This window comes from Podarcis erhardii, assembly GCF_964252035.2.
Source record: "Podarcis erhardii genome assembly, chromosome: 12".
NCBI classification, from domain to species: domain Eukaryota; kingdom Metazoa; phylum Chordata; class Lepidosauria; order Squamata; family Lacertidae; genus Podarcis; species Podarcis erhardii.
In genome coordinates, this window is record NC_138513.1 from 21,740,534 (window position 1) to 21,979,702 (window position 239,169).

The following is a 239,169-nucleotide window of genomic DNA, read 5'->3' on the forward strand; positions in this document are numbered from 1 at the left end:
ACAGGAGGGCTGCAGCTCAGTGGTAGAACATCAGCTTTGCGTGTAGAAGGTCCCAAGTTCAATCCTTGACATCGCAAGGTAGGGCCTGAAACCATGGAGAGCTGCTGCAAGTCAGTGTAGATAGTACTGAACTAGATGGACCATTGGTCTGTCTCTGTATAAAGCAGCCTCCTATGTTCCAATGTCTTTGGTTAGATGATGATGCCAGCTCTGAAGGCACCACACCTTTTTTCAAGTGGTCTCCTGGAAACGGGAGGACAGTTTGAGAACCACTGTCTTAACTGTTCTCTCCGAGGTATTTAGTCTTGATCTTCTTGAGCCATTTATTTCCATCTTGAGTTATCTGTGATCTTTATTAGAATTAAAGTGTTTTCTCTGTGGATAAATAGCATCATAATGTAAATGATGGAACTCAACCGGCTTGATAATTGAGGTTCCTTTCAAATACATAATATTTTATTTCTGACAAGTGCCTCAATAGAAATAATATCTCCTCCCCAGCATGCTTCCTTCTCTCCAAACATCTGTGTGTTTAAAGGAAGGCCCATAGCTTAGTGGTAGAGCATCTATTTTGCCTGCAAAAAGTCCCAGGTGAAACCCTGAGAGCCACTGCCAGATGGACCGTACATTTGAACAACCCTAAGCTAAATGGACCAACAGTCAGATAAGGCAGATTTCTGTGTTCCTATGTATCCTTCTGGCTTTTCTAGACCATATGCTCATAGGATTCTCTTCCACTCTCTTCCTTCAGTTGTCTGCCAGCGGCTTAGGTTCATTCAATTTATACATTACTTCTCGCAGTAAAAAGTTCTGAAGTGATTTACAACCAAAGCAAAGTATTCCCCTTTTCTGCGTGGATGGCAGGTTGAAAGCTGAAACTGTGCAGAACTCAGCATAAAACCAACCATTTTATACAAGTCTAGCATGTAGAACTCTTTAGTTTAGAGAAAAAGTGTGTAAGAAGTTTATATAAAATTATGTATGGCATGGAGAAAGTAGACAGAGAATAGTTTCTCTCCCTCCCTTATGACATTTTACCTGTAAGCTGCCTTGAGTCTCTGTCAGGGAAAAAGACAGAGTATAAATATAATAAGGATGGTGATGGTGATGGTGATGGTGATGATGGCATCCATCAGTCTCAAGAGACAATGGGGTGCGCCTCCAGGGTGAAGTCAAATGTCTGCATTAACAGCACCAAAGTGACCTCCCTGGGGTGCAAGCCTAAGCAGTATGTATAGAGGTCCTAGGCTGCCCGGACAACAAGACAGCCGTCTCGGACTCACTAATGTGATCCAAAGGAAAGAAAAGCAATACGTTTGGCACCAGCTTGGCTGCAGGAGTTGCCAGAAGGAGGCATACAAAGCACCATCCAACCAGAGACTCTGCTGCAGATTTGAGTAGGATTTGCACTGTAGCCTTTTCTTCTCCTGAAGATATACCACAAGGCAGTGGAGGTTTAGGATCTGCAGACATAGGGTGGTATACAAATTCAATTATTATTATTATTATTATTAATGATAATAATAGGACCAGAGTTTTCCTTCTCTTAGATGGGCTACCTTCCAATGTTGACAAACCCTATCTGCCCCTCACTTCCCTCTACAGCACGTGCAGAAACTGCCTTCTTGACCATTGGACCCACTATTGGTCTCATCCGCTCAACTGCCAGATCCTGTCTTCGCATGTGGGGGAAGTCCTTAACTCACCGAGGATTTGAGATCCATCGGCTACCCTCACCTGGTTTAGCTGGCCGCTCGAAGCCACATCCCAGGAACAGGAATAACAGCAACAACACTAGCACTCATAGATACCCAATGAAGCTGAATGTGGAAAGATTCAGGGCAGATGAAAGAAAGGACTTCTTCACACAGCTCCCAAAACCTACTCATGCAGGAGACAGCGATGACCTCCAACTTGGGTAGCTTTGAAGGAGGATTGGACAAATTCTTGGAGGCTATCCATGGCTTCTAATCATGATGGCTACTCTCTGCCTCCATGGCTGGAGGCAGTATCCTTCTTAATACAAGAACAAGCGGCTGGACTTGATGGGCCATGGGCCGGATCCAGCCAGACTCTTCTTACAAGGTTCAACTCCCTCCTCATCCACAAAGCTCTCTGGATGACCTTGGGCCAGTCAGCCCATTTCTCAGCCCAATCTATCCTAGCAGTTTGTTGCAAGTATAAAATAGGGGAATACTATGAATTTTCTTTGAGGAAAAGCAGGCTGGAAAAGCAATTAAATAAGCAACTGGATAAAATGTACGCCTAAAACTTTCATATGGATTCCAAACCCCTATTCATCAAGCATGGTTCACAGGTGGATGAAGGCTTCCAGATGCAAATTGCCTTGCTAGTTGCACACCCTGGTGTTCTGGAGTAAGGTTACCAGACGTCCCCGTTTCCCGGGGACAATCCCCAGATTTACAAATCAGTCCCCTGGCAAAATCCATCTATTTAATAGGAAGTTGAAAAGTGTCCCCGGATTCATTGGAAAAAAAATGGTAACCTTATTCTGGAGGGGGAAATGTTTTCTGCATTTGGGACCTTGTTAAGCCTATAAATACACATCATAAGCTTTTTGGTGGTCTTGCAAAGTAGTTAAAGTAATAACTCTCACGTATTGAGGAAAGTAGGGCAACTGAACAGGCAACATTTTTGCAAATCCGTGCATGGAGTTCCTCACACACTCTGTGCGAAGCTCATCAATATACAAAACTATGTATGGATAGTTCGAAAAGTTAATTCTGACTCTTATTTCAAAAGCATTGCTGGTTTTTAAGGCTGGCTAGATACTTCTTTGGGTCAGTATAGCCAAAAAAAGGCAAAACATCCCAGTTCTGTGAAGCACATTATTCCTCATCCCTAAAGGAGGACCACAAATCTGTTCCAATATGGAAGTGTTTGAGCCAACTAAGGCTTAAGTGGAGCAAGCAGAATGCCCTTCTGGAAACAACAATTTAGGATTGCTCATGATGGTAGGATTGGGAGATATAAAAAGCAGAACAATTGAGCAATATCCTGTTCTGTAAATAAAATACCGATGTTCACTCCAAAAGCACAAGCATAAGCGGTTGAAATAAATGTCAAATCTCCCAATGCAGAAGAGAGTTTTGTTTTGTGCATAAGATGAGTCAATAACCTAGGGTGCATAAGGCATCTTCATTCCCTCTTAACTGTTGTGCTTTTTTACACACACATACCTGTCCCTTTCCTCACTTTGTTGAAAAATTCTTTGGATAACCAAGAAATCGAGCCATTATCCCAGTAGTAGCCAATGTGATGTCCTCTAGATGTTTTGGACTACAATTCCTATCAGCCACAGCCATCATGGGCAAAGGTTACAGATGATGGGAGTTTTAGTTGACAACATTGGCTACCCCTGTACTACCTGAAGTTTAATAGTAAGTCAAATGGTAGCACTCATAATCTCTCTTAATATCAGAAGCCATTAAGACAGGTCTTTACTTAAATATGATTCAGAACAACAGAAGGTCTATTCTGCCCCTCTGGAGGGAAAAGCAGCTGGGAGCACTTTTTAGAGGGAAAATGGACGGTAGGGAAAGGGTTGTGCACTCTGTCCCAAACATACTCCTCATAACAGCCACAAGCAGCTGCTTCTTGTTTGGGAGGGATGGGTAGACAGATAGTGAGACAGACAGATATCTCTGCACAATGTTCGACCCTGTAATCCCAGTGATCCACCATAGCTGTAAACTTTTATCATTCTTAATATGTAATTAGTGGATTTATTCCAATTTCAGCATGTATTTTTCAGCATGTGAAGTCCCATCTCTTAGGTGCTCAGGTGCTTTTCTGTTCCCTCTTACCTTGTCCAGGCTCACTGTTTTCCTCCTGTCTCCACTCCTCCAAACAAGACAGCATCCCAAGACACAAAGGCGAACTGTATTCTATTCAGTAAATGTGGACAGCTCTGCAGCTCTGGTTCTGGGCTCAAGGAGACCCTTGGCATGTCTTGCTCCAGCAAGTGAATGAGGTGATAACAAGGTTTTCAACTTTGTGGCAAGTAAGCACTGGGGAAGTCAGAAAATGAGCAAAGTAATTGAGCAGAGGCTAGATACTTCCCCTCCTTTCTTTGATGGGGTTCCTACTTCTTTGCAATGCTGTTTGCTTTCCAACTTGCAGTTGCACTTCAGCTGCTTGGAGATCACTTGTTGAAGCTCAGTATGTTTGGCAAGTTGACCCTTTGCAGTAAAAAGTAATCCCAACTGAGCTGCATGGCGTTTACTCCTGGGGAACTATGCACAGGATGGTAAGTCATGTAAAACCCAATCAACTGGTTCTTCTGCTATGTGCTGCGGCTGCTCGGCGTGGCTAGGTGTGTCACCACAGCCACCTGCATTTTTGGACTGTTCTTGGGGGATGTGGCTATGGGGCTGTCATGTTGAACTTCTGCACTCTCAGAATCACAACTGTGCCCCCAGTAGGGGCTTTGAGAGCAGCTTTTCCTTACATACAGACCCATAACTCGATGCAGCTGCATATGCAAAAACAGGGGAACTAATGCAGAGAGATTAGGAGCTGGATACTGTCAGCCACAAATTATCATTTAACTTTGGATCTGATGCAAAAACATACCCCAATGACATCATACCATTGTAGTTCCATTGGACACAGTCTCTGGAAAGAATACTTTATGTACTAGCCATTATGATGGTACCTCAGATTGGCTCAGCTGTTTTTGCCATGCCCTGTTATGGTGTGCTGAGGGTGTGTGTGTGTGTGTGTTTACAATTCATTGGAGAAATCTTTCATGGATTATCACTAATGCCTTTCCTTGATACAAAACAAACACACACATACACCAGATGAACTAAAAGCCTGCTGGAAAGGTCACATGAAAGGAAGTCTAGTAAAAATTTCTAAACTTAATTAAGGGTCTTTTTTTTTTAAATTACAGAGACTTTTCACCTTAAAATTAGAACTCTTTGTAAGCTGAGGTTTGCTGGCTTTGAATGGAGGGGAACACACAAACACAAGATTTTACATTCATCTAAGTATTTCAGCAGATGAGATAGTTTACACGAGAAATAACTTGCCGTTGAGATCATAAATCTTTTATGAAGGCTTGGATACTAAGGTAAATTAATTGAAAGAAGTTCTTGGAAAGAAATTTCCCCCCCCCTTCCCTCTCCCCTGCAGCCATCCATGTCCCCCATGCCCCAAGCATCTATGCAGTGTCATGTCGCCCTCCTGAACAATATGTGTTGGGGCACAGGGGACTCTGAAATCCCTGAGTTGGACTTGAATTGTAAGATATGTAAAGGAAGTTCATGGGGAGAAATTTTCCCAACCTTCTCCTCCTCCTATACATCCCTGCCCCATCATACATTGTTTTGGAGGGGCCCCTAATTTTCCAGGCAAGTTTTTTTGGGGGGGGATCAGAAGCAGAAACTTTTTAAATGCTGCACAGTAGTTTACAGTGTCTGAGTGCTTTAGCACTATTTCAGAGGAAATCCATTCAAGAAAATCCCCCACTGATCTCAAAGAGAGAGAAATGTTATTGATGCTATGGGTAGAAATGTCTACGCTGTCCTTCAGTCGAAATACTTCATAGGCTAGCTAGACATCTACCGTGTCTTCTCAACACAAAATGGCAGCCATCTTGGATTTGACAGAGTCCTTCGTAGTCATGATGCTTATATCTAGGATAGCCAAAATGGTACCCTCCAGACAGTGTTGTACTATGACTTTCATCAGCCTAAACCAGTATGGACAAAAGTCAGGGATGACAGGAGTTGTTGCCCACATAAGCTAACCCTGGCTTTTGTGCTTCTGCCAGTGGTGGAACACCCCCTCTTGCTGAGAGCATTCTTCCAGGAGGCAGGACATTGTAATTTCACCTCAGGTGACAAAATGGGATGGGCCACCCTTGGTCAGTGCCTGTGGCTTTTGGAAATCAGGGTGTGGAAGGTACGCAGGAGTTGCCTTTTTTTTTTTTTTTTAACAACACTGATGCCATTCCTCACCAGATCCTCTATTCTTGGAGGAAAAGTTGCTGGGTTTCATTTCCAGAACAAGTGGACTGATTTTGTTCACCCACCTGGGGTTTCTCAGGCTCCCCTCGCACAGTTGGCTGTACATATTCTCGCAAACTTGGCTGTACATATTCACTGGGTCACCACCATGACGACAGGCAAGTACAAATATAGTTTAGTAAGATAAGATAATCCTTCAAATACCCCTCATTAGGAAGGGGTGTAGCTCAGTAGTAGAACATCTGCTTTGCATACAGGAGATTTCTGGTTCGGTCCCTGGCATCTCCTCAGAAAGAAATCAGTGTAGGCATTACTGAACTAGATGGGTCAATGGGTTGACTCAGTGTAAGAGAGCTTCCTATGTTCCTAACCTTACCACAGCCTTGAAGCACTGACCTTCATGAAAGGATTGCCTGTTAATTTAAGAGAAAACTACATTGCGGTGGCTGTATTACCCTGACGACACAACGAACCCAAGTACATTGTTTCATAGGAACTCTCTACCTAAACTCCCACCTTTAGGACTTGAATTTTATTCAGCCATGAAAATGCTTCCTTATTCATGACTTAATAGGACAAAATTGATTCCTTATGCCGACCCAGAGATAAAACGATCTGTTCTCTTGTTTCTGCTGAGTCTTTTGTTAGTGCATGCACTATCTGGACAAAAGAAAGAAAAGTTTGCTGGACATTTTGCATTTGTTAATCTCAGGAAATGCTTTTGAGATATGACACAGGACTCTATACAGTAACAGATTGTTACAAATGGCTCTGATTCTCAAATACATCTGCCGGAGAAGTAGTATCCTTACAGCCACATTTTGTGACATTTTATTTACTCACTCACTCACTTACGTGGAAGGGGCTGTGGAAGTCTGCACTGACACAAATAACACCATGCTAAATATTCCTCCAAAAAAACTCTTTTGAGGTAGGGGACAGATAAAAAAATGTGTGTCATGAGAATTCTTCCTCAAAAGACAGACTCTTATAAGATTTAAATTCAGAATCATTTCAGATTAAATCAAAGTGGCTTCCTGTATAATCCTTTTCACATCTGCCCAGAAGTGAATCCTATTGAGCTTGATGAGACTTACTCCCAAGTCATTGAATAAAGGATTGCAGCCATACTGTGTTTAAAATAAAATGCATGAAATAAAATGCTTAGTTTGAAAAGGAAAGATAAAGCCCTCAAATAATAATTAATAAAAACACACGTGAAACATAATCTTGCTTGCTTGTTTTACACCTAAGTATGTGTACATAGGATTGTATGCAGTCTTAACTAAGATTAAACCCCACTGAGCACAGTGGGGTTTACTTCGGAATAATCATGCATATGTTCTGCCAAAAAGAGCAGTGCAAAAAGAATGAGGGCAACCAATGAAATGCTCAATGTGATGCTTTAAAAGTTTTTGCTTCTTAAAAAATAAATAGTTGTGGATTAATATGGAAACAGGACAAAACCAACTTATGAATGAACACATGTGAATTGAAATGAACTGGCGACAGGCTGATCCATCCTTTTCTATACATCTGTAATGCATTGGTTTCAAAGGCTACATTTACTTTTGGAAGAACTTAAATTTCCTGATCATTCAAAAAAAGCATTTACAAGGGAAGCAGAAAACAAATGTTTCCAAGGCAGCCAACACAAATACATTTCTGATTTCTCCTGCTGTAATAAGTACCTACAGTATAATGCCAGATATTTCCCAACAATTATTGCTTCTCATGATAATAATGTCATACGCATTGACCGATAGTAGTCACATTTGAAAGAGTGGTATCATTACCATTGCTTCATTTAAAATCTGTTGAAAGTACACTATCACCATCTACTGCTCACTTGGCTGAACTACTGATAGCCAATTTAGGTTGGGTTGGAGTTCAGCTGATGTACGCAACCTTTTAACTACCTAAATATCACAATAAGTTTTTTTAGGGAAGGAACTTCTCAACGTTGTGTTCTTGCCATTCATCAGATCTGTGCACTGAAGAGAAAGTGCCTTGTGTCAATTCATAGCAGTTACAGGTGTCACAGAATCCAGCAAACCTGAATAAGGACTGGCAAGAGAAGATAACGATAAGCAATAAATAGGAAGACCAACACAGGGTATCATGGCTGAGTCAAAAGTCTATTATCCTAGAGGCAAGTCCCTATGTAGTCTGGTGTCAGGAGACTCCATAATAATTTGTGACAAGGAGTGAATGAAGTTTTGCAGTGTCCTCAAGCTATGGGGTCATCTACAACCAATATCAAATAACCATATTATTTAAACCCATTAATTAAAAAATAGGATGTGGCCCAAGTTGGGTAATTAAGGTTCTTAATAACAATAAATAATATTGCATAGGTAGAAGTAAGGAGTGTGGAAATCAACAGTACAGTAAGCTGCCTTGTGCCAGGTTGGACTAAGATTTTGCTCATCATCACATCAGAGAATCAAAATTAAGTAAATTAAGAGTATGCCAATTGAAACTAATGGGAGAGTAACTTATGCTTATTGTATATAAAAGGGTTATCTTCAACCAACTTTTACTAAAATCAGACGCACTTAAATTAATGGACCCAAGTTAGTCATGGCCATTCATTTCAAGGGGTCTACTCTGAGTTAAAGTTAGTTGAATACAGCCCAAAGTCTCTTTAAGCAAGAGAAAGAACCCCCCCCCCCAAAAAAAAGTATTTCCTTTGGCTCACAATATAGACAAGAAGGTTATTTAAGGAGATTAAATCCACAATATAAACAATGGGAGAAAGAACACTTTACAATATCCAAAAAAGCAGCAGCATATTTAGTGGATGGTTGCATGTCCTTAAAACCCGTTTTTGTACCACTTCACATAAAAGTGTTCAGAATTTGGATAAACGTATTTGAAATGTGACATTCTCCATTGTGACTTTGTTCTGAAATACAGGTGGGAAGTCTGTGGCTTTCCAGATATTGTCGCGCTGCAGCTCACATCAGTCCTGGTGGCTGTTCATACTGACTGGGGCTGATGGAAGATGGAGTCGAACAATATGGAGTCCATGGGTTCTCCATCACTAGTGAAAGCCAGCAGGTGTCAAGGTAAGCACTGGTAATATTTAGTGAACTCCGTTTTCCATTCCCTAATCCATACTGTGGACTACTTTTCAGGTGAAATTTCCTTCCCCTTGTCCTTCAGCATTTCCAGCCCATGATTTTAATTAATACATTTAATATAGAAAAAGCAAAAACCTTGTAAACTATGCAGATGGAAACTAATTATTCAGAATCAGTGAGTGCATAATATTCTGAAGACTATGTCTCGGGATTAGTGCTAATATGTCACACTTGATGTGTCTGAAATCATCAAAGACAAGTATTGCACAAGACAGTGTCAACAGCTGTTCAGAAAAGGGATGGTTATGAAGAAACACATTGTTGAGTCTATATAATCTCTTGCTCGTCCAAGTCACCAGCTGCTTGCACTGATTTCAGTCCTTAGAAAAAGGGGTTTAGAATGGGAATTAAAGAAGAGAGAGCAAGGGCTCGTTTATTGGCCCACGTTCTTGATATTTTCAAAGTTGCTCTTTTGAAAAGATTAGGAATTACGGCTGCATACACTCTGCATTTAAAACATATTCAAAGCATGTCTTTCCCAAGAGTCCTGGGAACTGTCGTTTGTTAAGGCTGCTGGGAATTGCAGCTCTCTGAAAGTTAAAAGCTGTGTTCAGGATTCATTTGCGGGAGCTGCTTTAAATGTATGGTATATATGCTTTGAAGAATGGTAACAAAACAGCTTCTAAGAACTGGAGCTGGGTTCCACAGTCTTGCATCGGTACCCAGCCCTATATGAGACTAAGTGATTACCTGAGTTGGTAGGATTCATAGTAGGTTTGAAAGTCAAGAATTCAAAAGTCTCCATGTAAATTGTGGGCTGAGATAGTTGGCCAGAAGTGGGGTCTAGAGGCAGAGGCAGGGGAAGGAGACCCAGGACAGGGGGAAATGAATTGTATGGTGGACAAGGCCAACAGGTAAGTGAACTGAAGCCGGCTGGATGGGTCAGTGGATACAGCAGGGAAAGAGAGAAACAGAGATCACATCCACACCATGCATTCAAAGCAGGAAGCTTCCCCTCAAAGAATCCAGGGAACTGTAGTTCGTTAAGGGTGCTAGGAATTATATCTCTGTGAGGATTAAGCTACAGAGCTCAGGACTCTTTGGAGGATGGTGTCATGTGATTTAAATGTATGTTGTAGATAGGACCAGAGATGTGGGAACTAAAGAGTGTTTGGAAAGAGAAAAGGCTGGGCTGGGGGAGAAGTTGGGCCTTGTGCCAGGGTGTGGCAGGACTGGCACTGAAGTCAAGGCCAGACAGTGACATTTTGCTGCCTGAGGTGAAGGACAAGATGGTGCCCCCCTGCATTCCATGTGAGCAGGGCCAGCCCAAAACATTTTGGCGCAAAATGGCACCCGCACCCAACCAGAAAAGAAGGGGTGAACGAAGAAGGGAAGAAGAGTTTGGATTTGATATCCCGCTTTATCACTACCCTAAGGAAGTCCCAAAGCGGCTAACAGTCTCCTTTCCCCTCCTCCCTCACAACAGATACTCTGGGAGGTGAGTGAGGCTGAGAGACTTCAGAGAAGTGTGACAAGCCCAGCAGCTGCATGTGGAGGAGCGGGGAAGTGAACCCGGTTCCCCAGATTACGAGACTAGCGCTCTTAACCACTACCCCACACTGGCTCTCTATGAAGACGAACATCAGGAAGAAGGGTGGAATGAAGATCTACATCTGGGTGGGTAGGAATGAAATCACCCTTACCAGATGGTTGAAGTGGGAATCAAAGGCTGTTATGGGGAAAAACAGGCCGACTCTGAATCATGTTGGCCAGGAAACCGCAGAGGGCGGCCCCCACCATTTCCTCCCTAGGGAGTGGGAGACCAGCAATGTCTCCTACTTGCCAAGCGTCTACCAAGAGGCATTGGTGAGGGTGCTGCCGAGGAGCTGGCAGTTGTGGCCTCCAAGGAGTGCGCCGCAGCTATCACTGCTACCATGAAAGCAGCAGCAGCGTGGGCCAACCTTGCATATGAAGCTCCCACTTTTGTTTTAGCTTCATGGCCGTTTGCTGTGATGCTTTACTTTGATGCCAATGTCACAGCTGTTAACACCTAAAGCAGATGTTTGCACAAAGGTCCAAGTAACTTTACACAAAAATGACACAGGTCTGTGACCTAGTGTCATCCATCTTAATCCATCATGGCTACTCTACTGGGTGCGTTAAACTTACTGTAACTGCTGAGTATGCAGGGCCCAGATTAATGGGATAAATCAGACTATAAGTGGAAATGACAGAAATCACTGTTATCGCTCAGTGCATGTCTACTCAGAAACAAGCCCTGTTGAGTTCAATAGAACGCACTCCCAGTATGTCTAGCACAGGACTGCAGCCTTGGAAATCAAGTGAGATCAAAGACATCGTGTTTGCAGTAAGATGCAGGATGTCCCTCAATGTTCTATTTACAAAACTCAAGTCGATTGCTCAACTTTATAAATAAGAAGTTGAAATAAATAATGATGGCGGTCCTCCGCAACACATGTGCCATAAATGCAATGTCTTTGATCATACAGGATGTTTCTGTAATGACCATCCAAAACAGCTGAGGGGATTTGCTGGCACATCAAATAAGAAAAAGGCCGTCCTTACTGAGAACATGCAAAGGTCAGGCTAGTAGCTTATAATTACGTTAAAATTTAATCATGCTATACCAAGGTGGATATTTTCTGTTTGCCAGCAGTGATAGAACTTGCCGGATGACAACATCCCACATTCTTACTTTAAGTTCAGTTGAGCAGATCCATCTATTCCCTGTTTATATCACTTCTGTGTGTGATCATTTCATACGTCCATTCTTCCTTACTTCTGCACTAATCTGTGGCTTTTTGAAATAAGCACGAAAAAGACGTAACAGGAAACTGCGGCTAATCATCATGGCATCTCTTGATTCAGAAGGGAAGAGGGAATGTCGTGAAGATGGAGTCTGTTAACTTGGCTTAATAATGGGGCTAGTCCAAGACACAGCAGAAGATACCCTCTTTTTAAAAAGTCAAGATGTGTAGGCTAGCCGATTATTTTGGCACCTGAGGCAAGAAAATCCCACAAGGGCTTCTTCCCATCCCTAACAGTGAAAATATAATAATGCTAAATATCACTTTTCATGACACCCAAAATCAGTTGTCTCACTTTGCCTAATGATAGGGTTGGTCCTGCTTCGTAAGCTGTGATATGGACACGGGAACCAGGCTATAGACTTTTCTCATGTAAGTGTCTTTAAGTTTTATATATAAAATTTCTATGCCTTGCTCACAGAATCATGGAGCAAGCCTACTCTGGTTGGTTGCCTGTGCTCTTGATGAAAAAGTATGACTCTCCTGAACAGAATGCCCTTTCTTTATGATACATCCTCCCTTAGGAGTCCCTTTACCTCATTGTAACTGAAGGAAGCTGAGCATCAGAGATAACTAACATAGTGCCCTCCAATATGTTCTTAGACTACAACTCCCATCAGCACTGGCCAGCAGGGCCAATGATAATGGATGCTGCCATATGTAATCTAACAACATCTGGAGGGCAACATGTTGGATACTCCTGCTCCAGGTGCTAGAGATGTAGGTGGGATCTTTTAATAAAGGGCAGTATAATAAAATGATGGTGGTGGTGGCGGCCATCTCACTGCAATTGAAATACTGGGCAGTCTTCCCAGAGAAGCACCTGCTTTTCCACAAATATTTGCCAGAGAGAGAGAGAGAGAGAGAGAGAGAGAGAGAGAGAGAGAGAGAGAGAGGTTTCACTGCAATTAGTGCTGAGCTTGTTTATGTGACCCAGGGCACAATAACAGTAGTTTTAAAGTAGGCTTTGAAAGAAGATATTTCACCCTGCCCTTCAACCATCCGATACGTTTTTCATACACCGAGGACATTCTGCACCAATTTGACAAAAACAGCCAGACACATTTACAGTCAGATAATGTATTAATGGTGAGGGTTGTTTGTGTGTGTTTTTTTAAAATGTGTTAACTAGGGTCAGGAGCTTGAGCTGGCACACACATTTGTAATTTTGATTTCATGAGCACATTGAACAGCTTTGTTTTCTGTGATGCAACACTGTTGGCATTTGCTCTTAGGTCATCCATTTTCTCTTCGTGCAGACACAGAACTTTTCCTGTTCCTTACAGTTCTGATCCTGCAAAGAGGAAGAAGAAAGCCAATATCCAAATGGATCTTTAGATGGTGAAGAGGGCTGCACTGGAGGAGAGGTTTGTATAATGGTGCTTCTGCTGCATGGTAACAACATGCAGTGTTAATTTATTGTGATTATTTAGTTGCTTTTTTCACAAAAGTGACCGAAAATTACTTACAAAAAACAAATATTAAAAACAAGAATAAAAACTAGAGTAAAAACAACCTAAAATGCTCAACAATCATATGTATAAAAAGCCAGATCCAACTCAACCCACTAAAAAGGTGATTCAAATAAGAGCCCCAAAGCCTGCCTGTCTTCTCTGCCCAGGGAAAATGAAGGGGAAATGATTATGCCATGGCAACCCAGTCAGATGAGTGGGGTACAGATAATAAAATTATAATTATTATTATTAATGGAAGGACCAGCAGGGCTGCATTGGGCTTTTGGGCGGGAGCTTTTCCACCTTTGCTCCAGATTTTTTTTATTCTTTACAAGAGGGAGGTTTTCGGATGGCATTCCCCCGTCAAAAGTTGAGTGTAGCATAAACTCTGGCTTATGATAGCTACTGCGAAAAGAGAACTTTTCTGCAAGATCTTCAGAATGTAAATGCATTCAGAGGCCTGAACATTTATTTATTTTCAATTGGCACCTAGCACAATTGATAATGGTCCCTTGATCAATGATGCCGTTTCTGTAACCGGGGTGTGTGTCAAAATGCCCCTCCCTCACCTGTTAAAGGTGTTGGGGTGAGGGGTTTCATTCAGAGTAGGAATCCATTGAACGATCTCTATTCCCGCGCACGTTCACAGCGGGACTCATCTCTAAGACCTGCCGGAGGGTCAGGGAGGCCGGCGGGGGCTGGCGCCCACCTGCCTGCCTCCCCGGGGCAACAACGGCAGGCCCTTTCCCCATCCGAGGCGGGCTTTTGTGCGGGCGGAAGCAAGCCCCTCGCCAGCCGGCAGATGGAGCTCCGACCCCCGGACTCCGCTCTTGGAAACCGGGGAGAGAGCCTGGGGAAGGGAGGAAGGGGTTAAGGAGCTGATGGTGGCGGTGGAGGAGCCTCGACGCCTCTGGAGGGAGACCCACCCGCCGCGCGCTCCCCCTCGCAGCCCACCCAGCCGCAGTGGTGGGAGCAAGGCGCGCGGGATGCTGCCGGGGCGCAGCGCAGGGGCAACGATGCAGCAGCAGCAACCGGAGAGGGCAAGCGGGGCAGCGGCAGGAGGCGCGGAGGGAGGCGCGGAGCGGGCCAGCCCCTGATGCGGCTCTTTCTCCTCCTCCTCCCCCTTCTGCTGGGCAGCGGCTCCGGCAATTCCCTCCCTCCCACCTCCTCCTTCTCCACCTCCTCCTTTCCCGGTGGCGGCGGCGGCGGCGGCCGCTGTTGCCACGGCGGGGGAAAATGAGCAAGGCGGCGGCGGCGCTGCTGCTGTGCCTGCTGGGCTGCAACGTGTGGAAGGCGGTGACCAAAACCTTAGGAGCGCCCGGCGCCGCTCAAGGTCGGTGCGAGGGGGGCCCGCTTTTGTGCCGCGGCGACGGCGAACCGCAGCGCCCAGCGCGCACCCCGGCGAGGGTCTCGGGATGGCGGGCTGCGTCATTGCTGGGGGGGACGGACGGCGGAGGGGGGTGCGCCTGGAGGGATCCGGGGGTTGCTGCATAGAGAGAAGGAGCGCCGGAGGTAGCTGCTTCTCTCGGCGCGAGGGGGCGGCGCCCGCCGTGACGCCCCTCGCCGCCGAAGTAGCTGCAGGGCGCTCGGTGGTGGCGGCGGCGGCGGCGGCGGCGGGGCGCCTGGCTCGGAATCCGCCGCCCCGGAGGCTATTGTTACCGCAGCCTCCGCTTCGGCTTTGTGCTTCCCGCACGCTTCGCTTTGCTTTTCCGCCTTCTCGCCCGCCCCCCCCCCAATCCTTCTTGCCTCCCCTTCGCAGGCTTTTTCTGCGCAAGTCTTGAGTCCCCTCCTCCCCCTTGACTCTTGTCGCGATGCTGCCGCGCTGATGGGCGCTTCACTCTCTCCCCCCCCCTCTCCCACCCCCCCAGTTGCTTCCTCTTTGAGGATTCGGATTGGTGTTAGGGCGGCTGGCCTCTGCGTGCATGTTTCTGCTGGAGGCTGCTTCGATTTGGGGGTTACTGGGTTGAATCGAAATGAGGACGAATGGGAGCCTTTCTGTTCAACTGCAGGTCTCACAAGGTCCTGAAATAAAATTATCTACTGTATTATGCAAGAAGGGGGTGCCTGACCCCCAAAAAACGTGGGGGAGAAGGGCCATCTGGCAAACCTTTGATTCCCACCCCCACCCCGGGAAAAAAGACCCCTTGACAAACTGTTCTGCACTGCTGGTTCCACAGGGCTTCGCTTCTTGCTAAAACCCCTTCCTGCTGCCGCTTTGCTCCACCAGGTGTTTGTTGTATTGTGGCTGGTTTTGCTCCTGTGGCCTTTCAGGTTGTGTGACACACCCACCCACTTTCTTTTGGTGGCATTGGCTGTCTTTTATGGACCCAGCTTGGCAGCGACAACCCCTGCCCCCGAAGGTTTAGATTCTCTTCTCTGCCACCTGGCTCTATTAAGATTCTTACTCTGGGGAAAGCAGCTTTCAGAAGAGCTGCCCATCCTGTAGTCTTTGCACAGGGCTCTTTTGCAGGCTTTGCAAATACAAAAGCAGCGTGTGTGTCGCTTGCTAGTCACGCTTTGGGTTCATCTGTTCAGAGGTGACCATATGCGATTCTCATTTCTTGCTATGCTGATTTTATCCATCCCCGCCCCCTACCCCGGCACAAATAATCCTATATGGCAAAAGCCTTAAGTTTAGATGATGCTGGAGCCAAATCTGTAAAATTAGCACTTATTAGGCCTTATTATTATTGGAACCAATTTTTGCCCATTAAGCTCCAACCTATTTGCTGCATATCCTTCCATCCACAAAATGCACCTGTGTGCTGTAAAACTGCCACTTCCACAACAGTGCTGGAGGTGGGAGAGCTGCTCAATCACCATTTAGTCAGGGTCCCGTGTGCATTTCTATCCTTCATTGTTGCCGGAATGTTTTCCCTTCTCCCCAGGCTTCTCTTTGCATCTTTTAGAAAAAGACCCTCTCAAAAGCCACTGATCTGCTGTGGCTTATATTTATGTTAACTTGCAGCAAACTAGAGGTTTTCTTGGGGGGGGGGGTTCGTGTTTTGGTTTAATTACCTGCTGCAGGATTGACTGCAAAGTAGCTGGTAATGAAACCAGCAAGGGCATTTGCAAGAGTGTGTGCTTATTCTTGTAAAAAGCTTCATCAAGGCAGGCTAATAACATCCCACCAGTAATAAGGATGAGAAAGCAAGTGGTGCCATGGTAACAGTCCCTGCCTCCACTTTTGGTGGGTATGCATGTAAAGGCCAGTGACCTTTAAGTGACGCTATTCTATACCCAATAAAAGATAGATTACAATAGTGCCTTTTACTACTGTTATGTCATTGTTTCTGAATAAATAATCCCCTCCCTTCTGCACTATGCACTCTTAACCTCCCCCCCCCCAAAAAAACCCCGTAAGCTCTAGCCCTGTGGTCTGATTCTTATTTTGACAAGATCAGTTTTGCTTTGACTTCTTGAACTTTTGACTGCTGCTTTTGTTGTTTTGCTTTCTTGGGGACTCCACAAAGTGGTCTGTCCGTGTGTGTGTGTGTGTGTGTGTGTGTGTGTGAAGAATTCCTATTATGATTGAAAAACTGATCAATGAGTTGAAACAAATTGCTAATCTACCAGATTTTGTTTTTAAATGATACTCATTTGGACCTGCCCTGTGCAAGTAGGTATCAATATTCTCATTTCACACACACAATAATGTAACAATCCATCATGGGGAGAGAGGTAAACTTAAGCCCTGTTGGTTTTAGTGGGAATGAAGTTTGCATAGGTGCCCTGTGTCATGGCAATTGGGTTTTTAGCTGGTTTTCAAAACATTAATCAATGCCTGTTGTTTTGGTGAACGTAAAATTCATATTGCCATTAGGTTCCCATAAAATGTGACTTGGGATACTGTGGTACAGTGGTGAAGAAGTTGTGTTCTTGCAGATGCTATAGGACTCCAGCTCCCATCAGCCTCAGCCAGCCTGGCCTGTGGTGAAGGATGATGGGAGCTGTGGTCCAACACTGTAAGGAGGAGATTTCCCATCTCAGCTGTGGCATTTGTATGGATAAAGGTGAGGAGCTGCTTAACTTGTTGAAGGGCCATGAAGTAAAGCTAAGAGGCCTAAGTGATGCTATGTTCATGATTTTGCAATTGAAATTTATACCATAATGTGGAATGAAAGTACAGCTGTGATCCTGTCATTCTTGAGTGGGAGTAAGTCCCATTGACATACTTGTTTCCTAAAGCATTCTCTCATAGGATCAGGTTGTTGGTTATCAAATGAATGATTCGCCACATAATTCTTTTATGTAGTAGCTAAATTCCTATAGAATTCTTGATACATTTGCCAGATCCTTCCTTTTTAAAATTTTACAGTGTCTTGTGTCTCCTCAGGCTTCTGTTTTATTGCTAAGATGACTTAAAGATTGGCCTAACCCAATATCTAGATGAAGGAACTATAAAATGCAGCAGCTACAGAATAGCTTGATTTGTAAATCAAGGGAAAGGTTTAAAGATGGAGAGTCAGCTGTTATTATCTAGCTGCTATCGTGAGGACTTGCTCTCTCTCTTCCTCTTTGAAAAGTTGACCTCTTTTCTGCTTTGAGCTATGTCACCCTTGAGTGAGCAGAGAACATTGATTTATGGTGAATAGAGTGGTCAAGTTCTGTCATCAGTAGTTGAAAATCCAGGGCTTACTGCTGTATGGTTTGTCAAGATACCAAACCCCATGGATTATTTTCTTGGTTTTCCTTCCTAATATAGATGGATTTATACACTGAGCAAGCTCTATAGAGTGATTTAGTATCAGGTGGTGGTAGATAAAGTGTTGGCAATACAAGCAGTAGCCTTGTTTTGATGTGCCATCTATTTGATATTATAATCCAGTTCTTACTTACTCTTGTTTGTATTAGAGAACCCATGTTTATCTGTTGTACATGTTGGTACTCCTGTTTACTCCAGCTTTGTTAGGTAAGGTCAACACAACAGTTTGGAGGACTGGGGCTCCCTTTCTAGAAGTGTTATACACTCAATAGTAGAGCCCATGCAGGAGAGTTTGGGTTCAAACCCCAGGAACAGTGAACAGCATCAGGTGGGTTGGGGAAAGACCCCAATCCAAAACCACTGCTGCCAGCCAGAGTGAACGTTGCTGCGCTTGATGGACCAGTGGGGAAGGGCCTTGCATAGCTCAGTGGTAAAACATCTACCATGCATGCAGAAGGCCCTGGGTTCAATCCCCAGCATCTCCAGGTAAGGCTGGGAATGTCCTCTGCCTGGAAAGCTGGAGAGCTGCTGACCATCAGTGTAGACAGTGCTAAACTGGATGGGCCATTGGTTTGACTTAATACAAGGCAGCTTTCTGTGTTATGTATGGGTTTGTTAAGGGCAGAGGTTTTTGTTATTTTCTGTTTATTTGATTAGCTGACTCTTTGGACCTATCAAAACAACTTCTCAGACAAGCTGAGGAGCTTGCAGATTTCTGGCTACCTGTATAATGAAATCTAAGACCAATTTATTAGTGTCCACCACTCCAAAAAAACCAGTCTAGATGGGGTAGTGGTACCCTAGCTATGGAAGACTTTTACCAGAAGGTTGCACCTGGTGCCTTCTCCATGATATTTTCTAGGAAGCTTTTCGCTATCTGCTGCTTATGGTTGATCTTCATTATTATTTATTGTATTTGTAATGTGAACATAAACATGGAAAGGAAAACTAAAACCCAGTAAATGTTGTGAGAAGAGCTGCTTTGAAGTGTTTGTTGGTTTTTCAGAGGACTTGGTTTGTACAGCTTTACTTAACGGGGCTGATGCAAACTTTGACAGAATTTGTTTAATTTGTATGGTGATGTTCCACCCCCACCCCCCCGCACACATGCAGTCTAACTTAATTTCAGTTCTTATAGGATCATTTTGAAATTAGAGTTGATCTAAACTGAAATGCCTTGAACTCGCTTGATGATTACCCCAGAAAATTTCACATTGCTGTGATAAAGCCCAGCATGCTTCTTTGAGCAGACACAGTTATTCTATTTTTAGGACAATGTGTCTCTGTTTATTCAGATCGAGATATTTGGTGATTTGACTTCTGGGCGTCATGCAGCATCCTCATTGCCAATGGGGTTTGGGTCACTGAGGTCCCTTAAAGCAATATTAGCTATGGTGTTTTGCGCAGAGTTCAGTGGTGCTGTGGGGGGAGAGAGAGAGAGAGAGAGAGAGAGAGAGAGAGCCCTGTATGGCTTTGGCCCAGCATAACTCAGAAACTCTTCCTCTGTGCTCTGTCATGATTTCTTAGATCAGTAGTGTAGTACCTGGAGTGGCAAATTAGAGCAAACAACATGCAGAAAACTGTTTGCTGGCTGTTCCCGTTCTGTAGATGTTTGCCAGAGCCTGAGCATCTTCCAGAAGCAGACTGCAAACTTTGCTGCTTGGGGTAATGCACAGCAGCTGGTGACAACCAATGATTTTTCCTTTTCTCCCCCTTGGTATAGTTTTTTAAAAGAGTGTGTTTACCTTTGCGGAAGCCATGCTGCTTCAGCATGATTTGTTCTTCTATGTGCTTGGTAATTTCATCCTTAACTATGCTTCCCACCCGTTTTCCAGCAACAGACACTAAGCTAAACAGCCTGTAATTTCCTGGATCCTTCCTGCATACCTTTAAAAAAAAATTACATTGCTCACTTTCCAGTCCTTGGGTATGGAAGCTGATCACAGGGACATTAATATTTTTATTTAAAAGGTAAACAGTTTTGCATTTGAGTTCTTTCGGGTGGATGCCAGTCTGGACATTGAGATTGTTTTTAATTTCTGAATAAGTCCTGGAATTTTGTCTCTTGTCACCACCACTTGCCTCAGTTCCTGAGACTCCCTTCCTGAAAATTTCAGCACAGGTGCAGGGATGTGCCCTGTATCTACCACTGCAAAGACAGATTTCAGGGGGTGGGAGTGGGAAAATCATTTGGCTGCTGTGCAATCTCCTTTTCCTCCTTTAGCACACCTTTTACTCCCTTGATGCGTCTGCTGAACAAATGACAACTGAGAGTATTTACAGACATTCTCCTGCAGTTGCTTAGGCATGGGTGCCACAGATGTGATGCCAATGGGATTTACCTCTGCATTTCTAGAAGCTGAATGCATTCTGCTTGCTCTGAACATTCTGAAATAATAATTTTCTATGCCCATTAATTCTTACCTAGGTGGCAGAAAATGTCAAAGCTCAGAGATTTCAGAAGTGCCCTTTAATGCTTCTGAAAATCCTCTTTCCCCTCTCAGCAGCTACGGCTTTTTTATGTTTTCTAATAGCTTAATATTCTGAAGTCTGTTCCAATTAGCGCTTAACGAATGGCTTGTAGCTGTAAACAGGCTTGGAATTCAGTCTCCGAGAAACTCCTACATGAAGTCACACTCAGTCTGTTGTAAGGGTCTTTCAAGTTGCCTTTTTGTGCCTGAGCTGAGCCCTAATAATAGTCTTAATAGACACAGTGCCAAGTCAACTGCAGTGTGGCCAGTGAGAGATGGGAGAGTCCACTCCAGCTTAGAGGAGGAGGCCTGGGAGAGAGAGGGGGAATGTTGTGCTTTGGCCATAGGTCTTCTCTCATACCACCTCATTGTCCCACCTCTAAAGCCTCTTCAGATGTTTTGCCTGATGGGAAGGTGTCCTTAAACTGCTGCCTCTTGCTTGTCTGGAGGGAAGATAAGAGAGGTGTGCTTGCATGTGTTGAAACTTCTGTGTGACTCAAATGTAGTCTTTGGACAGAGAATAACATCCATTGATTTTACCAGTTTTGCCACTGGCATGTGGCCCCTGGAACTTCACTTTTGAAGAATTGTGGCCCTTGGGCTGAAGCAAGTTTCCTACCTCGTGGCTTAGACTGACAGCTTGGACTGAGGAAGACCTGCACATCTCTTGGATCTCTCCGTTACCACTCTAAGCCAAGTGTAGCTCTGCATAGATCCTATGCCAGGGTAGAATGAAGAAACTGATGATTATCGAGTGTATATGCATGTATCAAACAGTCTTGTCACTCCAGAGGCTTGCCCCCTTCTTGAAAATCTAGAATTATATCTGCGAAGAAGAAGAAAACGTTACTTTGAAGGGTCCAAAAATATCCCAGCGGTCTTGAGGACCTGGCATATGATGCGGTTACATGAAATATTTTCTTTTCATCCCAGTAAAAAGGCTGTTGTCTGACCTTTTGGTTGTGGTTGCTAAAATTTCAGGATGGTGCAAGGAATTCCAAAATATTTTTTCCCGCCACATTTTGGGCAACGCTATTAAACCAAAGGGTGGGATCCTTAAGCCACAACAGTACAGACTACAGTGGTACCTCGGGTTAATTACTTAATTCCTTCTGGAGGTCCATTCTTAACCTGAAACTGTTCTTAACCTGAAGCACCACTTTAGCTAATGGGGCTTCCTGCTGCTGCCACGCCGTCGGAGCACAATTTCTGTTCTCATCCTGAAGCAAAGTTCTTAACCTGAAGCACTATTTCTGGGTTAGCGGAGTCTGTAACCTGAAGCGTATGTAACCTGAAGCGTATGTAACCTGAGGTACCACTGTATAAGTGATGCAATTATCTCTGTGACTTGAAACAGCCTGACTCCCTCCAAGTCAGTGAAAAGAAGTGAAATGGAAACAGCAACCAACCAAGTTCACAACTGTTTCATCAACAATGGCACAAGATTTTAAAAAGACCAAGACAGGCTTTTGGCCAGGTCAGCATGTCACCTGCTTTAAGCATTTCACAAAGCAGAAACAACAGCTGTCAAGCAAGTCCCGGGTCTTTGCCAGCCCATTCCCACGGGCAAAGTGTGTAAAAGAATAAATGCAGCTTTTCTTAATGCTCAGCTGCAACTTTATCCTTCATAATCTGTAGCAGCTCACATTGAACTGCAGTGTGACCATCTAAATCAGTGCCTTAAAAGAAGCTTACTTTCGTTTTTCTCATGTGGTTATGGATGGATGGGGTGGCTGCTTGTAGATCCAACCATGCAATTCTCTAAGCATGGCTTCACCAGTTACGTTATAAACAGCCTCTATGGAAACTTGGCCAGCTCTCCATGGCATTCGCCTAGTGACCCACAGTGATTTAAAGCATAGCTGTCATCAATGTGGTTTCCAAATAGAGGCTTGTACCTTGTGCAAGTTACCTGAAATTCCGTCAAATAAAAAAGTGGTTTGAAGAGAGGAAATTGTGCGTACAGAGTGCCCACTGTAAATGGAAATAATCTCATTCCACCCTGTAAAATTATAACAATGCACTTATTTAGGTGCGTATCAAGAAAATTAAAAGTAAAGAAATCCAGCATGTCAAAATCAGTGTTACAATGAAATAATATAACTCTGTAATTAATACATATCAACTACAAATACAAGAACCAAAACTTGACAAGATTAAAGCCTGCTGTTTTTTAGCAGTGCCTCCAATCTGCTGCCTGAGGCAGGCTTGCTTCTCTCTTCCTAATGGTAGGGCCAGCTGTGCCCTAATCTATGATGTTGTGTTCCAAAGGTTATCCAGACTTCTTATCATATCAGCATGGCTTGGCAGGATGTTATCTCTTGCAGCCTTTCCTAAATCCTAACACAACCATGTTAGCTGCTTTCAGTCTCTCCTGGAGACATGTGAGGCATGAAGTCTGACCTTCAGTTTCCCAGTGGTGACCTCCTCTGTTGCTGGTCTTCTGCAGTCATTGTGCCTTGCTTGCAATTCTATCAATCATTTTGCTATATGAGCACCTCAAGGGTTTAGCTGGTGTCTCTACCACATCAGCCTACTTCATCCAGCTTTCCCTTAATTTTTCTAATCGGTGCTCTGAGTGTATTTATTATCTCCATCCATCTCCCCCCGCCCCCCATTGCCTTCAGGCCCTGTCCTTGGCTTTCCTCACTGCATATTTTCTCCCTCTGGGAAATGTAATTGCTGTGTTCAGGCTTATGCCTCATTTCCTGAAGGTTTTTGGCTGACTTTACATATTCTTCTAAGTTCAGGTTCTCTACATTTGCCAGTTTGGTGTCTGTCTGGTCCATAGGTTTTTATTCCTCTTGTTTAAAAATAAAATAAAAAATAGGTTGGCTTTTATCCTCTTCTTCTGCCGCCTCTTCTCATGGCGAGTGTTCATATGATGAGATCCTCTTCTTTGAACGTGTCTTATAAAGTGTGGGGGACAATGCAGAAGAGAACAAATCTGGGAGAGAACGAAAGAAAACGCTGGATCTGTGAGTTCTGTATTTGCCCTGGTAAGCCTTTTCTGTAGTGTCCTTGTCAACTTACTTTATGACGGGATCCTATGCGTGTTTACTAGGGTGTATAGTAACTCAGCCATATCTATATACCCACATATATCCTCTGTAAATCAGTATATCAACACACCACTTTCCAGTCCCTCTCGTTCGTGTGTGTGTGTGTGTGTGTGTGTGTACAGTAATTGAGGGGAGGGGAATAGGGAACACTGGTACATGAATTTGAATACACATTCATCTGTGAGTAACGACAACTGGAGGTGTACCTGGGCTCCCTTTGCAAGTTGCTAATAGGTGTACCTGGGCTCCCTTTGCAAGTTGCTAATAGGTGTACCTGGGCTCCCTTTGCAAGTTGCTAATAGTTGACTGAGGAGCAGGCTCCATAGGGCTTCTGCGATGGCCCCCACTCCAAGCCAGAGTGGAGACATGCAATTCTTGCAGCCCCTGGGCCTGCACCCTTGGTGGGGGTCAACCTGGTGACCCCCTAGGTACGCCCCTCAGAGCAACACGAATAGTAGCTGCTGCTTTAGAGGACGTTATTGGTGAAGTTGTATACAATGGCAAACCCTAAAGGCACAGTGTGAAAAAACAATTCCTGTATGATTCAAAGGCTTTGTGTGAACACAGCCCCTTGGTGCCTCAGATTCTAGCCTCAGTCTCTTAGTCACACACAGGCTGAGGTCTCTACATTGTTTATTGCATTTCTTGCCCATCCTTCATCACAGGATGTCAGAACCGCGCACTTGGTTCTATTCTACCCTCGCCTTATTTTATCTCAGCAAAAGGTCTGTTGGGTAAGGTTGACCAGAAGAGAGCAGCTGGCCCTAGGTCACAGGGCAGTTTCATGACTGTGTAGGGATTTGCACCAGGGTCCCCACCCCCAATCCATGTCTGACCCTCTTAGGATAGGGGACCTTTTCCACCCTTGAGGCACTATTCTCTTCTGGGCAAGCTTCTGAGGACCACATTCCAGTGATGGTTCAGGGACAGAGGCAATAGCAGATGGAGAAAATGATGTTTCCTGCTTGGCAGGGGGTTGGACTCGATGGCCCTTGTGGTCTCTTCCAACTCTATGATTCTATGTAAATTTCACATTGTACACCCTTGTGCAAATTAATTGAAACAAAGCATGTTTTCTATGCCACATCAATCAGTCTGTCAAGCACCCACAAACAATATGCAAACAATGAATTCAGTACAGTAGTTTATTGTACAAAACTCACATATACATACATTAATAACGGAAATGACCTCTACTATTTTTAAGCAGCATTTGAACACGGTTTGGCATGGAGTCTACTAGTTTCGAACAGTCACTGTTGATTTTCAGATCCCTGTACCACACTTGAATCAGCGCCTGAATGAGCTTCTCCATAGTCGTACAGTCTACAACACAGAGGCAACTTTTGCATATAGCCCACAAATTCTCAATGGGATTTATGTCCGGGGGATTCCCTGGCCAATCAAGTACCTGTATTTGCTGGTCTGTCATGAATTTCTTCTCCTGCCAACCTAGCAGTTTGAAAGCACATCAAAGTGCAAGTAGATAAATAGGTACCGCTCCGACGGGAAGGTAAACGGCATTTCCATGCGCTGCTCTGGTTCGCCAGAAGCGGCTTAGTCATGCTGGCCACATGACCCAGAAGCTGTATGCTGGCTCCCTCAGCCAATAAAGCGAGATGAGCGGCGCAACCCCAGAGTCGGCCACGACTGGACCTAATGGTCAGGGGTCCCTTTACCTTTACCTTTACCTTTACCTTTACATGAATTTTTTCACCACTTTCGATATGTGACAGGGGACTAGGTCCAGCTGCAATATCACAGTACTGTCAGGATACTTCTTTTCCAGCTCTGGAATAACACTCTTTCGTAGAACCTAGATATATTGTGGTGAGCGCATCATTCCTTCTATTGGCTGCAGGCTTCCAACACCATAATAACTGAAGCATCCCCAAAACCATCTTTTGTGGGTGCTTGGCAGACTGATCAATGTTGCATAGAAAACATGCTTTGTGTCGATTAATTTGCACTAGGGTCAGGCTAGTTTCCATACACACCTTTCTTGTCTTCTATCCAGACAAGAAAGAGGCATTATCAGAGTTCAAGGACACAGGCAAGCCAGGCAGAAACACTCATGGTACAAAGCAGAGTCAGTGAGGGGTATGGCCTGGGAAGAGCTCCAGACCAAGAGGCTTGAAGGGCCACATTTGACCCCCACCCCCCAGGTCTGAGGCTCCCTCCCCTTGCTCTGGTCACTGCCCCATGCTGTCTGGTGCCAACCATTGTGAGCCTGGAGAAGGACTAGAGAGCTCTCCAACACACATTGTGTTTGTTAGGGCTTTGTTAGGAAGCTCGCTCTTTCTCTGAAAGCGAGAAATCCTTAAGGGTTTTGGTAGGGGATGGGAATGTGGGGACCTTTATGCGGAATATTATGAACTGTCCCGAAGTAGTCGCACGAGAAGGCAGCCAGAACAAAGGATAGGAAATAAGTCAGCAAATTTTCGCAATAAGGGAGTTAAAATAGCAAGCGGCTCCTCATATTCACACACAGATGCATTCTGTTTAACGTTCATTTAAGATGCCTGCATAGGAAGTGGGCATTGCAAAAAATATTCAGTCGTTCAGATAGACCCAAAGCAGAATACTGCTTGTTTGCTTATTTGTGGATATGTGTATCTTGTCTATGATAACATTCAAACGCCAAGCTGCTTATGATAATGATACAAATCATAAGAAAACTGAAAACCAACTAAACAGTAGAACAGGCAGCAGTAAAACAGTCTTGTGAGCCAACCCTAGGGGTGTCCACATTCAACGCAACATGCTTCATTGGCGAACATGTCCCAAATGTGACTCTCCATTGCCAACACAATAGACAAGAGTGCAGTAACTCCAGCTTTCTGGGGGCTTTGGCCCTTCACACAGGTTCCTGCTCTCTTCCTCAGTTTATAATTTAAGGGTGCTGGGATTTGTAGCTCTGTCAGGGGTAAACTATAGTTTCCAGTTTTCTTTCGGGGAAGCCATGTGCTTTAAATATACGTTGTGTATGTAACTTGGAGTTGCAGCCCTGGCTCCTGTAGAGATCGATTGGGGCCTTCTTAAGGCAATCCCCTGCAGATCTTTACCATCATTATACAAGCTAAATCTACACCAGCAAACTTGCAATTTATTCTTACTGTTTCGTCTTGCTTTTAATCTTCTTGCTCTTAAAATCATTGGGGCCTATCTTTAAAACGACAGCACATAAGCTCACACTTGTATTAATTTCGCTGCAAAAACTTCCAGCTGAGCAGCAGAAACTGAAATGGGCAACTCAAGTTCATTATCAAAGTTGCACATCCCTTCAGGCGGCATCTTCTCAGGTGACAGGTATAAAAATTAATTTGGTGACAGTCTGTTGATCACTGTGACGCATGTAGTCATACCTGCCTGATCCGTTTAATGTTTAAGCCCATGGGTCTTAGATCCAACTGAGCATCACTATGATGGCCAGAAATGCTGAATGGGCTTTTGTTTAATTTGAAGTACATCAAATTAAAATGTTGATTTTATGTTAAATAATAAAAATTTTAAAAATTGGGCTAATCTTTATCAAAAGTATTCTATGGTTGCTGATTCAATAACAGAGGAAGAGGAATTTCACCCATTCCTAGCAATGACATGAGAAAAATGCAAGCGATGGGTGTCAAGGTAGCAATATTCCCCTCCCGCATTTGTCAGGTGTTGACAAAACTAGGGATCTGGGTCTACTGTAGGCAGACAAGGGGTCCATGAACTAGAGCAGGGATAGGGAACCTGTGGCCTTCCAGTTGTTTGTCTCCCATCATCCCTGATCATCGGCCATGCTAGCTGACTTGATGGGAGTTGGAATCCAGCAACTGCTGGTGGGCTTCAGGACCCCCATTTTTGGACTGGAGGAGGAGGACGTGGTCTAAGATATGCTGGAGGTCAAGGTCAAGCTAGCAAAGGTGACCTGTGTGCTACTTGGATGGAACAAATGGCTTAGACCAGCCTGTGCTGGCTAGAGTGGCTGAGAGTTGTAGTCTCAAACAGCTGGAGATTACCAGGTTGGTGAAGCCCAGCTTAGACTAATTAGCCAGGCCCCATAGTGTTGCATATATGTCACAACAGCCTTGGAATGACTTTGAACTTGACATTTTAGAGCCCCGAGTATAGCTGATTTACTGCTTGGCTCTGGACATTTTTCAGACATTCACATAGCGTTTTAGACAGCTGAAATTGGTGTGTTGCACAGGCTTGCTCATGGTCCAATTTTTGTGTGTGCATGGAGAAATCACACATTTATTTTTGTATACGGGGTTTTTTTTTTGTCTCTGAGAAGCTGGCAAATAGGCATGTCCCAGTTGGCCCCAGGGGAAATTGTGGCTCTCCAAATCTTCCTGGCCTCCCAACTCCCATCACCTCTAGCCAGCCAGGTCAACAGCCAGGAATGAATGGAGTTTTAGGGCAACAGTGTCTGGAAGACCAAAAGTTTCCCCCTCCTGCTCTAGAGCAACTGCTTCTTTCAGCAATTTTAGCCTTCAAAACTGTTTCCAATGAAACAAGTTGTAGTATTTATTTATTTTTAGCTGTTAAATAAAAAAATGGTTAATATTGGGTACTTTTCCTCATGGTTTGTTGATAGTTTCTGCTGTGCTTAAGTCATGCTTTTTAAAACAAAAAACAAAAAAAAGACTAAACAACAAACCAGATGTTAGACATAGTAATGTGCAGGCTTTCACTTTGTCAGGCTTATAATGTCATGCAAGTTGACTCGGTGTGCTTATACTAGCAGTTTCACAATTACAATTCCATATGGATTTTGCTCTATATTTGGAAGCGCAATCAAATTCTTCCGTGAGACAAGCCAGCCAGTTAGCCCATGGATGGAAACTCACAATACCAATGGGGTCCTGATTTTTGAATGGGTCTGAAAGCTAAAAAAAATAGCAAGCTAAAACAAAAAACAAAAAAACCTGCCCTTGCATGGATCACAGAAAGAATTAAACTACGTTATTATAACACACTCATTATGTGACTTGTGGGGTGAATTTCAGTGGAGTCGTTATATATAGAACAGTGGTGTGTTTTGTCTTACAGACACTAGAGATATAAATGTTAAGGATTTGGTTTGGACAAGTTGAGGTGTCGTATTGAATTTTGCTACTTATGCTAGTCATCTTTGGCTAACCAAGGCCTTTTTTGTAGTGGTCCCAGTACCATGGAATGAGATGCTTCAGGAGGTGCAGTAATGCACCTCACTCCGTGTAAATAGGAAGCTAGTATGTCAAGAAAGAGACTGGATTTGAACCCTTCTGCCTGATACACTAATGTTCCATGTGCGGGGGATCAGACTATACAGTGGTACCTTGGTTACAGACACTTCAGATTACAGATGCTTCAGGTTATAGACTCCGCTAACCCAGAAATAGTACCTTGGGTTAAGAACTTTGCTTCAGGATAAGAACAGAAATTGCACAGCGGTGGCGGGAGGCCCCATTAGCTAAAGTGGTACCTCAGGTTAAGAACAGTTTCAGGTTAAGAACAGATCTGCAGAACAATTTAAGTTCTTAACCCGAGGTACCACTGTATTTGGAGAAGGTCTGTAGCATATTTTATTTATGCATGTTTGGCTCCTAAGAGTATAACTAATCTGGCAATTTATGCTTCGGGTTTGTCATTTTGTGTGGCTCAATAGAACAGAAATGCAAATAGAAGTCATAAGTGCAACCGTGCTGCCCACAAATATTAAGATGGCAAGGGTGAGGCCACCCTGTTCTCATTCAGTGGCCAAAGAAGGATCAGCTGAGATGAGCTTGCTCCCCATTCCAACCTGTTGAGGGGAGAACCTCTCTGCCCCACTGCCAGTTAGCATACTCAGGACTCAACCATTGGCCTTGACTGAGGTTGACAACACGAGTCCCTCCAGATGTTGCTGGAATCCAGCTCCCCTCACCGCTGCCCACTGGCCATGCTGGCTGGGGCTGGTGGGCATTGGAGTTCAACAACATCTGGAGGGGAGCACATTAGGAACCTCTGGACTGGGGGACTAAAGCCTGCTAGATTGTGTGACTCTGGTGTTAGTGTGTCCCTATTATTCCATTATATTTTGTTTAAAATATAGCCCATTGTTTGTCTGCTGATCCCAGGGTGGGTTGCAAAACACACAAATATTAAAACAGTGCGGAGAAGATAAAAAAATGCTATATTTAACATGCTATCATAAACAACCCTAAAGCTACAGAGCATCTTTCTTCTATAGGCTGGAAAAACGCAACAGGGTGGCATAAATTTCTGGGCAAATAAATGTGTTTCCATCTATCATAAGTCACTTTCAGGATCAATTGAATGGTGTCGAGAGATAAATCTTGTAAATAAATGTGTACAGTTCCACCAATAAAGCAAATGCATTTTTAAACTAATGTATGATAATGCCAATTTGCACAATACATGATCATTTAATCATGTAAAGAATCCTAATGTTCTAATGTATTCAAGTAGGAATATACTAGGGAACTGTTGTGTGGGAAGATGTTTGATTATAGTAATGCAACAAATGGACTAAACCTGAATTGAACCTGAACTATAAAATGGTGAATATTGGGCACTTTTCCTAGTGGTTTATTGACACTCTCTGCTCTTCAAAAACTGTACTAAAATGTTTTAAAAGCAAACAAACCAGATGTTAGATATAATAACATGCGGACTTTCACATCGATGTGCTTATTGTGCTATACCAGTTGATGTAGTGTGCTCATATTAGCTGCAGGGAGAGTACTAGATGCCATATTTGAATGGATCTGCGTCACGTCCTTACAGCAATTTCCTTCTTGGGATATTGCCAGTCAAGACACTGACTGAATTCTGTCACACCAGATCTGTCAGGGGGACTCTACCAAACCTCTGGCTCCCTCCGAGCCTAAACTTGTGTGATTAAAACCCATATCTAACACACAAGCAGAAATCAATAAATGAATCAGTTCTGTGCTACAACTGCAGCTTGCTAAGTACAATATATTGTGCTGTGTAGAAATCCTATTGGATATACTCTTTACATAAACTTTCTGTAGAAAAGAAAAGATTCATCCTGATGAATTTGATTTCATCTTACTATTTATTGTTCTTACCTAAAGAACAGAAAACAGCCCCCTGGCTTTATCTCAATTTAGAGTTAGAATTCCAAGTTGAAATCAAAATATAAACTGGAAAATGTGTATAATGCAACTTAGTATCCCTAGACGCAGATCAAATGTTGCACCTTATATACTTAATACTTAAGTACTTTTTAATTGCAATGTATGGTAACAATAGCATTCTTGATTGGCATTCCAAAGCAGATGTGGAGAATCTTTGGCCCTCCAGATGTTGCTAGACTACAACTCCCATCAGCCCCAGTCAGCTTGGCCAGTGGTCAGGGATGATGGGAGTTGTAGTCCCATCTGAAGGGCCACAGGACCCCCACCCCTGAATTACATCTACCATCTCTTTGCTACCTAATTGTAGTATATGGCAGAGATATTCTCTTCAGTGAAAGACTCTTGTTTTGTGTTGCGTTCATTTGACTTGACGACTTATTACTAGTTTTGCATCCTCTAATACTAATGTATTCTTGCTTGATATCATGGAATATGGATGTTTGAGTGTGTAATCTATGTGTGTGTTGTTTCTGGATCTTAAGACATGCAGTCATCCATTTAGGCTATAAATGACAGGTATTCCTTGAGTCGTTTTATTAGTCAGCAGCGAAAAAATATGGGGACCACAGTTTGCTAAGCTTTTTTAATAATAATAATAATAATAATAATAATGCCAGCTTCTTGTACCATGTTTAGGAAATGTTAAGTTTGTTTCCCTTATTTGGGAAGGTGATGCTGGAGAATTCAAATCTGTCAACAACGACAAAAACCCACAACACTATAAACAAATAGTAGCTGTGAAATATGCTCCAAGATCTTCAATATAATATGTGAGAATAAGTATGGTTCCAAATATGCTGTATAGCTGTGGCTGCCAAGTGGTATGAGTTGAATGGTTGAATAATGAAGTTTTGTGATACTTCTGTATTGTGCTTTGTGCTGATTGGGGTTTATGTATTCTCTGTGCATGAGCAAACTGCCTGAAATTGACGTTGGACTTGATAATATCGGATCTCTTCTGTTCATTGTGTAGGCACCACCACAGTCTGCCAAGACATTTGGGTCCTTGTTAAAGATGACTAATGCTGCCTTTTCTTTTTTTAAAAAAATGTGTTTTAATCATGTTATTCTTGTAAGGCCACATTGCAAAGAGATTAGATATTTTCCCCTAGAATTTGTAATTCTTAAGAATTAAAGTCTAGGTCTTTCATGTTGAGAAGGAGCAGTATTTTGACAAGAGTATGAAGACCTCTTCAGTTCTATAAAGTATTTATCGTTTATGCATTTATATAAGAGCTAGCATTTTTTTTTATAATTGCTTGGTCAATTGCTTGGTATATTGCTCTTTATTAAATTTATATCCCACCCTCCCTCCCAAAGGAACCCAGGGTGGCAAACAACAAGCAATAAAGCATCTTAAAAGCATCTTTGAAACAATTCCAGTACAGATCCAGACTGGGAAAGTGCACAGGCTATATATTGCTATGGCTCCTGTAAGAGAGTATTTCCTAAATACATTTGTCAATCAATGGCTCCTATACTGCCTTTCTTCCTGGTGGTGCACCTTACGAATCTTCTTATAGCAGTAAACTTGGATCCAAAACTCAGGTAGTGCAGAAGTGGCTAAACTTTTCCAGTCAGAGGGCTGTCTTCCCTTTTGGCAGCTCTGTTCCAGTGGGGGGTCTCAGCCTGATGCAATGGTGGGCAGGGGAGGTGGAAGGGGGTGCAGTGGGGGCAGTGCGCCCCAAGTGTCACCACTGAGGGGGGGTGACAAAATGCCGGGCGGCACCACCAGGGCCTGCAGCACGCCCGAGCCATGTGTCTCCCCTGGGAGAGACATGGTGGCTTGGGTGCGCGCAGCCTCCCTGCTGCCCAAAAGGTCCGCCGGCTCCCCCCCCCAGCTGTAGGGCAGCTGAGTGGAAGGAGGCAGGCAGACACCTCAGAAGCCTCACAGAGCATCCTGCCCCAGCTCACCCCGCCCCGCAGGCAGCTGGCCCTGCCTTTGGGCACAGGGCACATGTATCGCTCCAGGCGCCTGATCGACTTGCTCCGCCACTGATGGTGGGTGGAACAATGGACGTGAATCTTGGTACATAGGCTACATTTCAGCCTTCAAAAGTCCGAGGGTCCTGCATACACACTTCTCCATCCAGGCATGCAAGAGGTGTTGCCACAGTTCAAGGACTTCTTCCGACCAGGCAAAAATACTGGAGAAGCAGGCGGAGCAGAGCAGAGCCAGGGAAATGTGTGTTCTGGGGAGGGGGCTATGGAGAGTCCTGAAAGCCAAATACAGTGGTACCTCGGGTTACATACGCCTCAGGTTACATACGCTTCAGGTTACAGACTCCGCTAACCCAGAAATAGTACCTCGGGTTAAGAACTTTGCTTCAGGATGAGAACAGAAATCGTGCTCCGGAGGCAGCAGGAGGTCCCATTAGCGAAAGTGGTGCTTCAGGTTAAGAACAGTTTCAGGTTAAGAACAGACCTCCGGAATGAATTAAGTACTTAACCCGAGGTACCACTGTAGAGAATCCTGGAGGGCCTCATTCAGCCATTGGGCCTGAGATTCCTCTATTCTGTGCTAGCAGAAAGCCATTTCCACTTTTGGAAGGCCTGTTTGTAGCTTAACAGATGAGTGTGGGTGAGGAAAGTCACATCTAATCCAGGAAAGTAGGTCTTTGCAAGACTTTTTTTTTTTTTTTAGGGGGGATAGGCCTCAAGAACAACCTTCCCCCAAATTGGGTCCCCAGATATTGTTGGATTATATTACCTTTGGTCATTGGACATGCTGGCTAGGGATGATGAGGTTTGTCAACATCTGGCTGGGCAAAGATGGCGAAGACAGCACTGGATCATATTTATTATCTGCCTGCATCATCTTTATTCACTCCTGCTGTAATTCAAACTCTAGGAACACTGGTACATTGCACTCTGGCCAAGTCTTCTGCTTTGGCCTGCACAAGAGTTCACAGAACAGCATGAATATATTTTTATCTTTCTGCTCGTGGTTCTTTGGATCCAAGACAGGAACTGCTAGCTTGTCCACCTGCAAGCTCCTTGCTCTCTCACAGTTTGCCTGAGTTGCTGTGATGGAAACCTGGCGAAGAGGTGGGAAAGCATAAAGATGAACGTTGGGTAGAAAAAGTACCATATTTTTCGCTCTATAAGACGCACCAGACCACAAGACGCACCTAGTTTTCGGAGGAGGAAAACAAGGAAAAAAAATATTCTGAATCTCAGAAGCCAGAACAGCAAGAGGGATCGCTGCGCAGTGAAAGTAGCAATCCCTCTTGCTGTTCTGGCTTCTGGGATAGCTGCGCAGCCTGCATTCGCTCCATAAGACGCACACACATTTCCCCTTACTTTTTAGGAGGGAAAAGGTGAGTCTTATAGAGCAAAAAATACGGTAGTTCTGAATGTGAAGACAATTTGGGGCCAGGGGGAAAAAGGGAGCAGGAGGAAAGAACAGAGCCTTTCAACAAGGGATGGAGGAGTTAGGGTGCAAGGGAAGTGGAGAAAATAAATTGGAGAGGCACAGAGTGTAGGCTGCCAAAATTGTTTGAGATACAGTGGTACCTCGGGTTAAGTACTTAATTCGTTCCGGAGGTCCGTTCTTAACCTGAAACTGTTCTTAACCTGAAGCACCACTTTAGCTAATGGGGCCTCCCGCTGCTGCCCCGCTGCCGGAGCACGATTTCTGTTCTCATCCTGAAGCAAAGTTCTTAACCCGAGGTACTATTTCTGGGTTAGTGGAGTCTGTAACCTGAAGCGTATGTAACCTGAAGCGTATGTAACCTGAGGTACCACTGTATTGTGTAGTCACCAAATGTGGGTGTAAAATCAGGGATTTGGGTAGGATTTTGGTGAGAGGAGGTACAGAAGGATAAGGAAGGCTCAATTTAGAGTAAAGCCATTAGAATAAACCTTGGTTCTTATCTGTATACTGATAGGAAGCCCCATGCATACTATGTGTGCTCTAAGCCCATTGTTGTGGCAATGTCGAGTTCATTTGACAGCTGTTAACAAAAGCTTTGCAGGGGGGAGAAAATCCCTTTAAGGTCGTGGTGCCTGTCACAATGTAATAATAAAAAGGCATGCATTTTTTTAAAAAAATGTAATCTCAAGGACTAGTAACACACGCACACATACAGCTGTCAAACTGTCAAAATCCTCTCTTTGAACTCTGAAGAGACTAGGAAGGCAAGGGCAGATTTAAGGTCTATCTATGTGTAACACGCAAATACCACTTCAAACATATGTTTAGAAACCCTCCAATAGGAAAGGGGGCAGGGGAGGGAGCAGGGACAATTTGAAGTGGATAAGTGGGCATATATGCATTTTAATAATAATGTAACATGCAAGATGCTGTACTCTAAATCTCCATGCCAAAGCTGCTTTTCTTTTGTTGCATGCATGTACACTGAGCATGTGGCTCTGCCCTTGTCCTACATGAGCCCCAGCCTTAGGCCCTTAAACAGCCTTCGGTGTCTTCCTTTCAGTGTCCTTTCATCACCAGACCATCCCCCCAATAAACCAGGGTTGTGGTCATTTTTGTAGGGTTGCGATTCCGCTTCTAAAATACTCATATTCAAAGCTCCACAAAGTTTGGCTGGCCTTTGTGGCACACCCAACACCAGCACCAGGACTGTACTTCTAAAATATAGGTCAGGGACGATGCCCTCCACTCACCAAGCCCTTGCTAAGAGACCAGGCCGCTCACCTGTGCCACCAACGTTCAGGTCAGAGATGGGTGAGACACGTGAAGGACTTGCTGTGTACTCCGAGGGCCTCTGCTCACATCCTCCAGCTTGAGGCCAGAGAGGACAAGCACAGGCTTGCTTTGACTCTGTGCTTGCTGTTCATTGAGACTCTGGCTGAGCACAGAGACAGCAAACCCCCGGCATCATCTGAAGGGGAGAGATGCAGAAAGTGCATCAGGGGAACAGGAAAACCATGAGCTCATGGTGCTTGTTGGAGACTGAGCATTCACCTTGGCAAGTGTGGCTACTGAAATTGTAGAGCCCTGCAAATTGTTGTTGTTGTTTTCCTAAATTCAGAAGTTCCCTCATTGTAGTTAGCCAAAAGTAAGATTTTTCACCTGAGTTTTTGGCTTTCTGATCAGAATTCACAGGAAAACTTACGATCACATTATTTAACAAAACATTAATTCGCTCAAGATTCAGGTAGGTAGCCATGTTGGTCTGACGCAGTTGAAATATACCGTATAAAAAAATTAAAAAATTGTCCAGTAGCACCTTGCTTAGTTGGTCTCTAACTAAGTTTGTTCTTGGTACAGTATAAGCTTCTGTGTGCATGCCCGCTTCTCAAGATACACTGAAACCCTTATATGAGGGCCTGGTGACTTCTGTTTCAGTGTATCTGAGAAGTGTGCATGCACATGAAAGCTTATAACAAGAACAAACTTAGTTGGTCTCTAAGATGCCACTGGACAATTTTTTAATATATTTTGATTAATTCGCTCAGTTATTCTCTTGTCACACAGAAACATAGGTTTGTGCAGAGTGCCGTAATTGCAATTGAGGTCTCTAGCATTGCAAGTTCACAATGGATTGTAAGTTCTGAAACAAAGGATAGTAGCTGGCCAACTTCCAAAATGTTACAGTTTCTACCATTGACAGACCTCTGTCTCACCTGCTGCCAATTTTGGACTTACTACATGCATCATACAAATGCATCTTAAACAACAGTGAAATTCTAAAGTGTTTTTTAAAAAAAAATAAAAAATAAAATGTTATACTGAAAGGCCAACATGCTCATGGCAATAATAGGCATAACAGCACAATCCTAAAACATGATTACTCAGATGTAAGTCCCATTTAGTTGATAAGCAGCTTTAAAATGCCATTGAAGAAACTGAAGACTTGTTTTCTCCTCACTTGGGAAACAGCTTAATAATGAACTGTGTGTGCATGTGTGTGATTGATCTTATCTATAAAAGAGAGAGGCACTCAGTTTTCTAACTCAGTGTTCAGGCTGCTTTAATGCTAGTTTAAAATCTCTTCCATTATATTCCATTACCGTGTTTTGTAAAGGTTTAAATAATATATGAAGAGGCACAGGTGCTCGGTGAAGTTTTTTTTTAGATCTTAACAAAGTAAAATGAAAGGAACTCTGTGTGCTTCAGATACAGAACTTTTTGCTTGTGGGAAAGTAACTTACTTGGAATCTGAAAATTCAGACAAGTAACCTGTTGACCGCAATGTAAATGTGTGCTTGAAATTCATTTTTATATAAACATGTGAAAAGCACACACTTGTGCTGCTTTTTTTGTATAACTTTACATTTTGTGGGATGCACAAATAAATTATTATGTATGATTGAAAATGCCAGCTAATTTCACCACTTTTGTTCTTTGATGGATAGTTGAGCCAAGATTGATCATAGGCCCCATATACACTATACATTTAAAGCACATTTTAAAGAGTCATGGCTTCCCAAATAATTCTGGGAGTTATAGTTTACTAAGGGTGCTGGAGGGTCATAGAGCTGCAATTCCCCCTGTGAAGGATTGATTGTTAAGCCACTCTGGGAATTGTAGCTCTTTGGAGGCTATTGGGGGTTTCCTAAGAACTCTCAACATCCTTACCAACTACAGCTCCCAAAAGATGACCCCTGGTCTCCTCTCCCTGAGTGCTCTCTCACATGCAGAAGTTACAGATGGGCAAAGGGTGTCGGTGATGACAAATAATACTTGGCTTATGCACCAAGCCAGAATATGTGGATTGCTGCATAGTGATTGCTGTGCTTTTTTCTTCTTTTTATTACTGTTTTAGCATTGTTCACTCAACAACTGACTTTTTGATGTTAGATAAATAGCAATAATCATATAATCTCAAGAACTAACTTCAGTTGGTTCTTTGTGCACTAGCTTAATGGCCCACCAAATGGAGGTACCTTTTTCACCATCAGTGAAGTAATTTGAGATGATTGAGCACTCGTTATTAACGAGCAAATGGATTTATGGATCGGACTGTAAATGCTGACATTCTCTTTTTAAGCATGTAGGTTGGGAATATGAGTGTAACTGGAGCACGGTTTCGGCAGTCATTCAGAATTTTATAACTCTGCGCATTTATAACTTTGTGGATCTGAAGCTGATTTAATTTAACTTGGGAGAGGTTTCCCCTTTTTGTTTTTACAAAAATGTAGCAAATAAGTTGCCTGTTCTGTGCTGTTCATCCATCCATACGTATAATAGAGTAAAAGTTGTAGACTATTCATGCTGGACTGGGTGGAACCCTTGGGTATGAATGAGAATATCCAACAAAGACCCATAAAGCAAAATTGTACTATTCGGTTTCCATTGGTGTCATAGTGTATTAGAGTTGTTTTTCCTAACTGGGGTTAAAATGTATAGAACGGAATGGGAAAAACTTGTGTATTGGAAATCTTTTAGAGACATTATGTGGACAATATCCAAGGGCTAAACATTCTAATATGGAGATACTCTCTGAAGGCTCCTAAAGAGAGTTGGCAGTGATTGGATAAGATAATAGGGAACAAAGATTAGGGAAGTTAACCACTCTGCTTCCCCTCCAATTTACTGCGGCTGCATAAACACCATACATTTAAAATACTGGTTTCCCTCCAAAATAATCCCTGGAACTATAGTTTAAGGGTGCTGGGACTGTAGTTCTGTGAGGGGTAGATTGCAGTTAGCACAGTTCTTTGGAGGAAGCCATATGCTTTAAATGTATGATGTGAACATTGCCTGTAACATATTTGTTCACTCATAATTCACAATTGCCAACACATAATGCTCCTGTGATTTCTTACTCTTCCTTCCGTTTCTCATCACTTCCTAAACCTGGAGTTTTTAACAATGGAGGGAAGCACATAGCCATGTTCTTACGAACCTCCGTTAGGAGGACTAGATAAATTTACAGAATTCATAAACGATCTGAAACAGTGAGGCAGCCAAATTGCTTAGGATCCCGAATTCAGGTACAAAATGGTGTGCCTCTGACTGACTGTAACCAACCAAGGAGAAAAACTTGTGGTTTCCATAGAAAGCTTTCTGAAAAGTTCCACTTAGAATTTACCGGAGGTGGTGGAAAACATTGTAAGGATGTTTGAAATCACAAAATTACATTCAGCAAGAAATTCTCTCTCAAAATGCTTGAACTTCTGGTCATCCCCTAAAACCTTGCTGAGTGGGTAGCAAACAAGTACGGCTCTGCTCCGCTTGCCAGATATTCTGTGGTACCCAGCTACCTAGAACTTTTGCATTTCTGACCCACACCCCCAGGCAAGAGTGGCACTGAGCTCAGCCAATAGGACGCTAGCTTTAAAGTTGGGGGACCATAAAGAGTATTGGAGTGGCAACGGGGTGGACCAATCCCTGTCAGTCCACCCCCTCACTGCTCTCCCTGCCGCTCTCAGTGTGGGATGAGGAAATGGTAGACAGTTGGAGCCTCAGCTGCTGATACAACTGTTCACGTGTTACTGCTGCTTATTGCTATTGTGCCAGGGAATCTCTGGGGTCATAAAGACGAAGCTGGCCTGCAACAGGGCACCAGACCTGCACCCTGTAGTCTGACACCACAGAGTATAAGTATTGTTCTTAAAAGGGATGGTTATCTCTCCTCTGTCCCACTGGTAAATTTCCTCAACCTGTTGAGTTTGATGGGTAAAGGTTTATGGGTGTGGTGCTTCCTACTCCTCCTGTTAAAATAGGATCTGCCTACACAACATTTTCATGTGTCCAGCTGAATGAGTATACAAGACCACAGTTGCTGCTCAGAACGTTTTCATATTTTGCATCAGTCTTTCAGCCTAAACTGCCTCAACAGGGGTGTTGTTGGGAATAAATAAGGAGGGGGGGACAATACATACTTCCTTGAGTTTCTTAGAGAGAGAAAAGTGTATATTTTGTTTGTTTGTTTGTTTGTTTGTTTGTTTGTTTGTTTGTTTGTTTTGTTTTTTTATTCCTTATGCGGAAACGTTTTCTTATGAGGCAGCTAATACAGTGGTGCCTCGCAAGACGAAAAGAATCCATTCCGCGATTCTCTTCGTCTAGCGGTTTTTTCGTCTTGCGAAGCAAGCCCATTGACGGATTAGCGGATTAGCATCTTTTAGCGGATTAGCAGATAAGCAGCTTAGCGGCTTAGAAAAAGGGGGGGGGTCGGAAAAACTCGCAAGACATTTTCGTCTTGTGAAGCAAGCCCATAGGAAATTCGTTTTGCGAAGCACCTCCAAAACGGAAAACCCTTTCGTCTAGCGGGTTTTTTGTCTTGCGAGGCATTCGTCTTGCGGGGCACCACTGTATATATTTCAATGCCCGTTAATATTAGTGGGGTAAGAACTGCTAAATGTCATTGACCCCGCTGGCCATTACATTTAAAGTCCATTGATTTCTCCTGCCCACCCTGGTCCCTGCTCCAGCAAGGAAATTGTTACATTTTTTTCTTAACTATGATCTGTTCCAAGATGCAAGATCAAAATAATTTGTTAGTGTGCCCCTTTGATCTAAAAATTATCTCTTCAGTTACCCTAGCATTGTTGAGCATTGTGTAGTAGGGAGCCTGGGTGGAAGTATTCATCTGAAGAATAATTCAGAATGATTTGGAGGCAAATGGGGGCCTGCCTGACATTGAAAACAGGATGGAGGAATAAATGATAGCTATTATAAACGACTGTAGGTTATGCTAGAGGAGTTTTATTATAGTAACGGCTAAATAGGTTTTCTGCACCCGTCCTGTAATTTAATGTCTCTATTAATTATCTGGAAAAGGGCTGTGCAGCAGTTTAATTAAGCATTTTCTATTGAACAAGGAGACATAAACATGGCAGAGTGCAAATATAAGCATTTATGTTAAGAAATGCTAGGAGCGTGTGTAGATAGGAAAGCAAGGTAAGCGAGATCTGATACAAGAACAAAAATAAACTGGATAAATCCAATGAAAGGGGTGGGGAGTAAAAGCATATGCTCCAGACGAGGGGTAGGAAACCTAAGGCCCGGGAGCCGGATGAGGCCCAATCACCTTCTAAATCCAGCCCGGGAATCAGCATGTTTTTACATGACCAGAATGTGTGCTTTTATTTAAAATGCATCTCTGGGTTATTTGTGGGGCATAGGAATTCGTTCATTTCCCCCCAAAAAATATAGTCCAGCCCACCACATGGTCTGAGGGACGGTGGACCGGGCCACGGCTGAAAAAGGTTGCTGACCCCTGCTCCAGACTGATTCTCTGCAAACTCTGTTGCATATAACTGAAAAGTATATTCCTAGCATCACTGGAAGGTGTGCTGAAATACCGTGCTGTACTTTACCTACTTTCTCTGGGTCCAACACAGAAAATTCTGCCAAGGAGAAACAGTGCTGGTAATGAAACAGCATCAGCTCAGAGTTGCGTGTTTTAAGAATTTGTGGAAAGGGAATCAGTTGGGTGAGTTAATTTTCCAAGATGCTGCTTCTGCTGAATGACTATGAGGTTTCTTTTCCTGTGTGCCTTTCCTTCATCTAAAAAGGCAGAAATTATCTTTGTGGTAGTACGCAGATGCTTTTGGGGCCGGCCATCACATTTGCAAAATGGAGAAACTGCAATGGATACCACAACTATGCACACACAACCACCACCAACCCACAATTGTTTCCTCACCCACCTGCCACTGCCAGCAATTAGGCTTGGAAAAATGTGATCTTCCTGGAGAGTTCAGCTGGGAAGGAAAGAGGTAACCTTACCTCCCTTAGTGCAGTCTCCAGGAAGATATCACATCAGCCACAACAGGTTTGGAGCCAATAGAAGGGGTGGCATTTGCAGTGGGGGGGGGGGCGTTTCCAGCTAGGCAGGGAAGGGGTAACTTTTCCCTACCCAGCTATAAGCCCCCCATCCAAATATTCTCTTCTATTGTAATCAGGCTTCAAAGAAACCTAATAGTGTAACTGATAGAAAGCATCTTTGAGATGTAATTGCATCATAGGGTTGGCTCGGTGTTTGTGGTTTTGGGTCGCAGCTTGGGAAGGGGGAGTTAATTCTTCCCTCCTGAGGTGTAAACCTCCCCCCCCCCCAATGCCTCTATTAGGCTTGAAAGGTCTAATCCCAGTGGGGTAGAGAACAAACCCTATAGGTACCACAGAAGGCCTCTGGCCGGTTAGCTCAGTCCATAGGGCACGAGACTCTTAATCTCAGGGTTGTGGGTTGGAGCCCAACCTTGGACAAAATATTCCTGCATTGTAGGGGGTTAAACTAGGTGACCGACGTCGTCCCTTCCAACTCTATGATTCTATAACCCATGGGCACTGTGTTACGGCCCCATGACATAAGTTCTGCAACCTTATGGGTTGCTTCTGAGTCACGTTAAAGCAAGAACGGGTATGTTTCAATAGCGGTAAGGAAAGAGGCCATAGCTGAGTGGCAGAGCACATGCTCTGCATGCAGAAGGCTGCAAGTTCAATTGCTACTGTCTCTACCTTAAAAGGTCAGGTGGCTGGTGATGGGAAAGTCTGAGGCCCTGAGGAGCCGCTGCCTGTCAAAGTAGACAGCAGTGAGCTAAATCAACACGTAGTTTGACCTGATACAAGGTAGCTTCCTAGGTTCCTAAAGTTTCCCAAATGTGGCTTTCTGTTTTTCACCCCTACAGGCATCAGATCTTTAACATTTTTAAATCATCAGTGCTCCCTTCTCTCCAACTTGTGACCCAGCTTTGCTTCTGCTAGGTATTTAACATACACATGACTTTACTGGTGCTGGAAGTCATGTGCAGATTAATTATTAAATATTTTTTCTTAAGTAGGGAAAGGCTTTAAAAACATCCACTGCAGAGTGGGTTATTACAGAATACTGCTAGATTATCAATTTGAAAAACATATTAGAGTTTATTATTTGGTAATATGCATAGAAATTAATGCCTCATTTCTGAAAATGTTGCAATCGATTTCTCATATCTTTTAATTGTTTTTCAAGAAACAGATTGTATTTTTTAAAGGGATCTCTTTCTAAAAATATGCTATGGGACAAGTTCAGGACATCCAGCCCGGTATTTTCTTATGGTATCATCATGCAATAACAGATATAAAATACGTGTTTATTTATTCCATAAAATTTATATACCTCTTGATTGTAAAGCAAAACTTCAAAGCAGTTTGTTGAAAAAGATATTATGGTTCGGCATCTCAAAAGGTCAAATATAAGACCATTAATGTGACTATAAATATTTGTTTCAAGTTATTTATGAGTGTGGTTTTAATCACACAACAGAAGGACATCCACAGACTATGCCACCTTCTGATTTTAAAAATTAAAAGAGAATTCTGCTGGGCTTGCAGTAAATTAGATATTAGGAACCAGATAGTGTAGGATTTAGAAATTCCCCTCATACAGATGGGCACCGTATTACAGTGTTTTTCCATCTTGGTGACAAAACAGTTTGGCAGCTAGTTGCCATTGGAGATAATGTAGGAGTTACTTAAGTCCCTTATAGAACAATCACTTATTTTGGGTAGCAGTGCTTGAATTATTTTTGAATATTTTCATGTTTTGCATAACCAATCCAGATTGCGCCCAACATGTTCCCAAAGCCCATACTGTGTTTACAGATAAAATGCCATGGAATATATGCCCATTCAGGTTGACATTTCCTTTTGCATTGCACTTTTCCTCATTGTGAAATTGGCCAGTTCAGATCAAGTGGTGTTCGCATTAAATTTATTTGCTGATGTGTGTATAAACGTGTCTATTTGGGCAGATGCAAAGAAAGAACTTTGTGACAATGTTTGTGTTGACTTCTGTTTAAAAAATGGCAAATAGATGCAGCAGTGGGACAGATTGAACCTAAATTTGGAAAACTTGAGAGATGAGGGCCTGAGAAAAATTATGGTCATCTTATTCTTAGGTGAAGTGTATCCTTTCAGAGCTATTTCTCAAGGGATTGTAGGGAGAAGGGTACAGTTGGACCAAGATGTAGTATCAGCCAACATTTAAGCCACAAATAGCCAATGTGGTACCCTATAGATGTTAAATTAGATATTTATACCCCCTTTTATATTAAAATAACACTCAAAATGACTTGTTGGACTGCAATGGAAATTTGGCCCAGTGAGCCATGGAAGTTCTAGTCTAATGGAAGGCACCGTGTTGAGTATCTCTGATTTAATGCATAATTATGCCACTGTTTCTCTGCCTCAGTAAAGAAGTACATTTGGAAATCGGGATTGATCCCACCTGGAAAGTCTTAAAGCAAACATCATGTTGAACATTTGTTATCCAAACACATTCTGTGCCGACAGTGAAAGCTAATGGCTCCATCCTCCCTAGATCAGCACTTGTCTGGCAGCCAGGAAACCTAGCTGCTTGCCAAGTGACTATTTCAAGTTGTTGCTTTGGGACATTTCATGGAAGAGCCTTTCTTTTTAGCAAACGTGTTTTAAACAGCGGAAAAATCTCCGTTTGCCAAAACAGATGGAGCAGCGAGGATTCGTGTCTAATCAAATGTAGGTTTTCCCTGAACTCTGAAACATCACATTGACAGTGCAGAAAGGATTGTAGGTTTTGGATTGTGGCCTGTTTTGGATTTACCTCTTCCCAAATGATAACCCACACCGTGGTTTTGTTGTTCTTTATATGAGAGAACAAATTTAGCAATAGGAAAGGGCAGCTATATTTGCGCGGCTGTATTTCACCCAAACCCAGTGATTTTGGTGTGCCGTCTAAGTTGTAAAAACAAGTAGGGTATAATTTCCCAAGGAGCTGAAGGAGAAGGAATGTAAATGGTAGGAAGTATGTGTAGTTTGTGAAGCCGCTAAATGCTACGTGACTTCTGGGGTTGTTCCCTTTACTGCCGACCTACGATATTGCTTGCTATTTGTAGGCCACATATTGTTGGTTTGATTTCGTTTCTTTAAAAGTGCTCTATGGCTTTAGAAGCACCTTGCAGGTGCACAGTCTTCTTCCACAGTGCTGTAGCTTAGGTTGACACACTGGGCAGCTGACTGGTCAAATATTGTCACATGACTGCTTAATATTTAACTATGGCCAAATATCATTCTAAAAGTTCCAAGGATGCCCCTGTGAAGATGGCAGCTTGCATTTATCTTGATTTCATTATTATTACATTCCTATCCCGCCTTCCTTTCAAGAGAGTACAGGATGGCTCCTGTGTTTTTCACTCCATAAGACACACTTTTTCCCTCCTAAAAAGTAAGGGGAAATGTTTGTGCATCTTATGGAGTGAATGCAGGTGGGAGGCTCTGCTCAGAGCTCCTTTTAAAGAGCGTGTGGAGCGTATGTGCAGTTCTTGGGGGCTTTTCCCTGAGGAGGGAGAAGGGCAGCCCATCAGTCCCTTCTCCCTCCTCAGGAAAATCCCCCAAGAGCTGCACGCACGCTCCACACGGCTTGTGAAAGGAGCGCTGAGCAGAGCCTGGGATGCATCCCAGGCTCTGCTCAGCGCTCCCTGTAAAGAATACCGTATTTTTTGCTCTATAAGACTCACTTTTTCCCTCCTAAAAAGTAAGGGGAAATGTGTGCGTCTTATGGAGCGAATGCAGGCTGCACAGCTATCCCAGAAGCCAGAACAGCAAGAGGGATTGCTGCCTTCACTGCGCAGCGATCCCTCTTGCTGTTCTGGCTTATGAGATTCAGAATATTTTTTTTCTTGCTTTCCTCCTCCAAAAACTAGGTGCGTCTTGTGGTCTGGTGCGTCTTATAGAGTGAAAAATACGGTATTTTTTTTTTCCTTGCATTCCCCATCTAAAAACTAGGTGCATCTTATGGAGCGAAAAATACGGTAAATGGTCCTTCTCCTGTTGATCCTCACAACACCCCTGTGAGGCAGGTTTGGCTGAAAACTTTTGACCGACCCAAGGTCACTTTGTGAACTTCATGGCTGAGTAAGGATTTGGATCTTGGTACCCCAGATTCTAGTCCAGCACCTTAACCATTACGCCAGACTGGATCACATTACGGTTCCTATCTTCTTCCAAACAGGGAAGTTTTGTTTTCTTTGCCTGTTCGTTCTTTCAGTATAAAATGTGTAATTCTAGAATCGGTGCTTCTGAACAGTCTTTTGTAGCTGTAATGTTCACCTGCCCCTTTTATTACTTCACTATTGTTTCTTGCATGCCACATTATTCCTTGCTACACTGGTTCTTCTGAATTAATAGTCAAGTCAAAGGAAAATGAATGCTAACGGTGCATGCCCTAGCTATCTAGCTTTAGATCACAGAGCTTCAGTTTCTTACAAGGTGTTTCATATTCTGGAAAAGAGCTCATTTTGTTGCTTACTTTACAACTTGTAGAAGTACAAATCACAAATCAGTTTCTCCTTAATATACACAGCGTTTCACATTTGACAGGAATTTCTGAAGCATTTTGAGTGTGTGAGCTGGAAACTTCAACGTATTAATCTCGGAATTAAAGAATTGTAGGGCTGGAAGGGACCCAAAGGGAAATCTACTCCATCCCCTTGTAATATCCCAGACTAGGGCAGAGGGTAGCCGATATGGTTGGACTACCATTCCCATCAGCCCCAGCCACCATGGCCAGTGGTCAAGAATGATGGGAATTGTAGTCCAACAACATCTGAAGGGCACCATGATGGCTGCCTGGGTTTCAATGGCATGCCTCATTGGTTTACATATAAACAGTCAAGGCTCAGGATTTCCAGAGAAAGTTGTTGTCTTTTGTAATCAAGTGGTATATAAATTTGGTTAAATAAAATATTTAAGCACACCAGAGCTGATAGAAATGTAGTGATAGGTCTGTAAAATGAATTGGTTATTTGGTGCATCTGTAGCACAAATATGAATATGATGGAAGACAAGTTGTGCGTTCATACCATAAATTGGTAGAGATTTACCCCCTTGCATATAGAACACAGTGATATGGATGGTTTTGGGGGGGTTTTAATCATATACTGTTGCTATGGTGACATTATTGAAGAATGGCACATGTGTGGGAGGCCGAAAAAATCTAGACAGCAAGTACTTGTTCTTAGAGTGAATTTTGGATCGTGACTGTTGTAAATAATAACACAGTGTATTTTAGCAAGGATAGGGTTGTGTAATGCATTCTTAAAGATCAGGAATGTCAATTCCTAATTGACCTATTAGCACCTAATGGTATCCATGGAATGGCACTAGCTTCTAGAACAGGATCAGATTGGCTCTTCAGAAACTTCTTCAAAATGGCAGCTTTTTGTGTATTTATAAGTAAGATATGCAGAGCTGATGAGTCCAATGGTCAACTTCTGAGGAGGCCACAACTTAGAAAAACACCTGCTCCACAGGCACACTGGAGTTGGATCTGGGATTTTTTCCCTTCACGGCACGAGATTAAAGTGCTGTTGAAACTCTTTCCTCCTATCAGTTCTGCTTTTATAAAGCAGATGGGAAGAAGGTGGCACAAAAACTTTACAAATAAAAAAATGGTGTGAAATTTCTCTTTGGCCTCCAAGCTGTTCTCCACCCCTCCATTGTGATGTAGTGGTTAAGAACAGTAGACTCGTAATCTGGTGAACCGGGTTCGCATCTCTGCGCCTCCACATGCAGCTGCTGGGTGACCTTGGGCTAATCACACTTCTTTGAAGTCTCTCAGCCCCACTCACTTCACAGAGTGTTTGTTGTGGGGGAGGAGGGGAAAGGAGAAATCCGCTCCACTTCAAACTCTTCTTCTTCTTCTTCTTCTTCTTCTTCTTCTTCTTCTTCTTCTCCTTCTCCTCCTCCCCCTCCTCCTTCTCCTTCTCCTTCTCCTTCTCCTTCTCCTTCTCCTTCTCCTTCTCCTTCTCCTTCTCCTTCTCCTTCTCCTTCTCCTTTTTTTCTTCCTGGTTTTACTTCCACCACAGAAACAGACAGACAGAGAAGGAGGGAGGAAGGGATTACTGTATTAAAATGCAGTTTTGGAATTGAATTGGAAAGCTTTCAGGAGGGGAAGCTGTCCCCCCCCCCGAAAACCCCCTAAGGTTCAATCATTCATCTCTCTGGATTCCAACCTACATTTTGTTAACATCTTTATAGCAGTGGTGGGTAGCCAAGGTGTGAAGGGCTGGAGCCAGCAGAAGGCTAAGAGCCAACATTAGACCACCCCCTTTTCTCTCTCTCTCTGCCAAGCCCCGCCGGCCGCTTTCCCCTTTTGTCTTTCTCCCCTTCTCATTGCCATCCTTACAGAACCCTCTGCTCCCTATCGGAATTAGACTTGCAGGGGGAGTTCCTGTTGGCATCAATGGGAGCAAAGGTACCTTGAGAAGGTGCTCAGGTGAAGATTATATGGAGTTTAAAGGTTAATCCTAGCATTTGGAATGGGTACTCCCGTTCCTTCAATACCTCATATATACCTTTTTTTTGACACCTGTTTTGTGCAAATGTGGAATGTGAAGCTTTCCCCAAGGTTAACTGCTACGTTGTTGTTGTTGTTTGCAGATGTGACTCTGAAGGTCCACGTAAGTGATGCCAGCACACATCAGCCAGTCACCGAAGCCTTTATTGAGATTTTTACCAACCAGATCCCCATTGCCTCTGGAACCTCAGGAGCAGATGGCACTGCCTTCATCAAGTTTCAGTATAAGCTGGGCAGTCAGCTGATCGTTACTGCAACTAAACATGCTTACGTGCCAAACTCTGCACCATGGAAACCAATAAGATTGCCTGGTAAGAGATCTTTATTTTTGTTCTGAGGTAAGATTTTATTTCTAAAGGGGGGGGGTGCAAAACTGTGGTTGTTTTTTTAAGAACAAAAAAAAAACCCAAAAACCCTGAATGCTGAAAATCATATTTATCATTTATTTATTTATTCATTCATTCATTCATTCATTCATTCATCATTTATATCCCATCCTTTCTTTCAAAGGAGCCCATGGTGACAAACACATCAATAATACAATATATATATTTTTTCAAGCATTCTAAAAGCACTTAAAATCAGTTATCTCAGGGCTGTCAGGAAAAAGGGGGCCTTTCAGCCATCAAATAAATGCCTGGGCAATGCCTGTTTTTAAATTGAAAGTCAGTGAGACAGGTGCACCTCTCTCAAATTGCAAATTGCCACTGAAAAAGCCCTGTCTTGGGTCAGTGCAAATCCAGCAGCCCCTGGTAGCAGCAGCACCAACGAGGCCTCACCTGCCAATTTTAGGGCCCAGGGTGGTTGATATGAATATGATAATAACCTGATGGTTTTCACATGAGAAGAATATGGATGCCCAGTAAGAAAAGTGCCTCTCCCCATAATCCTTTAGTTTGACCATGCTTTCCTTAGCTTGGCTTCAGTGCCAGTGTTTTGTCTTGGATCATAATGAAGCTGAACATGTGAAGCCAGAATGAGGAATCTCTGATTCTCCAGAGGTTGTTGGACTCCAACTCCCATCAGCCCCAGTCAGTATGGCCAATGATCAGCAGTGATGGGAGCTGTAGTCCAGCAACATCTGGAGGGCCCATAGCTGTCAACTTTTCCCTTTTCTTGCGAGGAATCCTATTCAGAGTAAGGGAATTTCCCGTTTAAAAAAAGGGAAACGTTGACAGCTATGGGAGGGCCCCGTCTTGCCTACCCCGGCCCTAGCAAATGGATGGGGCCAGACTGTGGAAACTGGCAGTGGGGCTGAGAATTCTTTCTGACCAGAGGGGAGAATCACTTCAGCTGATCTTTCTTTGGCCTCTGGATGAGGACGGTCTCGCCCGCTTTTTTCATCGATATTTCCTCCATTTTTGAGTTAAAAGGGGCCTCTCTGATATTGGCTGACCTGGCATGCTTGAAAAGAGCAGTCATGCATTAAATAGAGCAGAGGTTCTCAAACTGATAGGTAGCTGTGAAATATAGAACAAAGGAAGCTGCTGTATAATGAGTCAGACCATTGGTCCAACTCACTCAGTGCGGCTACACTGACAAGCAGTAGCTCTCCTGGGTTTGGGGCAGGAGGCTTTTCCAGCCCTACCTAGAGATGCCAATGATTGTATCTGGGACTCTCTGCATGCAAGGCTTCTGAGCTATGCCTTTCCTACAGGTGAGACATAGGGGCATGTATGAGGCACAGTTGACCCTTTTCTAGTCAGTGAGTGAACAAGTGCCCTTCTGCTTGCATCAGAAGATGCTGGGGACTCAGTGCAGCCACTGTTGCTGTATTTGAAAAACGATGAACTAAAGAATATTGTTTTTATTTTTTCATGTCTAATCAAAATTTTGGCAGGGGGAGTGGGAGGGACTCAAGGGTGCCATTAGTGTGCAGGGTAGATTATTCCTTTTATTTCAGCCCATATTTCTTGTATATATGGGTCCTTACAGTGCTTTTTTTTTTTTTGCTTTTAATATTGATTTTGTTTTAATTTTTTGAGGAAAGAACCAGTTTCGCAGAGCTTTTGACAAGTCATTGAAATCTGAACTAGGCTTTTTGTGCGTTTTCAAGAGAAGGCACTCGAAATGAGTGTGTGCTTCTGAAAGGAACGCTTGTTTGGGCATCCTCTGCCGAGTTCATTAGGCATTTTGCCACAAATTGCAGTGAGAAGGAGCTATTATTTTGTCCCCTTATTTGCACTTAGTTCCTCTGATAAATGACCAAATGAGATGAAAAGGGGGAGGGAGAAAAATGTGTGGTGCAAAACCATTCTTCTTTATGATTAATAATAAATTAATGCAGCTTAATGCAAACCACAAGTTTTAAAGTGTGCAAACATTATTATTTTCAAACTGGCTTTTACTTCAGTTCGGATACTGCCAACTGGGACACGGCTTTGAATGGAGGTAAAACAAGACTTTCATAAGCTCAGCTGTGAGCCGTGGTGGGAGAAACCTTGGTGATTAAAGTTCCTCCACTGGGAACTGCAAAAACATTTAAGGGATGGTAGAAGAGCTTGAGGAAACCTAATAACAAAGCGGAAAACTAGGGAGACCTCCCTAACTTTGTGGCCTGGGTTTGGCCCTTAGTGAGAGGATGAACCAATGATCCTAGAGCAGCACTCTGTCCCCTGACTACATCTGCCGTCAACCCTGACCTTTACCTGTGACAGACGGGGCTGATGGGAGTTGGAGTCCTACAACTTCTGAAGGGCACCAGGTTGAGGAAGGTTGTCCCAGACTGTCCAACAACTAATCCATATAATAATCAGGGCAGTAAAGGTAAAGGTAAAGGTACCCCTGCCCATACAGGCCAGTCGTGTCCGACTCTAGGGTTGTGTGCTCATCTCACTTAAGAGGCCAGGAGCCAGCGCTGTCCGAAGACACTCCCGGGTCACGTGGCCAGCGTGACGAAGCTGCTCTGGCGAGCCAGCACCAGCGCAGCACACGGAAACACTGTTTACCTTCCCGCTATAAAGCGGTCCCTATTTATCTACTTACACTTGGGGGTGCTTTCGAACTGCTAGGTGGGCAGGAGCTGGGACCGAAGACGGGAGCTCACCCCGCCGCGGGGATTCGAACCGCCGACCATGCGATCGGCGAGTCCTAGGCACTGAGGTTTTACCCACAGTGCCACCCGCGTCCAATCAGGACAGTAGTAGTAGTATATTTATATCCCATTCTTCCCAGGTACTGGGAGGAGGTGGGCAGGGAATGAGGTTGAGAACTGGGAGGACAGAGCTGTGTGGTGAACCATGTGGTCTGTTCTGCACCCACTAAACTTGCCTGCTGCCTTCAGGTGTGGTGGATGCTATTCTGTCACCAGTGTTAAAGTAACATTCGCCTGCCTGTCCATAGAATCATAGAATCATAGAGTTGGAAGAGACCCCAAGGGCCATCGAGTCCAACCCCCTGCCAAGCAGGAAACACCATATAGAATCATAGAATCATAGCGTTGGAAGAGACCCCAAGGGCCATAGAGAAGTTGGCTTCTGGGTGCAGAATGAAGCAGACAGCATCTTGTCCTTTGTGCCAGGTGGAAAAATGTTTTGGGGCGGCCCTAATAATCACATTAAGGGAATGGAAATATAAAATATGGGGCTTTTCACTCATGATCGCATTAGTACCCTACACAATAATAAATGAAAGAAGACAAAGTTGGAACAAATTTACTGCAAAATGGTCTCCATTTGTTTTTGCATAAATAATGCTCTAAATCCAAATACAGAAGCACTTTTCAGCGATTTAGAGTAATTTAAGATCTCTAATAATATACGCAATGTGCCTTAAATATTTTAAAGTATACTATAACCATGCAGTGAATTGGTAATGGTGCAATTATGCAGCTGTGCTGTTTATATAAGCTTGTAGTTAACGTGTTGTGTTGTGTTTTCTTTCTTGTTTGTTAAGGTTATTGTGTTAAGATTATTTTGGAAGTAAAAATAAAAAACAACAGACTTTTTACCAGATGTGTTCTATGGGACATGCTGTTATTTGTGAAACTTAATAATATGAGGACAATAAAATGTGATTTTTAATTATTGTATATTAATGTTTACAAATAGCTAATAAACTGTCAAAAAGGAGTCAAAATCTCAGGAACATTCATAGGCTGTGCTTGTTTTGATTTGCTGATTAATTGGGAACTGCACTGGTACATATTCTTCATTTCTTCAAGCTATTTGAATTGCATTGGCTTTAATTCTTACCAATAAAAATTAGGTGCAAAAAAGAAATAAATTATTATATTTCTATCCTTCAGAGCTACCTATTCTGTAATTCATTCTCCTTGTAGTACATTATGCCTGATACATGCTTTTAGTATGAACAAAGAAGTTATTGTGATGGAACAGCTGAAATTTGAGAAGATTCTGATTTATAGTGTGAATTTATTAATGCTTAGCAGAGCATTCTCAAATGTAAATGTGGTTATAGCAGTACTAGAAGAAAATCTTTATACATATAACGTTTACATGATTACTGGCGGGTTTCTCCTGCTATTTTAAATACAACTAGTAGTTCCCCAACTTCATGAACAATGTTTGGAATTCAGGGAAACTGCTCCTGACTTTTGAAAGATACAGATCGTCTTACTGATTAATACTTAGTGGTATTGACACCAAGCTCCTTTGTTTGCTCGGAAGAAAATCTGTTAAACAACACCTCAGATTTGGAGGGTGTGCTCCCATCGTCTGGAAAAAAATGTTTTTCTTTCTTTCTAGATTTGGAGTTACAGGAACTGAAACATTTAATTTGATGCAAAATTTTAATGAACTCTGTTAATTACAGTATTTCCTTAGATTTTGAATTCTGTTCTTATTTTTAGAAAAATTGTGCTGTAACCACTGAATCTGAATTCCAGTACAACTTGCATTTAAGACTGGGTAGGGTGACAGCTCTCCAAATGTTTTTGGATTACAACTTCCATCACCTCTGACCATTGACCATGCTGGCTGGGACTGAAGGGAGCAGAAGCCCAGTAATATCTGGAGCAGGGTTTCCCAAACTTGGGTCTGCAGCTGTTTTTGGATTACAGTTCCCATCATCCAAGACCACTGGTCCTGCCAGCTAGGGATGATGGGAGTTGTAGTTCATAAACAGCTGAAGACCCAAGTCTGGGAGACTCTAGTCTGGAAGACACCAGGAGTTGCTGAGCTAGATCCTTATATAGACCAAATCTGCCATGTAGAGGAGACAATGAGACTGTATTTTCCATCGTGTGTTTAAAAAAGTGATCACATGTGGTGTACTGCTTGTGGAATGTTCGTCATTCCTCTCACTATACATCAGGATTCTTTAATTATTGCTGTCTTAAGTTGATCTTCTACTTGTGGACACATAATGTACAAACTCCTGCATACAAAAGTTGTTGAAGCCAATGCATGTAGATATATTTGGTAGTTCAGAAAACAAATGCATTACCCAGATGCATTACATAAAAAAGGCATTAGTTGGTAAACTTTGAAAGATTGGGGATCTGCAGGAAAGAGTTCTTTCAATATTACTTTATATTGCACTTAACCAATTTCCCTTCCACAGTGTTTTCTTCTCTAAGTCTTGGCCTTCTTCCTGAACGTTCAGCTACTCTAATGGTATATGAAGATGTTGTACAGATAGTCTCAGGATTTCAAGGTATGTGGTGTAAAGGGACCTTCTTTACTTTGTCATAATAGTTTTTACCTGTCTCACAGCTAGAGCTAGGACTTTAGCCTTTTCCCACCTTAACATCCTGATGGTGGCAGGAAGGTGTGTTAGCTGAGCTGAATTAGGTGATCTAGAGAGCCAGTAGAAGCCTCTACTGCCCTTACCTAATAATTTCTTATGCCTGGCTCCTAGGATGCAAGTCACGTGAACAACTCATCCCTTTAAAAACAGATATTTGCTCTTTATAAAGCAAGTTTTAAGTTGTGCATCTCCCAAGATGGAATTGAACACCCTGAGGTTTTCATAGTAGGTGACAAATAATACAGATAAATTGCAGGAGATTGGGTTGCTTGATTAATGACATATGCATAATCTGCATATGAATAAAGCAAACTCTCTGAGGAAAAAAGCCGACTTTATTAGTGGTTTTGGATTACGCATGCACATTTCACAGCTGTAAATTCTTTAAAGTTGACAGTTGCTGTCTGTAGCAATTGTAGTTTTGTGATGGTGCTGAAAATTCTGTCTTAAAAGAGATCCCACAATTCCTTGAGGGAAAGGAACCATGGCAGTGGAACCGGTTTACGTCTGCACTGCTGTTATGGCCTGAAGCCACAGCCCAACACCTTGTACATCCTGTATTGAAGGAGCCAAAACTGTGCTTCTGCTCCACAGCATGAATTGTCTAAGCTGCAGCTGAGGATTCTTGGAGAGGTTTCTTTTCTTTTGCAATGAGTCGTCTGAGATAATAAAATTATTCTGCGTTATTCTGCTGCTTTTGTTTTTGTTGTGGATATTCATCCATATGCAAAACAGCACAGGCAGAGATTTATGACTGAGCAGAGCTATCCCTGAGGTAGAGCAAATATCACTATGTACTGTACAACATGGGGGAGCTATGCATGCTCCAGCGTTTCTCATAGTTAACTTCGCTAATATGCAAAAATAAAAAATGCTACCTTCAATTTGCCTTCGACTCCTTTAAAAGGGGACCTCTTGCTATTTGAGAAATCTTGGGTTACCAGCTACCTTTGCCACCTCCTGACAAAAGGAACGGTGAGTGCCAGGGAGGGGCTTACCCAAAGGTGCCCTGATAGGGATCCCAGATTTAGCAGCTGTCTGTGGTTTGTGCTCGCATTGTGCTTCAGAAAGCTGCTATAATTATTCCAATACATTGCTGTTGTTCTAAGTGAAAAGTGTTTATTATTTATTTTACTTTATTATTACATATATATTTCACCTTTCCTCCAAGGAGCTCAATACGGCATACAAAGTTCTCCCCCCTCTCCGTTTTACCCTCACAACATTTTGTCCTTACCTGGGAGTAAGCCCCATTGAACACAGTGAGGCTTTATTTTGACTAGGCGTAAGTTTGTACTGCAAGCTCTGGTTCTGAGTACATAACTGGATATGAATTTATTTTTATTGGGGGCAGAAAGCACTTAGTCATCTTAGTGGTCACTTGTGGCATTTGTAGCTCTCCCCATAGCATAAATTTCTCTGAGTGGCTTATAAATAAATAGGTAAGAAAAAGAATAGGTAAGAGAGCATTTTGAATACAAATAAGACAAAGAATCAAAAGCATCATAAACAGCAATGAAAACAAAATTCACCAGGCACCCTAAGTCAAGTCAACAGATTTTAAAACTGAAAGGCCCAGACTACATTGAATATTTGAAAGGCCTGAATGAACAGAAAGGTCTTCGCTTGGAGCTGAAAAGACTGCTAAGTTTAGGGTTGCCATGTGTCCTCCTTTTCCAGGACACATCCTCTTTTTCAGGAGTAAAATCTGAGACAAATTGCATTTATTTGCTTTGAATGGCTGTCATAGTGCCCTCTTTTTTGCTCTTCAAAATATGGAAACACTAGATGACACCAGTTGTACCTCCCTAGGAAGGTTGTTCCATAATTAGGGTGCCACTACTGAAAAGGCTCTGTCCCTGGTGATTCCCAGTCCTTGGTGATTTTAATATTTTGTTGGAAGCCGCCCAGAGTTTCTGAGGAAACCCAGCCAGATGGGCGGGGTATAAATAATAATAATTATTATTATTTCATTCTGGGGAAGCATTCAGTTATGAAACTAGTGTAAATGACAGAAAGCTGTTGGAAGTAAAGCTTATCTTTTGAGTAGGCATTAAAATTATGATTCCTTAACTCATTTTTACACAGATTTAAAGCTAGATATATTGAATGAGGACCCCAAAGCAATATAGCTGGTCACCCTAGAAGCACATACCATACCTGCTAATAAGGAGTTAATCCTTGATTGGCAGGGGTTTTTTTGTTTTCTTTAAGTACACTCCATGTATTGAAAAAGAAGCTCTTGGGAATACAGTAACAGCTGTTTTAAATCTTCATTTGCATGTTATGCAAAAGCTTGCAGATGGGGCCTGGCTGTGTTTGCTGCAAAGCTTTGTTAATGGTACAAATTTGTGGAGAAGTGCTTTTGGCTTCAGAAGCAGATACCTAATGGGACCTGAAATGATAAATACTACATGAAGCTGTCTCTAATCCTTCCAAGGCTCCAAACCCTCCAATCCCATTAAGTGGCTTTGAACAAAAGTTCATTGTTGGTTGAGAGTTCAAGGAAAGCATAAATCATTAGAAGATGGCTTCCCCTACAGGGGATTTCCACAGGGGTGGAGGCTTGGTATATGACGGGCAGATTGTTTGAACTCTTCAACAGAATCAAGCCAAGTTGCTCTAGACCTGGAGGATGGAGGTTTGAAGTGATAGCTCTTTTCTTGACACCAGAGCCAGCAAAGACTCCTGCACTCCTGGCTTTCTGGAACTACTGCCCTGCTTCAGTGACTATAAAGTAGCAGGAATTTAATGAACGAGGGCCATTCAGAAACCTAGGGAGGACCATAATGGTTTCTCTGGGCATGATTCCACCCCAGAACTGCCTTCAAGCTGAGAGATGCTGCAGGCCAGTGGTGCAATGGCTTCCCTGTGTTCACATTCCCTCAAGAGGCATCCTCCTGGGGCCTCGATGCCAGTGGTGGGTGGGGTCATAGGCAACATTGGGTGGACCATAGGCTGTACTTAAGCCTCTCAAAAGTCAAAGATTTCTGCATGCAGCCCTCACGTAACTTCCTCCTGCATTATTGCAGTTTAGTGACATGTTCTAGCTGAACATGGAGCAGGGTCTGCAAGTGGCCTTTGGAAGGAGTTTAACTTCTTACAGCAGGATGGTAAATGTAAGTGAAGGCACAGACACAGAGAGAAAGCAAGTGAACACCTGGAGAACAAATGAGCCCCCCTACACATGGCACTGTGGTCTAAACCACTGAGCCTCTTGGGCTTGCTGATCAGAAGGTCAGCAGTTCGAATCCCCGCAACAGGGTGAGCTCCCATTGTTCTGTCCCAGCTTCTGCCAACCTAGTAGTTCAAAAGCACGTCAGTGCAAGTAGATAAATAGGTACCACTGCGGTGGGAAGGGAAATGGCATTTCTGTATGCTCTGATTTCTGTCACGGTGTTCCATTGCGCCAGAAGCAGTTTAGTCCTGCTGGCCACATGACCCGGAAAGCTGTCTGTGGACAAACGCCGGCTCCCTCAGCCTGAAAGCAAGATGAGTGCCACAACCCCATAGTTGCCTTTGACTCGACTTAACCGTCCAGGGGTCCTTTACCTTTTTTACCTTATACTACTTTAGTAGTCATGGCTCCCCCCCCCCCACCAAAGAATTCTGGGACCTGAAGTTTGTCAAGGGTGCTGAGAGTTGTTAGGAGAGCTCTGTGTTCATCACATATCTACAATTCCCATAAAGGTTTAACAGTCCTCCTTTCCAGGAAACACTGGGAATGGCAGTTCTGTGTTTTAAATGTACTGTGCAAATGTACATTGAATTGCATTGCCCTGTCACAATACTTCTGTGTGCCTGATCGTTTGCTCACGTTCAGGATTTACATGTACTAAAACAATTAGCCGTTTCCTGCTGCAGATAACTTTAGACAGCAATCTTAGGCACATTTAACAGTGAATGCCATGGAACTTGCTTCTGAGAAGGTATACATAGGACTGCACCGTTAAAGGTACGTTTTGACATTGAAGAGGGATGATGGCTTCCTTTTAGATGAAATAGCCAAACATCCTAGCTGAATTAACCATTGGGATCTTGTATCACTTATTGCTTGCTTAATTTTCAAATGCTAATTGCTGCTGGCGTTGTTTGCTTTCACTGGAATCCATTAAATTAAGCAAACCATGAATGCTGGCTATCTCCCATAGATATCATAAACGTAATCCTGTGGGGAATATGGGGAATATCATGGCTTTGCTACTAAAGTTATAATTGCATTTATAGAAAACTTGCTTCATGTAGATTCATTTGCTTAGTTGCTCTGTTCCTTTGCTTATTGCTAGGTGCACGGATCCAGCCCAAAGTTCATTTTCAAAGGAGAGCCTTGAAACTGCCAGAGAATACCAGCTTTAGCGACCTCACAGCATTTCTTACTTCAGCTAGTTCACCTTGGGAAGTGGATAGTTTTCCTTATTTACAAGGATATGATGGCAATGGAACTGGTAAACGTTTGTTCTTGTGATTATTAAAGCATGTTTTAAGTTCTATCGGACTAGTTTAGTTCGAGTATTACCAGAATAGTACCATTTCTGTGTAGCCACTAGTATTGTTATTTACTGCCTGTATTAACTTTTTTTCCTGATTATTTTTTTTAAAGGATAACCCAACCCCCAAAATCATTTGTAGCCGTCCTATGAGACTTGTGACCCACCAAACTGAAGTCAATCCTCCAGGGACTCTGCTGTTCTGCTTCATGGGTCACAGACTGTGCAGGCCTGATTTATGGCCTTTTAAAGTGCAAAGGATAAAAATAAAACCCTACATTTAATTTATACTTGGTCAGAATGGCCTGTTCCCCTTCCCTTCCTCAAGGCTGTCTGCATCTAGTTCTCTGCATCAATATTGAAATGATAGGGCACCTAGCAGGCACTCCTGCCATTGCAGAAATAAGGGGTCTTGTCCTAAGAGAGCTTGAGGCTCACAGGGAAAGCTGGACAGTGTCCCACCAAGAAGCTAAGTCAGGAATGCAAGGCACCCAAAGTATCGACAGGACCTTGGAGAGCTCCCAGGGTCCTGCTGAGCTAGCATTGCAAGCTGATGTTTCAGCAAGCATCTAGCACAGCCTTTCTCAACCTGTGGGTCCCCAGATGTTGTTGAACTACAACTCCCATCACCCCTAGCTAGCAAGGCCCAAGTTCAGGGATGATGGGAGTTGTAGTCCAACAACATATGGGGAGAACTGCTGATCTAGCAACAACAAATTTCTTATAAGTAGTCTGGACCTGTCATGTGGTACACCCCACCATCCCAAATGAACTGACTGGCTTTTAAGGGGCCGTCACCATATTCTGCAGCCCTTGGATCCTGATAGGTTGGGGAGACGGGTGCCATGTCTCAGTCAGGGGGGGTCTGGAAGACAGTCCTAACTGTTCTTTCCCCAAGGCCAGAGCTGAAGCTTCATCATCCTCTGAACCCCCTGTGTTGCACAGTGCATGGTCTCTGGGTTGTGGATCACGGCAGGGTGAAGGGATGCAGCTGAATGGGGAAACTGACAGGTCATTCATATGTGCGTGAAAGTACTTTCAATTCACACCTTGGATTTATTTGCTAAATGTCCACATGCAGAGAAAGCATCGCCGCCGCAGGATGACAGGAACAACAATTGCTTGTCATTGTCATCCTTTGCTTGCCACTTTCTTTGTCACCAGCAAGCTGTCGGTGTATGGGATGGACAGAGCAAGACAATGTAATCAGTGGTGCTTTCATCTGAGAGGCATGTGGCCAAACTCTTAAGCAATTTGAAACAAGGAAGTTAAAACCTCTGTAGGATTGTAATGTTGAATTGGAATGAGCTGAAGGCCAAACTGTACATTAGTTAATGATGTGATTAACAATCACGTTGTAGCTTTCTAAAATAAAAGTAAAAATTGGGTATTGTGGGGATGGTAGTCATCAGCCATATGGATAGGGGTGTTTAAGCCTTCCATCTCCAGCTGCAATCATGAAGCCCATTTGAGTTTTCCCCCTCTAATGTCACATGGGAAGAGGGGGATTTTTACCAAGAACTAGCCCTTTTTATTTTTAAAAAAACCACATTGTGATTGTTAATCACACCATTAACGCAATGTTCATTTTGGCTCTGCCACTGCCTGTAACTGGCCTCATATGCTTTAAATTTTGCAAAGTGGTGTCTAGGTCATGCCACCCTTAGGTAGCAAGAAGCTGATTCGTTAATAAAAATAGTGGGTGTTCATATAATCATTCTATGTATTAATTGGCTTTGAAAGTTATATTTTATGCATTTTCATACTGTTGTTCATTTGCTTACAGGAAATAACACTAGGTATGATCTTACTCCTGTCACTGCAGTTAGTGTTCACTTACTCAGAAGCGATGGGACTCCAGTTCCAGTGAATGGACCCATCTATGTAACAGTGCCTCTCCCTACAACCAACAACTTGAAGCATAGCACCCATGTGCCCGCTTGGAGGTTTGACCAAAAATTTGGTAAGGAGCCTTTTGTCACTAATCCTCAGTTTTCAAACACTTCATTAGATAATTCACAACCTCAGTTTGGAACACAGCTGAAGTGTAATGAGAGGCAATTATTCAAGATGGTTCAAGAATGATTTGTTGTTGCTTGATTATGAGAAATTCTCCTTTGCGGTTCTTATTTTACAGTTTGGGGTAGAATTTTTATGGGAGCCTCCTATTTAAGTGAGACTTAGCATTTTGTGTTTCACAAAGCCAAGTGTGACACTGCCTTTATTGTTGTTTGCCAGTTGGATTTTGGCTGTCTTTTAGTTTAATTCCTGGATGTAGAATCCATTAATTCAAGAGCCCATTTACTTCAGTTTTCATTTACGATTCAAGATTGCCATTTTTACTTCTGTGGAGGGAGACAGAAAATTGACTCATGCTTGCCTGGTTTATTTCCTGCAAGTAGCAGTCCACCTTTTCCTGTATCCTGTTTAAAAGGTTGGCACATACATTTGCAAATGATTGCGAGGAAAGAGGCTTTCTGAATTAGATCATTAAGTCACAGTGGCCAGGCACTTAAATCTCTCGCTCTTCTGGTTATCTGCTTTATATATTGCTCCCTGCTGAGTATTTTAAAAAAATGCTACATGTGCAGCTGTAAATAGTATGCAGTTGGTAAGCTGAATGAAGGGAATTTCCTCATCTGGTATTTAAACATCTGTTTCAGCATATACGGATAGAACAGTCCTTGGCAAATTTAGCCATATTCACATTAATTTAGGGCAGTGGTGGCTAACCTCAGTACCAGTAATACTGGACTTCAGTACCCATCATCCTTGACCATTGACCATACTGGCAGAGGCTCATGGGAGTAGAAGTCCAACACCTAGAGAGTCACCTTCCCTGGTTTGGGGCCTTTGTTTCCAATGGCATGGGGACACTTTTTATTTTATCTTGATAAATTTATTAAATATGACAATAGTTATGAGTAATATTCTTAATAACAGCAGTAATAATGAGCAGCATCTTTGCTATGAATAAAATTACTTTATTTCAAGAATTAGGACATAAAATTCAATACTTGTAATTTTTAGAAAATTTTATGAAGCTGATTTTTCAGTTTGCAGACAAAACAGTACATATACACAGAAGTAAACAAAGTACCATATCAGATATACTGTTAAATTACCAATGTTGATAAACAGGGGGAGGGATTTCCTAATATAATATCCTGCTTAGCATTCCAAAATCATCTTCAAATTTCTTGACACTTAAAATCTTCCTTGTCCAACACTCATGGACTGCATAACTGTATTTAACGTCACAAGATTGCAGAGTTTCATGTACCATTCTCTTAAATGTGCCAGCTCACATCTCCACCCCAATTTTTTGCCAAGCTGTTTTCTTTCCCTGTGCTTTATCGACTTATCAGCAATGACTGAAAACATCCATTCGGCCAAGCCTTGACTTTACCTGCCTGACATGTGACATCTTATATGTCATATGTGACATCACGATTAGGGCAGGTGGGTGTAACTTGGCAAAAATGGCCTCCCAGGCCAGTTGGAGAGACTTGGTGGGTATAATTGAGCCCATGTGCCAGAGGTTCCTCACCTCTAAAGAGGAAGGACAACTTGTCGGACCACTTAAGTCCAGAGTCTGAAATCAGCTGACTTCATCATTGACATGCATTGGCACATATCACTAGGGATGCTGTGCTCAGAAAGTGTCATGTGTTGTAACCCAGTGTAGGAAGATCCACTGAAATCAATAGCTCTTTCTTCCACACAAATGTCCTTAGAACTGTTATATTAAAGCAAGAAATAATAATAAATCACGCTGATCGTTTACTTTGCAATTATCCATTTATATGCCATATTACTCCAGGCAAGAATGAAGCATTGCAAACAAAACTTAACTGCCTTGGATGCAAAGCATACTAAATTAAAGGAGTGGCACCTTTTGAATAATTGATAAAATTAAACACCCTAATTGTGCCCTAGAGACATTTCGAAGTTTATTCCGCGAGCTGGAGATACACTCCATGTCTTAATCTGCAGCAGTTGCCTCTACTGGAGATGACAGGCAGAGAGATGCATTAGTGGGATGTACTGTCACGCCTTTGAAGGAAGCCCTCGATTTTTTGGGTCTAAAGTAAGCATACATCCATTAGCCTGTGATGTTAATGTACAGGTGGAGATAGAATGGTAGCCTGCCAGATTTCCCACGACTTGATGACATTCACCAACTTATAGCGCAATGTGAATTATTTCTGATGTTTGTTAGAAGTCCATCAGTGGCCTTTTGACTTGTTCCCTTTCCTCTTCCTGCTCAAGCAGCTTTGCCAATGTTTGCTGTGCCTCGTATGCAAACAGGCCAAGGACAATGGATTGCTCCTGGATTGCTCCTTGTGCCTCACCCTGAATACATTTTATGCCAACATCATTAGGAGTCCCACCAGACTGCTGTCGCTTTTGGCAGGTGTGTTCTGCAACACAATAATAGAGCTTTAGTAGTTTGATTTATACTGGGCCGTCCACACATCATTCTGCTTTATTTAGATGTTCTGCGGCACTTCACCAATGTTGTTGCATTGCCGTTGTCTGGAGGGGTGCTCTCGCACTACAGCACAACTATAGTGGAGCAACCCACCCACTTGCCCAGAACATTTGCAATATTAAAAAGTTACAGGATTTCAGCAGGACATTTTGAGACATGCATCGCTTGTGTGTCCGCTCCAAAACTTTTGCAGGCACTTAACCGTATCAGAAGTAGCATTTATTGGCTTTGTCTGCATGATAGGAAAGGGAATTTTCGTGCTTTGCTCTTGTGTGCTCTTTCCTTTTCAGTTTCCGTGAGATGCAGCTTCTTGTGTACCATTCTTGGCTCACATCCTCCTTTTCCTGAACACTTAGCCGACATCCTGGACCATAACCGTGTTTTTAGCTCTATTTCATGCAAAATAGACCACTGTGACCCCCTCCTGAGTAAATCTAAACCAAGCGCCAGTTAATCCAAAAGTAATTGCGATGGATCGTTTGCATGCCAAGGTGCTGCTCACCGGCTTAGTGTACTGAAGGTGCTTACCTGCACCGCTTTGGGATAAAGAGTTTGGAGGTGATCCTCAGAAAATGCCTGACATATTTTGAGTCAGTGCGCACAGTTGGCCCTTCAGGACTGACTGTGCAATACCTACAAACGTCAGGCATTGCTTTCCCCAGAGATTTTCACCAGGAAAGATTGGAGATGAGCCTCATGTTTTCATACTTCCTCTTCCTGTGGTGAGGAGAGTGGAGAAGGGAAGTCCTACAACCCACTGGATTTAAAAGAGGAGTAAACTGAATGAACAAATATAAACTGAATGAATAAATGCCGAACAAATACATTTTATATTGTTGGATCTAAAATTTGGCAAAGGTAGCATGTGGTGTACATGTTGTTGTTGTTTAGTTGCTTTTCTCACAGAGTGACCCAAAGCAGCTTAAGTTAAAACCAATTAAGAACAATAATAAAAGGGCAGCTACAAGACAGGACTACAACTCCAGTCTCAGTAAAAGAGGCCACAGCAGTACCCTTCAAATGAAGGGCCAGGATCAGATAGTTTTCTTTTCTTTTTCAAAGTGTTACTGTTTGCGATGGGCACAACTCATCCTGCTTTTGCCTTTGGTAAACAGGCTTTGGAAGATTCTGTATTTGTTGGAAAAAAAACTGCAAAGCTTGTTTGATCAGCTTTGGGGACAAAAGGAATATTTGGGGAGGTAGTAGAAAAGCCCTGCCTCTCCCAAAATGCTTTTCATTTGTTTCCATTTGTCTCCAGCCTCAAAATCCTCAGATGTGTACACCTACTCAGTGGTGAATGTGTTCAGGTTTAAGGTACACAAATGTATACAGAAGTGTGCAAATGAACAGCAGAACTGTGGTAAAAGACCACATACAAAACACATCTTAAGAAATTATCTTTCATCCATACAAGTCGTACCTCGGAAGTCAAACAGAATTCATTTCGGAAGTCCATTCGACTTCCAAAACATTTGGAAACCAAAGCTCCTGCAGGCAATCGGAAGTTGCAGAAGCCCCGTCAGACGTTTGGCTTCCAAAAATAGTTTGCAAACCAGAACAATCACTTCCGGGTGTGCGGCGTTTGGGAGCCAAAACATTCAAGAACTAAGCTGTTTGAAAACCAACGTATGACTGTAGTCACTGTAGCCAAGCCATTTATTGTTGTGCCTACCGAAACAACATTGTTAACAACATCAGATTGCTTGTTATATAAGTATTGTTTTCAAGCTACAGAGGGGAAGTTGAGCTGCTGCAAAGTTCACAGCTCATGCTGTTTTTTATCTGGCAGTTGCTGATAACTTGCTTTGGACATCCTTTTCTGCCTTAAGAGAATATCATTGTTAAGTGCTTCTTTCTGAAATAAAAAAGAGACTATCCTGCCCAAGGATTATATGTTTTAACCATTTCCAAAGAGTGAGGTATTCCCTGGTTGCTATAGAAATGAACCCCCCCCCAATAGTTTTAAATCAGTTGCAGCAACTACATAATGCAATGGAGGCAAATATAATTGCATGGTAGCAGACGTGCTGTGGTGTAGGGAGGAAAAGATCTGCCGCTGTGTTGAATGCTTTGCATTCTGTTTAGGTTCTACTGGAAAGGAGCAATTAAAAGCTAAGGGTGCAGACATGTTGGTTTGATTTTCTGAAGTGCAGGTGTAAAAGCCAAAGTTGCATACAGCACTTGCAGCTAAACCTCCTCCTATAGACACAGCAGTCCAATTTGCACATCACAGTAAACCATAGTTAATGGTTTGACATCAATGTACCTAAGAGGGTTCTTTTGCTCCTTTCCACATGCTGAGAAGAAACAAACTGCAGTCCCTGGCTTAGCGTTATGTCTTTTCGTCGTAGTTTGTTCTGCTTCAAGTAAAGGTTTGTGCTAACTATAGTCTGGCATTCTTTCAGAATTGACAAACCATAGTTACTACTACTACTACTACAATGGAGATGGTAGCAGAGGGAATGTATTCACATTACACACTGAGTGCTGAAGAACAAAAAACAAAGTAGCAGCTCTGACTCGTGGTTTGCCTGTTGAACATTTCAAAGCTCAGACTTCTGGGTTAGCGCCATCGACTAATGGCGGATTCCCTCCGAGCTCCGGAGGGAATCGGCTCTGCAGGATCGGGTCTTGTCCGCGGCGGCGATGCGGGGACCCTTAAAAATCACAGGCGCGGATGCCTGTGAGCGTGGTGACTCGGCGGGCACCATTTGCGCCACCCCAAAACTGTGAAGGAGCCTTTTTAAAGGCTCCGGAACGGGGACGGGGTGCGGCGCAGTGTTGTGAGTAGACTGCTCCTTCTGCGGAGTGAAGCCGCAAGCCATTGTCGGAGAGCGCTGACTTTTTTTTTGGAACAATTGGACTCTAAAGTAACAACCCGTGAGTAATACGGAATTTGGAATTTAAAGGAAAATCTTTGTTGAATCAGGAACGAGCGGGGAAGGGTTAAAAAGGAAGTTCCCCCCCCCCTTTGTAAATAAGCTAAAGCAAAGAACCTGCTATCTAAGGTCGAGAGAATCCTTTCTTTCTTTTTCTAAAAGACTCCAACCTTCATGGTTTGACACTATAAGAAACTTTACTAGAGGATAAAAGATTAACTTTGGGAGCTGAAGTTTCACACACACACACACACACACACACACACACCGGACCCGGGAGCGTCCCGCGAGAGAGCCTGATGATCAAGTATTGAAGAGTTTGACAGCTGTCAAATTGGCTGTCAGAAGGAAAAAGAGAACTTTGTTTCTGTTGCTTCTGCTGGTTATTGTTATAATTTGTTGAAAATAAGGAAGGGCTGATACAAACTAACTTGATTATTGGATTTTAGCTGAAAGACATTAAGGAACCAAAATCCCCCTAGAGGGGGTTTAGGACATTACAAGAATGGCTGGAGGAGGGAAAGTCCAGACTGAATTGGATAGAACATTTGTTCTCTTGGGAAAGTTACAAGGTGAAATTGATGTTTTGGCTACAAGCGTCACAACTCTGGTCTTAGCAGCAAACAATATTGTTGAAGCTGATAAGGATTTGAAGCAGGAAGCCCATACAATTGGACAAATAGAGAAACTTGAGAGTTATGAGAATATGGAGAAGGAGACATATGCTGTCCCTGAAGAAAAGGAAGGAGGAGCTGTAATTTCGCAGATGTTAAAGGAGAGTTGCAATTTGTGGCCTGACATGAAGGCAACAAAGGAGAATAAAAACTTGATGTGGAAAGCCTGGCCTGAATTGGAGAGCCCAAAACTGAGAGATCTCCTCATGTGGAGATCTGAAGACCGAAGGATTATAAATTTGACCAAGGTGGAAGTTGGAGCTTTGGGGACATTTGGACTTGAAAGGAGTATGAAACAAGATTTGGAGTACCCCATAGGCTCTACCTTTAAGCATGGAGGCCTGGCTGGAAAAAACATGGACCTTGTTGGGCCAAAGCCTCTCCGAGATTTGGGGTTTAACATTAAGGACTATCAAAAAGGCCGGCAGAGAGGAACTGAAAGAGATTTAAGAGCCTTGGATGTGAGATCTCCAGGCTAAACAATATATTGAACTGATGAACACTTGTTGGGGACTGGAACCGGGAAAGGGGTGGGTGGAGTCTGGGAATCCAAAGGGTATATAACTATAACTTGCTTTGTTTTTACTTTGTTTTGCTATCTGTATGGAATTGGGGAAAGCCGTGGAAGGGAAATTTTGGTCAACTTTAGGAAAAATGTTTAAGAATGAGTAACGATGTATAAGTATTGATGTTTAAATTTGGATAAGTTAAAATTGGTTTTCAAAATGGTTTAAATTAAATGAAAATAAGGTTTGTAAAAATAAATTGAGGAAATGGAAGAATTATTAAGTTAAAGTTGAGAAATAAGTAATAAGGATTTGCTGAATTAATAATTTAAATTGGAATACAAGAAGGGGAGGTGTGAGGAGGTCTGAGAAACAAGTTAAATGAAAATAAGCAATTGAAATTTTATGTGTTTTTAACTGTTTTTTAAGTTTTGGATTTTTGTATTTCTGTTATTTTTTGTTCAATTTTGTTTTTGAGTGTTTTTTGAAAATGCTAATAAATATTCATTAAAAGAAATGAACATTTCAAAGCTCAAAACATGGCATCGGTTTCTAAACCGTGGTTAGCGCAAACCATGGTTGAGCTGAGCCAGAGACTGCAGACAGCCACCAAAATGAAAACAGCCTTGGAGAGACTGTTGCTGTAGGTAAAATAAGGCAAGTCTATGCTGCATTGGGATTGAAGCCTACAAGGAACAGATCCCCATTTTCAGTGAAACTTCGGTAGGTCTCTGGCAACAGCTCTCAAGGGTTTCAGGCAGAAATCTTTCCTAAAAAGTCTTAATTTTGCTTTATATGCATATACAGGGATCTCCCCGCTGTAAAAACAAAGCCTTCTCCTCCCTGGTGCCCTCCGGGTTTTGTGGACAACATCATCCTTGTCCATTGACCATGCTGTCTGAGGCTGATGTGAGTTGTAGTCTAAAACACCTGGAGGCACCAGGTTGGAGGAGGTTGGTGTTTTCATGCAAATTAGTTCAGGTACAGCTGAGTGATGGGTATGAGCTTTGGAAGCTGCCTTGCTACCAGGCCAAACTACTCACTTGTCAATTCTACTACAGTGGTACCTTGGGTTAAGAACTTAATTTGTTCTGGAGGTCCGTTCTTAACCTGAAACTGTTCTTAACCTGAAGCACCACTTTAGCTAATGGGGCCTCTCACTGCCGCCACGCAATTTCTGTTCTCATCCTGAAACAAAGTTCTTAACCCGAGGTACTATTTCTGGGTTAGTGGAGTCTGTAACCTGAAGTGGCTGTAACCTGAAGCATCTGTAACCTGAGGTACCACTATAATATTGCCTGCTCTGGCAGCCACGGACTGATCCCTTGCTACCTGATCTTTTCGACGGCAGGGTTTGAATTCGGGCCCTTCTGTATGCAAAGCATGTCCCTTTCCACTGAGCTATGGTCACTCCCTGCCCATGATTTGCATTTATGGCCTCTGCCAGGCAAATCAGATGATCTCCCAGGAGGCTGCCTTCCTTTATAGGTTTTGCTTCTAATCAAAACAGTGTGAATTGTGAACTGGGGTGGTGGCTGTGGTGTGGTGTCTGAACGCTAACCGTGAAGAGTTGCAACTGAAAAAGAATCTTTTGCATTTATATTTTCTTTTCTTTTTTTCACCAGAGAAGGAAGCAGTATAGTCTATGCCAAACGTGAAGCAGTAATTTGCAGTATAATGTATAATGTCCCTGGAGTTCTTCCTTTGTAGTCCCCCCCCCCCCGGAAAAAAAAAAGCATTTAGGGAGCAAAAACAATGGAAAGCTACCTGTGTGCATAATTCGCCCTCCCTCCTCCTTCAGATGTAATTAGAATTGCTAAGTGCAGGGAAGAGCTGTGTTCTTTTGTTCAGTATTAGACAGGTAATTTAAACATACAACGGAAATGCAGACTTAAAATGACAGCGGTAACAAAGGAGGGGGGAAATGAAAAGTTCAACTTGGATTTTAGTAATGAATCAAGCAGTAATCCTTTGCGGGGAGGGATTTCTTTTCCTGCACTTAGCAAAAATCATATAGATTGCATGTCAGAACAAGTGTACATGTGTGATTTTTAATTTGGTTATCCTAAAGCACGCAAAGTAGGGAAGCCCACCGATACGTTGTAGAGCATCTGAAGTATACCCATCATTCAGCCCGTACACTGAGGTCCAGCTCCGAGGGCCTTCTGGCAGTTCCCTCCCTGCAAGAAGTGAGGTTATAGGGAACCAAGCAGAGGGCCCTCTTGGTAGTGGTGCCCACCCTGTGGAACGTCCTCCCATCAGAAGTCAAGGAAATAAACAACTATTTGATTTTTAGAAGACATCTGAAGGCAGCCCTATTTAGGGAAGTTTTTAATGTTTGATGTTTTATCGTGTTTTTAATATTCTGTTGGGAGCCACCCAGAGTGGCTGGGAAACCCTGCCAGATAGGCGGGGTATAAATAATTTGTTGTTGTTGTTGTTGTTGTTGTTGTTGTTGCAGATGTTCAGACCCCAGCATCTCCAGGTAGGGCTGGAGGTCTGCTGCTGGTCCATGTAGACAGTGCTGAGCTAGATGGATCTATTAAGAACATAAGGAGAGCTTGCTAGATCAGGCCAATCACAGATCATCCTATTCTCACAGGGGCTGAATGGATTCCTGTGGGATTTCAACAAGCAGAACATGAGCACAAGAGCAGGCTCCCTTCCTGTGTCTTCCAGCAAATGGCATTCAGAAGCTCTGCTCTCTCCAAACTCTGGAGGCAGAACATCTTCTTCTTTGGCGGTCATTCGTAGCCGAGTAAGATTGTCTTCCACAAACACAGTTTTAACAGTGAGTCCGTAAGTGACTGTGGAGGCCAATTCTGGATCCACACGTCCTTCCACTGTGGGTTACATAGGTTTCCGGATGGGAGTTGATCACGGTGCAGGTTTGCTAAGCGTGCCTTCCTCTTAGTACATTTCTCCCTTTCGTCCTGAGTTCAAGCATCATCAAAGTCCATGACACTTTTGGTAAAGGCTGTTCTCCCATTGGAGTGCGCGCAGGCCATTGTTTCCCAGTTGTCGCTGTTTATTTTTAAAGATTTGCCTTGAGAGAGTCTTTAAACCACTTTTGTTGACCACCAGCATTACGCTTTCCATTTTTAAGTTCAGAGTAGAGTAGTAGCTTTCGAAGACGATAATCAGGCATCCGCACAACATGACCAGTCCAACAAAGTTGATGTTGAAGAATCATTGCTTCGACGCTGGTGATCTTTGCTACTTGCAATACACTGGCATGAGTTTGCCTGTCTTGGTACAAGGCAGCTTCCTATGTTTGTTGTTTGCCAAGCCATGATATTTGTGCTATGAAAAGGGTAGCAGGCTGAAGATAAAATGGTTCATCTGGCTGGAAGCCTTTAGGAAAAAATAGTCAGTGAAAGGCAGGAGTAATGAAAGTATGATCTCAGACTATATATGCTTATTTCTTCTGTTGCCTGGTAACTTCAGAACAATGGTCGGAGCCCCCTATGTATTACAGGAGCAGGGGGGTGCAGGGGGAGAACCTTTAGGGCTGAACTGTTGCCACTGTTGTAATTGCCTAGGAGGAACTTCTGAAGTGTTTTATGTTCTCCACTGATAGCTTTCTACTCTAAACAAACCCGCTATATATATATATATTTTGAGGAAAGCTTTCTCGGGCTGATTGATGGCAAGGCATTGTTCTGCCTGGTTTGAGGATAAATGTTTTAACTCTTCATGGGGAAGGTAATTTGCCCGCATTGGAGGAATTCTCCACGCTAAACTTCTTCCTTTTAAAAAATGTAATTAAAAGATGAAAGAAAAGTTGACCATAATATTAATCCCTATAAGGTGGGGATATAACTTTGAAGTGGAGAGTTAACGTTTGAAGTGCTGCGTGCTAGATCGTTCTGTTTTTGTTCCCTCCGTACCTGTGTGTGTTTCCTAGAAACGTTGTGCAGGCTACCACCAAGTGGAGCAGGAGGTGGACAAAAATGAATTCTAACAGCTGCCCACACATACATGTGGAGGAATATCTGGCCTAGGCCCCCTAAATCTATACCACGGTTGGAGAACCTATGGCTCTCCAAATGCTTTTGGGCTACATCTCCTATATTTCCTGAACATTGGCCATTGGCAGCATCGAAAAGACTACGGTTTCCTCACCCCTGGTCCTACTCTGACTTAGCTGTAGCTCCCAAAGATATTTTCCCAATCCTGCTAAATGTGTACCTTTGAAATGGAGATGTCAAAAATTAAACTTTGGAACTTCTTCATGCAAAGTGTGCTCTGCTGTTGAGCCTGTTCTGTAAATCACAGAAGAGTGGGATTTGAACTTGTGCATGCAGAGAACATTGGATTTCCAGGCTGTTAACTTCCCCCTCCCACAGCCATCACCTTGCATGCCTTAATAAAAGTGGACATCTTCTCTAGCTGCCAGTATGGGAGAAGGTGAGATAATCTGTGGTCCCAGGAGCAGAAACTGAAGGCTGTGGGTTGTATTTAGCCAACTTTTGCTCAGAATAGACCCATTAAAATTAATGGGCCTAACTTAGTCATATTCATTCATTTTAATGTGTCTACTCTAAGACTTTAACTTGGATGCCATCCAATTATCTCAACTATACCACAGCAGCTAAATGCCCATTATAGTGGGGGTTCAGTATTTATCCTAAAATACGGTAAGTTTTCACCTCAATCTTCAGTACATTTTATTTTGTTTAATTGCTATGGCTAGGGCTGACGCAAATAAAGATTTTCTGATCAGCTCCTCTAACCCTGTAGAGAGACCAGTAGGACTTCGGATAGGGCAGATGAACTACCTTCTAGTTGTTTCCCAGGCCAGTCTTAGGATCACAAGGCAAACCAATTTTCCTGGTTATCATTGTGTGCAAATGTGACCACTCTCAAAACAAGAGGCTTGCATTTACTTTGGGCATGATCTACGCCACCAAGATAAATGGGACCAGGAGGTTGGCTAGATTGTGCCCTAGGCATTTTTACATGTGGTTGGTGGTACCTAAGTGAGTTAGGGCTCTTTGACAAGGCCAAAATCATAGCGATCATTTTTTAAGTGACATTCAATTGTGCATTTAACAATGGCTTTATCTTTTTCCTGCCTCTTCCCTTCTTCCTCTCCTCCCCCACCCCTTTGCTATTTTAATTCTTCGGTTTTGTTCAGACTTTCTGTAGCAGTTACAAACATCTCCTTAGGGAGGCCTGCCTCCCACTCTAAGAACTGAGAATCTCCATCTGAATTCCTGGGGAAAGGTAGCAATGAGCTACAGAGTCTCCTCTGCAATTCCTTTGGGGTTCTTATGCCGTAGATGTCCTTGGTAGTTTTTCCTATGTGCTTTCCTGAAGACTGCATGCTCATCTGTTTTCAGAAGGGAGGACATTGCCTTTTTTTTTTTTTTTTTACTAACAGTTTTCATATGCCACCCAATAACTGATATTATTTGGGCAGTTCACAATAAAATGTTAAGCCATAAAGATTAAAACGAAACAAAAATCCAAACCAAATAAAGCAAAACCAATGTAAAGTAAGGTTATTTAAAAACCAGCAGCAAGATTTTAACACACCTTGGGAAGCAAAAATATCTTTTCTGGTGCCCAAACATCCATAAAGTGTGTGCCAGGTAAATCTGTCTGAGGAAGGTGTTCCATAACCGGGGTGCCACCACCAAAAAGGCCCTCTGTGTAGTATTCACCCATCACACATTGTTGGGTAGCATGCTGCTGAAGAAGGGTCTCTGAAGATGGTCTAAAGATCTGGGTACATAGTCCTGTTGGACAGCACGGTCAGAGATGCATGTGTGCATTGCGCCCCCCCCCCCCCGGCCACCCAGACACAAACACACTTAATCTGAAAACAGCTCTGTATCAAAAAGCTTTTGATGTCTGGTGCATTGTGTATTACCGTATTTTTTGCTCTATAAGACTCACTTTTTCCCTCCTAAAAAGTAAGGGGAAATGTGTGTGCATCTTATTGAGTGAATGCAGGCTGCGCAGCTATCCCAGAAGCCAGAACAGCAAGAGGGATTGCTGCTTTCACTGTCCCTCTTGCTGTTCTGGCTTCTGAGATTCAGAATATTTTTTTTCTTGTTTTCCTCCTCCAAAAACTAGGTGCGTCTTGTGGTCTGGTGCGTCTTATAGAGCGAAAAATATGGTATGTTCTGTTGGAAGCCGCTCAGAGTGACTGGGGCAACCCAGCCAGATGGGTGGGGCACAAGTAATTTTTTTTAAAAAAGTATTATTATTATTATTATTATTATTATTATTATTATTATTATTATTATTATTATTTTATGAGGCCATGGGGCATCACTTGCACATTGGTTAAACATTTGTTGAATGTGTCAGGGGGCTTTGTAGTCACTCAGTGTAGATGTACGGCCCCTCCAGACACACATTTTTAATATGTATTCATTAGGCCTCGTGCTTGTGGTTTCATGGCGGTTCTACACAATCCCACTTTCAATACGGCTTGTGCCTTCAAATGTTTTGGGGTTGAACACATTAGCTTGTTTCCTATCACCGCATGTCCCGTAACTTCCTGCTGAAATCCTGTAGCTTGTTATACCACAAATATTCCCACTTAACTTGTTTATTTTTCAGCCCTAGCTGCGCTGTATAATGCAAGGGGGCCCCTCCAAACAGCAACCGTGTGGTAACATTGGAAAAGCATTGCAGAACAACTAATAAAACAGAATAATATGTAATATAAATCCACCATTAATGCACCATTATTGGGTAAATGATGTGCGGCAGAATATACCAGCGAAAAATACTGGTATAGAAAAATTGCTATTCTTAAAAACATAAGAAGGGCCTGCTGGATCAAACCAGTGGCTCAGCTAGTCCAGCATCCTGTTCTCACAGTGGCCAACCACATGCCTGTGGGAAATCTGCAACCAGGATTCAGGTACTCTCTCCTCCTGTAGTCTCCAGCAGCCGGTGGAATGCAGGTGGCACTGTGGTCTAAGCCACTGAGCCTCTTGGGCTTTTGCCAATCAGAAGGTCGGTGGTTCAAATCCACACAACAGGGTGAGCTCCTGTTGCTCTGTCCCAGCTCCTGCCCACCTAGCAGTTTGAAAGCATACCAGTGCAATTAGATAAATAGGTACCGCTGCAGCGGGAAGGTAAATGGTGTTTCTGTGCACTCTGGTTTTCATCACTGTGTTCCGTTGCACCAGAAGCAGTTTAGTCATGCTGGCCAGATGACCCGGAAAGCTGTCTGTGGACAAACGCTGGCTCCCTCAGCCTGAAAGCGAGATGAGTGCCACAACCCCATAGTCGCCTTTGACTGGACTTAACCGTCCAGGAGTCTTTTACCTTTTACTTTTTTATCTTTATTCAGAAGCATTGCTGTCTCAAACTGTGGAGGCAGAGCATAACCGTCATAGCTAGTAGCCACTGATAGTCTTCTCCTCCGTGAGTTTGTCTCATCTTCTTTTAAAGCCATTGAGTTTGGGGGCCTTCGCTGCTTCCTGTGGGAGCAGGTGCCATAGTTTAGCTAGGTGCTGCATAATCTTCCTTCCTCTCTGCAGAAGAGCAGCATTCCCTTATTCCTTTAACAATATTTATATGCCACGTACTCAACAGAAGGCCTGCAAGCGGATTACAAAGAAGAATGTGAGATGTGATTTTTTTAATTAAAAAAAATTGATTAAAAGCAAACGTTTAAAAAAGTTAACATTAGAAAGATTAAACATAAATAAAAGCAGCATTTAAAGAAAAGCATACCCATGAAAATTGCATGTTGATATTACATGCTTGGGTAGGCTTGCTGAGACAAATAATGTCTTCCTTAGCAGGAAAAGGAAAGTACCTTGGCTGGATGTTACCTGCTAACTCTGTCCCCTCACAAACAATTACATCACTTTTCTTTTCTTTTCTTTTTTTAAAGTATTATAATATTGATAGCATATGTTTGGAGCGGAATCAGAAAGCATTATCTCATCTGGGTTTTGCTGGAGCCAAATGATCATTGATATTGGCCTATAAAAACCAGCTGCAGTATTTCCATGGAAAATTCCGGTTTTGTTTTTTTTAAGAAGTTCCGTTGTCTATGTGGATAAAAATGTATATATTGAGTGACTAGGTGGTGTGTGTTTTTAGGCCAGCGTTATTATGATAAAACGACCAGAGCTGTGTCTTAGTTCATATGAAACTGTCAGGCAGAGATTTAGAGGGTTTTTAAAAAAACAACAAATAAATAATAAATAAATAAATATGCCTCCCTTCTCCTCACTGTATTCTATTTATACTTTTGTCAGGGAACTGCCATCAGAAAGACAGGAGGTGGAGGGGCTCTCAGAAGTCAGGAGAGACTCAGCAGCGGAGGAAGGCACCAGTAGGGGGAGAATGGGAGATCAGAGAGAGAGGGAGGCGAAGGAATGGCTCAGGGAGTCTTCTAGCGATAACAGCGGAGAAGTCTCAGGACCTCCCATAGGTACACCCACTCCTCGCCGGAAACTGTCGCGCCGTGAATCCAGACGACGCGTTTCCGTAAAGGAGCTTTTATGCTGGAGTAAATTCCGTAAACGCCCACTGTCGGATTCTGCCAGCGATTGACGGAGCCATGCTTAAGGGCTCCGCTAAAGACAGAGCTTTGCTAAACTGAGCAAACTCTGAGGGACTAAGCTTTTACGCACAAGCAGCTCATCATCCCATCACAACTTTGGACCCATTTTCTGGCATGTTCAAAGATAAACATGGCGACGATAAAAGATTCCATCTTAGGTTTTTTGGCAGGAGGTGGCTCCCTACAGGAACTTAGAGAGATTTAATTGGGGTGACTGATTATGGGGCTGTCTGGGAGCTGGGTGGAATCCACTCGCCAGCTCTTGCCGTCTCCTCCTCGATGCAGCCAGCAGAGATACCTAGATAAGAACAGAGGCAGCTTTTGTGACGAAGAAAGTAAGGGTGGAGGAGAAATTCAATTCAGCTCACATTTGCAGGCAAACTTACCTAGTTTTCACTTTCTTGAAAGTATTATCTGCACACCAAAACTCAGCCACCCGTCAAAATTCTTACTTCTCCAGATTTCGCAATGTGGTTCCCAAGCCAAGGAATGTGTACCAAAAATACATAAAAGCCTGTATTAAAATGCATGGATTAGTGAAAAATCACCTGCAGAAATGCATTCGTTAAGGGAAAATGGTTCTGCCAAAATGTTTATGTTGACCAAAACTACATAAAAAGATGTGTCCAGTGGTACCTCGGGTTACATACACTTCAAGTTAAAGACGCTTCAGGTTACAGACTCCGCTAACCCAGAAATATTACCTCAGGTTAAGAACTTTGCTTCAGGATAAGAACAGAAATCGTGCTCCGGCGGCGTGGCGGTCGTAGGAGGCCCCATTAGCTAAAGTGGTGCTTCAGGTTAAGAACGGACCTCTGGAACGAATTAAGTACTTAACCTGAGGTACCACTGTATATTGGATTTTGCTGGATGCTGGATGCTGGATTTTCACAAGGACTTGCTTCTTTAAAATCCTCAAACCAATGCAGAAACGTGGCAAAGTGAACTAAAGAGTGAGGGGGGGAATGAGAAACTGAGCGAAACCAAAATTCACCCATCTCTACAAGAAAACAATTCTCTGTTTTAGAGCAGTTGCTGGACTCCAGCTCCCATGAGCCTGAGCCCACACGGCCAATAGTCAGGGATGGTGGGAGTTTGAGTCTAGCAACATCTGAGGGGCTGCAGCCCCACCCACCCAAATCCCTCTCCCACAGAGAAAGCGCTGCCCTAACCAGGACTGCTTTGTGTTCTGAGGGGTGTTCCTGACAGGGGCCCAAATGTTAAGGAGCAACAGCAGGCGGGCGGAATAAATGTGTATTGTACATGCAGGAAGACGGCCTCTTTTGTTGGCTACCTCCTTCCTCCAACAAAAGTACAGTATTTCCTTTTGTTGGCAAATGCAAAGTGATCTGAGCCATTCCTTAATTAGCTGGAACCATGGCTGAACTCTACCTTAAAAAGCTTGTTTGTGTGTGTGTGACCTCCGCCTGGCTCCTTTGATGGCTGCACTGCTCAGGGACAAAATTCACTCAGCGGCAGCAACAAAGAACTTTTAAAAGAGGGTTGGGAAGGATTTTGTTTGTATTAATGAAGTGTAATGTGAGTCAGGGAGGATGCAAGTCCTCCCTCACCCCACCCCACCCCACCCCACCCCTCTACCCCCGCTGGCGGAATATCAGTCCTGCCGTAAACTCATATTTTGCCCGAGCTGTTAAATTAATGATTCCCTTTGGTTGTCCACGAGATCTTATCAGCATGCAGTGAGGAGCTGGGCACAGGCTGGCTTTGCATTCCCAAGTTACTCAAATATCCCTGGTTTTGTTGATGGTAACGTTAATCCATCTGAAATACAATTGCAGCGGAAGGATATACTTCTAATTTCAAGTGATTGTGGTGGTGGCACAGCCCCCGTTTATATGATTTTTGAGAAGTGTGCAGGAGTCGTCCCACCAAATAAAAAAAAATGACTAGGGCATGGGTATGCAAACTAAGGCCCGGGGGCCGGATCTGGCCCAATTGCCTTCTCAATCCGGCCTGTGGACAGTCCGGGAATCAGTGTGTTTTTACATGAGTGGAATGTGTCCTTTTATTTAAAATGCATCTCTGGGTTATTTGTGGGGCATAGGAATTCGTTCATTCTTTCCCCAAAAATGTAGTTTGGCCCCCCCATAAGGTCTAAGGGACAGTGGACCAGCCCCCTGCTGAAAAAGTTTGCTGTCTCCTGGACTAGGGTAATGAATACAGCAGAACTTGAATTGAGCTCATCTCCAGGTACTTTGCCTGCTTCCCTATTTGTTAGTTTTGGCGCCCACTGCTGGCGGAAAGCAAAACTACTTGCACTCATTTAATAAAACTCTGCCTAAAAGTCACGATGGTTGATTTGTGCTACGATGGGCACGTAGACATTCTTTAAACTGAAAACAATGGGACGCGTGCGCACACCTCCCTTTGCTAAAAGCTTGCTGCTGTTGCTCCTATGTGATAAACATGTAGCTCCAGAGGTTTGAGGGACACTGACAGAACACTCTTATACCCATAAGTCACATTGTGTCTAATTTGAGCTTACTTCCAGGTCAGTGCGCATAAGATTGCAGCCTTAATGACCTACGCTAACGTGGATTTTGATCACTGGGGCTGCTCTTTTCCTCCATGTATTCCTTCCTAGAAGTGCACTCGCTGCATCCATAACAGCCCAGCATCTAAATGTTTGTACAGGAACTGCATCTACAGCCCCTATCATAAACTCCACACATTGAGATTATAATGCTAAATGCCTTTGTGGGCAATTGGGGACCGTCTCTTCCTGGCCAATACCATCTTTGTTGGAACCAAGGAAAGGGTCAAATCTTACCTCCCAGCTCAGTCCCCTTCATCTTCTGTTAACTCTCTTGTTCTTCAGCTAACGTGTTTCCATGTGACTCATTTAGCATCACGGCCAGCTTTTGTCTTCATAGCACAGTCCTCTGCATGCTTACTCGGAAGCAAGAAGTCACACTGTTTTCATTGGGGCTGAAGGGCCACGTAAAAGATAAATACAGCTGCAGCCTTGGTCTCTCTGTTATTTTAAAACAAAGCAAAACAAACAAAAACCACCTCAAATAAGTCCTTTCGCCACAAGGTGACTTGTGTCAATGCACAGAATTGTTAAGCCTTCCTTTTATGGTGTTCCTAAATACATTTTGAATCCCTGTGTTACAGGAACATGGTTGAAAAGCAGCTTGGGCATCGTAGAACAAGAAGGAAGCGAGATGACCTGGACTTATATTGCCCCACAGCTGGGATACTGGGTTGCAGCCATGTCCCCCACAAATCCAGGTGAAATGAAAGTTTTCTTTTCTTCGTTCCATACATATCTGCACACCTTGCTGTGAATGGGCCTTTGTGTTTCACTATAGTATCAGTGCACCCGCCATTTTAATTACCCACAAGGCCCTCCCAGCGTACTACTGCTCTGGGGCATTGTGGGAAGTATGAATGGTGGGCCTCTTGTCACTGTCTGGCGTGGGTGGCATCACTCCTGCTGCCTGCAGAAGCACCTACAGGGGACCCCCTCTGAGAAGAGGTGTTTTTAGAATAGCATGATTGGTTCAGCTGCACTGGGTGCCAGCACTGCAACAATAATGTAGAATGGGGTGCAAGAGTTGGGGGCACTGAATTGTAGCATCACAGAGAGCGCCACTGAAATTTGAGAGACCAAAGTCTGCCCCTGTTCCAAGGAAGGGAGGGGTGCACACTAGGACCCAGAACCAGCCTGTCCCTTAAATATGCACTCAAAGGGGAATTGGAAGGCTCTGTATTGGTTGGATTGCTTTTCTTCAGCCTTTTCAACTTTTTCTCTTCTAGGTCCCGTTGTAACCCAGGACATAAGCACTTACCACACAGTGTTTCTTTTGGCTATTCTAGGAGGGATGGCTCTGATACTTCTGGTTTTACTGTGCCTCCTCTTGTACTACTGCAGGTAAAAAAACCTCTCTTTTTTTTAACCAATTACGAGTTTTCCGGTAAATTTTCCATCCTACATTTCAAGCATCCATTAAAAAAAACAAAATGCAACCTAAAACTGCAATGTAATTACATTGTCCATCTCATACTTCCTAAAAGGGTCTTTGTATACTGAGCATATTTTGGTCCATAGCAGTAAGTCACAATATCGGGACCACAGATGTTTGAGCAAGAGGTCATGTCAAAATGATTTGGGGGCCTCTGGAAGTTTCACAGTTACTTAGTTTTGATGTAACCATGGTAAGAGAATATGAAGTCCCTATGAAAGTGTATCGATTTTGCTGTCCTTCTAACTCGACTCACTTCTTTAGTTTTTCTACTAAGGCTAACTCTCGTACCTTGGAACCACCATCCTTGCAGCATGAATGGGGGTTTCTGGCACAAATGTTTTGCTGCCAATAGGGAGGAAATTAAGTATAATCTCCACTGTGTTTCCTCAGTTTGTGTACAGAGACCATCCCATTTTGCTTTAATACTAGGGGGAAAAGAAACATTCCATCCTGATGAGTGATCCTTTAAATTTTCTCTCTCTTGGCACAGAAGCTCTCAAAAAGAAAAAGAAAAAACCATTAGATCTCTAGGAGCACCTTGAGTGAGATAAAAACAAGAACTGAATGATTGGGTCTGAACCATCTGAAACTAATTCAGACCGATGTCCCCTAGTTGAGCCAGTAACTGATCGGTTTGAATAGATTATGCATTTTGTACAACCCTATAGTTGCCCATTTCTTAAATTGCTTAAATTTTCTTTCCTCTGTGGTATAAAAAGGGGCACAATGGGGAACTAGGGAGTCACGCCTACTCTCCCTGCGCGGGACTCTTCTGCGCAAGGAAGGAGTGGGCAGAGGCGTGCCCGTGCTCTCTCCACTAGTCTCGGGCGAAGAGTCTTGGAGACCCCTCTCCGCATCCTCCATCTCCCTCCCTTCTCTACTGGTGTTACGTTGAATTCCTTCCCCCCTGCTGGTCCCCTCTCCTGCATCGCTTTGGAGCCTTGCCTCCACCTCTCGCTCCGATGTCAGTTCCCTGACAGAATTCTATTATCATCATCATCATCATCATCACCATCATTATGTCTCTTTTCACAAAAGTGACTCAGCAACTTAAATGGGGGGACAGGAATTAAAACCAAGTAAAAGAATGGAGAATAAAATAAAAATGTTCATATATATATATATATATATATATATGCTTTCGTAGATTTTCACGGGTACAGGAATGCAGGTTTTGGTGTCCTCGGGTGTCTTCCCGTGTAAAAGTTGGGGTGTCTAGGCGACGTTTCGACGAGGTCTCACTCGTCATCTTCAGGCTGGTGCTTTCGGCTTCTTGTTACTGGAACAGAGCAGGATCTCAGTGTTTGAGTTCCTATAAATACTGTAGAGGGGGTGTGGTGTATAGCCTCCAATGTTCTGGGCAGAGAGGAAGTTCCCAGGCTAGTGTGCCTTTTCTTCTTTTGTTCCTTAATTACTTGAGAGATATCTTGAGTGATTTCTTGAGTGATATCCTGAGTACCACTTAGGTGGGTCATTAGGTGTGGATTAGTTGCTAAAGTCTTTGTGTCTTGACCTCTTGAACTTTGTGAAGAGTTTTCCTGAGAAGATGGCTCAGGAAAACTCTTCACAAAGTTCAAGAGGTCAAGACACAAAGACTTTAGCAACTAATCCACACCTAATGACCCACCTAAGTGGTACTCAGGATATCACTCAAGAAATCACTCAAGATATCTCTCAAGTAATTAAGGAACAAAAGAAGAAAAGGCACACTAGCCTGGGAACTTCCTCTCTGCCCAGAACATTGGAGGCTATACACCACACCCCCTCTACAGTATTTATAGGAACTCAAACACTGAGATCCTGCTCTGTTCCAGTAACAAGAAGCCGAAAGCACCAGCCTGAAGATGACGAGTGAGACCTCGTCGAAACGTCGCCTAGACACCCCAACTTTTACACGGGAAGACACCCGAGGACACCAAAACCTGCATATATATATATATATATATATATATATATATATATATATATATACAGTCGTACCTCAGAAGTTGAACAGAATCCATTCCGGAAGTCTGTTCAACTTCCAAAGTGTGGCTTCTGATTGGCTGCAAGAAGCTCCTGCAGCCAATCAGAAGCCACGGAAGCCCCGTCAGGCATTTGGCTTCCAAAAATAGTTTGCAAACCAGAACAGTCACTTCTGGTTTTCCATCATTCAGGAGCCAAAACATTTGGGAACTAAGCTGTTTGACTTCCAAGGCACGACTGCATATAGAAATAAAATGTACAGGCAAATCCAGCCTCACCTGCCCTACTAAAAAGATGAGCACAAAAATAGGCCACAAATATACAAATTAAGGGCCAAATGCCTGGGTAAATAATAATGTTTCTGCCTGGCAACCAAAAACAGATAAAGATGGTGATGGGCATGCTTCTCTAGGGAGAGCATTCCATGAACGGGGAGCCAACCACTAAGAAAACCTGTTCTCTACAGAGCTGTCAGGTTGGAACCCTGAATAGGACCATTCACTTAGCACCTGCAACAAGATATTGTCTTTTGTTAACTATTTTTGTTCTCTTTTTACGATAGGCGAAAGTGTCTGAAGCCACGTCATAAGAAACTGCAGCTGTCCTCAACGCTTAGTGGCGCTAAGAAGGATCAGTCAACCTCTATGTCCCACCTCAACTTGATATTTTCGCGCCGCGAGTCAGAATTCCCTGGTGGGTTGTCCGTTGCCAGCAATGGACACACAGAATCCTCTGGCCACAAGGAGCTGATGGGAGCTGTGCGCATGGAGAAAGTGTGTTCGGGGGGAGAAGCAGATATGCGCACTCCCATGCTCAAGCACACATACAGCACCTCGCAAGAGTTCAGCTCCCGAGAAGAGTTGCTTTCCCATAAGGAGAAGGATCAGAGCCGTATGTCTCTGGAGAACATGGCCTCTAGCGACACTCTGCGAAAAGACTACCTTAAATCAGTGGATAGCTTTCCTATAAACCCCAGGAAATCTATGGAGGCATCAGAAGGATATGACTCCCCTGACAAGGAAGATCACAGGAGGAGTTACAGTGCAATGTTGACTCGGCCTTTATTTGAGAAGCCAGAGCAGGCCTCCATGAACCATATTTCTACAGGAAGTAAATACAATCTCCAGGAGCAACTGTACCCCATCCCTTCAGCACCCGAAACAGAACTGTTAGACTGCAGGCCCAGTGAATGTATGATGTCTCGCTCTGTTGACCACCTCGAGAGACCCACTTCCTTCCCTCGGCCAGGTCAGCTGGTCTGCTGTAATTCTGTTGATCAGGTTAATGACAGTGTTTACAGAAAAGTATTGCCTACGCTGGTTATTCCAGGCCATTATATGAAACTTCCCGGAGAACATCCTTACATTAGCCAGCCTCTGGTTGTTCCCACCGATCAGCAGATCGACATAGAAAGGCTCCAGGCGGAACTATCGAGCCCTCATTCTCAGCTCTTCCCACACTCGCAGCAACAGATGCAGCCCCAGCAGCTGGCCGCTCAAGCAATATCTCAGCAGCATTTGCAAGAAGCTGGAGCAAGCGAATGGAGCACCCAGAATGTCTCAATGTCTGAATCTGTATCCATTCCGGCATCACTCAACGACGCCTCTTTGGCGCAGATGAATAGCGAAGTGCAGCTTCTTACGGAGAAAGCTCTCATGGAGTTAGGAGGAGGCAAGCCTTTACCTCATCCTCGGGCATGGTTTGTTTCTCTCGACGGGCGTTCCAACGCTCATGTTAGACATTCGTACATCGATCTTCAAAGAGCTGGGAGGAACGGAAGCAACGACGCCAGCTTGGATTCTGGGGTGGACATGAACGAGCCCAAATCCGCCCGGAGGGGAAGGGGAGATCATTTGTCCCTGCACCAACCCCACCTGCAAGTTCAGGTACATCCGCAAAAGGAGCAGAAAGCTCCCGACAGCACAGCTTACACGCAGCTTGTGTATTTGGATGATATGGACCAAAGTGGCAGCGAATGCGGTACAGCCGTTTGCAGTCCAGAAGACAGTACTCTAAGGTGCCTCTTGGAGGCAGGGAGCAGAAGGACAGGCAGCCAGCTGCCCAGCCTGCAGGAGGAGACGCTAAAACGAACAGTGGAAAGTTCACCAGAGCCCTTAACGAGCCCAGAGCACGGAATGACTGTCCATAACGAAGCTGAAGATGATGAAGACGACGAGGATGACGATGACGATGACGATCAAGGAGAAGATAAGAAGAGTCCTTGGCAAAAGCGAGAGGAGAGGCCACTGATGGCGTTCAACCTAAAATGAGCTGCGGTCCATTCATCTTTTCCCCCACCGACCCAGGGGAGTATTAAAGTTGCCAAATATTTCTTTCGGCGGATGTTCTCAGTTTGTCTGTGGAAAAAGGAAAGGGGGGGAGAACCCACGGGGGGGGGGCAATGGAGGAAGTGCAAAGAATTACTGTGCAGATTCAGATACTTGCTCTGAAGAGGCCGCACGAGGGACGCTTCCTACGAGAGAGCTTTTAAGAGTGTGACTCTTGATTCCATTTACTTGACATCAGCCATCAAGGACGTTTGGACATGTTTGGCATGTGGTATGGCGGATTATGACCTCAGATTTCCCCGGAAAGGGATCTATGTGAAACTTCATTGCGTTTTCTTAAATTCAATTGTATCATGACAGTGCTACTGAAAGGGTATATTTCATTAGACTTTTTGACACTTGACGTCTACCGATATGCATTATCTCCAAGGAAGGCTATGCATTGCTGCTTTTTAGTAACCTTTTTTTGCGTAAACTATGCTTTTCTTACTTATGTACAAGATAGTTGTTAAACATTTTATGTCCTTACGATAAGTCTGCTCAGCGACTGATTTTTACCTACACAAAAGCCTGAGTAGAATCTCTTGGTATTTTGAAGAGCCTTTTTTTAACGAAGCCAAACTGAATTTTAAAGTCAGCTGCGATTCCTCTGGTTCCAATCCCCCACTCCCAAGTGCCTTTTTTACAGGAACAATGAACAGCCCCTTCTTTTTGCTAGCGCCTTGAATATTCAGATTTCTTTCTCTTTCTAAAGCTTTACATTTTCTTTTAAGAACTGCATGCCATCAAATGTCTGTGCTGATGGGACTCCTCCTTTCACCGCAGTGTGTTCCCTAGTTATGGTGTGTACTGTGGATTCTGTTTAGCAAAGATAGGCTAGAGGACATCTTTGGAAAAGCAAAAACCCGAAAGTAGCCAAGAAGATAGTTGCAATGACTGTAAATATGGTGTATATAGGCTGAAGTAACATGGACTATGGACCAAGCAAGTGGACTGAATGTGTGTTTTAGAGAGTTCGGGCAAAAGTTGTTATGTACTATCCAAAAGTGCCAGATAAACACTTCTGTGCTTTCTCTATATAAAGCTGCTTGGTTATCCAAAAATTATAATTGAAAAATAAACTTTTTAAAAATTTAGGATATATTTTTTTTAATTCCTCCTTTTAGTTGCAGCATTATTATTATTTACTAGCAATTTGAACTCTACAAAGTGGCTGCTGAGGTTGGTGTGCTTGAATTCTATCACTTAATTCTCATGGAATCTCAATGCCCTCCTTGGTTCATCTATGGCAAGGGAGGGGCAATGCCAAACACCCGGCTTTCCATTTGCCACTGTTGCGGAAAACATTGTGGACATAGGAGATAATTGAACACAGAAAGTCCACTGACAGTGATTCAAAGGCCAAAGTACAGCTCTAATGCAGAACCCCAAATGCAGTGCAGCCATATAAATCCTGTACATTTCCCCGGGGGCAATTTTAATACCTGTTGTGTTGTTTTTGAAAGAAAACTCAAGGCAATTAAAATTAACATTGCCATCTGTTTTAAATGGCTCCCTAAACTGGGGGTGGGGGGCAAAGGTGAGTGTATCATTAAAGAACATAATAATTCTTGTGGTTTTCACAGATGTTACACAATTTGTTTTGTATATTTTGTTCTACTGTTGTCGACAACAAATATTAAGAAAGCTATTATGCATACACTACTTGAGACCTTTGGGAATGCTTGTATTAAAGAATACATCTTTAACGTTCTTGCTATGTTTCAAGGGCAAGGGTGGTCTAACAGGATTGGAGATCCATAATGGATGTATTGCAGTACATTAAATAAGAACATAAGATGAGCCTGTTGGATTAGGCCAAAGGACAATTTAGCCTAGTGTCCTGTTCTCACAGTGGTCCAACATATGCTTATGGGAAGCCTGCAAGCATATTATAATATACATAATTCCTGTAAAAAGAAACTAAAGCTTCATTCATACATGGGGTTTATTACATTCATTTTACTGGTTATAATGAAAGAGCTTCTGTCCCAATTTGCAATGTTCCTTTTACACTGCAATTACCTATTGCGTTACAGAACTTTGGCTTTCTGGTTAATTTACCAGAATCCCATGCTAAATTTTAAACATCAGGAAAGAACTGCATGTTGGCATACCGCTTCAGATTTCATCGCATGAGCAGCTGAGTTGGAATCATGAAAAACCATGTGAAAACAGCAATGCAAAACTGCGATTTTCTGGAAACAGCATGGAAATGAGCAGTAGTCAACTTCCTCAAATTCCGCTACATTTCCAGAAGTGGCTTTTACATCATGTGATGAAAGAGCATATAAAATGTAAACATTTAGCAGGTAAGGAAACAAAGGTCTCTGATACGTAGTTACTCTTCTCATCCTGGGGATCGAACAAAGAAGATACTCGGAGGAAAACTTTCTCCAGCTCTTCTCCAGAGTACCTGGTGTAACTTAGATGGCACTTCCCTCAGCCAACATATTCAAGAATCCCCCCACACACCTTGGTAGGGCAAAGGACCCGTTTGTGGTATCAGGAAACCTTTGGCATTTGCTTGGGGCAAACTACTCTCTCAGAATCCTGCTTTTTTCCTCATCTCCCTTACTCCACACCTCAGCCGCTGCTCCTCGCTCTCCCTCACCATCATCTTGCAAAAAGGGGACACTTTATGGTTTTGTCCTCCCTAAGAGGTGTTGAAATGCATATTTACTCTGCACCCTGTCCTACAGGCTTCATAGTATAACATTTATACTAGTGGATGTATACCAGGGGTACCTAAGTCCTAGCCCAGGGACCTGATGTGGCACCCACAAAACAATTTCATATGACTCTGCAGACCGCTCACAATTTTGGTAGTAACCATGGCATACACAAAAAACAAACAAACACAACTATCCACCAGCAACTCTGGGCCACTGCTGTCCCAGAGCGGCATTAGTTTCTGCCATGTTCACTGGCTGACCTTGGGCCAGGTCACTGTTTGAAGGACCTTGCAGGATTGTATTCAAAACGAAACGAAGTAACCTAACATTCCTCTTTGCTGTGTGAGCTTAGTGGAGAAAGAGGGTGGAGTCCAAATGTGAAGAATGTTCTAGGACAAATGTGTTCCTTTGTAATATATTTAATGCAGAGATCTGGTACTTTATAATAATGCGGGTATTTGAATGAATACGACATAATCCTGTCTTCCTAAACTCACCTCCCCACAAAAAAAGAGAGATTACCATATTATTATTATTATTATTATTATTATTATTATTATTGGCAAATACAGCTCCTGGAAATGTCAGCTGTACTGGCAGGAAGAGCTGAATGGAGTATGTGGCTAGGCCAATAATGAAGATGACTCCCAGAAGACAGCCAGGCCACACCCAGTAGAGAAAACCCTCAATGGCAAATTCAGCTCCCCTGTTAATCACACAGAAGTGATGTAATCGTTGGTTGGTTGATTGATTGATTGATTGATTGATTGATGCAATGCCTACAACACCTAAACAAATCTGAACTTTGCCTCTCCTTCCTTGCGATGGCATTCTGCTTCTCCAGAGAGCCGTTTGAAAGTGCCACTGTTGTCTTTTTGACCTAGATGCTTGCACAAGAAGCAGTGCTTGAAATTAATTGGGCCAGCAGTCTTTTTGATAGTAACTCTCGGCAATAACCCTCAGTTACCCACCAAGGACCAGGTTATAGCTCAATAAACGGCGGCACCAGCTCCACTGTGCTTTTCGTGAGCTTATTTCTGGCAGTTTTTTAATTTCAAGCAAAGGCTGTTAACGAACAGGATGTAATTAGTGTGTACAAATGAGGCACTTCTCGGGGATAAAACAGCTACCCAAACAAAAGCAATGATCCTAATTTAAGAAATCAAATCTCTTTAACACAAAAACCTGATAACAATAAGAGAGTCACTAAGAGAAGCACGTATTATTTCTTCAAAAGATTCATAGACCGCGTTTCAAACAAAAAAGTGATTTACAAACATGTTGTTTACAACAAACTAAAGCTCAGCCCAGATAAGATGAGGCACTGTTGGTGGGTGGTTCCCAAGATCAGGTGGATGGGAGGTTTGCTTGCTCTTGATGGGGTTACGCCCCCTCTGAAGGAGCAGGTATGTAGCTTGGGGGTACTTATGGATCCACTGCTGTCACTTGAGGCTCAGCTTTAGCCCAGCTGTGCCGCTATCTGGACAGGGATAGCCTAATTTCTGTTGTCTATGCTCCGATAACCTCTAGGCTAGAATACTGTAATGCATTATATGTGGAGCTCCCTCTGAAGACAGTTTAGAAACCTCAGCTGGTGCAAAATTCAGTGAGGCAAGATGGTTTGAGCGTATTACACCAATCTTGGTCTGACTGCCAATTAGTTTCCAGGCCCAATTAAATGACTCAGTACTGCAATACTTCAAGGACTGCCTCTCCTTATGAACCTACCTGGACCCTGCAACCATCATCTGAGACCCTTCTTCATGTGCTGTCTCCATGAGAGATCTGGAGGATGGCAATATGAGAAAGGGCCTTTTCTGCAGTGGCTCCCTGTTTGCACAATCCTCTCCCCAGGGAGGCTCACCTTGCCCCTTCATTATACCTATTTAGGCACCGGGTGAAAACATTCCTCTTCAACCATGCCTTTGGCTGATTAGCATTCTATGGCCTTTTACATGTGTTGGGTTGGGTTTTTTGTTTTGTTTTGTTCTTGGTTTTGTTATGTATTTTGTATTTTTATGCTGTGAACCACACCATGAGATCTTCGGACGAAGGGCAGTATACAAATTTAATTGATGATAATAATAATGCATACAAGAAAACCATAATATAATTTTAAAATCAGATTAAAAACAGACATGTCATTGCATTTTAACTGTTACAGAATATGACTAAGGTCAGCATAAACTAGCACCAGACTAGCAATTAAAAGCAACAGTCAGAAGGTAGGTCTTCACACCCTTTTTAATTTGTTAAGGAATGGACCCTGCCTAACTTTGTGCAGAATTGAGTGCCGTAATTGTAGGGCCACTGCTGAGAAGGCCCTGTTCCGTGTGCCCACTAACCTAAGAGTCTTTGTAGGTGTGCACTTAAGTAGGGTATGTGAAGCAGGGGCAGATTACTGGCTAGCTGCTAGAGGAGAAAAAAACAGTCAATCGTGTGGGCGGTTGGGGAGAGGTAGAATGGATCTGGCTAGCCACTGCACAGTTAAATGTTGCAATTTGCTACCACAATGTGTGTTGATGGCCAACTTATGTGGCTTTAAAAGCAGATTGGGTAAATCCATTGGCTATCAATGGATGCTGGTCACAGTAGCTGTATTATGTTACCTCCAGGACCAGGTGCCTCTGAATAGCTGCTGAATAGCAGCAGTCGGAGAGAACCAGGGCACTCAGTTCCTGCTTGTGGCTTTCCACTGGGGGGGACGGGACAAGATGCTGGAATTTGATAGGCTTTTGCTTAGTGGCTCTTCTTAGTCCAGCCTCGTCCTTGTGAATTTCCTCTAAAACTTCTATTCATGTAAGCCAACAGTGGGGGGGGGGTGGCCTTCCAAATGTTGCTGGAACTACAAATTCCATCCCTATCGGCCATGCTGGCTGGGGCTGATGAGAATTGAAGTTCACCAACATCTGGAGGACCATAGGTTCCTCACTCCCTTACGTAAACAGTGGGCACACTGCTTTTTAGTATAACAGGCTTATTTAAAGAACGTGTGCATCCTTTGGCTACAGAGGGTTTAATTTAAATGTGGGTTTAATTTCACAGAATGGATGGAATGTTTTGGCCCCAATCCAGTGGATCCAGTACACATGCAGATGGCCACATGAAGCCCCATCTGTTAACCATACAGAGTTCAGGGTTGGGGACACCACCACCCATGCAATGGGTGCCTGCACAGGACTTTCCCCAACATAAAAACCATGGGTAATATTAATATAAATTTATTTCTCATACTCTGCCCATCTGACTGGGTTGCCAACAAATACACAGGAAAAACAACAACAACAAACATTAAAACTTACCTATACAGGGTTGCCTTCATATGTCTTCTGGAAGTCAGATAGTTGTTTATTTCCTTGATATCTGAAAGGAGGGTGTTTCACAGGGAGGGTGCCACCACCAAGAAGGCCCTCTGCCTGGTTCCCTGTAACTTCACTTCTCGCAGCGAGGGAACCACCAGAAGGCCCTCAGAGGTGGAGCTCAGTGTCTGGGCTGCATGATGGAGGTGGAGACACTCCTTCAGGTATACAGGGAACTGAGGCCGTTTAGGGTTTTAAAAATCAGCACCAACACTTTGAGAAAACAGGGAAACACCTCTGCTAAGTTGAAGAGGTGCTGCCACACAGGCATGCATAGCTCCAAAGGAAACAATGTACATTATTCATCCTCCCCACTTTTAGAATGTTTTTTAATTGTGCCTCTGACCTATTTACATAAAACAATAAGGAATATTCATTTAACCCCGGTAAACCCACACATTAAAAACAAGTCGCCATAAAATTTATTAAAATGCAACCAGCAGTTTTAAAACGCATCTACGTAATAAAATTCCACGTTAAAAATATACAAATGTGTGCAGGCTTTTAGATATACATATAGCCTGCGCAAATTTGTTTATTGTATAGGCTCTGTCTTCTCATTCATCATATATATGATGAATGAGAAGACAGAGCCGATTGCGAATATAACATTTATTAACGTATAAGCAAAGCCAGCAGTCTTAAAACGCACGTGCCCGTTAACACTACAAATTGGAGATAGGTAGCCGTGTTGGTCTGCCATGGTCAAAACAAAATAAAAAAATTCCTTCCAGTAGCACCTTAAAGACCAACTGAGTTAGTTCTAGGTATGAGCTTTCGTGTGCATGCACACTTCTTCAGATACTGAAGAAGTGTGCATGCACACGAAAGCTCATACCTAGAACTAACTCAGTTGGTCTTTAAGGTGCTACTGGAAGGAATTTTTTTATTTTGTTTTGACTACAAATTGGTGCAGGTTTAGCAAACTTCAGGAGCGGATGAGTCGACTGCGCTCGAGCCAGCCTTGCAATCCTGAGCCCGGGGGATGGAGAGCAGGGAGCGCCCCCCCCCCGTGTTTCACCTGGTCAGCTGGGGCGGCCTCCCGGCGAGGGGGCGTCTCGCTCCCCGGGCTGCGTCTGGCGACGAGCGAAGGCGGAGCAGCGACGGGGGGAGGCCCGCAGCTAGGGGGAGCTCCTCCGGCCGCCGCCGCCGCCGCCTTGCGCGCCCAAGCTGGTTGCCTTTCATAGGCTTGTGCCGGCGAGTCCCTCCTCCCTCCCTCCCCCCCCCCCACCTTCCCCCCGTGATGGCGGAGGACAGCGAGTCCGCCGCCAGCCAGCAGAGCCTCGAGCTGGACGACCAGGACACCTGCGGCATCGACGGCGACAATGAAGAGGAGACGGAGCACTCCAAAGGGTAGGGACGCCACCCTCCTCCGCCCAGCCCGGCGCAGCTGCGCTCGCCTCGCCTGCAGCCCGGCGCCGGAGCCCGGGTGGGCCCGGCCTGGCGGGCGGGTCGGTGGGTGGGCAGCCAGCTCCGCCGACGGCTCCCTGCGGCATTGGCGGCGCGCGGCGTGGCCCGGGGAAGGCGGCGGCGGCCCAGGCGGGAGGCAGCGCGCAGGCCACGCGGGTGCAAGCGGCCGCCTTGGGCTCGGCCGCCGCTTTTGTGTGCGGTGGGAAGGCAGAGCGAGCCGCTCCCCTGCGCGCCTTGGGCGGGCGGAGGGGCGCGGGGCCCAGCGGCGGCGGCGGCGGCTCCTGCTGCAGCTGCCGGGTGGCCGCGGAGGAGGCAGGGTGCAAGCCGGGGTCCCTCCACGCGGACCCGACGCCTCCCTCGCCCGGCCCTTGGCCTGGCATTTGCTGCAGCTGGCGAGCAAGGGAGTCTGCTTGGGAAGGTGGCCTGGCCGCCCTCTGCACTCGCCGCAGCCGCCGCAGCAGCAGCCGCCCCCCTTCCGCGGTTGCCTCTTTCTCTTCCCCCACCTTCCCGCGTGCTTCCTTTGTGGACAGTCTCTCGTGTTTTGCAGCCGTTTGTCTGCCGTTCAGAAGGGCGCCGTCAACATCCCTCAGTGCAGACCGAGTTGGCCCTGAACGCCTTTTATCACACACACCTACATACACACAGAGCTAAATCCGGCTGCAAGGATATGGCCCCTCGCTTGCTCCCCCCACCCCGGGAGAGGGAAGGGCTGTTTGCACCGCTAAAGTGTCTGGGAGTGGTACCAGTCTCTGATGGATTGATGCAGAACCCAGGGATGTGGTCCACTCCATCACTCCCATGGAAATTAGGTTGCAGTGGGTTATCTGTAGCCCTGCTGACATCCCCCATCCCTCAAAGTCTTTCTTGCACGTAAAGCAAAGAATGTGTGACTTCTCTAGCCAGAAAAAAACTGTAATCTATAATAAATAGGGTTTGGAGGAGAAAACTTGTATCAAAGAGTTATATGCAGTGTGTGGTTGGTTCTGAAAGCCGCAGCTCAGCTCTGATGCAGATAGAGGTAAAAGCCGGTAAACACATTGAGCATGCACAGAGTGCTTTTTAATATTATGGTTGATTCACTAATCAAGCCCTCATTTAAGTTGAAAGGGCTCGGGAGGGCTGAACTTGCAGTCAGGTGTAAAGCACCTAGGGAGATTTCTGCTTCAGTGATATTTTCTTTTTGCAAATGTACCTGCTATGCATACATATACAGTGGTACCTTGAGTTAAGTACTTAATTCGTTCTGGAGGTCCGTTCTTAACCTGAAACTGTTCTTAACCTGAGGTACCACGTTAGCTAATGGGGCCTCCCACTGCCGCTGCGCGATTTCTGTTCTTATCCTGAAGCAAAGTTCTTAACCCGAGGTACTATTTCTGGGTTAGCGGAGTCTGTAACCTGAAGCGTCTGTAACCTGAGGTACCACTGTACAGTCAGCAAGCTGAGTGGTTCCAACTAGAAAAATCAATGAGGGGAAAAGTAGTTGTTTTCCCAGGTTAGTAACTACCTATCATGGGAAATGTGTTGGGTGCTAACTGACCAATTCGCTTGTGTTGCTGTGCAGACTCTCCTGAATCTGATAGTCAGACTTAGGATGCAATCCTTCCTTCCAGGTATGCAGGTTGGGAGAGCTTAGGATGTGCAATATAATCTTGTCCCATCTCCTCCTACCACTGGCTGAACTTAAGCTGGCATAAATAACTTTTCCTGATGTTTCTGCTTAGGCCGGCTGAGGGACAGCTCATGGAAGTTAAGCCAGTGGAAGCTGCACAGGTCCAGGACCAAAAAGGGGCATTTAAAGGGTATGGAAGGGGCATGTTGGAGATACGTAGAGAGATAAACAAAGTTACACTGCCTTCTAATTTCCTCTGTTCCCTGGTCTCGCTCACAGAGCATGGCATAACTTGCACCACCAGAAATGCAGGTTTCACTAAATTCAGCACCTAGGAGGTCTTTGAAAGGGCAGGAAACACAGTTAGGATGCAGCTTATCTTCTATATAGAGGATGTACCACCATATCTGCCTGTTTAGGGTTGATCTGTTATATGAAGAAGGAGCTGTGTTTTTAGATCATGGGTGAGCCAGACCCTCACCTTCATGATCAAACCCTTTGAGCCCGGGCAAAGGAAATTAGGCTCTGCTGGCAAAGTCACAGGGATCTGCAGGAGCTACTGGTCAGCTCATTGGCGCTGCTTTCAAACTGTGTGCAACGGTGGGTTTGCAGGCACTGCCAGCGAGCTCTTTGGTGGCACCTGCAAACCCTGCCTTCATACATGATGCCAGGTGTAGGGCAGATAGCTATGGCTGGTGCATCTTCTTATTTCTGACATTGGTGCCACAACAAGCAACAACTAAAGCGGAATTGGGGGAGCCTCTGGTCCACATGCCAAATTTGTGTCTAATTTGGCCTGCTGGATCAGACCAGTGGTCCAGCTAGCCCAACATCCTCTTTCCACAGTGGCCAGCCTGATAGATGCCTGTATGAGATCTACAAGTAGGACAAGAACACTCTTCCCTCCTGTAGTTTCCGGCATCTGGTGTTCAGAAGCAGACAACCTCTGGCCATAGAGGGCAGACCATGGCCTCCGTCATGGCTAGTAGCCATTGATCCTCCATAAATTTGTCTGAACTTACAAAGCCATCCAATTGGGTGGCCATCACTGCATCTTGTGGTATTGACATTAGAACATAGGAAGGTGCCTCGTACCTTGGTTCATCTTAGGATTTCCAAAAGTAATAAACAGTGACTATTTAGGGCAGGTATGAGGAACCTCAGTCTGGGTGCCAGAACTCTCTCTGTGGCCTCTCCCCAGGCCACACAGCCTCTCTAGCCACACCCCTCATCAGTCCTGATATGTGCTGTCCTTGATTGTGGCTTTTTTTTTTGCCTGGCTGATATGTTGTATTCTTATTTTGCATTTTTCTGTTGTGAACCTCTCAGGAGGTGTCTTCAGATGAAGGATGGTAGAATAATAATAATAATAATAATAATAATAATAATAATAATGTGTCCTTGCTAATGTTTCCTGCTGTTTGGATGAATAGAGAGGGCTGTGTGAATGTGCAGAAACTTGCCCACTGGAAAAGGTTCCCCACCTCTGCTCTAGGGTTTTACACAGGAGTCTTTTTCAGCTGTGTTTGGAGAAGGCGGGGACTGAACTTGGCAGCATGTGCCCAACCACTGGACCCAGGTTGTGTCCAGTGTATAATGGGAAACACCTCATTTCAGTTTGACTTCATCAGGGGAAAGCCCTTTTGCAACCCAAAACTATTTAACCCTGTGTCTCGCAAATGGGAAGTATGATTCATGGGCTTTAAGAGAAGTCACTTCTTACACTTTCCCCTTCTTTTTCTCAGATATGTTGGTTTCTTTTTATTTTTTAAAAAAAGCTTCTAGTGTTTGAAAGAGAGGCATTCAGATTTTCCTAACTCAGATAAATTGTCTAAAATTAAAGGCAACTACACAAATAAAGCTGGAGGGCTGGAAAACAAGATTGTCTTGTTGCTCAGCAGACGTAAAATGTTTGCCAAGGGAATAAATGTGCTTTGCTGTTGAAAGAAGAAGTTAAGTTGTGGCAGAAGCAAAAGTATTAGATGATGCTTAGAGGTGTATCGAATCATCTTAGCAGGTGCCTTCTGCGTCCTTCTGGCCAATGCACAGATTATACAAGACAAACTTGGGGTTTGCCCACTGAGTAGACACTTGGTGAGCTGCAGATTTAGTACACCCTGATTACAAGTATGTTTGTCACTCTCACATTTATTGCTAAAATGTCCTGGGTGTATTTTCCCACACAGCTCTCTCCCCATCCACTTTAAGATCTGTCAGCAAAGTCCTGCTTCAGATAATACCATCTTCTGTGGATGTTAATATCAGCATCTACTTGGAGCAGGGCCTTTTCAGTATCTGCCCCCAAACTGTGGAATGCTTTGCTTCAAGGAGGTGCATTTGGCCCCATAACATCTGGCAATGGAGGAATATTTTTGCTCCACAAGCACTTTGGTAGTAAGGCCTCTGTTAATTGGAAGTGATATCCTAGGACAGCGAGGAAACCTCTGGCTCGTGGGTCTCATTATGGCTTCCAGTCCTCCCCATTTGGCATGGCAGACCCATTTTGGCCAAGCCACAGCCCCTGCCAGTCATTGGACATCATGACATTGGACGTTGCCAGGTCAAAAGGTAGCTGGACTGACCAGCTGGACTTCAGAAGCATGGCACACCTGGCTTGTGTGGAGAGGCAGATTTGAGAATTGATGGATTCTGTGGCTATTTGGCTTCCATTTTTTTTTATCTTGCTTGTTTGGTTTTTGTTCTGTTTTAAGATTGCCTCTTGGCATCAGTAATGCCTGTTTTGTTTTTATTCTTTAAACAGCTTTGGGGATTAGATAGAACTGTTGTAAATTTAGTTAAATAAATAAAACCGTAATGGATGATGATTCCCCTAGGCTCCTTATTCATTTTGGTTAAAGGATTTCTGAAGCTCACTGGTGTCTTGAAAGCCTGGGACCTGCTAGGTATCCACTGTCTTTGCAAACATTTTACAAGTATGCTGTGTGTATCCTCTTTAAAGGGTAATTTCAGCTCTCCATAGACTCCAGCTGTATCATTCAATTTGCACTATGCTGCTGAGATAACAAGAACTAATTAGAGCAGGGGTAGGCAACCTAAGGCCCATGGGCCAAACATCTCTCCAAAGTTTTCCCCAGCTTTTCTTTTCTATGCTTTGCTTCGCAATTTTCTTGAAATGCAGTTGCTTAAACTGAATGCCCCTCCTTTGTGCTAAATCAGCTGAAATGCACAAGGCCCCTGGGTCAGCTGAAGTCCATCCAAATAAGGAACTGGATGGGCTTGGGATCCTGAGGTTGCACCACAGTGCCTGACATCTACATGAAGCTGCCTTATACAGAGTCAGGCCATAAATCCACTTAGCTGAATATTGACTGCTGCCACAGGGAACAGTACTTTTAAATCAAGATGCAGAGGACTGAATCCAGTAATTTCTAGATGTGAAACGTGTGCTCTAACACTGAGGTATGGCACTCTAAAAAGGCCCCACTCAAAGGCTTCATCTTGTAATCAAAGTATTTGGCTTAATATCTCCCATAAGGCTATTCTCTCAGTGTGTAGATGACAGCACAGCTTACTGACCTCTGGTTTCTATGGGTGTAATTCAGATGAAGGAGCCCAATGCCAGTAGTAAGAGAGGCCAGGCAGTCTAGACCCGAGGAGGCTCGTAAATAGCCACTAGCCTGGTTGTTGGTGGTAAGGAAAAATTGCTTCCAGGTGATCAGTCAACAACCCATGGAAGCATATGGACATTTGAACTATGCTTCTTTTGGACCATAGGTGTGCTCCAAATAACTAATGACAGTATTCAAAAATCCATATTAGGACAATGTCTTTATTAGGTCGACCGAAGCATTACAAAATGGTGTGCGAGCTTTCATGTTCACCAGGCGAGATGGTATACGATTGTGGGGGGAGTTGGCTGATGCAGGAGCTGTGGGTAGAATCTGCATTTAGTCACAGTCTTAAGATGGAATGTGGGAGGAGGTAGCAGCCATTCAGATGAGGCTCTTGTTTGGTGTGTTACAGGTTTCAAGTTGTATTGGGAAGAAACATACAATAGTTAATGTCCCAGTTTTGAAAATACAAAATCCAGCTGTTACCTAGATTTGTCTCCATCCTTAGGCAATACACATAGGCCCTTGACAGATGGAAGACAGCAAAAATAGGCAAATTTTCACATCAACAAAACTGCAGATCAGTTTAGCTAGGTGAAAAATAATTTATAGAAGCCGAGTTAGGGAGCTTTACCTAATAATTGGAGGGAACATTCCCTCAGAGAATAAAGTCCCATCTTCCTTTTAAAAAAAATGTATATGTATGTAAGGGCTTGTAAAAATTCTTGCTTTTTAATTTATTTATAAAGCTCATCTAGGAAGGCTGACTCTACCGTAACTATTGGAGTTGCCTCTGGCTATGTCCCTGCCTCTCAATAGGTCTGCTTTTTAAAAAATCAGTATTAGTTTGGAATTAAATTGCTGCCAGCAGTTTCTCCCCTGGGGTGTTTGAAATAATCGGTGTGCAAAGTTCTGAGGGCCAGACTCTGTACACCTGATCAGAATTAGGTTGGGTTAAAATACACCCCCCCCTTTTTCATTCTTCTTTTTTTAAAAAATTAAAAAATTCCTTTCAGTAGCACCTTAGAGACCAACTAAGTTTGTTATTGGTATGAGCTTTCATGTGCATGCACACTTCCTCAGATACAATTTTTTAAGACAGCCTTGTTCACTCATCCTAATTTAACGCAAGGGACTATGGCATAGCTGCGGCTTTCTTTTTGTCATGAAGACAAATCAGGTTTTCAACCCCTGTTTTCCTTTCTGCAAACAGAAGTGCAAAATGTATTGGTTGGAGTGAAAAGTTCACTGCTGAAATAAATGTGCAAGTAGGCTGCAAGCAGAAGTAGTTATGAACACTTCGTCTGCCTTGTAAAGAAGTTGTTAAAAGCTACTAACCTTCCCTCCCCCCCCCCCAAAAAAAACCCAGTTCACTTTGTTTTTGTGCTGGACACAGAGGAGAGACCATCTTTCCTCTACGAGCCTCCTTACAACTTCGTATGCAATTCCTTGTCACTTATGGCGACTGCACAAATATTTTAAAACAAATCTGATTCAGCTGGTTTTTTAAAAAATTGCATTTATATGCTCAGGGTGGGTTACATGGGGTTTGGGGCAGTCTCCAACCCAGACCTGCTTAAAGTGCAACACAATTGCATGCTGTTAGGCCTGATGCTGTCCAGATGTTTTGTACTGCAACTCATCAGCTGTGGCACCAGGTTCGCAAAAGTTGTGCTTTGCTACTCTCTAGGTCCAGCTCGTATACACACCTGTGCCCAAGGATGAGAATTAGGTTGGTTCATAATCACTGGGCTTGATAACAACTTGCCACAGTAGGAGTCCAGAGCCACTATATGGGCACATGGAATTGATGTTGTAGCTCCTTTGGATCCTGGCTGTTGATTCTGTCACTTCTACAGTATGCATATAGCAAGGTGCCTTGTTCCATCAATTGCCTAGTGTTACGGGGCAGTGAATCATACCATTCACTTGTTGAAATTTGTTGAGCATAGCGATGCATCCTCAGTAAATAAGCAAATGACAGGAATACATCAGCAATTACTAATGAGGGATGGGGTTCAGTAAATAAAAGCACAATGGAATTGATTGCCTCTCGTTCCTCAAAATGCAGAAAAATGTATACCTTGTATGTCATGAAAAGGAACAAATTATTGGGCTGGTTCATATTTAATGCTAACCATGATTTAGTGCTGAGGGAACAAGCAGGCAAAGCACAGGGACCATGAGCTTTGCTTATGCATGTAGCATGAAACCATGTTTAGGGACACGGGTGGCGCTGTGGGTTAAACCACAAAGCCTAGGGCTTGCTGATCAGAAGGTCAGCGGTTCAATTCCCCGCAACAGGGTGAGCTCCCATTGCTCGGTCCCAGCTCCTGCCAACCTAGCAGTTCGAAAGCATGAAGTGCAAGTAGATAAATAGGTACCGCTCCGGCGGGAAGGTAAACAGTGTTTCCGTGTGCTGCTCTGGTTCGCCAGAAGCGGCTTAGTCATGCTGGCCACATGACCTGGAAGATGTATGCCGGCTCCTTCGGCCAATAAAGCGAGATGAGCGCCGCAACCCCAGAGTCAGTCATGACTGGACCTAATGGTCAGGGGTCCCTTTACCTTAGCGATATGCAGTATTCAAAATTAGCCAGGCATATTTTGCACCTGAGAAGGTGCCTGGGTGCCAGGATGGCGCCTGACATCTCCACCATCTGGAGGTACATGCCAGGGGATCATTGGATCTGGACTGCTCTCACACACAAATACCATATCCTGTAGGAATAAGCCAATATACATGTGGGCTATCCCTGGATAAAGTGCCTTTTCTGCTTTTAAGTTCTCAAAGCTCTTACCCTAACTTAAGATTGTCATCTGAACTAGTCAGATGTTTAACTGAGAATCAATCACAGCCGTTCCATCATTTGGAAAATAAGACTTTAGAGCTGCCTGGCCCCAAAATGGCAACTAGACATTCCGTTTTGGTGACTGCAACCTTGGTTTAAGGAGCCATTTGGCCCCTAGCTTATATATCTGAGTTTCTGACACTGGATGCAAGAACTAGCACATTGTATGAATATTTTGAGTTGCTGCTGAGGGTTTTTGACATATTAAGTAAGAGTAGATTTGGTGCCCTCCAGATACTGTAGAAATGAAAGTCGCATCAGCACCAGTCAGCACAGCAGTGGTCTAGGATGGTGGGAGTTTGAGCTCAACAACATCACAGGCTCTCCATCCTGGTTTTAAGGGGAGGACCATAAAATCAGAATGGGAACCTGTGGCCTCCAGATGTCGTTGGACTCCAAACTCCCTCCATCTCTGACCACCAACATCTCAAGGGCACCACCCTGGCTATATGAAGAGTCAATATGTTTAAAAGGAAACCAATTCACAGCAGAGGATGTTATAGAGAGGACATGACTCAGAGATGGTGGTAGTTATAGTCTGACAACATTTCGAAGGCAACACTGTGATAGAGGATTGCGGGGCAGGGTTAGGTTCCTAGGCTCCATCATAAATTCTTCAAGGAACCAGATAGTAGGCCTACCTAGCTAATGGAAATTTCAGATAAAATGGGCTTACTTTCAAAATGAAATAGGAGGCCTAACTGTAGTTCTGTGTTTAGGGTTCGGGAGCACCAGTGGAAATTTTCATCACCACCCACTGCACAAAACAAAACAAAGAAACCTACCCTCATCTTCCCAGAATTTGTTGCGAGGGGTAAAGCCATAGCAGTTAAACTGGTAGAAAACCAAAATAGATTTGCTCTGTGTGTGAGTAATTGGGAAGCATAACAGTAACAGGTATCTTCCAGCAACACAGAAAGCCTTTTGCTGTTAACTACCAGGAAATTTTTTTATCCAGTATCCGGTGCCATTTTTTGCATGCACCGATGTGCAGAGAAAGGTTTGCAAGCGAATAATGCTGCTTAAAAGATGTGATCATGTCAAATTCCTTGCTGTATTTAGAATCTCCTGCTTTTGTGGTACTGAGCACACAATCCCTTTTGATCTCAAGCTTCAAGGGAGGGGACGACTGCAATCTCTCTTTCATTCCATGGTGTGACGCGAACATTTAAATGAAGACATTTCCCCCTAGGTTGACATTTTAAAATTAGGTTATATGCTGATGACCACAAAGCAGTTTCGTGATTCTGTGGAGGTGTGGTAAAAATAGTCCTGTGCAGAGCAGACGAGGCCACATAAACTTGATACAGAAAATAATGATATCATAGATGTCTGTGAAGGATACAGGTATCAGCATTTTTCAAATATGATCTGTTCTGCTGGATGCTGGGAGTGTATGCAGTGCAATTCAGATAGCTGAGTCTTACATTTTTTTCTTCCCAAAGAACCTCATTCTATTATGTTTCACTACAAAGAAGGTACTTCCATGTGAGGGTTGCATTTTGGGGACAGGGGATGGAATTGTTTTGGGGAGGGAGATGATGTACGGTAATTTAGCTCCACTTTTAAATACAGAGACTGCATGAATGCGCCTCTTTTCCAAGGTTTAATTTTATTTTTCCTTCTGTAGCAGAATTGGGGAATATTTTTGAATATGACAAAAAGAACCACCCTGAGCTACTTTTGGTACATTTTTGGAGGGGTGCATGTGTTTTAAAAACAACACCAGGTCATCTTTTCCCCACTCTCAATTTCTTTACAGAAGTCCTGGAGGAGACTTGGGAGCGAAAAAGAAGAAAAAGAAACAGAAGCGAAAAAAGGAAAAGCCAAATTCCGGAGGTACCAAATCAGACTCTGCATCTGACTCCCAGGAGATTAAAATTCAGCAACCTTCAAAAGTGAGAGCCTGGGCTTCATTTTAACTTTGGTAGCATAGTGTGAGAATCGTAATAGGCAGTGCTAGGTGAAGGGCGCGCTGAATGGGCTGCTTGTCACAATTGCAGGTAAACGCAACTGTCCGACAGAAAAAAGGCTACTTTAATAGACGTTTCAAGGTCTAAATGTCAGGTTCTACTATCCTGTTAATCCAAAATTAGAACCTTTCCATCTCTCTTTTTGGCTCCTAAAATTCATTACCCTTGTTACCAACCATTTTGTAGGACTCCTATCTCGGAAAGGTTCATATGTGCCAAATGTAAGAAATCTTCATTTAATTTTGTTGTCTTATTTTGATGCACTATAATTACTATTCTATCTTCAAAATGTATTTTAAGTAGTTTTCCAAATTTTGGAAGTTGTTTGCTTGCTTTGCATTTGAATAACTGTTAAGATATCACAGGCAAATTTTTGCACGATGGGTCCAAGGTACAGTCTTTTGTCTTATGTTTGGATAGAACTGGATGCCATTCAGAATCACTGGTTTGATTCCCCCCCCCCTTTTTTTTAAGATCTAACAGTGTAATCCTGTATGTGTTTACTCAGAAGTAAGGCTCAATGAGTTCAAAGCGCCTTACTCCTAAGGAAAGTGGATCTAATATTAGAACGTCCATTATAGTTGGAGGCCTTCGACACAAATCTGCATTTTATTCAGTTGTCGTTTTGTGTAGTTACAGCACAAATTACTTTGAATTACCTGCTTTCTGGTTTTGCCTGGTGTTTGTTCTGCTGCTTCTCTGCATGTATCTCTTGCTGCGTATTTTGAAAAGTTGTTTGCTTGCTTTGCATTTGAATAACTGTTAAGGTATCACAGCCAAATTTTTGCACGATGGGTCCAAGGTACAGTCTTTTGTCTTATGTTTGGATAGAACTGGATGCCATTCAGAATCACTGATGGTGGGCTGAACATTTCAAAGCTATCTTGGATTTTGACCAGGGATTACGAAAACACTGATATTTTGATTTCTTAGAATTCCTGGCAACACTGGGCATGAGACGGTAGGTGCTTTATAACACCACTTAGTCATAGTGTTTTCTAGTGAATACCACAGGACAGAGTGACAGAGAGTTCAAATACGAGAACCTCTGTGAACCCATTTCTTAGAACCTCCGTGAACCCATTTCTCTGAGCAACTCTCTGTCTTGCTCTGCGCACCCCACCAGATTGCCTTGAGCATAACAACTGCTAGGTTGTTAAACCTCTTCCCGCAGTGCTGTAGAAATATAATTGCATACCTACCCACACAGAAAGGGCCTGTAGGTTTTTCTGCTAAATCACAAAGACCAAGTACTACTTTGTATGTCAGCAAAACTCAAGCCTGCCTGTGACCCATTGTGTTCTCCGTAGCGTCGGGTTGAGGTTATTTTTATTCCATTTACAAACGATTGCAGCTTGTCGTAAGTTCTGAGGCTTCAGACTGAAACTGTTTACTGTTGCTGCCTTCTGTTGCCTCAACTTTATTCTGAGGGCAGCGATTCTAAACCGATTTCCTTGGAAGTAAGTTCCACCTGAATCTCAAAAGCCTCTTCTCCAAGTAAATGCTTTCTGATTGCCAGTACATCGCTTCCGTGTGCATTTCCTCTGTAGTTGGTTTTCCCCTCAGACAAGTGCCACCTCAGGTTGATATCTCGGGCAAATCTGACAGAACACAGGCCTCATCAAAATCCTCCTGTGGATGCCATGGCTGATTGGGTATATTTGATGTGCTATGGCAGTGGTTTTCAACCAGTGTGCTGTGGCGCCCTGGGGTGCCTTGAATGATGGTCAGGGGTGCTGTGGACAACACTGGCCTCTGTCCCTCTTTCTTTCTTTCCCTCCTTCCTCTGATGCCCACTCACATCTCTGCCTGACAAAGGCTTGCACAGCTGTTTGTTGCAGCAGCCCTGGCTATCAGCTCTGTAGGCAAATGGCACCTATCTTTGGGACAGGTGGTGGGAAGCCCAGAGACCAGGAGTGGGAGCAGCGGCTGCCCAGAGGACTCCCAAGGAGAGGAGGCTAAGGGAACTCTCCACAAGGGAGGGTGTTTGAAAAAAGGGTGAGAGGCTGCCAGTTCTGCAGGCAAAGGGTGACATAACTGGGCACCTGAGCCCCACAGGGGTGCCACAGAAAGAATGTACAGTGGTACCTCGGGTTACATACGCTTCAGGTTACAGACTCCGCTAACCCAGAAATAGTACCTCGGGTTAAAAACTTTTGCTTCAGGATGAGAACAGAAATCGTGCTTCGGCAGCGCGGCGGCAGCAGGAGGCCCCATTAGCTAAAGTGGTGCTTCAGGTTAAGAACAGTTTCAGGTTAAGAACGGACCTCCGGAACAAATTAAGTACTTAGCCCGAGGTACCACTGTATTTGGTCAAGAGAGCCATGGACTCAAGAAGGTTGAAAACCTCTGTGCTATGGTTATGTGCTGTGGATTGGTCATGCAGTATGGATTTCAAATTCATGGCTTTCTGTCCCATGTTTGGCAGATGTAGGTGGGGCAGAGCTACTGGCATGTGGGTTGCATTTGCTTACAGGGAGCGGGAAAAGGCAGAGAGCTCAGCATGTTGCAAATGCACCAGCAGGGCCAATATGGTGCTCCTGCCAGTGCATTTGCACTGCGCTGACCACACCCCCCCCAGCCCTGCTCCCTACACCTTCCCACCTCCCTCCCAGTAAGCAACTGCAACCCACCTGCCACACAGCTAGCATAGTGGCTCTGCCCTCCTTCTGATGCTTAGATGCACCTAATCAAAAGAAACTTTCAGTGGCTAGTCTTCTTAAGATTTGGATCAGGTTCTGCTGTTTACATACAACTTCCTTTCCGAAGATTGCTGTCATGCAGATGAAGTGATGTCTGATCCAGCGCGCCCCCAGATCATTTTCGGGTGGCGTTGATTCCCATGAGTGCTGCAGGATATTTTCCAGCTGCTGTGTGTACAGAAACCACTTGGCAAAAGAGGTGGCTGAATAACTGGTCCTTGGTGTAGAGGGATTTGTCGGTGGTTATTCAAATGTGGGTTTGATCTCTTGTATTTTTAAAACGATACCACAGCATCTGAAACCTCTACCTCACCTGGTGCAGTTCCCTTTCTCAGGCAGGTGAAGGAAATGAGCCTGTGCTTACACCCCTATTTCTTTCCTAAATTGTATTTTAAGATAGATTAACAAAGTTTCAACCTATTATATGATATTGGAAAACAGCAGAGAAAACAAACAAGGCTGGCAGACAGGATGTTTGAGTTAATCTGTTACCCATAAAGTGTATTCGCAAGTCAGTCGGGGCAATAGTTTAAGAAACAAGTTCATTTAAAGCAGTGGTTCCCAAACTTGATGATCGCCTGACTTCAGTTACCTGTGCTACAATGCATTGTCTGTGGGGCCGCCTTTGAAAACAGCTAAGAAATCTGCAAGCTGCTACAGAATGTGGTACCACAATTGTTAACTGGGAAATGGAGTAATGGTAGACTTTTCCCAAATTGGGGGGGGCGGGGGGAGGGTTAAGTTAGTGGCTAGGTTTTTTTTTTTTAATTGTCTTGCAATCTCTTACATAAAAACCATCCATCTGACCAAGTTTCAGCTAATTCCATCTGTAGGAGTTGTTGTGCCATCGTTGCCAACAGCCCAATGTTTCTGTAATCAGCTCTTCAAAGTATTTAATTCTAGTTCATTCAGGCTAAACACCTGTATTGATGGCAAAGATGACAGCCAACATCTCAGAGCAGAAGTTTCCTGCTGAGAGCACCTCGAAGTCCAGGTGCTCTGTGAATTGAAAAAGTGTGGGAATCACTATTTAAAGCGTTTAAAAAAAGAAAAGAAAAGTGACTTATCTTGTCTTTTCCCTTATTATTCCAGTAGTTGACAAATAAAAGGCCATGATTATTGGACTGTTTCACGTTACAATTTTCATCACAGAGGTTTCCTGAAACCTGGAAGTCTCTCTTTTCCCGGGCATCATTTTGAGGGCTTCTCATATGATTACAATTTAACTTTTAACTAGCTCCGTAGTGTGGTAGGTCATGTACAAGCAGACAAGTGCAACAGTTTCTGTTCCATATGGTTTCAATCAGGCATGTCCAAACTCTGCCCTCCAGGTGTTTTGGGACTACAACTCCCATCATCCCTGGCTAACAGGACCAGTGGTCATGGATGTTGGAAATTGTAGTCTCAGAACATCTGGAGGGCCGAGTTTGGCCATGCCTGGTTTAAAGCCTGCAGAACAGAATAAGTTTGCTAGTTCAGGGTTGGGGGGGGGGGAATTCAGATTTTTAGAGGCAGCACTACATTTTGAGGTATGTTGTAAGTGGGTACCAAGTCCCAGCTCACCTGTTTTGGGGCTTCATCTGAGAGCTATGAGATGGAAGACCAAGTGCTAGTGGACTAAGTTCAGTGAGCCATCCTAGTTGGTGGCTCATGAGCTGGTGGTCCACTGCGAGTGCTTCAGCATCATTGTATGATTGAGTTGAAACCATAGCCCTTGAGTTGGCCAGTTGTGGCTCTGCAATGTCCTCCTTGAAGTGAGGGAGGAGACTGTACACAGCATTCCAAATGTGGTCGTGCCATATATTTCTATAACATTATGCACCAAAAGATTACTTATTCACAGTGAACCACAATGAGCCCAGCAATCCTGGCTTATAGTGACATTTGAATGTTGACATTTTAAAAAAAACATTGGGGAGCCAAATTGGATTTGTTGGGTTGTTCGTATTTGCTTTTTATACTATGTTTAACTGCCGGTTTTAGATTGCTGTCTTCGTTTGATGCCTTTTGCATAATGGTGTTTGGTTTCAAATGGCTCTTTTTAAATAATATGGTATTGAGAAATAAGATATGGGCGGCATATTATTATTATTGGGGCGCAGGTAATGCTGTGGTCTAAACCACTGAACCTCTTAGGCTTGCCGATTGGAAGGTCAGCGGTTCAAATCCCCACAACGGGGTGAGCTCCTGTTGCCCTGTCCCAGCTCCTGCCAACCTAGCAGTTCGAAAGCATACCAGTGCAAGTAGATAAACAGATACTGCTGCGGCAGTGGGAAGGTAAATGGCATTTCCGAGTGCTCTGGTTTCCATCACGGTGTTCTGTTGCACCAGAAGCGGTTTAGTCGTGCTGGCCACATGACCCGGAAAGCTGTCTGCTGACAAACACCGGCTCCCTCGGCCTGAAAGCGAGATGAGCGCCGCAACCCCATAGTCACCTTTGACTGGACTTAACCATCCAGGGCTCCTTTACCATTACCATTACCTTTTTTTAATTATTCCTCATTTAAAGCCATTCAAGGTGGTAGCCATCACTACTTCTCATAAATCAGTTTATATTACAGTATTAATATGCTTGTGTATTTTTATTCTGGTTGTAAATCACTTTAGGTCTTTTTTTTTTGTCATGAGAAGTCATATAAATTTAATAAGCCCAAACTGAAGAGAGTTTTTGACATCTGTTTTTACATTTACTTTGTCTTTCCATTTGACCTTTATTTGCTTTGGTCAGCGGCTGGAAAGCAGGAGGTTGGGAGGTGATAAAATGCTCCTGCGCCCAGTTTTTGTATTGTAAACCCAGTGCTGCAATATTTGTATTGCAAACATCTCTTTAGGGCAAATGTAGATGCAAAGAAAAAGAGCTGAAAATTTCAAAAATAGAAAGGCTTGGCAAGTTTGTTTAAAAGAAAGCAGAAACTGTGGAGTGAACTATCCCAGCTCCTGCCAACCTAGTAGTTCGAAAGCACACCAGTGCAAGTATATAAAGAGGTACCGCTGCAGTGGGAAGGTAAACAGCGTTTCCGTGCGCTTTGGTTTCCGTCATGTTGTTCCGTTGCACCAGAAGCAGTTTAGTCCTGCTGGCCACATGACCCAGAAAGCTGTCTGTGGACAAACACCAGCTCCCTCAGCCTGAAAGCAAGATGAGTGCCACAACCCCATAGTCGCCTTTGACTGGACTTAACCATCCAGGGGTCCTTTATCTTTACATTTATCCTTTACCTGTCACAGCAGCCACCCAAACATCCCCCAAGCCCACCTCGCCTGGTGCTCCAGGGCATTATCTGACCCTCCAGAGCAGCTTTCCATGGGGCTTCTGGGGGAAGATTACATTGGTCAAAACCACTCCCCCACACACACACTCTTTCTGTGATACTAGGAAAAGTCTTATCATAAATCTGGATCAAACCCAATGCATCTCTAGAGCAGGGGTGGCCAGTGGAGTACCCCCACCCACCGATGTTGCTGGACCACAGCTCCCATCATCTCTGACCATTGGCCATGACTGTGGAGCTGATAGGAGCTGAGGTCTGACCGCATCTGGAGGAGACCCCACTGGCCATCTCTGCTCCAGAGTGTTCCAGACATTAGTGAAAGAGGAGAATAATTTCAAGACAGGCCAGCCATTCCTGGATGGGGAACCTGCAGGCAGTGTTAGAAATTATCTAGACGAGAGCAAGTGCAATACATGGCATTAATTCATTCATATATAATAAAAGTTACCATGTGATAAAAGTAAAACTGTTAATTCCTGCAATATATTTGAGCTTTCACATAATCCTAAAAGCCATTTCCGGAAAGCTAAGGCAACATAGCATGTGTTTACTACTCATTTCCTGTTGTTTGATTCCAAGGGGTGGGGTGGGGGATCCATTTGTAGTCCCCTTGAACCTGGAAAATCACAGGAGAGAAGTGATGAAATTTGGAGCTCTATCCCGGCATATATTGTTGTTCCCTGTTGTTATCACGGACAAAGAGAAACACACACATGTGTGTAAAGGGTGGAGGGGTAGTGACATTGCCCAATGGCAGTTGTTGTTGTGTCACACCACACCTACTGGTGCGAGTGAAATTTAGCATGATATATCGGTCAGGAAGCCACAGTTCCATAGCACAACAGGTAGTGTGCAGTGAGATCGGGGCCTTAGAACACAGGACAGAAGTCCTAGCATTTTAATCAGGAAAACTAATGCAATATTCCCATCTGGATGCACCCTAATTGACTCTGCATATCTCTCTCTCTTTCTCTCTCCCTGCAGAATCCAGCCATTCCAATGCATAAACTGCAAGATATTCAGAGAGCCATGGAGCTCCTGTCAGCATGTCAGGGCCCAGCAAAGAACATTGACGAGGCGAGCAAACGTAAATACCAGTTTTGGGATACACAGCCTGTACCCAAGCTTAGTAAGTCTGTAGCCGGGACCGGGATAATGAAAGTATTCTGACTGACTGATTGAATATATCGATTTGCAGCCTGCCTTGTGAAGCAACCGTGTGAAATCCTAGTGCAACAACAACCAGAACGAAATTATTATTATTATTATTATTATTATTATTATTATTATTATTATTATTTTATTTGTACCCTACCCATCTGGCTGGGGGTCCCCAGCCACTCTGGGCAGCTTCCAACAAAGATTAAAAATACATGAAAATGTCACACATTAAAAACTTCCCTGAGCAGGGCTGTCTTTAGATGTCTTCTAAATGTCAGGTAGTTGTTTATCTCTTTGACATCTGATGGGAGGGCGTTCCACAGGGCAGGTGCCACTACCAAGAAGGCCCTCTGCCTAGTTCCCTGTAGCTTTGCTTCTCGCAGTGAGGGAACCACCAGAAGGCCCTTGGCACTGGACCTCAGTGACTGGGTAAAACAATGGGGGTGGAGACGCTCCTTCAGGTATACTGAGCCGAGGCTATTTAGGGCTTTAAAGGTCAACACAAAGAAGCAAGTGTATCGGCAGCATTAAAACCCAGTCTAATCGGAGGTTGAAACTTCTGGGGAAGGATGGCAAAAAGGCACCTGATGAACCAGCAGAGAGAGAGGAGGGCAGGCATGTTTGCATTGTCCCTTCTGCCCCACTTTGGGGGACGCTGGTCAGAAAGTGCGATACATACCTACGATCCATTAGCAGTTCTACGACCCCTATCATCCTTTCGCTGTATATGGAACTTAATAGAGCAATCTAAGCAAAGGGGGCAGCAGAAAGGTGAGCGCTCAGACTCATTTCTGCGAGCTTGCAGTGGGATCCTGGGGGAGTTGACAAAGGAGAGGCAGAAGGGAAAAGAGCAAGCTTAACAGCAGATGGATTTTAACATCAGGTGCTGCTCCTCAGATATAGTCACGGCTTAAAAAAACAACAACTTACGGTATATCTGCCTACTTAGGGCCCTTTGACACAGGCCTCCTCTGCACTAAACATTTAAAGGAATATTATTCCACTTTGAACAGTCGTGGCTTCCCCCAAAAAATCCTTGGAGTTCGTTAAGGGTACTGAGAGCAGTTGGGAGGCCTCTATTCCCCCTGTTGTTGTTTAGTCATTTAGTCATGTCCGACTCTTCGTGACCCCATGGACCAGAGCACGCCAGGCACTCCTGTCTTCCACTGCCTCCCGCAGTTTGGTCAGACTCATGCTGGCAGCTTCGAGAACACTATCCAACCATCTCTGTCGTCCCCTTCTCCTTGTGCCCTCCATCTTTCCCAACATCAGGGTCTTTTCCAGGGAGTCTTCTCTTCTCATGAGGTGGCCAAAGTATTGGAGCCTCAGCTTCAGGATCTGTCCTTCCAGTGAGCACTCAGGGCTGATTTCCTTAAGAATGGATACGTTTGATCTTCTTGCAGTCCATGGGACTCTCAAGAGTCTCCTCCAGCACCATAGTTCAAAAGCATCAAATCTTCGCCGATCAGCCTTCTTTATGGTCCAGCTCAGAAATACAATTCCCAGACTTCCCTGGGAAGAAGGATCAATTGTTAGACCACTCTGAAACTGTAGCTCTGTGGTCCCACCCCTGCTTTTTAACCCTTTCCTCTGTCCGGTCTTTTTTATGCTTAATTGGATTTGTGATGAAATGTCAAAGGAGAAAAGGGATGAGTATGGACTGTAAAATGAGAAGTATAAAACCAGTTAAAGAAAAACTGCTTTTTTAAAGAGTATATAATTTCCAAAGGGAACCTTTCTCTGACAGACAGGCAGGAGTCATACCAGTGGGTGTTGAATTCCCAGCCTCCACCATTCCGTAGAAAATTATTACTCCATTAATTGGGAGCCATGAGTCTGCTGTTGGGGTTTGAATATGCATTTGAAGTGATCTTGAAGAGCGGTCATGCTTATTATTTTGTTTATATCCCGCCTTTTCCCCTGACAGGCACTCAAGGCGGCTTACAGCTAAAATAGAAAAAACTTAAAAAAACAATTAAACATGCATTATAGCATTCAGCAAAAAGAGGCAAAAAGTGACAGGCTGACCAGTGACATCCAGGGAAATTGTGTACTCAGTGTGATTATGCTGATGTAACCAATCAAGATACAGTACATTGGACTGACTTGAGCAATTGAGGGCAGGCTGGGAGAATGCAACCTGAAGTTTACTTTACTATGACGTGTAATATTCTCACTTCATATTCGTTCCGTAAATCTTCCCCTTTTCCCTTAAAAGTGGGGATTTTCAGAAGCATGCCTGTAAGCTACACACAATGCAAATTTTCCCCTCTTTCCCTGCTTCTTCTTCTTTTATGAACTAGGTGAAGTTATTACATCTCACGGCGCAATTGAGCCTGATAAGGACAACATCCGCCTAGAGCCATATTCTTTGCCACAGGGTTTCACATGGGACACTTTGGACCTGAGCAACGCTGAAGTTGTAAGTAGAACTACTTACAGTCCTTAAAACCCAAGCTGGGGAGGCCCATATATTTCGCCACTGGGCATGTTTTATGTGCACAGATGCACTTGGGCACCAGGGCAGTTTTGCACAGGTTGTGGAAGTAAATGCAGCACTACTATGGACTTGGAGCCACTGGACTACAGAGTCCAGTGCAGAGTTCTAGTTAGCGCATTGGGATTAATGTTTTCCCCTTAATGCCTTTTCAGCTCAAGGAGTTGTACATGCTGCTAAATGAAAACTATGTAGAAGATGATGATAATATGTTTAGATTTGACTATTCACCAGAGTTTCTCTTGTGGTGAGTAACAAAATTCCATGCTTTTCCAAGTAGCAAACTTTGAAAAAATTAGTACCTGACTGTACTTGTTTTCCTCGTCCCTCCTCAACTCTTTTTCCTTCTGTGTCATGTCTTGTTGCATAACAAGTCTGCAGGCAGGGATTTATTTATTTTTTTAAAAAATGTTTATCTCAGAACAGTGCCTAGAAAGCTGTTAGGTTCTTTGTAAATAACAATAATAACCTGTGGTTTTCTTCTTTCCAGGGCTCTGCGGCCTCCAGGCTGGCTTCCGCAATGGCATTGTGGTGTCAGAGTATCATCCAATAGAAAATTGGTAGGGTTCATAAGCGCCATTCCTGCACACATACGGATTTATGAGAGGTAAGTCCTGACCGTGCCTGATGTCAGTTTTGGCTAGGCATGTTTTTAAAAATCAGTTTCATCAATGGCAGATAGGGACATGTTGGAAAGATGTTCATTGTTTTCTTAGGTCGAAATCCTGTATTCAGTTACACTAGCTGAAGTCCCATTTACAGATTCCAGCTTTGGCGTTTATTGGGAATGTCCTCGATACAAGTCTGTCCACCTCGGCAACTTCTTACTATTCAAAATAGTGGGATACTGCTCTATTTTGTGATAGTTCCGAACAAAAACCAAGATGTCCATCAAGGCCCTGGTCTATGGGGTTCCACATATCCACCTGGGTGGAATTCAGGATCACCAAGAGCTACCAGGCTAGTGCTTAGAAGCAAGGTTGAATCAAAACGCCCTACATTTAAAAACACAAACTGTTAAGCCAGCAATATGAAGCTCTTCGAAAAAGTTTTTGAAAGTCAGAAGGCCCCAGTATGCAGCAGCAACCCAGATGTTTACAGTCCAAAGGTCTGTCTAATAAGGGAAGAACTTGTCTAGCCGTGCAAAAAAAAAAAAAAAAGAAAAAACTTTTAAGGGAATCGTCCCAAGTGCACCTCCCCAGGAAAGAGGGTTCCAGAGAGAAGTTGCTGGCAAATTATTTCCAAAACATGTTTTGTTTATACAGCTGGAGGAAGGCAGGATTTTAAAAATGTGTTAAATAGTATATGGTGGTACATGTTCTGCAAAGAACACATTCCTTCCAATAAGAAACAGCCAACGTACCATTGGAATATTCTCTCTCTCGAAATAATTGAGCATTCCTTTTGCTGAACGGAGCCAGCTTTGAATTCTTCGTTGTTTTAAAAGAGGGGTGGCTCAACTCCTTTGGTCCAAAGGTCCTGCGTTCGCCCTTGGCCACCCCGTGAGGTGTGACCAACAGCTACTGTGAGAGCCATTGTACTACAGGCTAGAGGTTGTCACCCCCACACACTTGTACACACACACTTACAGGTACACACACATAGCACACAGCTTCTTCCTTCTCAGCAGATCTGTGCAGATCCGCTGAGGAGGGAAGTTATTGCCCTCTTAACCACTTATCAAGTGACCTATTGGATGACCAGGGAGGGGGCAATTTGCATCCTCAGTGGGGCACTGGGCTCCCCACACCTGATGCTCTCTAGGGGGAGAGCATTCCACAAATGGGGAGGCACTGCAGAAAAGGCCCTTTCTCATGTTGCCCCCCTCTGGACCCTCTCGTGGAGGAGGCACGCAAAGAAGGGCCTCAGAGGTTGATCTCAGGGTCCGGGAGAGAGGCAGTGAAAGTTGGGAGTGCAAGGGAATTATGCTTCCCATGTAACATGTGAAAAGGGCATTTTGCAGAAGGTTACATGGGTGGCAGATGAAGGTGATGGACTACATGGAGCTGGTGGAAATGACTGGCAGAATCCGAGACCAGGGAGAAGAGTCGGTAGAAGAAGACTGGAAGAAATTTAAAGTCTTATCTACAGAAACATTGTAAAATTAAGGAATGTTAGAAGGAGGCTGGAATGAAGCTATGTGGTTTTAGCAGTAATGTTATAAAGGATTAAGGAAAAATGGATTGTTAACAGGTCAGAATGTAAAGTTACAATATATTAAGATAAATTAGTAAGATAAAAACAAAGAAGGAAAGGATTTGCTGAAACAACTAATGAACTAGAATACAAAAAAGGGAGGTGTGAGGTGGTCAAGGAAACAAGCAAATGATAGATAAGATATGGAAAGATGGATTTGTTTTTAATTGTTTTTATTTTTTTCTGTATTTTGTATTTTCTGTTTTTCTTTTTCTTTCTTTTTTATTCATGTAACTTTGAAACACCAATAAATATTATATAAAAAAAAACCAGAAGGTTACATGGGAAGTTCTAATCATGAGAAGAGCTTGTGATTCCTAGTTCTGCAGCTGCATCTTTTGCACATTACATCAGTGCTTGAATTACAGAAAGAGGCCTCAACTCCCTTACATTCTGCAACAGCCTACTTGGGATGCTCTTTTGATTTGCCCAGAATCAGGAGGCGAGGCTTATGGCCTCGCTTTCTCTCTCTCACCTCCTTGCAAATCCCTGCATTACGCTGGCAGCATAAGAGGAAGTGAGCCTTGCAGACATCACCTCTCATTTATTTATCTTTGCAAAGGTTTATATTACATTTCTGCACCACAGGCAGAATATTAGAGAATATTTGGATTGTTGTTGTTTAAAAAATAAGTGGTGGCTTATAACTTTTTATTCCCAGTGAAAAGAAAATGGTAGAAATTAATTTTCTGTGTGTCCATAAAAAACTGAGATCTAAGCGAGTAGCACCGGTCCTGATTCGCGAAATAACCAGGAGAGTAAACTTGGAAGGGATTTTTCAGGCAGTTTACACTGCAGGAGTGGTACTTCCCAAACCTGTAGCAACTTGCAGGTAAGCAAAGGGTTTTCCTGAGATAAGGTTGCTTTTCCAAAAGCTTGCAGGTTGTGGTGGTGGTGGTATGGGGTTTATACATGCAGCTTTCAAAACACATCTTGTGTTTTGAAAGTTTCCAGTTTAATGATAAATCCCTCGCTGTGCACAAGCAGGTAAAAATAATTCAGCAAGAGGAATGAATAGCTTTATGTGGCGTCCTAACCCAGAGATTGTGGTTTGTTTATCCCTCTATAAGCCAGGATTGGTAAGCCAACCACAAGCCTTGATTTAAGTCTTAACTAGTGATCCTGGCTTGTTAGGGAGGAAACAACCACAATCCCAGACTTGGCTGTAACACTAAGCCATTTCCTTACTGATTTGTTTGCCTGCTCATGCAAAGCGGGAGCATTCAGGCTGTATGTGCAGCCCATAACTCACGCACAGTATGGATTATTAAGCAAAGGCCCTTGGCTTAGGAACATCCCTAAAAGAGGGGATTGGTGCTGGAACAGTGAACTGGCATTGGGGGGAAATATGATTTAGAATACTTTGAGCCAGTGAAAGCACCTTTTCATGCCCAGTGTTCAAAACGGTCAGTGTTGCCTCAGTATATGTTATTGCATCCATTTCTTTTTCTCCATCTTTCCGCTAAGAGAAACCAGCTTGCAGGTGAATCACTTTAGGGTGTCAGTGTGAGGCTGCAAAGGGAGATTTAGTGGGCTGCATGTTCAGCTGTCATTTCCTGTTAATGGAAGATGAAGTAGAATGCACTGTCCTCCTAAATTTTCCTGCCCACAGCCAGCATGGTGTAACGGTTAGAGTGTTGGTCTAGTACATGGGTAGGCAAACTAAGGCCCAGTGGCCGGATCCAGCCCAATCGCCTTCTAAATCCAGCCCGCGGACGGTCCAGGAATCAGTGTGTTTTTACATGAGTAGAATGTGTCCTTTTATTTAAAATGCATCTCTGGGTTATTGGTGGGGCATAGGAATTCGTTCATCCCCCCCAAAAATATATATATATATAGTCATCGTCCCCCAAGGTCTGAGGGACAGTGGACCAGCCCCCTGCTGAAAAGGTTTGCTGACCCCTGGGCTAAGACCTAGGAGAGCACAGTTCAAATCCCCACTCGGCCATATATAAAGTTCACAGCTGACCTTGGACTAGTCACAGTGTCAAGGGAGTTGGGGGGGCACATACCTTAAACAAACGAATTAATTCAGTAGATTGGTAGATTGTGCTTACGATATTAGCTGTCAGTATGTTAAATTTGGTGGATGCTTTGCATGGAAACACATTTCAAAGACCGACATGAGATTTCTGCATATAAAAATTCTGCTCGGTTCTTTTCTAGGTCCTGTCCCAAGCAGTGGAGCAATAACTTGCCTTAAATTGGAGAATTTAGTTTAAGAATTTAATTTTACTTATAATGAAACGCAGGGATTGCAGTTCAGGGACTGAGGTCAAATGAGATAAATTTTATTTATTATATTAGGCGTTGTATTTTTTAAAAATGCACTGTATCCTGTTTGTAACAGTGAAGAGGGGTAGTAATAAATATTTTGAATAAATAAAATTAATATGTATATATATTAACATTTCTAGGTATTGGCATCGATCCCTGAATCCCAGAAAATTGGTAGAGGTGAAATTTTCTCATTTGAGTAGGAATATGACTTTACAGAGAACGATGAAGCTTTACAGACTTCCTGATGTAAGCATTGTGTCTGTTCACAGCACCCTCACTCTCACAGTGGGGCCCCAAGTAGCCTTCTGTCAATCCTTGACAGGGCAGGTTTTCATTTTGGGAAGGCAGGACTGTTCGAGAGATGTGGAAATAGTTAACTCTGGTTAGGAAGAGGCTTTCAGAGAGTTGTAGAGTTGAATGTACTAATGGCATATACCAGGCATGTCCAACTTTCAAGAGACTGTGATCTACTCCCACTATAAAAAAACTGGCAGTGATCTACCAAAGTTGAGCTTTTTGTGGGGGAGGGGTCCCGCAATCTAGCACAGACACCCCACAATCTACTGGTTTATTAAGGGGAAATAACTATGGCCTGTGAACCTCCTGGATGTTTTGTTGGACTCCAGTTCCCATCAGTCCTGCCATTTTGGCCAGTGTTCAAGGATGATGGGAGTTGTAAGTCTAGTAATATTAATAATAATAATAATAATTTATTATTTGTACCCCGCCCATCTGGCTGGGCTTCCCCAGCCACTCTGGGCAGCTTCAAAAAAAAAAATTTAAAATACTATAACACTAGCAGTATCTTCAAGGCCAGAGGTTCCCCATCCCTGTTTTAAAGGCAGGCTTTGTTCCATACTCATTATGCCCCCATTAAGCGTTAGAGAAGACATGGCAGATATGCTGTGACAACACAGAGCCCTGTGTTTTTCTGTAAAATCTGATGAGGCCATAAGGAGACTTAGAACACAGTACTCTTGAAGCCACTGTTTGTTTTCTATGAAGTCCCTCTTGGTACTCAGAAGACCGGGGTCATTTTTTTTGCTGCCCAAACATCTGTACACATGCAGAAGTTCATGAAGGATGACTTTCCTGCCTGGTTGGTGTCTCCTTGAAGGTGTTGAATTTGCTGGGAGTTATGCAAAGCATCATTTGACAGCAGGGGTGGGCAAACTTCAGGCTTACAGGATGTGCTTTGGATTTTACTGGTAACCTGAGATCCACCACCCAAAGCATGATGCAAAATAGCAGCTCTGCTGGGTGGACATAAGCTAAGGAACAGGGTGTCTCCATGCGCAAGCTCAGCCAGGAATTTCGGAACAGTGCCAGAACCCAGCTCCCAAGCAATTTCACGCAAAAATTCACTTCTGGTCTGCCCACCCCAGCATTATCAGCAACGTAATGGCGGAGACTGTGTTTTAGTTGTTGCTGTTCTCTTGCCAAGCCACCATAAAACACCCAGAGATCTCTCGGAAGATCCCGATCTGTCTTCTGCCTACCTGAGTAATCTAGAGGATAGGCACAGTAGTTTTTCCTCACTGAATGCCCTAGCATTGTTTTTCTGCTTAATGTGTAAGTTCTCTCTCTTTTTAATCTCTGACCTCTTTCGTTATAACAAGGCCACAAAAACTTCAGGTTTGAGACCAATGGAACGAAAAGACATTAAAGCGGTGCAAGAATTAATCAACAATTACTTGAAGCAGTTTAAGCTCGCTCCTGTTATGGACGAAGAAGAAGTGGCCCACTGGTTTCTGCCTCAGGATCACATTATTGATACCTTTGTTGTAGAGGTAAGAGAGAATCTGTCCCCTGCCTCCATCGAGAATGCCAGAAAGGCCCAGCTGCATCAGACCAAAAGCCAATCTAGTCCATCATCCATTTCTCACAGTGATGGACCTGATGCCTGTGAGAAGCTCTTCCCTTATGTTAGGAACTCCTGTATCTCCATTTTAATCTATTATTTTTAAGTTGCTGGTTGTTAGCTGACTTGTGAACTCTTTGTTCTGGAAGACAGTGTTGAATTGTTCAAAATAAATAATAAAGTCTCTTCCAGAAAACCAGCAATGGTCCTTTTCAGGTGCAACATTAAAATCCAGTTTTGTTATGGGCACAAACAGCAGTGAGCCTCAAGCTCAGATTTTTTCTTGTTCTCCTCCAGCACAGCTGTGTGGATATCAGAAGCATCCACTTTTGCTTTTAAACTAAACAGTTTCTTTTTACATCTGAACTTGATTAAACTATGGATTTGTTCAAAGAAGCCCATATCAAACCGTAATTCCCCAAGTGTAGATGTAATTGAGAGACACTGCGTAGTTTAAAAGCAAACCAGGTGCTTCTGATTTCTCACCAGTGCAGGGGAAGTGTGCAATCCCAATATTTGCTGCTGCATGTGCATGTAAAACTTTAAACTATGATTTAGCATTATGTCCTAGCTGGGCAATAATAACTTCTCTCCTTTGAAGTAAAACTGGATATGCCTATACTAAAACTTGGGTGATTTCAGATTGGCCTCCATTGGCCTGATAATAATTATGATTACTTCCACCACTTGGAATTGGGAGCTCTTCTTCTTTTGTTTAAATAAGGATAAATATGCACAATGTATCTGGGATCTGCAACAAAATGTTGCAGTGTAGATTGGTCATGTTGAGGATTCCAGGTATTTCATTCTACAGAGTTACATGTACACTAAGCATATGTACTTCTCATTGGACTGTTTGCAGGGGTGCCTGCCTGGGTTTTTCATACGTATGCAAAACTTGGGGTTCTCCCAAGCATGCGGATACCTCCTTCTTGTGTGTTGAGGTGCCAATTTGACCGACACTCATACAATTGAAATCACTCTTTTGCAATATATGATATAACTCAGCATGGATTGATGCTGCTGGGCTTGAGCCTTGCTGTTAATACAGTTGGCTGTGCTATGCAGGCTGCTGCTCTGCCTTTTTAAATGGCAGGCTGTGCACTTCGACACTAGAGAAGGAAGTGAGAGCCAGCGTGATCATTGATTGGGGAGACCCTGGTTCAAATCCCCACTCAGTCACCAAGCTCACTGGGTGGTCATGTGGTTTAAAATGGGGTGGCATACCATGTATGCTACCTTAAGCTCCTTGGAAAAAGATGAGACATAAATGTTTGTTCTAGCGGCATGAACCTTTGGCCCTCCAAATCCCATCGTTCCAAGCCAGCATAGCCAGTGGTCAAGGATGATGGGAGTTGTAGTCCAATAACATCTGGAAAGCCACAGGTTAGCCACCCCTTGGCCTAAAGCAGTGTTTCCCAAACTTGGGTCTCCAGCTGTTTCTGGACTGCAACTCCCATCATCCCTAGCTAACAGGACCAGTGGTCAGGGATGATGGAAACTGTAGTCCAAAAAAAACAGCTGGCAGCCCAAGTTCGGGAAACACTGGCCTAAAGTAATGGCATTATAGATTGTGATCAGCGTGAGATTGTTTTGAAACAAGTTTAACAGGGCTAAAATAAGCCAGAGCTGCTGGCCGTATTTATTTGGCTGGCTGTAAACTCTCAGCACATCAAATACCTTTTGGCTGCAGTAGTTTTTCTTGACCTGTAGTTCAGCCAGCCAGCTTGAGTTGCTTATGTCTCCAGTGTGCTATAGTCTTTTCGCTTTGATTTCTCAGTAGTGTCTTTTTCTTCCCCTTCCTTTCCTAGAGTTCAAATGGTGTTTTAACCGACTTTCTGAGTTTCTACACGTTACCTTCGACGGTCATGCACCATCCCGTTCACAAAAGCCTCAAAGCAGCCTACTCCTTCTACAATGTTCATACGGAAACCCCTCTCTTGGATCTCATGAACGATGCACTCATTATAGCAAAGCTGGTAAGTAGCCCTGGCATCGTCAGGTCACCTGGGCTGCTGCCTCTCCCAAGTCTTCCATGGCCAGGAGTGCTGGGAGAACACAACTCCTGGTGTGACACACCTCTTGGCACTGAAGAGAACAGGGCAGCCTCTGCTTATGGGCTTGAACTCCCAGGAGGCCTTTGGGTTGTATGAAACAGCTCTCAGACAGAATCATAGAATTGTAGCGTTGGGACTCCCAAAGGTCCTCTAATCCAACCCCCTGCAATGGCGGAATCTCGGCTAAAGCATCCATGGCAGATGGCCACCCAAGGCTCTGCTTTAAGACCTCCAAGGAAGGAGAGTCCACCACCTTCCGAGGGACATGGGATTAACAATACACCCACATATTCCAAGTCTATTATTTTCTGAGAGAGACCTCTTTTTTGCCGGCATGCTGCTGCTGCTACTGCTGCTATTTCTGGATGAAGAAACAACTGAATGTAAAATTGCAGCTTTCCTTCTCCCCGTTTTGTATCATTGTCTTGATCCAAACTTAAGACACAGCAACAATGGCTCATTGCAGGGCTCTGGAGAGAGAAGAGCTCTTACCCTATTACAGTGGTACCTCGAGTTACATACGCTTCAGGTTACAGACTCCGCTAACCCAGAAATAGTACCTCAGGTTAAGAACTTTGCTTCAGGATGAGAACAGAAATCGTGCTCCGGCAGCAGGAGGCCCCATTAGCTAAAGTGGTGCTTCAGGTTAAGAACAGTTTCAGGTTAAGAACGGACCTCCAGAACGAATTAAGTTCTTAACCCGAGGTACCACTGTACCTTCCAATGAGCCCATGGGATGGTATTCGACACATTGATCCCGTCAGCACAAAGACTTGAGGCTGTGCAACAGAACTTCCTTGTTTTCTCACATTATCTGTTTTGTCAATACTCAATTGAAAACCTCAAGAATTTATTTATTTTTTAAAAAAAGAGAGAGCTCTAAATGAAATATAAACTAATGATAAAGTAACACTTTCCATCAGTAGATGTCATTTTAGTTCTGGTTAAAGTAAATCCAGCTCTTGGTCTCTCTCAGTTGTTTTTTTATACCCCCTGCCATCATTAAAAGTCTCGACGTATTGGTCTCATTTCAATTTTCATGAACAATAGATTGGCTTGCCAAGCGTGCTTCAGGTTTGTCCAGAACAACTTTGTCTTGGTCAGAAGCTAGCAAACGTTAAAAAAAAAAAAACTCTTTGCCATTTGTCACATGTAAGCTGGTTCCTCCTGTTTGTCAAGGGTGAGGATTCTGCAAACTGGACTCCTTTGGCACAGAACCTTGAATGTTGCCTGTGGTGCATTGAATCAAAGCAAGTTTGGGTATCAGTTCAATTCCACTTGCCCACCACTTGGAAGTTTTTGCATGCTTCAACATACATGTGACTAGCAACAGAATTGGGGAGCTAACCCCCAGACATGCCAGCAGGGGGGTTGCAAGAAATGGAGGGGTGACTATACCTACTGTTCAGGATGTGTACCAAATGATGGGATCACATTCTAAGCACAGCACGCTTTTACAGGTAACATTGATGCAAACGCTACTAGAAAAAAAATCATTATATTTTTTCTCATATTGCCAGAAAGGATTTGATGTCTTCAATGCACTAGACTTGATGGAAAACAAAACATTCCTGGAAAAACTGAAGTTTGGTATCGGAGACGGCAACTTGCAGTATTACTTGTATAACTGGAGGTGTCCTGGCATGGACTCTGAAAAGGTAACACATTTCACAGAAGCTCAGTTGTCTATAGTGATTTGAATTACCCAGATGCCCTGTGACTTTGCTCTTTCTTGTACCTTGTGGCAGGAGAGGCTAACCTGTGGCTCACCAGATGTCCCTAGACTTCATGTAAAATCACCCCTAACCATTGGCCATGCTGGCTGGGGCTGATGGGAGTTAAGAGTCCAGCAACATCTGGAGGGCCAGAAGTTAGCAACAGGTGTGTCTGACAAAGCCCGTTCTAGCGCTATGTCATAAAACGGGTGGGGAACTGGATCCGTCCAGTGGGTCCCTATCTCTCACTCCCCGTGGACTGCCTCCCTGTTACTCACCTGATGTCAGCTGATTGACACCTGCGTTCAAAGAGGATCACTTGAACCACTGATCAGCTGGAGTGCATTTACAGCTACCTCCTTTAAGGGCCAGCTCCCAGTGCCAATCACCTGATGCCTTTAAAGGGGCATACTCCATCAGTAGAAATCAGTTTGTATTGAAACCCAAGGGAGAACTCCCCAGGGGTTTCCGCTTGCAAAGGAACCAATAGGAGCTCCCGGTGTGGAGGGCAGGCAATGATGGTTTCTGAAGAACTGTCTCCTAGGCCAACTTGGCACCTGTGCTGGGCCTAATGAAGCCAATGGGCTGGAGATTTCCTTACCAATGTTTTCGTTACCCTTACCTGCACTAACAAACCCGTTGTTGTCTTTCTAGGTCGGTCTTGTATTACAATAATGAGGAAGGACACTTGTATTTATAGTTCTCGGACGTAATCATCTGGGCTGATGGAAGCTCTTGGATCGGCACCGTTCAAGAGGAGAGAAGCACAAAGGCTGGTGAACTTTAAAATAATCCTTTGAACCTTGGGGCCACGCAGAGGGGAAGTGACGAGATCCATGCCTGACCAGTCCTTCACACCTTCAGCTCAGCTCGGACCAGAGAGAGGAAAAGCTCATGAACCTTTTACTGTTTTGTCGATGAAACGAAATAAAAGCACATTTCTTTTAATTTCCAACGCTTAGCTCGCATCTTGATGGAAAAGGGTTCTCTCTTTTTCCCCCTTCCCTTCCCCTGCGTAAAAGACTGTTTTTTTGTACAACCAACTCGATTGCAGTGGTGGAATAGAGTACAAATTCTTTACTGTTAATGTGACTGAACTGCTGCATTTCTATTTATTAAGTGGTAGTGTACATTTATCAATGTAACAAAATGAAGGAGCCGGTTTTGAGTGTTTCTGCTTATTTTCCATCACGTGGATGTCATCGTCGGAAGGAGGAAATCCTTGGGGAGTATTATGACTGTCTGTTAGGAAACATGGAAAACCTTGGATGTATTTTGTAACTGTGGAGTGGTACGGGAAATGCGCTGGTCTTGACTAGTGCATTTGTTTCTCCATAAGCAATGCTGCCAAATCAATAAAATAAAAAAAATTACAGATTTGTACTTCGATCTTCAGTAGATCACTGACTTGACTTCAAGAGTATTGCACTGTTTAGTGCGTGTGTTTATATGTTGCCTGAATTATATATTACTCTATTAATCTTGCAGCTATGAAGAAGGAAAACCTTTCGGGGGTTTCTTTCGGTGGCAGAGTTATGAGCAGCCTGTACATAAAAAACTTAAGAATTTTAGTACTGTTATCAAGATGTTACGACTGAATGTGTTCAAGGCTTTTGCAAAATTGCACATATTCCTTTTGTCTACTTGTTGTTTTTTTTAAAAGGGGGGGAATGTCCATTTTAAACAAAAAGTATGTTTGTGTAAATAAGTAAAATTTGCTTATAGTAGCAGTAGTATATCCTGGATTTTGGAGCAAAGGATTTCACTGTCCCTTGTGCTCATTATAAGCAAATGTTCAGAACCCTGCGAGTACCTTTTTTTGGTTGTTACCAGCCTTAACTAATATGCCATAATGTGTCTCTTTCTTTCTTTCTCCCACCCACCCTTGTTCTTTAATTCTAATAATAGCAACCAGCCTAAAAAAAAAGCAAATGCCATGCACAGACATTGCTTGCTTGAAACGAAGGTATTTCCCAAGCTAGACTCACCCCAGATTGATTTCTCAGTGAGTTGGTATAGGTTGAACGGCTCTTGTAAATGAGTCCACGCTTCTCTAAGCTTTCAATTTGATGCACCATGATTCAATCAAAGGTGAAAATGTTCATCTGGATAAGTTCACATGATGGTTAAACAAGTGTGTGAGAGTGAGAGAAAGAACATTAAAATAGCACTGATTAGCTGAAATTAGTGTGGAAGTATGAGTGAGGAAAGCCTCAGAACTACGCAAGACTTCATAAGATTAATTATAACCCTTCATTTTTCTCCTTCACTAGACAACTGAGAACAATCTTCCCAATTATTATCCAATAAATTGCTGGAGCCAAGCAGGTCTGGTCAGTGCTTGGATGGGTGACCACCAGAGAACCATCTAGGTTTCCATGGCAGAGGAAAGGCAGAATAGAAATGTAATAAAATTACAACAAATTAAATATTTGTGCTGGAAAGGTAAGAAAGCAAAGCACAGTTGGTGTAGACATGTGGTGATTTCGCCTTTCCATAACCCTTTAAGCACAGACTACTGCAAGCACAAAGTTTTGCACCTGACTAAATAGATAATTTAACTACACATCCTATATCCGGTTCTTGCTGCTGCTGCCGCCGCCTCCTTACTGTCCCTACAACTTGCCTGTTTTCAGTATTAATATATTAATAGCAGCTGATTGAAACAAGTTTCCTCTGAGCAGCCATTTTAAGTTGCACCCCCGTTTTAGCTGTTATGGGGCATTTTTAGTTTTTAGATTCAATAGCATGCTGTTAAACTGAACGTGGCAAGGCTGTAACTTCTGTTTAGGAAATCTGCATTGTGGGATCTGCAAGAACAATTGCGACCTGCATCCCAAAATCCAAATCTGAAGTGCTTTTCTTCTTGCAGAAATTTGGGCTGATTGACATGCTAAAGAAAATACTCCTCTATTAAAGGCCAAATGCATCTGGGGTCAGTTCTGCATGCATTATTTGACCAAATGCAAGTGTCCAATGGATAACATTGTGCTATCAAATTTGCAGATGTTTTGTGATTCCGGCATCTTAAAGAGATTACTAGCTATTGAATCTATCAGCACAGATGGATGTTTGAATAAACGTTATCACTTCCATACTATTTTGTTTTGAATTACATTTAATCCAGAAAAAGGCTTTGTTCCAAGCACTTTTAGATTTTATATAATGACGTGTCCAGTACCAAGCTATTAGCTTGAATATCTTGCCACAAATATGAATTTTGTAATGTTGGTATATATTCTTAACTGCAAGCCTAGTTAATATTACATAGCTTTTACTGGCTTCTTAAACAAACACACACACACACACACACACACACAGGCAAATAAGAAATGTGGGAACAAGCCAATATAATTGATTACTTTGAAATGCGCTTTTTAGTCTTGGGAAGCTTCCTTCGCTTGTTTGGATTGGGTACTATTTTTTTAACCTTGAGTGCTTGCAGAGCTGTAGCAGGAGAGGCAATCCTGCTGCAATCTGCTCGTTTCCGCTTGTGGTTGGGAGAGCGCTCTTCCGGGTCTGACTCTGTGCACTCACCCGCCTGCAAGTTCGCCGGAGGAGCATCTTCAGTGGCCAGCAAACGTTCTGTCCCGTGCTGAATCCAGGGCACATCCAAATGTGGTATTCGCGGGATAATGGTTTTGGCTACCTCTGCAAAAGCATCGGTGTCCTTTTTAAATCCCAGGGCTAGGACGGACGTTAACCCGAGGAGCGGTGCAAGGCTTTCACTGAGACGTGGAACCTGGCCGGCTGGAGTGGCCCGGCTTGCGCAGAGCAGAATAAGGTGAGATGTTAGCATAGCAGGTTTGGCAGACTTGCAAACAAGCACCAGAAGCAGCTCATTTTTTTCCAGCGCTCTTGTTACTTCATTGATCCCGATAGCGAGTTGGTTTCTGATTTGCAAGTTTGTCCACCCATGTGCTTTAGCATCTCCAGGGCAATTCTCGTCTTGAAGTCTGTTGGTCTGGCCATCGCCTTGTTCTTTCTCCTGCTTCTTTCCAGAAGAGGGTTTCGTCCTTCTCCGAGTCTCTACCTTTTCTAACCCAGTCTGTTTCATAACATCTCCTAAGGCTTCCAGTATGTAGTGCATGTCTGCTCCATCCACAGGGCTCCACTGCAGAGTATACGGGTTGCTCAAAGATGTCTTTACAGTCATTTGCTTCGATTTACGGGCTGACGATCCCTTTGCTGCCTGAAGGGACATCTTTGATGCTCTTGGTATGGTTTGCCAACCTGAGCTGCGAATGAAAAAGCAGCAAAAAATTCTGCAAACTAAACCAGAGATATACACAACATCTATAGGCATGCATCCCCCATCCCAACACATTCTTGCTTCTTTAATATATATTTTTCTAACATATTTGGCACTGCTAGGTTCTTAACTTCTACCTAGCCTTGAAACTGCAAAATAAACTGTTCATTTGCACAAAGCATGGTTGCTTATATCCAGCGGTACATGCTTAGCCATACAAAAAGGGGAGTCTGCAAAAAATTGCAACGAGGATCTAAAAGTTGTAAGCGACAAATGTGTTTCCATTTGATGCTGAAATATTTTGGAATTATATTTTGGAAATAATGCACAATATACTAGGAACAATGAAAAGTCTAGGAAGAAAAGCTAGTATCGTTTAGAAGGACATTTAAATCCTAAATTTTAAAAAAGAGTGTTCCTAAAGAAATCTCAGAAATGTGTCTTTCCACTGGGCTCTCTGATATGTGAATTCAGTTCGATTTCTGCATTTCGTGAGATCTCTGCATATAGGCTACAATCTCAGGAGGGGGTTCCCTGTACTAGCCCCATTCAAATGAATGAAAACAACAAAACACTACCCTGGACTCTGCCAACGATGTGCACTATCTAGTCAAGTTCAATATTTAAGCTTCCCTTGTCTCTCTCAAGAAGACATGTCACAACCCATCTGTATATCTGACTCCTGTCTCAATGTATCAGTGCAACGTCTCTCGATGTTAAACCATGTCTGTTCTATCATCAACTTTACTTATTTAAACCCTGCTTTCTTCTCCCCAGAAGCAGGACTTACAGCAGCTGATGAAAATAAAAACAAACATGAGTAAAACAGGAAGCTAAAAACATATAAAGGATAATAGATAAAAAGTAACAAGAATATCTAAACAGTAGATTTAGGAAGGCTGATTGTTTGCTCAACATCTGTCGCTTGCACTTGAGATAGAGGCTGCAAGGCAAACTGTGGCTGCATGACTCCTACACTAAATAGGGGACTGCACTAGTTCAAGACAGTGGGCAGAAAATTTATTAGTTATCAGGGGTCAACAAACTTTTCCAGCAGGGGGCCGGTTCACTGTCCCTCAGACCTTGTGGGGGGCCGGACTTGGGGGGGGGGATGAACGAATTCCTATGCCCCACAAATAACCCAGAGATGCATTTTAAATAAAAGGACACATTCTACTCATGTAAAAACACGCTGAGTCCGCGGGCCGGATTTAAAGGCGATTGGGCCGGATCCAGCCCCCGGGCCTTAGTTTGCCTACCCATGGATTAGTATCGCTGGGTAATTTGCAATAGCTTATCAATAATTTCTGACTCCCAATTTTTCAGCAGCAGAAACATAATGGCTTTTCCCACAGCAAATATGTTGCTGAACTGCAGAAAGCTAACCAGGAGTGTACTTTTTTATGCAAAAAGATCTTCGTTCGGATTTGGAACGGAAAACGGAAGTCCAGACTCAGAATACGGGGCCGCGCACCCTGCTCTTTATACCTGGCCCTGATAGGCAGATCTACCGACACTGACATCTTGAGCATCCCTGCACTAAATCACTTCCGAGAATTTAAAATTCAAGGACTCCTTCGGGTTGCAGCTGAGATGAGCCTCTTTGAAAGCTTCCTTAAGCGTAAAAGGAAAAAAAAAGCACCTCTCTGCAAGTTGAACAACGAAGCCCAACCTTCCCTGTTAAAGAGACGTGCTCAATCCCGGCCTGCTCTCTCTTCTCCGGCAGCAAGAAGCATTCGGAAACGTTGCTACCACCTCTGGCCGCTGCACGTGTAGACTTGGCCATAACCCGCCCCATTCCCACGTGGCAACAACCCACCACTACAGCAGACAGCAGGACTCCTTCCGACCCTCGTGGGCGTCCGCTCTCAGGCTCCTCTCCGGCGGCCGAGCGCGCTGCGATCCCGGCTTCCTTCCCGCGGCCTCCAAAACCTTCCTGCGTGCGCGGAGGGAAGCGGAAGAGCCCGGCTCGCCTGGCCCAGGACCGCCCTCCTTCCAGGCGGAGCTTGCGCCCGGAAAGCCAGGCACAAGGCAGGCGCGCAAGCCGCGGTTTGCTCCTGCGGCGGCCGCCAGAGGGCGCTGCGAGCACAGTCTTCGCGTAGGTTTCGTGCGAGCTGTGCTCGACGGGGCTTTACTCCGAGGAAAAGGTCACGCCTTTCTGCCGTACTAGTTCCTGGCTGAGCGTTCCCTCGGACTCCCCACAACCCAGGACATAGGGGAAGGGGGCCCGGGAACCCTCTAAGCCATGGTTAGGCAAACTAAGGCCCGGGGGCCGGATCCGGCCCAATCGCCTTCTAAATCCGGCCCGCGGACGGTCAGGGAATCCGCGTGTTTTTACATGAGTAGAATGTGTCCTTTTATTTAAAATGCATCTCTGGGGTATTTGTGGGGAATAGGAATTCGTTCACCCTCCCCCCCAAAAAAATCAAAGTCCGGTACCCCACAAGGGCTGAGGGACAGTGGTCCGGCCCCCTGCTGAAAAAACTTGCTGACCCCTGCTCTAAGCGTTGCTGGAGTCCAGCTCCCATCAGCCCCAGCAAGCATCGTCAGAGACGATGGGGCTGGAGTCATAGAATAATTGTAGAGTTGGGACCCTGAGGATCATCTAGCAGTCCAACCCCCCTGCAGTGCAAGAATATGCAGCTGTCACATACAGGGATTGAGCTTGCAACTGTGGCCTTATCAGCTCTAACCAAGTCCAGCAACAGCTGGCAAGGCATAGAATTCCCATCACTGCATAATATCAACCAAGAGACCTTCCCACCGTTTCCCTCCAGCTGGCAGAGGTTCCTGTGCTACAGAGAGAGAGAGAGAGAGAGAGAGAGAGTGAGAGTGTACAGTCATACCTCGGGTTGAAGTAGCTTCTGGTTGAGCGTTTTCAGGTTATGCTCCACGGCGAACATGTTACTTCCAGGTTTTGCCGCTCGCGCATGCGCACTCATGCGTGGAAGCGGCGAATCGCAGACGCGAGTTGCGTTTAATTCAGGATGTGAACAGGGCTCCGGAAAGGATCCCAGAGGTACCACTGTATATATAAATGCAGATCTGGGTAGTTCAACAGGTACAGCTTTCTCCTTTGGTAAGCAAATTGAAAATACTGTAGTGGAATATCTGCTTGCTATTCTGCTGTTAGAGACAAAGGACAGGAGTCCTACTGAAGGAGAGAAGTAACAGTTCTTAGATTGCTATTAAATAAAACCCAGCAGCATACGATCTAAGAGGGCCACCAAGTCCTTATTCAAAAACAGGAAATGGGTCTTATAACACTTTAAAGCATGGACAGCTGCCCCCCCCATCAAGTAAAACAATAGAAATACTCTTAACTAACTGACCGATCACATTGGTTCTTCCCCCAAAAATCCTGCCCCCCCCCAAAAAAAATCCTGGCTACACCCATGGTTTAAAGGCTGGCAGCTGTATGGTGGCATAAGCCCTATTTCATCTGCCGAATGACTGAATGAATAAAGTTGAATGAACTTTATTGTTTAAAGCCTATAAATACAACAAAAAGTCACTTTGAGATAGTCTGAACAGACGTGTGTGTGTGTGCGCGCGCACCAAAAACAAAACTGTTGCTCCCCCACGTAAACCACATATTACCCTCCTACAATAAACTTTGAAATACATTAAACATTGCTAACTTAATGATTTAATGTGTGGCAAGACCAGGTGGAGGTGGGGAGAGAGCTCCTCTTCAAACCTGTACAATCTGTTAGCACAAAAAGGCACCCATTTAGCAGGTATAGGCAAACTTGGTCCTCCAGATGTTTTGGGACTACAACTCCCATCATCCCTAACCACTGGTCCTGCTAGCTAGGGATGATGGGAGTTGTAGTCCCAAAACATCTGGAGTTTGCCCATGCCTGCCCATTTAGGATCAATGATGTAATGCAAGTGTGCATGACGCATCAGCCCTAAGGGGCAAGAACGAACTAGCACTGCATGAAATAAACACTAGGTGGCACTAAACGAGCGATACGTACAATGGGATGCACATTGCAATCATTCTCGCTTGAGTGCATTCCAAGGGCACGGCGGAAATTCAATGTACTGTACTGTATTCCTGTGCAAAACCTTTGTTGGCTGACATACAACATAGAAATAAACTGTAACATAATATTCAGAAGGAAGCAATACATTCCAGTGACCAAAGTCTTTTCTTTCAGTTTGCTTTGTTCCCATTTTAAACTGCAAATGCAAGAGGCCTGCTTTAAATTGCATTGGGGGGGGGGAGGTTTGACACAGAGAAAGGCAAGGATTAGTGTCGGACTGCTGCAACAAGTTTGTTTATTTTTTAAAAAGTGTTGGCGTAAGCTGAAGTTTGAGACATTAAGCGAAGAGATCCCTTGCACACTGGCGGAGTAAAGCTTCCTTGGATTTGGGAGGTCACAGGGTGCTGGGAAACAAATGAGGTAATTTGCATCAGGTGATGATGACATACCTCTCTCCGCTCTGGTGTACAGAGCAAAGTTAAATTGCAACTTGAAATGCATCAGGGGGAGCAACCCTGCTGTGTTTTAAATTGCCAATATGCATATAGACTAAATTTCCAATATGCCTTTGAACCCCACCCTCAAAATACTGACAAGTTTCGTTGGCAGCCAGTAAGTCGCTGACTAGCAATTCCATTCTGTTTTCTTGCCTCTCCTTGCTGTTAGATTTTGCCCACATCAACACCATACATATAAAGCACTATTATTATTATTATTATTATTATTATTATTATTATTATTATTATTATTATTATTGCTTTATTGGTTTAACAAAACAGAAAACAAAATCAAACTATATATAGCAATTAACAAAAAAAAAATTGCGTGGCTATTCCCTCCCCCCCCACAGGTGTAAAGAATAAAGACACAGGACACAAGAATTTAAGTTAATGGGCGAAAATGGCCACAACTTTATTGATTACAGGTAAGAGAGGTATTGGCTTTAGGCATTGGCCCCTAACCGACTATCCGGTCTAACCGGGAAGGGTTAAACACCAACAGGGGGAGCTACCTGAGATGCGTATCCCTAGGCGCTCCCCGAGGGGTTACCGCTCGGGGGCGCGCTTTAGGCCCTAGCCTCCGTAGGTTTCGGACGAGGCGTCGCCCCTCGGAGTCCTTTAACGAACTACCCTTCAATCATTGGGGGAGGTGATGGCGCTCCTCCCCCCCGACCTCATTTGCATGACAATACCCCGGCCAATGCCTACCGCCACACGAGCCGCATTGAGCAGGCTCGCCGCCAATACCCTCAGACCTGTAACCAATCCCTAATTCCCCTAAAAATGTCCGCAAGCCAGATATCGTTGCCGGCATCAGATAAATGCACGCCATCCCAGCGATAAAGCGTATCTTTGAAATATTGAATTTCGGGGTGTTTGATAACTCGTCCGCCCAACGCGGCCACCCTGCGCCCGACGTTGCGCTCCACGATTCGCCTGGCTTTATCCACCGCAGCGGGTTTCACCGCATCCCGCCAATGCCGCCTTTCCAGCAAGGAAGACCAAATTAATGTAGTGTTAGCGTGAGACGCCTGTAACCGTTCCAAATCATTTATAATGTTCCACATTAAGTTCACCCCTTTCCTATATGCCAGGTCGTTCTCACCCAGTTGTATGACCAAGGCATCCGGGGCACCCTCATCCGCGATTTTTTGGGATATGACTGGGAAGAATTCTTCCCAACGCATACCCCGCCTAGAGATCCATGAAACTTTAACATAGTTAGGTAGCTTGAGGTCAGCGTCCCAACGCCTAAATTCCGCTCGGCGTTTCGCCCAATGAACGATACTGTGACCGATAATCCACAGTTGCACCAAGGCAGCACCTGGAAGAATACAATAAGAGAGCCGGGTAAGGGGAGAGTAAAGACTAGCGGGGAATTAAAAGGGCTTACGAATGTAGCCCTTATATGCGTTGGATTTCCAGCGCCCCATTTCCATAATCCTCTCAGCAGGGAAGCCCATATGTACGGCAGTAGTCGCTGCCCCAATGCGAAAGGAGTGTGCGGCGTACTCCTCTTGTGGAAGACCAATGGCTGCCACTGCCTTACGCATGACTCTCGTGAACTGATGTTTGGAAAGAAAGGAGCCATCAGCATGAACGAAGAAAGGGCCATTAAAATTCGGTCTCACGCACAGATATTTTCTAGCATCTTTTACTGGGCAAGGGCCAGCCCTCTGGGTTGCCTGGAGGCGGATCAAGGTTCCCCTGCCAAGCTGATCAGTTTTGGAACTGCGGATTTTTAGCAACACGTGCGAGCTGGCAACTGTTACGTCCCCCAACAACAGGCCCCTATTGGCTGTAAGGTGTTCGCAGACCACCTCGCCAATGCGTAACGCCCCGAAAAATGCGAAGGAAAATGCTGCGGAGAATAATCTGGCCTCATACCTAGACCAACAAAGGACCCTAAGCTTCCTGCGTATTTGGGTAAGTATGTCAAGCGTTATGGGCCTTCGACCATCTTGGCCCTGCGGTCTGGCCCTGCGCCAGCCCTCCAGCATTTTGCGAACTACAAAATGTGAACAGGGATCAACAGAGAATAAAGCTTTAGAAAAGAAAGATATCGCTGCCAAATGGATGTTGAGGGTTTTGGGGGCCCGACCCAGATCGCGAAGCTTAACCATATACTCGATGACTTCTGACTTAGATGGCGGCCTGCCAGGCCTAAACCTCTCCTTCTTCCTGCGGAAAGATGTAAAGTCTAGCCATGCCTTATTGTAAGATTTAAGGGTGGAAGGCGCCAGCGCAGACAATACTCCCTTTATTGCTTCTCGTTCCCAATACTCCAGAGGTGCTCCGGAAACGGTTGCGGCTGCTGCTGCGCATCCGGCGCCAATGAGCGAAAGCGTTCCATCTGGAAACGAGATAGAGCATCCGCAATGTTATTGTCTATACCAGGAACGAATTTGGCGGAAGCGTGGAGGTTCAACCGCAGGCATGAAAGAACGAAATACCGCAAAAGCGAAGCAACCCTTGGGGAATGCGCGGATTGCCTATTTAAGACCGAGACCACCGCCTGGTTGTCCGTCCAGAAACAAACTCTATGATTTCTAAACTGCTCTTCCCAGATGTGGATTGCGACAACTATTGGGAAGAATTCCAGGAATGTCAAATCGCGCAGTATTGGTTTACCTTGCCACGAGGGAGGCCAGCGCTGGGCGCACCACTGACCCCTGAAGTAAACGCCAAAACCTAGGGACCCGGCTGCATCCGAATGTACCTGAAAGTCCGATTGCAGCACCAAAGTATCCTGCCATAAAGATATGCCATTAAAACCATCTAGGAATTGCAACCAGACTTGCAGGTCAGACTTCACAGCCTTAGAGAGGCGAACCCTATGATGCGGAGACCGTAAACCCGCTGACAGCTTAGCTAGACGGCCGCAAAAGGGGCGGCCAGGGGAAACCACACGGCAGGCAAAGTTGAGGTGCCCCAAAAGGGATTGAATTTGCCTCAAGGTAACCTTCTTTAAGGGGAGCATTTGGCCAATAAGTTCTTTTAAGGCAGCCAACTTCTCGGATGGTAGCCGCGAAGTTTGGGCCAATGTATCCAGTTCAATCCCCAAATAAGTCATGGTCGTGACTGGGCCCTCAGTTTTTTCGTTCGCCAGGGGGACACCCAATTCGCTGGCTAGGGCTTCAAAAGCATGGAGCAGGGTCCCGCACTCGCCGGCGCTCCTTGCCACCAGAATAAAATCATCGAGGTAGTGCCCTACCCCTTTGGAGCCAGTCCTGAACTTCAAAGCCCATTCTAAAAATGTACTAAAGGTCTCAAATGAAGCACAGGCAATAGAACAACCCATAGGCATGGCTTTGTCGATGAAGAAATCACCCTGGAACTTGAATCCCAACCAGCGGTAGTCATCTGGGTGAACTGGAAGAAGGCGAAATGCCGACTCAATGTCGCATTTTGCCATAAAGGCGCCCGTACCAAAACTCCTCACCAACCGCACAGCTTGATCGAAAGATGCATACTTCACCGTGCACATTTCTTGGGGGATGGCGTCATTGACTGAGGCACCCTTAGGATAAGACAAGTTATGTATCATTCGAAATTCGCCGGGAACCTTCTTAGGGACAATACCGAGGGGAGAAATATGCAAACCCTCAATGGGAGGGGAAGAAAAGGGACCGGCCACCCTCCCAGCCGCGATCTCTTTTTGGATCTTTTTTGCGGCAATGTCGGGTCGTTCAAGCACAGACTTCTGGTTAGGAGGACAACTAGCGTTAGGGGTGAAGGTAACTGGGATTCTAAACCCCTTAGAGAACCCTTCATCTAACAAGCAGGCCGCTTGTCTATCTGGGTAAAGCTTTAACAGTGCTCTCAGGGGCTGTAATTTTATCGGGGAGTACGCCAGGCTGAGGGAAACGTTAGTACCGGGCCCCAGATGGTCCTTGGGCGGTACCAGCAGGTCCCGCGGGGGCACCTCGATTACCCCGTGTGAGGTGACCCCTGCCTCCACGAAAGGGCTGCTGCCTCCCTTTGTAGCAGTTGATTGCAGGGTGGCTGCCCAAGCACTTGTCACATTCGTGCATGTACTTACAAGCTGTGCGCAGGCAGGTACCCTTGTTGAAGTCCCAACAGTGTCTACGGCGTTGCGACTCAACCTTACCGGACTTCGGCTGCTCAGAGGATTTCTTTTCGATGTTCGGTCCCACATGCTCCAACCAGCAGTTGTTGTCCTTTTGGTCCCAGCGCGTCGAGGAGAGCGTTGAGGCGTTCCTCCGGAATTCCTCATCATACGCCAAGGCGGCCTCATCGCCTGCCAACTCCCGAGCCCGCCTGACGTGCGCGAGATAAGCCGCGAGATGCACGCCTCGCTTCGGATAACAACCAGCCACTACTGCCATAAAAACTTGATACCCGTTAAGCCAATTCTCGAACGTTCGTTCAACCCGAGGAGCCCTGTACCTCTTTTTACCGTAATACCTTCTTTTCTCACCCTTACCCTTAACTTGAGCTGGGGGTACCAATGAAAACATGTCAACGTAATCGCCATTCAAAATCTTATTCCGCTTCCTCTTAGAGAGGAGATTCCCCAGAATAAAGTCGGTGGCTGCATGGGTTGAGACTTTAACGTCCTGGACCAGAGCGCCATCCTTCCATTCAAGGGTGCCGTTAAAGGCTTTTCTGTGAGAATTGGCCCTCCTTTCATGCATCCACCGTGGAAGACCTGTGTCTTCGCCCTCCCCCCAATATGTCTCCAAGGGAGCATCACTATCCCCTTCCGAAGAAGAAGTACCTGTCTCATCGTCAGAATCTGAAGTATCTTCCTTCCTGCTCTTCTTCGACCGATGCTTCCTCTTCGACTTCCGCTTACGGTTCCGTGAGACCCCATCACTATCCCCTTCCGGAGAAGAAGTGCCAGTCCCATCGTCAGAATCTGAAGTCTCTCCCTTCCTGCTCTTCTTCGACCGATGCTTCCTCTTCGACTTCCGTTTACGATTCCGTGAGACCCCATCGCTCGGGGCGGGGTCATTGGTGACCTGGGTCGCCTGCTGTGGCGGTATCTCCTCATCCGATGACGAACCCTCCGAGGAGCTCTGCCGCACTTGGTTGTCCTGGAAAACACTAGGCACATCCATTATCTCCTGACTTGGACCTGCAGAGGTGGCAGCCGGGGGTCTTGGCTTAGCCCTAGGCCTCTGAGCAGGTGCCTTGCCTTTTTGCGGGCCAGACTTAGGCTTTTGAGTACGCGCAGTTTGTTGACGTGTACGAGGCCTGCTGGGGGCCTGCTGGGCCGTGGAAGCTGCGCTGGTAGATGGCCCATCCTGATCCTGCTGACTGGGGAGAGTATCCGGGATAATATCCTGAGTCACCTCAACAATGTTTGGAGAGGGAGTGATGGGTGCCCTACACTGGGCATAAAAGGATTGCAGAGCGGAAAGTAACTGGGCTATGGCCTGAGGATTGCCCGGACCTGTTGGCACCAGGACATTACCGGGCTGAGGTGCCTGAGGGTTACTGTTGCCCTCCATCGCAAACAAGAAGGCAAAGCCAAAAGGCTGCGCGGCGCGCCGGGTTAGATTAGCGCACCACCAGAGGCAGAACGATATTTAGAAAGAATCTCAAGCTGATTGTTTCAGGCTCGAAAACGTGACGGGGCGTGCTTGTCCACTTGGCCTATCTTAAAGTGATATAGTACAAAATAAAGGTAAAAGGAATATCAATATATAAATTTATTTTTTATTTTATTTTTTATTTTTTATTATTATTATTATTATTATTATTATTTATTTATTTTTATTTTATTTTATATATATATATATATTTATTATTATTGTAATTTTTTCTTAAAAAAAAAAAATTATTTATTTATTTATTTATTGTATTTATTTATTTTATTATATCTCTATTTTTTATTTTTTATTTATTTTATTTTATTTTTTATTAGTTTTATTTATTTATTTATTTACCTATTTTTATAACCAAGCCCCAGCAATGACAATTTGAAAAAAAAAAAAAATTGCGTCTACCAGCGATCAGTGGCTGCAACTGAAAATAAGGATCTAAATTGAGCTAGAGAAAAGGGCTGCAATTATATTTTCTGCCGCTAGATGGCAATGTCCACCAAGAGTTTGGTAAAACCCCCGCAAGAAACTGGAGCTTAAGTCTCAGCACGCCACATAAAATAAAATTTAAAGCACACAACACACCAAATAACAGTAACTGGCAAATGCAGAAGTGATGCAATATGAATTGTGTATCAGCTTAATATAAATTAACAGCTAGGGGTGTAGGAATAAGGCTGCCCAGCTCCCGACTAGCCGCGCTGGGAGAGCGTCCCCAGTTGGGGCTAGGGGGCGAGCTGCCGTAGCTTCTCCTGAGGCCTCCCAAGATGCTGGGAGAGCGTCCCCAGTTGGGGCTAGGGGTATTCGAGCTCGCTGCCAGGGAGAAAAGGGGCGAGCCGGTGGCTGCCCCGACCTTATGTGGCCTCTAGGAGGCCCGCCCCTGCCGCCAGCCGATTGGCTGGCGCGCGGGGGTGTGACTGGGGAATCCCTGAATCGCGCGAGGCTGACCCCAGCCTCGCCGGAACGTGGGGGGTGACTGGGGAAACCCTGTAATCCCGCGAGGCTGACCTCAGCCCCGCGGGAGTGTGGGAGGGGTCGTGAGCCCGCAACTCCACCCCCTCCTGAGGATCGGTAGTGGCATTGCTTACGTACCCAAAAGAAAGACACAGAATTAATTGCATCCTTTACTAATTCTAATGTGATTTCCGGTCCCCTCCATTGTGGTTCCTAAGTTCCCTTTCACTGCACACTTAATTTTATCTCTCCTAGATTCTCTATCATTTTGTTCTGTAACAGTCTGCTGTTTTCAAGCAGAAACGCAATCCAAGCCTGCCAGTGAATTGATAATATTACAATGTTCTTTTAAGTAATCTCTGTAAATATTCCACTCTCTGTTGAATATTTGATCTGTATGGTCTTGGAAGCTCGCTGTTAATCTTGCTAGTTCAGCATATTCTAACATTTTACTTTGCCAATCTAACTTTGTGGGCGCAGAGTCCCCTTTCCATTTTTAGCAATAACGATCCTAGCTGCTACTACCGCGTATATAAATATTTTCCTTAATCTTTTTGGGATTTCATTATTCATTATGCTTAGTAGGAAGGCTTCAGGCTTCTTTGGGAAGGTACATTTAAACATTTTTTAAAAATTTCATTGTAAATTGTTTCCCAGAAATCCTTGATTTTCTTACAGTTCCACCACATGTGGATCATGGTGCCTTCCGCCTCCCCTCATCTCCAACAGATGTTTGATCTAGTTTTATACATTTTGGCAAATTTTACAGGTGTTAAATACCAACTGTAGAGCATCTTCATGCAGTTCTCCTTCAAGTCATAGCATGCTGTGAACTTGAGGTCCTCCCTCCACAGCCTCTCCCATGATTCCATCTGGATGTTCTAGCCAAAGTCTCCAGCTCACGGCACCATAACACATTTCACTTCCTCCTCCTTGACCTCCCAGTCAAGAAGGAGCTTATACATATTAGAGAGCATTTTTTTATTTGTGCTTATTAAGTCTTTTTCTAATTTTGAAGGTTTCATGGAGAGTCCTTTCTGTTTATCCTTTTGAAATGTTTAATTTATCTGAAAAGCACTATCAACCACTTTTAAAAATCATGGTTTGTTATTATTACTATTTAGTAAATCTGTATACTGCCCTTCATCCATAGAGCTCAGGACAGTTTTCCTCAAGTATCCTGGGATTTGAAAGTTTGCAAAGGGTGCTGAGAGTTGTTAGGAGACAATTATTCCCCTCACAGTGCTGTTTAACAATCAATTCTTTTTCTTACCAGGGAACTCTGGGAATTGCAGCTCTGTGAGGGAAATAGGGAACTCCTAACAACTCTCAGCAGTTGTAATGTTGTTTTTATTTATATCCTGGTTTTTAAACCAACAGATATGCAACACAGCTTACAAGGCTTATAAACATATGCAATAAAACGAACCATAGACTAAAATGTACAATATGACAGACGGCGGAACAATAAACCAGCAATAAACAAAAGGCAGCTGAAAAATAAGTCAACCTAATTGGAAGACAATAATAACATGGGGGGGGGAAATTCTTAAGCAACCACCTTGAAGCTATTAAAAAGGGGATCCAGTGGCTTTCTGCAGGGAGAGTATTCCGCAGGCATGCTACTGAGGAGAGCTGCAGTCTAACAAAATCTGGAGGAGACCAGTTCCCCAATCCCCATCGTCAGAATCAATGGTACACTGCAACATTTTGTTGCAGGTCGTACTTGAAGATCAGCCCATTGCGAGCGGGTCTGCAGCTCACAGCGTTCGGCGCTCTCGCGCGCTGCTCACCACTGCCCCCTAGCGACTCGAGGGGCTGCTGCCGCAAAGCCCAGCCGCCAATCACCAAAGCGCGCTGCCTCTCCGCAGCTGGTCTGGTTTCCAAGGCAGCGAGGCGGCAGCAGTAGCATCACCTACTTGGCTCACTTTTCGGGAGCTCGCGCCTCTGGTGCGACGTCACAGTGCCTTCTTGTCCAATGGGGACGCTTGGGTCGACGGCATTATAAATAAGGGCTGCGAGAGGGAGCAGCGGCTTCATTCCGGACGGGGCGGGGCTTTGCTGAGAGCGCAGGAGCCGTCGCAGGTTGTGCACCATGACTCTGGAGGTAAGGGAACCTCGAGGGAAGGAGCGGGGCGGGGGGAAGCCCGGCGGCGCCTGAAGCAGCGGCGTGAGCGCAGCTTCTGGAGAAGGTGGGCTCGCCTGGCGCCTCACCCGAGGGACCCGGACTGCGCCGAGAGTGGAACTTGGGGAGGAGTAGCAGCGGGGGAAGGCTGCTGGTCCTGAGGTTTTGCAGCAGTATTCGGCGAGTGACCTCCTGTGCTGTGCAGGATCGGCTGCTGGGTTCGATCCAATCCAGCGAAGCTATTCTTAGGCAAACCCTATGCCTGCACCGTGCAATCCTATATCTGGAAGGATTGAGCCTCATTGAACTCAATGGAACTTATTTTTGAACAGACGTGTATAGAATTGCTGTGTAATACACTCTTTTAACAAAGTACAGAGGAGTGCGTGACTTGGGTTTCCCTATCTGACTATTTCCTACACCTTTTGGTTGGAAGGGAATTCCCCCCCCCAGCTGTTTGGCTCAGGGGTCAGCACTGCGGTGATCAACTGGACCCCGCCCCCCACAAGTCACTATAACATTGCACCTCATGTCGAAGTATATAGGTGCAGAATTGAGGACTTAAAACTTTAGAACCTGGACAGTTATAGCCGTGCATTTGCAGTTCCTCCAGCTAGTACAGTGGTACCTCAGGCTACAAATGCTTCAGGTTACAGATGCTTCAAGTTACAGACTCCGCTAACCCAGAAATAGTACCTCGGGTTAAGAACTTTGCTTCAGGATGAGAACAGAAATCGCGCAGTGGCAGCGGGAAGCCCCATCAGCTAAAGTGGTACCTCGTGTTAAGAACAGTTTCAGGTTAAGAACGAATCTCCAGAATGAATTAAGTTCTTAACCCAAGGTACCACTGTACTGATTCATGAAGTATAATGTGATGAAATGAGTCCCTCCACCCCCACTCAACCACACAAATGGGAGTTGCAATCCATTTAGTGTTGAAACCATAAACTTGGGCAAGTTTCCGTGCACAGTTGCAGAAGATCTGTGTAACTGCTTGGGGACAAGGCAGGGACCTACCTGCCTGATAGACTGGTTTGGGGTTTCAGCTTTAGAGAATTATAGGGGAGCAGTGGAGAGTCTTGTCTTTCAGGATTTGGGTGCTGCATGTTCATTTTTTGTTCATGTGCTAGCTAGTCTCCACTCCAAGTGTGACTGCACAAACACTTACGGCTTCCTCCATCGGAGCAGTTATGGCCGGGGAGCAGCAAAGTTTGAGGACTGCAGCACTCCACTTGCATGCTAGGATCGGAAGCCGCAGCCTCTTCTCTTTCTGATGTGCAGACCTCAGCTCTTTCCTACTTATTCTGCTGGGCCAGCATTAGCATCATGCAGAGAAAGGCTAGGATGAGCTAAAGTGATGCAGCTGGTGAAGGCAGATTCAGCAGCATCATAATCCCTCCCCCAGAAGTACTCAAACTCTGCACACAGCAGCTCTGCTTAACTGCCTGGATTTTGGCTGAATCTTTCGCAAGGGGGATTTGAGGACTACAGATGATTGTTGTGTAACATGCAGTCTTTGTGACTCTCTGCACACATGCAAGCCACAGCCGCCCGCTCCAATTTAAATGAATGGCTGCTAGCTTGTTTCTTATAATGCCATCTAGATGTAGAAATGTAATAAAGCAACGGAGCAATTTAGAATTAAAAACACAACTGTATTCAGACGTGATTAGCATCCAGTTAGAATACAATAGTTTTTCCACATCAGTTGCAACTGTAAATAGATTTTAAGATTTTTTTTGTTTCTTTAATAATATTTGTATGCCACCTTTGTGATTTAATGGGGTTCTCCCCCCCCCCCATAAATGTCTTTTCCCCAAAGTGCATGGCCATGTAGGGGCTTTCTTCTCGGTTTTGGCATTCCAGAAAGGATGCTGCAGCATGCAGTCAGTCAATCGCAACCTATTTTATACATTTATTTAGGCAATTCTATATTGTGCAATCAAGCTATGCCTTCTGGGTGAGCTGTAATACGCTATTTGCAAAAGAGCTCACAAGGTGATTACAGAATATTTAGGGATAACTAATGAGATTACATATTCGTGGAAAAAAAATTTATTGTTTCAGTGCCCATGTGACAATACAGATCTTCTTTCTCCTATTCAGAGTAAGTGCATAAGTGACTTTAGGCAAACAATCCTGAATATAGTTTATCAGATAATTTCAAAGCACCCCCACTAAGAAGTATGAGATTTTGTGTTCTTAGCTAGAGGGGGAATTTACTGGGATTTTTACAAAGCCATTGCCACCCTGGTTGCTATCCTTTAAAAAGCACAGGTAGGTCTGCATGCTGAAAAGGACGCCAGGGTTACATTGCACAATAGCAATCCCCCCCCATGCTATTGCCCCTGGCAGACCACTTTTGAGTTGACAGTGCAGTCCTATGAGTAGTGCAGTCCCAGTAATCAATGGGGCTTACTCCTAAGTATACAGTATAGCATTGCAGCCAAAGGGTACTTTTAAAAGCATTGATTTAGGCCAGTGGTTCTAAAACTTTTCCCCTCTAGGCCACAGTTTCAGAATAATAAAAAAAAATTATAAGAAAAGAAACTGGAAAAGAAATACATTGGAAAACAAAAAGAAGCACTCCGAGCAGTGCTTGATTTTGAAAATATACCCATATTCTGCAAATAAGAAAAACATATTTTAATACTATATTATCTTATACTATACTACACTGAAATTTTAAAATGTTTCTTTGATTGTCCTTTAATCTTCCCACCACACTTGACATCTCCTCTTGTAACACCAGTATGGGACCCCATGCCCTGTTAAGGCCACTGATTTAGGCTGTGTATAAATCATTGGGTTTAAAGTGCATTCTCTGGCCCCTGGAAAAATCACTAGAACTAATTTACGCCTCACAGGCCTACAACATGAAGCACTCTTTAAAAACTACAGTTCCAATGATTCTTTAGGGAGGGGAAATGTCTTTTAAATGTATGATGTGCATGCTGGGGGGTGGGCAGGCTGCTCAAAGTATATAAAAAAACAACTACTGGACTAACTTAAGCACTTAGGTGTAAGTGTGTTTCTTTGGCTCCTTACTGTTGCTTGAAAAACAGCTCCTGGTGATCAAGTTTGTAATAATCCTATTGGCTATTCATATTCTCTGGAACTGGATAAAGGTAAAGGGACCCCTGACCATTAGGTCCAGTCATGACCGACTCTGGGGTTGCGGCGCTCATCTCGCTGTATTGGCCGAGGGAGCCGGCGTACAGCTTCCGGGTCATGTGGCCAGCATGACTAAGCCGCTTCTGGCAAACCAGAGCTGGGCACAGAAACGCCGTTTACCTTCCAGCCTATTTATCTACTTGCACTTTGACGTGCTTTCGAACTGCTAGGTTGGCAGCAGCAGGGACCGAGCAATGTGAGCTCACCCCGTCGCGGGGATTCGAACTGCTGACCTTCTGATCGGCAAGTCCTAGGCTCTGTGGTTTAACCCACAGCGCCACCCGCATCCCTCTGGAACTGGACAGTTCACCATAATTTTGTGGCAAGCTTTTTATGGCTAGGTGTAGTTAAATCTACTATTCTAATATTAATAGAAGCATGTGGGAAGAAAGAATAGTGAGAATTAATCAACAGAAGGGTGGGAAACCAACTCTGAATTTGTAACGGTATTTGTATCAGTGGGTCTAAAACAGGATAGCATGAATGAATGAATGGATACTATGGTTACACATAGTGGACACAGTAATGAATGGGTGCCCTGTTAAAACTGCTCTGTAATGGAACACAGTAGCTCATTGTTTAATTTCAGTGAGGTTTATAGTTGTTTCATCTAATGAATGTTTGTTGGGGGGAGACGTTATGGGAATTTAAGAGCTGACGACTGCATCTTTGTGAGCCAAGGATGAGTTGATTAAGAGTCTGGATTTTAGTGCTGGCTGTTTGCCTATTTGGAAAGTTTCATACTGAATTATTTGTTTCTTTGCAGTACAGTATTTTACTTTCTGATAGGAGAGACAGGTTCCTTATGACACCTTTGTTAAAATAGTCACGATGCTTAACCTGACCTTTATTTCTCATAACAGACATTAGAGCACTTGTGAGGAAAGAGCCCGATTGATTTGCCACAGGCTGGCATTCAGTTCTGGCAGGATCATTGTGTCATGAGCTTTGTGCAAAATACGCATCCTACTGCTCATGCATATAACTGCAGGTCTGCCTGGAGATTTCACAGTGCTAATCAAATAAATAACTTAGCAATGTAGCCATTGGGGCATAGGTAATGCATGTCAGTTGTTGGCAAAGAAGGGTCAATACAAGAGCTGTACTACGTATAGTGGAGCAGTATCTCCTTTCCTGCATCACTGTAATGCGTCTCTTGTGACTTAGAATCATAGCAAAGGCAGATGAGAGAATTATTGACACTGACTCAAGGTTACCCTGAAGTAGCAGAATAAAAAGATGCTGGGCATGTCTTGCTTTTTGTAAAATTAGCTCTGCTCTAAAGGGGAAAGGAGATTGCTAAACCATGTGGACTCTAGACTAGCATCTTTATTTTTAAGGGGTTTTTGTGTGGGAAATGTGGCCAATGTGTTATATAAATGAATATGTAAAACTAGTCAAGTTCTTCATTTAGAATTCTTGAAACATGATCTGTGATTCTTGGAGACTAACAAAGAGAACTGAAAAACAGCCTTTCCAGTCCCATACGTTTCTCTTTTTAAAAACATCATTGTCTGTTGTAGGAGCTAATTCACAAAAATGTACACTCACTCTATCCTTGAGTTACTAGATTCACTTATTCAGAGCTTCCTGCTCTTGGGAGCTGTCATTAGTGCAAATATCAAAGCCACACACCTGGTCTTGAGAGGATTAGCGTGGAAGAAGTTGTTTGCAGCCAAAAACCATTCTCTCCCACCACCCATGGGAAGGAAACCTTTTCCTATAAAAAATAATATTTAACTTGGGATAACTGTCTTTTTTCAGCTCAAAGACAGAGGAACTTGGGTTGTTGATTGCGTGCAATATGTGGTTCCATCACTAGTGTGGTTATATGACAATGCAAGCTAACTGAGCATGCCCTTTATGGAGAAACAGGGGAGCAGAACTTTATCTGAACTTATCTGTGTTTCACATGTAATGTAGTTCTGACCTCAGTGTAGTCGAAAATCAGTAGAGCTGACAGAATATTGAACAGATGGCAGCCATGAAGCCCAAAATGAGGCCTTTTGGCAAGCTCATGGGTAGGCAAACTAAGGCCTGGGGGCCGGATCTGGCCCAATCGCCTTCTAAACCCGGCCCATGGACGGTCTGGGAATCAGCATGTTTTTGCATGAGTAGAATGTGTCATTTTCTTTAAAATGTGTTTCTGGGTTATTTGTGGGGCCTGCCTGGTGCTTTTACATGAGTAGAATGTGTGCTTTTATTTAAAATGCATCTCTGGGTTATTTGTGGGGCATAGGAATTCGTTCATCCCCCCCCCCCCGCAAAAAAATATAGTCCGGCCCCCCCACAAGGTGTGAGGGACAGTGGATTAGCCCCCTGCTGGAAAAGTTTGCTGACTCCTGGGCAAGCCGCTAGCCTCACCCTAGCCCACCTGACAGAAATCTTAGGATAAAATGAGCATAAACCTGCTTTGTGGTGGAACACTGTGATACTGATATGGAAATAATAAAACCCCATGCCTTTTACTGGAAAATAAACTTGGGTAGGTAATTCCAGTCTATCAACATGCTTTAAAATCAGTGAGCCAAATTAGCCCCTTGCTGATCATTAAAGTGTTACAGAGAAATAAACCTGCATTAAGGCTGCCATTTTATACCGCCTTCCTGGGAGCAGGTCCATTGGGACTTTTGAACCAACGTGCATAGGACTGAGATGTAAGTGGTTTTAAATATTGGTCCTATCGCAGACGAGCATATTCTGGCCTGGTAGTATAATATGACGTTCTTGTAGCCATGTCAGACTGAAACCTTACTTCAAGTGAAACCTTATACCCAAGAATAGAAAAATACCAAGGCAAACAAAAAACAACCCAGCTTGCTGAGAGAGCTGATATTGAACAGAGCTGGAAAGATGCCCAGTGTCTTCAGTATCTGCATTGCAGCTCACACAGAGAAAGAGAGTGAGATTCAAGCGATGCTACAACTTGACTGCATGCAACTTGACTGGTTGCATGGGAAGCTTCTTAGCATAACTCGCTGGTAGAGCATTTGTCTTGTGTTTCAGAAGGTCTCAAGTTTGAACTGGCATGACCAGGTGGGGCTAAGAGAGACTCCTCCCTGAAGCATCACACTCCTTGGAAGCAATATATGGCTGTTTTAAGTGAAATTCCTATTTATTTATTTTTGCCTCTCTTCAGGCCGACTTCAACACTGTGGCAGAAAAAGTAAAAAAACTAAAGACCAAACCAACTGATGATGAACTAAAAGAACTGTATGGACTCTACAAGCAGTCGACCGTGGGAAATATTAATATTGGTAACTTTGTACATACCTACATGATACCTACATGTTTATATATTCATTTCAAAGATACTTTGCGTGGGTTTTTATTGAAACTTAGTTGTTGTCTTTTGGCAGAGTGTCCTGGGATGCTGGATTTGAAAGGCAAAGCAAAATGGGAAGCATGGAACCAGAAGAAAGGTGATGGATTTATTACAGCTCTTTATTATTCTGATTCAAAATAATGTCATGTGAAAATAACAAATAAGGCATAGTAATAAAGCTGATTTTTCCCCCTTTACAGGTATGTCAAAAGAAGATGCCATGAAGGCTTACATTTCTAAAGCAAATGAGATGATAGAGAAATATGGACTGTAGATTTTCTTTGGACAATTAGTTCAAAGGCAAGGGCACTACTCATTTTCAGACTGATGTGAACATCATTATTTGCAATAAACTTTTTTCTTCTTTGGACATGGCTTGTTTGGATCCTCTTTAAGCTAGTAATATTCATGGTTTTGGCAACTTAAATATTCACAGCAATCTTCTCCTTGCCTATGTCAATATAAAAGTTTGCACTCACACTGTAGAAAAATAATAATTCAACAACTTTGGGAACGGCAGTGATGTTAGGCTATTATAATACATCTGATTAGTTCTGCTTACAGGAAATACTGGTAGCACTTCTATTCCAACTAGTGACACCAGAGATGGGGAACCTGTAGTGCAACTCCCATCAGCCCTGCCAGTGCTGGCAGTGATAGGAGCTGTCTTGCACTGATGGACCATTTCAGATGGCATAAGGTTTTGAAATCATGTACTGTATTTACACCTACACACCCACTGCAAAAGAAACACAAAACCACACACAAAATTCTCAAATGTGATACGTTGCTTCTGGTTGCATACAATTTTCTTGCCCGAAAATCAATTTACCTATTAATTATCCGAAACACTTTCTTCTTTAAAAGAACAAAATATTCCAATTAACAGGCAAAAATTAATAAAGACTGATTGCAATCAAAACGTATTTGCAACTTATGACACAGTCCTTAAAATGTGAAGTAATCATCTCTGCTTCCGCAGATTTCATCACACCAGATTATCAACCGCTGTTACATCTTGAGATTTAGGAGGATATATTTGAGTTTTGGAGGAAGCATGTGGAGTCATACCCAGACAGGCCTCCATTGGCCTCATGTACATGACTGAACAATGTCTAATTAGAACAAGGATCAATTAAGGCCAAATGCCTTTATGCTACCTCATTTCACTGCAGCTTTAGAGTCTTAAATTTTTGGACATACATTTATTTTGCTGAGGAGGTTGCTGACTAATGATTCTGAACACGTAGCGGTGGGAGGGAACTAGAATGCTCTTTGAGTGTTCCGGGTGGGGTAAATCATTGAAGAAGGCTGCTGCTGATGGTGATATTTATCTGCCACCCATCTGGCTGGGTTATCCCAGCCCAGTGCCTTGGAACTTCTTGCCATGTAGGAAGTGGGACATGCTGAACTACTTCCGTGGACTAGCCAGTTCTTGAAATCTCAGTGTTTTTTTCATGAGCTGTAACTGTTTGGGATAAAATGGAAATGGTTAGCCTGGACCTCTGCCAGAGGAACAAAAAAAAATCCAAAGGAACGACTGACCTAATTCCAGATAAATTGCAAGAGGTTCAAGTTTATGTAAGCCCTTCAGAAACAACATAGCAATACAAATATGCAACAAATTGCAGTGAGCTGTTCCCATCCTTCCAAGCTTGGTTCTGAACTAAACTGCTATAACACCCTGCTTATTTCTTTGGCCACAGTGAACCTTATTCTATAGTTCAGGAATCTCTTTAACTGAACGTGTTCTTACATCTACTGAACAAAGGATTCAATTGTCTCAACACTTGCTTTCCTCTCCAAGTTTAGTTTACAAGTTTGGAACGAAATTGGATGTGACTTGCACAACAAATTCAATAGAGCCATTCAGGGACCTACTCTATATTCATGATAATGTGCCCATTTGATGCCTGGTTGGTCTTTTTCCTTGAAAAGGGTCTGGAAACTCCAGTTGCCAGTACAACACGATAGCCATGGGAATTGCTTTACTCAGTAATTGGATGCTGTTTCATTGTTACAAAACCATTAAATGTTTCAAAATTAAATTTTTTTGCCCTTTGTACAGGACAGAAAATTGCAGTTCACTGTTTTTTAAGAAGCTGAGAATTTTCCGGTGTAAAAGGTCTTCAAGTGAATGGACTTGCTGTTTATGGATTGTAAAAGGGGGGAGAACCCTAAAATAATTTTCTGCTTTCTAATAATATGTTTCTTCTGGCCTACTTAATGATATCTACCTAAATTACTGCAGTGAATTGTACTTCTAATCTGAGAAACACTTACCCACCTGCTATTGAACTGTCCATTTTGTCTCACCATGTGCAATATGAGGAGCTTCACTGCCACTTGAAAGCAGACAAATAAACCATTGAATAACACTGGGCTTTCAGGGCAGACGAATCTTTTCCTTTCTTAAAAACAAAACAAAACACCAATTGATGCTTTCATTTAAAATAAAATTCACTGAGTCTTTCATAAGAGCCACTTCTATTTCAGATCTTTAATTTAGGTATTACCTGGTGTAATAATAGCAGTATTGATAATCTACATTAGCAGTTACATTCCCAGGCTGGGCAAAAATTCTCATTGGCCAGGGCCATGATGCCATCACCTTAAGGGCTGCAGTGAACATCAGCACCTGCAAAGAAAACTCTGGTAAATATACCATTGCTACTGCCTGGGAGAGGACGCAAGTGGCGCTGTGGGTTAAACCATAGAGCCTAGGACTTACCAATCAGAAGGTCGGTGGTTTGAATCCCTCTGACTGGGTGAGCTCCCGTTGCTCGGTCCCTGCTCCTGCCCACCTAGCAGTTCGAAAGCATGTCAATAGGTATGGTGTGTCCGTGCGAAGCTCTGGTTCGCCAGAAGCGGCTTAGTCATGCTGGCCACATGACCCGGAAGCTGTACGCCGGCTCCCTTGGCCAATAAAGCGAGATGAGCACCACAACCCCAGAGTCCGTCACAACTGGACCTAATGGTCAGGGGTCCCTTTACCTTTACTGCCTGGGAGAGAAGTTCATTAGCAGCGAGGTCGCATTTGTGAGTCTTTTTTTTTTTATGGGTAGCAAGGCTGTGCAGCAGCAACTGGTCACACTGCTAGGGCCATTTGTGACTCAAGTTTTTCTGAATGTTTAAAGGCTCCCTTAAATATGGTTAAAGACTTCACACCCCCCCCCCAAATGAGGCTACTGGGAGTGTGATGTCATAACAGTACTGATAGCAGGAGATGGTATTCAGCAGGTAGGTCTCTCCTAGCCCAATACAGCAATATTGCAACCCAACTACAAAAGCAAAATAAATCTGACTCCGCACCTTGCTTTTGAATATATATGTTTTCATTTCTATTTTGTTTCTCTCGTTCTCTTGAACGCTCAGAATTTAAAAGTCACTAATTTAGATTGCAAGTTCGGCATTCTACAATATCAGTTATGCTCTTTCTGGCTATCGCAAGCAGGTATTATATTCTAATGGAGTCACAAATACTCATCCAACTCGCTGGGCAAAACATCCTGATTTATTTATAGTGCGCTAAATGATGTCCACTGTTGCAGCTATGACCAACAGACAGAACTTAGAAGTTCAGAAACTGTCAATACACACATTTTTGTTTTTTAAAGTAGGCAAAGAAGTCAAATGCAGAGGATAGTTTGAAAGAAAACAACTACATCTTTTAGACAAACTAAACATAGTATAAGATTCTGCTGAAACTCTGGTAAGGACAAAGGATTTCAAAGTACAGTACTTGCGACTGTTGTGGGCAACACTGCCATCTTGTGGACATTCCAGCTGCAACATGCCCTACAGTCTGACTGTGAGAGGTTGCTGTTCTCCTGCGTGCTTCACTTAAACCACATGTACCTTTGCTTAACTATGTGGAAATACAACAGGGAGCTGGAACTAACTGAACCATACCTGCAGTGGTTGCTGGTGCTTATTGGGACTGGTGGGGTGGAAGGCAGGGAGACCAACAGTAGGTGCAGCTGCTCCCTGACTGGTTGTAAAGTTGGCTGGTAGGTGGAGGCTAGTTGAGGGCAGACTGTGATGTGATATACTGAGGTTGATTCAACAAAAAAATACTGCATCAGGTCTGCTGGACCACCAGTGAACTTTAAACACCTAGGCATTTTGCCAACTGATGGATGCTGGAAATGCAGACAGATCTGAAACACCCCCTGTGGAAAGCCTCCCCCCCCACTCCCCGTAGATCCTTTTTCAAAGGAAGTAGAAACCAGAATCAATTTGGATATAGTAGGTGTCAGTGCTACAATCCTATTAAAGTCACGTCTGTCATAAGGACAAAAAAGAGGCAAGGCAAGGCCACACCAGAAGCAAATGGAATAAACTTCCAGTACTGGAAATACAGATATGGGAGACTGGATGCGAGACCATCTGCAGTTGGAAGACCATGAGAAGATCTAATCCAAGAAACACAAGCTTCCAGATTTGGAGTGGGGTGCTGGAACTATTGACAAGTCACATCTAAAATGAAGGAAGTTGGTGGGAGTGTAGAAACTGGAGATTTTCAGACTGATTTTCTGACTTGGTTTGTTTACTTTACCTCACATTTGACTAATTACCGATCAATTAGCCACAGTTTGATAAATACCTGAGAAGAACCTCCATAGCTCATTTGGTAGAGCAACTATTTTACATGCAGGAGGTCTCTGGTGTCTCCAGGTAGGGCTGGGATTGGAAGGGACTGTTGTTTGAAATCCTGCCACACAATTCTAAACTAGTGTAGTACAAGTCAGCTTCCAATGTTTTTATGACTGACTGGCAGAAATATAACACTGTACAGCAGACCAGTGGGTCCATATTGTAGAAAAAGAGAAAACAAAAACCAGAATAGACTTAACACAACATACGAATCATGTGAATGATCTGCCACCCTGCCTAGCTACACCCTAAGTCAAGCCATGTTTGGGGGTGGCAATGGCCCAACAAACAATGGGGTTTCCACATTGACACAATTATTATATATGTCAATGTCAGGTAAGCTGGGTTCCAGAACTTCATTTCCTGAACAATTCAAAGCACTGCAGGCTGTACAGAAACAAGATGTTATTTAAGCAGTGGGGTCTCAGTGGGAATGAACTCACTAGAGTTTGTATGAATCTTCCAGTGTGACATGATGGTTAAGAGTATTGCACTATGACCTGGGAGACCACCAGGGTCTAATTCCCCACCCAGCCATGAAGCTCACTGGGTGACTTTGGGCCAGTCACCATCTCTTAGCCTAACCTACCCCACAGGGTTGTTGTGAGGATGAAATGGGGAGTAGGATAACCTTGAGCTCCTTGGAAGATAAAGGTGGTATATAAATTAAGTAAATAAATGGTTAGGTAAACCACATAGTAAAAATTATCTTTGAAATTCAAAGCCTTGCCCCAAGGCTATTTTGCAAGTATTAAAAATGGCTTGTGCTTTAAATAAAAACAAATACATGTTCCCTTAAGAAATATTAAATGCTATGCATTAATATGGATACAAATATGTTTAAAAGATGGCCTGGTCATCTGAAACAGGCAAGATGCAAAACTCAGCAGTCGGAATTGTCATAAAGTTTGTCAACTACGCATTTTTTTGTGGCCCACACTTCCAAGAAACAGATGAGCTATCAAGACATTTTATTTATATGTGGCAGATGCCTTTCACCATAGTACAAAATGAAGACTGGAAATTAATTTGAATCTACCTTTTCCTGATGTGATGATAGCACATTATCTTGCAGGCAATCAGACTTGGCTAAATGATGATGTCACAAAGCCAGCTTGGAGAAAGGCCAGTGCTTCATACTTTCACTTTGAATGGGTGAACATTTCCCTCTTTTTGCAAGGCTCCAGAACAATAACTAAAATTGTGAAGTTTGGGGCAAACAAGATTTCTCTCTCTCTCACACACACATACACCAGTTTCAGCTGAGGCTTAATTTTAGCTTTGATTGTGTTACTTATATAATTGGTATTAGAAATGTTGTAGAGGGCCCTACTAATATCCTTACTAATTTCTGAGATGCGCAGACTAATTTATGTACACTGTTCATGGGAATACCTCCATACCTTTTGCAATCTGTAGTATAGGTGTGGTAATAATTATGGTTGCATTATATTGCAGTCATCATGCATATTTGTTAATGTTTGTATTCTTCTGAATAATGTCGCTTCCAAAAAACTCTAATACCTAAGGTAAAGGTAAAGGGACCCCTGACCATTAGGTCCAGTCCTGGCCGACTATGGGGTTGAGGCGCTCATCTCGCTTTACTGACCGAGGGAGCTGGCATACAGCTTCCAGGTCGTGTGGCCAGCATGACTAAGCCGCTTCTGGCGAACCAGAGCAGTGCACAGAAAGCGGTACCTATTTATCTACTTGCACTTTGACATGCTTTCAAACTGCTAGGTTGGCAGGAACTCTAATACCTAGGATCAGAAAATCTACACATAAGACATCTATAAGCAAGTTCTGAAGGGAGTCACCTGGAAAGAATTGTTAGGGGAAAAGAATCACATATCAGATCACATCAGTGCCTATGGACTGCACTGGGAAAACCATGCACCAGGGGTTCCATGGTGTAAAAGTTTAAATAGCATGGATCTTCTGAGCTTCCAAAGGGGACCCTCCCCAAACCATGGTGTGTCCCACGGACTCCAATGTGATCCGTAATTAGAAGTTTTGGCAGCGGTAAGAACCCCTTAAGATTCTGGCTTTGTGCCTCTGGCTGCAGCACCAGCAAGCCCGATTGCGATTTTTACAGTGTGTATATATCCTGTGGACACCTGGATGCGCTCTTCTTTTAAGAGTCGCTGTGAGTGGGTGTGGGAAAACCTGTTCAAAAACCCAACGAAATTCACGGGGTTCGTTGCCAAACTCCGCCTGAAAGTGTTTTTTCTTTTCGTTTTTTTCTTTTTCTTTTTGTGCACCGCTTCTTTAAAAGGAGCAGGGCGTTTTAATAAAAAAAGAAAACAAGGAGCAGGTGTGGCGCGCAGCAGCCTCAGAAATGCAGCAAGTGGGTCGGGCGACGCGGGGTTAGAAAGCGTGCGAGCCGACAGACAGCGGGGGCGGCCCGGTCTGCTCTGCTTCCCGCCCCGTGCAGCTGCTCCCGGAGGCCCCGGGTCTCTCCCTCCGCGTCGGCCCGGCCCCAGCCCAGGCGACCCAAGGCCGGCCTCCAACCCGCCTTGCGCACCGCCTCGGAGAAGCCCCGCCAGGCGCTGGCACTTCCTCCTTCCCAGCAGGCCTGGATGTGGGGTAAAGGTGAGAGGAGAAGCGAGCCAAGAAGCAGAAGCCTCCGCCTCCCGCCGCTCCCGCTTGAGCAACTCCGGCTTCACTCTTTGGGCTGGAGGCCGAGGGACGGGCGGCGGCGAAGACCCCGACTGCTACGCGGAGGCCTCTCCGAACGGGAAAGCGAGCAAGCAGCGCGGCCTGCCAGGCGCCGGGGCTCAGGTAGGGGGGGGGGCAGCGCAGCGCGGTGGGAAGAGGAGGAGGAGGAGGGTGCCCGGGTGGGGTGGGAGCCCCGCAGAAAGGGGGGGCGCCCCGCAAGTGAGGTTTATTTGGGGGTCTTGCTTGCTCCCCTTTCTCCTTCCCTCACCCCACCCCGTAAGTCGCCTCCTGTTGTTTCTGCAGCTCAGCAGCCAAAGCCAAACAAACTCGACACTTTGCAAAGCGCAACCCGATGAATTCAGAAAAAAAAACCCAACAACAACGCGAAAACAGGCAAAGTTCGCAATGGAGCGTGACAGAGTTTTGTGCTATTGCTTTGCTGTGCAATAAGCCGTCCTGGGTTAGGGCTGACGTCACCAGAAAAACTTTTTTAGCTCATTACTGTCCCTGCAACTGCTTGCTGTAGAGCCCAGCTGCAGCTTGAACGCAGGGCACCTGACTGCGAAACTAGGGTTGCCTACACATTTCAAGCATATTTCCCCTCCCCTCAAAAAAATCCTGGAAACCGTGGCTTGTTAAGGGTGCTGCGGATTGTAGGTCCGTGAATGAACGACTGTTCTTGGGGTTCGTTTGGGAGGGGGGAATGTATTTTCAACGCACAGTGTGTATATGCAGCCTGCTTAAGCTGTCAGCTGCCTCTGTTTGTAGTTTTACTTTTTGGGAAGCATTTAGGGCGTATGAACGAGAAATGATAGCAACGTTGTCAGGGTTCGGGAAGAAAGTGAAGTGTGTGTTTCTCAATCGCCCTGCAAAATAAATGCATTTTAGATTACCTTTTGCAAAGGTGCCAGGCAGGCAGAGCACACAGGGAACATTGTTGCCATGGGTGCCCAAGATGCTTCACAAAAATCAGTAAAGACTGGCTTGTTCTGGACTTGTGACACAACAACCTACTGGTGGTAAACAAAGGGCAGGGATCGAAATAATATAGTGTAAGGTTGTCACAAAGAGGTATCGTCATATGTACCACAGAGGGAAAATACATGTTGGGTAAACCCAACTGAGTATGATATTAAGATCATGATGTATTATTACTATACATTAATTACTATAATTCATAAGCTGCACAAGGTGGTTTGGTTGTACTTAAATTTGCATATCATTATCAACTTCAGTGTCATTGAGAGCCCCTCTAGATTACAGTCAGATCTCGGGTTACAGATGCTTCGGGTTATGCGATTTTGGGTTGCGCACCGCACCGAACCCAGAAGTACTGGAACGGGTTACTTCCGGGTTTCGGCGTTTGCACAGAAGCACTGAATCGCGACCCGCGCATGCGCAGATGTGCAGGTCGCGGGTTGCGAACGCTGCAGGTTGCAAATGTGCCTCCTGCACGGAATCATGTTCGCAACCCGAGCGTCCACTGTATGATCTTTCAGAAGGGCGGGATTAATACCTTTTTCACTAGGCACACCCAGGACTTGCAGTTCTGTTTCCCGTTCCCACAGATTAGAAGCTTTGCTGTGAGGGAATAGCTTTGAAGTTTTGACTTTTAAAAAAAGGTCTGTAGAAGATATGCACTCCAGCAGAAGGAGAGCGTGAAGTCTCTGGAGTAAAAGGTATGATTGTTTTTAAACAGGCAGGGACATTCAAATCGACTTGGATCGTGGGAGAGGTTTACATTGTAAATGACCCAAGTAAAATGAATTAACAACAGATCAGGAAGTGCAATCAGTTCATAGGAGTCTGTTTATTTTTATTTTTTTAAAAAATACTGTTTTCTGCAGATCGTCATGGAAAACCAAGTGACTGATTCTTCCGAAGAGCGTACATTTCAGTATCAGAGTTCACTCCCTTCACTGCCCGTTCCTGCTCTCGACGAATCTTTAAGGAAGTACCTCGATTCAGGTCTTAAACAAACGTTAATGTTTATTGTGGCTAAAGACTTAAGTAACATGGAAAGAATAACCTGCTTTTTGTCTGCTTAGTCAAATAACTTCATGCATGTTAAGAGTCTGAAAGTACTAAGGATTTTGAAACACAGTTACTATAATACATTACTTTATTTGCAGAGTTAGCATGAAATGTACCAGTATGCTTTCAATATTTAAAGCACATGAAGTCACAATAAAAATGTTTGCCACTGAACTGTGCAAAGGTTGTAAAGTGTTATCCAACTCTGCACTTTCTAAAGTCAAATGGGAGGAGCTTGAAACAGTGACAGTGTCCTTGTTAAAATTACTTGGTTCCTACCCAAGACAAACAACCTTCAAAATACAGCAGATTTCTATATACTGAAGCTGTAAGTGACACAATGCTTAGAAACAATAATTAAGATGTTAATAAATAACTTATTATCAGGTAAATGTGTATAGGGTTGCAGCCTAAGAGAGTGCTATTGAACTCAGTGGGGGTTACTTCTGAGTAGGATTGAGCTGTAAATGTAAATAAATTTGTGTATTGTCTAGATTGTCTAGTATTTCAAACTATAATGCCTGTTTGAAATACCCAAGGAACTATGAGATGTTACAGTTTAAAAGCCAAAAAATAGCAGTCATTACTAGAAGGAAAAAGAATATTTTCTTATTCCTGTTACAAACCATATGGCTTTAAAAAAATGTTCCTTTTAACCTTAACTCTCATATTCATGATTTAAAATCGGATGGTTTGTATCCACTGGGGGTTGGATACCTTGGTTGGAAATAAAATCCCTCCCATTGATTGCTTGATCGACTAAAGCCGTAGTTGATTAATATTTGCAACCCTTATTGTTGTAAGTTTTCATTTTTCATGAAACATTATTAGAAAAGAATGGTTGTTACAAAGGACTTGCATACTTTTTTTTTAAGCAACACTTCTGAATCAAAATAACTCCCAACTATCACTGAATATCTTCCTAAACATTGGGTATTTATGCCAATGTATAAAGTTGTCATTGTACATTGTGCCTTTAAGTTTAATCTTTTAAAAGTTTCATAGTCCTAAGAATCAAATAGCTTCAGATTTCTCCAGCCAAGCACTGTAATGACTGTGTCCTTAAGAGTCAATTTACCAGCTACACCAGCCTGTTGGAATGCTCCTTAGAATTGCAGTGTAAGTCTCTGACAATATGCAGGCTTGAAAGAAGTTCAGTAGAAAACAAGCAGACTTGGTAAATGGACGTAGGATTGCCAGCACGATTTAGCACTGAGTGATTATTGCTGCCCGACTCTTCCATGGCTCACTGTTTTTTCTTCAGGTGTAATAATCTGAAACCAAGCCAGGGAATAGGGTGTGCATGGTATTTGGCTCTATTCTGATTTGGCAAAAGGGTAGGAGATAGCAATTTGCAGATTTTACAGTACAGAAATAGCCCTGGCTCAGTTATACTTAAAATATAGGCTTGGCAAAATATTCAAATATTGCCAAAGGACTTGACCAAGTCGTTTCACTCTTCATCTTCTCAGGATTAGTTGTGGTGACACTCCTTCTCAAAGGAAAAAAACAATACCTTATATCTATGATATATCTACTGAACACTGGTTACTGTTCAGGCTCAATGTGAGCTTTCCATTTTACTTTGAGAGTGTAGTGACTGCAGGCTACCGTAATTCACCCAGGCATCTTCTTAGTCTTGTGCAAAATCTGTCCATTCCAATAACATTGTGTTTCAGTTGATACTGGATGGTAATGGAAGTTTTGTTTGTGGTTATTAATTTATAACAATTCTTCTGCACATGTAAGCCGTCATTTAGTACGACAGAGATGGGTTTGCATGACCAAAAGCAGCAGAAATATGAGATGATTGGACCCTTACTGAACTCAAAGCATGGGAACCCCCAACAAAAATTTAAAATTTGGCAAAATATTTGGACTTAATGATATGTATTGGTATAATTTGGAATAACTAATGTGGTATGATTGGATTGTTAAATGGAAAGTTTAATTAAAATTATTTTTTTTAAAAAAGAGATGGCTTTGCATGTATGAACCTGCACTGTGTTTGTCTCGTTAACATTCAGCTGTTAAGAAATAACTATTTACAGATACTGTCAGCCATGGCAGTTGGTTTTTTTGTTTGTTTTCTGCACACTGATTTTGAACTTTGGAACATAAATGCAACTTGGAAGTACAGTCATAAAAAGGTTCAAAACATTTTTGTTTAACTAAACATTTGTGTTTTGCAGTGAGACCTTTCCTAAATCAAGAAGAATATCAAAGAACTTCTGACATAGTAAAAAGATTTGGAAATGGGATTGGGAAAGAGCTACATCAAAAATTAGTTGAAAGAGCTAAAGTGAAGAGGAACTGGGTATGTTTTAAGAAACCTTGCATGGTTTGCTAATTCATGCTGATAATCAATTTTCTAATGAAAGACAAGAAGAGGGTGCAAGGCTCATATCTTAGAAATATCAGTCATTGACTCAATACTTTGATCCTTACTTATACTGCTTCATCTCCTGTTGTGGGATGAACCACACATTCTAACAGAATTTTCAGGACAAAACCCTCTTTTTATGTGTGGAAAACCAGCACAAATGCATAATAACCAGATCACCAGTTCAGTTAATCAAAAATACTATACAGTGGTACCTCAGGTTAAGTACTTAATGCATTCTGGAGGTCCGTACTTAACCTGAAACTGTTCTTAACCTGAAGCACCACTTTAGCTAATGGGGCCTCCTGCTGCTGCCGCGCCACCAGAGCCCGACTTCTGTTCTCATCCTGAAGCAAAGTTCTTAACCTGAAGCACTATTTCTGGGTTAGCGGAGTCTGTAACCTGAAGTGTATGTAACCTGAGGTACCACTGTATTTTGATTTCCATCCCACTGAAGTCAATAAGTCTCGCAGAGCAATCCAATGCATGTTTACTCTCTACAGAAGTCCATCTGTGTTCAGTGGACTTCATGTGTGCATAGGAGTGCAGCCTAAATTAATATAAGACCAATGCTTCACTTTAATTGTATTGTGGATCAATCTGGAACAAACATTTTAATGTGCTCAAGCACAGGCTGCTTTGCTTTGGTCTTAAATTTGTTGATTGAAGAAGAGTTTTTAAAAAATTGTTACATAATAATTCTTAAACTGGATTCCTGGTTTGTGATATTTTACCATTTCATATCTAAGAAACAGAAGGAAATCCTTTTTTCTTTCCTATTTTAATTGTGCAGAGACCCATATCAGGGTTTAGAAAATGGAGACCGTTTCACATGAAATTTTAAATGCCATACTGAACATCTTCCGAAAATTCAAGCATCTGATACTTAAAAACAAAACAAAAAACACTTCAGGTGTAAGATAATCCTATGTAGAGTGCTACATTTATAGATTCTAAACATGAGATAAATGTCTGATGTCCACATGTTCATTGTTGACCACAAGTAAGGTTTAACCGCTAGAAATGTTTGTTGTTTAGTCATTTAGTCGTGTCCGACTCTTCGTGACCCCATGGACCAGAGCACGCCAGGCCCTCCTGTCTTCCACTGCTAGAAATGTTAGCAAGGGCCGAAGCCCACTTGCATTTTCAGATAGTTGGACCAGGCATATGTGGTCAGCACATTGCTTGGAGCATGCACGGACCTCTGTGTAAGAGTACGAAAAGCAATTTAACTAAAATATAATAGGAAAATGTTTTATCCAAATAACTACTTTAGGCACATTTATAGATATAGATATATAGATATATAGATATATAGATATATAGATTATTTGCATAGGAAACCCCCATGCCACATCAGAAACTGAGTCTCCCTCTACTTTCAAATGTTGTTCATTGTGTGGCATGGAGGGTGGCTGTTTGATCCTTATATAGTGGTACCTCTGGTTATGTACTTAATTCGTTCTGGAGGTCTGTTCTTAACCTGAAACTGTTCTTAACCTGAAGCACCACTTTAGCTAATGGGGCCTCCCGCTGCTGCTGTGCTGCCACCGCATGATTTCTGTTCTCATCCTGAAGCAAAGTTCTTAACCCAAGGTACTATTTTTGGGTTAGCAGAGTCTGTAACCTGAAGCGTATGTAACCTGAAGCGTATGTAACCTGAGGTACCACTGTATGCCCAACCCTCTTTTGATGTGCAGAACTACTTGTGCTGATGCCAGTTATGAAGCTATCCTTTCCCTGAGGCCATTCGGCAGAAGACAAATCTAATTGTCAGAGCTGTGCTCAAGGCTCCTTATGCTCTTAACTGCTGTTTCTTTTCAGCTGGAGGAATGGTGGCTGAATGTGGCCTATCTTGATGCACGTTTACCAACACAAATCTATCATAATTTTGGAGGGCCAGGCCCTTACCTCGAACATTACTGGCCACCCAAAGAAGGGACTCAGATAGAAAGAGGAAGCATTGCTGTATGGCATACCTTCAAATTCTGGGAACTATTGAGAACGTAAGAAACTTAAAAGCACCATGTATTAGTTCTTATATATAAGGATGATACTGGTCACTTTTTTGGGTGGGAGTGTAAATATTGCTAATGTTCATTGCTGAATGTAGTCCCATTTGATTGTTTGAGGAGTTCTGTACCTGCTTACTTGGGAGTAAGTAAACTCAATGGGACTATTTTTGAGCAGACATGTATAGGATTGCACTGTCTGTGTCCGTGTCTTGGAAGTCCAAACCTGTGTTGCTTCAAACATATATCAGTGGATATATGGCTGCAGGCTGGAGTAAGTCCCACTGAACTGTACGGCACTGCATCCAAGTTAGCATGCACAATATGAGGCTGTAATTGTCATAAAAAGAGAGAACAGAGGACACCTCACTAGTGTTTCCTAATGAGCAGATAGCTTTGCTGACTTAGGTAAGCGATTCTTATCATGGGCTATAGAAAAATGGTATAAGGGCTCAGAACACTAGCCTATTTAATCAGGGAAAGATTCCTTCCTGGTGTCAAATCTGGTATCATCTTATCCTTGGGTTTGCTGCACTTTCTTTTCAACAGAATTTGAATATCTTAACAATGTATTGTTGTCTTTATTACAGAGAAAAGTTGCCTGCACATAAACAGGGCAATATGCCTCTGGATATGAATCAGTTCCGAAAGTTGTTTAGCACCTGCAAGATTCCAGGAATTACACAAGATTCCATTGCCAGTTATTTCAGGACAGGTAAAAAAAATGATTTTCTAGATTAGAAGGTTTTTTTTTTAACAAAGCATGTTTATATAACATCCATTGCGTACAAAAGGGCTCACAAGTACATTTATTTTGCTGCTCTGGTTTTAAGAATTATTATTATTGTTTGGTTTCATTTTCTGGCCTTATAGTAAACTTTAATCTGCAGTATAGGAATCCAGAGGCAAATAGTCGCTTATTTCTTAAAAGTCCCAGTGAAATCTTTGTAACCCATGTAAAAATTACTTAGAAGGATAACTTCAGTTACCGTAGTTTTCGCTCTATAAGATGCACCAGACCATAACACGCACCTAGTTTTTGGAGGAGGAAAACAAGGAAAAAAATATTCTGAATCTCAGAAGCCAGAACAGCAAGAGGGATCGCTGCGCAGTGAAAGCAGCAATCCCTCTTGCTGTTCTGGCTTCTGGGATAGCTGCGCAGCCTGCATTCGCCCCATAAGACGCACACACATTTCCCCTTTTTAGGAGGAAAAAAGTGAGTCTTATAGAGCAAAAAATATGGTAAGCATGGTCTTTGCAGCATCTTGGCACTAAAAAGCCATAAGATTTGACATTTTGTCCAACTCTTCAAAGCACAGTAGCACCTTCAGTAACAGGATCTTGCAGTCCTACATAAGAACAAAAAGGTTCAGTCACATCTATAAATCTAATTGAAAAGAGGGTGGATTTCCTTTGGCCTGATTTGGTTGACCGTAAAAAAGCTTCTTAAATTATATTTGTACTTTGGTCACAGTGATTGTTAGCAGGTTGATTAAATTGCAATGATTGTAATGTCTATAAAAATAAAACTAGTTGTAAAACTATTTTATATAAAACAAACTTGGACACTAGTTATTAGTTGCACTAGTTCTTAGCTACAGAGTTCTTGCAATGTCCAGCTGGAATGGAAACAATTCAAGGAGACCAGGAGGCAAAAGTTGCTCATCTTTCTGGTGAGCTGATGGAGAGGCCTTTCCCACCAGTACAGCCATCAGTGCAAGAGGTTTCAGGGAATATGAATCGATGCCACAGTAAAGCAGTGTACTGACAATGTTATATTTACATTGATGCTGAATTGCCTCTCTTCATCCGTTTGAACACACAATCACCATGAATGTTGTTTACAGGTGAATAAGCTCTTGGTGAGATAATAATCTTTATAGGCACACCCTATTTGATTGCCTCTGCAAAACATGCCCTGTTGCCACTGTGCTCTTCAGTTATGCCAATACGTAGGTAGTTGCGATGTACAAACCGAGAATGCCTCCTTCCCGAAACATTCCTGAAGGTAAAATGATTTGCCTGCTTCTTTATAAACCTGCGCCATCTACTTAGGGCAGTATGCACTAATTGTGTGCTTGTGGCCGAGGGGCAGAGACCATTAGCAGCAATAACACTGAGCTGTAGGAATGAAGGATGTCTCAAGTCAGATCCATGTTCCCATGTCCTAACGAGAACCTTTGAACTCTCCCATCCCCCTCCTGGAAGAGGCAGTGGTTAGGAAGAAAGCAAAGGCTCACTCTCGTTTCTTTCTTTCCTTGGTTATTGAAAGGCGAGACCATTCTTCAAAGGTGAGAAGTTTTTCTCTAGATCAACACAAGGGCTGCTTCTGTGGGCTGGCGTCTTTACTATCAAGCTGTCCCCTCAGTCCATCTGCAGTTGCTTCCACTTCCTCTCATCTCTAGGAAAGAGCCTGTAACCTGGACCGTGTCATCAACGGCCGAGGACCAGCCAACTCTCTCACATGTCTATTTGTAATATTGCTTACCTGCCCCTTACCATAAAGTCCTGAGGCCGGTCACAATATATAGTTTTGAAAACAAGTGAAGCATTTCAAAGTGCTGTAATGATCAAAACACTAAATAGTACTGTATAGATTCAACAAAATGGGTGGGACCCACAAAACAAAAATACCTTAACAGTCGAAGAACAGAGTAACAAGGTGTGGGCCTTCAGCATTTGGTGAAAGCCATACGGTGAAGATTAGCATGTCAGGGGTACTGGTTCCCTCATCCTCACTTTATATAAACACAGGTTTTTTGGTGTGTGTGTGTGTGTGTGTGTGTGTGTGTGTTACCATGCCTTAGGAACATGGATAGTAGGCCTAGGTGTGAGATGAACTCTGCCACTAGACAAAGCATAAATTTTAAAATAATGTTGCTGATTTGTTAAAGGAGTACTGTATACATAAGGGAATGCAAATAATTATTTGGGAGTCTTAAAAGTGCTTGTTGACAGTTTCTGAAGATTTGAGAGGCCCTCATACTAGCCTCTTAAGTGGCTTTTGTCTCAGGCCAAATTCCCTAACACTTCACCCCAGCCAAATACTCTCACAAACCAGTCTAGCTACTGAGGTCAATTTGCCTCGGTGCTTCAAAGCTTGTCTGGGTGTACACCTGGCTGCCTGGACCAGTTTAGCCAACTAATATCCCACTTGTTTACCCATCTTCTGATAAGAGTACACAGTATTTCGAGCTTGTTTGTGTGGATGCTAATGCTCATATCATTTAAGAAAAGGATATTTTAAAAAAATACTCTAGTCACCAATGTATTGCTGTGATCAAAGTGTCCAAGCATCCGCTGGAAATCACTCCAGTATTCATCCAGATAAAACAAAATGCGCCCAACACCTGCTATGCTTTATTTCTTCCTTTCCAAAGGTAAACATTGCAGAGAATCCTAAATATTCAGCTGTGTTGTCACATCATGCTATAGAGCTTTTCTGTTTCAGTTATCTTTGCAGCGCAGACTTGTGTTGGACTGAGAAACACATTTCTCCATTGAACTGGGTAATGATTAAAAGAGGTTATTGTATTGGTTTTATTTGTTGCAGTACCTTACCTGGCATTTTGCAGTGACTGCATCATGCTCACAGGCTTTTTTCTTTTTTCTTTTTCATCTTTCAGACAGTGAAGGTGAATCCCCATCTCACTTGATAGTCTTGTGCCAAGGTCGAATTTTTGCATTTGATGGGGTACACGATGGTCAATTATTGAGCCCACCAGAGATTTCTAGGTATATTTACAATAAGTACAAGTTAAAAATCAATGATCAAGTTTGTTTCTGTTACTTTGTTTCTATGTAGATTTAATGTGAGTTACCCAACATGTTAAAAAGTAACATTTGTATTCTAAAAATGTCTCCATGAGATCACTGAGGGAACATTTTGGAAGGAAGATTATACATCTTCAAAGGAGTTTTGCAAGCTCCATTGAAATAAATGGCATCTGCATGGCAGTAGTGTTTTGTGGACTGTACTCTGATAGAGTTCCACTTCATCGTGAGCTGCACAGTCGTACCTTGAATCCAGAATGCCCTGGAACATTCTTTTGGAACCCAAATGTCTGACGGGGCTTCCGCAGCTTCTGATTGGCTGCAGGAGCTTCCTCCAGCCAATCAGAAGCCGCAGTTTGGTTTTCGAACATTTTGGAAGTTGAGCGGACTTCCGGAACAGATTCCGTTTGACTTCCAAGGTACAACTGTATTATGTTTCTTTCACATTAACTCCTTCCTCTAAAATTCCTATCTGTTATTCACTCACTTTTTATGGAGGATCCAGATTACGTCATTACAAGATCATTGCATTCCAGTGTTTTCTGTCTTGACTGATTTGTGACATTTTTTTTCATTGCATTTTATTGCAAAAAAACAAAAACTATTGTAGCAAAGTGATATTGACACTACTAAGGGCTTACTGTGACTTAAACAATTTCCTCCCTTCTGCTCCTCTTATTGTTTCCTGTTCAGTATACGTGGGGGACTCATGATGAATTGCCTCTTAATTAGTCGACTTCTGCTCCCCATGGGAACAGGCTTGAATTACTGATTTCAGAAAGGAAAGGAAAGGAGAAAGGAAAAGAAAAGAGAAAAAGAAATAAAACTAATGCTTTTCTCCAGCCTCATGAGAAAAGGAAAGAAACTGATTGCATTGTGAGTCACTACTAATTTCCCAAGTGTAGTGAACAGGAACTAATAAAAGGAGTGAAAGCTGAAAAGGAGCAAACTACTGCAAGAGACTTTGGCTCAGTGGGAGTTTCATCCATGGCGATGGATGCTGCTCAATAAACTAGTGCTACAGTGGTGCCTCGCAAGACGAAATTAATTCGTTCCGCAAGTTTTTTCTTCTTGCGAGTTTTTCGTCTTGCGAAGCACGGTTTCCCATAGCAATGCATTGAAAATCAATTAATGCGTTCCTAGGGAGACCGCCTTCAGACCAAGTCCGGGGACAGTCTTTCCCCGGACCTCTTCTGAAGGCTGGTGGGGGGGGGACTTTTCTCCCCACCGCCAGGCTTCAGAACAGCCTTCTGAAGGCTGGCGGTGGGAAGAAAAGCCCTTCTCCCGCCGCCAGCCTTCAGAAGAGTTCCTGCAGGGCTGCCTAGGCTGCGAATAGCAGCCTGCTGCCGGGTGCGAGGGATGCTCTGAAGCAGAGCGCCCCTCGCCCGGGGCAGACATCTGCAGCTTGGGGAGCCCTGCAGGACTTCCCCACAGGGCTCTCCAAGCTGCGGATAGCAGCCTGCTGCCCCGCTCGAGGGGCGCTCTTAAGCAAAGCGCCCCTCGGGTGGGGCAGACATCTGCAGCTTGGGGAGCCCTGCCGGACTTCCCCACAGGGCTCTCCAAGCTGCGGATAGCAGCCTGCTGCCCCGCACGAGGGGCGCTCTTAAGCAGAGCGCCCCTCGGGCGGGGCAGACATCTGCAGCTTGGGGAGCCCTGACTTCCCCACAGGGCTCTCCAAGCTGCGGATAGCAGCCTGCTGCCCCGCACGAGGGGCGCTCTTAAGCAGAGCGCCCCTCGGGTGGGGCAGACATCTGCAGCTTGGGGAGCCCTGCCGGACTTCCCCACAGGGCTCTCCAAGCTGCGGATAGCAGCCTGCTGCCCCGCACGAGGGGCGCTCTTAAGCAGAGCGCCCCTCGCGCGCGGCAGACATTCACAGCTTGGGGAGCCCTGCGGGGAACTCTTCTGAAGGCTGGAGGCGGGAGAAGGGCTTTTCTTCCCACCGCCAGCCTTCAGAACAGCCTTCTGAATGTTGGCGGTGGGGAGGAAAAACCCTCCTCCCACCGCAAGCCCCGGGAAGAGAGGAGAAGCTGCGCGCCTTCTCCTCTGTTCCCGGACCTCCCACCGCAAGCCTTCAGGACAGGTCCGGGAACAGAGGGGAAGGCGCGCAGCTTCTCCTCTCTTCCCGGGGCTTGCGGTGGGAGGAGGGTTCCCCGCTGTCCCCGAAGATTTCCCTATGGGCTTTCGTTTTGCGAAGCAAGCCCATAGGGAAATTCGTCTTGCGAAGCCGCTAAAAAATCGGAAAACCCTTTCGTCTTGCGGGTTTTTCGTTTAGCGAGGCATTCGTCTTGCGGGGCACCACTGTATATTGAACCATAGTTTTAAATTCAAATGACAACTTTGGGCTTAAAAAAACAGGATGCCATTTGGGTACCTCTCTGGGTTTCTCTGAATAGTTGAATGGGCTGAGTGGTTATAGCAGCAGCTGCTGCCATTTGCCCTCTTCCCAGAGTGTCCTTAAGAGTACAGCTAATAGGCGTTGTCTGTTGAGAAATGTGCGGCGGGAAAGGCAGGAGGGGATGACAACTTCCAGACAGCAGCTGGTACAAGGGCCACTGCTGCCACAGCTATCCCTCTCCTTTCAATCTTTTGTGCCCCATCTCCTGAAAACCACCATCTCCTCCATTCATTGTATCTGTGAAAGTGGTGGTGAAAAGGAGATTTTGACTCTGTTCTGTTTCCAGCCGCATTAAAGGGCCTTACTGCAGAAACAACCATTGACCTCTGTCTCCTTTTCTCTGAAAAGGCATCGCTACAACCTGCGTGCTTCAGAGAGCAATTAAAATATTACTTTAAAAAAAATATATCGAGGCGAAAAAGAGAACGTGCTAGAAAAGAGAAACATATGTGGTTGCGCTATGAATGTTGACCTGTAAGGACATATTTCCACAGAGAAATAGTGCAAGATCCACTGAGCATAGGTGCACCTCCTAGAAATTGTGGGGAACGAGTAGTTCTGTGCAATTTTTGCCATGGGTATATAGTTGTAAAAGGCATGGATCTGAAATGAGTTCTGAGAAGGCATGCAAACAATTCATCAGACCATCTTAGACTCCTAGTGGGGTCTGAGAGAAAGCATGTGGGCATATGAAGGTAGACAGGGTGGCCTAGCTGATAGGACACTGGAACTTGAATTACTTAGTTTCAAGTTCTGGATAATCACAGGCATAAGAGAGTACCTTAACTGATATTTTGCATCTGGACTACTAACTAGCTTTAATTTCTCATTTTTTATTTTTAATCCTTCAAGGCAACTTTCCTACATCAAAGAGAGATGCCAAAATGAACCCAAAGGGCCAGGATTGGCTGCCTTAACATCTCAGGAAAGAACCCCATGGGCAAAGGTTGGTACAGTTCATTTCTTTTTGTGGTGGAAGGCAGTGATTGCCTGGATTGATGTGTTTTTTGATTTTTAATCATGACTACACTTGTCTCTTAGACACGTGACTATCTTATCAACTTGGATCCAAAGAACCTGTCCCTTTTGGAAAAAATACAGAGCAGTGTATTTGTAGTCTCCCTCGATGAACTGAGTCCTCAAGCTACACCTGAAAATTATACAGAGGTAATTATGGATTGCTGGATTCCATATTCTGTGCAGTTCTTAATAACCTGCTTCATGTTAAATAAACATTTGGCTCACCTCGTGTTGTGGCCGAGGCTGTAGGTTTCGCTCCACCCATCAATTACCCTAATATAATGATATTGTTTTAAGATGGGACATATCAGGCAGTATCAATGTTGACACAAAGCTGGCACAGCCCACCCTCTGCTAAATAATCCTCTCCTGCGCTCACAGGACAAACTGCAGCATATCACAAGTAAACAGTGGAAATGAACATGGTGCACAACACCAAAGGGTCTGCAGAGCAGTTATGCTCCTGAGCAGGTAGCATGTATCATGAGAGGGCAGACGGCCGTTCACTCAGACCAAAATCAGAAGCATGTCAAATGGGAGCGAGAACGAGACCTGTGCAGCTGGATGCTATACAACAAAAACTCTGATAAAATACAAAACAGTCCCTAACTCAACGAAAATATTAAAGCAGGATCACAGTAATGATTACAAAACAACCATCAGAATTAAACATCAAAATTAATCCTCATGCCTTTTATATCTTAGCTTCTTGCAGTGGTTATATAGCAACATGGTTTCTACAGGCAGCTTTCGAGTACAGGCAAAGAGGGAAAACACTGATTAGCAACAAAAAGATTGTTGGGCATTAACTAATACTGAACTGTGGGAGTGTTGTGGTCATTTCTTAGGGCTAATTTGCATTTTTGGGGGGCAAGTGCTTGTAATGTTTAATAATACACTTCGGTCAGAAAACACATCTTCCAAATGTGGCTGAGGACCATTTGCTTGTGTTGGGAGCTTGGCATCTCCAGTTCAACCTTTTCAATATTTAGTTCTATAAAATACTGGTGTATACAGGCAAATGCACTCTCCACATACGTGTAAATCAATACTTTGGTCTATATTGAAAAGAGCTAATGAGAAGAAGAACTGTACAGTCGTGCCTCGGAAGTCGAACATAATCCGTTCTGGAACTCTGTTCGACTTCTGAAACATTCGACTGCTGAAGCGTGGGTTCTAATTGGCTGCAGGAAGCTCCTGCAGCCAATCGGAAGCCGTGGAAGCCCCACCGGGCGTTCGGCTTCCAAAAGAACATTCGAAAACTGGAACACTCATTCCCGGTTTTCGATCGTTGGGGAGCCAAAACGTTTGACTCCCAAGGCGTTCAGGAGCCGAGGTACGACTGTATTTTGAGCAACTGTTAGTCTGTTCTTTCTTTGCTCCATCAAAATGCCACCTTTCTGCTGAAGCACTTAGTTTAAACTAGTGGTCTACTGTAGCCTTATTAGACTTTACCGACTGGTGGGGTCTGAGGAAGGAAGTCAAATGACACAGGTTGATTCAGAGAAAGAGTTTATTCTGCTCTCCGGATAGCAGAAGGCACTTGCGTGGTCAGTCCACAGCAAGTCCAAAGAAATGAGAAATTTAATGCAGTATATATATCCTCCAGGCACCCTCTCCCCCCTTCCTCAGGAATCCAGCCACATCAGTGTAAGAGACTTGAAAGAAAACTGAAAAGGAATGAAGAGAGAGGAGGAAAATAATGCAAATTAATGTGCAAACTGTTTCATACTGTTCTATAATGAATGAAAGGCCCCTGCAGTTCTGGGTGGGGAGGAATCAAAGGGCAGTTCGGAAATTTGCTGTCTCATTTCACCCTTAGATGCAGCCAAGTGGTATGGGAACTGTATGATTTCATTTTGATCTTCAGTTCATTTTTTTGCCAATTTTGTCAAGGGTAACGTTGCAGGCTTTTCTTTTGGAACTTAAATGTTAACTTTTGACTTAGATCACCTCTTTGGCTCTATTGGGAGATCCAACGCTACGCTGGGGAGACAAATCCTACAACCTCATTATATTCTCAAATGGAGTGTTGGGTTCAAACTGTGATGTAAGTAGATTTTTTTTACCTGAGGCCCCATCGATTCTTTGTATTCCTTAAATGCTACATTTTTTTGGGGGGGGGAGTTGGTGGTAAAAAGGGAGTTGTATCTTTTTGAATAGCAGTTTCTGTTTTAGCACTCTGCTTTCACAAATACCTCAAATAAATAACAATTTATAAAGGAGTTGCTTTATAGTCTGAGCTGGCTAGCTAAATACTGAATAAAAAATAAGCATAACATAATGAAAGAAACTCTCAGTGAATGCATTTGCACATCACAGTAAACCAGATTTTCAGGCCCTGTGTGGTTTATCTAGAAAGGGCAGTATGCTGACTTGCCTTCCCTGGTGCAAATGGAATACACCAGTAAGCCTTGGTTTATTACTCCCTAGTCAGCAAAACCAACAACAAAACATGGCTTCAGGTTGGCTAAGGATCATGGCTCGTTAGGGAGCAACAAAACGTAATCACTGTTGCAGACATAAAGGAAAGCCAAGACTCTCTTGTTATGGGGGTAGCAAAGTGGGAGGAATTGCTTGCCAGCACGCTTACTCATTTTTGATAAGCCAGACCTTCTGGTTTATTGTGGTTTATCATTGCAATACAAAACATTGCTGGTGCTACACCGTGAGAGTCTTTTTGTGGAGGAATGCCAGAGAATCAAAATCAGTAAGTTTGGGCCCAAGTTTATGGTGCACTAATACAGTCATTTCTGTCTTGCGCATGTTCCAGCATTCTCCTCTAGATGCCATGGTTTTGGTAGTCCTCTGTTCTTACATCGATGCCAAGGTTGTTGAGTCGGAGGGAAGGTGGAAGGTATGAAAGATTTACAGTCCCAGCCTATCCTATGCCAGTTAATAATAAGATCCTCACGTTTATGGAAATAAATCTTGGGACTGCTCTCTCATCTTTTGAAATGAAAAACAGGGACCAGACAAAGTGCGGGATATCCCCTGGCCAGAGGAACTTGTGTTCAGGTTGGATCAGAAAGTGCTAAACAACATTGCGCACTCCAAGGAACAGTATGAGAAGCAGGTATGTCCTCTCTCTGCATCTTTTTCTGTAGACACGGGTTCCTTTATTTAGACCTGTTGCGGGTTAGCTGCCTGACCAGCTTCACTGAGTTCTCAAAGCACAATGATATCTGGGACAGGCACAGTTGATTAAACGTTAGAGCTTTCAGAACTCATTAGTACAAACCTCCTTCTCTCCCACAGCAATTTATTTGTGACTGTAAATTATTGCAACCTGATTAAAGCAACGAGTCAGTTGTATCAAATTGGTTTTAACTGATTAGAGCTAAAATCCTGTGCACACATGCTTTGAACTTAATAGGACCTACTGTTGAGTAAACTTGCATAGGATTGAGCTCTAAATCTACGTAAACTGGTAAACGATGAAAACAATCTTTTTGAAAGAAATAGCATGCTTCCTTTGCTTTTAGATGGTGCCCCCTACCTGCAATTAATCTAGGATGCCCCTTTAATTAAACAGGCAAGTCCAGTTTAACTCAGTGAGGCTTACTTCTTGCATAGGGTTGCATTGTAAAAAGGTTGATCTTAAAAAAAGAGTAAGATTTGAATGCATTCGAGTTCCTGTTTTCACCTGAATCCAATAGTGCTATGTAAGGGGTGCGGAGGGCAAGGAGGAAATAGAATAGTCAATATGCGTTATTGTGTAGAGTTTGGAAGTTGAAATTTTGGGTTTGGGTTCCCTCCCCTTTATCCTGTGGTGACAGCATTTTCGTTTTTCTCAGGTGTCTGATGTAGAGGTGGTGAATTACGCCTTTACAACCTTCGGCAAAGCGCTGATCAAGAAACAGCAGTTGCATCCCGATACATTTGTTCAGCTTGCTCTCCAGCTGGCGTACTATAAACGTCACGGACAGTAAGAAAAAAAAAGTTATCTAGGCAAAATTGGAATCAAATAACTTTGAATACGTTGATTCCTAGATGAAGTAAATTGTGGAGCAGATCCTTAGTAGCTCACCCAAAAATACCTATACAAGAGAGTGTGCAGCCACTTTGAATGAAGCCTGAAATACAACGGGATGCTTCAAAAGCATTCAGACCTCCTAAACCAAGTGGGATGTCCCTGAAGGATTTTGAGGCTCTGTAGGGAGACATCGGGGCTTTGACTACTGCCTTGGTATACGTGCTTTTAAAGCAGTCGCAGTAGGAACTGCTCTGAAAGTACATATTGGGGTAGTCATCAAAGGGTGGAAGTAAAGTAGGTGCACCCGAAAAATAGCTGCCAATGGGGCAAGGCCCCTCATACACACACACCAAGGAGCCAGAGAGGATTAGGATCCTTTGTGAGGGGTGTGTTTTATCCCCACTCCCAGCCATTTTTGACGATGTCAGTCAGTATTCCACTGTGATACCTTGCTCCCCAGTCACAGCTACATTAAAATATTGGCTGCTTGGAATTGTTTTTTTTGGGGGGGGGGGGAGCAATCACTTCACCACCAAGAAAGGCTTGCGTAAAAGTGCCTGCAGGGAGATTGGAAGATTGGGCAGCTGCACCAGCAAAATCCAGTCCAGCACTCCTAACAGAGCTCCTGCACAGAGCTCACACGCAAACACACTGTGTTGATGGCTTGAACAGTCCCATTACCTTTATGTTTCTGGATCAGTTAGTCTGATTGGTTCTTTCATATATGGGTTTCTGCTAAAACATTGAATCGGCAGGATCTTTAATATACCCTCACTACACCTCCAGTAACCTCTCTTCCACCCCCATTATTTGCACACTCCATCGACCAGTGATAAATGCAGATGGTCACTCATCATTTAATCATTTAGAGTGGCTTGCATGTAACCATGCTGGAAATGTTGTGCTAAGCAACAATTTTTTTGCCATTGTCTTTACCTGTGCCTGTGTGATAATCACCCCCCAACCCCCAATAGCTATGCTGCATATGACCAACTTTGCAGGAGTTGGTCCACACCTGGATTCAAATACTCTCTTTGTCTTGAAGCACAGTGGGTGGCCTGTTAGTCTCAGCTTATCCGAGAGTTGCTTTGAAGATCAAAGGAAAGTGGTGAAACGGTGTAATCCACCATAAACTACTTAGAGAAAGGGTGAGGCAGAAATATAATAAACGAATGCACTGTGATTACACTGCTGCTTTTAAAGGTTCACATGCATTCACCTTCTGTTCTTGCCCTTGAAAATGGGCTTTCTTGAAAATGGGAAAATCTTACTTTACTTACATTAGCTAAAAATAAATAAATGAATAAGCTTTCCAATTTGCCTGTCTCCTTTTACCTTTACCTTTTTACTTCCTTAAAACATGCTTGCACAATTGGATACTTTCTCATTCAAGTGGAAAGGGAGCTTTCTTTTTTGTAATTGTCCTAACATTCTTTTCTAGCCCAGGTTGCTGCTATGAAACTGCTATGACCAGACGTTTTTACCATGGCCGGACAGAGACTATGAGACCGTGCACCATGGAAGCTGTTGAATGGTGCAAATCCATGGTAGATCCAGCCTTTACTGTAAGCATTGATAACGATAAGTACTTTAGGATTTCCACTTCTGCATGCTTTGTGTTGTCTCTGTGAAAAGCAGCCGGGATGTGGGAATCAAGGCTGTCTATTCAAGCCTTTTTGTAATAATGGTTCAAATCCAGTGGATACATAAGCCCTTATGTTCCCATGGGAGTTAAATCTTGGTTGCTGCCTCATGCATCCCATTCACCAGCTTTCTTCATGGCAGAGAGTACAGATAACTAAAGCAATCATGTTATGTAACACACACAACTTGAGACCTAAGACTAAACCCATTCACCATGGGAGATGTAGCCATTTGTTGTTGTTTTTAAAATGCAGAACAAACTATATTGTTTCACTGGAATTTGATTTCCTTGTTTTTAAGTGGGGCAGCGATAGATCTCTCTCCTGCGGTTTGCTATCAAGTGGTAAGAATTAGAAATCTGGCAGAGAAATAAGGCGGCCATCTCACTTCTACCATTTTTTGGGTCTTCCTTTCTTCCTCCTGCTTTTCATTCTGTTCACTGTACTGTTGTGTTTTGCTTGCATTGGAGCTCTGGATTCATCCACTATTAACTGAACGGTTTGGGCACTTGGAAGCTAGGATTTCACATTGCAGAAATCCTACAGGGCTCTGTTCAGGTTTCTCACACCGCAGGATTGTTGCAAAACAAACAGCCAGAGATGGTGTAATAAAGCTTATCCCTTTTTACAGGGCTCATTCTGTGCCCATTTTAGTTTGGCATCTTGCAGTTTTGCTGCAGTCACTTTCCATTGCCATTTGGAAGGGTCTTTTCCACATTTATTCACTGGGCTGTTTGGGGAAACATAAAACAAGGTTTTGTTTATTTAGCATATATGGATATTTAAGCATTACCTGGTCCCATTGAGGAAAACAAGCAAATTCAGAGATCCACTCTGATGGTTAGCTAGTTCTTCTGATGATCAGCTTGCAAGGAAACAGTTCTGGGAGAGGAGGAGGTGAAGCTGATCTCTCAGTTGAGTAAATGCGATGGACCCGCCTTCTCTCTCTCTGTTGCAGCCATAGGAAATGGCAGCTAACAGTTAAGGGGTGAGGAGGAGAGAAACACCAGCTCATCTGTCTGCTAAGCCAATGGAGCGGGTCCTGCTGTCCTGACACTCTTTAAGCATAGCTATAATGGATAGCAAGGAAGCAGGCATAAGGTATGGATCAGGTCGTGTGCTGCATTTTCTTTCTTGTAGTGCTTTTTGAGCAAATGCCACCTGGATAAGACCTCCGTGACTTGACTGAGTGCACGTACTGATAATTAATAAAACAATGCATGCTCACTGTTTGTGTATGGATTCGCCTTTCATCTCTGCAGGACACGGCTATGAAAAGGTAGTGACTCCCTCCTGCTGGCTGATGTATTGTTAAATAGACAAGTGCCCTAAGTTGTTGCATTAACTCTAAAAGTGTTCGTTTTGCCCGGGGATTGCAGGTCATAAACGGCGACAAGGAAGAATTTCAGTTGGCTTAGAGGGGAACAGCAGGGATGTACGATTTTCCCCCCAGCGTCTTGCTTGAGGGAGGAGTCTTCAGTTTTATTCTGTTGGGCGCCACAGTCCGTTCAAATGATTTTTCTTTTCTTAACTTTCTGCAGCTCGGCCAACGAAAACAGCTTATGCTGAAGGCATTTGCAAAGCACAATAAACTGATGAAAGAATGCGAGAATGGAAAAGGTACTTTCCTTTTTTTTTGACGCTTGCCAAGGGATGTTTCTGGTGTGATAAGTTGGCATTTGTGTTCTCTCCACCTCTTTATTGCGACACGCTGCTGAACCGAGCTGAAAATAGGGCATATTAATTCACCCTTCCATGCATTGGAGGCAGCAAGTTCTGCCTCCTAAGAGCATAAACTGCTGTCATTGCTACCCTTTTAGCAAATTCATGAGCATCCATAGTAGGGGGCAAGACGGCTAGTTAACTTCCCCCATGTGCCATAATTCTCTGATGTCCAGCTTTCATTTTAAAAGGAAAGTCTCCAGGACAGGGGTAGGGAACTGCTGACCTGCAGACCAATCCTGGCCCATTAGGCCTCCTGATTTGGCCTGCTAGGCTGTTTTGGGGAAGCCACGCCTACCCACCCAAAGCTATACATCATGTATGACAGGGCTTCAAAGGAACAACTGGAAGCTTAAAATGGGCTCCTGATCACTCCACTGCTGGAGCAGAATGTAGTCCCACCTGCCCATCAGGTGATGATGGGTGGTCAGAGTGCACCTTGCTGAAGGATAGAGGAGCAGTTTGCATATAATGGAAACAGTTTCTTCCTCCCAGTGCTGCTCTTTGAAGTGACCTCATTCTGCTCCTTAAACTTCTGAAAATTGGACATTTTTAAAGGATCAGCTTGAGACTGCTTGAAAAAGGCCTTCAAACATTGCTGTGCTGTGCTTTGATGTCCCAACAATTGGGACTGCAAAGCACAGCATCACCTGACATGAGAGACAACAGATTTACCCATTGGGAAACAGGAGTTGACCTGGAATGTATGTTAATCAGAGGCCAGGCCTACTTAGGCCTTGTCACCATCCAGACCCCGTATTTACCAGAAATTGTTGACCAGTTCTTCTGTGCTTATTTGTATATTTTCTTTGTGGTATTTATCACACACACACCATTGAGAAATCCCTGCAGATGGCCATAAGCCTAATCCCCAATCCATTTTGGCCACTGCTCCTGCTGTAATCAGGAGGCCAATAGGCTAAACCAATTAAAGATTGCCAAAGTGCTTGAACTATACTTCTCCCACTCTCTTGCACAGAGAGCTGTGAAAATCTACAGCTGGCTATTGAGACAAGCAGTGAGTAAGAAATCCGTACAGTACATCTAAACCACATGGGATTATTATTTCTCTTTACAGGATTTGACCGTCATCTTTTAGGTCTTCTGCTTCTGTCAAAGGAGCACAGCCTTCCTGTGCCAGAACTCTTCTCAGATCCTGCTTTCTCTAGAAGGTACCTTTTAAAATGCTATGCCTTTGTCTGACAGTTGGGAGTGGGGTAAAGTTAAAGGTACACCTGACCATTAGGTCCAGTTGCGGACGACTCTGGGGTTGCACGCTCACCTCGCTCTATAAGCCGAGGGAGCAGGCGTTTGTCCGCAGACAGCTTCCGGGTCATGTGGCCAGCATGACTAAGCTGCTTCTGGCGAACCAGAGTAGCGCACGGAAATGCCGTTTACCTTCCCGCCGGAGCAGTACCTATTTATCTACTTGCACTTTGACATGCTTTTGAACTGCTAGGTGGGCAGGAGCAGGGACTGAGCAAAGGGAGCTCACTCCGTCGCAGGGATTCGAACCGCCGACCTTCTGATCGGCAAGTCCTAGGCTCTGTGGTTTAAACCACAGCGCCACCCGCATCCCTTTGGGAGTGTGGGGCACCTCAGCAAATCTTGCACCGAATCCCAGCGTGGCAGATTTGTCAGGGTTGACTGGGTGGAAACAGGATGAGTAACAGCCCACTATAGCAGCTGATAATGTTGCCTTGGTGACAAGGCCAACTCCTTGTAGGCTGAGCAGTCCCAGATGCTCCAGCAGAGCCTGGAGAACAGCTGTGTAACTTGCAGTGCTCCCTTTAAAAATGTCCTTACCTGCTGCTTTCTTGAGTCTTTGCTGCTGGACCAGGAAGGATACAGACAAAGAGAGGACTTCCACCCACCTTCCAGCTAGTTCCTCCTCTTCCTTTGCTTTGCAATTCCCATTATCTCCAGGTAGGACTGGGAATGATTCCTACGAGCTGGGATAGCTCAGTTGGTGGAGCATGACGTCCTTAATCTCAGGGCTGTGGGTTCGAGCCCCACATTAGGCAGAAGATTCCTGCATTGCAGGGGGTTGGACTGCAATGACCCCTGTGGTCCCTTCCCACTGTTTTGTCTCTGTGAAACCCCTGCAGAGCTGTTGCCAGTCAGTGTAGACAACCCTGAGCTAGATGGACCTACGGCAACCTCTCTTAATGCTTTGATGTTGATGAGAGCGCATTCACTTCCTCTGGTGTCGCTTGCTAAGGATCAAAGGGAAAGCAGCCCCGTGTGTTTGTTTGATTCTGGATGGAAACGATTCGTTCTGCAATCGTGTTTCTTTTTAATTTGCAGCGGGGGAGGTGGGAACTTTGTGCTTTCAACGAGCCTCGTCGGCTACACGAGAATCGGGGGAGCTGTGGTTCCAATGGTGCACCAGGGCTACGGCTTTTTCTACAGAATTAGAGACCACAGGTGAGGATGCTCTTAGCCCCAACTCAACAACTTATACCTGCTCTCTGCGTTTCTCTCTGTGTGCATCGTCAGTGAAAGTATCAGCCCTGGCAGTATTTCAGTAGGCAAACCAGAAATCACAGGCTGCCCTCACAGCCAGCAACTTAACTGGTTTTTATTTTTGTCAAATAAAAAGGAGGGGTTGAGGAAGAATGTAGGGTTGCTCCTTTTTTTGGGGGGGGGACAAAGTTTTTGAGCTTTCTTTTTTGGGGGGGCGGGGCGGGTGAGTTTTACCCAAAGTTGTTGAGCTTTTTTATTTACCAAATCTCAAAAAAGACATTTTTTGCTATTACAGTGGTACCTCGGGTTAAGTAATTAATTCGTTCCAGAGGTCCGTTCTTAACCTGAAACTGTTCTTAACCTGAAGCACCACTTTAGCTAATGGGGCCTCCTGCTGCTGCCACGCCACCAGAGCACCATTTCTGTTCTCATCCTGAAGCAAAGTTCTTAACCTGAGGTACTATTTCTGGGTTAGTGGAATCTGTAACCAGAAACGTATGTAACTCGAGGTACCACTGTATTTAGGAAAAATCAGCAGCAGCAAAAATGAGACTGCCGACATGGGTTGCCATATGTCCAGATTTTCCCAGACATTTCCCCAATTTCTGCCCAGACACTGCTTCAGACTAGAGTCTTCCGTTGTATGTCTTGGAACCTCCGAACGTATGGCAACCCTAAAGAATGGGAGGGGGAAATGTCCTTCAAGAGGGGGAAACAAGGGTGAATGAGAAGTACAACAAGCATCTCAAGGAGAACTCAGGATTGCTATTTCTGTTCCTGTCCTGGTGATACTGTAATATTTTCATTGCTGTGAAATAGTAGTATGGCCCTGGTATTCATTATGATGCTGAATGTGCTAGTAGAGAAAGATAACTGATTCTGGATTCACAGTTGACTTCGTAATATAAAAGTGACCTAGTGTGATTCACTAGATAGCGTGTTTGAGCTGGGGGGGGGGGATACAGGGGAAAGTGCTCCCCCGAGATACTAAGAGGTCCAGTCAGAACTGGTGCTTTGATTCGGGCCTGGAAATCCAGACATTTTAGCTAAGGGTGTAAACGGTTCTTCCATACTTATACCCTTTACATTGAAGCCATTGAATACTAGTATTCAGAATTGCTGTGTATAGTATGTCGCCTTGTCAAATCACAATGGCATTATCATCCATATGCGACTGAACATCTGTGTTGATTTTTAGAATGCTATTTATCTAAACAATTGTTTTTTTTAACATTTCCACTGATAGGATTGTTGTGGCCTGCACCTCCTGGAAGTCATGTCCAGAGACGAATGCAGAAAATCTGTGTCAAATTCTGTTCCAGTGTTTACAGGACATGGCCAAGTTAATGAGCACAGCCCAGCTGTAGAGAAGAAGCTGACACTATATAGTGCCTTTAATGCTTCGTGCAATTACTATGTCTGTGTATCCTGTACACTTGAGGAAGGAAAGTTTAAGCCAAGAGGAGTGTTTACAACTAGGTAAGCTACTTTCCGGTTGAGCATAGGCAGAGAGAATGCAAAACTCTTCTTTTTTTATAATGACCTTTACTGCAATAACAATGCAATAGTTTTCCTTGAATAATGTTGCAACAGCAATGCAAAATGACAAACTCTTAGTAGAAACTATGCAATATTAAACCAAGCCTCAGCAATGCAAAAACATGAGCGAATCAGTGGTAGTTCAGAAAATGGTACACACTCTGTGCCTTTGCAAGGATTATGAATCATGATTCCTTTCAAGACAGGATGATTATCATGGCTCTTAGAATTTTTAGCTTCTAAAGCAGGGGTGGGTAACCTTTTCTGGACCATGGGCAAAAAAAATCACCCTTGGCCAGCCTTACATGAGCTGCTTGCCAGCAGTGGATATGCGCGCGTGCGCGCGCACACACACACACACACACACACCACTTGCCACACTCTCAGGCAGGTAAGCACCCATCTGCTCATCAAATTATCAGTCTAGTGATGGGGAATGATTTGAACCCCAATACTATTTCTACCTTAAAAAAAAGAATGGCAGAAAAACTTGGTTTGGGGCTGGGTAACCCCCCCCCCTCCCCAGGCTGGCTGTTAGTCACCCCTGGTGTAAAGTAATCATGATAGGTATTGGGATTATTGCTTTATGTAATTCTTCACTACTGTCCTATTTTATGTGATGGGATCTTTGCAACTCAAAAACCACCACTTTAAAAAAGGCTTTTGAACAGAATGATCATGTGCGAAACTTGTTTTAAAAATTTGCTTTTATTTTCCAAAATAAGAATATTAAATGAAACTGTACTTGAAAGCTTGCAAATATATATATATAAGGTGATTATTAGAAAGTATGTATACTACTGTTGCTTCACGCGTATAGCTCCACAAAATTCTCAGGACTTCCTTAGCATTTTAAAACGAAGCACCCCCTCATAATTTTATCAATTATGTAATTTCTTCTCTTTGGAATAAAACCACATCAAAGACAGTGTTGGCTTGATTAATCTGTATGTACATATACACACTTCATTGTGAAGAAGGCAGGCAGGCTCCTGTCAAACTTGTCAAACTCCCCTAACCCATATAGTGCTTAAATTCTTCAGAACACTTAATGTGGATATTTATCTTTCAAACATATCTCTTTATACCCTATTCTTCCACAATGCAACTGTCAGTTAATGAAAAGCAATACAAAAAAGTGGTAAACTGTAAAATCCAGTCATTTATGCCAAAAAGGATATTGTGGACCTGGAAAAGATGCAGAGAGAAGCAACCGAAATGATCAATGAGCTGGAGCAACTTGGATTTCTATTAAACATCAGGAAGAACTTTCTGGCTGGAAGAGTATAACCCCCTTTGGAGGTTTTTAAGCAGAGGTTGGGTGGCTATCTGTCATGGAGTCTTTAGTTGAGATTCCTGCATTGCAGAGGCATTGAATTAGATGACTTTTGAGGTCCGTTCCCTGATTCTATGAAAGGTGACAACATTTGGGGGCTTTAGCTTAGAAGAAAAAGTGGGTAGGAAGGGATATATTTTGTGTATAAAAATTAGGCATGTTCTGGAGAAAGTGGACAGAAAAGTTCTCCCAGTAATACTAGAAGTTGGAGTCCTCTACTAAAGAACAGAATGGAGTTATTCATGCAGCTCTTAGTTTAACTGCAGGATTTATTACCACAGAGCGTAGCAATGCCCACCAAAGCTTTAAAAAGCTCTTTCTCACAAGCAGATGCTGTTGACTGGTGCATTTGTGGGGAGGGGGACAGTCTAGGTAGGTCAGGCTCTATGGTCTTCTTCAGGAGTCTCAAATGAAAACAGCCACACAAGTAGATTTGCTTCCCAGTATGTTGTGAGGAAGCTATAAAGAAACGTTTTTAATGGAGTGAGGTTTCCACTGCAGCCATGCCAAGGTCAATCCAGGAAGTCTGACAATCACCAACTGAGACTTCATAAAAATCCTTTTCACCGAGAACCCAAAATAGTTGGCTTTGAGAGTACTCACCAGTGTTGCTCCGGCACAATTGTCCATTTTTAAATTAGTAGATAATAGTTGGTCTTACTTCAATTAGCCATTCAGATGTCGACATATCTTCTTGGTCTGTAGTTCTGGCTTCCAGGGTGCAAGGAAAGGGAGGGCTTGTCTCGTTCTTTCACTCTCAGGTGTGTGTATTTTTAAGCAAAGTCCTTGGAGTGATCAAACAACTGTAACTTTTGAAAAAGGACAGCAAACATGTGTCTCTAGACAGCTGAGAACGAAAGGTAAGCACACCCTAGTGTATAAAATGGATCGAGACAGGAAAAGCTTCGGTTTGAGAAGCCTTGCTGCAATTCAGCCCATCCGCCAATACTGGTTTATTTTGTTTAATATGGTGATGACACAAGTAGTGCCTCTTGCAATCGCCATCTCAAGAAGTGAATTCAGCTTTAGCAATATTCTGCTTTTGTTTTAATTTATGCAGGGGCTGATCCTGCTTGAACATTGACTAGAGTGTAATAGATTCCTTTTGCAGCCAGTAGCTGTTGATGTGTTCCTTGTTCTTTGACTTTCCCGTTCTGGATCACTGCTATACTGTCCGCGTTCTGCACTGTTGATAAGCGATGAGCTATTACAATACAGGTGCGGCCTTGCCTGGCTTTATCCAGAGCCTCTTGGACAACCTGTTAAAAACAGAAAATTGTTTTCAGTGAATGGGAAACAGAAATAGAAAGGGTTTACTTGAGATTCAAGTAGTGAACAATATTTTTTAAATAAGGGAATTTCACCACAATAAGGAAATCGTGTTAAGCTTTCATAACTGAACATTTTTGTAAATGCACCACCGGAAAAATAATGAGCAACCATAGTAAGAATGAAGAACCTCCTACCACCTTAGATCATAACAAATCATGGCCAGAACTGGGGAACTAGGGGCAGATTTGGGGGGGGGGTGCAGGGTGTTTGCAAGCAGAGTAAAGGGGGGGCCTGTTGTGCAATGCAACATTATTCCACCTGCCCTTTTGTTTTAGTTGATAGCAGAGTGTTACAAGACATGCACGGCTCCAGTATTGTGTCTCTCAACATGAATAAGGGTGATTGCCAATGACTGTAACAACTACCACGGAATCTCCCTGCTGAGTACCACTGGGAAAGCCTTTGCCTCAGATTACACTCACACGCTGACAAGATCCGAGTCACAAGGTGGCTTTGGAGTTCAGAGGTAAACAATTTCCTCACTGCACTGGCTGCAGGAGAAATGCTGAGAGCAGAGACGCCTTCATAGACCTGGCGAAGGCATTTGATCTCATCAGCTGTAAAAGACTCTTCACAACTAGATAGGGTGCCCACCTAAGCTCAACAAGATGACAGTGTCCTCCCATGGGAACATGCAGGAGTGAGATACTGGCAGACCAACGCTGTGTTACAAAGATGTTTTCAAACATGACACAAAGGCTGGTAGGTCAACAATGCCCTGTGGGAAACTCTTGCAGACGCAGTGCCTGGAGACAGTCAAGATGTGTATTCATGGCAGGGACCAAAGGAGGAATGACTGCTGGGAGGAGCGCAGAGAGAAGAAACCCTGGGGTGCAGGAGCAGCTGCACAACCGGATGCTCCTGTTGCAGCAAAACATGTCTCTCCTGCATCGGTCTCTACAGCCACAGCAGGTGCTATAACCTTCCAACAGTTCGATTTCACCCCCAAAGGCACACTCCTCCATTGTCTTCTGAGAGAGACAGATGCCAACCAAAATGCCAACTGCCCAGGGTATTGGCCTGCTAGCCCCTCTCTAGTTCGTAAAGGTAAAGGGACCCCTGACCATTAGGTCCAGTTGCGGACGACTCTGGGGTTGCGGCACTCATCTCACTTTACTGGCTGAGGGAGCTGGTGTACATGTGGCCAGCATGACTAAGCTGCTTCTGGTGAACAGAACAGCGCACGGAAATACCATTTACCTCCCCGCCAGAACGGTACCTATTTATCTACTTGCACTTTGCTTTCGAGCTTCTAGGTTGGCAGTTCTTAGGTAGCCACAATTGAGGTGGTTTAACATACATGTTAAGAGGCTGAGCTACAAATTTGGCCTTAAGCAAGGTGATGTCCCTCCCAATTGCCCGCCTCTGCTATAGGAGATAATGCTAACTTAGCCTGCAGGCTTGTTGCCAGCATGACAATATGCAAGACACTTTGAATACTTCAAAGTGCTACTATACAAATAACTATTGTCGACCCGCCCAGTTAGGCTAGAACTGTTGGCAGAGCAGACCCAGGTATGCTATAAAGTGAAAGCCTGATGACTAGCAACCCATGCCTTTAATGCACCCAATATAAATACAAACATTTACCTTTTCACTTTCAGTATCAAGTGCAGAGGTTGCTTCATCCAGTAACAGAATTCTTGGCTGGCGGATGAGAGCACGAGCAATAGCAATGCGTTGCTTTTGACCCCCAGAGAGCTGAGTCCCTTTGTCACCTACAGGAGTGTTGTATTTCTATGTGCAAAAAATATAAATCCAATAAAGACAGGTTTATATTAGCATAATACTTCTATCTACCTCAGTCCCATTAGATATACCAGCAACATAATAGGACTTTAGTTTTATTTATTTTTCCTAGTTCTCCAATCAACATTTCCGAAGTGTGAGTGTGTATACATGCAGCAGGCTCGTCTTATTTTCTTATGCACTTACATCTGGTAAGCTATCAATGAAGGCATGAATGTTGGCTGCTTTGGCTACTTCAACGATCTCATCAAAGGACACCTTTCTGCTGTTATCTCCATACGCAATGTTCTCTGCAATAGTGCAGTCAAACAGGACTGGTTCTTGGGAGACAATTCCAATCTGGGATCGCAGCCACTGGACATTTAACTGTGTTGCACCGTTGCCATCCAGTAGCTGGAAAAAGAAGACTTGGTCAGTTTTATAAAGCAGGGTACTGTTAATGAACATTTCTGTTATGCATAGTGCGCAGTTAACAAGTTGTTTAAAAGTATTGTCTGACGTTTCAAACGCTATTCCAAATCATTTTGATAACGTATGAAAACTTGAGAGTTTAGGTAAGACTTAGGTTGCAGTCCTAACCTTGTCTGCTCATTCAGGTAAGCAGGATTATACAACCTTTGAACCAGGAAAGCATGGTTTAAATATCATCATGTCATGGAATACACCAGGTGGCATTAGGTCAGTGATTAGGAAACCTTTAGCTCTTCAAATACTGTTAAACTGCAGCCTGCATCATCCCTGACCATTGACCATGTTGCCTGAGCCTGATGGGAGTTGTCCTACAGTCTCGGGGGTGGGGAACACAGGTTACAACCCCACCTAAAGCAAATCATTCTCTCTGGGTCAAACGGCAAGTGGCATGAGAGTTCCAAGCAGGGTTGAAACTGCAGTACCGGCTGCAGCCTGGAGGAGGAGCAGAGAGACTGAGGAGCCATAGCAGAGTAGAGGTGACTGCCTAACTCAGATTCAAAGAGAGCTGCCTGCAGTGCCTGCTTTTTGTAACAGAAAAAATATGTCAATCCAAAAACGAAATCAGGTAGGCAGAACATCTGTCTAAAAAATGCTGGCAGTATGCCCCGTGGAGGACCTTAAGGTCCACAAATGACAACATTTTGGAGGTCCCAAGTTGCAAGGTGGTTAGATTGGTCTCAACCAGGGCCAGGGCCTTTTCAGTACTGGCCCCAACTTGGTGGAATGCTCTGTCACAAGAGACTAGGGCCCTGAGGGACTTGACATCTTTCCGCAAGGCCTGCAAGACAGAGCTGTTCCACCTGGCCTTTGGTTTGGACTCAGTCTGACCCTTATGTTTCCCTCCCCTTATGGTTTTGATCTATGGGCTACTTTTAAAATGAGGCTGCATTTTAACCTGTATTTTAAATTGGTTTCCCCCTCCATTATGTTTTTACTGTAACTTTACTGGTGTTAGCTGCCCTGAACCCGGCTCTGGCCAGGGAGGGCGGGGTATAAATAAATTATTTTTTATTATTATTATTATTATTATTATTATTATTATTATTACTACTACTACTACTACTACTACTACTATTACTACTACTACTATACATTTAGAGCACCCTGCAGTGTGTTAATGCATTAGAAATATTTCACAGATAGGTCACATACACACCATACATTTTAAAACACTCATATCACTTTAACAGTCATAGCTTCCTCAAACAATCCTGGGAACCGTAGTTTACTCCCTCACTGAGTTACAATTCCCAGCACTCTTCACAAACTACAGTTCTCATGTACTTCCAATGTATGGTTTGTATGCAGCCTCAAACTTTGCTCCATTTTGCAAGTGAGAAGGTGCATCCCTGGTATGAAATGGATGAGAACGAGTGTTACATAATATATTCTGCGTTCAAAGTGTGTGGAAAACTCAGCCGAGTAATTTACCACTTCTCCACTGAGGGGATCGTAGAATCTTTCGAGCAACTGGACCAGAGTGCTCTTTCCACAGCCGCTGCTTCCTACGAGAGCCAAGGTCTGCCCCTTCTCTACTGCCACACTCAGTCCTTGGAGTACCGAAACATCCGGCCGGGTAGGATAGTTGAAGGCTACTTGCTTAAATGCGACATTGCCGCTAAAGTCGTCCTACAACGATAATAAACAAGACCTGCCTGTTACAGGAAAAAATGGCCAAGCAATTCCATGTTAGCACCTAGTGGACTGGAAATGCCATTAATAGTTGGATGAAGGGGTGGAACTGAGGCAGACACAGAGGAATTTGCAACATCCCCTTGATGTTATGAGAAAGTACAGCTCCATCTCTGCATCTCGCACGGTTTCAAAAATTGGAAATCAGTGTTTTATAGGAGTAGTTGGGATTGAGGGCTGACTCCCTGCATGAAGATGGGTGGCCGAAGGACAAGTACGGTATGGGAACTGCTTTTAAACTAAATGATGTAAGTTTATTGTTCTTGCTAAATGACAAACCCATAGTACCAATAAAACAATACGGCTCATACATCTTTAACATCCAAGACGTAAAAGAGAAGTTACCAGAGAACCAACTAACTCAAATCCAGCTTAATTTCAAATTATACCTCTGAATGATCTTACTCATGTTTCCTGATTTATTTATTTTTAAAATTTTTGGCAGCCAGTGCATAAAGGGCTGCACTCTGTGTGTGTGTTACAAAGCTATTATTGTCACTCAAAAGAAATTGGACCATTTCTGCCTGGGTGTATTTGCTTGCTTGTGTGAACAGATGTTTCAGAAAGTGATCACTTGGGTCTCTATATAAGGTGCAAGCTAACAGATAGTGAGTGACGTCTTCCCCCTGCAGTTGACTACAAATACAAAGTCTGTATATGGCATTTTGTTGTAGCAGCCATCCAAGACTACAGTGGGCATTGCTTGGAGTATGGTATAGACTCACAAGCTTGTGGACAAGGGTAACTTAGACACAGTTGATTCATGCATCAGTAACCTCATGATTAGACTACTGTAATGCACTGGGTTGGTCCATAATGTGGTGGCTTAGGTTGTTGAGCAGAGCACCTGGAGGTACATCTATTGCACCTGTGCTGTGGGAACTACACTAGCTGTCAATCAGCTACCGGGCCATGTCCAAGGTATTGTTCTTACCACATAAAGTTCTGAATCAATTTAGACCAGGCTACCTGAAAGATGGCCTGTACTAGCAGAGATCAGGAAGATCACCTAGATCATCTGGGGAAATGGTACCACACCCTACAAAATATAATTGGGCGATGACCCAAGAACAGGCATTTTTTGCTATTACCCCTGTACTGCAAAATGCCCCTCCCTCTGCCATGCACGAAGCATCAACCATCATTGGTTTCAGGCATCTCATAAAGACTTAATTTTTTGCCCAGGCTTTCCTTGATTCTTAAGAATGGACCCTGATTTATGTGAATGAATTTCCTGAATTTGTCACATTTACTTTTATATGGTTTTATATTGTCGTTTCATTAGCATCAGGTTGTATTTTCATTTTAATGGATACTGTTGCTATATCATACATAGTGTACCCCACTCAGAGATTTTTGAAAAGTTGTGTGGTTTAGAAGTGCTTTTAAATCAATCCATCAATAAAATACAGTAACTGACTCAGCACTGAAGGCCCCCATGTCTCCAGTTTGCCCATTAAAAACTGCATCTAAGCTTGGACCATGAACAAAGCCTATATATAATTTAAACAGAGAAGGATGGTGGAAATGTGTTAAGACTACGTCAATAGGAAGAAAATGGCACAAATTCTAATTCTCTGGATCCATCAATGAATTGCTCATAAGCTTCAAACCCAGAAGGCAACAAACTCAAGTGCTGAAACTTTTTCTGTGTTTTCTTGGAAGGTAATACAAAAATGCCCAGGGATTAACTTACAGGCTTGTGTCCTTCAACACTGTAATTGTCTATTAAGGGTACAGTCTCAAACAGCTGGAACATGTGAGCTGCAGATATCTTCGCTTTGGCATAGTCTGGTGTAAATGAAGCTGTCTGTCCTAGCGCCATGGCACCAAAGACAATGCATGAGAATACCCTAGAAGTGCAAACAATTTATTTTTAAAAAAATAATTAAAAAAAATAATAGTTTTAAATTTTTACCCTGCTTCCATTTTTGTAATGAATTTATTTTGATCTCTCTGATGAAGGCTACATGCAACAAGGGGAACAAGACTTTTCCCCTTTACCAATGTACTTGTCCTAGGTTCAAATATCGGCACTTCCCATTAGAAGACGTAGATAGCAGGTGATGTGAAAGTCCTCTGCCTAAGACTCCCCCAGGGAGTCTTTGCAAGTCAAAATAGACAATTTTACACTAGATTAGGTGCCTAACCCATGACCCTCTAGATGATGCGAGACTGTTGGCCATGATGGCTGGGGCTGATGGGAGTTGGAGTCCAACAATCTAGAGGTCCACAGGTTGGCCACCCCTGGCCTAACGGGCCAGTAATCTGACATACATATGTAAAACCCAGCATGTGGACCTCCAAAGAAAGCATTAATTCCCATATTGGCTTTGGGGTACAGAGTATGCATTTCAGGTCCAGGGCCATTGGATTTTAAGTGCATAGAGCCCACATGTGAACACCCAACAGGCCAGTTTTGTCTGGGGTAAAGGAGCAGCAGGGAGGCTTGAGTTCTTCTCCATCAATTATACAGCTTCGATTTAGGAAATAGATCCAGCCTGATCCAGCCCATATATCAGCTGAGAAAGCAACCTCAAGCCCTGGTAAAATGCAGGAAAATCCACACCTATATTACTGCTGATTTCATGATAGTTTGTTTCTTTTAAACCCCAATTAAAAAAAGAAAAGCAGCAGAGATCTTACAAGAAAACGTTCTTAGCATCCATGTATCCCCCCTCCACAAGGAAGGCACCAAATTGAAAACAAGCGGCGTAGGTGAAGTACATTATGCCTTGGGAAACGCCATAAGTTAGTCCGTGGATATGCGCTTTCTTTAAGGAATTCCTGTAACGAGATGAAGGGTGTTTTGCTTATTTGTGTGTTGATTCACACATTACGGCCGTCTCAATATAAAACATGGGAAGCTCTGTATGAGATGCAACAGCCCTATAATATGAAGAAGAAGAGAAGAGTTTGGATTTGATATCCCGCTTTATCACTACCCGAAGGAGTCTCAAAGCGGCTAACAATCTCTTTTCCCTTCCTCCCCCACAACAAACACTCTGTGAGGTGAGCGGGGCTGAGAGACTTCAGAGAAGTGTGACTAGCCCAAGGTCACCCAGCAGCTGTATGTGGAGGAGCGGGGAAGCGAACCTGGTTCACCAGATTACGAGTCCACTGCTCTTAACCACTACACCACGCTGGCTCTCTTATGCAAGAGCCATAAGGCCAGCTAGATGATATCCCTGCTGCAGTGCAACCACCTACCTGCTACTCACATTTCCCACAGATCACATCATTGGTTGCTGCTGGAAGGGGAGGCAGGAATATGCACAGCACTGGCATGCAAATATAGGTAAGTTGTCCTTGATACTATGGACTTGAAGGGTAGCTATGAGTTCAATATAACTTGCAAATCTTGCCCAGGTCTCTGAAATTTAGCTCTGGATGTTTGCCAGTCTCAGAACTAATGACACCAGTGGTGGAGAACCTTTTTCTGGGTTCTGGGCAAATTTCCAGAGACCATATGCCAGTGAAGGTAAAGCAATAAATGTAAACGTTTTCTTCCTATAGTATTATCAGATTCAAGGACACCTTGCAGCCAGGCAAGGCTGCATCAGAGGCAAAACAGGACCAGTGAGAGGTGTGGCTTGCAGAGAGAAGGTGTGGCCTCAGAGTTCCACTCTTAAAAGCCATTCATCCAGAGTAGCAGAGGTTTTCTTGTTTTCATTTGAAGCTTAAAGCTATGCAAGCAGCAGTCAAGAAGTGAATTAGTAGTTCAGTATCTTAAAACAATGATTTGAATAAGATTTTAACAATATTATTTGGTCAAATGGCAGTTCAGATCCTGCGATTGTCTTAATTTTCTTTGTAACAGATATCCAAAAAAGTCTTTGTTCCAAGGCACAACCAGAAGCTCTAAAATGCATCTGCCTTAGGAAGACCGTATCTCCAAAAACCGTACAAGACCTGAGTAGGTTCTATACAATTTGACAAGATTGCTCATAACTCTGAGAGCAGTTTCAGCAACCCTTCTCTCGCACCAAATGGGCAGCTATATTTCTCAAGGGTAGCACCTGAGAGGCAAAGGCAAGACTGCTTGGCCACCACTTGAACAAGCCACAAGAAGGAACTCAGGACAAAACATTTGGGATTGGATCCAGGCTGAGTCATACTTAGAGAAGAGTGAATGAGCTCAGTGGGTCTACTCTTAAGGCATGACTAAGACTGCAACCCTAACCCATTTTGCTTGGAAGCCCCACCATATTCAACAGGACTAACTTCCAAGAAGGCATGGTTAGGACAGCAGTGTAAGTCTGGCTCAAACTTGAGAAGTAATTGTCCTGAGAATTAAGAAGTTGGATCCAGACTTAACAGCAAAATCCTAAGCATGTCATTTCAAGAGCTGATCAAAACATTTGCTGGCTGTTACCTGTATGGTCCTTGCAGACTGTCTCCATACTTTTGTTCAAATTTTATTTCCTGAGTAAGGGAAACAACTGTTCGGATATTCCCTATTGCTTCTGTTGCAATCTGTAAGAGAGAGAAAAACACACTGGCTAGTGGGAAAGCAACAAGTTTCCCCAAAACAAAATAAAAAAATTCCTTCCAGTAGCACCTTAAAGACCAACTAAGTTAGTTCTTGGTATGAGCTTTCGTGTGCATGCACACGAAAGCTCATACCAAGAACTAACTTAGTTGGTCTTTAAGGTGCTACTGGAAGGAATTTTTTTATTTTGTTTTGACTATGGCAGACCAACACGGCTACCTACCTGTAACAAGTTTCCCCAAGTATGACTTTCTTGAGGAAAGTGCTATAAAGAGCAAAACACCAGCACACTCTTACAGTGTGGCTCTCCACTGATTCTAAAGTGCTCCAGGCTGATCTTCAAGGAGCAGTTACAGGCACCAGTGCATAACTGTTTCCAAGAACCAGTCACAGCCCAGCAAGTCTACTATAGCGGGACTTCTTCTCTTTGCTCAAAATGGCACTCTGATCCCTGCAGACGGGAGGGGATATGGAAAGTGCAGGATCCTCTCACTTTCTCTCTGCCTCTTCTTTGGTTTTCAGCCTCATGAAGGTGAGACACCATCCTCTTGTTTCTCAGCACCCCTGTTTTGGTTCTAATTCTGGTGGCACTCAACCAGCTGTGTTTGCTGTCAGAGGGAATGGTTTAGCAGATACTTACCTTCCCTGCACCTTCAAGTTCCTTCTTATCTTTCCTGGCATGTCCAGCCAACATTCTCATTTCAATGAGTCCTCCAATGGCAACAAGTGGCACAACAGCCAAGATGACGAGGGTCAGCTGCCAGCCATACACCAATGATATAATTATTCCTGTCCCGAGGTTAGCAATGTTTTGGGCAAGCATACCTAGCCTGGCCCCTGTAGCCTGAATGAAGGAGGGGGAAACAAAATGTATTAATTTTTTTTTTGGGGGGGGGGTGTTCCTGATGGCTGAACATCTCTCTGTGGGCTTTGGAGTACAACGCCTCCCAGAGTTTGTGAACATGCCATTCCTCAGCTAGTAGGACAAGGCAGAACAGTACAACAGGTTTTTTTCCATTTGTATTTGAGAAGAATGGAACAGAGGGAGAATGTAGGGCAAATTGCTGCACACTTACTGAAGACGAAGTATCTTTGGGTACAGAAATTCGTTCTGGCAATCTGATGCAAGGTTAGCATATTTGCTGCCCACTGCAGTAGTGCCCGTTAATCTCCAAAATACTCTGTTTGTATATTTGTAACAAAACCTTGAGCCACACACTGTATCTCAGACTAACCTACCTCACAGGGCTTTTGGGAGGATAAAATGGTGGATGGGAGTGTGGGAAAGCATGTATGCTGCCCTGAGCTTCTTAGAGAAAGGATATAAATGGAGTAAATAAGTTAAGTAAATATTACAGAAACCCCATAGTATCTCTCATCCAAAGGCTTCATCATACCCCTCAGTGCTGCCTCTGAAACTATGCATTGCTCTGTGAAGGGCTAAGGAAGCATGTGGCAAAAAAAATTATTTCAGAAACCTTGACCTAGAAGCAAGAGGTGAGTGGAGAAACTTGGTAGAAGCTGGTTTCTCTAAATCAGCAATGGAAAACCTAAGAACCTCCATATGTTGTTAAATTACACCTCCCATCATATTTGATCACTAGTCATGCTGGCTGGAGCCAATGGAGGTTGAAGCAAAAAGAGGAATACTCCGACGAGAGTGAGATTCAGGCTACTTCCTTGTTGGGGGTGGGGGAAGAGAATTGCAAGTCACTTATTCATCACCCTTCCTTATTCATCTGGAGGACACCGTCCTGCTATCCTTCTCTAACTCTGAGAATGTCTCCCTGCAATACTATTATATCCTCAGTCACAGAGAGTTTTCTGTAGCTGCCTTAGGAAAAGAAAGCTTCCGCCAGAAGGGCCACTTTGGAGCTGTCCAGGGTATGTTCTCGTAACGTTCCCCTGCTTCCCTCAAGAGCTTTGCTAGAACTGGACAGCCCACCCAACTCTAAGTCAAGTTCAACATCTCAGAAGTGATGCCTATGTCCAGGGTTTTTTGCAAAACTACTTCTCAGTTATTGATAAACTTTCCAACTGCGCAAAAACCCAACGAAGTTGCCTTTGAGCGCAGCCTTTAGTCATCTCGCTTTAGTCATCTCTCGTTGGGAGTATCTTTGAAATACACAACTGGAAAAGACTAAAATATGGTTTAGTGCCACGTACAAACTTAGTTAGCATGTGGAACTCAGGTGTGAGAGTTGCACTGGATAGCCTACAACACAACTACGTAGAATCATCAAGAGAATGAGAATTGTGGGGAGGGTACAGATGAGTATTACTTACACCTTTTACTTCAGACGCATCAAGAGCAAGTCTTGTAGTCAATGCTCCAGTATTGTTTTTAGGGTCATCAAACCAAGCAATGTCCTAGAAATATACAATATATTTTAAGGTACCAACACAATCCTGGCTACAATAGCATTGCAAATTCAGTTTTTGCTGTTCAGATTCTGGAGGGCAAGATATTTTAAAATATATTTAATTAGGGTCATTATTCATTTGTAGAGTTGTAGTCTTGCACCTAGCAACTAATTCCTAAAACCCAGCGAAGTCAACAGATTTCTCCCCCCCCCCCCACATCTAAATAGACAGATTGGGTCAATCACTCTCTTGTGGTTTCTGAGCTCAGAGGTTTCCAAACATGTTGGCTGAGAGTAATACAACTAATTAAGGGTTTGTATGAGTAATTTTTTTCTTTGAACATCTCCATGCCATATAGACTTCTTAGTTTTGACACTTTCAAATGCAATTACCACTGAAGAAAGTCACTATTAAAGGAACACAACTCAACCACCTCCCAGATTAAAGGAATTACTTGGGTGATTTTCTTGGATGTGGGCTGTAGATCAGGTGTGGGGAACCTTTTGCCCTCCAGATGTTGCTGAACTACAACTCCCATTATCTCTGGCCATATTACTAGGGCTGATGGGAACTGCAGCTCAGTGACACCCGAAGGGCCAAACTTGCCATGGATTGGCAAATTTCCCAAACTTGCCATGGATTATCGCAATTTTGGAAGGGGTGATGGCACAGTTCAATATTGCAACCCGTTTATTGGGCTAGCGCAGGATAAAAACTAGCTCAATAAAGCAAACAAATCTCTCCCTTAGAATACCTGTCTAAGCATTGCTTGGAATCCCATGTAGCGAAGCTTCAATGTAAGGATCTCTCCAGCTCTGCCAAAGGTGAAACCCTGAAAGAGAAGGTTTCCTGCATAATTGGATGCTGCCGGCTTTGATACTCTTTTTTGTATCTTTATTTTATACCTTATTATGATTTAATAATACAATAACAACAACAACCTTTGTACCCCGCCCTCTGACAGGGTTGCCCCAGCCACTCTGGGCAGCTTACAGCATATATAAAAACATAATTTTTAAAAATTTGGTTGTGTCCTTTTGGATGTTTTATTGTTTATGACTACTTTTGTTATGTTTGCAATTATGTATTTTTTCATCTTGTAAGCCACCTTGAGCATGGTTTTAACAATGGAAAGGTGGCATACAAATAACATTATGTATGTATGTAAGCAAACCAGAGTACAAGCAACTTAGCTACTTTGCATTCCGTATGAGAACTGTTATGTACTGAAGTTCTCACCCTGGGCCAGCAGGGGGATACTGTAGATAGTTATGCAAATGAAGGATCGAAAGTGACGTTCAGTGATTGGATAGTTTTAGAAAGCTGCAACAGTTACAACTGTTCTGGAGCTCTATATAAGCAGGCTGACTGAGCTCTTCAGTTCAGTTCTGTTCCAGCTTACAAATAAAGAGCTGCTTTGGAAGAATTGCTGTGTAGTCTGATATGTTCGCCCCCAACTTAACAAGAACAATAAGGCATTGGGAGAAAACACTCATCCTGCCAGAGGGATCAACAGGTTTGTTGTTTAGCTCCTTCCACACTTCAGTCTCTACTCCTCTGATCTTGATCTAAGTTCCTGAAAGGGCTGCAATGGGGCACTAGGCTGCAAAATTCTCCGAGCATGCCATTCGCTGAAACGACTGGAGCCGTATGGCTCAAGCGGATATTGCTTTCTTATAACAGGAAGGAAATCACAACAATGTATAATATGGGCAGAATAATTCAAAATAAGTTGTACTGGCATGACAGCCAAGCACAATGTTTTCCAAAAGCAAAATATCTATTTTCTTTGAGCCACACAAGCATTGCATCAGTTTATGATAATACTACAAGAATGTTATTCCAGTACTGAATTTAAGATTCAAGACTCAAACTACTGGCTCTTGCTGGAAATGCCAGAAGTATCCCATGACAAGTGTATGGGCCTTATTCTGTAGTTAGAAGAACTGTTCTGTATTCAGGGTCTAAATAGAATTTACAGGATATATGATGAAGCTCCCAGGCCAATGTGTTAAGATCAAGGCTTCTGACATTAATAACTTGTTTTGTTATCCGATATGTTTATGATATAATCATGGATATTTTGATGGAAAGCTTATGCTGGGCACACCTAAAACATTGTTGCATTCAAATATTTTGCCTTATTTGCAGTTTTGCAATTTCAACAGCAAATCAATATTCTGCACATCTGTCAATTCAAATTTGCTACAGTGATCCTTGTGAATTTGAAAGATGTCTGATATAGTTCTGCACACAAAGGAACTATATAATCCTCTAGAATTAAATACACTATGTTGGTCCATCTTCAAAAATTAATCTAAAATCTTTGGATTAAAAGTAATGTCACTTCTTCAAAACAAAAACAAACAACAGTTCTGTGAGTTTCTGAATACTTTCAGGATCTGGCCAGAAACAGTAAGAACAAAGCAAATGCAACTTACCTGAAGGAAAAATGTTACAAAGGATATAACCCCAAGTGCTAAGAATAGCAATGAATACATATTGCTCTTTTCTCGTACTATGTCTGGATCATTCAGTGTAAAAATCTATGGAACAGTAATCTCAGTGTTAATTTTCTTTCATTAACTTATCTCTAAATACTTCACCTTGCTTACTTGTACTGAAACTCATTCTCTTAAGTATAAAATGTGCAATATAAAAAGTAAAATCATATATATCTCTAAACAGATGAATTACTGCTTATCAGTTATTAATTAGCTGGTACATATCAATAACCCTAAAAACAATGTTCTGAGTAGATATTGCTCACTTAGATTTTCTTTGCATTGTGCTGCAATGTTTCTCCTGAGGCTATATAATAGTACAAGAGAGACATACATTGAAAAGAAAAAAAATACATCAATTTTTGCTCCCAGAAGGAGGTTTCCTGTTATTGGCTGCAGCCCAGAGGGCCATTGGAGGAACTGTATATTTATGGCTTCCAAGTCTGCATTTGCCATTGTTATTAGACTCTATAATAGTAGTCATGCGCAAAGACTGGCAAGCCACTTTCAAAACATGGGCAGTTAAGAGCAGGTTCCAATGATGATCAAGAAACTGAGTTCATTTTGAGTGAGAAGGTAGGAGCAATCATCTGCTCAGTAATACAGGAGTACAGGGGACGCTCAGGTTGCGAACGTGATCCGTGCAGGAGGCACGTTCGCAACCTGCAGCGTTTGCATCCCTCAGCGGCGCGTCTGCGCATGCGCGGCTTGCGATTTGGCGCTTCTGTACATGTGTGTAATGGTTGTAAGGGGTTACTTGTGCGTAACTTGCCTTCAGTTTTGGTTAGATTGCCTGGCCAACCATGCTTTGGCTGACAGCTCACACTCCGTGGCCGGTCAGTCACTTGCAGAATCCGTCAGTGGGCGTTTCTTGAACCTCTTCCAGCATAAGAGCTGTTTGACGCCAAGTCTCCTCCTACTTTCCCTGCGCAGAACTCGTCTGCGCAAGTAAGGGAAAGGCAGAGGCGTGTCCGTGCTCTCCCCACTAGTCTCGGGTGAAGGGTCTTGGAGACCTCTCTCCGAATCCTCCATTTCCCTCCCTTCTCTACCGGTGTTACGCTGAATTCCTTCCCCCCCTGCTGGTCCCCTCTCCTGCATTGCTGTGGAGCCTTGCCTCCACCTCTCGTTCTGATGTCAGTTCCCTGACAATGTGCAACAGCCGAAACCCGGAAGTAACTCGTTCCGGTACTTCCGGGTTTCGGCGCATGCGTAACCTGAAAAAACGCAACCTGAAGCACCTGTAACCCAAGGTATGACTGTATTATGAAAATCTCCATGGGGACATTGAAGCGCCTAAGAGCAAGCACTACATATTGCATTCTGTGAAAGTAATCCCCAAATGAAAATGGGAAAATCTGTCGGGTTTGGTTTCTCTCAGTTTTTGATTCCTCCAATCTTAATTTCAGTTTTCCACATTTCCATTTAAATTTGTGGGTGTTGGTTTTTTTACGTCCTCATGAAAAATCATCAGCATTTTAGTGTGAATTTCCCCTAATAAGCCCACATCTGTATACAATTTTGCCTAATAAACTCATTTCACAGACATGTGCATTTTTAGGCACACCTTCTCCTAGCAAATGCATTTTTGCACACATTACTTGGCTGCAACGTTGCATTCCAAATTTCGGAGATGTGTGAATTTCAAAGGATGGTTGCATCTCAGTCCTTGTGTTGTTTCCAAAACTGCAAATCAGGCAGCTTTCCTTTAAATGTGAACGAATTGAAATTCACCATCATCCATACCATCAACTAACATTCACCTACATTCTGCTATAGAAGAACTGCCCCCTAATCTTCCCTCTACACAGATCCAAGTTTCTCAATGCAAATTCTCTCTTGAAGGCTCAATTCTGGCCTGAATGTTTTCTACATTTAAATGTAGTTTTGGAATGGATGTCAGAGACATAACTTACTATATACTCACCCCTATGATTTCAGAGAATATGACTGAAAACGCAGGCTGCAAGGCTCCGTTGATGATTGCAGAAAATGTTCCCACCAAAAAGTAAGGCCATTCAGACACATTCAACTTCATGATCTTCAGAAATGAAACTGAGGGCAAATTTTCATTCTAGAACACAGGAGAATGTTTTATGCAGTGCTCTCTGCCCTTTTCTGGCCTCCATTCATAAACTCTCTAAACTTGTTGCTTTTCTTTTTACAGGAAATATGGTGTTGATCTAGAAAACGCCCATGGTTCTGTTTGCTCCCTGTAGACCTTTGTCTATTTCAATTATCACATTCTCTCCAGGGTATTGGGCAGAGCTAATTCTTGTCACCTATTCTTAACCTGCGTATTAGATTTTCTGTACACAAAACCTGTACCACTGGATTATGACCCTTCCCTTAAATGAAGAGAAATCAACTGGTGGACCCAAAGTGGCTCTAGAAAGACTTTGTGATGGGTCTTCACTAAGGAAAGTCTCGAAAAAGGAGAGAGGAAGATCTTTTAACTGAGAGCAGTTACACATTTCCCATTCTGTTTGCTGCTGCATTTGTTTCTTTCAACAAATTTGTAAAGACACACATCCTTCAACATCCAGGCTCAGACTTTGGGGATCCCCCCACCAAATGAAGGCTGTCAGGTGTATCCACAACAAGAGCCACTCTTATGGAGGGAAGAAACTACTGGGGATGCATGACTAAGGGGTCATCAGAGCAAGAGCCTGCATGGAGGAACATATAAGAAAAGCAGAAGAAAATAAGTTCAGCCAGGAACAGGAAGATGCAGACCTGAAAACAAGTCTTGGCCCATGTCTTGGTGTACAAAGGTCCATTAGGTCCAGTTGCGGACGACTCTGGGTTTGTGCGCTCATCTCACTCTATACGCCGAGGGAGCTGGTGTTTGTCCACAGACAGCTTCCAGGTCATCTGGCCAGCATGACTAAGCCGCTTCTGGCGAACCAGAGCAGCGCACAGAAATGCCGTTTACCTTCCCACCGGAGTGGTACCTATTTATCTATTTGCATTTGATGTGCTTTTGAACTGCTAGGTGGGCAGGAGCTGGGACCGATTAACAGGAGCTCACCCTGTCGCGGGGATTTGAACCGCCGACCTTCTGATCGGCAAGCCCTAGGCTCTGTGGTTCAGACTTTGGTGTACACACAAAGCACAATTAACACTGTTGCAATTTAAAGCCGAGACACTTACAGGCTGAACAGTTTGGACCTCAAGGTCTTTGTCCTGCTCTTCTGGCCTTTTCAAGCTCTTGCGGGTCGAACGCCGTCGCACTCCATTTGCAAAGAAGTCTTTTAATTCCTCTTTTGACATGCCTTTTCCGTCAATGAGCTCATTTTCATCTGAATGAACCTCAGTGTCAATTGACTGAAATAAGAGAGCAGAAGTTTTGAAAGAGATTTGGATTTCAAAATGCTGGTGTGAAATGCTTATAGAATTACCGTATTTTCCCGTGTATAAGACTAGGTTTTTTTCATAAAAAATAATATCAAAAATGAGGGGGCATCTTATACATGGAGAGTGCCAAGGGTGGACTGCCGATTGGTTGTTGCCGCAAAAATAGGGGGCATCTTGTACATGGGGGTGTCTTATAAATGGAAAAATACGGCATATACACTGAACTGAGAACAATAAAAACTGAATATATTAAACAACTCTGAGGACCCTCAACAGGCTACAGCTCCCAGAATTCATTGCAGGGAGCCACAACAGTTGCTAGGACTGTGCATATAGGAAAAGAGGTTCCATTGCAGCATCAGTTCCCAAAGGACTTGGTGGACTTGGGCCACAGGGACAAATAGGAACAGAACTCAGTTCAAGAGGAATTATATGCCAACATGACAAAAGGGGAGGAAAAGAAAAGAAATGAACCAGTACCTGCATATTAACAAGTTTGAAATAAACTCCTTTCTTTGCCATGAGCTCATTATGTGTCCCTTGCTCTGTGATGGAGCCATCTTCAAAAGCAGCTATGAGGTCTGCGTTGCGGACTGTAGATAACCGATGAGCGATTACAATAGTTGTGCGACCTTCCCTTGCCTAAAGAGACGTATTCAGATTCAGTTAACGTTGGCCTATGTTCACAAGTCTTTGCATCACATTTTACAGCTTTCATTAACTTGGCAAAGGAACATAAGAAGCTGTTTTACACAGAGACATTAATCCATCAAGGGCAGCCCAGTCTACACTTACTGGCAGTAGCTCTCTAAGATGATCTGCCATTGAGCTATGGGCCTTGCTCAAAATTGCAAAGGAAAAAGCAGTCAGAATGCAGCAGGCACACCAACTCAATATTTGAAGGGGGTCCAGCCCCCCACCCCAATATTGAGGGGTTCCGGTGCAATTGCACTGGGCTATGCAGTGTCAGGAGACATGTGTGATATCAAGCAATGCACACATGACATCACACACACACCACACACACCAGCCCCCTTCGCCAATCTTGGAGGGAACCTGGGGCCACTGGTACGTAGATGGACTAGCATCTGGAAGCTTTCTACCCCAGTACCGTCTATCCCAGGGAATGCAGCCTTAGAGCCATGCAGGCATTGTCCTAATTTTATACGAGTAGCAAGTAGGGAAAGCAAAGAAGGGAAAGTATGTTTCAGAGAGGGAAGTGGCAGAAAGATGCTGAGAGATGGGAGGGGAGCCAGCACCACCCACTTTTGGCTCTGACCCCATTCACCAACACTATGCAGTCCTCAAAAGATCAACTCTGTGGGGATGAGACGCTTGGCAGGAAAAAGGCTTCTGCGCTGTTTGGTAGTGACTCTTCAGGGTTCCAGGCAGGAGTCATTCCCAGCCCCAGAGGATTGAATCCAACACCTTTTGCATCACTGAGCTTTGATTCTTCAGTTTCTAAGGATCTCTCACACAGTCATCATGGCTTAGTTCTGCCCTGTAACCTCTTCCCGGTTTATTAGCAGAAGAAAAGTACTCTGCACACGCTCACACCTATTGTGTTTCAAACCACTTGCACCAAACTCTTCCAGTGCACAAAAATATTTTTATCTTTATTTGACCTCAACAGGAACTCAGCAAGAGAGCAACTGATCAGCCCAAGTACAGCCAGAGAGTGGCACACCCAGGAATGGAGCTGAATTTGGATCTTCCACAAGGTAATTCAGTAACGCACTGCATGACATTGAACTGATTTGACCTGAAGCCTTTTCTGGTTCTGGTCCAGGAAGAGGTGAAAGGATGGTTAGCTGTGCCTAGCCAGCTTTCAAAGTCTTCTTCTTCTTTTTTTTTTAGTGTACTATTTAGCACACATTACTTTTGTGCTAAAACCTTTTGGCGTCCGGTTATCCTGCTCATTAATCTTTAATTTGAGTTAACTTTCCTCACAGCCAGGAACAATCCATAGATACCCCGGGAAGGTAACTAATTAACCAGATATTGCACCAGCGCTTCCCATCCTTATCTCACATGCCCACAGTCCCCCTTTAGCTTTCAACACCAGAAACAAAAGCAGGTACAGAGGCTTTTTGGAACCGACTCCTGGGCTTCTCTGCAATTCCCATAGGGATCTGTCAATATTGATTACAACACACCTGCTCTGTTTTGGGATGGTGACCCATCCATCCTTCAAAACAATCAATATTCTCGATTTCACTTTCAAGTGAGGCATGCTTTAATTGCCTCTCCTAAACTGAAATATGCATACAGAAGACAACCAGATCCTTATAAGCAGCTCCCTTTTAAAACAACACTGTATCTGTTTTTGAAATGCATTTAAGCGTATTTGCTGGCATCCATGAGAGTGCCCTGTATAGAGAGGCTGGCGTGAGGAAGACCCCTCCATTCTGTCAATTCCCTCCTCCAACTTCAGTCCCCTGCTGTAACTCATCACAGGCTCTTCGTGGAGATTCCCTGACCTTCAGGTAGGGCTGGGCAAAGGCAGATTTTGCTGCTTGGTGTGGAGCAACAAATGCCCACCCTCCAAATAATCAAAGTGCATGGCATCCAAGGCTGGCTCCTGTGGCAGAAAATCCCATGTCCCAAGCAGCTGGCATCCATCTTTCTTAAGAGACGAGGGAGTGTGCCTCCAGGGATGACGTCAAACCTCTGGAGAATCACAGTGACTCCTGTGGTGCAGGGACCAGTAACTTGTAACTGCTCCAGATAGGTTTTGCTGATTAGCAGTACAGAAGTGACCTCTCTGGGGTGCAAGCCTGGGTTGCCCAAGAGACAAGGCCCACCCCCTGCCTCAGCCTTGCTGATGTGGCCCAAAGGAAATCAGAGCAATATGTTTGACACCAGCTTGGCTGCAGGAGTTGCCAGAAGGGACTCCACTCTGGATTTGTGCAGTGTTTACTTTTTAGCCTTTTCTTCTCCTGAAGATGTCCCACAAGGCAGTAGGTATGGGTTTACTCCAAAAGCCTTTCTCACCCATGAGTATAGCCACAAGGCAGCAGAGGATTAGGATCAGAGTTTTCCTTCTCCTAGACGGGCTACTTTCCCAGCCCCATCTGCCCCTCACTTCCCTCTATAGCACACGAAGAAACCACATGATTGACTGTTGAACCCACTATTGGTCTCGTCCATTCAATCTGTCAGAGCCTTTCTTCGCATGCAGGGGGAGGTCCCTATCTCACTAGGGGTTTGAGACCCATCGGCTACCCTCACCTGGTTCAGCTGGCCAGTCAAAAGTCTTTTCCTGGGGTGTGGTCGCTGTGGCATGTTGACAGCTTCTGGGAGACACAGGTGAGAGCTGAGTGGTGGGGACCAAAGATGGACAAACTACCCCAGAAGGAGCACAACAACATGTTCTTCACCCCTCCCCTAACACCCCTCCCATACATATACAGTGGTACCTCAGGTTAAGAACTTAATTCGTTCTGGAGGTCTGTTCTTAACCTGAGGTACCACTTTAGCTAATGGGGCCTCCTGCTGCCACTGCACCACTGGTGCACGATTTCTGTTCTCATCCTGAGGTAAAGTTCTTAACCCGAGGTGCTATTTCTGGGTTAACAGAGTCTGTAACCTGAAGCATCTGTAACCTGAAGCGTCTGTAACCCAAGGTACCACTGTACTCCCTAACAGTATAAATGCAACAATAAGTTCAAATGACTGAAACTTTGCTGCCCTTTCACGTCAGTGGGAGAGAAAGAGGCAGGAAAGGCCCATCATGCAATGAGATCGCTGCTCTCATAAGGAAACCTGTTATTCATCTTAAGTTATTTGTAAACCATTCATTTTCTACTATGCAAGGTTTTCACAGGGAAACAGACCTTGTCCAAAGCTGCCTGAACCACAGCTTCACTTTCGGTATCCAAAGCCGACGTAGCCTCATCCAGCAACAGGATCTTGGGGTTGCGGACAAGAGCACGGGCAATTGCTATCCTTTGCTTCTGTCCTCCACTTAGCTGGGCTCCTCTTTCTCCAACCATAGTGTGAAATGTCTGCAAAACAGGAAAAAAAACAGCAACAGCTCAGAACCAATAAATGATGTTATGGCCTGATATATTATATCAGGGTTAGGGAGTAATTTTTGGCCCACAGATGGCATTTTCTCTTGGCCAGCTCTTGGGGAGGAGGACTGCATGCTAATAGTGGGTGGAGCCAATGCAAGAGTGGGTGTGGCCAGCATGTCCACTTCGGTCACACCCACTTATGTTTTGGCTCCACCCTCCACTGGCAGAGGGCTGGCTAAGGGGGGACATGTGTTTACTCCACACACATGTCCACACTGACATTGCACACCCCTTCCTGCATGAAGGTCATCTCTACTTAGGAATTCTGAGGCACAGATCTTAAGTCATCCTGGAAAATTTAGTCTAAATAATTGAATAAATATACAAGCGTGTTATGTGTGTTTTGCTTGCTGAAAACACACCACGAGTTCAGTGGCTAGAAAAATACTTGCACCAAGCACCAGGCATTTCAAGAAACATTTTTGGGTTGTTTATTTGCCTAAGAAGGTTCATCTATATTTAGAGAAATAATAATAATGTGTGTGAAAATAGACCTTATAGCCAACATGCACAGGAAGGTGAAAATAAACTAACTCTCAGTTTACAGGACGCCCTTGAACCACTGCCCTTTCTAACAATTGAACTTACAAAAATAGATTAAATAGATTAAAACATGATTTTAATATTTTAAAAAGCCTTGTTTTAGTGAATCTTTTGCTAGCAGTAGTGGCAGCCCTAACGCACACAGGCCTCATTGGTATTACACATTTAAATCAGTATCATATCATTTTAAACAGTCATGGCTGCCCCCAAAGAATTCTGGGAGCCGTAGGTGCTGAGAGCTGCTAGGAGTCCTCTATTCCCTACCCACCCACCCCCAAACAACTATTCCCAGTGTGGTCTAACAATAAATTCCTCTTCCCGGGAACACACACTTATTCCACTGTTACCTTCACCCTCCAAGTTTTCCCCCTGTCTTTGTCAATCCCCTCGCACTGATTTTGCATGTGTTGCTTTGTGAAGCATTGTGTGCATGGTGCCCATAAATAATAAAGACCTTCAACCTTTAACTTAAAAATAAATAAATCCCCCAAGATATAGGAAACACTGTTAATTCTTCTTCCAGACTCCACGTGAGACTTTTAAAAAGCTGCAGCCTTCCCTAACCTGCTGCCCTCTAGATGTTTTGAACTACAAAGCCCATCAGCCGCAACCAGGATGGGCAATGGTTAGGGATGATGGGCACCATAGTCCAACAATACACTGGGTTGGATAACAAGCCTCATATAACCCGTGCTATACCTCAAAGGAAAATCTATTAAAGATGATATATAGATTGTATTTGACCCCTAGCAAGCTCATCAAGATGTATAAAAAAGGATCTAACTTATGCTGGAAGTTCCAAGAGACCGAGGGTACCTTCTTTCACATGTGGTGGATGTGTAAGCAAGCCAAAAAATATTGGGATATAATTTATGGAGAATTCAAAAATATTTTTAAGACAACAATCCCAAAAAATCTGAAAGCTTTCTTATTAGGAATAACAAATGTTGACATCCCTAAGAAGGTACTCAACCTCTTTCTCTATGCAACTACAGCTGCAAGAGCCATCTACGTGCAAAAATAGAAAGAACAAGAAATTCCAACAAAAAAGGATTGGTTAAATAAACTAATAGAATATGTAGAACTGGCCAGCATGACAACTAAAATCAGCAAGTAAGACGAGACTTGGCTGAGGGAGGAGTGGAAACTATTCGTAGATTATTTAAAAACAATATAATTGTCAGATACCGTAAATCTACAAGCAGGATTTGATGTGTGAGAAGCAGTAATTAACAACTGGGCTAGAGATTAGAGTGAAAATGGGTGGTTAAAAAGGAGGCGCAGCACAACAAGGAACAAAAGGGAAGCCATGGAGGGGTGGGATGGGAAGCTTAGAAGTATTGGGTTGATAAACGTATTCACAACTGTATATATTGAAATTATGGGAAAGTTATAAATAACATTTAAAAAAAACCAAGCCTCATATAACCAACATGCTTAAATCTAATTGATGCATGAAGGGGTTAACATCGTAGAGTAAGCTTTCCTGCCAGGCTTGGCTAGGCATACCCCCTCACCTTGGGAGGAGGGAGCAATCAAGCCTATTGTTCCTCTTCTGTCTACTTGAGTGGCTCAGCGTGATGTGGTCTAAGCTCAGACCACATGGCTTTTATAAGCCATTCTTGAGTTCCTGTACCAACAATTCATGAATTTCCACCATTGTAACAAAGCCAAGTTTTGCTGTCTGTGTTTTCTGACTGGTGTATGGAAAACACATGAACATGACCTTTGGAGAGTTTGTAAGTAACCCATTTTAAACTTATCAAACACGGGGTCTTTTCTATGCTAAGGGAAGAGGGATGTTTTGGAACTCAAAAGGGCATATTTTAAAGCTCTTACAGCATATATTTCCATGCTTTACTTTGCTATGTATCTTGTGATTTTAAATTGAACCTGGGGTTCTCTCACCAAAGAGTACTTGCCCCAAAACTAGGACTGGAATGGATCGGCTCTGGATCCATTCCAGTCTGGCTTCCGCGCTGGTCATGGGACTGAGACGGCTCTGGTCGCCCTGACAGATGATCTCCGCAGGCAGCTGGATCGAGGCGGGTCAGGGCTGCTGATTCTTCTAGACCTGTCAGCAGCCTTCGACATGGTCGATCACGAACTCCTGGACCACCGCCTTGCCGACGTGAGGATCCAGGGCACAGTCCTTCAATGGCTGCGCTCGTTTCTCTCTGGTCGGGGACAGAGGGTGGCGCTTGGGGGGGAATTGTCATCGCGACACTCCTTGGTGTGTGGAGTGCCTCAGGGTGCGATTCTCTCCCTGATGCTTTTTAACATCTTTATGCACCCCCTCACCCAGCTTGTCCGGAGTTTTGGGCTGCGTTGCCATCAGTATGCCGATGACACCCAACTCTATCTGTTGATGGATGGCCATTCTGACTCGGCCCCAGACACACTGGCCAGATGTCTGGAAGCTGTGGCTGGATGGTTACGTGGGAGCCAGTTGAAGTTAAATCCTTTGAAGACAGAGGTCCTCTGGCTGGGATGGGGCGATATGGGATTGAGGGGGCAACTCCCATCTCTTGCAGGGGTGCAATTAGTGCCAGCATCGGCCATTAAGAGTTTGGGTGTAATCTTCGATACCTCCCTCTCTTTGGAGGCACAGATTACAGCTATAACAAAGGCAGCATTTTTTCATCTCCGCCAAGCTAAGCAGTTGGCTCCTTATCTCTCTCGCCCTGACCTAGCCACTGTGATCCACGCGACGGTCACCTCCAGACTGGATTATTGTAACTCGCTCTACGTGGGGCTGCCCTTGAGACTGACCCAGAAACTCTAGCGGGTGCAGAATGCCGCGGCGAGACTCCTTATGGGGTCCTCGCTGCGATATCACATTCATCCGGTACTATACCAGCTGCACTGGCTCCCGGTGGAGTACAGGATCAGGTTTAAGGTGTTGGTTTTAACCTTTAAAGCCCTATACGGCCTAGGACCCTCGTACCTATGGGACCACCTCTCCTGGTATGCCCCACAGAGGAACTTACGGTCTGCAAATAAAAACATCTTGAAGATCCCAGCCACAGAGAGGTTAGGCTGGCCTCAACTAGAGCCAGGGCTTTCTCGGCCGCGGCTCCAATCTGGTGGAACGCTCTGTCACAAGAGACTAGGGCCCTGCGGGACCTGACATCTTTCCGCAGGGCCTGCAAGACAGAGCTGTTCCACCAGGCCTTTGGTCAGGGCGCAGCCTGACCCCCTCCTCTGGCAACCTGCACAGAATTTTGCTTAATGGTCGCCATCAATTTGATTTTAATTAAGTTTTATTATGAAATGTTTTTAGAACGTTGGATTATTTTGATTGTTGTTAGCCGCCCTGAGCCCAGCCTCGGCTAGGGAGGGTGGGATATAAATAAAATTTATTATTATTATTATTATCTTGACACCCAGCGAATTCTCTAACACTGGTTAGAGAAGGCAGCCCTCAATCAATATTTCATTCTGCTTGGTTTATTACAGCTTTTAAAAAATCACACAAGGCATTAAAGTAAGATAAGCAGAGGAGGGTATCCTAATTTCTCACATTGGGCAGTTTCATGATGAAGTCATAAGCATTGGCTTCCTTGACAGCTTTTTCAATCTCTTCCATGGTGACGTCTTCACGGCCATATCGAATGTTTTCTGCAATCGTGGTTTGAAATAACACAGGCTCCTGGTTCACCACACCTATAATCTCCCTCAGGTACCTTAAGTTCAGGGTCTTGATATCCTGATCATCAATGGTAATCTAAAACGAAGCACACACAAATCGCACAAGAGAGTTCCACTCAGAACTCAGAATAAATATTGGCAAATTGTCATAAAAAGAATGTGTGAAGTAAAAGGAAAAATATTATCATGGGTATAGTACATAGTTTGAAAAGGGGAGTGGAAGAAAGGGGCATATCTACTCAGGAAAGTAGGGGAGAGGGTGTTGGATAGGGACAGGATCAGACAACAGCCTATTACTAGTGGTAGTCAGCTGCAAGGTTTTCGTGGAAGAGGGATAGACAAATTTGAGATAAGCCTGACAAAGCGAAGAAAAAAAGGAAATAGACAGTCCGCCTAGTCAAGGAGGACGGCATGAACATGTAAAGCAGGGGTGGCTAAATTTCTTTCTTTAGGCACCCTGTGAGCTTCATGGTTGTGTGGGGATATGAACCCTGGTCTCCCAGCTCCTGGGACGTGGGTGGCACTGTGGGTTAAACCACAGAGCCTAGGACTTGCCGATCAGAAGGTCGGTGGTTTGAATCCCTGCGATGGGGTGAGCTCCCGTTGCTCGGTCCCTGCTCCTGCCCACCTAGCAGTTCGAAAGCACATCAAAGTGCAAGTAGATAAATGGGTACTGCTCTGGCGGGAAGGTAAATGGCATTTCCATGTGCTGCTCTGGTTTGCCAGAAGTGGCTTAGTCATGCAGGCCACATGACCCGGAAGCTGTATGCAGGCTCCCTCGGCCAATAAAGCGAGATGAGCGCCGCAACCCCAGAGTCGGCCACGAGTGGACCTAATGGTCAGGGGTCCCTTTACCTTTACCTCCCAGCTCCTTTACCTCCCAGCTCCTAGCCTCTCGCCACCACACCACACTGCTACAGTTTGAGGGCTGCATTCAGCCTTGGCCAACCCTTTGGTGGTTGTGTGCTACTGGTGGGTGCAGCCAACCCACAGTCTCACATGCACACACTGGATACACTAGATGCATGGTGCCGATGTGGAACTTCATCCCTAGAGTGTTCTGTCCTGCTCCTTCCTGTTGAACTCCCAAGACCTCGTTATATTTCCTGGTTTTCATTCTGTACAGCCCAGAGTTCTGCCTCCCAGTTTTTATGCTGAATTGTTTTATCCTGCTCTTGGTTTTATTGTTTGAAATAGGTTTCGGCTCCATTTCAACTGTTTTTACTGCATTTTATGTGTTTTACTAATTCTTTCATAACTAGCTTTGAGTTTATATTATAAAGAAAAGCAAGTGTAAGAATTTCATCTGAAGAATATTAACAGCAAGACTGACACTAAGCTACTTCAGGGCAGATATAGGATATCAGACTTTTAAACCCAGGTCAAATAAAATATCCATAATCTGACATTTGATATTGACAGTGCTCATGGGGAAAAAAAAACATTTTATGGGCATTTGGATCAAGTATCTTACCATGCCTTCAATAGGATCATAAAACCTCTGGATCAGCTGAACAGTTGTACTTTTCCCACAACCGCTACTGCCTACCAAGGCTACTGTCTGTCCACTGTTAACTTTCAGATTCAAGCCTTTTAACACCTGGATGGGGGGGGGGACACAATGAGAGCTGCTATAATTTTATTTTATTTGCAAGGGTTGTGCAGTATCCAGGTCCTTGGAATGCACAGTCATGATGCAAGCTCAAAGAAAAGTGAGCGATAGTGGAGCACATTCATAAGTACAAATCAGACACAGCAAGTTTCCCTGACACAAACACCTGTAATTGGAGGCAGCGATGCTTCGGAATACCAATTGCTAGGTGCTCACTGGAAGGACAGATCGTGAAACTGAGGCTCCAATACTTTGGCCACCTCATGAGAAGAGAAGACTCCCTGCAAAAGACCTTGATGTTGGGAAAGATGGAGCGCACAAGGAGAAGGGGATGGCAGAGGACGAGATGGTTGGACAGTGTTCTCGAAGCTACCAGCATGAGTTTGACCAAACTGCGGGAGGCAGTGGAAGACAGGAGTGCCTGGCGTGCTCTGGTCCATGGGGTCACAAAGAGTCGGACACGACTAAACAACAACAACAACAAGGAACCACAGGAGGGGAGAATGCTCTTGTGCTTGAATCCTGCATGCTGGCTTCCTGCAGGCACCTGGTTGGCCAGTGTGAGAATAGGATGAAGAGTTAGATGGGCCATTGGCCTGTTCCAGCAGGCTCTTCTTATGTTAATTGCTTTGAAACAGATTTCATCACAGCAAGTCTGATTGGGCTATATATGGAGGTATGTGTATTTTTGTCTGTGTTTGTCTAGCTTTAAAGGACAAAAGCCAGGAAATGTCAAAACCAGCATTCACTACTGAGCTTCAAAAACTCAAAAAATTAGATTACAGCTCAAAAAAATTAGATAACAGTTTACAGCACAAAAGAACCCAGTGATTATACCATTATGTCTTTATGGGTGGGGGTTGTTGGTGTTTATTGTCGTTTTAATTCTACTGTGTTTCTATATGCTGTAACTGGCCCTGGGAGAATCTGGGGAAGGGCAGGTAAGAAATAATAACAAAAATGAACAGCAAATACATTTGCAAAAATACTGATAAGAGGATGCCTCACAAACAAAAAGGATTTTCATGCAGATTGTACCCAAGACGTGCAACATTTGTATTGGTGTGAAGAATCTACTTTCAGTACGGGGGTCAGTGGGACTCAGTTATTGTTCAGCTCCAATAGGGTTTTGAGCCCTGCTTTAGGCAAAATGTTCTTGCATTGCAGGGGGGTTGGACTAGAGGACCCTTGGGTCCCTTCCAACTCTACAATTCTATGAGTCTATGTCTACAAAAGCACTTAGAACAGCTGAGCTTAATTATGCATTTTAAACACCATTCGGACTGTGTATTGATGTTCCCCTTAACACTTGCAAACATGTTAAATTTTCAATGGCGGTAAGTGGGAATTCGTATGGATTTTAACTCATAGAGTACCTGAACATCTGGCCTTGAGGGATACTTGAAATGCACATTTTGGAAAGCCAGATTTCCTTTAATTTGGTCGGGTTTGTAGCCAGCAGGTGAATAACTGTCAATTTTAGGTTCCTGTAGAGAAGAAAAGAAGATAAAAAAATCAAATTCAGGTCAGTTTCATTCTTCTGAAACTTGGAAGCAAAGTGAAATTTTGGATACCAAGCTTGCATGTAAAGATTCTGTTCACTTCATACACCCATCACCAGTGGAGACCCATCTAGACTAGATGCTACTGTCTTTAGCAAACTTGTCAAGTTTTTTCCTTTTAAAACAAACAGTTCCTCATTTTAATCAGGAACACAGCCATGGTAAAGAGAGGTTTAACTCTTTCTTCCCCTACCACAGCCTCAGCTAACAGCCCACCTCATCTAAGGCCATCATTAGCCAGGAAGAAAATCTTCCACCGAGAGGATTTCTTCCCAACACCAACATCAGAGGAAGGATTTTCCTTGCAATCATAGCAGGGAAGGAAAAGGGGTATGTTATTATTACTACCTATACGTGGGTGGCGCTGTGGGTTAAACCACAGAGCCTTGGGCTTGCCGATCAGAAGGTCGGCGGTTCAAATCCCCACGATGGGGTGAGCTCCCGTTGCTTAGTCCCTGCTCCTGCCAACCTAGCAGTTCAAAAGCACGTTAAAGTGCAAGTAGATAAATAGGTACCGCTCCAGCAGGAAGGTAAACATCGTTTCTGTGCGCTGCTCTGGTTCGCCGGAAGCGGCTTAGTCATGCTGGCCGCATGACCTGGAAGCTGTACGCTGGCTCCCTCGGCCAATAAAGCGAGATGAGCGCCGCAACCCCAGAGTCGGCCATGACTGGACCTAATGGTCAGGGGTCCCTTTACCTTTATACTGCAATTATACCCTACCTTTCCTCCAAGGGATCCAAAGTGACATACATGGTTCTCCCCCTCCACATTTGATCCTCACAACAACCCTGGTGAGGTAGGCAGATCTCAGCCAGTGGTGAATGCAAACTTACAACAGATCTCAGACATTTTGGCTCACTATCATTTCAAGCTATGGCTCTAAAAAGGAGGCTTACATTGTCAATGATGTTGAATATTGCATAAGCTGCTCCCCTTGCAATAGCAAACGCTTCTAGGTTTGGAGTCACCTGACCAATGGAAAAGGCGCCAATCAGAACAGCAAAGAAGACCTAAACAGGAATATTTTTCAAAACAGAAAGAAAATATGTTTATGAATCCTTTTTGCCGGATAGGATCCACATTCCGTAACTGTGATGTGGCTGATCTCCAGCAAACAGACATGTATCTAGCAGATAACAAAGGCTGGCTGGTGCTTTCAGACTGTCGTTTTTTGCAGATGGGATCGCATACCAGCAAACACAGGTTGCATAATTAAAGCGGATTTGACATTTTGGTCACTCCACCCACTAAAAAGATTAGAAAGTAATGGGGAAATGCACTTTTTAATACAATAATAATACTGGGATAACAATAGCATAATCTCCCCACACAGAAATACTGTAATGAAATCTCAATAAGTAGCCAGCATTAAACACCCTCCCCACAAACTTGGTGCAAATCAGGATGAAAGCTCAATAAAAAGTACGGTACTGAGGATTAAATATTTGATGAGATCCTTGATTGAGTGCAATTCAGAGAAATTCCAAGGAACTTCTAAAAGCCCAGTTCTAAGCATATATACTGAGAAGTAAATCATCAACCACCATCATTTTATGTGTATGTCGCCTTTCCATAGTTAAAACAATGCTCAAGGCAGCTTACAACATGACAAGATTTACATAATTACCAACATAACAAAAGTCATAAACAATAAATAAAACACATCAAAAGGTACACAACCAAATGGAAAACCATTTCCACATAAATCATAAAATCTAAAACTAAAACACTAATATCAATAACAATTTAAAATGACATAGATAAAAAATAAAAACAATATTAAAAAAGAAGCCCTCTCTGTCGAGCAGCAGCAGTCCTTTATGGAGCCTGTCAGGCCCAACCTCAAGCCAAATTGAGAGAGGTAGGAAAGGGCCCTTCAGGCTCCCAGTAGGTAATTACAGTTTCTAGAAAGCACCTTATACTTCCAAATAAACAACAAGAACAACAACACAAAACATAATCCAGTGGCAACTTGATTTGCTGTCCCCTTAAAAATAATGCAGTCCAGAGAAGGTTATATCCAATTTTAATGAGATCAAGCAGGTATAAGCACAGGGAAAGGTTTAAGTACAAGGAAAAAGTTCCACTGCAAAATAGATTCTCTCTGCATAAAATGCCATGCTAACCTTGTCAATAGTGGAGTATCACCAGGCAACTTTGTGTCACTTGCTTCATGAAAGATCACCCTATTCTAGAAAACCCACAGTGGAAACCTGCACCAATGCTGTTATGTACTGAGTTGAATAGGATCCAAAATGCAGCAGTCTGATTGGTCCTAGAACAATAGGATTCAGAATGCAGCAGTCTGATTGGTCCTAGAACAATGCAGCAGTATGATTGGTCTGCAGGAGCCACCCAACCCAGCTCCAGATGGAAGTGAATCCACAGCCTGATTGGCCTACAGGAGAATTCTGGAATTAGCCAATCACGTGCAGCCCATTGTGTAAATAATGTATATAAAGCAGATACTTTGGGGGAACTTTCATTTCTCCTCACCACTATGAGCTGAATAAAGAGCATGAAATCCACTCTCAACTCCGAGTATATTTCAAATGCTCAGGCGCTAAAGTCAACCTCACAGCCACCAGCCCCAGGGCCTTCACCCGGCAGGCTTGTGCAGTGGCTCATGAACCGATGAAAATTATCTTGAGATGATGCTTCTGGATCCCCTTAAGTCATCAAGCCACAAACCAACTATTCTACTAAATCAATGGAAAATCCTTCTGTGCCTAAAAGCATTATTTATGAGGCCTAGAGCAGCTCCGTATGCATTATTTTTTTCCTAATGCCTGGTTCCACATTTTGGAAGGCAGAACAGGGGAGGGGATGAAAAACACTGTGTACCTCCCCCCCACCTGCCCCCAAAATTATGCCTATTCATGCTGTGCCAGCAAGTGAACGAGAGATATGCGGAGCCTCCCCAAATCATAATATACAACCCCTTTCCTCCTCCTTGCTTAAATAGGTGGAAATTGGCAGGGGGAGCATAGCACCACAATGCTCAGCTGCACAATGGAAGGAAGCTAGCGCATGTGTCAGGGGATAAACCAGGATGCACTTGGCGTCACTGGCCTGGGAACTTGAAGTAGAAAGTTCAGGCAAGGTCAGGGACACAGAAGAAAATGAGGCAGCAATGGAGCAAGCAGACCAAGTCATCACAGACTTGGATATGGGGAAAGCAAAGCAAAGCTATGAACCAACAGACTGGTCCAAAGGTACACTCTCAAAGCGACAGTCAGGGACAGTGTCAAGTGTTGGCAAGGTTGGACATTTGCAGACAGCCCACAATCCCAGCATGGGTTCCCACTGACAAAAACGTCCTGGAATCTACTGCAGTTAGGTGGTAGACCTGCTGAATTTGGCAAATGGAGGGTGTCTTGCTCAAGGATCCCCCAGAGCCTGGGGGGAAATAGGAAGCTGCCTTATACTGAGACCATTGATCTATCTAGCTCAGTATGGTCTAGACCAGGTGTGGGGAACCTTTGGCCCTCAAGATGCTTCTGTACTACAATTCCCATCAGCCCCAGCAAACAGGGCCAATGTTTTTTTTCAAAATGGCATAGTTTTGCTGTCTGGCAGCCTTAGCTCTTTTGGGAGGAGCAGCAGCATGAAAAAATACAATACTTGATTTATTTTGTGGGTGCTTTTATGCATCTACCAATATGACAGTTCATAGGTAGTGAAATGTACAGAGCCTCATCATTCATCACAAAGACCCACTTAGCCTCTGAGCAATCCTGAATTTCAGTGCATAATATGTCCCTTTTTTGGTGGGGGGGACGCGGGTGGCACTGTGGGTTAAACCACAGAGCCTAGGACTTGCCGATCAGAAGGTCGGCGGTTCGAATCCCTGACTGGGTGAGCTTTCATTACTCAGTCCCTGCTCCTGCCAACCTAGCAGTTCGAAAGCATGTCAAAGTGCAAGTAGATAAATAGGTACCGCTCTGGCGGGATGGTAAACGGTGTTTCCGTGCGCTGCTTTGGTTCGCCAGAAGCAGCTTAGTCATGCTGGCCACATGACCCGGAAGCTGTACGCCGGCTCCCTCGGCCAATAAAGCGAGATGAGTGCCACAACCCCAGAGTCAGTCACGACTGGACCTAATGGTCAGGGGTCCCTTTACATTTACCTTTATGGAGACAAGACTGAAAAGCTGTTCATCAACACTTACTGTCAGGACTTTCCCAATGCTGTAACCTTCATCCAGTATCAAGGTAGTTCCATACCAGAAAGCCAATGCATATGCAGCATATATTAATAAGAAAGCAATCCCCATGGACATATTGGCAGTCACAGCCTTTTTAATTCCAAGTCTTTTAGCATCTTCTAAATTTTTATGATATCTGAAAGAAAAATAGCCACCTGATTGAATTATATGATCTCCAATTGATAGGAAAATGCATTTTCTCTCCCATTTTTATTATTTATTTTTGCTAGAATTTCTTTGGAAATAGCCAGTCCATTCACACATAAAATATTTTTTGTAGTCAACATATCTATGTACAGTACATATATTTTAAAATCCCACACAGAAGTGATAAAAATGTATGTTTAGTGGTTCCAAAAGATCACTCCTTCTGCAGAAATTTATGCAATTTGCTAAAACAAAAAACAACAACTAGCCAGTTAGGTCCTAAACAAATGCCAAGATAGTTGTCTGTTAACACAATCATTCCAACTTTTAAAATCTTCTCTCACACCCCCTAGTTCAATAATTGCCCCTACAATATTTTGAATGATCAACACAATTGCCTCTGCTGTATCAGAAGCTTTCCAAACTGTGTGTTGTGGTGCGTGTGTCGGCTGCAGTGTGTAGGTGCAAACTTTCCCTGTGCTCCAGAGTTGGAAAGGGGTTAGTTTAACCTCTAGTTTGCTAGTAAAACTGAATGACTGTGTCACGAAGTGATGAATGTCTAAAAAGTATGTCAGTAACAGGAAAAGTTTGGAAAGTTCTGTGCTATATGATGTGGTCAAGACATGACATTCTAGGAGCCAGAAACAGTGGAAGGATCACTGTATGGTGTCACTTCAAATTAAGTTTGCCACCTATCTCTTGTCTGCCAATTACCTGTAGGCAGGAGTAGCTACATAGGGAATGTTTAAATTAGGGATCAGGAGCCTCGCAGCTCCATAGGCATCTCAACTTTCCAGGCCACTGAGCTATAGCCCTTCTCATTTTAAATCATCAACAAGGGGGGGGGGGGTTACTGGCCTACTGCTCACTAACCTTTGGTGGCATTTAGCCAGGGTTCAGATTTTATCATTTAGAGTTTGGTAGGGTTGCCATATTTCAAACAGTGAAAATCCAGACATAAAAGTTGTGCTTGGGGTTTTTTTTGGCCAAAGTTGTTGACCCGTTTGGGCAAATTTGCAGAAAAGAAAGAAGAAGCCTTTGAGCTATTTTTAAGCAAAATTACCAAAAATGACACTGCCCACATGGGTTGCCATATGTCTGGATTTTCCCATAATTTTTTAGCAATTTCCATCCAGTCACTGCTTCCGAATGTCTGAGAAATTCTGGACATATGGCAACCCTAGGTTTGGAAAAGGTCAAATACAGAATAATCCAGGTGTATATCTATAGCCAGTGGCCACAAAACATAACCTGACCTCTCAATTTCTTTCTTCTGTCCTCCAAAAGCCATCACCGTCTTAATTGATGAGAGAACCTCCTCAGCAACAGATCCAGCTTTTGCATATGCAGCAAGCTCCTTGTTGGTGAATGCAGTAAGGACCTGTGAGATAGAGACATTGCCAGTCTCAATGCTATGATCCAATACAATTGTGTGTGAGACACTTGCTTCTTTTCCTTCCCCTATACTTCCCTATTAAATAAAACAATGCCCCAAAACAATTGTGGTGTAATACAGTGGTCGAGAATCTGTGTCCCTGCATATCCTAATTAATATTCACAAAGCAGGGGCCAACAATGGAGAGACCACACAGGCAATACCCAATCACTCAACACTCCCCTCCCCCAGAAAAGCTTCACCCTCAAAAAAACCTGCTGTTCATGTGATAGTGATGTTGTAGACATGTACATATTGTGGGAAATTATCTAGGTCAGGCTTGGGGTCCCCAACTGTTTTTTGACTACAACTCCCATCACCCCTAGCTAGCAGGACCAGTGGTCAGGGATGATGGGAGCTGTAGTCTCAATGCAGCTGGAGAGACTCAAGTTTGGGTAACCCTGATCTACGTCATGGGTAGAGAAACTCAGGCCTAGGAGCCAAATGAGGCCCTTCCAAGCCTCCCTATCTGGCCCTCAGAACCATCCCCACAGTGTCCCACTTCTCTCCAGGCCACCCCCATCACTGGTCTTGCTTTGTATCCCAAATGCTTTTGACTAGTTGAAATGTGGCCTTGAACTTTGACATCGCCTCTTGCTTGTCTGGACGAAGGATAGTGTGGTATGTGAGCAGAAACTAAGGTCAACATTCACATCCATTGCTCCATCCATGTTTGCCTCTGGCCTCACCCCCACTGGCATCCCTCTGAATGTTGCCCAGAAGGGAACATGGCTTCTGGGCTAACCTGATGCTACGAGGAAGCAAAGAAGCTTGCCAGAAAGATAAAAGCCCTCGCTGACCTTAGTTATCTCTGCTCAACACAAAAACCATTGGAAGCAAAGTTTTAGAGGCAGCCAGAGTGGTGTTGTCATAACCGAACAATACTTAATGTGCACGGTACCCTAGCATTTCAGCAAAATTATACCCACCTTTGCCCAGATTGCAGCTGAGAGCCCCAGAACAGGACTGACCGCAAGTATTACAAGAGTCAATTTCCATCCTTTAGCAAACCCGACTATAAATCCTGTTAGAAATGTAGCTACTCCCTGGATGAGCATTGACATTTTGTCACCAATTCCTTCGTTGATCTTGGAGACATCGCTAAAAACAAATCAAGGTAAACCGATTAGGGCAAAATTTAGGTCAGGAAAACCAACAAGATGCATTTCTACAAAGCATTCCTGTTATGCTGCTACTGAATTCACAACTCAAATGCTACAAAATATTCATTTAGCCCCAGAGATACGGATGCCAATGCTACAGGTTTTCATCGAAAGTAAAAAAGTAGTATTTACTTTTATTCTGATCCCCATCCCCTTCCTGCAGAGCCTTTCAGATCTACGTGGATATTTTACAAGAGTCATGGGACACTTTAAGGGCAGGTTTATCGCAGCATAATCTTCAATGAACTAACAATATTCTTCCACAGTTGACAGCAGTAGCATTATTAGGGACTGGCCTTCGGGACACGGGGCTGTATCCAGCATTCTGTATCTGCTAGAAGGGAAGGGCCATAACCCAGTGGTAGAATGTCGGCTTTTCAGGTGTAATCCCTGGCATCTCCAGGTAGGACTGGGAGACCCTGGAAAGCTGATGCCTGTCAGTGTGGACAAGATTGAGCTACATGGACTCAGTATAAAGCAGCTCCCTACCTTCCTAGTGCAAAGGCCCTTGTGCAAGCGGGCAGGTGCATTTTAATGCTGCGCAACAGAGGAATCCAATGCAGCAGTTGCACTAGGAGAAACTCGTTGTGCAATAGATTGCACCGAAATGGCTGACCTGCGCTGCCAGCAGTCTCCTTTTCTGGCTCCCAGCTCCGCCCCCGGATTGGCTGATGGTGCAGGCCAGGTGGAAGCCCTGCAGCCTATGGGGACAGCCCAGGGGGAGGAGCAACGGGCAGCCAATGTAGGCGTGACCCCATGGGCCAGGGCAGCCCGTGCCTGGTCACAAAAGCTGCCCATGTCAGGAATGATGAGCAGTCATTGCCAACAAAGTTACCAGCAACCAGCTTACGCACTCTCTTGCGCAACAGAATCCCACTGCCGCAAAACATTTCACCCAAGAAACAAATACACCATTAAGTGACTTTAACTTAGCGCTACATTGGATACAACCCATTAGGTTTTTTGCACTGGATCCTAAACCTCTTGCCCTTTCCCCCTTATTAATTTTTTTCTCTCTCAGTTTTAATATTCCTCTCTGCTTTAATATGAACAATACAGTGGTACCTCGGGATAAGTATTTAATTCATTCCGGAGGTCCGTATTTAACCTGAAATTGTTCTTAACCTGAAGCACCACTTTAGCTAATGGGGCCTCCTGCTGCTGCCACACCACCGGAGCACAATTTCTGTTCTCATCCTGAAGCAAAGTTCTTAACCTGAAGCACTATTTCTGGGTTAGTGGAGTCTGTAACCTGAAGCATATGTAACCTGAAGCGTATGTAACCCGAGGTACCACTGTACTACTTTAAGCTGAGCAATTCTACTTTAAAAACTGAACACCTAAAACCCTACCAATATACAGGAACCTCTGCTTGCTTTTGTGCTTTTATTTATTTCATAAAATTTATATTTTGCTTGTATGTAGAAAACCTCAAAGTGCTTTGCAAAAAGAAGAAAACAAGGTAATGGTTAAAAAAACACACCAATTAAACATTCAGAAAATCAAAACCTCCAATAAACTAAAAACACATCAGCATTCTGGAAAACTGGGTCTTAAAAAAATGCTTTTAGTAGGCATCAAAAAGAGTATGGTGTAGATGACTTCCTGATTTCAATAGACAGGGGCTTCCAAAGTATAGGTCGCCCAGATGCGTGACTGGTATTATGTGATACATGGTGCAGTGCCAGTTCCGCAGATTGAGTTGGTCACAACGGCATTTATAGGGTAAGGCAATCTCACAGATAAACTGGTCACAAAGTTGTTATGGGCTTTATATACTTGGACTTCACCCGGCAGCAGATTAGAAACCAGTTGAGCACAGGTGCTATATGCTAGCAAAGTCTCACTCCAATCAGCAATTGTGCCAAGCATTCTGCACTAACTGCAGCTTCTGGAACGAGCACAATTTTTTTACGCGGATTAATCAAGCCAGTAACAGAATTAAAATGTGGTTTTCTGTTGAAGAAAATACATCAGCCACGTATTAAATAGATATACTCACTCTATAAGACGAGTATTCAATTCCCCGACATCATTTACATCGAACCATCCAATTTCTTGCCGCATGACGGCATGGAAAAAGTGTTGCCTAATTCTCTTGATCTGGCGGCCGGCTGCCAGTGTCCAGCATGCAATGTGAGCATAGGCAGCAATAAGGACACCAGCTCCTATTCCTGAGTAATAGTATGAATGTCTGAAAGCACAATGTTGCAGAGGCAAGTTCAAGAAGGGCACCCGTGCAAGACTTTAGCATCACAAAATGGTCTTTGGGAAGAATCTTTTTCATTTGTGAGTATAAAATACATTCAATATGCACAGCTAAAATGGTTGTCTCAATGCTGGAGCCCATCGCGATCTAGTCCAGCATCTCCTCCTGCCCCCTGCGGCTAACTAAAGTGCCTATGGGAATTCCACAAGCAGGACAGGGAAGTGATAGTTTTATTATTTATTATTTATTATTATTATTTTATTATTTACATTTACTATACATTTTCCTCCATGGTTCTCTTCCCCCCATTTCATCCCCGTGAGGTAGATTAGGCTAAGAGATGGTGGCTGGCCCAAGGTCACCCAGTAAGCTTCATGGCTGAGTGGGAATTTGAACCCTTGTCTCCAGCACTCTTAACCATCACACCATTCTGGCTCTCTGAAGCTGGGACTCACCACCTGGTATTCTGATATTGGAGATAACACTGTCATTCACTCACGACTAGAGCCATTGCTAACGTGATCTCCCATGAATTTCTCCAATTCCCTTTCCGTGCCATTTGAGGTTGAGTTTGCCAACTATCAGTGCGAACCTAATCATGCCTACTCAGAATTAAGTCCTATTGAATTCAGTGGGGTTCAGGTAAATAGGATTGCAGTTTTAATCACGACATTTTATGGTAGCAGTTTCCATAGTTTAAATGTGTGTTAATTGAAGATGTACTTCCAAGGCTGGCTCCAGAAGGGGGCAAAAGGGAGTAAACCCCTTTCCAAACAAGAAGCTTGCCCCCTCTCCCCCCTGCCCTCATGTCATTAACTGTTACTTTCCTTTCAGTGATCTTAGCTTGTTGCACTAAGAGGCAAAGGAGAAGGGTGGGGAGTTGGAGGTGTAAATGATTATGAGACTTTGAAAAGCTGGTATCACTGACTACCAGCAATACCATGGTTGCTGAATTAATTATCATCATTGTTAATTACCGGAAGCTAAATAGCTTTAATTGGAAATTGAATAAATGTACAATTAATTGTTATCATTCCGAATTTTATTGTACTATTTTATTGTGCTAGTGGGTCATTATATTTTGAATAATGCTTTTTTATAGGGTAGAGTAGGGGGGCACTAGAGTTGAGTTTATGGAACCAAGTTGGGGGGCGCCCTTTAAAACAATACTGTACCTTTGTTGCAGTGGCATAGCATAGGTTGCCAGCTCCTGGGGCAGGCAGGAGGCACCAGCCCAGCCCTCACTGCCAATGCCACCAGGGCAATCCCACCCCCAAAGCAGCAAAGCAGGACTATGCTGACCCGCTTGCCCGCCTGCACAGGGGGAGCTCAAGAGGCTGACGTGGCCCTTGGTGGGCAGAGAGAAGCAATGGGGTCATTGGGGGGGGGTTGCCTGGTTCGCATTGCCTCAAGAACTTTGCTCCCGGGGCCATGGCACCCCTGTTTAGGGATACATAAATAACAGGGTATAAATCCTGAAGCAGCTGAGGTGCAAGACAGCAAGAGTTCATTGTAGTGAGATGTCCTCATTGAAAGGTGAGGTTTTGACGGAGCATGTGAAGGAAATGGCATGCCTACTTAACACGTACAGTGACAACCCTACACATTTTTCAACTCTAGTCTTTTGTGCTTGTGAAATCACTTGGGCTTTTCTTTTTTTTTCTCCTATCATAGGAGACATAATTTATTGCGCTTGCAATGATAAATTGGTTTCAGAAGCAAACAAGTTCAGGCTTTCATTCAGGATGCATTCTGCCCTTTGTACATATGGGCTGGGCCTTCAAGAGGCCAAAGTTTCAACTATGTATACGAAAGGAGTTATGCCACATTAGCATTAAGGCTTGTTTTCGCATTCATAACCAAGGTCACAAGGTAACTGGAAGGGAGAGGGCGAAAGGCAAAAAGGGAGAAGAAATGGGAAAGGAGAGCTTAATAGGCTTTGACTGTTTTACATGTTACTCCAGCCATGTGGAAAACATCCCTGAGACAGTGCTCAACATGGGAATCATAATATATATAAATAAATATGATTACCTAACTATGTTCTGTGACCATACTGGAGTTCTCTTGGCTGGTAGCGGCATTTTTCTGCACAGGAATGTTTTCCTCCCACCATTCTGGGTGACTGAACCACACCCACGCAGGCATGGTTCTCAAGACTGCAGTACAGTCATAAAGGTCTACCAGGGATGGCCCTACCATTAGGTGGAGTGAGGCTGTTGCCTCAAGCAACAAATGCAAGGAATGGGAGCCAATGGCAGTGAGGTACTGAAAGGGGCCAGAGTTGTAAGTACCACCTGGCCTGCTCAATACTCCTTATGCTAGCCTGTTGTCCACAGGTGTGGTAGAAGGTGCTTTCTTGTTGACAGTGTATCAATCTAGCCAACTTGTACTCATGGATCTAGCTAACTTCTATTAATGGAAAGGGGATGAAGGGCACTGCTGCCACAGACAGCAAAATATCTGAGGGTCAGCCCGATTCCTTCAAGCAACTGTTAAGATTTTTTGATACCTGTTAAACATATTCAGACCACAAGCTGACTTTCAGACTACTGCCATACTGTATCCAGGCTCACACCACCTGCCTTGTTATATTAAGGGACATCTGAGATACGGAACAAAATACCGGTATATGTAATGATCAAAATGCCTTAAAAAATAAAATAAAAAGGTACCTTGTCATTTGCTGTTGCAGGGTTTCAGAAATATTAGGGAGAGATACATTATCTAAAGATCCATTACCTAAATGAAAGGAAATGGGGGGAAAGGTTAAGTGATTATTATTAAAGATAGCACTATCACACGACCAACTCATTTTTGCTCGTTGTTTGGTGCAGCTCAGCCTATTTCCCATCCATGACAGACCATGATCAGAGCCACACTTCTCAGTCACTTTACGGTTAGGACCTCAAAACAGTTGCAAAGCCCCACTGATGTCCTTTGCTCATATCTGAGTGAATGTCTCTGGATTCCCTCCTTTCTGGCTCTTCCCTCTCCTCCTCCTGGAAACTGATTTACTTTTTCTAGCTGAACGTGAATGTAAGGTCCTTTTGAGGGGGGAAAAATTGAATTTGATATATCCTCTCAGTCATCATTATCACCTTAGCAGCTTCTACGGTTAATTTATCAGAAGCATTATTTCAGACACTGCACAACTTCGGCTACTTTATTTTCTAATCCCATAGTGAAGGGGCTCCTAGCCTACTTGGACACCTGGGCACATTGGGAATTCCCCCCAGAAAACTGTTATGGGCACCACAAAACAGCCATTTCACCATAGAAAAACAGGTGGCGCTCAAAACTTTCCACACCCCCAAAAAACCACCACCAAGCACCCCAAAACAAATCAAACAGAGAGAAAAAAGTAAGCAACACCCCTCAACCCACCCTAATTGGAAGTGGCTGGAAATCTTAGCATTAATGGGGAGGGGTTCCTCAAACCAGCATGGTGCCCATCGTCACCACGTTAGAGACCCCAAACATAGTGAAATCCCACAGTTCCTATTCTGCAGTGCTTTTCCTTGAAACCAAGACAGCATGGTTTCCAAAGGAAGAGGCCGGTTGAGTCAAAGAACTGTAAGATCAGCTAGACAATTGATCAGCTATAAAGATAAGTGGTTTCAGGACATGGTGCAAAGGTACACAAAACAAACACCTTGCTGAAGCAAAGCAAGCCTGGGTCTGGTCAATGCCTGGATGGGGAGGCATCTAGGAACTCTATATAAGCCACCACGAGTTGCATGAGGATATAAAGGATATATATAATATGTATACACTTATCATTACAGGAACTGATTCATAAACAAGTAGGCACTAAATAAGCAGTGGTGTGTGTGTAACTAAGTAATGCTGTTTTTAAAAATAAAATAAAATAATGTAAGTTGGGTTAAATGCCTATTTTAAAAAGCACTTTTAGCCTCTGTGTTGTTCTGCATCATTTACTTGAGTTATTAGGGCCCTCTAATTCAGTCTTTGCATTTAAATAACTAAAATAAATTTTTAAGACACTGTATTCAAGATTGCAAAGCAAGAACCTTGGACAGGTCATTTTTCAATGTAATTAACAGAGTTTGATCATTTATTTTTTTAAAAAGTTACATTTTCTAAAGGACTACAGATGAGAAAGAGAAATTAGGTGTGATGGGATAATGAGCTGCTTGTGCGTAAAAGCTTGATCCCTCTGGGGTTTGGCTGGTCAACCAAACCGAGTCACTTATATGCCCCTCTAAGGTCCAGCTTGGTAAAAATTTTCCCTTTTCTCACCCGTGTCAGAATGTCATCAATTCTAGGCATAGGGAAAGTCACTGGTTCTGACACTGCATTTAGGGCCCTGAAATCACATACAAGCCTGGGTTTACCCGTGTTTTTTTTGTCCACAAAGAACACTGGGCTGCCCCCCACCGCTCGTGACTCTCTGATGAAACCTCGCTTGAGGTTCTTGTCAATAAACTCCCTTAACTCCTGCATCTCACTGTCTGACATTGCATACAGCTTGCCCACTGGCAATTGTGCTCCTGGGAGTAAGGTAATTTGACAGTCAAAGGGTCTGTGCGGGGGCAGTTTATCTGCTTCCTTTTCGCTAAAGACGTCAATCAAGTCAGCGTATTGTGGTGGCACCTTCCCCTTGTCCATCACTTCCATCCCTGCTAGAGTGGCCCTGGCCCCTGCCTGAGCCTCTCCCTCCTTGCAGTGTTCTAGGCAATGTGCTGATCCAAAGGAAACCACTCTCAGATGCCAGCCTACTAGCGGATCGTGTAGTGCCAGCCAGCTCATTCCCAAAATAATAGGAGCTCCTCCCAAGGTGGCTACGTTAAACGCTATCAGTTCTGTGTGTCTTGCCACCCTCATTATCATTGGTACAGTCTGTTGGCTCACTTCTCCTCCCAACAGTTCCCTCCCATCAATCGTGGTAACCTGCAAAGGCTTACTTAATGGGATAGTCTGTATCTGGTGTTCAGCTGCAAACTCCTTACTCATGAAATTACAGGAGCTGCCTGAATCCAATAGCGCTTTTATCTTTAGTGGGTGTCCGTTTGACAGTTCCAGCAACACCTCTATCACAAGCGCTGGTCTTGGAGGTTCCGGCGTGGGCACATTCACTACTTCTTGGCCTGGCTGCTGTGCCCTGATGTTGGCAGCCAGGCGTTGGCTTTTACTTGCTCCTTGATTTCTCCTTCCTCCTTCCCCCCAACAGTTCCCGCCATCCCTTGCCATTCCTTCCTTTGCGGACAGACTCTGGCAAAGTGACCTGGCTGTTGGCAGAGATAACATCTCTTGGCGCTCTTTCCCTCCTTCTTCCGCCCTTCACTGGTGTCTGAAACTGCGCGCTGTTCCAAGTTCCATCGGCTCTGCTGGCGGGAAAGGCTGCTCCGGAATCTCTGGAATGCGGAAGTCCTTCCAATGTTCCCCCTTTCCTTCCCGCTTTTCCAAAGCTCTTGCCTCCTGGCGCGCTCCTATGGACAGCGCAGGTTTAGTCAGCTGATCCATAGACTCCGCCCTAGGCGCCCGGGAAAGTTCATCTTTCACTGCCGGAGAGAGCCCTTCTTCAAACAGCATTTGAATAGGTTCACTCGCAAGGTCCCACCCCAGTCTATGAATCAGCATGGTGAACTCAGTCCAGTACTCACGTACAGATCGGCTCCCCTGTTTACACGCCATTAACTGCCTGCGCACCACCCCCTGCTCAATCTCGCTGGAAAACATCAAGTCCATGGCGCGAAAAAACTTCATTGTGTCCTTTAAGATTTCATTATTGGCTGCCATCAGGGGTCTAACCCAGTCCTTCGCCCCTCCCTCTAGATGGCCAATCACGTACGCCACTCTAGAGTTCTCATCGGGGAAGTCATCAAACAGTAGATTGAGAGCATATTGCATCTCTGTCCTAAAGGCTTGATAGTTCCTGGGATCCCCCCCAAATTTCTGCACCAATCCAGGCACCTTTCTGGCAAGTGGGGTGGTTTTCCCCTTATCCGCATCTTGAGCCCTCCTCTCCTCGAGCCTCGCCGTTTGCAGCGCGAGCTGGACCTCCAACGCCCTGTACCTTTCTTCCAGGCTTGGACCTGCTCCAGCTCCAGCTCCTGCTCCTCCGGTTCCGGCTGGTTCGCTCATGATGCCCTCTGCTTGCACAAGCTGCTTTCAAAGTCTGTCAGATTGCTGTGATGGGATAATGAGCTGCTTGTGCGTAAAAGCTTGATCCCTCTGGGGTTTGGCTGGTCAACCAAACCAAGTCACTAACGGAGCCCCCAAAGCATGACTCCGTCAGTCGCTGGTAGAATCTGACAGTGGGCGTCTACGGAACTTACTCCAGCATAAAAGCTGTTTGACGGACATGCGCCTCCTGGACTCTCTGCGTGACAGTTTCCGGCGAAGGGTGGGAGTTCCTAAGGGGGGTCTTGCTACCTCTTCACTATTCTCACTGGAAGTATCCCAGAGCCTCCCCTCCGACTCCCCTTCCGCCGGAGCTCCTGCTCTCCCCCTACTGGTTCCTTCTTTTGCTGCAGAATCTCTCCTATTCTCCTGGAGCCTTTCCACCACCTGTTCCTCCGATGGCAGTTCCCTGACATTAGGGTAAGTAACAAAGACCAAAATATGAGAAAAGAATACTAAATACGCCCCTAGATGCCACCTTTTCATTAAATCAGTGCAAATTATACTTCTTGTTTTCTTCAAGGGCTTTATTAACAGAATGCACACTAGTTCCATCTTCTTATTAAATCAATGCTAAAGATGCTGTTTCTTCCTTAAGAGCTTAATTAAGGGAATGACTGCTCCATCTCCCAATAAACTCTCTTACGAGTTTGATATGAATAGACTTCAATTGAAAGCTATTAGCATTTTGGCTAGATATTCTCCTTGGAGAGAGGCTTCCAGGAAAACCAATATAATTCAAAAGACTCACTGTCCTAAGAAAATAAACAGTTAGCTATATTAAGAAACAGCTTTTCACACCCCAGTATGGTATAAAAGAGAACAGTTTGTGCACACTTCTGCAGACTGTAGATTGCAGGACTTTGGAACAAGGGCACTTCTCTTTTATTTCAGGATACTGTAAGTTGATTAAATACTTATATACAACCAAATAACAGGTTTTATTGACTACTGCAATGAATATGAGCTTAGTTTTGAAGGTGTTAGATATGTCATTCCCACGAAATAACTGGAGCATGCAGGCCAGTCTTCCATTTTAATCAGACATTTGTTTAATCAAGTTCAATTAGACTTCTAAGCAAATGTGCATCCTTAGACATGCCCTAAAAATGTACCTAATGAAGTGTAGTTGTTCAGGGCAATTGATGAGCACCTGCCTTAAGAGCTTAACTACGTACTCTTAACTATAAGTGTGATACTGTTTCTTATTTTGTAAAGTAGCCCATAGGCCATTTGCCATTTCCCCTTTCAATATGTCAAGCCAATCTTGAAGGGAAGAAAGCAGGGCAGGGAGTTTGCCTAGTCAGGAGTAACAGGTGGCAAGGTTAGACCAAGCCTGATGGTGCTAGCTGGGACTGATGGAAATTTCAGTACAAAAGACACAGAGGGGACACAGTTGTCGAAGGCTGGCCTAGACAGAACCAAAGAATGAGCTGAAGCAAGAATTTTCTGTTTCTTTTTCTCGGATGCAGCTGGGAAGTCAGAGACCTGAGGAAGCTGTTCTGGCTTCTCTTCCTTAGCGAATTATTTATTTTCTCCCAGTTTTATATCCAAAGTTGCCACGTTAAAAAAAATAATAATAATAGAAAAAACAGAAACACACATTTACTATATGAAAACTTCAAAAATGATTGCTCCCTAAGATAGCACTTACTTGTAGGGAAATATTTTGCTGCATTAACAAAGCTGTCTGTCATGTCTCCGAAAACAATCATCATGAGAGGAAGGGAGGCTCCATGAAGGGCTGACATGACGGTGCCTAATATCATTAGCAACTTATCCAAGCAGTCAGCGTAACGAAACTGAAAACAAAAAAAATACACACACGCAGTGTTTTAAGTAAAGTGCATTTACAAAGCACATAAAACAAACATTTGATTGTGTCAGTATTTCACAGATAACACAAAATCACAAGAGAAATCTACTGATTTTTTTCCCATTCCTTCTCACTGGCATTAAATCAAGTACAGAACTGTGGCACTGTTCTGTTATTGTTCCTTTTCATCCTGGAGAAGAGTGACTAGTGGGGTGCCACAGGGTTCTGTCTTGGGCCCGCTCTTATTCAACATCTTTATCAACGACTTGGATGATGGACTTGGATGATGGACTCAAGGGCATTCTGATCAAATTTGCAGATGACACCAAACTGGGAGGGGTGGCTAACACCCCAGAGGACAGGATCACACTTCAAAACGACCTTGACTGGGCCAAAACAAACAAGATGAATTTTAACAGGGAGAAATGTAAAGTATTGCACTTGGGCAAAAAAAATGAGAGGCACAAATACAAGATGGGTGACACCTGGCTTGAGAGCAGTACATGTGAAAAGGATCTAGGAGTCTTGGTTGACCACAAACTTGACATGAACCAACAGTGTGACGCGGCAGCTAAAAAAGCCAATGCAATTCTGGGCTGCATCAATAGGAGTATAGCATCTAGATCAAGGGAAGTAATGGTGCCACTGTATTCTGCTCTGGTCAGACCTCACCTGGAGTACTGTGTCCAGTTCTGGGCACCACAGTTCAAGAAGGACACTGACAAACTGGAACGGGTCCAGAGGAGGGCAACCAAAATGGTCAAAGGCCTGGAAACGATGCCTTATGAGGAACGGCTAAGGGAGCTGGGCATGTTTAGCCTGGAGAAGAGGAGGTTAAGGGGTGATATGATAGCCATGTTCAAATATATAAAAGGATGTCACATAGAGGAGGGAGAAAGGTTGTTTTCTGCTGCTCCAGAGAAGTGGACACGGAGCAATGGTTCCAAACTACAAGAAAGAAGATTCCACCTAAACATTAGGAAGAACTTCCTGACAGTAAGAGCTGTTCGACAGTGGGATTTGCTGCCAAGGAGTGTGGTGGAGTCTCCTTCTTTGGAGGTCTTTAAGCAGAGGCTTGACAACCATATGTCAGGAGTGCTCTGATGGCGTTTCCTCCTTCGCAGGGGGTTGGACTCGATGGCCCTTGTGGTCTCTTCCAACTCTATGATTCTATGATTCTACCTTGATCACTTGAGATCCTCTGATGGGGCACTCCTAGTAGTTCCCTATGCTCCTGAGGTAGCTCAAATACAAGTTTTCCTATTGGTTGTGAACAAGTACTTTGGCAAGAGGATGAACACAACTAAAAATGGTCCAATGTAGTATGGGAGCTTTGGCATTCTGCTTTGTGCAGAAGATGTGCTGTTAAGATGCTGGTGGGGTGGTTATGTCCACGTCAGAAAATATCTAAACCATCTATGCTTTCGACAAATAGGAGAGACGGGCTGCTTGCTAAAACAGGGGCAGCGTCAGGGTTCCTCTCTTCCTCTTTGCAACCATCCAACGAGCCCAATATTTTGTTGGGCAAAATGTTCTTGCATTGCAGAGGGTTGAACTAGATGGTCCTCATGGTCCTTTCCAAGTCTATAATTTTGTGAGTCTAAAAGCAGGGGATTCCAGTGGTCAGCAGCACCCCCTCAGCTTCCCCTATTCAGACATTCAGATGGCATGCATCAATCTGTTTGCATAAATTAATGTGGATGCATTGCTGTTTACTGTATTGTTAATGAGCTAATTGTTGTTGTTTTTCTTGTGTTTTTATTATTAAAGAAAAGAATATGACCGCTCTTCAGGTTCCCTCCTCAGTCTCCTGTTCTCCAAGCTAAATCCCCAGTTTCGTCAAACTTTCTACATAGAACTAGCTTTCAACCCTGTCCTCCTCAGAACCCCTTCCAATGCATCCACACTGATTTCAAGGTGCAGAACTGAACGCAATACAGTAGTACCTTGGTTGTCAAACTTAATCAATTCTGGAAGTCCGTTCCAAAACCAAATCATTCCAAAACCAAGGTGTGCTTTTCCATAGAAAGTACTGTAATGCAAAACGGATTAATCCGTTCCAGACTTTTAAAAACAACCCCTAAAACAGCAATTTAACATGAATTTTACTATCTAACAAGACCATTGATCCATAAAATGAAAACAATAATCAATGTACTGTACTATAAAATAAATAAGACAGTATTGTAGATGATGAAAATTATCATCCACACAGTCACTAAAACAAATTAACCGAAAAAGCCTCAAAAACAAAAATACAAAATAAATAGCAAAAACAAAAACACCAAACTTAATCCGTTCTGGAAGTCCATTTGACTTCCAAAATGTTTGAAAACCAAAGCGCAGCTTCTGATTGGTGCAGGCACCCTGGAAACAATAGCTGACAGTCGCACCGGACACCCGGCTTCCAAAAAAGTTCGAAAACCGGAACACTTCGGGTTTTCGGTGTTTGGGAACCAAGGCGTTTGAGAACAAAAGCGTTTGAGAACCAAGGTACCGCTGTACTCGCGAAATAGGTCTGGCAAATAGTTGACTCAGTAGTTTGTTGGTGTTTGTGCTGCCTGATCTGACAAACGAACATCGCATACATTTAATAACTGCAATTGCCAAACTGCACTCTACTCGTAACATAGTTGTGGGATTTAATTTTGGGAGGCTGAAGAATCGTGAGCTGTTGATTTGCACCAGTTTAACAAATCAGTCTCTGGCATCAGGAAATGGGATGGGATAAAAACGAAGGCTTCCAGTACTATAGAGAGTTGAATAAATGCACATTTCTATGCAAATGAAATGTCGTTCTTTAGGGTTGATGTTTCCTAACATAAGCACCCTATGGATAGCAATCAGTCATACTTATGTCCTTACTCACCTAATATACATTTAATATTTGACACAATAGCCTAGTGCAAATATTATGCAGCCATTCACTACCATATCCTTGCCTCTCCATGTAAACTATTTCTTTCTTCCGATAGCATTACATCATCAAGACTAACTATGCTGTGTACACATTCTTGTTTACTCTGCATATAGTGTGCTCCCACAGCCGCTTTCGGAAGCGGTGTACACATAAGGTTATTCACAACCAATATCACTCCTGTTGTTTCTAATAGAAATACTGCGATTTGATGTGTTTCCCCCCAAATGAGCTTCAATCCTAATTGAGAAAAAGAACAGCCTTGCTGTGTTTTAAGCATGCAATGTGCACACAGCCTTAATTTAACCATGAAGGCTTACCCTAATTAGTGTTTAACGGACTCTGCAGATCCTGGTTAAAGCTAACCATAGTTAACACTGGTCAAGATGTTACACTGCACCACATAATTAATGCTGATAAGAGAATAAGGGGTGAAATTTGCACTTGAGGAAAAAAGAGGTGAGAGTCTACAGTTGATGTCTTATCTATTAAAAGATCACCAGTGCTACATCTGCAATGGGCCTGTAGAAGTGTGCATCGATTGAAGTACAGTACAATATACACATGGAACAGAGCTTACCATTGTAAATGGGCTGACCTTCTTAGGCTTCTCTTTGCTTGGCTTTTCTTTACTGCTGAACAAATAATAAATAGCTTTGTGAGATTTCAGAGAAGAACCAAGTTTAACCGTTAACGATAAACAAAAACAAAATTTACCCTTGAAGGCATAAAATAAAAGCAAATTGCATTTGTTCTTGTGTGATGCATTTTGCAGCTATTTCTAAAGCCCCTTTTAAAATGTGTGTGCATGTAACATCTCTTAAGTCAGTCTCATATCACCACAAAATTATGGTCAGACACCAGTAAGAGCAGGCATTAAAATACAAAATCTAAAATCCCTTTCTGCTCCTCAGAATTGGCGGCTCTGTAATTTTGGGTTGACATAGGATTTCAAACTAGCACAGCAGGGCCGGCAACATTATACTAGGGTTGTGTATTCTCAGAGGGATTTAAGGCTTTCCCCAATTGAAACAGGTATCCATCAAAGCATCTGAACTGAATAGGTCTGCTCCTGAATCCTGGGATTGCACCAGAGCCTCTGAGATTTCAGAGGGCTCAGAGGACCATGTCATCGGTTTATTTGCATGTCATTTCCACACAACATTTCCCCCCAAATTGGCTCAGAACATATCAAATGAACAGCAGTGGCAAGTCAAAAATTATACATTACAAGCATTCTACAAGGCATTCAACAAATATTTGCCCTAGTTAGTTTATACCAGGCTTCCTCAACCTCGGCCCTTCAGATGTTTTGAGACTACAATTCCCATCTTCCCTGACCACTGGTCCTGCTAGCTAGGGATCATGGGAGTTGTAGGCCAAAAACATCTGGAGGGATAAGGTTGAGGAAGCCTGGTTTATAAATTTTAGATAGCAGCCATATATCTCACTAGCACACACACCCTGCCCTAGATAATCTCATCTCTCAGTTTAGTTCTCATCTCTCATTTCTCCACTTCTCATCTGTGTTTTTCTTTTAGGCTGAACTTTACATATTTATATTATCGTATGTGTTTACAGCATCTGTTTTGCTATTTCAAACAAATCACGGTTTCCCATTACAGCTGTATGCAGAGGACAGCATGGTTTGTCCAAACCACAATGATTTAAACCAGGATTTGAAACCACAGTTTTGATCCTGGATTGCTATATTCTTATGTAACCTATTCAGACATAACAGGACCCCGAAATGTATTCCAAAGAGCAAAAGGAAGCTTTAAACATCTTCTCCTAGGGCAAAAAGGGGAAGGGAGAGCAGGTGAGCCTCACTTGCTTGTCATAATTCTGAACCAGAGTTGTTTAGAATTATGAGCACATCCATGGCATATGCTTCAAGCAATCTTATACCACTTTAGCAGGCATGACTTCACCCAAAGTACCCAGTAATTTGTTATGGGTACTGAGAGTTGTTAAGAGACCCCTTTAAGCTCCCATGACTCTTTGAGGGATGCCAAGACTGGTAAAGGGGTGAAGATCAAACCTATCAATTCTGAAGGAAATCAGCCCTGAGTGCTCACTGGAAGGACAGATCCTGAAGCTGAGACTCCAATACTCTGGCCACCTCATGAGAAGAGAAGACTCCCTGGAAAAGACCCTGATGTTGGGAAAGATGGAGGGCACAAGGAGAAGGGGACAACAGAGGATGAGATGGTTGGATAGTGTTCTCAAAGCTACCAGCATGAGTTTGACCAAATTGCAGGAGGCAGTGGAAGACAGGAGTGCCTGGCGTGCTCTGGTCCATGGGGTCATGAAGAGTCGGACACGACTAAATGACTAAACAACAACAACAATAAATGTATAGTGTGGATGTGACTATTTATGAACTGATCCAAACACATCTAATCAGTTTCCCCTCCATTTGATATATAGAGATAGAAAAGAAAATGTGTGTGAGAGGAGGGATCAGGGAGGCCTCCTTTCTAGCATACTGAGGTGTTGATGGTCCAGCCCTACTGGAATCAACAAAGCAGGGAGACCATGCTGAAGATGCCAGGTCACTCAGCCTTGCAGAGGATAAGGTGGATTCTTATCCTCTGGGGCTTTGGTGTGGATTCCAGCCATGGAGAAAGGGAAATGAAGGGGAATATGTGAGTGAGTGGAACTGAGGAGGAATAAGCAGAGGCCCTGGAAGTAAACAGGGTGAGGAAACGAGGGAAATTAACAGCAGCTGAGAGCAAGATGCTCACCGTGATAGGAATAAGGGGAAACAGCATCACCTGTGGTAAATTCAGAGGTTACAGCTGGAAAAAAAGGAAATGGCAAATACCACCAGAGGAGGAGGAAACAGGGAAGAGAGGAAGGAGGGACCCCAAGTCTGGGGCATACTACCTCAGCAATGGGCAAAGTAGCAAAAGCATAACAAAGCCACCCTAAGAGGGTGTCTGGAAATGAGAAGAGCCCGAAACATTAGAGGGCACTGGTGCTCTTAAGGCATTTGGGACCCACAAGAAAGTGAGATGGGAATCTTCACAGCACAATCCTTACTCGCCTGCAGGCTTGGCAATTTGTCCTTGATTTCACCTCCCACACAAAACTAGACATGAAGCTTCCTAAAAGGTTAAAGTGAGCCGCTTTGCATTGCAACAAACACCCACATTATTTTTTTACTGTTAGAACACAATAGAGCAACATAATTGACATGTGATGTCCTGTCTCCCGGCAGGTTTGTGTTTCTAAGAGCTAGACAGTATCACTAAGACAGTAATGCAGCAGGTGAAGCTTTCTCCTAGCAGTTAGCGGCAATGATGGGATAAGGTACAACTGCCGAACTTCTGCCTATAAGCACCGATTATTATCTGTAAGGAGAGGGGATTAGTAAAATCTGAGCAAATTCATACATGGCTGGCAAAGTGCCAAATGTGGTTTCAAGCTTTCTGAATTAATCAAGATCCAGAATCGTAAATATATTTGTAATGCCCTAAGGCCTTGCCCAAAAGTAGTCAAAAAAGAACATATCAATGATTAAATATATAATGTCAGAACTGTTTCTAGGTTGTTGTGTTTTTGAACAATGTTTATTTTTTAAAAACCAAAAAACCTTATACTTTTTACTTGGGATGGACAAATTAGTCAGTTCTGGTTCTCCGGTTCTCATTTATGATTTTTGCCTTTTTTTATAAATGAAAATTTGTCAGCATCTTAGGATGTATTTCTCCTAATGTACACATTTTTTGTTGGGAGTTTTTCCTAATATAATACATTAGTGTATGTTATTTTCACCTATCTATGCCTTTAAAAGATTCTTCTATGGATTAGATTAGAAGGATGGAGAATTAGATTGTGAAATTCAGAGAAGTGTGAAATTCAAAAGATGCTTCACATACTGTTTTGGAAAATGCAGTTTGTTAAGTTTGCCTTTAAATATGAACAGGATTTAATTTCTACCCGAGCCTTAATTTTGACAAACAAACCATGTAATAACATACAGACAGTAAAACTATCAAGATGACAATATATTATTCTACCATGTCTGCAGATCACAAATTAATGTCTAGATACACCAAAAGAGATACAGTATTAGATGTTGCTGGCTTCCCTAAAATCCAAGAGTCAGCCGGCAAATAACTTGAACAGACTAGTTGCATTTGAAAGGCTGTGTATAACTAGGTGATGTTTTCCTCCATGAACAGGAAGCATTATGAAGCAAATAAGACAAACTCATGGGCTGTAAATGCAGGAAAATACCCACCTTTTCCTTTCATCTTGAGAAGCATTATTTCTTTCAGCCATCTCTTCAAGCTTTCCGTTCATGTTTGCCTTTGCTTGGCTCTCTGATGCCATTTCTGCCTGATGAGCAAATGGAATCTTTCAGGAAATTAAATAACAAACCACTTTAGGTCTTAAAGAAACATGCAGCTAATGGGACTACAACATGCACGCACGCACACACGCAAGCAAATGCTGCTTTTAAAACAAATGGACTTCTCCAAAAATAGCATTCAGAACAACCGGCCGTAATTATTTTATATTAAATACATTGGACAGCCTTCAGGTGGAGTAACATGAAATTCACCAGAGTAGTTTTTTTAAAAAACCCTGTTGTGTTGTTTCATTTAAATTTGGGCATACATTAATATGGATTTTGGATCCCTGATTGAAATAGTTTTGTGGAATTAATTAGAGTGAAAAAAGGACCAAAGTACAGTTTTCTGTTTAATAGTTTGGCACTCTCACTCTCACTTTCACACACTCAGTCTCTGCTTTTTTAAAACACAGCATTTAAGTGTACATGATACACGAAACCAGTGCTTTTTTTAAATAAAAAAATCTTTAGGGGTACTCTAATTTTGACTCAAGAAAATAACCATTTTATAGTTCAAATTGGGAAAAATAAACACAGTAAATGGACAAAGATTCACAAAATGTTTAGGGGTATGCGTACCCCTGCATCCACCCAGAAAAAAAGAACTGCACAAAACTCAGAAAAAAGTAGAAAAATGCAGACTTACCAAAAGTTGGGGTTCTTCTTTCTTGTCTTTAATTCTTGAAATGTTGAGAAGCTATGAGTTGCAGTGAAACGGCTGGTGATGGGAGGTAGGTGATATGGCAAGTTACTGTTCTGTTACATAAAGCAATGAGTGACAAGGCAAATGCTTGTTATAACAGATATTTGCAGGCAGTTCCTGCTCCCCTTGGACCTTGTCTACTCCCAGGGAGACTCCACCTCCTTCCAGACTTAATGTTTAACACAGTCAGAGCTGTCACTTAGGAACCTCTCTCACTCATAATTCCACATGAATAAAGAGCCCTTCCTGTTTTCATGATGCTTTATAAGGTCAGAATCTGCTTCCCAAAATATCAGTATCAACTACTATTTTCTTCTTTCTCATTTTTGGTAGTTTTAAAAGCACTCTCTAGTATTACAGAGCAGAAACGGTAGAAGAATAAGTAAACTATTGGAGATAAAAAGACAGGAAATCTCAAAATGGGAGAGATGGAAATAATGTTTTAGGGAAGGGATTGAAGATTCCAGAAAGGGAGTAGTCAAAATATTGTGTAATAATAATAATATATACATACGATATACGATATTTTATATATATATATATATATATATATATATATATATATATATATATCCTATTTACTAATATAATTGACAGTTCATCCCTAAGCATGTTTAAAGGGAAAGGTAAAGGGACCCCTGACCGTTAAGTCCAGTCGGGACGACCATGGGGTTGCGGCACTCGTCTCACTCTATAGGCCGAGGGAGCTGGTGTTTGTCCGCAGACAGCTTCTGGGTCATGTGGCCAGCATGACTAAGTTGCTTCTGGTGAACCAGAGCAGCGCACAGAAACGCCGTTTACCTTCCCGCTGAAGTGGTATCTACTTGCACTTTTGACGTGCTTTCAAACTGCTAGGTTGGCAGGAGCAGGGACCGAGCAACAGGAGCTCACCCCGTTGCGGAGATTCGAACCGCTGACCTTCTGATCAGCAAGCCCTAGCATGTTTACTTAGAACTATATTTCCTAGCACTAGCTGGACCTGAAGGGAGTTGGAATCCAAAACATCTGGAGAACACCAGCTGGGCAAAATCTGCCACAGTAAGTTTGTTTCACAGGGGTCAGCAAACTTTTTCAGCAGGGGGCCGGTCCACTGTCCCTCAGGCCTTGTGGGGGACTGGACCCACCCTCTCCCGAAAGGGGCAAGAGTGCCCCTGCCCACAGGAAGAGTGCCCAGTGCACACACACACACCCCGCCGCCACTCATGGCATCTCCTGCTCTGCGAGACAAGAAAACTGAACTTTTTGACGCGGCGCTCGTTGTCAGAGCTGCTGCTGCAGCCGCCCGACAAGCTCCGTGTATCCATCTTGTTTGCCACAGCGTCCGACACCGCCTCATCTTTGGCAGCATCGTCGTCATCATCCTCTGCCTCAGCCAGGCGTCTGTGGGGCGCAGAGCCCATGCTGCTGGCCTGGGCGATGGAGGCAGCCTCCCCGCTGCCGCCGCTTCCTCCCACTCAGCTCTTGGCCATACATGGCTGCCTCAGCGGGAAGGAAGGGGCATCGCCAAGCGGCATCCGCGGCTTCGGATTAGCTGCAGGAGCTTCCTGCAGCCAATCCAAAAATGACGTCACGCGCATGTGCGGTGTTAAGTTGTGGGTGAACATATCAGACGACACAGCGATTCTTCAAACAGCTCTTCTTTATTCAGATGCCAGAACAGAACTGAACTGAAGGACTCAGTCAGCCTGCATATATAGAACGCCAGTACCTTGTTACTGTAACAACTTTCTAAAGCTATCCAATCACTGAACTTCACTTTCGATCCTTCATTTGCATAACTATCTACAGTATCCATCCAATCACTGAACGTCACTTTCGATCCTTCATTTGCATAACTATCTACAGTATCCCCCTGCTGGCCCAGGGTGAGAACTTCAGTACATAACACGCGGAAGTGGCAAAACGCGAGCCACACACGCACAGATATGCTGTCGCTTCTTACATTCTATTCAGGATGCGAATGGGGCTCCAGAACGGATCCCGTTCGCATCCCAAGGTACCACTGTATGCTATTTTTTAAAAAAGGTAAAGGACCATAGCTGTCAACGTTTCCCCTTTTTTAAGGGAAATTCCCTTTTTCTGAATAGGATTCCTCGCCAGAAAAGGGAAAAGTTGACAGCTATGTAAAGGACCCCTGGACGGTTAAGTCCAGTCAAAGGTGACTATGGGGTCGCGGTGATCATCTTGCTTCCAAGTCGAGGGAGCTGGTGTTTGTCCACAGACAGCTTTCTGGGTCATGTGGCCAGCATGACTTAACTGGTTCTGGGACAACGGAACACCGTGACAGAAACCAGAGCTCACGGAAACACCATATACCTTCCTGCCACAGCAGTACCTATTTATCTACTTGCACTGGCGTGCTTTCGAACTGGTAATATTGCTGGGTTCAACCAATTGCTCAATACCAATTGGCTCTTTCAATTGCCAATTAACCGACATCTTTTGTTCAGCAACCCAAGTTTATGTGGTAAACCCAATTTATTTTTCTCCTCTTTGAGGAGAAACACACATTCCAAACTGAGCAGTGAGAGATTTTGCAGGTGGCAGCATACCTCAGAGTGTTTGGCTTCTTTAGAATGAAGGTCACTGGAGATGGGAGGTATCTTTGTGGTGTATGGTTTTATTTACACATACAGACATGCTGAGCATGAGATGGAAGTGCACACAGCATTCATACTCCAACAGATATCGCTCCCCCCTTATGTTTTATTTTGGGAGGGGGAGGCGGGCAAAGTCATAACTTCGTATTCAGCAGAGAGCAAGTCAAACTCCTATCTCTCTTCCCAGCCCATTCCAAGACAAGGCTGGCCCCCAGTCTACTGCTCTCTCAGGCGACGTTCACAGCATACAGTAAAGCACTAAGACAACACTTAACTGTCATGGCTTCCCCCAAAGAATTCTGGGAGCTGTAGTCTGCTAAGGGCATTGAGAGTTGTCAGGAAGCCCCATTCCTCTCACAGAGCTACAATTCTCATGGTGGCTTAACAATCAACCCCTCTTCATAGGGAACTTCCCTTCACGGGGAACTGTAGTTCTGTGGGGAATAGGGGGTCTCTTAACAACTCTCATCACCCCACAGCTCCCAGAATTATTTGAAGGAAGCCATGAATGTTTAAACAGCTTTCATAGCACTTTAAATGGATGTTATGAACGTGGCCTTACATTCACCAGTAGTTAAGGGGTAGAACTTCAGTTCGGTTCACATTTAAAGGTGAAACTATTTAATCTGCACTTTGCAAAACAATATGAGGACTGAAACACAGCCACCCTTTAACATTTGCCGTTCTCTGAATTTTGGGTGCAGTTCTCCAACCAAACCATATCTGTCCAAATGCTTACGTTGGGGGGGAAATGCGCATAAAAACAAATACGTTGGTGAAAATAACATACAAAAATGAATTATATTAAGGGAAATTGCTTACAGAAATCTGTGCATTAGTCAAAACGGCATACAAAAATGGGTCTGTTGGGAGAAATTTGTACTAAAATACAGAGGCTTTGATTCCTGAGGCTTTAAAAAAAATTAATAAATTGCAGCCAAAATTTGTAGAATGGAATTTAAGATTGGAAAAATGAGAAGGAGAGAGAACCTAAATAGACAAATCCATCCATCCCTTCTCGCCAATGACACCAACTCCAGCTGGGGGACTGTCTCCTTTTCTTCACCTTCTGGAAAAATCTTCCGCTAGTAGTTTCTGTGACCTGTGCTCCTCAGTCATACAAACAGATACTTAATAGAGCTATTGACTTAACAAAGGGACTGGTTTGATCGCTTTAGCAGCCTCCTTTGTTACAGCCCCTTACTTTATAGATTTGAACCACAAGTTTGGAGGGGACCCCAGGATGACATTCAGACTTACCACCACCACCCCAGCAATTCTATAGTGATACTTTTCAGAGAAACAACCCAGAAATGCCATTACTGTATTTTAAGGGATGAATGCATTTGTTCTTCTACAGACCTCATGTCAGACTAATTATATTTATTGTTATATTATTATGCTATTCTTTATACAAAGATGACAGATCATGGGTGTAGCTGGGGGGCAGGGAGGGGCAGCTGCCCCCCCTAACTAAAAATCAATAAAAGGAAGTTTTTAATGACTGATGTTTTAATGTATTGTTAATCGTTTGTTGGAAGCCACCCAGAGTGGCTGGGGAAACCCAGCCAGATGGGCGGGGAATAAATAAATGAAGAAGAAGAAGAAGAAGAAGAAGAAGAAGAAGAAGAAGAAGAAGAAGAAGAAGCAGCAGCAGCAGCACCAGCAGCTAACTGAGGTTCTGCCCCCCATAACAAGAGTCCTACTGAAGGCTGAACCTTATCCTTGCCAGGGAATCGTTTGCCCGCGTCCCCAGTGCTGAAGAGAGAGCAAAAAGCACCAGGAAAGTTTCTTCTTTGGAGAAAAGAGTTTATTGCAATCTGCGCGCAGTGACAACCAGCAGGATAGCTCCTGCAAACTGGCTGTGCCCCAAGACACTTCAGCAGACTTTCTTATACTTTTCTGAGCACTCTTCCCCCCTCCCATACCCTTTCCAGATTTGCCCAATCAGCTGGCAAATGTTCAACTTATTCCCTTATATGGCACATCTATATTGCTTGCTAAACACATTTTTAATGCTTGCTAAACATTCCTCATACGTGCCTTTCTGCTAGCTAAGCACTCCCCCCTCCCCTCTTGCTTGTTGTGTCTTTTCTTATCTTTGCATTAGTAAGCATAAGGCAGGAAGAAGGGGGCCTCCTGGCCTCCTTAGCAGGCCTGGTTAAATCTGCAAACAGCAGCTAAAATGTTTTTGCAAGCTAAGAAATGGACTTTTGACCTGCCAGACAAATTTAGCAAACAGTCACTGGCGATGTGCTAACTGTCTGGCCGAAATTTGCAGAAGTAAGATTAGCACAGGATTAGCACAGGAATTTACTGCAGATAGTATTTGAGAGCAACCTTTCTTAGGTACAAAGTACAGAGCTTAGGTGCAGATTTCTTAGATACAAGATACAGAGAATATTGAGAGAAACCTTTCTCATCCCCTGCATATATCTTGCATTTCTAAAACATTTCTAAAACATTTCTAAAACCGGTAGCACAAAACAGGAAACAGCTCCCAGTCTGCAGAGCTGAAAACAGGAAGCAGCTTCTGGCCTACAGAGCTGACACATTTGCGGTTTCTGCTTGCTGCCTAACCACAACTGCAGCCCTTTAGCTTCTTTGCCTTATAATATTCTAGTTAACCTTTCCTTCTCCCTTCACTACCCCCTAACAAAAGGCTTGCCCCAACAAAAATCCTGGCTACACCCATGTGACAGATAGAACCCATTTTTATTTTAACTAAGTAAGTAGTTCTGTCAGTACAAGAATTTTTTCCTCCTCCTCCTCCTGCAATCACCCCTCCCATCTATTCTAGGGTTCCCTCAACACTCTGGAGCATATGTCGGGAGGGTGCAGGGTGTGGGTGGGTGTAGCGTAGGGAGGAAATCCTGTTGCACTAGTGATAATCCTTGAGTTGATGGGAGAAGATAGTAGAATAGCACCATACATTCTGGCCATACTGTCCTAAACATGTCTACTCAGAAGCCAGACCAACAGAGTTCAATGAGTCCATTAGTCAAATATAAGTAAGCCTTCCTTTTTAAACCCACTTGCTATGGAATAAGACCCATTGAACATAGTGAGGCTTATTTCTATGTAAACACGCATTGGATTGCCTTGTTAAGTGTTCCAGAATGCATTCGAACACTTATGAATGTACATAACAATTATCTTGATGGATCAGACGAAAATCTATCTATTTCAGCATACTGTCTTTAGCTGAGTCCTGGGCACCTGTAAGAAGGAAGTGCCCATGAAGGGCACATGAAGGCCATGACTGTGCCCTGTTCTTTGCACTCTGATTTGCTGAGGTATACTACCCCTGTACATGTAGGTTACACTGACCTACCATGATTGATAGACATTAATAAATCTATCCTCCATGAATTTTCCAACCCGGTTCAAAGCCTTATAAGGTAGCTTCATATTTGCTGGATGTGGAAAGACACCCACATCCTCACAACTAGGTAAAAATTAACAAATATATATTATGCAACTTTTGATTACACAGAACTTTTTTATGACCCAATCTAATTTATATCTGCAATTATATGAGCCATAGAAATCATCTAAACCTGCCAGGTGTTTATGTGGCAAGATAATACTTGAACAATTAAAACATGCCAAGAAAAGGATAGCAAACAAAAAAAAAAGTTAGCCTTTTCTTTGGGACTAGACAGCTCTAGTCCCTAAAACAGCTCTTTGGGTTGTGGCTTCCATGTTGCTGGAAGTCAACACGGATGCTACAATCCAAAGAGCTACTTCAGACACACATGCCATTTTGTTTTATTTATATACTCCTTTAGGTGTGCTACATGCCACAGGGCAAGCAGCT

At 43.7% G+C, this 239,169-nt stretch overlaps 6 protein-coding genes and 1 long non-coding RNA gene across 18 annotated transcripts; 4 read left to right on the forward strand and 3 right to left on the reverse strand.

Moving 5' to 3' along the window:
- Nucleotides 1-14,367: 14,367 nt before the first annotated feature.
- Nucleotides 14,368-84,645, forward strand: FAM171A1 (family with sequence similarity 171 member A1). Of its 3 annotated transcripts, none has more exons than XM_081882008.1 (8): nt 14,368-14,697; nt 48,053-48,280; nt 53,493-53,585; nt 57,965-58,123; nt 59,952-60,128; nt 78,403-78,519; nt 79,048-79,162; nt 81,784-84,645. In XM_081882008.1, the coding sequence occupies exons 1-8, from the start codon at nt 14,601-14,603 to the stop codon at nt 83,489-83,491; spliced, it is 2,694 nt and encodes an 897-aa protein (XP_081738134.1). In that variant the 5' UTR covers nt 14,368-14,600; the 3' UTR covers nt 83,492-84,645. The 3 variants fall into 3 exon arrangements, with proteins under 3 accessions (XP_081738134.1, XP_081738135.1, XP_081738136.1); XM_081882009.1 differs by having other exon boundaries at nt 59,991-60,128; XM_081882010.1 differs by lacking the exon at nt 14,368-14,697 and having other exon boundaries at nt 48,174-48,307.
- Nucleotides 84,646-90,810: 6,165 nt separating this feature from the next.
- On the forward strand, nt 90,811-121,681 carry NMT2 (N-myristoyltransferase 2). Of its 4 annotated transcripts, none has more exons than XM_081834903.1 (12): nt 90,811-90,935; nt 100,785-100,920; nt 107,951-108,095; nt 110,431-110,549; nt 110,780-110,871; nt 111,115-111,231; nt 113,482-113,652; nt 115,238-115,346; nt 116,720-116,890; nt 118,773-118,940; nt 120,539-120,676; nt 121,388-121,681. In XM_081834903.1, exons 1-12 carry the CDS (start codon nt 90,826-90,828, stop codon nt 121,406-121,408), a joined length of 1,497 nt encoding a protein of 498 aa, XP_081691029.1. In that variant the 5' UTR covers nt 90,811-90,825; the 3' UTR covers nt 121,409-121,681. The 4 variants fall into 4 exon arrangements, with proteins under 4 accessions (XP_081691029.1, XP_081691030.1, XP_081691031.1 ...); XM_081834904.1 differs by having other exon boundaries at nt 107,951-108,053; XM_081834905.1 differs by having other exon boundaries at nt 100,785-100,861.
- A 2,385-nt stretch (nt 121,682-124,066) lies between these two features.
- On the reverse strand, nt 124,067-137,711 carry RPP38 (ribonuclease P/MRP subunit p38). 3 transcript variants are annotated; one of them, XM_081834908.1, is made up of 2 exons: nt 137,563-137,711; nt 124,067-124,971 (listed from the first exon to the last, which is right to left on the reverse strand). In XM_081834908.1, the coding sequence occupies exon 2, from the start codon at nt 124,935-124,937 to the stop codon at nt 124,092-124,094; it is 846 nt and encodes a 281-aa protein (XP_081691034.1). In that variant the 5' UTR covers nt 124,938-124,971; nt 137,563-137,711; the 3' UTR covers nt 124,067-124,091. The 3 variants fall into 3 exon arrangements, with proteins under 3 accessions (XP_081691034.1, XP_081691033.1, XP_081691035.1); XM_081834907.1 differs by lacking the exon at nt 137,563-137,711 and adding an exon at nt 126,805-126,960; XM_081834909.1 differs by lacking the exon at nt 137,563-137,711 and adding an exon at nt 126,658-126,766.
- Nucleotides 137,712-137,950: 239 nt separating this feature from the next.
- On the forward strand, nt 137,951-144,995 carry ACBD7 (acyl-CoA binding domain containing 7). The gene is made up of 4 exons (XM_081834029.1): nt 137,951-138,108; nt 144,440-144,557; nt 144,660-144,722; nt 144,826-144,995. The coding sequence occupies exons 1-4, from the start codon at nt 138,097-138,099 to the stop codon at nt 144,897-144,899; spliced, it is 267 nt and encodes an 88-aa protein (XP_081690155.1). The 5' UTR covers nt 137,951-138,096; the 3' UTR covers nt 144,900-144,995.
- Nucleotides 144,996-145,142: 147 nt separating this feature from the next.
- Nucleotides 145,143-150,624, reverse strand: LOC309325765. The gene is made up of 5 exons (XR_014149976.1): nt 150,321-150,624; nt 147,357-147,628; nt 147,142-147,263; nt 146,913-147,036; nt 145,143-146,093 (listed from the first exon to the last, which is right to left on the reverse strand). It is a non-coding gene; the product is annotated as an uncharacterized lncRNA (long non-coding RNA).
- Nucleotides 150,625-151,834: 1,210 nt separating this feature from the next.
- On the forward strand, nt 151,835-177,831 carry CROT (carnitine O-octanoyltransferase). 2 transcript variants are annotated; one of them, XM_081882033.1, is made up of 17 exons: nt 151,835-152,062; nt 153,787-153,907; nt 156,166-156,290; nt 158,181-158,362; nt 158,959-159,083; nt 161,995-162,103; nt 165,390-165,483; nt 165,579-165,704; nt 167,506-167,607; nt 168,331-168,414; nt 168,526-168,633; nt 169,355-169,485; nt 170,975-171,098; nt 172,718-172,796; nt 173,977-174,070; nt 175,206-175,325; nt 176,611-177,831. In XM_081882033.1, the coding sequence occupies exons 2-17, from the start codon at nt 153,793-153,795 to the stop codon at nt 176,729-176,731; spliced, it is 1,839 nt and encodes a 612-aa protein (XP_081738159.1). In that variant the 5' UTR covers nt 151,835-152,062; nt 153,787-153,792; the 3' UTR covers nt 176,732-177,831. The 2 variants fall into 2 exon arrangements, with proteins under 2 accessions (XP_081738159.1, XP_081738160.1); XM_081882034.1 differs by lacking the exon at nt 151,835-152,062 and adding an exon at nt 153,485-153,618.
- On the reverse strand, nt 177,115-232,940 carry LOC309353016 (ATP-dependent translocase ABCB1-like). Of its 4 annotated transcripts, none has more exons than XM_081881890.1 (28): nt 232,693-232,940; nt 231,933-232,026; nt 228,264-228,318; nt 224,605-224,752; nt 219,479-219,545; nt 216,597-216,788; nt 214,361-214,532; nt 213,253-213,377; nt 211,814-211,985; nt 208,541-208,654; nt 207,459-207,569; nt 205,945-206,070; nt 204,343-204,546; nt 200,034-200,204; nt 196,678-196,839; nt 195,994-196,167; nt 194,768-194,914; nt 192,781-192,885; nt 191,094-191,171; nt 190,262-190,345; nt 188,616-188,819; nt 187,859-187,959; nt 186,130-186,270; nt 185,180-185,336; nt 183,223-183,420; nt 181,507-181,713; nt 181,162-181,308; nt 177,115-179,498 (listed from the first exon to the last, which is right to left on the reverse strand). In XM_081881890.1, exons 2-28 carry the CDS (start codon nt 232,022-232,024, stop codon nt 179,292-179,294), a joined length of 3,861 nt encoding a protein of 1,286 aa, XP_081738016.1. In that variant the 5' UTR covers nt 232,025-232,026; nt 232,693-232,940; the 3' UTR covers nt 177,115-179,291. The 4 variants fall into 4 exon arrangements, with proteins under 4 accessions (XP_081738016.1, XP_081738015.1, XP_081738017.1 ...); XM_081881889.1 differs by having other exon boundaries at nt 231,933-232,048; XM_081881891.1 differs by having other exon boundaries at nt 228,264-228,315; nt 231,933-232,030; nt 232,693-232,939.
- Between the last annotated feature and the right edge of the window lie 6,229 nt (nt 232,941-239,169).

Coding starts and splice junctions, on each gene's coding strand:
- FAM171A1 (XM_081882008.1), top strand. CDS start 14,601: ATGAGCAAGGCGGCGGCGGCGCTGCTGCTGTGCCTGCTGGGCTGCAAC. Junction 14,698..48,052: donor AGCGCCCGGCGCCGCTCAAG/GTCGGTGCGAGG, acceptor TGTTGTTTGCAG/ATGTGACTCTGAAGGTCCAC. Junction 53,586..57,964: donor GATAGTCTCAGGATTTCAAG/GTATGTGGTGTA, acceptor GCTTATTGCTAG/GTGCACGGATCCAGCCCAAA.
- NMT2 (XM_081834903.1), top strand. CDS start 90,826: ATGGCGGAGGACAGCGAGTCCGCCGCCAGCCAGCAGAGCCTCGAGCTG. Junction 110,872..111,114: donor TCACCAGAGTTTCTCTTGTG/GTGAGTAACAAA, acceptor TCTTCTTTCCAG/GGCTCTGCGGCCTCCAGGCT. Junction 116,891..118,772: donor TTGATACCTTTGTTGTAGAG/GTAAGAGAGAAT, acceptor TTCCTTTCCTAG/AGTTCAAATGGTGTTTTAAC.
- RPP38 (XM_081834908.1), bottom strand. CDS start 124,937: ATGTCCCTTCAGGCAGCAAAGGGATCGTCAGCCCGTAAATCGAAGCAA.
- ACBD7 (XM_081834029.1), top strand. Junction 144,558..144,659: donor CGTGGGAAATATTAATATTG/GTAACTTTGTAC, acceptor GTCTTTTGGCAG/AGTGTCCTGGGATGCTGGAT. Junction 144,723..144,825: donor AGCATGGAACCAGAAGAAAG/GTGATGGATTTA, acceptor CCCCCTTTACAG/GTATGTCAAAAGAAGATGCC.
- CROT (XM_081882033.1), top strand. CDS start 153,793: ATGGAAAACCAAGTGACTGATTCTTCCGAAGAGCGTACATTTCAGTAT. Junction 169,486..170,974: donor TACTATAAACGTCACGGACA/GTAAGAAAAAAA, acceptor ATTCTTTTCTAG/CCCAGGTTGCTGCTATGAAA. Junction 171,099..172,717: donor TGGTAGATCCAGCCTTTACT/GTAAGCATTGAT, acceptor AACTTTCTGCAG/CTCGGCCAACGAAAACAGCT.
- LOC309353016 (XM_081881890.1), bottom strand. CDS start 232,024: ATGGCATCAGAGAGCCAAGCAAAGGCAAACATGAACGGAAAGCTTGAA. Junction 194,915..195,993: donor AGGTCCAAACTGTTCAGCCT/GTAAGTGTCTCG, acceptor CCTGTGTTCTAG/AATGAAAATTTGCCCTCAGT. Junction 183,421..185,179: donor GTGTTGAAGGACACAAGCCT/GTAAGTTAATCC, acceptor TTATCGTTGTAG/GACGACTTTAGCGGCAATGT.